The sequence below is a fragment of the Amblyraja radiata genome, chromosome 12, assembly GCF_010909765.2.
Source record: "Amblyraja radiata isolate CabotCenter1 chromosome 12, sAmbRad1.1.pri, whole genome shotgun sequence".
Lineage (NCBI taxonomy): Eukaryota > Metazoa > Chordata > Chondrichthyes > Rajiformes > Rajidae > Amblyraja > Amblyraja radiata.
In genome coordinates this window covers 52,799,784-53,048,066 of record NC_045967.1, presented here as the reverse complement: position 1 = coordinate 53,048,066, position 248,283 = coordinate 52,799,784, and the positions used below count along the sequence as shown (strand labels likewise).

General features: G+C 45.5%; 4 protein-coding genes, 2 long non-coding RNA genes and 9 other non-coding genes across 17 annotated transcripts in view; 3 read left to right on the top strand and 12 right to left on the bottom strand.

The window, feature by feature from the left end:
• Positions 1–58,171, bottom strand: part of LOC116979220 (angiomotin-like) — a 75,375-nt gene extending 17,204 nt beyond the window's left edge. Inside the window, exons 1-6 of the mRNA XM_033030793.1 lie at positions 57,481–58,171; positions 20,974–21,900; positions 12,068–12,356; positions 10,825–10,969; positions 9,002–9,094; positions 601–746 (exon numbers count right to left, since the gene is read on the bottom strand). Of these exons, the coding sequence (XP_032886684.1) occupies positions 601–746; positions 9,002–9,094; positions 10,825–10,969; positions 12,068–12,356; positions 20,974–21,854 (1,554 nt within the window). The 5' untranslated portion in view covers positions 21,855–21,900; positions 57,481–58,171. The remainder of the gene's footprint in view (positions 1–600; positions 747–9,001; positions 9,095–10,824; positions 10,970–12,067; positions 12,357–20,973; positions 21,901–57,480) is intronic.
• A 16,019-nt stretch (positions 58,172–74,190) lies between these two features.
• On the bottom strand, positions 74,191–103,250 carry pgk1 (phosphoglycerate kinase 1). Its single transcript, XM_033030792.1, has 11 exons — positions 103,056–103,250; positions 94,170–94,220; positions 92,315–92,470; positions 92,004–92,148; positions 84,806–84,909; positions 84,118–84,237; positions 82,791–82,905; positions 80,978–81,157; positions 80,229–80,406; positions 77,574–77,672; positions 74,191–74,525 (listed from the first exon to the last, which is right to left on the bottom strand). The coding sequence occupies exons 1-11, from the start codon at positions 103,118–103,120 to the stop codon at positions 74,485–74,487; spliced, it is 1,254 nt and encodes a 417-aa protein (XP_032886683.1). The 5' UTR covers positions 103,121–103,250; the 3' UTR covers positions 74,191–74,484.
• A 2,661-nt stretch (positions 103,251–105,911) lies between these two features.
• LOC116979217 lies at positions 105,912–106,328 on the top strand. The gene is made up of 2 exons (XR_004413648.1): positions 105,912–106,077; positions 106,214–106,328. It is a non-coding gene; the product is annotated as an uncharacterized LOC116979217 (long non-coding RNA).
• Positions 106,329–107,113: 785 nt separating this feature from the next.
• LOC116979218 lies at positions 107,114–123,490 on the top strand. Its single transcript, XR_004413649.1, has 3 exons — positions 107,114–107,330; positions 121,309–121,318; positions 123,471–123,490. It is a non-coding gene; the product is annotated as an uncharacterized LOC116979218 (long non-coding RNA).
• atp7a (ATPase copper transporting alpha) lies at positions 109,961–183,215 on the bottom strand. Of its 3 annotated transcripts, none has more exons than XM_033030788.1 (23): positions 183,119–183,215; positions 176,838–176,975; positions 163,879–164,368; positions 160,260–160,982; positions 158,283–158,519; positions 149,770–149,933; positions 146,837–146,998; positions 145,205–145,281; positions 143,193–143,415; positions 140,679–140,912; positions 135,538–135,629; positions 135,313–135,440; positions 133,812–133,966; positions 130,610–130,744; positions 129,420–129,614; positions 127,751–127,933; positions 123,033–123,246; positions 121,561–121,707; positions 119,892–120,034; positions 116,730–116,933; positions 115,543–115,660; positions 114,060–114,162; positions 109,961–112,756 (listed from the first exon to the last, which is right to left on the bottom strand). In XM_033030788.1, exons 2-23 carry the CDS (start codon positions 176,937–176,939, stop codon positions 112,489–112,491), a joined length of 4,497 nt encoding a protein of 1,498 aa, XP_032886679.1. In that variant the 5' UTR covers positions 176,940–176,975; positions 183,119–183,215; the 3' UTR covers positions 109,961–112,488. The 3 variants fall into 3 exon arrangements, with proteins under 3 accessions (XP_032886679.1, XP_032886681.1, XP_032886680.1); XM_033030790.1 differs by lacking the exon at positions 183,119–183,215 and adding an exon at positions 182,536–182,626; XM_033030789.1 differs by lacking the exon at positions 183,119–183,215 and adding an exon at positions 177,260–177,459.
• Positions 183,216–190,282: 7,067 nt separating this feature from the next.
• Positions 190,283–196,878, bottom strand: LOC116979214 (cytochrome c oxidase subunit 7B, mitochondrial-like). The gene is made up of 3 exons (XM_033030787.1): positions 196,766–196,878; positions 192,312–192,436; positions 190,283–190,496 (listed from the first exon to the last, which is right to left on the bottom strand). Exons 1-3 carry the CDS (start codon positions 196,800–196,802, stop codon positions 190,419–190,421), a joined length of 240 nt encoding a protein of 79 aa, XP_032886678.1. The 5' UTR covers positions 196,803–196,878; the 3' UTR covers positions 190,283–190,418.
• A 1,226-nt stretch (positions 196,879–198,104) lies between these two features.
• trnal-caa lies at positions 198,105–198,218 on the top strand. Its single transcript has 2 exons — positions 198,105–198,142; positions 198,173–198,218. It is a non-coding gene; the product is annotated as a tRNA-Leu (tRNA).
• Positions 198,219–201,046: 2,828 nt separating this feature from the next.
• trnal-caa lies at positions 201,047–201,160 on the bottom strand. Its single transcript has 2 exons — positions 201,123–201,160; positions 201,047–201,092 (listed from the first exon to the last, which is right to left on the bottom strand). It is a non-coding gene; the product is annotated as a tRNA-Leu (tRNA).
• A 1,029-nt stretch (positions 201,161–202,189) lies between these two features.
• On the bottom strand, positions 202,190–202,303 carry trnal-caa. Its single transcript has 2 exons — positions 202,266–202,303; positions 202,190–202,235 (listed from the first exon to the last, which is right to left on the bottom strand). It is a non-coding gene; the product is annotated as a tRNA-Leu (tRNA).
• Positions 202,304–205,985: 3,682 nt separating this feature from the next.
• Positions 205,986–206,099, bottom strand: trnal-caa. Its single transcript has 2 exons — positions 206,062–206,099; positions 205,986–206,031 (listed from the first exon to the last, which is right to left on the bottom strand). It is a non-coding gene; the product is annotated as a tRNA-Leu (tRNA).
• Positions 206,100–213,406: 7,307 nt separating this feature from the next.
• trnal-caa lies at positions 213,407–213,520 on the bottom strand. Its single transcript has 2 exons — positions 213,483–213,520; positions 213,407–213,452 (listed from the first exon to the last, which is right to left on the bottom strand). It is a non-coding gene; the product is annotated as a tRNA-Leu (tRNA).
• A 5,408-nt stretch (positions 213,521–218,928) lies between these two features.
• On the bottom strand, positions 218,929–219,042 carry trnal-caa. The gene is made up of 2 exons: positions 219,005–219,042; positions 218,929–218,974 (listed from the first exon to the last, which is right to left on the bottom strand). It is a non-coding gene; the product is annotated as a tRNA-Leu (tRNA).
• Positions 219,043–224,480: 5,438 nt separating this feature from the next.
• trnal-caa lies at positions 224,481–224,594 on the bottom strand. Its single transcript has 2 exons — positions 224,557–224,594; positions 224,481–224,526 (listed from the first exon to the last, which is right to left on the bottom strand). It is a non-coding gene; the product is annotated as a tRNA-Leu (tRNA).
• A 10,043-nt stretch (positions 224,595–234,637) lies between these two features.
• Positions 234,638–234,751, bottom strand: trnal-caa. The gene is made up of 2 exons: positions 234,714–234,751; positions 234,638–234,683 (listed from the first exon to the last, which is right to left on the bottom strand). It is a non-coding gene; the product is annotated as a tRNA-Leu (tRNA).
• Positions 234,752–237,977: 3,226 nt separating this feature from the next.
• trnal-caa lies at positions 237,978–238,091 on the bottom strand. The gene is made up of 2 exons: positions 238,054–238,091; positions 237,978–238,023 (listed from the first exon to the last, which is right to left on the bottom strand). It is a non-coding gene; the product is annotated as a tRNA-Leu (tRNA).
• Between the last annotated feature and the right edge of the window lie 10,192 nt (positions 238,092–248,283).

Here is a 248,283-nt window from a genome sequence, read left to right as displayed (position 1 = left end):
CAAAAGACGTGCAGGTTTCGAGGTTAATTGGCTTCGGTAAAAATGTCAATTGCCCCTAGCATGTGTAGAATCGCTGGTCGGCATGGACTCGGTGGGCCGAAGGGCCTGTTTTACCATGCTGTATCTCGAAATTCTAAAGTAGGAACATTTAAATATCCAATTTTAGGTAACCTCTATCAACCCCCCCCCCCCCCATCCCTTTCTCCCCCCCCCCCCCCCCTTCCCCTGTGCCCCACCTTGACTTGCACCTATTTCTCTCTCCCGACATTCCTTGCTTTAGTTTTTGTTTTGTTTAGGGATACAGTGTGAAAACAGGCCCTTCGGCCCACAAGGTCCATGCTGACCAGCCATCACCCCTACACTAGTTCTATCCTACATGCCAGGGCCAATTTACAGAACGCAATTAGTCTGCAAACCTGTACAACTTTGCAGTGTGGGATGAAACCTGAGCACCCGGAGGAAACCCAGGCGGTCACGGGGAGAACGTGCAAACTCCATACAGACGGGCTGGATGGACCCAGTGGGCCAAAAGGCCAGTTTCCACATTGAATCTTGCAATCATTTCTATAGATAACAACAGCAGCCAACCCCTCATCTTACCTCGTCTTCCAACTTGACCACTTTGCCTTGGGTGTTGTTCAGAGCCTGATCTCGGATCTCAATGTGCCGCCTTTGATCCTCGTTATTGGCCCTGAGGGCGGACAGTTCCATCTCCAGCTTCTCCTTGTCTCTCAAATTTTCCTTATCTGGAAAGGCAACAGGTAAATAACGGAGGAAAAAAAAAAAAATCATTCATTGCAGAAAACAGGAAATTCCTTTGATTGCAATGCATTCACATCGAGGGCCAGTGGGTAATAATAATAATACATTTTATTTATGGGCGCCTTTCAAGAGCCTCAAGGACACCTTACAAAAATTGAGCATGTATAGGAAAAACATGTAAGGGGAATGAAATAAATAGTAGAGACATGACTAGTACACAAAGTAAAGACAGAATTCAATACAAAACACAGCATGAGGCAATTAATGCACAGATGAAAAGGGACGGGGACGTGGGGCTAAGGATAGGCAGAGGTGAAGAGATGGGTCTTGAGGCGGGACTGGAAGATGGGGAGGGACACGGAATTGCGGATCAGTTGGGGGAGGGAGTTCCAGAGCCTGGGAGCTGCCCTGGAGAAGGCTCTGTCCCCAAAACTGCGGAGGTTGGACTTGTGGATGGAGAGGAGACCGGCTGATGTGGATCTGAGGGACCGTGAGGGTTGGTAGGGGGAACGAGCTGCCAGTCTGAAGAAGTGTCCCGTTACAAAGCATCATCTATCCATGTTCTTCTGAGATGCTGCCGTTTCACCCGCTGAGTTACTCCAGCACTTTGTGTCTTTTTCCGAGCTGCCTGTTTGAGGATAATAGACAATAGGTGCAGGAGTAGGCCATTCGGCCCTTCGAGCCAGCACCGCCATTCACTGTGATCACGGCTGGTTGAGGCAGCTGAGGCAGGTAGTATAACAACATTTCAAAGCCATTTAGACAGATATATAGATAGGACAGGTTGAGAGGGATATGGGCCACATTCAGGCAGGTGGGATTGGTGTAGATGGGACATGTTGGTCAGCGTGGCCAAGTTGGGCCGAAAGGCCTGTTTCCACACTGTGTGTGACTCTATGACTCTAGAAAGGGCTTAATACACATTAATTCCTTCCTACACATTAATATTATTCTCATTTCTTCCACATGCTACACTTTGGGTTGTGACTCCTCTAACTTAAACATATTTGTGCTTTCCCCTTTCTCCTTCCTCACACTTCCGTGCGCCTATTTAAAATACTCTTAGATGCCACTGTTGTATCTGCCTCCACCACCACCCCTGGCCATGTCCTCCAGGCACCCACCACCCTCTGTGTACAAAAGCTTGCCCCATACATCTCCATTACACACTAATAACGTCATTAGAGTATAATCACCCTCCATTCTTATAGCTATCTCTAAAGTAAACCAAACTAAACTATGCCTTCCAGAGTTGGACATTTCCATCCTGGGGTAAAGGTTCTGACTGTCTACCCTATCTATTTATTTATTTTTTAATATTTATTTTATTAGAAGCAATTGTACAAAGATAAAACATTCGGCATCTAAAATTATACAGTTATTGTACAGCTTCATTTTTAACCTTATAACCTAAACTATGAAAATGAAAAAAGAAAAAAGAAAAAGAAAACAAGAAAGGAAAAGTAGAAAGTGAAAATATAGATTGAAAAAGAACAAAAGAAAGACCCCTAAACTACCAAAGTAGCTGTGGCAGAAAGATATCGAAATAAGAAAAAAGAAAAAGGTGGAAATATACCTTGTCCCTCGTCCACCCCGCCCACCTCACCCAACCCAGCATCAGATTTAAATTTAAATTTGTGTTGCACCATGCTTAAGTTGTGTTATAAGAATCCGGTGAAGGGTTGTCTACCCTATCTAGGCCTCTAATAATTTTGTATACCTCCAATTTTCTGGATTTGGATGTGGATGTAGAACTCTGAAAATCTCTAGGTAGAGCATCACTCAGCACTATGATGGCAGTGACATGCTAGACGAGATGAAGATGCTTCTGGAGTTGCATCTTTGTATGTGTTGATGTTTTTGGAGATATCCGATGCTGGCTGGTAGGGTATTCCAATCCCTTGCTGTCTTGAAGAAAAACGAGTTAGAAAGTGTGAATGAAGCGCCGTGCGGAATGAAACAATTTCATTCCAGGTTGGTAGCGTCTGCTTGACGTGCCCGTGGGTGCTTGGGTTAACTGGACGAGGTCCTCCATCCTTTAATCAATAGTGGTGTTCTTGATCTTGTGGAATGTTGTCAGTCTGATGAACTTGCGACAAGTAGGTGGATGAAGTTTAAGGTCCAACTTTCCAGAAAAAACAATTCAAGTCTATCCATCCTCTCCCTGTAGCTGAAAACCTCTAATCCGGGCAGCTAGATATGACATTAGTCAAAGTTAATGCAAGTTCGAGACTGTACTCTGCTAGGCCCAACCCTAGGCCTGGGGTAATTCATCAATGTAGATTTTATTGAATGTTTCGCTTGTCTAACAGGTTTTCAGGTGCAGGTAGGGACACACCCTGGAGTTTTCCAATTAGACGGTTGTTGGAATTCATGCAGCACCTGTTTATTGATCAATTTTAGATTCATTGTGCGGCCCGGTGGCGCAGCTGCTGCCTCCCAGCGCCAGAGACCCGGGTTCGATCATGACGTCAGGTGCTGCCTGTGCGGAGTTTGCACGTTCTCCCTGTGACCTCGTGGCTTTGCTCGCTGTACTCCGGTCTGTGCGGGTTTGCAGGTTAATTGGCCTCCGTAAAAACTGCCACTCATAGAAAATAGGTGCAGGAGTAGGCCATTCAGCCCTTCGAGCCTGCACCGCCATTCAATATGATCATGGCTGATCATCCAACTCAGTATCCTGTACCTGCCTTCTCTCCATACCCCCTGATCCCTTTAGCCACAAGGGCCACATCTAACTCCCTCTTAAATATAGCCAATGAACTGGCCTCAACTACATTCTGTGACATAGAATTCCAGAGATTCACCACTCTCTGTGTAAAAAATGTTTTTCTCATTTCAGTCCTAAAAGATTTCCCCTTTATCCTTAAACTGTGACCCCTTGTTCTGGACTTCCCCAACATCGGGAACAATCTTCCTATATCTAGCCTGTCCAACCCCTTAAGAATTTTGTAAGTTTCTATAAGATCCCCCCTCAATCTTCTAAATTCTAGCGAGTACAAGCCGGGTCTATCCAGTCTTTCTTCATATGAAAGTCCTGACATCCCAGGGAATCAGTCTGGTGAACCTTCTCTGTACTCCCTCTATGGCAAGAATGTCCTTCCTCAGATTAGGAGACCAAAACTGTACGCAATACTCCAGGTGTGGTCTCACCAAGACCCTGTACAACTGCAGTAGAACCTCCCTGCTCCTATACTCAAATCCTTTTGCTATGAATGCCAACATACCATTGGCTTTCTTCACTGCCTGCTGCACCTGCATGCCTACTTTCAATGACTGGTGTACCATGACACCCAGGTCTCGTTGCATCTCCCCTTTTCCTAATCAGCCACCATGTGTAGGGAACGGATGTGACAGTGAGCTAACAAAGAGCGAGCGTTTAGGTTGATTATTGTCATGTGTAACAAGGTACAGCGAAAAGCTTTGTATCCAAACAGGTGAGACATACCATACATATAAATCAAGAGCGAAAGAGGATCAGTGGCTGGCATCAACACAGTGGGCCGAAGGGCCTGTTTCCATGCTGTATCGTCGAATCATTAAAATGTTTAAAAAGGAACCATCCAAATACTTTTAAAAGATTTTTGCCTCCAATGCTTCTGCTTTTAAAATATCTAGTGAAATAATAGTTTTGTAGATCGTGGATTCGGTTTATTATTGTCTCGTATAATAAGTCTCGAATAACAAGCTTTGCTTTGCATGCCATTAAAACATTTAAGATATACCCATTCATAAACACAATTCATGACTCCTGATGTTTGGGGGAGTCCAGAACCAGGGGCCACAGTTTAAGAATAAGGGGTAAGCCATTAAGAAAGGAGACGAGGAAAAACATTTTCACCCAGAGTTGTGAATCTGTGGATTTCTCTGCCTCAGAAGGTGGTGGAGGCCGATTCTCTGGATGCTTTCAAGAGAGAGTTGGATAGAGCTCTTAAAGATAGCGGAGTCAGGGGATATGGGGAGAAGGCAGGAACGGGGTACTGATTGTGGATAATCAGCCATGATCACAGTGAATGGCGGTGCTGGCTCGAAGGGCCGAATGGCCTACTCCTGCACCTAATTTCTTTAGCAAACTGTAAATGGCTCGATTGTAATCATGTATTGTCTTTCTGCTGGTACACAAAAATGCTGGAGAAACTCAGCGGGTGCAGCAGCATCTATGGAGCGAAGGAAATAGGCAATGTTTCGGGCCGAAACCCTTCTTCAGACTTCCTCATGGCTTCCAGCTCCAGTTTCACAACCTTGTCTTTCTGCTGACTGGTCAGCACGCAACAAAAGCTTTTCACTGCACGTGACAATAAACTAAACTGAACATTCATCAAAATCAAGTACAATATAAAGAGCAAAAGGTGATCCGTGGCCAGCATGGACACAGTGGGCCGAAGGGCCTGCTTCTATGCTGTATCTATGAATCATTAAATTCTTTAAGCAGGAATTAGCCTTATACTATAAATAAATATTTTGCCTCCAATGGTTCTGCTTTTTAAAAAATGCAGTGAAATACTAGTTTTGTGGATCCTGTGTTTGATTTCATTTTTGTTCCAGTACAGCTTCTCTATGTGGACACCCTGGGTGAAGTTTACAGGTTGTTTATTGACTGTAATGTTAATACTCAGTTGGTTATGTCCTATATAGAGTGATGCAGTGTGGAAACAAGCCCTACGGCCAATCCTGCCCACACCAGTGAACATGTCCCATCTACACTAGTCTCACCTGCCTGTGCTTGGCCCATATCCCTCCAAACCTGTCCTACCCATGTCAACTTCTCTACATCGGTGAGACCAAGCGCAGGCTCGGCGATCACTTCGCTGAACACCTCCGCTCAGTCCGCCTTTACCAACCTGATTGCTCAGCACTTCAACTCCCCCTCCCATTCCCACTCTGATCTTTCTGTCCTGGGCCTCCTCCATTGCCAGAGTGAGGCCCAGCGCAAATTGGAGGAACAGCGCCTCATGTTTCGCTTGGGTAGACAATAATGCTGGAGAAACAGCGGGTGAGGCAGCATCTAGGAGCGAATGGAAAAGACGACGTTTCGGGTCGAGACCCTTCTTCAAACGTTTATACCTCAGCGGTATGAGCATTGACTTCTCTAATTTTAGATAGCCCTTGATTCTCCCTCCATCTCCTCCCCAGGTCTCCCACAGGTCCCACTGTCTCTACCTACTTCCTTTCCTCACCCGCTGAGTTTCCGCAGCATTTTCTGTCTACCTACGATTTTTCCAGCACCTGCAGTTCTTTCTTAAACATGTACCGGTCTCATTGTTTCTTAAAACGCTGCGATAGTCCCAACTACCTCAACTACCTCCTCTGGCAGCTCGTTCCATACACCCACCACCCTTTATGTGAAAAAACAAGTTACCCCTCAGGTTCCTATTAAATCTTTTCCCCTTCACCTTAAACCCATGTCCTCCTTTAGACTGATCAGGTAAAAAGCTTGGCCATGGTAAACATGTTAACAAAAACTCTGACCATCCAAAAGAACTTAAGTGGACGGGCATGCAAATCCATGGGTTTTGTTTACTTTGATGAACAAGATTTCAACAGCTACAAAAATTATGATCCTTATATGAAAAAAACCTTCTGTAAAAACTCCACTTTGAAAATAGTTGAAGAAAGGGCCTTTGTTGGAAGTTCTGTGGGAAAGTAGCAGCTTCACTGCTTGGTATGCAGAGGGTCAGTTCTAAATTTGTACGCCAAACTCCAGCAATTGAAGGACAACTTCCTCTGCTCCATACAGATGCCATTTGTCCTGGAATGCCTTCTCTCAGGCATCTAAACAGCCAAACGGCCCAAGGTGGAACACGGACCCTTGCAAGCATAATTTAGTTATTAGTTTAGAGATCCAGCGAGCAAACAGGCCCTTCGGCCCACCGAGTCTATGCCGACCAGCGATCCCCGCACACTAACTACCCCGCACAAGTCTGTGGAATTCTCTGCCTCAGGGGACGGTGGAGGCAGGTTCTCTGGATGCTTTCAAGAGAGAGCTAGATAGGGCTCTTAAAAATAGCAGAGTCAGGGGATATGGGGAGAAGGCAAGAACGGGGTACTGATTGGGGATGATCAGCCATGATCACATTGAATGTCGGTGCTGGCTCGAAGGGCCAAATGGGCTACTCCTGCACCTATTGTCTAACAGTACCTACACACACTAGGGACAGTTTTACATGTATTCCAAGCCAATTAACCTACCAACCCATCCATCTTTGGAGTGTGGGAGGAAACCGAAAATCTCGGAGAAAACTCACGCAGGTCACGGGGAGAACGTACAAACTCCGTACAGACAGCGCCCGTAGTCAGGATCTAACCCAGGTCCCTGGCGCTGTAAGGCAGCAACTCTACTGCTGCGCCACCGTGTGCCATGTGTTAGTCTGTCAGCCTTCGTTTGTTGAAATAATCAAAAGGAAATTTTAATTCCATGTACAAGATAAGTTCATAAGTGATCGGAGCAGAATTAGGCCATTCGTCCCATTGAGTCTACTCCGCCATTTAATCGTGGCTGATCTATCTTTCCCTCTCAACCCCATTCTCCTGCCTTCCCCCCATAACCTCTTTCACCCGTACTAATCAAAAATCGATCTCCGCCTTACGAATATCCATTGACAATATCCACAGCCATCTGTGGCAATGAGTTCCACAGATTCACCACCCTCAAACTAAAGAAATACATCCCAGATTATCTCTGCAACTGAGACACACATATTTAACTTTATCTTTAATCAATTTTATAAACACTCATCTCTTGAAACCCTAAAAAAAAATCACATTTCCTTCTTAATAAAGGAAAGAAACACAGAAAAAACAAAACATATTCCAATATTCTATGGCCTTCAAAAGTGCTGGAGTAACTCAGTGGGTCAGGCAGCATCTTTGGAGAACATGGATAGGTGACGTTTCACAGAGTGCTGGAGTAACTCAGCGGGTCAGGCAGCATCTTTGGAGAACATGGATAGGTGACGTTTCACAGAGTGCTGGAGTAACTCTGCGGGTCAGGCAGCATCTTTGGAGAACATGGATAGGTGACGTTTCACAGAGTGCTGGAGTAACTCTGCGGGTCAGGCAGCATCTTTGGAGAACATGGATAGGTGACATTTCGGGTCAGGACACTTCTTCAGATAGGACCTTCTCCTCTGAAGAAGGATTCTGACCCGAAACATCACCTATCCATGTTCTCCAGAGATGCTGCCTGACCAGCAGAGTTGCTCCAGTACTTTGTGTTCAGCATTATTTGGCTGCTGCATTAAAAATCCTGTCTTGCACATGTTGGCAGCCAGCGTGTCAGAAGCTAAAGAAAATTGTGGTTGTATTTTGTTTCAAGACTGTAAGGGGCGGTGCTGTGGTAAAGTTGCTGCCTTACAGCTCCAGAAGCCCCAGTTCGGTCCTGACTATGGGTGCTGCCTGCACAGAGATTGTACCATCTCCCTGCGACCACGTGGGTTTTCTCCAGGTGCCCTGGTTTCCTCCCACATTCGAAAGACGTGCAGGTTTGCAGGTTCATTGGTTTGAATAAAATTGCAGATTTTATCCCTGTGTGTAGGATAGTGCTAGTGTGCGGGGATCGCTGTTCGGCGCGGACTCGGTGAGTCAAAGGGCCTCTTTCAGCTCTGTATCTCTAAACTAAACTATAAGCAGGGGTCATTGTTGCAATCATTGTGACGACAACAAAAGACTTCACCTTACGTAGAAGATAAGACACAAAAAGCTGGAGTAACTCAGCGGGACAGGCAGCATCTCTGGAGAGAAGGAATGGGTGACGTTTCGGGTCGAGACCCTTCTTCAGACTGAGAGTTAGGGGAGAGGGAAGCAGAGATATGGAAGGGTAAGGTGTGAAAACGAGAGGGACAAAGATCAAGGAAAATGTGGAGTGGTTCATAGTTAGCTGAGGGGAAGGTGACAACGAGGCTTACAATGTGAAATTATAATAATTTTAATTAATTGATAATGTTTTATTATTAATGTTTAATGTTTTAACTGTCACTGTATGTCATGTTGTCACTTGCGGGCGGAGCACCAAGGCAAATTCCTTGTATGTGAATACTTGGCCTCTAAACTTATTCATCCATTCATAAGCAGCTTTACATTAATGGCGTTCGACCCTCAATGCCAAATGTCAGTGTCAAGGGTCAATTCTGCGGCCCTTTCAATGGCTAAGAGCCCATCAGTGGATTGGTTCCCGGACTCCATCACCAACCTTGGTTACAGAAGTCATTGTCTCTAGGAGTTGGAACAAGAAAGGCGTACTTACTCTGCCCCATGAGCTGAGCGATGGTCTTGCGATTGTCTTCAGAACCCTCACATTCTTTAACCGCAAGTTGCTTGTTCGCAGATTCCAAGCGATCTACAATTCACAGAACAGGAGGCAATGAATGCCCGGAGATGCTGGAACTCAGCGGGTCTTTCGACATTGGAGATACGGCGTGGAAACAGGCCCTTCGGCCCACCGAGTCCGCGCCGACCTGCGATCGCCCGGTACAAGGGCGGCATGGTGGAGCAGTGGTAGGGTTGCTGCCTTACAGCACCAGAGACCCATCAAGTCTATTCCGCTATTCTATCATGGCTCACCTATCTATCCCTCACAACCCCATTCTCCTGCCTTCTCCCCACAAACCCCGACACCCGTACTGATCAAGAATCGGTCTACCTTAAAAAAAAATCAATTGGCTTGGCCTCCACAGCCATCTGTGGCAATGAATTCCACAGATTCACCACCCTCTGACTAAAGAATTCCCCCCTTTCTAAAGGTACGTCCTTTTATTCTGAGGCTGTGGCCTCTGGTCCTAGACTCTCCCACCTGTGAAAACACAAAGCTATCCTATTTTGCAATATTACCAGTGCTGGTTAATCAAGATCATTTAGACGAAGACTAAATACACGTATTCACTTGTCGACATTGTCAAATACCAATCTCATGAGCTCACTTGAAATCCTGTTCACATTCCCCCGACAACGTTGCCCTTTCACCCGCTTTGCCAGCAGGCAAACCGTCGAGTTGCGTCACAGCTGGGTTTGGGATCAGCTCTGCCCAAGACCACAAGAATTTCATAGAGTTCTAGATGTTGCCCAGTCCGTCACACCGACCAGACACCCCCACCATCGACTCCATCTACACCTCACGCTGCATAGGGAAAGCAGTCGAAGTAGACAAAGACTTGTCCCACCCCGGTCATTCCTTCTTCTCCCCGCTCCCGTCCGGCAGAAGGTACACAAGTTCGAAAGTGCGATTCCAGAACCGGAAACAGCTTTTTTTCTGCTCTGCTATCAGGCTTCCGAATAGTCCTTCCTTCTCGAAATCTTTTAAAACCGTTTGGTTCAATCTTGTTTTAGAGATCCAGTGTGGGAAACAGGCCATTCAGCCCATCGAATCCACGCTGACCATCGATCCCTCCCTCACACTAGCACTATCCTACACACTAGGGACAATTTACAATTTACCTACATCCCTGGTAGACAAAAGTGCTGGAGAAACTCAGCGGGTGAGGCAGCATCTATGGAGCGAAGGAAATAGGCAACGTTTTGGGCCGAAACCCTTCTTCACACAACATTTTACCCACATCCTTGTACGTCTTTGGAGTGTGGGAGGAAACTGGAGCACCTGGAGAAAACCCACGCGGTCACTGGGAGAACGTACAAACTCCGTACAGAGAACACCCATGGTCAGGATCGAACCTGGGTCTCTGGCGCTGTGAAGCAGCAACTCTACCGCTGCGCCACCGTGCCGCCCCTATTGAAAGTTGTAAAAGCCCGCTCTTCATTTATGAATAGCTCTACAAAACTGAGAAATGCAACATGGAATGTGTAGGAAGGAACTACAGATGCTGGTCTAAATCGAAGATAGACACAAAATGCTGGAGTAACTCAGCGGGACAGGCAGCATCTCAGGAGAGAAGGGATGGGTGACATTTCGGGTCGAGACCCTTCTTCAGACTCTCCAAGCAGGTATTCTTTCCCAACCGGCAAACCAGGGCCCTATGATTTTATTATAGCACGTTTTAAAATCTCTGATGCTGTGAGGCATCAACTCTACCGCTACGCCACCGCGCCGCGCTGAATCCCCGAGACGTGCCTAACCTCTGAGATCTCGATTGAAATCGTGGAGCCTCCGGATCTCCCCTTCCAGCTTGTTGCGCATGGCTCTCTCCAAAGTCTCCTTCTTGGAAGAGGACTTTGCCAGGTTCTCGTAGGCTTCCGAAACTCGCTCAATCTCCATCTCCAGCTGCAACAAGAGGAAGGGTCTCTGAGTAACTGCTCTCTATGGCCGGCCCGTCCAGTCCCGTCACAAAACCATTCTGAAGCGTGCAGGCAGAAACAAAATGTTACTGCAGCTGCAACCACACAGCAACAAGTTACTTCCATTACAATACTTCACCATTCAGTCATTTAGTATAGTTTAGTTGAGCTTAGAGATAACAGCGTGGAAACAGGCCCTTTGGCCCAACGCCGACCAGCGAACCCCGCATACTAACACTATCCTACACACACCAGGGACAATTTATACATTTACCAAGCCAATTAACCTACAAACCTGTACGTCTTTGTAGTCAATAGACAACAGACAATAGACAATAGGTGCAGGAGTAGGCCATTCGGCCCTTCGAGCCAGCACCGCCATTCAATGTGATTAGATTAGATTAGATTATTTAATGACCACACAGTCAAGCTGGTGGAATTCAGGTTCAGTACAGGATGTTACAAGGTAGGCTGATTCCCGTCAAACATAACATAAAACACAACATCATACAACATCATACATGCATGGGGAGGATATGTGCTGTTATCATAGTGTGTTCAGAATTCGGATTGCGTGTGGATAAAAACTGTTTTTAAATCGAGATGTCTTGGCGGACAGTGAGCTGTAGCGCCTTCCTGATGGCAGCAGGTGGAAGATGTGGTGAGCTGGGTGGGAGGGATCAGAGATGATTTTCTTCACCCTTGACACAGACCGTTTGTGATGGAGTGATTCTATTGATGGAAGGGGAGTGCTGATGATTTTGGATGCTTTGTTAACTATGCGTTGTAATTTATCATGGCTGATCATCCCCAACCAGTACCCCGTTCCTGCCTTCTCCCCATATCCCCTGACTCCGCTATCTGTAAGAGCCCTATCTAACTCTCTCTTGAAAGTATCCAGAGAGCCGGCCTCCACCGCCCTCTGAGGCAGAGAATTCCACAGACTCACCACTCTCTGGGTGAAAAACCTTGCTGCGTGAATCAATATTCACACCCGCCAAATACGAGGTGCTGTTCCTCCAATTTGTGTTGGGCCTCACTCAGGACAGTGGAGAGGATGCGAGGGTTGTTTTGTTTGTTTTACCTTCTGTAGCTTAGCCACCTTGTCGTAATAGCCCTCCAGCTCCTGGCGAAGGGCTCGGTTTTCTTCGGAGAGGATCTCCACCATCTGCTGGGCCCGCAGCACGATGGCCAGGGGGTCTCCAGGGAAGGTCTGGTACATGTGGTTGGCAGGGGGCGGCGCTGGCTGGGGCATGATGCCCATGGGTAAAGCCTGCGACTGCATCCCAGACAACGACCCCAGGGATGCCTGCGAAGATGAAGGGCTGTGCTGATAACTGTGCTGCTGGAATAGCTGCCCATCTTGACTCTGCCTGTTAACACAAGAATACAGACGCGTCACGATCAACATGCATGTCTCATCTCCCTTTGTGCAGGAAGGAACTGCAGATGCTGGTTTAAACCGAAGGTAGACACAAAATGCTGGAGCAACTCAGCGGGACAGGCAGCATCCCTGGAGAGAAGGAATGGGTGACGTTTTGTGTCGAGCCACTTCATCAGACCCTTCTTACCTTTCATATTCCATCAGTTCAGTTTATTGTCACGTGTACCGAGGTACAGTGAAAAGATTTTAGTTTAGTTTAGAGATACAGTGCGGAAACAGGCCCTTCGGCCCACCGAGTCCGCACCGACCCAGCACATTAACACTATCCCACACACACTCGGGACAATTTACATTGATACAAAGCCAATTAACCTACAAGCCCGCACGTCTTTGGAGTGTGGGAGGAAACCGAAGATCTCGGAGAAAACCCACGCAGGTCACGGGGAGAACGTACAAACTTCGTACCGACAGCGCCCGTAGTCGGGATCGAACCCGGGTCTCTGGCGCAGTAAGGCAGCAGCTCTACCGCTGCGCCACCGTGCCGCCTGTCAGCGGAAAGACAATACAAGATTACAATCGAGCCATTCACAGTGTACGGGTACACGGGAAGGGAATAACGTTGAGTGCAAAGTTAAGCCAGCAAAGTCCGATCAAAGATAGTCCGAGGGTGACCATTGAGGTAGATAGTAGTTACTTGGGTAGCTTACACCCCAGCCATGGTGAATCCGTGGAATTCATTGCCACAGACGGCGGTGGAGGCCATTTCAATGGATATTTTTAATTATCCAGAGGTCATCTGTAGAGGGTCCTGTTTATGAAGGAACTGCAGATGCTGGAAAATCGAAGGTAGACACAAATGCTGGAGAAACACAGCGGGTGAGGCAGCATCTATGGAGCGAAGGAATAGGTGACGTTTCGGGTCGAGATTACATCGGGGAGACTAGCGGAGGTTGGGCGATCGTTTCGCCGAACACCTCCGCTCAGTCCGCAATAACCTACCTGAACTCCCGGTGGCTCAGCACTTCAACTCCCCCTCCCATTCCCAATCCGACCTCTCTGTCCTGGGTCTCCTCCATTGCCAGAGTGAGCAACACCGTAAATTGGAGGAACAGCACCTCATATTCCGCCTGGGTAGCCTGCGTCCGGTGGCATGAACGTTGAATTCTCCCAATTTTGCTAGCCCTTGCTGTCTCCTCCCCTTCCTCAACCCTCGAGCTGTCTCCTCCCATCCCCCTGCCCTCGGGCTCCTCCTCCTCCCTTTTTCCTTCCTTCTCCCCCCCACCCCCCATCAGTCTAAAGAAGGGTTTCGGCCCGAAACTTCGCCTATTTCCTTCGCTCCATAGATGCTGCTGCACCCGCTGAGTTTCTCCAGCATTTTTGTGTGTCATTTCGGGTCGAGACCCTTCTTCAGGGTCTTGATCTTTTCTAGCTTCCAGTTCCTCGACCCCCCCCCACCAACAATCAATCTGAAGAAGTGTCACCCATCCCGACTCGAAACGTCGCCAATCCATTTTCTCCAGAGATGCTGCCTGACCTGCCGAGTAACTCCGGCACTTTGTGTCTATCTTTGGGATAAACCAGCATCTGCAGTTCAATTTTTTTTACACTAACATGCAGAGTCTGACGAAGGGTCCCGACCCGAAACGTCACCCGTTCCTTCTCTCCAGAGACGCTGCCTGACCCGCTGAGTTACTCCGGCATTGTGTGTCTCTCTTTGGTAAACCAGCGTCTGCAGTTCCCTTCACATTTCAGAATGACTTGCTTTACTGGAAAATAGTGGCCACAATAATGGAAATCCCCCAATACTCGCAGACAAGTAAAACAAGTTAATGAATGTGACTGCCGTTGTTCTCTCTTCACACATACCAGTGACGGGAGTCACGCCACCACTTCCCCGTGCCCTCTCCCCAGCGCGGTTCCCACACATTTCAGAGTTTGTACGTTCTCCCCTTGACCTGCGTCGGTTTTCTCCGGGTGCTCCGGTTCCCCCCCCCTCCCCACACTCCAAAGACGTGCAGGTTTGTAGGTTAATTTGGTTTCTGTAAACTATAAATTGTCCCTCGTGTGTAGAATAGTGCTAGTGTACGGGGTGATCACGGGTTGGCGCGGACTAGGTGGGCCGAAGGGCCTGTTTCCACTCTACATCTCCAAAGTCTAAAGCCCACCCATTTCACCCACTTCACACTGTGTTTTTGATTTTCTGTTTTTGGATTGAATTCTGTTTTTAATTTGTGTCTCTGTGACGTCTTTATTACTTGTTATATTCCGATTATATGTTTTTATTCCGATTACTATGTAAGGTGTCCTTGAGATGTCTGAAAGGCGCCCATTAAATAAAATTTATTATTATTATTACTAATCTGCACCCCGGCCCCCCCCCCCCCCCACACCCCTCCCTCTTTACACTTCTCTCTGTAACTAACACAATTTTTCCCCCATTAATCACCCTTTTCATCTCAAGGCTTTGTCCACCTATCTCCCAATCACCCCCCACCCCCCCCCCCCCCCATCACCTGTATCCACCTATCACTTGCCAGGCTTAGTTTTGCCCCCCCCCCCCCCCCCCACCCCTTTTGCAGATTTCTCCCCCCGACTACAATCAGTCTGAAGAAGGGTCCCCACCCAAAACGGCACCCATCCACGTTCTCCACAGATGCTGACTGACCCGGGTATTATCTACAGGGAGAGGTCGGACAGACTTGGATTGGTTTCTCTAGAACGCTGGAGGATGAGGGGAGGGTCTATTAAATTGTGAGAGATATTTGATAGGATAGACAGTCAAAACCTTTTCCCCCCAGGATGGAAAAATCGAATACTAGAGGGCTTAGCTTCAAGGTGAGTGGGGCAAAGTTTAAAGGAGATGTGCGGGGTAGGTGTTTTTTTTAATCCTTCGTTCATCTTTCTATCCAACTACCTATTCATTTATTTTTGTAAACTACACAGGTGGGTGCCTGGAACGTGCTGCCAGGGGTGGTGGTGGAGGCAGTACGATAGTGGCATTTAAGGGGCTTCTGGATAGACACATGGATATGCAGGGAGTGGACGGGCGATGGATTCTGTGCAGGCAGATAAGAGTTGACCATGGCTTCGTGTTTGGCTCATACATTGTGGTGCTGTCCTGTTCATGTGCGACCAGTGATGTCCTCTTCTCTGGTCTATGAGTCAAGAAAATGCATCTGCTCTGACCATAAACCTATTTTGTTTCAGGTTAGTTCAGAGATACTGCACAGAAACGGGTCCTTCGGCCCGGTGAGTCCGCGCCGACCAGCGATCCCCGCACACGAACAACATCCTACACGCATTAGGGAGAGTTTTACATTTATACCAAGCCAATTAACGTACAAACCTGTGGAGTGTGGGAGGAAACCAAAGATCTCGGAGAAAACCCACGCAGGTCACGGGGAGAACGGACAAACTCCGTACAGACAGCACCCGTGGTCAGGTGCGAACCCGGGTCTTTGGCGCTGTACGGCAGCAACTCTATCGCTGCATCACCGTGTTTCCCATGTTGTCTGGTTCATGACTCCCCTACCCTGGTAAAGGACTCTGTGTATTCACCCTGTCTATTCCCTTCATGATTTTATGCTCCTCTATAAGATCATCCATCCTCCTGCATTGCACATACTCCAGATGCGGCCTCACCAACGTCTTGTGCAACTCTAACCTTGCAACCCAACTTCCATAGCCAAAACCATGACTGACCAAGGCCAATGTACGGAAAGCCTTCTCTACCTTCGAAGTATAACCAGGCAAAAACTGATTTCTGGATATAGAGGGTGACGATAAGATTTGAGGAGATGGCGAGGCAGAGATTTAGAGGGGGAATTAATTCCAACTGCAATTTACAAGTGAAGCTTGTAAAGATAACACCAGATCCAAGGCCCATGATTAGCACGGTGGCGCAGCGGTAGAGTTGCTGCCTCACAGCGCACAGACCCAGGTTCGATCCTGACTCTGGGTGCTGTCCGTACGAAGACTGTACATTCTCCCCATGACCTGCGTGGGTTTTCTCCGGGTGCTCTGGTTTCCTCCCACATTCCAAAGACCTATAGGCGAATTGGCTTGGATAAAATCGTAACTTGTTCCCAGTGTGTGCTGGATAGAACTAGGATGTCTGCCTTCAGTCGAGAACACATTGAATAACATTATGTGTAGGAAAGAACTGCAAATGCTGGTTTATTCAAAGATAGACATAGAATGCTGGAGTAACTCAGCGGGACAGGCGGCATCTCTGGAGAGAAGGAATGGGGGATATTTCGGGGCAAGACCCTTGTTCAGATAGAAGGTCTCGACCCAAAAAGTCAACCATTCCTTCCCTCCAGGGAATCCGCCTGTCCCGCTGAGTTGCTCCAGCATTCTGTGAGTCTGTCTTTGAATAACATTCCAATTCGGAATAAAAGATGATATTCACGAAATGCTGCTGAAAGCCAGTAACACACCAGGAGCTGATGACTTGCATGCCAAGCGTTTAGAAGTGGTGACTCAGGAGACTGTGTTAGCACTTGCCTTACAGAGCTCCATTGTGAGCAGATGCATTCCCACAGGCTTGAAGGTGGCAAATGCAATCCGCGGTTTAAAATAATGGAGAGAGACCCAGGAGAAATTCAGAGCGTCAGCCTGACATTGGAAATAGGGAGAATGCCAGAATCTAGGATCAAGGTAAAAAAGCGCTTGGAAAATAAAGGGGCTGTCCCACTCGGGCGATCGAATTGGAGAGTTTAGAAGAGTTTAGGAGAGTTTGAAAAAATGACGTTGAAGACCTCCTTCGACTATGTTGAAGACTAGCTTCGACTAACTTCGGGAAAATTGGACACCGAATAGTGGAGAGTGAAGACGACCTCCTTCGACCTCCCTTCGACTATGATGAAGACTATCTTCAATTACCTTCGACTAACATGCCGACCTACTACGACCTACTTAGACGAAACCTACGAGTAAAAAAAAGTATCGATTTTTTCCATGACGACCTTTTTTTACTCAATTTTTCAACATTGAAAAATACGCCGCAACCTAACTGAGGCCTCGTGTACACGGAGACTACTCTCGAGCATGAAGGAGCGTTACAAAGACCTCCTACGACCTCGTGTCGACCATGCTGCGAGTATGAGTCGAGGGCAAACTCGCCAGAACTCGCGGATTAGGTCACCCACGTGGGACAGCCCCTTTATGATCGCTGGTCAGTACAGATTTGGTGGGCCGAAGGGCCCGTTTCCACGCTGTATCTCTAAAGTCTAAGATATCTAAAGAAGAACTGCAGTGGCTCACCACTGTCATTGAGATTAGAAATATAGCATGGAAGCAGGCCCTTCGGCCCACTGAGACAATGACAGCCATTTTCAACCCTTTCACGCTAGTTCCACGTTATCCCACTCCTGCTCCCAGTTCTGGCGAGTTTGCCCTCGACTCATACTCGCCGGATGGTCGACACGAGGTCGTAGGAGGTCTTTGTAACTCTCCCTCACGCTCGAGAGTGGTCTCCGCGTACACGAGGCCTCAGCTAGGTCGCGGCGTTTTTTTCAACATGCTGAAAAATGCCCACGAGTAAAAAAAGGTCGCCATGGAAAAAAATCGATACTTTTTTTACTCGTAGGTTTAGTCGTAGTAGGTCGGCACGTTAGTCGCAGCTAATTGAGGGTAGTTTCCATGGTGACACAAGGAACAGCAAATGCTGGCATCTGGAGCAAAGCACAAAGTGCTGGAGGAACACAGCAGGTCAGGCAGCTTCTGTGGAGGGAATGGACAGGTGACATTTCAGGTCGGGACCCTTCTTCAGACTGATTGTGGAGGCGAGGGGGGGGGGGGGGAGAAAGCTGGAAGAGAGGCGCTGGTGAGACAATGCCTGGTGAGTGATAGGTGGGTGCAGGTGAGTTGGTAAATGGGTGGACAAAGGCTCGAGATGAAATGGAGACAAAAGGATGAGAATGAGGAGAGGAATATAAAGGCCAGGAGAGATGCAGGTGGAAACGTTTTCCGGCATACTTCCTCAACTGGTCGAAAATTAAGGAAGAGAAGTGCAGCTGGGGCTTTCACAAATAATTGTGCGTGAAAAACGTGAAAAGATTTAGCTGGAGTTCCCTCTAAATGTAGAGCAGAGCTCAATCATACCACCTAGAACAGTACCGTACAGCACAGGAACAGGCCCTTCGGCCCACAATGTCGGTGCTGAGCATGCTGCCAAGACCAACTCATATCTGCCTGCTCATAATCCACATCCATTCCCGACATAACTGGTGAATACACCGGGCATATTCAAGAGAGAGTTAGATAGAGCTCTTGGGGCTAACAGAATCAAGGGATATGAGGGAGCAAAGCAGGAGCGGGGTACTGATTTTGGATGATCAACCATGATCATATTGAATGGCGGTGCTGGCTCGAAGGGCCGAATGGCCTACTCCTGCACTTACTTTCTACGTTTCGAGGCATGTGCCTATCCATACTTGCCCCTTGCACTGTGTTCCAGGCACTCAGTCACCCCTCTGTGAGAAGAAAATTGTCCTGTACATCTCCCTCAAGCTTTGCTCCTCTAATCTTAAAGTTGTGCCCTTTAGTATTAGATAGTTCCATCCTGAGAAAAAGTCTGCCCGATCTATGCCTCTCATGATTGTATATCAGGTCTCCCCTCAACCTCTGGAGTTCCAGAGAAAACAATCCAAGTTTGTCCAACCTCTCCCTGTGGCTAATGCCCCATAAACCAGGCATCATTCTGGTCTTTTTCTCACAGAGAGTTGTGAGTCTGTGGAATTCTCTGCCTCAGAGGGCAGTGGATGCCAGTTCCCTGGATACTTTCAAGAGAGAGCTAGATAGGGCTCTTAAAGATAGCGGAGTCAAGGGATATGGGGAGAAGGCAGGAACGGGGTACTGATTGGGGATGATCAGCCATGATCACATTGAATGGCGGTGCTGGCTCGAAGGGCCGAATGGCCTACTCCTGCACCTATTGTCTGTTGTCGAATAGACACAAAATGCTGGAGTAACTCAGCGAGCCAGTCAGCATCTCCGAAGCGCGGTGTCAGTCTGAAGAAAGGTTTAAACCCGAAACGTCACCTATTCCTTCTCTCCATAGATGTTGCCTGACCCGCTGAGTGACTCCAGCATTTTGTGTCTACCTTCGGTGTAAGGCAGCATTCTCAGTTTTGAGAATTCTGGCTTACATCGAAGGTAGACACAAAATGCTGGAGTCACTCAGTTCCTGATGCTGGTGTTTGCAGTTCATTCCCGCACATCATCTGGTCAACCTCCTCTGCTGCCCACACTCCCAATCAAATAATGGTTCGAACAACGGTCGGAAAAAGGATCTTGACATGAAACGCCACACTCCAGGGATGTTGTCTGACCCGCTGAGTTACTCCAGCATTTTGTGCCTTTATTTGGTAAACCAGCATGTCACCCATTCCTTCTCCCCAGAGATGCTGCCCGAGTTACTCCAGCTTTTTGTGACCATCTGCATTTCCTTGTTGTTATAAGCAATGGTCAACTGGGTTGGTTTAGAGATACAGCACGGAAACAGGCCATTCGGCCCCCCCAAGTCCGTGCCGACCAGTGATCCCCACATATTAACACTATCCTACACAGACTAAGGACAATTTTTTACATTTACCAAACCAATTTACCTAGGAAGGAGGAAACTGAAGATCCGAAAACCGAAACGAATGGGAGGAAACCGATGATCTCGGAGAAAACCCACGCGGTCACAGGGTGAACGTACAAACTCCGTACAGACAGCACCCGTAGTCAGGATCGAACCCGGGTCTCTGGTGCTGCAAGCACTGTAAGGCAGCAACTCTACTGCTGCGCCACCGTGCGCTGTTGAGAAATGCTCTCTCTTGAAAGTATCCAGAGAACCGACCTCCACCGCCCTCTGAGGCAGAGAATTCCACAGACTCACCACTCTCTGTGAGAAAAGGTGTTCCCTCGTCTCCGTTCTAAATGGCTTACCCCTTATTCGTAAACTGTGGCCCCTGGTTCTGGACTCCCCCAACATCGGGAACATGTTTCCTGCCTCTAGCGTGTCCAAACCTGTAATAATCTTATATGTTTCAATAATATCCCCTCTCATCCTTCTAAGCTCCAGAGTGTACAAGCCCAGCTGCCCCATTCTCTCAGCATGTGACAGTCCCGCCATCCCGGGAATTAACCTTGTAAACCTACGCTGCACTCCCCCAATAGCAAGAATGTCCTTCCTCAAATTAGGGGACCAAAACTGCACACAATACTCCAGGTGTGGTCTCACTAGGGCTCTGTACAACGGCAGAAGGACCTCTTTGCTCCTATACTCAACTCCTCTTGACCACTGGACTCGGGTACAGGTGACAACGCAGAATAATTTTTTAATCATTGAGACTTCGGTGTTGGCAAACTCCGAAACCACACAGCGAAACGCCTAGGAAGGAACTGCAGATGCTGGTTTACAACAAAGATGGACACAAAATGCCGGAGTAACTCAGCGGGACAGGCAGCATCTCTGGAGAGAAGGAATGGGTGACGTTCTGGGTCGAGACGTCATCCATTCCTGCTCTCCCAGTGATGCTGCCCGTCCCGCTGAGTTACTCCAGCATTTTGCGTCTATCTGCTGAATGATAGATGTGGGACGGGTGTCGTTGGTTTACCTGATGGCACCGTAATCCGGAGGGGGCAGGTATCTCACACCGGGAGCATCCAGCCGGACATGCTGCAAATTGTGGCCCGGCTTCAGAATCTCCGACATCATTCCCAGTCGGAAGTCGCCGTAGTAATTGCCACAGTCCTGAGCCTTGGGCGCGAGGGTGAGGGTGCTTTTGTAGGGGTAGTCGGGCGGGGGTCCGCGAGGGTCCAGCCCCTTCACCGATATCTGAGGGAGGACGTGAGCGGCGCTAGTGTAGAAATCGCCGGCGTGCTGCGGCGAGATGATGCCGCCGCCGCCGGCCATGGACGCCGCCTGCGCCTTGACGCCGTTGGTGGCCAGCGAGAGTTGCATCAGGCGCTCGCTCAGCGAGCGGACGTGGCCCTGCTTCAGGTCCTTCAGCCCGTCGTCCTGGTGGACCTTGGCCGCCCCCACCCGCTGCACCGTGGACCTCCCCTCCGTCCTCATCTTCTGGTTGTTGATGCCGGTGACGAAGAAGGCGGTGCCTGCCGCCGTGTGCTGCTGCCCCCTGAAGAACTGCGACTGCACCTTGGCCTCCTCGTACGTGGGCAGCTCCTCGGCGTTCTGCGCCGGCCCCCCGCCGATGCGGACCTGCAGCTGCTTCTCCATGGCGCCGTTGTCGACCTGTAGCTCCTGACCCTGGGGCTCCTGTCGTGCGGAATGCGGGACAATCTGCCGCTCATCTTGGGTCATGCCATCGACTGAGCTGATGACCGAGCCCTTGCTGTTGAAGGCGATGACGTTCACCGTGGCTTGCTGGTGGAGAGCGAGCAGGTTGCGACTATCACTGGGGTTCCCATAACGAAGTTGCTCCTGTAACAATCGCTGCAAAACTGTCCCGCTGGCACCTTCTTCCGAATTTCTCATCTCAAGCTTGTTCGGCGCTGGGGACGTCCGTCAAGGCCCGTCTCGTCTGCAGGAGGGGAAGAAGAACGAATCGCACAGTTAGAGATCAGGGTCGCTTCACATCCTGGTCACATTTTAAACTTGTTTGAAACTAAACTATTCAGTTCAATTTAGCTTATTGTCTCAGTTTCCGTTTCAGTTTAGTTTAGAGATACAGCACAGAAACAGGCCCTTCGGCCCTCCGAGTCTGCGCCGACCAGCACACTAGCACTATCCTACACAGCAACCAGGGGTGATTTACAAGCCCACCAAAGCCAATTAACCTACAAAACCGGAAAGTACGTCTTTGGAATGTGGGAGGAGACCTGAGAACCTGGAGAAAACCCACGCACATCATGGGAAGAGCAGGCAAACTCCGTCCAGGTAGCACCCAGAGTCAGGATCGAACCCGGGTCTCTGGCGCTGTAAGGCAGGGATGCCCGGCCCCCTGCCGCCCCAATCTGAAGGTAGCAAGAGGCAGGCGGACCACTGCGTGGGTGTCACCAGGACTGGAGGGTCCAAGCTAGAGGGAGAGGTTGAGCAGGCTGGGACTCCATTCCTTGGAGCGCAGGAGGATGAGGAGTGAACTTATAGATGTGTATAAGATCATGAGAGGAATAGATTGGGTGGACGCAGAGGACATAGGTTTAAGGTGGGGGGGGGGGGGAAGGGAGAGATTTAATTGGAATCTGAGGGGTAACTTTTTCACACAAAGAGTGGTGGATGTATGAAACGAGCTGTTGAAGGAGGTAGGTAGACAAAAATGCTGGTGAAACTCAGCGGGTGAGGCGGCATCTATGGAGCAAAGGAAATAGGCAACATACTGAAGGAGGTAGTTGAGGCAGGGACTATTGCGAGGTTTAAGAAACATTGAGACAGGTACATGGATAGGACAGGTTTAGAGGGATAGGAGACAAATGCGGGCAGGTGGGACTAGTGTAGATGGGACATGTTGGTCGGTGTGGGCAAGCTGGGCCGAATGGCCTGTTTCCACGCCGTATCACACTATGAAAGGATTTGTTTCCAATGATCTTACTGGCCCTGGACAAAAGAATAGAATTATTGATTTGCAATGCGCTTTGGAAAACCGGGAACAATATTGCACCTGGGAATGTCTGATCTGAACCATCGTGGCAAACCAGGCCTTCATGATCAATCCTTGAATCAGCGAGATCACACTTAAGACACTAAAGGGCGTGTCCCACTTGGCCGTCATTTACTCGACAGGCCAGTAGTGACCGACGGGCGACGGTCGCGCGTGTCATCATGTGTCCGCACAGCCGCCTGGAGCGCGTGACGTCATTTGAATACCCAGTTTATGATTATTTACTCAGTTTATGATATTTACGGTGATTTTCTAAAATGTTCCAGATCCTTGAGTGGTGCTAGCAATTGGAAAAAGTGCAGATTTACTGCCCCTATTCAAAAAAAGAGGTGAATGAAAAGTAGCAAGATGCAGAGCAAAATTAATCTGTGGGAAGGAACTGCAAATACTGGTTCTTCCTGAGGAGACTAAAGAAGGTCCATCTGTCTCCTCAGATTCTGGTGAACTTCTACCGCTGCACCATCGAGAGCATCCTTACCAACTGTATCACAGTATGGTACGGCAACTGCTCTGTCTCCGACCGGAAAGCACTGCAGAGGGTGGTGAAAACTGCCCAACGCATCACCGGTTCCTCACTCCCCTCCATTGAGTCTGTCCAAAGCAAGCGATGTCTGCGAAGGGCGCTCAGCATCGTCAAGGACTGCTCTCACCCCAACCATAGACTGTTTACCCTCCTCCCATCCGGGAGGCGCTACAGGTCTCTCCGTTGCCGGACCAGCAGGTCCAGGAACAGCTTCTTCCCTGCGGCTGTTACACTACTTAACTCTGCACCTCGGTGATTGCCAGTCACACACCCCCCCCCCCCATTAAGATTGAATCTGAATCTGAAATTGAAGATAGACACAAAATGCAGGAGTAACTCAGCGGGACCGGCAGCATCTCTGGAGAGAAGGAATGGAAGATGTTTCAGTCTGAAGAAGGGTCTCGACACGAAACGTCACCCTGTCCCACCTGGCCGTCATTTACGCGACAGGCCGGTGGCGCTCGAATATTTCGTACAGGTCGAAATCCTGGCGATGCTGTGCGATACCGCACGCAACTCCACACTCCTGCACGCCACTCCATGCGCCCGTCCCACGCTACCAGGTCGCGTAAATGGCGTGTAAATGACGGCCAAGTGGGACAGGCCCTAAACATTCACAAAACCATGCCTCAGCAAAAGCTTCAGCGTAGACCATAGAACAGCACAGAAACAGGCCCTTCAGCTCACAATGTCAATGCCAAGAAATACCAATCTCCTCTGCCTGCATGTGATCCATAGCCTTCCATCCCCTGTAAATTAATGTGCCTGTCTAATACTCTTAAACACCACTATCGTATCTGCCTCCACCAACGAATTCCTGGCACCTCATTGAAACATACTGAATTGAGAAATGGTTTGGATCGAGTGGATGTGGAGAGGATGTTTCCCCTAGTGGGAGAGTCTAGGACTAGAGGTCACAGCCTCATAATTAAAGGACATTCTTTTAGGAAGGAGATGAGGAGACATTTCTTTAGTCAGAGGGAGGTGAATCTGTGGAATTCTTTGCCACAGACGGCTGTGGAGGCCAAGTCAGAGGATATTTTTAAGGCAGAGATTGATAGATTCTTGATTAGTGCGGGTGTCAGGGGTTACGGGGAGAAGGCAGGAGAATGGGGTTAGGAGGGAGAGATAGATCAGCCATGATTGAATGGCAGGGCGGCACGGTGGCGCAGTAGCGCAGCGGTAGAGTTGCTGCCTCACAGCGCCAGAGACCCGGGTTCAATCCCGACTACGGGCGCTGTCTGTATGGAGTTTGTACGTTCTCCCCGTGACAGCGTGGGTTTTCTCCGAGATCTTCTGTTTCCTCCCACACTCCAAAGACGTACTGGTTTGTAGGTTAATTGGCTTGGAGAATGTTGTATATAATTGTCCCTAGTGAGCGTAGGATAGTGTTAATGTGCGGGGATCGCTGGTCGACGCGCTCGGTGGGCCGAAGAACCTGTTTCCACTCTGTATCTCTAAACTAAATCAAACTAAAAAGTAGACTTGATGGGCCGAATGGCCTAATTCTACTCCTTTCACTTATGACTGTGTAAAAATCTTTCCCCACACTTCTCCTTCTGATGTTGTCCTACTCACCCAACCAAGACGCCTATTAGTATTGGTTTATTCTTGTCCCACACACCGACTGAGAAGCAGTGAAAAGCTTTTGTTTTGAAGGCTATCCAATCAAATCAGATAATGCTGTACATGAATATAACCAAGCCAAACTCAAGTACATCAGTTAGAGCAAAGAGAAAAATCCTAGAAGGTAGAATATAGTTTCTCAGAACTGTGTCTGTGTTTAGTTTAGTTTAGTTTATTGTCACATGTATGGAGGTGCGGTGAAAAACTATTTGTTGAGTGCTATCCATTCAGCAGAAAGACTATACATGATTCCATTCAAGCCGCCCACAGTGTACAGATAACGGATAAAATAGAATGACGTTTAGTGCAAGATAGGGCAGGCAGTGACTAGTGGGGTACCGCAAGGCTCAGTTCTGGGACCCCAGCTATTTACGATATATATTAATGACTTGGACGAGGGAATTGAATGCAACATCTCCAAGTTTGCGGATGACACGAAGCTGGGGGGCAGTGTTAGCTGTGAGGAGGATGCTAGGAGGCTGCAAGGTGACTTGGATAGGCTGGGTGAGTGGGCAAATGCATGGCAGATGCAGTATAATGTGGATAAATGTGAGGTTATCCACTTTGGTGGCAAAAACAGGAAAGTAGATTATTATCTGAATGGTGGCCGATTAGGAAAGGGGGAGATGCAACGAGACCTGGGTGTCATGGTACACCAGTCATTAAAAGCAGAAAACATTAAAAGCAGGCATGCAGGTGCAGCAGGCAGTGAAGAAGGCGAATGGTATGTTAGCATTCATAGCAAAAGGATTTGAGTATAAGAGCAGGGAGGTTCTACTGCAGTTGTACAGGGTCTTGGTGAGACCACACCTGGAGTATTGCGTACAGTTTTGGTCTCCTAATCTGAGGAAAGACATTCTTGCCATAGAGGGAGTACAGAGAAGGTTCACCAGACTGATTACTGGGATGTCAGGACTTTCATATGAAGAAAGACTGGATAGACTCGGTTTGTACTCGCTAGAATTTAGAAGATTGAGGGGGGATCTTATAGAAACGTACAAAATTCTTAAGGGGTTGGACAGGCTAGATGCAGGAAGATTGTTCCCGATGTTGGGGAAGTCCAGAACAAGGAGTCACAGTTTAAGGATAAAGGGGAAATCTTTTAGGACTGAGATGAGGAAAACATTTTTCACACAGAGAGTGGTGAATCTCTGGAATTCTCTGCCACAGAAGGTAGTTGAGGCCAGTTCATTGGCTATATTTAAGAGGGAGTTAGATGTGGCCCTTGTGGCTAAAGGGATCAGGGGGTATGGAGAGAAGGCAGGTACAGGATACTGAGTTGGATGATCAGCCATGATCATATTGAATGGCGGTGCAGGCTCGAAGGGCCGAATGGCCTACTCCTGCACCTATTTTCTATGTTTCTATGTTTCTATAAAGTCCAGTAAAGTCTGATTAAAGATAGTCCAGTGGTCACACATGAGGTAGACTGTAGCACAGGGCTGGTGTTCCCAGTACGCTGGTGTTCCCAGTAGTCTTTGACATTTCCATCCTGGGGAAAAGGTTAAGTGCAAGATAAAGCCAGTAATTTCAGATCAAAGATAGTCCAAGGGTCACACATGCTGTAGATAGTAGTTGCTTGGATAACTTACAACACAGCGGTATGAAGAGGGTGGTGAATTTGTGGAATTCATTGCCATACGATTTTGATCATGATTTTATACATCCTCCTGCGCTCCATAGAATAGAGACCCAGCCTACTCAACCTCTCCCTATATCTCACACCCTCTAGTCCTGGCAACATGCTCGTAAATCTTTTCTGAACCCTTTCAAGCTTGACAACATTTTTCCTATAACACGGTGCCCAGAACTGAACCCAATATTCTAAATGCGGTCTCACCGACGTCTTACACAACTGCAACATGACCTGCCAACTTCTATACTCAATACTCTGACTGATGAAAGCCAAAGTGCCAAAAGCCTTTTTGGCCAACTTATCCACCTGCGACTCCACCTTGATGGAACCATGCACCTGTACTCCTAGATCCCTCTGCTCCTCAACACCCCCCAGACATGAGCAAGACTATAATCACTTCCATGACAACAAGCCGACACATGAACGGCCCGTGTGTCATTTCACAATTCAAATATGAAGCAGTGTGTAAAAGTGGTTTGGCTACCGCGAAAAGATAAATCAACAATATTGTCCTACATACTCAGGTGATTATACTGTGTGGTATGTGGTTCCACCTATTAGGGTGGAATTTATATAAGCCCTGTTAATCTTATATCTTTACAATTGCTTGCAATTATATCAAGGAGTTTCACATGATCTTTCAAACCCATTTTTTGTTTGTCACATATAATTCCTCAAAGAGAACTCGCATTGAGGCTGATGTCAAAGGAAAATGCCAGGAATAAAGTTGGCAGTCCTTTCATCTCAATTAAGTTTGAAATATTCCAATCAAAGACCACACATGGAATGTGTGGGAAGGAACTGCAGATGCTGGTTTAAACCGAAGACAGACACAAAATGCTGGAGTAACTCAGCGGGACGGGCAGCATCTCTGGAGAGAAGGAATAGGTGACGTTTCAAGTCGAGACCCTTCTTGCTATATTTAAGAGGGAGTTAGATGTGGCCCTTGTGGCTAAAGGGATCAGGGGGCATGGAGAGAAGGCAGGAACAGGATACTTAGTTGGATGATCAGCCATGATCATATTGAATGGCTCGAAGGCTCGAAGGGCCAAATGGCCTACTCCTGCACCTATTTTCTATGTTTCTTCAGACTGAGAGGGAATCTAGAAATATGGATGGGCAAGGTGTGAAAACGGCAGATTGAAGCAGGTAATGATCTGATGATCCTGGGCCTCCTCCATGGCCAGAGTGAGTCCCACCGTAAATTGGAGGAGCAGCACCTCATATTTCGCTTGGGTAGTTAACACCCCTGCGGTATGAACATTGACTTCTCCAATTTCAGATAGTCGCTGCTGTCTCCCTCCTTCCCCTCCCCTTCCCAGCTCTCCCACAGCCCACTCCCTCTGCCTCTTCCTTTCTTCTTCCCGCCCCACCCCCACATCCGTCTGAAGTCGGGTCTCGACCCGAAACGTCACCTATTCCTTTGCCCCATAGATGCTGCCTCACCCGCTGAGTTTCTCCAGCATTTTTGTCTACCCTTTATATTTCCTTGATGGTTGTCTGTTTTGATCTGCCCTTTTCACACCTTACCCTAATTTCCCTCTACACTGACTCACAATCAGAAGGGTCTCGATCAAAACGTCACCCATCCCTTCTCTCCAGAGATGTTGCCTGTCCCGCTGAGTTACCCCAGCATTTTGTGTCTATCACCTCATGGAATGTTACCTTGGCTTACTCTTTTGAAGTATTTGTGTGCATGTTCCAACATCAGGGGTTTGAACCAAATTTTGCTTTATTGTTGCACAAAGTACTTCTTCAGTGGATTAGATGAGTGCTATTCAATTATTAAATTAGTTCAATTTGCTTTTATTATACATGAACTTAGCACTAATACTCTGCAACAATGGTGAAATACTTAAGAGGGTTAACTGTGAAAGCCACATTATTATCTCAAAGATTAAGAGATGTCACCTTCAGATATGCAGGGCTATTCTACAGAGTGCTATTGGATTTGGGGGCAGATGCTGGAATCTTGAGCAAAAACATAAAGTGCTGGAGTAACTCAGCGGGTCTGGCAGCGGCACTTCTGGAGAACATGGACAGGTGACATCTCAGGTCAGGACCCTTCTTCAGACCCGGACTGAGTCTGAGGAAGAGTCCCAACCCAAAACATCGTCTATCCGTGTCATTCACAGAGAGTGATACAGCGTGGAAACAGTCCCTTCAGCCCAACATGCCCCATCGGCACTAGTGCCACCTGCCCACGTTTGGCCCATATCCCTCTAAACCTGTCCTATCCATGTACCTGTCCAAAGTTTCTGAAGGAGACGTTGCCTTGTCTCCTTAAGATTGTTAAGGGCTTGGACACACTAGAGGCAGGAAACATGTTCCCGGTGTTGGGGGAGTCCAGAACCAGCGGCCACAGTTTAAGAATAAGGAGTAAGCCATTTAGAACGGAGACGAGGAAACCCTTTTTCTCACAGAGAGTGGCGAGTCTGTGGAATTCTCTGCCTCAGAGGGCGGTGGAGGCCGGTTCTCTGGATGCTTTCAAGAGAGAGCTAGATAGGGCTCTTAAAAATAGCAGATTCAGGGGATATGGGGAGAAGGCAGGAACGGGGTACTGATTGGGGATGATCAGCCATGATCACATTGAATGGCAGTGCTGGCTTGAAGGGCCGAACGGCCTACTCCTGCACCTATTGTCTATTGTCCTTTGAACTTTGTCCCTCTCACCTTAAAGCTCTGCCCCCCATTCTTTGACATTTCCACTCTGGCAAAAAGCTTCTGACTGTCTACCCTATCTATGACTCTTTGCAGATGCTTAAGCGTAGAACGCAACAGTGACCAGGGCCGACACGGTGGCGCAGCGGTAGAGCTACTGTCTCACAGTGCCAGAGACCCGGGTTCAATCCTGACTACGGGTGCTGTCCATAGGGAGTTTGTACGTTCTCCCCGTGACCTGCGTGGGTTTTCTCCGGGTGCTCCGGTTACCTCCCACACTCAAAGACGTACGGGTTTGCAGGTTAATCGGCTTCATTAAAATTGTAAAGTGACCCATGTGTGAGTTGGATGGTGATCGCTGGTCAGCATGTACCCGGTGGGCCGAAGGGCCTGTTTCCGCGCAGTATCTCTAAAGTCTAAAGACAGTAAATATCAGCTGCCTGCTACCCTCAGACATAAAAGCAGCCCCAAAGGTGCCTTTCACTCATCACTTTACCCCAATTGTGAATCTCTGATCAAAAACACAAATTCACTGACAAACATCCATTCGAATCTTGTGCAGCAGCAGATTTCTTTCGAGGCATTTCATTGCCAAGATCCAGAAAAATTAATTAGCATGCTCCCATTCCCCAAGTTCCCAGGTAATAATATTCCCTTCTCAAAGGCATTATTTTTAAAATAAAGTCATTCAATAGCGTGGTTGGTGGTATTCTTTGTGTGAGGAAGTTTAAGGTTTCAAGTTTCACTCCAGGGAATTCATCCTTCAATGAGTACGCTGATGTCTTTCTGCTCGTTAGTTTAGTTTAGAGGTACAATGCGAAAACAGGCCCTTCGGCCCACCATGTCCGCATCGACCAGCGATCCCCACACTAACACACACACACACTAGGGACAATTTTATATTTATACCAAGCCAATTAACACACAAACCTGTACGTCTTTGGAGTGTGGGAGGAAACCAAAGATCTCGGAGAAAATCCACGTGGTCACAGGGAGAATGTGCAAACTCCGCACAAACTCCGCACCTGAGGTCGGGATCGAACCCAGGTCTCTGGTGCTGTGAGGCAGCAACTCTACCTCTGTGCCACCATGCCGCCCTCATAGCAAACCTTTACTTCTGGTGAGGCTGATTTGTCTGTTTAATGTTTTTATTTTAACCCCCCCCCCCCCCCCCGCTCCCTTTAGACACCCTCCCCCTGGAAGGGGGAAGAGAATCTCAACATTTTTTAAACACTAATAACTCTTTTATTTTTGATCGATGGGAAAAATCCTCTTGTCCTGCGCAGCGGAGGGGGACTCTGAGTAAATTGGCCAAAAATCACAACCGTAAGTGGCAGTGTTTTTTCTAAACTCAATATACAGAACAACAGGAAGCGGTCTAGATCAGACTTTTAGTAATATAGATTTAGACAGGTACAAGAATAGGTTTAAAAGGATATGGGCCAAACACTGGTAGGTGGGACTAGTGTAGATGGGGCATGTGGGGCGACATGGGCAAGTTGGGCCGAAGGGCCTGTTTCCGTGCTGTATGACTCTCGGTGACAAGGAACTGCAAATGCCGGGTTACAAAAAAAATACAAAAAGTACTGGGGTAATTAAGCTGGACAGGCAGCATCTCTGGAGAGAAGGAATGGGTGACATTTCGGGTCGAGACCCTTCTTCAGGTACATGCTGCCTGTCCCGCTGAGTTGCTCCTGCATTTTATGTCTCTGGAAAGCCTGGATGGGTGAGATTTTGGATAGGGACCTTTCTACAAACTAATTGTATTGAGGGGGGAGGGGGGAGCTGGAAGGGAGATGGGAGCAGGACAAAGCCAGGCAAGTGATGGGTGGATTCAGGTGAGGGGGTGAAGGGGTTGATGGGCGATTATAGACACAAAATGTTGGAGTAACTCAGCGGGTCAGGCTGCATCTTTGGACATAATGGTGAGGTGACGTTTCAGGTCGGGACCCTTCTTTCCACCGGTCCTTCAGATGTTAGATCCTCGGTGAGGTTCAACCCCGGCAGTATGGAGATTCCTTTCTCTATCCCTTGCATTCCCTCTCTCTCTGTCCCTCCCCCATCATCGTCATCCTGCTAGTTCTACTGTTCGTATCCCTCCACTATCACCTCTTCCACAGCCAACAGTGGACCATTGTGGGCTCCATCTTTCCTTGGTGCCGGCTCGGATTTATTTTGAACCTTTCCATACCTCTCATTTCCCTCTCCCCCTGACTCTTAAAGGCCTGTCCCACTTGCATGCGATTGTGTGCGTTTGGCGCGACCAAATGTGGTCGCTTGAGGCACCACATTTGGCCGCGCGGGGCCGGTCCCACTTAGAAGCGCGGAGTTGTGCGAGGCTGGTCCCTACATCGCGCGGGGCTCCGAAAATCTGACAGTGTCTGAAATCTTCGCGCGCCAACGGCCTGTCGGCACGAAGGCGCATTGCGGTCGTACGCAGCGTCTTGACAACGTACGTCTTGACAGCGTACGCCTAGCGAGTGGCTTTGCGCGATGACATCACCGCCCAGCGTGGCGTTGCGTGATGAAGTCACCGCCCGGCGTGGCGTTGCGTGATGACGTCACTGCCCGACGCCATGCGACGCCCAAATTCAGTCGGCCCGCCTCCTGCCCAGATGATTGGTAAGTATGACACAAATGACGTCACGCGCGAACTTCGTGTGAACTCCGCTTCCATTTGGTAGTGCCAAACGCATGCAATCGTATACTAGTGTGACAGGCCCTTTAGCCTGAAGAAGAGTCTTGACCCAAAATGTCACCCATTGCTTCTTCCCCAGAGCTGCTGCGGCCTGTCCCGCTGAGTCACTCCAGCATTTTGTGTCCATCTTCGATGATGGATAATGGTTGATTTAAAGGCAAGCGATGAAAAGACAAAAGGTTTGCCAGATATTCTTGCCTTTATGGCTACCATAAATGTTTAAAGAAATTCCACAAGCTAACAGGTTGAACCTCCTCCAATGGCCTGTTGCATACTCCAGCCTTATGTAAATAACACCAGCAAAGGATCAAAGACATAGCAAAGGAATGAGATCACACAAATAGCTGAGATAATCTTTAAACAATAGCACCTGTAATTCCCCTTCAAAGCATTTACACTTGTTCAGCTAGGAACATCACATAATGTGCACTTTTAACCCAAGATTAGATTAGCCCGGGCAAAGACTCCGCATTAATGCCTGCATTAACACATCCAAACTCGAGCTCACTAGAAAATTACACAACATGCTGGAGTAACTCAGTCTGAAGGCGGCTCTCGACCCCGAAACGTCACCCATTCCTTCTCTCCAGCATTCTGTGTCTCTCTGCTGGATTAACTCAGCGGGTCAGGTAGCATCCCTGGAGAACATCGATGGATAGGTGACGTTTCTGGTCGCGACCATTATGAGGAAGGGTCCCTATGTGAAACGACACCTCTACATGGTCTCCAGGGGTGCTGCCTGGCCCTTCGGCCCACTGGGTCCGTGCCGACCAGCGATCCCCGGGCACTAAAACTATCCGAAACCCACTAGCGACAATTTACAACTTTACCAAGCCAATTAAACTACAAACCTGGATGTCTTTGGAGTGTAGGAGGAAACCAAACCTGGGTCTCTGGCGCTGTGAGGCAGTAACTCTATCTCTGCTCCCTTGTTGCCACCCTGCGGTGTCTAGAGTGGTAATACATCATCCCTAATCTTGAGCCGTCCAATTCTGAATGTGAATTGATTAATATTCATAAGACACAAGTAGAATTAGGCCATTCGGCCCATCGAGTCATAAGGAATGAGAGTAGAATTAGGCCATTCAGCCCATCACGTCTACCCTTCCATTCAATCATGGTTGATCTATCTTTCCCTCTCAACCCCATTCTCCTGCCTTCTCCCCATAACCTTCGACACTCTTACTAATCAACCTCCGCTTACTGTAAATGGATTGATTGTAACCAAAGTCTTTCCGCTGACTGGTTAGCACGCAACAAAAGCTTTTCACTGTACCTTGATACACGTGACATTCAACTGAAATGAACTAATAATGATTTAGAAACATAGAAATTAGGTGCAGGAGTAGGCCATTCGGCCCTTCGAGCCTGCACCGCCATTCAATATGATCATGGTCTCCACAGCCGTCTATGGCAAAGAATTCCACAGATTCACCACCTTCTGACAAGGGAGAACATGCACACTCCACACAGACAGCATCCGAGCTCAGAATCGAACCCGGGCCTCTGGCGCTGTGCCACCGTGCTGTGTTGGATGCAGATGTGGGATAAGGTAGAACTAGTGTGAGCGGGTGGACCACTGGTCAGTGCGTACTCAGTGGGCAGAAGGGCCTGTTACCACACTGTACCTCCCATGTCAAACTGAACTGAAACTGAAACAGAAGGAAGCAACAATAAATGGCATCCATTTTGAAGGCCGGCCTTTTTGAGGGTTAGTTCACATTTTTTAAATTTCCAGACAACTTACTCACAAGCCAGACTGTCCAGTCCCAAATTAAGCAGATGATAGTCCCAGAGGATAGGTATTCAATTGCCGTTTCAATGTATTACTTAAAATTAATATTAAGAGCATAAACCATTTTTGCTCACGATGGGAACTCGGGGTAACTAGTAAAAACAACCTTAAAAAAAATCTTCAAGAATATTTAAAACAGGAAAGAAATGGCAAGCTAAGGCTCTTGCAGGCAAGAAATTAAGGGCAGATGCCAATACTGAAGTGAAAGTAGGAAATAGTGTTGGAGAAATGCGACTAGTGTGGAGGATGCAATGGCTTCAATGCATGAGCAGCCAATGGTAGAGAAGATATGACAAAACGCTGGAGTAACTCAGCGGGACAGGCAGCATCTCTGGAGAGAAGGAATGGGTGGCGATTCGCGTCGAGACCCTTCTTCAGACCTGAAACCAAAGATCCTATAGCGGAGCAAGATAGACCACTCCTTCTAAATGCAATGGGCTGACGTGTAATACACAACGGAGCGGAACGTGGGCCTTATTTTCATCCATTACAGTAACCCGACCCGACCCGACTCGCAGTGTAATCAACGTTACGGGGGAACAGTTTGTGTTAATAAATTATAATTCTGAAAACAAGGAGAAGAATTTTCCCAAAGAACGCTTTATTTTTACGAGGATGTTTCCGTAACCGGCTCCCGTCTCCGCACTAGTATCTTTGCTCTGCTGCGGGATCTTTGGTGCGGAGACGGAAGCCGGTTACAGAAATGGGGCCGTAAATTACCCATGAATCTGCCCATGACCGTACTACGTCTTTTTCGTCAAGTGATCTATCTTGCTCGCTGTAGGATCTTTGCCCGAAACGTCTCCCGTTCCTTCTCTCCAGAGATGCTGCCTGTCCCTCTGAGTTACTTTGTGTATTTGTGTTCCCTCTTTGTGTCTATCTTCGGTTTCAACCAGCACCTGCAGTTCCTGCCTCCACATATAGAACAGTGCAGCACAAGAACAGGCCCTTCGGTGGGAACCTGCCCGAAGGCCCGTCGGTCGGCGTAACCGAGAGGCAGCCGCTGGAGACGGTGGACGTGAGGAGTGAGGAGGGCGAGCCGGGGTAACGCCTCCAGCGTCTTCTAAGTCGGCTGTAGGAGGTGCCCCCCCACCCGGGACAAAAGGATGGTCGGGCGAGGAGAGGGACGACGTTGGTTCGCAGGAACCGCTCCCGTACATCGTGCGCGCGGGCCAACCACACTTTGGATAATGGCGCCAATAATGTTGTCGCCCGCGTCTGTAATATATGCAAAATTAAATTCACTTTGCAGTTGCATACGAGAAATAAGGCACTATTGAATACAACACTATACTGAAGAACGGTCTCGACCCAAAACGTCACCCATTCCTTCTCTCCAGCGACGCTGCCTGCCATACTGAGTTACTCCAGCACACACCAAATGCTGGAGTGACTCAGCGGGTCAGGCAGCAGATCCGGAGAAAAGGAATAGGCGACATTTTGGACCGAGACCCTTCTTCAAACTGATTCTGTTTTTCTTAAAGAACAGTAAAGCACAGGAACAGACAACAATATCTGTACCAAAAGTGATGGTCATGGCAAGTATTGTCCATTACTCTTTCTCTAGCTCTCTCTCTCTCTCTCAGCCACACCTTGCCACGTCCCAGTCTGTTTTCATTCTCCTCATCAGAGCCAGACACACAGGTGAGTAATAAACCCTCTCTGCTCTATCAGCGCCACGCTAGCTGTATCATTCCTATTCCCCTGCTCTGCACCTGACCACAGACATTCCTTCCATAGACACACAAGGCTGGAGTAATAGCCCTGTCCCACGGTAAAAGTTAATTCAAGAGCTCTCCCGAGTTTAAAAAAAAATCAAACTCGTGATAAGCACGTAGAATGAACATAGCGGGTAGGTCGGAGCTCGGGGACGTCTCTTAGCGGCTCGTAACGCTAACGGCAGGTACTCGGGAAGACTCGCTAATGGCAGGTAAGCTCGGGAAGACTCGTGAAGATTTTTCGACACGTTGAAAAATGTCCACGAGAGCCCCGAGTACCGACGAGTGGCCATTATCGAATCAGGGCAAACTCGGGAGAACTCTTTGAAAGAACTCGTACAGTGGGACTGGGCTATAACTCAGCGGGTCTGGCAGCATCTCTGGAGAGAAGGATTGGGTGGCGTTTTGGGGTGTAGATGTCACTCATTCCTTCTCTCCAGAGATGCCGCCTGGCCCGCCGAGTTACTCTATCCAGCATTCTGTCTATCTTCGATTTAGACAATAGACAATCGGTGCAGGAGTAGGCCATTCGAGCCAGCACCGCCATTCAATGTGATCATGGCTGATCATCCACAATCAGTACCCCGTTCTTGCCTTCTCTCCATATCCCTGACTCCGCTATCCCTAAGAGCTCTATCTAACTCTCTCTTGAAAGCATCCAGAGACCCAGCCTCCACCACCCTCTGAGGCAGAGAATTCCACAGACTCACAACTCTCTGTGTGAAAAAGTTTTTCCTCATCTCCATTCTAAATGGCCTACCCCTTCATCTTAAACTATGGCCCTTGGTTCCGGACTCCCCAGCCACTCCAATCTATCAAGATATGACAGTCCCGCCATCCCGGGAATTAGCCTGGTGAACCTACGCTGCACTCCCTCAATAGCAAGAATATCCTTCCTCACGTTTGGAGACCAAAACTGCACATAATACTACAAATGTGGTCTCACGAGGGCCATGTACAACTGTAGGGGGACCTCTTTGCTCCTATACTCAACTCTTTAAACCAGCATCTGCATTTTCTTCCTACACATAGACATTCCTTTGGCCTCTGTAAAGATTGTCCCTAGTGTGTAGGATAGCACGAGTGTACTTGGTGATTGTGGTCGGCACAGTCCCGTTGGGCCAAAGGGCCTGCTTCCGCGCCTATGCTAACCACTAGACTATCAGCAGGTAGGTGGGTAATTTGAGAGGGTGCCACATACACTTCCTGCCCCTTACAAAGGGCTTCTTTGTGCTACAAAAACCTGCACTCAAAATGCTTCACACCATTCTTATGTGGCACGGTGGCTCAGCAGTAGAGTTACTGCCTCACAGCGCCAGAGACCTGGGTTCGATCCTGACCACGGGTGCTGTCTGTATGGAGTTTGCACGTTCTCCCCGTGACCTTTCTCCGGGTGCTCCGGTTTCCTCCCATGCTCCAAAGACGTACAGGTTTGCAAGCTAATTGGCAATTGGTATCATTGCAAATTGTCCCCAGTGTGTGTGTGTGTGTGTGTAGGATGATGTTAGTGTGCGGGGATGGCTGGTCGGCACGGACACAGAGAGGCCGAAGGGCCTGTTGCCGCACTGGGTCTCTCAACAAAACTAAACTAAACCATCCCAAGGGCTACTTCTTCCACACGGACAGTAAAGGAACAGAGGATCCAGGAATGAGTGGGAATATTGTTCCATTTTCCAAAGGAGGCTCTGTGTATATCCTTTAATCTTTTCCTGCCCGCCCGGTAATCTCTTCCTGTGACAGAACTGGGAATAGAAGGTCTTTCTTGGGAGCGGGATGTGGGGAATGTGAACGGGAGGGGCTGGTAGGGGAGGATGGGGGTAGGAGAGGACGGGGAATTTAAACCACATTGTGTGCAAATTAAGTACGTTTCCAACAACTGGACTCTTTCAAAAGTTAGGAAATGGGTGGAGACGAACGCAGTCTCCTCTCTGGTAAAGATCACTGACTGTGCAGAAAGAGCACGCAACTGACCGAATCTCCGTGCAGCCAACGCCAAGGCTCTGAGGGGAAGGACTTGGGTCCTTCCGCTGCTAGATAGGGCTCTTAAAGATAGCGGAGTCAGGGGAGAAGGCTGGAACCGGGTACTGATTGGGGATGATCAGCCATGATCACATTGAATGGCGGTGCTTGCTAGAAGGGCCGATGGCCTACTCCTGCACCTATTGTCTATTGTCTATTGACATTGTGGGGGCCCAGTCCCTTCAAACAAGGGAAGGGATGTCACTCCAGGGTGTGGCTAAGGTGTTTGGTATAAAGACTGAGTGTGACGCCAGCAATATTGAACGAATGCTTTCCACTTTAAAACACTTTAAGAGATGCTACGTGGAAACAGGCCCTTCGGCCCACCCTGTCCGGGCCGACCAGCGATCACCCCGTACATTAGTTCTAATCCCACACACTTGGGACAATCTACAGATGCCAATTAACCTACAAACGCACCTACGCACGTCTTTGGAGTGCGGGAGGAAACCAGAGCACCCGGGGAAAACCCACGCAGTTCACGGGGAAAACGTACAAGCTCCGTACAGACGTTAGCACCCGTGGTCAGGATCGAACCCGGGTCTCAGGCGCTGTGAGTAAGCAACTCTACCGCTGTGCTGCCCAAAGCATGAGGCGTTTTAGCACGGTTTTTGTTTTGTGTACACTTTTTTGTACGAATAAAAGTTTATTTATGATTTTTTTTTTAAAATGTAACCCTAAACAACGCATCAGACCAATGCAAGGTTTTTAACACACGAACAATTCATTTCATTCATAACTTTTTACTGAAGATTTTTTTTTTTTTTTTTTAAAGTAGCTTTCCACAAAGTCACGGGAAGATACGTTTCCTGAGTTTTTCTCCGTCATTCTTAACACTTCCTGTAGTCGGTTCCACCCTGGACAAGTTATTTTTTTGGCCAGGAAACAACATTCTTGTTTCTCCTTCCGGGAAACCATGACTAGTAAGTCATGTCGCCTTTCAAAGTCAAAGGAGAAAGCCTTTGAAATGTGGAGACAAAGAACTACAGATGCTGGCTTAGACCAGAGATAGGCACAAAAATGCTGGAGTAACTCAGCGGGTCAGGCAGCGTCTCTGGAGAAAACGGATAGGTGATGGGTGATGTTTTGGGTCTGAAGAAGGGTCCCAACACAAAACATCGCCTATTCCTTTTCTCCAGTGATGCTGCCTGACCCGCTGAGTTACTCCAACATTAAGTTTCGTTTAGTTTAGAGATACAGCGCAGAAACAGGGCCTTTCGTACACACACTGGGGACAATTTACAATTTTTACCAAGCCAATTAGTCTACAGACCTGTTTAAGAAGGAACTGCAGATGCTGGAAAAATCGAAGGTAGACATAAATGCTGGAGAAACTCAGCGGGTGAGGCAGCATCTATGGAGCGAAGGAATAGGTGACGTTTCGGGTCGAGACTGAAGAAGGGTCTCGACCTTAAACGTCACTTATTCCTTTGCTCCACAGATGCTGCCTCACCCGCTGAGAGTCTACAAACCTGTAGGTCTTTAGAGGGAGACATAAAATGCTGGTGCAACTCAGCGGGTGAGGCAGCATCTCTGGAGAGAAGTGGCTGTCCAAATGCTATAAAGGATCGATGAGATTGTTGATTCACTGCATGCATTGACTGCCTGAGATTAAGTTAAATTACCGTTCACAGCGCCGGAGGCCCGAGTTCGATCCCGACCTTGGGTGCCGTCTGTGTGGAGTTTGCACGTTCTCCCTGTGACCGGGTGGGTTTTCTCCAGGTGCTTCGGTTTCCGCCCACATCCCAAAGAGGTGCAGGTTTGTAGGTTAATTGGCCCTCCGTAAATTGGTGTGTCGGGAGTGGTTGGGAAAGCGGGATTAACATAGAACCAGTGTGAACGGTATAAAAAAAAGCTCTTAGTTTAGAGATACTGCGTGGAAACAGGCTCTTCAGCCCACTGAGTCCGCGCCGACCAGCGATCCCCGTACACTAACATAATCCGACACACGCTCGGGACAATTTACAATTTTACCGAAGCCAATTAACCAACAAACCTGCACGTCTTTGGAGTGTGGGAGGAAACCAGAGCTCCCTGAGAAAACCCACGCGGTCACGGGGAAAACGTACAAACTCTGTACATACAGCACCCGGAGTCGGGATCGAACCCGGGTCTCTGGCACTGTGAGGCAGCAACTCCACCACTGTGCCACACAAAGTTTGTTTTTTTTAAGTTCAGTTGTAAACCAACAATTCACAATTCCCATTTTGAATACACAGTGCACAAGGTAAAGTTTGAGGAGGAAAGGAACGTCACTTATTTACATTATGAGGCTATCACAGCAGAAACATTGAGAGCATTTGATATTGGACGCCAGTGAGGTTCAATGTTTCGGGCTGGAATGGACATTCCAGAACTGTGTTCCCAGCACTGGGCATCTGTACAATGGTGAAGTCCAGCTATGATTATAAACCAATAAACTATATTTTTTGTTGGGGTATGTGTGTGGGGGTGGTGTGGGGGGTAGGGGGTAACTTTTAAATCTCTCCCTGCACGGGAGACCCGACCTTTTCTTTGTCGGGTCTCCGTTGTCGTTGGGGCTGCAACGAGGAGCGGCCTCCAACAGGAAGACCGGGGGCTGTGGTGCCGACTACTCACCTCACCGTCGCGGAGCTGGCTGAGTCCAGAGCGGGTGGAGCTGTGGTGAACGCTGCTGCGACCCGACCCCCGGAGATTCGGTGGCTGCAACTGCGGGTTTGGCGGACAGTGACACCGGGAGCCCGCGGGTCCCTGGAGGGAGACCGCTTTTCCGGGCTCCCGCAACGGCGACTTCTCCCGCCCGAGTTGCGGGGCTGAAGAGCTCCTGGAGCGGGGCCTTACATCATCGCCCCGCGCGGCTTGGAATGGCCGCGGGCTGCGAGCGCGCGCCGGGGGCTCTAACACCAAGACCCGGTGTGCGACCCTGCATCACCCGGCGTGGCTTTAATGGCCACGGGACAATTCGCCATCGCCCGCCGGGGGCTTTGACTTTGACTCTGACATCGAGGGGGGGGGGGGGGGGGAGTGCAGTGGAGAGAAAAGTTTTTTTGGCCTTCCATCACAGCAATGTATGGATGTTTATGTAAATTATGTTGTGTCTTGGGTCTATTTGTTTGTAATGTATGGCTGCAGAAACGTCATTTCGTTTGGACCTCAAGGGGTCCAAATGACAATAAATTGAATTGTATTGAATTGTATTGTATTGTATTGTTCTCAAGCTGCATCTTCTGAAATAACTAATGGCAAGCAAGACAGAGACACAAGGAACGGCGGATACTGGAATCTTGAGCAAGACACAAAACGCTGGGTCAGGCAGCATCTGTTGAGGGAATGGACAGGCGACGTTTTGGGTCTGGTCTGAAGAAGGGTCCCGACCCAAAACGTCACCCATCCATGGAAGGGTCCCGACCTGAAACATCACCTGTCCACGAGTCCGAAGAAGGGCCCCAACCAACCCAATACTCTGTCTTTCCAGACGCGGCACGTTGGCGCAGCGGTAGAGCTACTGCCTCACAGCGCCAGAGACCCGGGTTCAATCCTGACTAGGGTTGCTTGTCGGTACAGAGTTTGCACGTTCTCCCCGTGACTTGCGTGGGTTTTCTCCGAGATCTCCGGTTTCCTCCCACACTCCAAAGACGTGCAGGTTTGTAGGTTAATTGGCTTAGTATAAATATAAAATTGTCCCTAGTGTGTAGGATAGTGTTGATGTGCGGGGATCACTGGTCGGCACGGACTTGGTGGGCCGAAGGGCCTGTATCCGCACTGTATCTCTAAACTAAACTTAAACTAAGATGTTGTACCACTCCAGTACTTCTGTATTTAACTCAGCACGATCTTGCGTTCTCTGATGCATGGTTGAACATGATACAGCTGCCTCCATAAATTCTCTCTAACTTCAAACAAAAACAATACGAGCAATAAACGCGGGAATTCCAAGGTTTTAAGAGCAGATGAGGAACTCTTCTGCATACATTTGACCCCGAACTGCAATGGTATATGTACTTAAGTGGTTTAATTCTGAATGAATCCTAAACGCAGTCATACCTGTAAGCACCTGCAGCTCCACTTAACACTTTGATGGTGATTTGAGACTCAATTTAATGAGACAGGGGACAGGCGCAAAAAGCTGGTGTAACTCAACGGGACAGGCAGCATCTCTGGAGAACATGGATAGGTGACGTTTCACAGAGTGCTGGAGTAACTCAGTGGGACAGGCAACATCTCTGGAGAACATGGATAGGTGATGTTTCACAGAGTGCTGGAGTAACTCAGTGGGACAGGCAGCATCTCTGGAGAACATGGATAGGTGATGTTTCACAGAGTGCTGGAGTAACTCAGAGGGACAGGCAACATCTCTGGAGAACATGGATAGGTGATGTTTCACAAAATGCTGGAGTAACTCAGCGGGACAGGCAACATCTCTGGAGAACATGGATAGGTGACATTTCACAAAATGCTGGAGTAACTCAGCGGGACAGGCAACATCTCTGGAGAGAAGGAATGGGCGACGGACAGGAAATGGGAGGATGGAATTTGTCCTTTTTTGTGGAAAAGCACAAACCGGCAATTTATCCGATCGTCAGATAGATGTTCCTGTTGTGATTGCACTCCCATCACCCAGCTATAGGAAGGTCTGAAGAAGAATCTCTGGAACTCTCTGCCACAGAAGGTAGTTGAGGCCAGTTCATTGGCTATATTTAAGAGGGAGTTAGATGTGGCCCTTGTGGCTAAAAGGATCAGGGGTATGGAGAGAAGGCAGGTACAGGATACTGAGTTGGATGATCAGCCATGATCATACTGAATGGCGGTACAGGCTCGAAGGGCCGAATGGCCTACTCCTGCACCTATTTTCTATGTTTCTAAGGGTCTTGACCTGAAACGTCACTGATTCCTTCTCTCCAGAGATGCTGCCCGAGTCGGGAAACCACCTTCATGTCCGTTATTAGACTTCTGAACGGTCCTTCCACAAGCTGATACTCCAACCTATCTCACTGCAGGCTGTGGACATTTTTATTCTGTAACTATAACGCTACAACGCCGAGAAACTATATTCCACACTCTGGTATTTTGTCTTTGCTCTACCTATTGAACTTGTGTTTGGAACCAAAGATAGACCTAAAGGGCTGAAGTAACTCAGCAGGTCTGGATAGAGTGGCTGTGGAGAGGATGTTCCCACTTGTGGGAGAGTCTCAGCCAAGAGCCCACAGCCTCAGATTTAAAGGGCGTTCCATTAGGAAGATGAGGAGGAATTTCTTTAGTCAGAGGGTGGTGAATCTGTGGAATTCACTGCCACAGAAGGTTGTGGAGACCAAGTCAATGGATATTTTTAAGGCGGAGATTGGCTGGTTCTTGATTACATAGAAACATAGAAAATAGGTGCAGGAGTTGGCCATTCGGCCCTTCGAGCCTGCACCGCCATTCAATATGATCATGGCTGATCATCCAACTCAGTATCCTGTACCTGCCTTCTCTCCATACCCCCTGATACCTTTAGCCACAAAGGCCACATCTAACTCCCTCTTAAATATAGCCAATGAACTGGCCTCAACTACCTTCTGTGGCAGAGAATTCCAGAGATGTATTAGTACGGGTGTCAAGGGTTATTGGGAGAAGGCAGGAGAATGGGGTTAGGAGGGAAAGATAGATCAGCCACGATTGAATGGCGGAGTAGACTTGATGGGCTGAATGGCCTAATTCTGCTCCTATCACTTATGAACAGGTCAGGCAGCGCCTCTGAAGAACATGGACAGGTGATGTTTCAGGTTAGGGACTTTTTTACCCCACTATTTCTGTTATCGATCTTTGCCGATCACATTTCTGATTAAAATGCCAACTATCAGATGGGAAAAGGGTGGTGGTTATTTCCTCTGACATCCTCTCCCTCCCTCCCTGTATTTAACACACTTACACAGAGTTCTTTGCCACAGTTTGACTGCAACACCTCATTAACTGAGGACTTTTTTTACAAGACTGCCAGAGTCCATTAACAGCCTTGCCCAGACTGAGAGAATGGAATGTCAAACACAGCAACGGGGAAACAGAGGAGAAATATTTCCCGAGGGAAGGGGCCAGAAACTCCTTAAAAGAGCAGAGCCGATGATGATAATAATGCAATCCGGAGAGATAACATAACTCAGAGCGGCAGAGCCAGTGCGAGGAGGAGAAGCATTGTGCGGCTAGTCTCAACAACAGACAAAGGGGCCAGTGTGGGAAAGATCGGCTTCAGAACCCACTAAACCGAGACGTTGAAAAGAAGGAACTCAATCTTCGGGAAGGACTGGCCAAAACGCTTGGAGAAAAACCCAAGCCAAGAGTGCCAGAAGCCTTGAAATAGTCACGGGAATGAGAATTTATGTACAAATCTCAAGCAGGACAAAGTTGACGACTCCTGCTTATAATCCAAGCACAGATCAACCATTCTGTTGCGAGTGCGTGATGCTTTAATTTGTAACGGTTCAACAGCTTTTTATTTTTTTTAATCATTCACAGCATTAACTTGCATGTGGAGAATGTGATTTTTTAGTATAGTTTTAGTTTAGGGAGAGCATGGAAGCAGGCCCTTCTGCCCATCATCGATCACCTGTTCACACTAGTTAGAAACATAGAAAATAGGCACAGGGGTAGCCAGCACCGCCATTCAATATGATCACAGCGGATCATCCAAAATCAGTGCTCCGTCCCTGCTTTCTCCCCGTATCTCCTGATCGCTGGTCAGCGCGGACACTGTGTGACGAAGGGCCTGTATCCGTGCTGTACCTCCGAAGTCATGTCTAAAGTAAGGCTTTAAAATTATTTTCGAACAGCCATTTTGAAACAGGGGCATGCATGGCACCAACTTCTCCCCGGGGAATCCTCAAGTTCCATCCAACTTGAAACATCGCCTGACCCGCTGAGTTACTCCAGCACTTTGTGTATTTTCCAGCATCTGCAGTTCCTTGTTCCTACAATAACTTAACAGCTCAAGTCTGAAGAAGGGTCGCAAGCAGAAACATCGCTTGTCTGTGCTCTCCACAGATGCTGCCTGACCCACTGAGTTGGCCCACAAGTTCATAAGTGATAGGAGCAGAATTAGGCCATTCGGCCCATCAAAGCTACTCCGCCATTCAGTCATCTATCTCTCCCTCTCAACCCCATTCTCCTGCCTTCTCCCTATAACCCCTGACACCCGTACTAATCAACCACCAATTAGTGTTTTAATCCAATTTCTACAGTGCAACACTAGAATACTGTGAAGGTGTCTCAGCTTTAGGCCAAAGATGTCTTTGTTTTAGGTATTGTGCACTGGATGAACCATTTGAAGATTAGAATTCGAGGCACTAGTGAAAGAGGAAGCAGTATTTTTTCCAAGCCCGAAGCCAACATGTCTCCTTAACCAAACTCCACCAGGACGCAGACAAATTAAACATTGATTCACTAATTCTGTACGTGGCGATGTGTAGATTGGCCGCCTCGCTCACCCACGCAACGCTGGTGCAGTTTGTCGACACCAAACCCCACTGGGATATCCCGAGGAAGAAGCTGCCGATCCGGACTTTGGTTTACTTTAGAGTTACAGCGCGGAAAACAGGCCCTTCGGCCCACCGAGTCCACGCCGACCAGCGATCCCCGCACATTAACACCACCCTACACACACTCGAGGGGCGGTTTACAGTCTTTCATCAAAGCTAATTAACCCACAAACCCGCAGTGTGGGTGGAAACCGGAACGCCCGGAGAAAAACCCACGCAGGTCACGGAGAGAACGTACAAACTCCGTACAGACAGCGCCCCCTGGCAGGATCTAACCCGAGTCTCTGGCGCTGTGAGGCAGCAAGTCTACCGCTGTGCCACCGTGCTGCCCATTTGGGGCGCATCTCATTATGATTCTGATTATGTGTGAAATACATAAGAGGCAAGAAACAAGAGTCAGGAATGTTTGATTGTTTCTATGCACAGGGAACGGGCGAAAGAGATTCTTACTTGCTGCGACTTCACTGACCCGTGAAAGCCAAAACAAAACAGATAAATAAATCCGCAATCATCATTCATTCAATAAATTAATAATCAGTAATGATAGGTCATTGGATGCATCCCAACAACGCTGCCTGAAGAAGTTCCTGAAGACTAGCTACAGAGACCACATCACAAACGACGAGATCTACCGGGGAACTACAACTAAGCCTCTAAGCCAGGACATAGAAACATAGAAAATAGGTGCAGGAGTAGGTCATTCGGCCATTCGCGCCATTCAATATGATCATGGCTGATCATCCAACTCAGTATCAAATATAGCTTGCCTTCTCTCCACACCCCCCGATCCCTTTAGCCACAAGGGCCACATCTAACTCCCTCTTAAATATAGCCAATGAACTGGCCTCAACTACCTTCTGTGGCAGAGAATTCCACAGATTCACCACTCTCTGTGTGAAAAATGTTTTTCTCATCTCGGTCCTAAAAGATTTCCCCCTTATCCTTAAACTGTGACCCCTTGTTCTGGACTTCCCCAACATCGGGAACAATCTTCCTGCATCTAGTCTGTCCAACCTCTTAAGAATTTTGTAAGTTCCTATAAGATCCTCCCTCAATCTTCTAAATTCTAACGAGTACAAGCCGAGTCCATCCAGTCTTTCTTCAAGACATAGAGGTACTCAGGATGAAATCTGCAGGACATGTACTCAGAATGTCACCAGAACGTGCACCTAAGATAGCAGTGCCACGGCAATCTGACGGAAGAAGGAAAAGAGGCCGACCACGGAGGAGAACATTCCGGAAGATTTGGAAGCCCGGGACGCAAGCCTGTCGAGGGTGGAAGATGTCGCACATGACCGAACAGAATGGCGAAAGCTTGCTGCTCAATGCACTCAACAGTGTGGGAGGAACTAAGTCTAAGTTAGGAAGTAATGATAGGTAACCAGACTACAATAATGCAAAACCCAAGTACTTGATGCAACCACGACAGAGTCCACCGTGGATCGTTGTTGAGGTAGAGAGCAACAAATAACTCTACTAATAACCAGAGTCCCAATGGTCGGTCGGTCGAGGACGGGCCCACATGTGGTCAGTCACGGACACGTCGCCGGGTGTGTGTGGGACCCACCGTGTGTGTGTGGGGGGGGGGGCAGAGGGGACAAAGAGCGATCATCAGGACTAGGATCGACACTTTTGTAACTATGTCGGCATTGAAATAGACAATAGGTGCAGGTGGAGGCCAGTTGGCCCTTCGAGCCGGCACTGCTATTCATTGTGATCACGGCTGATCATCCACAATCAGTAACCCGTTCCTGCCTTCTCCCCATATCCCCTGATTCCGCTAGGCCCTAGACCTTTAAAGGGCCTGTCCCACTTTCACGACCTAATTCACGACCGCTGCCGAGTTTGCCCTTCACTCGTACTCGCAGCATGGTCGTCACGAGGTCGTAGGTAGGTCGTGATGCTAGTCGTAGGCACTCGTGGCATCAAGTAGGTCGGGGTGTTTTTCTAGCCTGATGTAAAATGTCCACGAGTAAAAAGGTCGTGAATTAGGTCGTGAAAATGGGACAGGCCCTTAACTCTCTTTTAAATTCATCCAGTGAATTGGCCTCCAACTGCCTTGGAGGTGGAGGCAGGTTCTCTGGATGTTTTCAAGAGAGAGCTAGATAGGGCTCTTAAAAATAGTGGAGTCAGGGGATATGGTGAGAAGGCAGGAACGGGGTACTGATTGTGGATGATCAGCCATGATCACATTGAATGGCGGTGCTGACTCGATGGGCCGAATGGCCTACTCCTGTACCTATTGTCTATTGCCTTCTGTGGCAGAGAATTCCACAAATTCACAACTCTCTGGGTGAAAAGTATACGTGGCGACTCTTTGCACATTTTATCTATTTTATGCAAAACAAGGAATTTCACTACACCCAAGGCACACGTGACAATAAAGTATCATCACCACAAACAACAACCATATAACAAACCATATAACAATTACAGCACGGAAACAGGCCATCTCGGACCTACAAGTCCGTGCCGAACAACTTTTTTCCCTTAGTCCCACCTGCCTGCACTCATACCATAACCCTCCATTCCCTTCTCATCCATATGTCTATCCAATTTATTTTTAAATGATACCAACGAACCTGCCGCCACCACTTCCACTGAAAGCTCATTCCACACCGCTACCACTCTCTGAGTAAAGAAGTTCCCCCTCATGTTACCCCTAAACTTCTGTCCCTTAATTCACCAACGCACTGCGGTTATGCATCGTTCAGGCAAAGTACACCGCTCCATGCAGTCTCCCTCTTTATGCCTCTCTACTGTGCACCTGTAGACGTCCAGTACTCCTCAATCTCCTCAGTAGAGGCCTTGGTGAACTCTCACCACCCTCTGACTAAAGAAATTCCTCCTCATCTCCTTCCTAAAAAAACGTCCTTTAATTCTGAGGCTGCGACCTCTAGTCCTAGACTCTCCCACTAGTGAAAACATCTTCCCCACATCCACTCTATAACAAGCCAAATATGTTTCAATGAGGTCCCCCCCCTCGCCCTTCTCAACTCTTTGCTGAGGACACCACCATGGCTGGATGCGCCACTATACATGATGAACTGATAGAATAGAATTCAAGGACGTTCTTTGGTCAGAGGGTGGTGAATCTGTGGAATTCTTTGCCACAGACGGCTGTGGAGGCCAAGTCAGTGGATATATGTAAAGGAGAGACAAATAGATTCTTGATCAGTACGGGTGTCAGAGGTTATGGGGAGAAGGCAGGAGAATGGGGTTAAGAGGAAGAGATAGATCAGCCACGATTGAATGGCGGAGTAGACTTGATGGGCCGAATGGCCTCATTCTGTTCCTATCACTGATGATCTGATAAATGGTGCGAGAACAGGAAACTTGCTCTCAACGTTAGCGAGACCAGGGAGCTGACTTTTATTACGTCTGAAAAGTCACCCATTCCTTCTCTCCAGAGATGGTGGTGCCTGCCCCGCTGAGTTACTCCAGCATTTTGTGTCTATCTTCGGTTTAAACCAACATCTGCAGTTCCTTCCTCCAAAGCTGGCTCTCATCTCATTGAAACATATAAGATTGTTAAGGGCTTGGACACACTAGAGGCAGGAAACATGTTCCCGATGTTGGGGGAGTCCAGAACCAGGGGCCACAGTTTAAGAATAAGGAGTAACGGAGACGAGGAAACACTTTTTCTCACAGATTGTGGTGAATCTGTGGAATTCTCTGCCTCAGAGGGCAGTGGAGGCAGGTTCTCTGGATGCTTTCAAGAGAGAGCTAGATAGGGCTCTTAAAAATAGCGGAGTCAGGGGATATGGGGAGAAGGCAGGAACGGGGTACTGATTGGGGATTGAATGGCGGTGCTGGCTCGAAGGGCCAAATGGCCTACTCCTGCACCTATTGTCTATTGTCTGACTTTTGACTTCAGGAGGGGAAAGCTAAGGATTCATGAACGGCATGGGATGGTGATGGAGAGAGGCAAAAGCCTCACCTTCCTGGGCCTGCTTATCTCTGAAGATCCGTGCTAGATGCAGCTCATTGATGCAAATACACAAAGGAAGCTCACCAACGCCTCTCCATCTGCAGAAGATTGAGATTTGGTGAAGATAGACACAAAAAGCTGGAGTAACTCAGGCAGCATCTCTGGAGAGATGGAATGGGTGACGTTTCGGGTCGAGACGCCTCTTCAGACAGGATTTGGTACGTTGCCGAATACTCTACTGAATGTCTACGCTTGTACGGTAGAGAGTATACTGACTGGTGGCATCATGGCCTGGTTCGGTAACTCAAACACCCGCAGGGGCACAGCGGTAGAGTTGCTGCCTCACAGCGCCAGAGACCCGGGTTCGATCCCGACTGTGGGCACTCTCTGTACAGAGTTTTACGTTCTCCCCGTGACCTGCGTGGGTTTTCCCCGGGATCTCTGGTTTCCTTCCACACTCCAAAGACGTACAGGTTTGAAGATTAATTGGCTTGGTGCAAATGTAAAATTGGCCCTAGTGTGTGTGTGTGTGTGTGTGCGCGTGTGTGTGTGTATGTGTGTGTGTGTGTGTGTGTGTGTGTGTGTGTGTGTGTGTGTGTGTGTGTGTGTGTGTGTGTGTGTGTGTGTGTGTGTGTGTGTGTGTAGGATAGCGATAGTATACGGGTGATCGATGGTCGGCGCAGACTCAGTGGGCCGAAGGGCCTGTTTTCGCACTATATCTCTAAACTAAACGACATAACCGCAAACACTGCTGCCAGTTGTTGCGCGCAGCTGTTAAGTACGCGGCCAGGTGCACCATCAGGCTGGGACGGTTTCCAGCAGATTTGACGGAGTTCCAGGGACTTCCCCAATTTGCCTTCCAATTCATCTTCATTATTCCGTCCATCAATAAAACTTACAACAAACATTCCCGATTCTATTGGACATGTCCAATTGTGCTGCAGCTACCGAGTCATACAACCTTACAGCATGGAAACAGGCCCTTCAGCCCAACTTGCCCACACCGACCAACACGTCCCAGCGACATTACATCTCCCACTAGTCCCACCTGCCCGCGTTTGGCCCATATCCCTCCAAACCTGTCTTATCCCTGTACCCGTCGAAATGTTTCTTACACTTTGCGATAGTCCCAGCCTCAACGACCTCCTCCGGCAGCTTGTTCCATACACCCGCCACCTTTTGTGTGAAAAAGGTGCCCTCAGGTTCCTATTAAATCTTCCCCCCCCCCCCCCCCCCCCCACCTCCCTCCCCCACCTCCCTCCCTCACCTTAAACCTATGACCGCTGGTTTTCGATTCACCTACTCTGGGCAATGGGATCGTATAAAGATGGAATTCCTGAGATGGCAGGACTTTCATATGAAGAAAGACTGGATAGACTCGGCTTGTACACGCTAGAATTTAGAAGATTGAGGGGGGGGATCTTATAGAAACGTACAAAATTCTTAAGGGGTTGGACAGGCTAGATGCAGGAAGATTATTCCCGATGTTGTGGAAGTCCAGAACAAGGGGTCACAGTTTAAGGATAAGAGGGAAGTCTTTTAGGACCGAGATGAGAAAATCATTTTTTACACAGAGAGTGGTGAATCTGTGGAATTCTCTGCCACAGAAGGTAGTTGAGGCCAGTTCATTGGCCATATTTAAGAGGGAGTTAGATGTGGCCCTTGTGGCTAAAGGGATCAGGGGGTATGGAGAGAAGGCAGGTATGGGATACTGAGTTGGATGATCAGCCATGATCATATTGAATGGCGGTGCAGGCTCGAAGGGCCGAATGGCCTACTCCTGCACCTATTTTCTATGTTGCTATGTTTCTATGAATTCCAGCATGGTATTAAACTCTTCAGCCCAGGGTGCCAACTAGCAACCACCCATTTTACACTGATCCTATGTTAATGCCATTTTATAGTCTCCACATGTTCTCATCAACTCCCTCTCCATCGACCCCCCAGGTGTCCGCCACTCACCTACACACATGGAACAATTTGGAGTGGCAAGGTAACCAAGCAACCTGCACATATTTGGGGGAAGCCAGAGAAAGTACCCACAAGAAACCCTGGCAGTCAGAGAAAGAACGGAAAAACTCCACACAGCAGCCGAGGTGAGAATCGAACCAGGGTCTCTGGTAACGTGAGCCAGCAGCTCCCACACGATCCAACAGTCAATGCCCACTAATCTTCAGTTTGAACATGCCACACTATTTACCCACAGTGTCAGCTACCTCCCTCCAAAACCGCTCACACCCCATTTTGTTTAAAGTCGCTATTCTTCTTACGCAGAAACAGGCCCTTCGGCCCATCGAATCCGTGCAGACCAGCGATCCCTGCACACTAACACTGTCCTACACACACTTGGGACAATTCACACATACACCAAGCCAATTAGCCTACAACCCTGTACGTCTTTGGAGTGCGGGAGAAAACAGGAAAATCTCGAAGAGAAAACCCACGCGGTCACGGGGAGAACGTACAAACTCCGTAGAGACAGCGCCGGTAGTCAGGATCAAACACGGGTCTCTGGCGCTGTAAGGCAGCAAGTCTACCGCTGCGCCACCGTGCCATCCTCTTACGGCCCTTTAACACTTCAAGTTTTCTCCTCCGACACCAGTACAAATCAAGAATCTATCCATCTCTGCCTCAAAAATATCCATTGACTTAACCTCCGCAGGCTTCAGTGGCAATGAATTCCACAGATTCACCGCCCTCTGACCAAAGAAATTCCTCCTCATCTCCTTCCTCAAAGAACGCCTTTTTATTCTGAACCCTATGACCTCTGGTCCTGGACTCTCCCCCACTAGTGGAAACATCATCTCCGCATCCACTCTGCAGCTACAGGGTGGTGGTTGGGCCACATACAAATAAAGATGTATTATACAGCATCTTTCAAAGCCAATGTTGTATTTCTGTAGTGCTGTCATGTTTTGCGATGCCTACTATCTTCAACATCATAACCAACAACAGTCTCTTCTGTTGCTTACTATTCAAAACATAGAAACATAGAAAATAGGTGCAGGAGTAGGCCATTCGAGCCTGCACCACCATTCAATATGATCATGGCTGATCATCCAACTCAGTATCCTGTACCTGCCTTCTCTCCATATCTCCTGATCCCTTTAGCCACAAGGGCCACATCTAACTCCCTCTTAAATATAGCCAATGAACTGGCCTCAACTACCTTCTGTGGCAGAGAATTCCACAGATTCACCACTCTCTGTGTAAAAAATGTTTTCCTCATCTCGGTCATAAAAGACTTCCCTCTTTTCCTTAAACTGTGACCCCTTGTTCTGGACTTCCCCAACATCGGGAACAATCTTCCTGCAAAGTTAAAGACCACGACATTTCTTTTAGAATTAATTCCTTGGGATTTGACACATCGATCCAAGGTATTACCTCAGTTTATAATCAGTGTCATGAAAACCAGCACCTTTGACCCAACTTGCCCACGCCGACCAACATGCCGCATCTGTGGAATTCTCTGCCTCAGAAGGCAGTGGTGGCCAATTCTCTGGATGCTTTCAAGAGCGAGTTAGATAGCGGAGTTAGGGGATATGATGAGAAAGCAGGAACGGGGTACTGATTGTGGATGATCAGCCATGATCACAGTGAATGGCTCAATGGGCCGAATGGCCTACTCCTGCACCTATTGTCTATTGTCTACACTAGTCCCACCTGCCTGTGTTTGGCCCATATATCCCTCTAAAATATATTCCTACTTGCATAGAATGGATGTGGAGAGGATGTTTCCACTAGTGGGAGAGTCTGGGACCAGAGGTCATAACCTCAGAATTAAAAGGATGTTCTTTTAGGATGGAGATGAGGAGGAGTTTATTTTGTCAGAAAGTGGTGAATCTGTGGAATTCTTTGCCACAAAAGGCTGTGGAGGTCAAGTCAGTAGACATTTTTAAGGCAGAGATGGATAGATTCTTGATTAGTGCGGGTGTCAGGGGTTATGGGGAGAAGGCAGGAGAATGGGGTTAGGAGGGAGAAATAGATCAGCCATGATTGAATAGCAGAGTAGAAGTCTGAAGAAGGGTTTCGGCCCGAAACGTTGCCTATTTCCTTCGCTCCATAGATGCTGCTGCACCCGCTGAGTTTCTCCAGCATTTTTGTGTACCAGCAGAGTAGACTTGATGGGCCGAATGGCCTAATTCTGCTCCTATCACTTATGACATGATCTATCCATGTACCTTTCCAAATGCTTTTCAAACCTTGTCTCGTAACAAAGTAGACACCACCATCAGTAAACCATTCACTGAGAACGGTGTTAGAGTGTCAGCCAAGAACAATAAACATAGAACAATAATAATAATAATGGATGGGATTTATATAGCGCCTTTCTAATACTCAAGGCGCTTTACATCGCATTATTCATTCACTCCTCAGTCACACTCGGTGGTGGTGAGCTACTTCTGTAGCCACAGCTGCCCTGGGGCAGACTGACGGAAGCGTGGCTGCCAATCTGCGCCTACGGCCCCTCCGACCACCACCAATCACTCACACACATTCACACACAGGCAAAGGTGGGTGAAGTGTCTTGCCCAAGGACACAACGACAGTATGCACTCCAAGCAGGGATTCGAACCGGCTACCTTCCGGTTGCCAGCCGAACACTTAGCCCATTGTGCCATCTGTCGTCCCGTGTACACCGCTCAGCCCCCACCCAAGTCGCACCAGCTTCTCGTTCTCACCTAGCAAACAGCTCACAATGGCCCGTTTCCTTTATCATCGTTACCTTGTTCTCTAACACCGTCTAGATCTCTCGTTTCACAGGGCCTGTGCCGACAAACGCTCATCATAGGTTCACCGACTCATTCCTGGGATCGTTCTTGTAAACCTCCTCTGGACCCTCTCCAGAGCCAGCACATCCTTCCTCAGATATGGGGCCCAAATTTGCTCACAGTGCTCCAAATGCGGCCTGACCAGAACCTCAGCATTAAATCCCTGTTTGTCTATACAAGCCCTCTTGAAATAAATGCTAGCATCGAGCTTGCAACAAGGCCATCAACCCTATCTCTTCCCCTTACATTCGACCTCCTAAAGTACAACACCATTAACATTCCCCAGAATTCTCCCCCCCCCACCCCCAAAAAAAAATATTAGCCACCAGAAGCAAGTTCAAGGGATGAAACCTACCTCAGGTTCTGCAGTACAGTATACTTAAACTTCACTTCCTTTACGTAGAACACAATCTGAAGCTCTTTGTTATTGTAACTTAATTTCTCATGGGCATCTAGCCAGTGACAAAGCCAATACTGTGCAGGATGTAAGACAATTTCGGAAACTCAGAAGCAGGTGGGACCCACTAAATGTTCTCATACAAAGATCCTATCTTTCCCTGGACTTTTCTGCTTCCCTGACGAGCCAGCCCTTCCCCCATCCAAACGAAACGCCACACACACACACACACACACACAAAAACCCCGCAAGTCCTTGTAAACGAAAATAATTTGAATACCAGTGATGAGAGCACATCTTGTTCAGTGGATCGAGAACACCAACTCAAAACACTCCTCTCCTCCTCAAAGTTATTTGAACATTAGGATGACACTGAACTCACAACACGACCTTCCGAGTGCGTTGGTCTATATTTTTTTCGTTTGGTTTTTGTTTAGGGTTACAGCGTGGAAACAGTCCCTTCGGCCCACCGAGTCCGTGCCGACCAGCGATCCCCGCACATTAACACTACCCGACACGCGCTGGGGACAATTTTACATTTATATGCACACAAAGCCAATTAACCTACAAACCCGCACGTCTTTGGAGTGTGGGAGGAAACCGGAGCACCCGGAGAAAACCCACACAGGTCACGGGGAGAACGTACAAACTCCGTACAGACAGCGCCTGTGGTCAGGATCGTACCCGGCTCCCTGGCGCTGTAAGGCAGCAGTTCTACCCGCTGCGTCACCGTGCCGTCCGAAGTGTATGTCAGACGTGGGATTCAAACTCACACAATAGACAATAGGTGCAGGAGTAGGCCATTCGGCCCTTCGAGCCAGCACCGCCATTCAATATGATCATGGCTGACCATCCACAATCAGTACCCCGTTCCTGCCTTCTCCCCATATCCCCTGACTCCGCTATATTTAAGAGCCCTATCTAGCTCTCTCTTGAAAGTATCCAGAGAACCTGCCTCCACATCCCTCTGAGGCAGAGAATTCCACAGACTCACCACTCTCTGTGAGAAAAACACCTCTGATTGGAGACCAGAACACTCGCTTCACTGCAGAACTTAGGGTCTGGCTCCTCAGACCACTCGGCCATCCTGACATCTACTTCCGCATGCTCTAATTATTTAACAATGCAAGTGCTATACCCACTTTATTAATGTCAAGTTCTTTTGAGACTGGGAATTCTCAGAGGAGGCAAAATTCCTTTCACAGACATTGTGCGCAAAACATGCACTTCCTCTCACACTCTGGTGTCGACAACACTTCATAAAACAGCATCTTACAAGTCACAGGTAGATGCAAAATGCTGGAGTAACTCAGCGGGACTGGCAGCATCTCTGGAGAGAAGGAATGGGTGACGTTTTGGGTGGTCATATATAGCTTCTCTCCAGAGAGGGTAACTCAGCTACCCGTCCCGCTGAGTTACTCCAGCATTTTGTGTCTACCTTCGATTTAAACCAGCATCTGCAGTTCTTTTCTGCACATCTTACAAATCACCTTGGATAATGTTCAGTACATTTTTCTTTTGTTTCTCAATTCTGGTACAAGGACAATAGAGGCATCTATGGATTGTTTGCTCTGGAACGCTGGAGGTTCAGAGACCTTATAGAAATATATAAAGTTTTGAGAGGTAAAGATCAAGTAGTCAGTCAGAACCAGACAGCAGTCCTGAACTACTGTGTAAGAAGGAACTGCAGATGCTGGTTTAAACCGAAGATAGACACAAAGTGCTGGAGTAACTCAGCGGAACAGGCAGCATCTCTGCAGTGAAGGAATGGGTGACGTTTCGGGTCGAGACCCTTTTCCTGAACGACTGTTGGACTCTTTGACCAGTCTTTACTGGCTTAACCTTGCACTAAACTAAACATTATCCCCTTATCATGCAGGTAGACACAAAATGCTGGACTATCTCAGAGGGTCAGGGCCTTGTGTAGACCCAAAACGTCGCCCATTCCTTCTCTCCAGAGATGCTGCCTCACCCGCTGCGTTCCTCCAGCATTTTGTGTCTACCTTCGATTTTACCAGCCTCTGCAGTTCTTTATCACACATCCCTTATTATGTATCTGTCCACTGTGAATGGCTCGATTGTAATCATGCATTATCTTTCCGCTGGCTGGTTAGCACGTAACAATGGCTTTTCACTGTACCTCGATACACGTGGCAATAAACTATGAACCTTTTCCCCCTGCCAGGGTGATGCTAGTTAATGCATGAAAAACAGGATCGGGGTACTGATTGGGGATGATCAGCCGTGATCATATTGAATGGCGGTGCTGGCTCGAAGGGCCGAATGGCCTACTCCTGCCAATAGGTTTGTATGTGTCTAAAAGGACGCAGAGTGCTGGAGTAACTCAGTAAAGCAGGCAGCCTTTATGTGGAAGCATTTATCCATGTTCTCCAGAGATGCTGCCTGAACTGCTGAGTTACTCCAGCATTTTGTCTCTTTTATTTTGTTGGTAAACCAGCATCTGCAGTTCCTTGTATCTCCAGCTCGCCAACAATCTGTCCTAATTGTGGTGCAGGAGTCTTTGGAATCATGGTCTGCACGGACAGACGTGGTGGGCCGAAGGGCCTGTTGTTGTGTCGTGCTGTTCCATGCTCTACATGCCAACATGCGCACAGTTGGAAAAGGGTTGTGGATGAAAAACCATGATCACATTGAAAGGCGGTGCTGTCTCGAAGGGCCGAATGGCCCACTCCTGCACCTATTGTCTATTGTCTGCCTGAACTGTGTGCATGTTCATTTTGCCTCTCTTTGTGTGTCTTCCACAAATGTTTGCAGGCAGTCCTCAAAAGTAAGTGGTTGTATGGAGTGAGCTGTCGGAGGAGGTAGTTGAGGCAGGGACTATCCCAACGTTTAAGAAACTGTTGGACAGGTGCATGGATAGGACAGGTTTGGAGGGATATGGTCCAAATGCAGGCAGGTGGGACTAGTGTAGCTGGGACATAATAATCATAATTTAATAGCCAAGGATGTCTTGCTATTACAAGGATGCCATACAGTCATAACAAAGCGACAGGACAGGTTGGTAAGTGTGGGCTGAAGGGCCTTTGTCCACACTGTCAGACTCTATGGGGTAAAACCTTCAGGCAGAAATTGCAATGATTATGTGGGCAACAGTGAAAACTCTGGAAGGAAAGCGGCTTGGGGAATACTGGAGAGGGGGAGAGAGTAGAGTGGGCAAGAGGGGGGAGGAAGAGGGGTGTGGGAGGGACAGCAGGGGGATAGTTTGGTCCCAGCACTTACCTCCCCTGGAGTTACTCAGCGCTGCCGAGCGGCGGCCGGGCACTCGCTGGTCACTTCTGCCACGTCGAGGCACATCCTGGCGAAGCTGCTACTCTGAAACTATCCCTGGCTACAATGTAAACTCCCCAACTCTCTCTCTCTCTCTCCCTTTCCCTCCCTCTCTCTTTCTTTCTCTCTCCTCCCTCTCTCTCCCTCCCTCCTTCCTCTCCTTCCCTCTTGCCCAGAGCGACTTAACCCCCAAACCAACCCTTCCACAGTTAAAACCTCAACTTCTCAACAATCTCCAGTAATGCTAAATGGTCATCTTTTCTTTCTTTCCTTCCCCTCTCTCTCTCTTTCTTTCTTTCTCTCTCTCTCCCTCTCTTTCTCTTTCTCCTCTCCTTTCTTCTCTCTCTGCTCTCCCTCCCATCTACTCCCTCCCTCCTGGAGTCAAGCCGCTGGTAATAATTAGTCTGCTATGGCTCATTCTGTGAGAATGACAGGAATGCAGGAAACAAACTTCCCTCCCCCTTTGGACACACAGAGAGAAAGAGAGAGAGAGAGATCGCACTAACTTCACAGGCACAAAGAAAAAGTTGCATTTGAACTGCAGGGGCGAGTGGGTGGGGAGAGAGGAGAAGAGAGGGGAGAGGGGAGAAGAGGGGGGTGGAAGGAAGGGAAAAAAGAGTTCTGGCCACTAACTACAGGAGTGGGTTTGCTAAAGGAAGTCCCGTCCACAGCCAAACTCCCATTTGTTACCAAAGCAAAACGTTCCCTGCCTGATTCGCCAAGTGCAAGTCAATCCTTCAGAGAGGCAACAAAGATTGCACTGTCCACAGAATGTCACATTATCCCTGGTGCAGGGCGAGGGCGCCACTTGTGGTATCCATTTACTGAAAGGTGAACCTAGCCGCTTGCTAATTCCAAGGGTGTTTTATTGTCTGCATCCCCGAAACGGAACCATGAAATCCTTTATACTTGCTTTTGCAATCACTTATTTTACTAGACTGCGAACTTGCATTAACCCATTCACTCCTAAACAGAAAACCACTCCTTTCAGTTCAAAATTCCGACTTTTCAATCTTCAATAACATCAAATTAAAAAAAAAAATTCTCATCTCCCCGCCCCCCCTTTCTTCTTCCTCTCAGGCAGAGCTACAGAGAGGTAAATGGCAAATTTACCAGAATTCACAATTAAATAGATGCAGATATAGAGTTCATTGAAGGTGGCTTTGCAGGTTGGCCAAAAAGTCTTTTGGCACAATGACCACATATACACACACACACACACATATACATATATATAAGCAGGCCCCCGCAACTGCACGTTGAGGGGACGGGACCCAACGGGTCCCACTTGGTCTAGTATATATATACATACATACATACATATATATATACGGAGTGCCCTCCGTAATGTTTGTGACAAAGACCCATCATTTATTTATTTGCCTCTGTACTCCACAATTTGAGATTTGTATTTTTTTTTAAATCATATGTGGTTAAAGTGAACATTGTCAGATTTTATTAAAGGGTATTTTTATACATTTTGGTTTCACCATGTAGAAATTACAGCAGAAGGGCAAGAGGCGGAGTGGGGGAGGGGGGTGAGGGGAGGAGGGGGGATCAGGGGCGTCACAACGGGAACCCGTCAGTCACGCCTGCGCAGTTAGGGGCTATGGGTGAGTGGTGGTATATTGCGTTGCATTGGGGGAACGGGTTGCGTTGGGGGAATGGGTGAGTGGTGGAATATTGCGTTGGGGAATGGGTGAGTGGTGGAATATTGCGTTGGGGAATGGGCTGCGTTGGGAGACCAGGCCTCCCGTGTGACCGGGACCCAACGGGTCCACTTAGCCTGGTTTATTATATTGTTTACAGAATACTATGTTTACACATTCTGTTGTGCAGCTGCAAGTAAGAATTTCATTGTTCTGTTTGGGACATATGACAATAAAACATTCTTGACTCCTGCGATCGTGTATCGTCTTTCCGCTGGCTGGTCAGCACGCAACAAAAGCTTTTCACTGTGCCTCGGTACACGTGACAATAAACGGAAATAAACTCAAATCATCTGCAGAAGGAAACTTGATGTAATGTGTAGCCTTCCAGTTTTACAGCTCCTACTCTGACTCACGTGACTTTCAATTCCTCAGAGACAGGTGATTACTTATGAAGGTTTCTCTGTATTTCCACCACCCCACTGTACATGCCTTTGAAAGGTCAAAAAGCCCAGGATTTCACAGAATTCACTCCCAGTAATAACAGCTTATCTTATACACAAACATTGACTATCCCAATGTTTAAGAAACAGTTAGGCAGCTACATGGATAGTTCGGAGGGATATAAACCAAATGCTGGCAGGCGGGACTCATGTAGATGCGACATGTTGGCCGGTGTGGGCAAGTTGGGCCGAAGGGCCCGTTTCTATGACTCTATGACAACTGGTTCAGAATGAAGTGATTCTCTGATCAGTTTAGTTTATTGTCACATGTAACGAGGTACAGTGAAAAACTTTTGTTGTGTGCTATCCAGTCAGCGGAAAGACAATACATGATTACAATCGAGCCATTTACAGTGTATAGATACATAGAAACATAGAAACATAGAAAATAGGTGCAGGAGTAGGCCATTCGGCCCTTCGAGCCTGCACCGCCATTCAATATGATCATGGCTGATCATCCAACTCAGTATCCTGTACCAGCCTTCTCTCCATACCCCCTGATTCCTTTAGCCACAAGGGCCACATCTAACTCCCTCTTAAATATAGCCAATGAACTGGCCTCAACTACCTTCTGCGGGAGAGAATTCCAGAGATTCACCACTCTCTGTGTGAAAAAAGTTTTCCTCATCTCGGTCCTAAAAGATTTCCCCTTTATCCTTAAACTGTGACCCCTTGTTCTGGACTTCCCCAACATCGGGAACAATCTTCCTGCATCTAGCCTGTCCAACCCCTTAAGAATTTTGTACGTTTCTATAAGATCCCCCCTCAATCTTCTAAATTCTAGCGAGTACAAACCGAGTCTATCCAGTCTTTCTTCATATGAAAGTCCTGACATCCCAGGAATCAGTCTGGTGAACCTTCTCTGTACTCCCTCTATGGCAAGAATGTCTTTCCTCAGATTAGGAGACCAAAACTGTACGCAATACTCCAGGTGTGGTCTCACCAAGACCCTGTACAACTGCAGTAGAACCTCCCTGCTCCTATACTCAAATCCTTTTGCTATGAATGCTAACATACCATTCGCCTTCTTCACTGCCTGCTGCACCTGCATGCCTACTTTTAATGACTGGTGTACCATGACACCCAGGTCTCGTTGCATCTCCCCCTTTCCTAATCGGCCACCATTCAGATAATAATCTACTTTCCTGTTTTTGCCACCAAAGTGGATAGCCTCACATTTATCCACATTATACTGCATCTGCCATGCATTTGCCCACTCACCCAGCCTATCCAAGTCACCTTGCAGCCTCCTAGCATCCTCCTCACAGCTAACACTGCCCCCCAGCTTCGTGTCATCCGCAAACTTGGAGATGTTGCATTCAATTCCCTCGTCCAAATCATTAATATATATCGTAAATAGCTCGGGTCCCAGAACTGAACCTTGCGGTACCCCACTAGTCACTGCCTGCCATTGTGAAAAGGACCCGTTTACTCCTACTCTTTGCTTCCTGTCTGCCAGCTAGTTCTCTATCCACATCAATACTGAACCCCCAATACCGTGTGCTTTAAGTTTGTATACTAATCTCTTATGTGGGACCTTGTCGAAAGCCTTCTGAAAGTCCAGATATAACACATCCACTGGTTCTCCCTTATCCACTCTACTAGTTACATCCTCGAAAAATTCTATAAGATTCGTCAGACATGATTTACCCTTCATAAATCCATGCTGACTTTGTCCAATGATTTCACCACTTTCCAAATGTGCTGCTATCCCATCTTTAATAACTGATTTTAGCAGTTTCCCCACTACCGATGTTAGACTAACTGGTCTGTAATTCCCCGTTTTCTCTCTCCCTCCCTTTTTAAAAAGTGGTGTTACATTAGCTACCCTCCAACCCTCAGGAACTACTCCAGAATCTAAAGGGTTTTTGAAAAATTATCACTAATGCATCCACTATTTCTGGGGCTACTTCCTTAAGTACTCTGGGATGCAGCCTATCTGGCCCTGGGGATTTATCGGCCTTTAATCCATTCAATTTACCTAACACCACTTCCCGGCTAACCTGGATTTCACTCAGTTCCTCCATCTCATTTGACCCCCGGTCCCCTGCTATTTCCGGCAGATTATTTATGTCTTCCTTAGTGAAGACAGAACCAAAGTAGTTATTCAATTGGTCTGCCATGTCCTTGTTCCCCATGATCAATTCACCCGTTTCTGACTGCAAGGGACCCACATTTGTTTTAACTAATCTTTTTCTCTTCACATATCTATAAAAGCTTTTGCAGTCAGTTTTTATGTTCCCTGCCAGTTTTCTTTCATAATCTATTTTCCCTTTCCTAATTAAGCCCTTTGTCCACCTCTGCTGGTCTCTGAATTTCTCCCAGTCCTCTGGTAGGCTGCTTTTTCTGGCTAATTTGTACGCTTCATCTTTTGTTTTGATACTATCCCTGATTTCCCTTGTTATCCACGGATGCACTACCTTCCCTGATTTATTTTTTTGCCAAACTGGGATGAACAATTGTTGATAAGGGAATAACGTTTAGTGCAAGGTAAAGCCAGCAAAGTCCGATCAAGGATAGTCTGAGGGTCACCAATGAGGTAGATAGTAGTTCAGGACTGCTCTCTGGTTGTGGTAGGATGATTCAGTTGCCTTATAACAGCTGGGAAGAAACTGTCCCTGAACTGGAGGTGTGCGTTTTCACAATTCTGCATCTTTTGCCTGATGGGAGAGGGGAGAAGAGGGAGTGGCCAGGGTGCGACTCGTCCCTGATTGTGCTGCTGGCCTTGCCGAGGTCGATTAGCTACAGTGGCAATACAGATATAATTACTTGTTCACAATCAGCTGCATTTAAACTCGTGAATTGTCTCTAAGTGTTAGGTCTCAACCTCTGCCAGGGAAGAAATTTGTCCAGGTTTAGGTTCGAGTTTATTATTGTCACATATACCGCGTTACAGTGAAAAAGGTGCTAAATGCAATCCACGGTTTAAAAATAGGATAGACACAGGATGCATACAGAAGGGTGGTACGGAGGCACAGAGATAGAATTGCTGCCTCATAGCACCAGAGGCCCGGGTTCAATCCTAACCATGTGTGTTGCCTGTACGGAGTTCGTACGTTCTCCCTGCATCAACTTGGGTTTTCTCCGGGTGCTCCGAAGGCGTGCAAGTTTGCAGGTTCATTGGCTTCTGTCAATTGTCCCTAGTGTGTAAAATAGTGTACAGGCTGATTGCCAGTCGGCGTGGACTCAGTGGGCCAAATGGCCTGCTTCCGCGCTGTATCTCTAAAGCCTAAAGAAAGTTAGCTTGATATTAGCAATAGAGAAAATGCCACAATCTTATCTTCAGGGGGATCTTATAGAAACATATAAAATTATAAAAGGACTGGACCAGCTAGATGCAGGAAAAATATTCCCATTGTTGGGCGAGTCCAGAACCAATTCCACAGTCTTAGAATAAAGGGGAAGCCATTTAAGACTGAGGTGAGAAAAAAACGTTGTCACCCAGTGAGTTGTAAATTTGTGGCATTCCCTGTCAGAGGGCAGTGGAGGCCAAATGGATTTAAGAGAGTTAGATAGAGGTCTAGGGGCTAATGGAGTCAAGAGATATGGGGAGAAGGCAGGCACGGGTTATTGATTGGGGACGATCAGCGATGATCACAATGAATGGCGGTGCTGGCTCGAAGGGCCGAATGGCCTCCCCCTGCACCTATTTTCTAATCTATTATCAAGCTGCAAAAAACACTTTGAAAAAGCAATAATTGGCTTTCACAGAAGGTTTAGGTTTATAGTTTATTGTTATGTCTTTAATATACAGTTTGGTTTCACCGAAAAAAACTATCCAAACAGACCAAGTGCACTCGACACACATACATCAAGTCAAACTCAAGAACTATAGATAGAAAAAAGGGGCAGGATATTGTTCTCAGCATTGTAGTGCATCAGTTCCATAGACCCAGTCAAATATCAGCAATGGGGTCGAGGTGAATGGGACAGAATCTCACTGCCCCCCCCCCCGAAACTGTTTGGGATATTCACCTCCAAGCAGTAAAAGTGGAAACAATTATTTTAGATTTCTCATGGGCATAAACCCAGACCACGAGCTTTTAGTAAATTAAGTAGATCAACTGAATTGTTAATACATTGGATTTGTCAAGAGTCAAGAATATTTAATTGTCATATGTACCGGCATATGGACAATGAGTGTCTTACTTGCTGCAGCTGAACAAGCCCGTAAACACATTAACACACAGACGTGTATATATAATAATCAATAAAGCAATAAATTAATAACTCTACCAGCAGATAACCATGATATTGCTGAACCAAAGTCCACACCCAAGGACAGTCTGTAGAAGATTAGATTTGCTGAGGGTAGGTAGTGTGGGTTGAACCTGGTGGTTACAGTTTTCAGGCTCCTGAACCTTCAATTCAAGATGGTGGCGGAGGTAAGGAACACTTTTACAAGGAGTTGTGGACGCTGCCCGGTCCATCACGGATTCTTAGTTTAGTTTAGAGATACAGCGCGGAAACAGGCCCTTCGGCCCACCGTGTCTGCACCAACCAGCGATCCCCGCACATTAGCACTACCCCCAGTGGCGGACTGGGTCTAAAAATATTGGTTGCCAGGAGACAAAGGGGGCCCACTTCATCAGGGGCCCACTTGATATAGGGGGCCCACCATCAGGGACCCACTTGATATAGGGGGCCCACCATCAGGGACCCACTTGATATAGGGGGCCCACCATCAGGGGCCCACTTGGTATAGGGGGCCCACCATCAGGGGCCCACTTGATATAGGGGGCCCACCATCAGGGGCCCACTTGGTATAGGGGGCCCACCATCAGGGGCCCACTTGATATAGGGGGCCCACTTCATCAGGGGCCCACTTGATATAGGGGGCCCACCATCAGGGGCCCACTTGATATAGGGGGCCCACCATCAGGGGCCCACTTGGTATAGGGGGCCCACCATCAGGGGCCCACTTGATATAGGGGGCCCACCATCAGGGGCCCACTTGCCATCGGGCAAGCCGACACCCTGGCCAGTCCGCCACTGACTACCCCACACACACGAGGGACAATTTTACATTTACACCAAGCCAGTTAACCTCCAAACCTATCCATCTTTGGAGTGTGCGCGCACAAACTCCGTACAGACAGCACCCGTGGTCAGGGTCTCCGGCGCTGTAAAGCAGCAACTCTACCGCTGCGCCACCTTTCTCTCCACCATCAAAGGGGTCTACAGGAGTCGCTGCCTCAAAAAGGCAGCCAGCATCATCGAGGACTCACACCACCCTGGCCATGCTCTCATTTTAACTCCTGCCATCAGGAAGTAACGTAACGTCCAGGTTCAGGAGCAGCTTCCCCGCTACAAGTTAGGGGCAGTACGGTGGCGCAGTGGTAGAGTTGCCAGCGACCCGGGTTCGATCCCGACTACTGAGTGCTGTCAGTGCGGAGTTTGTACGTGCTCCCTGGGACCTGCGTAGATTTTCTCCAGGTGCTCCAGTTTCCTCCTACACGCTAAAGATGGACAGGTTTGTAGGTTAATCATCTCTGGTGTGTAGGATAGTGTGAGTGTGTGCAGTGATCGCTGGTCGGCGCGGACTCGATGGGCCAAAGAGCCTATTTTCTATGACGTATCTCAAAAAACAAGCATTAACCAACCAGCCCCATATTTTGTAGTTAAGTCCTTTTGTTCTTGAATATCTCGCCAGTGAAATTGTCTCAACATCTTCTCTGTCAAGCCCCCTTATATGTTTGAATAAGGTCACCTCTCATTCTTCTAACTCTGGGGAAGATAGACCCAAGCTGTCTATCGTTTCTTAACAGGAGGTTTATGAGAATGATCCCAGGAATGAGTGTTTGACAGCACTGGGCCTCTTCACTGGAGTTTAGAAGGATGAACAGGTCCTCACTAAACTTACAAAATAGCAAAAGGCTTGCACAGAGTGGATGTGGAAAGGATGTTTCCACTAGGGGGAGAGTCTAGAACCAGAGTCATAGCCTCAGAATTCAAGGGTGTTCTTTTAGGAAGGAGATGATTAGATTTGTTTTTGTCAGAGGGTGGTGAATCTGTGGAATTCATTGCCACAAATGGTTGTGGAGGCCAAGTCAATGGATATTTTTCAAGCGGAGATAGATAGATTCTTGATTAGTACGGGTGTCAGGGGTTATGGAGAGAAGGGAGGAGAATGAGGGAGAGATAGATCAGCCATGATTGAATGGTGGAGTAGAATTGATGGGCTGAATGGCCTAATTCTGCTCCAATCACATGAACTTATAGCACATTCCATAGAACTTAAACCTCCAGCACCGATGGGGAAAGCAACAGGGTTCATTCTGAAGTAGGGTCTCGACCCAAAACGTCACCCATTCCCTTTCTTCAGAGATGCTGCCCGTCCCGCTGAGTTACTCCACCATTTTGTGTCTATCTTTATGTTTTACCTGATGACTAGTCACCAGAAGGTAGACAAAAGTGCTGGAGAAACTCAGCGGGTGCAGCAGCATCTATGGAGCGAAGGAAATAGGCAACGTTTCGTCCCGAAACGTTGCCTATTTCCTTCGCTCCATAGATGCTGCTGCACCCGCTGAGTTTCTCCAGCACTTTTGTCTACCTTCGATTTTCCAGCATCTGCAGTTCCTTCTTAAACGACTAGTCACCAGAACCAGGAACAAAATAGAAAACAGGCATGTTTTAAGTTGGGGTGAAGGGGAGGGAAGGGGATTGGAGTGAACAAAGGCATTATCTGTGACAAGGTGGAAAGCAAGTGAACATCTAAGTGGCACAGATGGTGTTGATGTAGGCTGAAGGAGGGTGGGGGAAGCTTGTTAATTATTCCTGATCTGTCTACTGGAGGAGTAAATCGGAAATGAATGAGGGGCGACAGGAAAAGACAGAAGGACAATAATACTGGATTAGTGAGGCGCAGTATATCACAGCTGCAGAAAATGTGCAACTGAATAGAATGCTGTTAATACCCGGCAAGCCAAGTCAGAGGAGAAACGGAGTTCGCATCTTATTTGTATAGTTTGCAGTTGATTTAACGTACATTTAAAAAGCACATCACATCACAGCTTTGTATACATCTTAAATGCACATTAAATGAGCAGCACGATGGCGCAGCAGTAGAGTTGCTGCCTTACAGCTCCAGAGACCCAGGTTCGATCCTGATTACGGGCGCTGTCTGTACGGAGTTTGTACGTTCTCCCCGTGACCGGGTGGGTTTTCTCCGGGATCTTCGGTTTCCTCCCACACTCCAAAGACATACAGGTTTGTAAGTTAATTGGCTTTGGTATAAGTGTAAATTGTCTAGTGTGTGTAGGATGGCGTTAGTGTGCGGGAATCGATGGTCGGCACGGACTTGATGGGCCAAAGGGTCTGTTTCTGCAATGTATCTCTATACTAAACTAAAATTCAGCTGCAACGGACACACATAACAATTCAATGTAGTTAAATTCATAATAAAATTAACACGACACAAAAAGAAATCTCTGAGGTAAATCTCCGCACTACCTCAACTTTTACAAAGGCTTTTCAAAGAATTCCAAGAATTAAAATAAGTAAAATAGTTGGTTCAGTTTAGTTAGTTTAAGTTTATTGTCACTTGTACTGAGGTAGAATGAAAAGTGTAGGAAAGGAACTGCAGATGCTGGTTTATTCCAGATAGACACAAAACGCTAGAGTGACTCAGCGGGTCAGGCAGCATCTCTGGAGAGAAGGAATGGGTGATGTTTCGGGTCAAGACCCTTCTTCAGGCTCTGAAGAGTCAGTGAAAAGCTTTTGTTGCATGCTAACCATTCAGCGGAAAGACTATACCCGATTACAAATACTGTCCAATGTTTTGTTCTTTAAGGAACCCGATCAAGACTGAGGGATGTTATGAATACTCTCTTGTACTTCTACAGGTGTAGGGTGCAGAGTAATATTGACTGGTTGCATCACGACCTAGTTTGGCCACTCGAACAATAGAGATTGGTGGACACTGCCCGTTCCATCGAGGGGACTGACCTCCCAACAGGAGTCGCTGCCTCCAACTGTAGATGCCGGTTTACACTAAAGATAAACACAAAATGCCGGAGTAACTCATCGGGCCAGGCAGCATCTCAGAGGAAAGGAATGGTTGACGTTTTGTGTTGAGACCATTCTTCATACCAGTCTGAGGACAGAACAGAACATTGTGTTTAAGAAGGAACTGCAGATGCTGGAAAATCGAAGGTAGACAAAAGTGCTGGAGAAACTCAGCGGGTGCAGCAGCATCCATGGAGCGAAGGAAATAGGCAACGTTTCGGGCCGAAACCCTTCTTCAGACTCAGAACAGAACAGTCTGATGAAGGGTCTCGACCTGAAACGTCACCCGCTCCTTCTCTCCAGAGATGCTGCCGGTCCCGCTGAGTTACTCCAGCGTTTTGTGCCTATCTTCGCCACCTCAGAAAGACAGCCAGCATCAAGGACCCACACCACCGTGACGGGGATCATGACAGAAGCCTCCACGTGGCGATCCCCGGAAACAGCGACACCATCCGTCGGGCAACATGTTGGACAACGACAGAAGCCAATGGCGAGCTAGACGTCGTCTGGCACATGAGCGGACGAACCACCCTGGCCATGCTCTCATTTCACTCCTGCCCGCAGGAAAATTGCAGAGGAGTCCAAAAACTGTGACCTTCACGTTCAGTCGTGATACGTTCATTACGGAGAGTCGGTTTGTCAAGGAGGACTCTCTCTAACTTCTGCAGGTGCACAGTAGAGAGCATGCTGACCGGTTGCATCGTGGCTTGGTTCGGCAATTTGAGCGCCCTGGAGAGGAAAAGACTACAAAAAGTAGTAAACACTGCCCAGTCCATCATCGGCTCTGACCTTCCTTCCATCGAGGGGATTTATCGCAGTCGCTGCCTCAAAAAGGCTGGCAGTATCATCAAAGACCCGCACCATCCTGGCCACACACTCATCTCCCTGCTACCTTCAGGTAGAAGGTACAGGAGCCTGAAGACTGCAACAACCAGGTTCAGGAATAGCTACTTCCCCACAGCCATCAGGCTATTAAACCTGGCTTGGACAAAACTCTGATTATTAATAACCAATTATCTGTTATTTGCACTTTATCAGTTTATTTATTCATGTGTGTATATATTTATATTACGGTATATGGACACACTGATCTGTTTTGTAGTCAATGCCTACTATGTTCTGTTGTGCTGAAGCAAAGCAAGAATTTCATTGACCTATCAGGGACACATGACAATAAACTCACTTGAACTTAAAGAACAGCTTCTTCCCAACAACCATCAAGCTCTTGAACATGACAAACGCAAACTGAATTACGAACTGGCTTGGTTGCAGTGAGAACGTTGGGCATTTTGAAATAACTTTGTTTTTCTCAATTTATTGATTTTTGTTTTAAATTACGTTATCGATGAGTTCCGTGCTTTCAGGCCTGTTATGCTGCTGCAAGTAAGGATGTTATTGTTCTGGTTTCGGTACATTTGACAATTAAACACTCTTGACTCTTACATTAACAAAAAGTTGTGCTGCCCACTTGTATAAGAAGATTTTAGGGTGGCACAGTGGCGCAGCGGTAGAGTTGCTGCCTAACAGCGCCAGAGACCCAGGTTCAATCCTGACCATGGATACTGTCTGTACGGAGTTTGTACGTTCTCCCCGTGACCTGTGTGGGTTTTCTCCCACGTTCTAAGGACGTGCAAGTTTGTCGGTTCATTGGCTTGTGCAAATTGTCCCTGGGGTGTAGGATGGAACTAGTGTACGGGGTGCTCGTTGGTTGGCGCAGGCTCGGTGGGCCTCAGGGTCCGTTTCCGTGCTGTATCTCTAAACTAAACTAAATTCAAGTTTTAAAGGGTTTTTTTGTCATATGGACTTGATGTGAACAGGGAAAATTAAATTTGACCTTGCTTTTGCTTCACGGACACATGGAATGCAAAGATCTGCATCATTCAAAACATTAGGACATCTAAAATTAGTTCAGTAAGAGGAATTCACAAGATGCAGCGGCACGGTGGCGCAGCATTGCAGTTGCTGCCTTACAGCACTTACAGTGCCAGAGACGCGGGTTCGATCCCGACTACGGGTGCTGTCTGTACGGAGTTTGTACATTCTCCCTGTGACCTGCGTGGGTTTTTTCCCCCAAGATCTTTGGTTTCCTCCCACACTCCAAAGACGTACAGGTTTGTAGGTTAATTGGTTTGGTATAAATTTAAATTGTCCCTAGTGTGTATAGGATAGTGTTAGTGCGCGGGGATCGCTGGTCGGTGCGGACCTGGTGGACTGAAGGGCCTGTTTCCGCGCTGTATCTCTAAACTAAACTAAAAAATGTAAACCCTTTCGTTATGACAGTGGAATAACAACCGTGGTAACGGACCTGAAGTACAAATAGGGGAGAAAAAGTTCGAATTTTAATTTGAATCTTTCCAGATGTCAGCCAGATCTTCAGATAAATTCTTTCATGATGTATTTACATTAACGTGGAGTTTTTACGAAAGCATTGCTGGTGACAGGTAGCATAAATCTGAGCAGTGTTTATACTAAACTTCCAGCAGTACATTTTAGTTTTTTGGTTAGTTTAGTTTTGAGATACAGCGCGGAAACAGGCCCTTCGACCCACTGAAACCACGCCGACCAGCGCTCCCCGCACACTAACACTCTCCTACACACACTAGGGACAATTTACATTTATACCAAGCCAATTGACCTACAAACCTGTACGTCTTTGGAGCATGGGAGGAAACCGAAGATCTTGGGAGAAATCCCACACAGGTCACGGGTAGAACGTACAAACTCCGTACAGACAGCACCCGTAGTCGGCATCGAACCCGGGTCTCCGGCGCTGTAAGGCAGCAACTCCACTGCCTCCACTGCAACTCCGGCCACCCTTCGAGCCAGCACCAACATTCACTGTGATCATGGCTGATCTTCCACAATCAGTACCCCGTTCCTGCCTTCTCCCCTTTTCCCCTTAACTCCGCTATCTTTAAGATCTCTACCCAACTCTCCCTTGAAAGCATCCAGAGAATCGGCCTCCACTGCCTTCCGAGGCAGAGAATTCCACAGATTCACAACTCTCTGGGAGAAAACGTTTTTCCGCTTCTCCGTTCTAAATGGCCGACCCCTTATTATTATTTGTCCCCTATCCTCACGGATTGGGGTCTGTTGGTCGGGAAGTCGAGGATGAAGTTGCAGAGACGAGTGCTGACACCAAGTCCCACTAGTTTGGAGACAAGCTTGGATGGTACAACGGTGTTAGAGGCTGAGCTGTCATCTATGAATGGGAGGCCGGCGTAGGTGTCTCTCTTATCCCAGTGTTCCTGGGATGAGCGACTGGTCCTCGGACGATGGTATCGTCCGTGGACCAGTCGTGGCTGTGGGTGAACTGCAGTGGGTCAAGGCCGCTGGGTAGACTGGATTTAATGCGTTCCAAAACCAGCTCCTCAAAACATTTCACGATGGTGGATGTTGAGTACATGTACCCCAAGATCCCTCTGCTCCACAACACTCCTCACAATTCACAATGAATTCAACATCCTCCCCCCGGTTTCTCAAAATGCATCACTACCTGCAACCCCCCTCATGAGTTTATGTCTTTTTTATCTTCTATACTTGTTTTATTAAAAATTCTGTCCAATCTTTTCAGCTGCCACCCATCCATCTTTGTGTGATTATAGTTTTTTTTTTAAGTTAACCAGAAAAGTTGTTCATGGGACTGCAGTGAAACTGAGCATGTGTTGTGAACTGTTTAACAGAGGTATAGTCACTGGACTCTAAAACACAGGCGAGGGTTTGTAATAATGTTGGTCACGGCTCAATTGTTATGGGGTGCGAGGTTTCCACAGCCTGACAGCTGAAGTGTGAGAGGGAGGTTGTGTTTGCAAATGCTGCACAGACGGGCAAAGTAATGTCAGTGATGCACGCTGAAGACAAAGAGAAAGCTTCATTCTTACTGTATATCCTCGTGCTCTGTGGAAGAGACAGGACACAAATAGTCACCCTGCACAAAATCTGTTAAAAATGCTTTTCAGTCGTGCGAACACTAATATCCTTGAGGGGGAGAAGTTTGCCGCCCTTACCAGTCTGTCAGAGTCAAACAGCATGGAGACAGGGCAGCACAGCGGTAGAGTTGCTGTCCTACAACGCCAGAGACCCGGGTTCGATCCTGACCATGGGCGCTGTCTGTACAGAGTTTATATGTTCTCCCCGTGACCGAGTGGGTCGTCTCCGGGTGCTCCGGTTTCCTCCCACACTCCAAAGACGTGCAGATTTGTTGGGTTAATTGGCTTTCGTTAAAAAAAAAGAAAAAAGAATTGCCTCTAGAGTGTAGGATAATGCTAGTGCACGGGGTGATCACTGGTCGACATGGACTCGGTGGGCTGAAGGGCCAGTTTGTATCTACAAGAGTCGAAAGTCATCCCAGTTTTGCACCCTCCACAGTAGGGGCAATTTACAGAAGCCACCTCACATCCCAAAGATGTACAGCTTTGCAGGTTAATTGCCCCTCGTGTGTTGGGAGTGTAAGAGAAAGTGGGAGAACATAGAACAGTGTCAATGGGTGATCGAGAGCTGGTATGGACTTGTTAGGCCAGGGCCTCTTCCCACTCTGTTATTTCAACACAAAATCAAATATTCCAAGATAAACACAAAATGCTGGAGTAACTCAGCTGGTCAGGCAGCATCGCTGGAGAATATAGACTGGTGACTCAAGTCAAGATCAAGGGTTCTGACCTGAAACATAGAAAATAGGTGCAGGAGTAGGCCATTCGGCCCCTCGAGCCTGCACCGCCATTCAATATGATCATGGCTGATCATCCAACTCAGTATCCCGAACCTGCCTTCTCTCCGTACCCCCTGATCCCCCTAGCCACAAGGGCCACATCTAACTCCCTCTTAAATATAGGGAGAGAAACATCACCCATCCATGTTCTCCAGGGATACTGCCTGCCCCGCTGAGTTACTCCAACATTTTGCGTCTACCTTTGGTATAAACCAGCATCTGCAGTAGATTGTTATTACAAATGTTACAAGATTTGGCCCCAGAATCGAAGGAACGGTGATAGATGTCCACATGAACAATGATGTTCTAATGCATCCATCATCCATGGGCCCTTTCAGAGGCTGCTACTGAAGAGGCTTGGCAGGTTGGTGCAGTGCAGTCTGCAGCTTCTCACACAATACTGCAAGTTACTTGTGTTTAAACTCCCAAAGACGAGCAGCTCGAGTGACTTCCTCTGTCCGCGATGATACCAAGCCCCTCAGTGTGTGGTTGCAGCCATCCTCATCCAAGCAATTAGAAAATATTTGCAAATAGAAAACTCACACCTCCAGATTCAGAGACAGTTTCTTCCCAGCTGTTATCAGGCAACTGAATCATCCTACCACAACCAGAGAGCAGTCCTGAACTACTATCTACCTCATTGGTGACCCTCAGACTACCTTTATCGGGCTTTATCTTGCACTAAACATGATGCACATTATTCACTGTATCATGTATCTGTACACTGTGGATGGCTCGATTGTAATCATGCCTTGTTATAAGGAATAGGAGTAGAATTAGGCCGTTCAGCCCATCATGTCTAATCTGCCATTCAATCATGGCTGATCTATCTCTCCCTCTCAACCCCATTCTCCTGCCTTCTCCCCATAACCTTTGACACTCTTACTAATCAACCTCCGCTTACTATAAATGGCTCGATTGTAATCATGCCTTGTCCTTCTGCTGACTGGCTAGCACGCAATGAAAGCTTTTCACTGTACCTCGTTACACGTGACAATAAACTAAACTATTCCATTATGTTCCCAACTTGTGACCTGTGGGTGACATTATGGAATCAGCGTGCAAGTCATTTTGTCACAGAACAAGCTGCTGCTGATTTGGGTTTAGTATAGAGATAAACTATGAAAACAGGCCCTTCGGCCCAGTGGGTCCATACCAACCATCGGTCACCCCTTCACATTAGTTCTACTGATTACCCCACTTTCTCATTCGCCTCCGACACACGAGGGGCAATTTACCGAGGTCAATTAACCTACAAACCTGTACGTCTTTGGATTGTGGGTGGAAACTGGAGAAAACCCACGCAGGCCACGGGGAGAACGTACAAACTCCGTACAGACAAGCACCCGTACGTAGTCAGGATCGAACTAGGGTCTCTGGCATTGTAAGGCACCAACTCTACCGCTGCGCCACTGGTATAACTTCAGAAGGTATACAAAAATGCTGGAGTAACTCAGCGGGTGCAGCAGCATCTATGGAGCGAAGGAGATAGGCAGCGTTTCAGGCCGAAACCCTTCTTCAGACCCAGATACGTTGCCTATCTCCTTCGCTCCATGGATGCTGCTGCACCCGCTGAGTTTCTCCAGCATTTTTGTGTACCTTCGATTTTCCAGCATCTGCAGTTCCTTCTTAAATGGTATAAATTCAGAGCTTGATGTTATCTTGTGAACAAACATCTCCATATCACGTCATGAGGATAACTTGTATAAGTTCAGGCAGAGAAATAAACTGAATTGCCCATCGGGGTTTTGCTGTTGACCTTATCCAGCCTGCGTTTCTGAATAAGAGAGCCCAGTGCTTGTGCAGGTTTATTTATTCAGCAGTCGTTTCAGTCTATCTCCAGTAAAGCTGAAAACCGTAAACTTTCTCTGTGATACTCGTGTGCTACAGCTGCTGCCAATAACTTAATGCAGCCAATAACCGATTACATAGAAGATGGACATCAAAACTATGGTAGAACTACGCACAAACCTACAATGGGACAGAGGTCTTCAGTAGTGACACAAACAATTACACTTTGAATGTTGTAAAGCATGAGGCGCGACACTCTAAATGCTTGTGTGCAAAGGGCTCAACATGTCCTGTGTTCTCAGATGTTGCTGAGGGCTTCAACTCCAGGAAGAACTTTGCCTACAAGTGAAAAACAAAGGAAGATGATCAGTGGGGTTGCCAGGAATACATTTTTAAAAACTTGTTATAATAAAATTAGTGTTGTGGTAAAACGGCTTTACTTCGTAAGATCACTCGGGAAAAGTCAACTTGCCACAACAGCTGCTAGTGTCCTTCAACCGCTGCTCCATTGAGAGTGTCCTGACACAGGGCATCCTGGTGTGGTATGGCAACAGTTCTGCAGCTGACAAGAAGACTCTGCAGAGAGTCATCGACACAGCCCAGAAGGTCACCAACACACACCTCCCTGCCTTGGAAGAGATCTATAGCTCTCGTTGCTAGCGGAAGGCATCATGTGCTCTATAGGACTCATCTCATCCTGTACATCCTGTTTGCCCTTCTGCCCTCAGGAAAGCGTTACAGGTCCATCAAATCACACACAAGATTTATGAACAGTTTCAACCCTAAGGCCATCACCATTCTGAACTCTGCACTGAACATACAGCCCCCATAGCCAATATTTTGTACTGCCACAATACTAGACTGTTTATTATTTATCGGATACGTTGGAGATCCGCTCAGGCAGTGCGCCTGAAGTATCATTGTATGTATTTATAATGACTAGAAAATGTATTATTATTATGGTCATAATAAAGTATCATTCATTCATTCAGTTGGGAAATAATAACTGCGTATTACACTTCCCAGTCTTGTCGAGCTATTCAAACATATTTATAAATGAACAGTGAAGGAGTTTTACAACTTCCAATAGGGGAGGCACAGTGGTAGAGCTCTTGCCTTACAGCGCCGGAGACCCAGGTTCGACTGAGGGTGCTGTCTGTACAGTGTTTGTACGCTCTCCCTGTGACCACGTGGGTTTTCTCCGGGTGCTCCGGATTCCTCCCACATTCCAGAGATGTGCAGCTTTACAGGTTAATTGGCTGCTGTGAAATTGTCCCTAGTGTGTCGGATGCAAAACTGGGATCACTTGGAAATGGTAGACAGATTAGTGTACTGGTCGGCACAGACTTGGTGGGATGTGGGCCTGTTTCCACACTATATCTCTAAACTAAACTAAATTAAAGGAAAATTAGACATGATGAAGGAGGGAAGCAACACAAACTATTTTAAGTTCTCTTTGATGTCCCTACCAGTGGTTAGAGTAGGCTTTCAGGACCCAAGGTAGTTTTCTGAAATCTGTGGGAGCTCTCAAAACTATGATCATTCAACCATAATAGCCACAATAATTCTGTTCACTTTTTGCCTCACAAAAATCTAATGAATTGTGCTCAGCAATAACCTGACACTTTCAAAGAATATTAGAAATTCCATCAAGCACGACATCCGGAGGCTGCAGCGAATCATCCGATCAGCAGAGAAGGTTATTGGCTGCAACCTTCCCTCCATTGATGAATTGTACACAGCAAGGGCCAGGAAGTGAGCGGGTAAGATCATCTCTGACCCTGGCCACAAACTCTTTGAATCACTTCCCTCTGGAAGGCGACTCTGGACTGTCAAAGCAAAAACAGCTTTTTCCCCCACGAGTAGTAGCTCTACTCAATAACCAAAAATCTGTAGCCTCCTTTTGCTCTGGTATTTCATTTAATTCACATGTTTAATCAATAATATTTTATTATTAATGTTTAATGTTTTATTTGTCATTCCTAACTGTCAATGTATGTCGTTGTCACTTGCGGGCGGAGCATGAATGCAAATTCCTTGTATGTGAATACTTGGCCAATAAACTTATTCATTGATTCAAACTTCATTGGGCTGTTTTTGTAAAAACTCATTTTAGTCCTTAACCGATTGAAGTTAATGAATTCCATAGTCACGGAGACACACTGCATGGAAACAGGCCCTTCGGCCCCACCTGGTCCATGATAGCCCATCTACACTAGACCCACTGACCTGCGTTTGGCCCATATCCCTCTAAACCTTGGATAGACACACAAATACTAGAGTAACATCAGAACAGTCAGCATCTCTGGTAAGAAGGGAATGGGTGATGTTTCCAGTCGAGACCCTTCATCAGACAGAGCCCACTGTCTCCACTGAGGGATGCCCCTTATACCCATATAACCATACCCTTCCTATTTATTTTTTAAGACATTCAGCACCTTCTTGACTGTAAAACAGATTGTCCTCAAGACACTTCCTTTAACTATCCCAAGTCCCCCCCGCCTTCATATCTTTCTTCACTTGAGGAGAATTTCCGCCGAACCTATCCTGCCATAGAATGTGGTGTGGAGACTTGAGAATGAACATCACTTTCTATGAAGAAGGGTCTCGACCAGAAACGTCACCTATTCCTTCTCTCCATAGATGCTGCCTCACCCGCTGAGTTCCTCCACCACTATTTTTGTCTACCATCACTTTCAATGGCGTTATTATTTGCGTATGCATGGTTTTAAATGATAGAAACAAGGCCTTTGTCCCACCATGACGCCCATCTAAACAAATCTCCTCCGCTTGCACATGAGGTGCATACTTCTATTCCCTGCCTGTACACATCTGCCCACATGCCTGTATGTATATGTATAACATATCTATTTCCATCACCTCACTTGGCAAGTGCAACCCAAAAACAAAAGTGTGGATAATCACGCAGAAGCTGAAGGGCAGCATTCATAATGTTGAGATGTTAGTTAGTTGTTGCCTTTGTCAAACTAAGTTCAAAGCAGAAAATCAGATACAAAAAGCTAGAGTAACTCAGTGGGACAGACAGCATCTCGAGAGAAAAGGAATAGGCGATGTATTGAGTCGAGACCCTTCTTCAGACTGAGAGTCAGGGGAAGGGGAATCAAGAGACACAGATGGTGATAAAGAACAAATGAATGAAAGATATGCAAAAAAGTAACAATGATAAAGGAAACAGGCCATTGTTAGCTGTGGTCTTGGTGAAAATAAGTTACAGACAATGAGACTCAACAAGACGACGGGGGGGGGGGGGGGGGAGAGCGAGAGCGAGAGAGAGAATGCAAGGGATACTTGGAAGTTAGAGAAATAAGTATTCATCCCACTGGGTTGTAAGCTGAAAGCAGAAGTCAGTGAAAGACTCGGATTTACCTTCCAGGAGTTCTAAACTGGCTCCACCTCCGGTACTGACGTGGCTGACTTTGTCTTCAGTATTCCACTTGGCACAGCAAGTGGCTGTGTCTCCACCACCTGCAATGTACAAGAAGGGTTTCAACCAACATGCCAGTGTCAACTCTTAAAGCCATTGAACATCATTAAAGATTGCAAGAGCCAGCGTTTGGCTTGTTCAGTGTTAAGAACCAGATTGGAAGAATATATATTCACTCGTTCCATAATTGCCTTTTAATACATCCTTCCTATCATTCATTATAGATGCAGAGTATAAAACCATAGTCCAAAGTAAATCCACGTAGAATTGCACTGTTTTATGTCTTATTGAAAAATAAAGTATGAAGAATTTTGTCTAAAATTAACCACTTGATTTCTGTTCAGGTAGACTACAGATCAAAAAGCTAGCTTCATTTCCAAATACATTAGAACATAGAATGTGTAGGCAGGAACTGCAGATGCTGGTTTAAACCAAAGACAGACACAAAAGGATGGAGTAACTCAGCGGGACAGGCAGCATCTGTGGAGAAGAGGTATAGGTGACGTTTCGGGCCGAGACCTTTCTTCAGACCGTAGATTAGTGCAGCACAGAAAGAGGCCCTTTGTCCCACCATGATGCCAATGTAAACTAATCCAGTCTGCTTGCACAGGGTCTGTATCCCGTTATTCCCTATTCCCGTCTGCCCTAACGCCTATAGAAGGGTATTCTATCATCTTCCCTCGGCAGTGTTTTAGTTCAATAAAACAGTAGCTGTCCAATATGGTCTGCCAGGAGTTCAAATGAGGAAGAAACCAAATAACTTAATATAAATTAGTGTGCATATTTCTTTTTTTCTTTTTGTGAAAGCTATGCTGGGGAATTCTTCATTCAACAAGTTCGGGTAGCTGCACAGAGTCTTTTGCCCAGAGTAGGGGAAATCAAGAACCAGGGGACATTGGTTTAAGGTGAGGGGGGGGGAGAAAGATTTAATGGGAACCCGAGGCATAACACCTTTTTTTCCCCCACACACAAAGGATGATGGATGTATGGAACGAGCTGCTGGAGGAGATAGTTGAGGCAGGGACAATTGCAACGTTTAAGAAATATTTAGACAGGTACATGGATAGGGTAGGTTTAGAGGGGTATGGGCCAAAAGCATGCAGGTGGGACTAGTGTAGATGGGGCATGTTGGTCGGTGTGGGCAAGTTGGGCAGAAGGGGCCTGTTTCCACGCTGTATCACTCCGACTCCACCCCTGCCCTTCTCCAATAACTGTCTTTGAGGAACAGATTTTTTTTTTTAAATCCATAGATTCCAGAACCTCCTTTTGATATATATCTAGCATTCACAGACCTCGCCTCTTTGCAAGACCTGCCTGCCCCAAATTAACAACTTAATTTTTAAGACTGAACATTTGCAACAACGCAGCTGATCACAGAGACGTTATTGGCCTTAGAAGAGTAGAAAATATCCTCATTTCTATCCTGTCTGCCCAATTATCCTCTTGGAAATAAATATATCTACTTGGGTGTGAAGTGCAGGCTAAAGAAGTCCAGCTATATTCTTGATTTACCAACTTTAGTACACGGGCTACAAACAATTCGCCATCTCTTGTACGATTACTTCTTCTGTCGTCATGAAACACAGGGACACAATTCTACTCGAAAGCCACTGTGCAACTGTGCCTTTTTAAAAAACTTTTTTTACACCATAAAGTGCTGGAGTAACTCAGCGGGTCAGGCACCATCTCTGGAAAAAATGGATGGGTCACGTTTCTTGTTGCAGCCCAAACAAGGGTCCAAACTCAAAACGTCACCTACCCATGTTCTCCAGAGATGCTGCCTGACCCGCTGAGTTACTCCAGCACTCTGGGTCTTTTTTTTTGTAAACCAGCATCTATCTGCAGTTTCGTCGGTCCACCCCAATTAAGAGTGATATTTATCGTAAACATTTTAAAGAGAATTATTTCCTATTAATCAATGTATCATTTTTTGGGAAGAATTTCTGCACGGTCGACACCAAATTCTGTTTTGAGCCCCTGTCGGCAACACACTCAGCAACCAACATGACTATTACATTAAGTTTTACACATTTTACACTGCATTTCATTAAGTCCTATATACAAAATGGTCAAATATATATCAATAGTTTGGAGAAACACAGCATCATCTTTCTCCACAAAGACGGCAGAATGATTTTATTGTCTTATGTACCAGATAGAACAATAAAATTCTTACGTAGACAAAAGTGCTGGAGAAACTCAGCGGGTGCAGCAGCATCATTTGGAACAAAGGAAATAGGCAACGTTTCGGCCCGAAACGTTGCCTATTTCCTTTGCTCCATAGATGCTGCTGCACCCGCTGAGTTTCTCCAGCACTTTTGTCTACCTTTGATTTTCCAGCATCTGCAGTTCCTTCTTAAATAAAATTCTTACTTGCAGCAGTACAACAGAATATGTAAACATAGTGCTCTGTAAACAATATAATGAACAAGAAAAAGTTCAGTGTATACACAGTACAAACACACACACATATATATATATACACACACACACATTATAACAGACAATAATAGTGCAAAAAGACAAAATCAATGCCGCCAAGTCTATGTAGCTTATTTGGAGTTGTAAGGGACTATTAGATTTCAGTCAGTACTCACCAATAATGGTAACACAACCTTGCTTGGTGACGTCCACAACCCTATCCATGACAGCTTTGGTGCCTTTGGCAAAATTGTCCCATTCAAAGACACCGACGGGGCCATTCCACACAATGAGCTTTGCCCGAGACACGACCGTAGAGAACTTCTTAATACTCTCCGGACCGCAGTCAAGACCCTGCGTAGGGAAAGTCAAATCAAAATCTCAATTAGCCAAAATAGATAACAAGCATATCATTCATTCACAAGAATGGAAGGCACATGACACAATGGATGGTTCTAAAGTGGCACTGCTGTACAGCACCAGAGACCCGGGTTCCATGCTGACCACGGGTGCTGTACGGAGTTTTTACGTTCTCCCCGTGACCGTGTGGGTTTCCTCCTATATCCCAAAGACGTGCGGGTTTGCAGGTCGATTGGTTTCGGTAAAGATTGTAAATTGTCTTTAGTGTGTAGGATAGCGCTAGTGTGTACGGGGTGATCGCTGGTCAGCGCGGACTCGATGGTTCCGCACTGTATCTTTAAACTATACTACTGTGTGTGGGCTGAAGGGGATGTTTCCATGCTGTATCTGTAAACTAAACATCACCCATACAGAAGGGTCTTTACTTGAAATGCTAACTCTTGTTTCTCTTTTCACAGATGCTGCCCGACCTTGTTGAGTTTAATTTACCGTGCATTTTGTTTTGCTGTAACCAGAGACTTCAAAAGGTGTTCATAATAATATCGCAGCGCTTTTGACAACTTACCATCCAGTTTACCGGGATGCCTGAAGCTACTGTGGCTGCTCCAACTTTTGCATTTTCATCAAATTTATCAGCCGTGACAAAATCTTCAGGCAGCGTGATAGTCACTCCATTCTTTTTTGCTTTGGCCATCAGATCATTGATTATTTTGGCCCCTTCTTCGTCAAAAAGGGAATTGCCGATCTACGAGGAAAAACAAAGTTATAAAACTTTCGCACAACATATAGTTGGTGGCGCAGCAGTAGGGTTGCTGCCTTACGACGCCAGAGACCCGGGTTCCATCCTGGCTACGGGTGCTGTCTGTATGGAGTTTGTACATTCTCCCCGTGACCTGCGTGGGTTTTCTCTGGGTTCCTCCCACACTCCAAAGGGGTACAGGTTGTAGGTTAAATGACTTGGTACAAATGTAAATTGTCCGTAGTGCGTGTAGGATAGTGTTAGTGTGCGGGGATCACTGGCCGGCGCAGACTCAGTGGGCCGAAGGGCCTGTTTCCGCGCTGTATCTCTAAACTAAACATCCAGACACCATTCCCTTACTGTTGCAGGCATAGATTTTAATTATTCTTGTTACTTGTTGCATGCATTAAAATAAGTCATGTACATGAAACTATTTGATGTGCTATTGAATGTAAGATCCTTCTTTCAATGTACAAATATGCAAACTAATAAGTATATTATTGAGCACTTTTTACCATAACTAATGTAAAGAATGTCATCATAGTCTAATTCCACCAGAAAAAAAAACTTTATGGTAAACATGTAAACAAGATGATGAAACAAAAAATATCGCCAAAAAAGTGAGCATTTATAAGGAAGGCCACGAAGAGCAGGGCAGTGGGCAAATGTTCTGTCTGTTGATGCACATTTCCTGGTTTGAGGTGCCTGTTCGGCAACAAATGAGGACAACAGCAGAACTATCGAAGTCAGACCAGGGAGAACGGGGATAAAATGGCATCTTAGAATCAGACACTAAGAGGCAAGAGATGAGGAACCAAAACTGGAGAAAGCGAACGAGGTAATGAACAAGAAGAGACCGGTCCAAACACACCAAAGACACTTTGACATACGACAACATACATAACCAACGGGCCGTGGTTAGGGACTGGGAGCGCGGCCATCGGCCTTTATCGAGGCGCCACGGTCTCCATGCCTCGCGGATCGTTGCGTAGAAACCTGGGTCGGGGCCCCGCGGGTCGGTTGGAGGAGCCGGGCCTTGCGGGTCGGAATCCGGGTCGGCTGAGAGACTGATGGAGCCGGTGGCTAGCGCCCAGTTCTGCATCACAGAGGCGTGAAGTGAGGCCTCGACGGTGGTGAAGCCTCGCGGCAGCAGCGATGCCTCGCGGGTCGATGAGAACGTGGAGGATCCGGCGTGGGGGACAGTTGTGTGGGGGGGGGGGGGGGAGGAGAACAAAAGGGGGAGTTGGCGTGCTTTGTCAACGCTGTAGGTGGCCGCTATTTGTATTCATTGCGTACGCAAGCAAAGAATTTCACTGTGCCTAGTCGCACGTGACAATAAAGTAATCCGTGCCACTTTGTGTTCCATGAATGAAAGATCAATTGCTTGAAGATTTATCCATTATAGACGACTCTGACAAGAAAGCAATATGCAAAACACCCAAACATTGGTGGTTGGGGTGAAAATCAAGTAATTTTACAACTAGGTAGTAAATCCAACAAGGCATCTGAAAGCCAGAGATGGCAAAACAATTACTTCTTGAAAATATCCATCTTTGAACTAAAAATAAGTATTGCAATGACGGCATAAAATCTCTCATTGAATGGAAAAACCATGGTACATTTCAGCCGGCAAGCATACCTCCATGTTATTGATGACCTTCAGGAATGTGAATGCCATGCCTCCACCAATAATCATTTCGTTCACCTTATCCAGCAAGTTATTGATCAGCTGAATCTTGTCTTGGACTTTAGCCCTGTCGAACAGTAACAGAGGCAGCTATTCAAGTTGCATCATTCCATGTTATTACATTAATCTGCTGTTGAAACAAAGAAGCAGCGCTGAAAATGGTATTGTCCTGCAAGACCAGGAAAAATTCCACCAAGTTACTTTGAATTTACCAAATAGCACAAGGCCTGGAGCGAGTGAATGTTGAGAGAATGTTTCCAATTCTGTTTGCTGCAATGGTCATGCTTGCAAGTTGTATATAGGACAAATAAAATGCATTAAAAGCATAAAATGCATCAAAAGTTTTTATTCCCCAGACTGATCATTATAAGAGACGGCATGCTGAAGGCATGTCCTAGCTGTAAATTCCAGTGGCACTTCAGTCAAAATATAAGATGCAATTCCATGCATTAAGGGTTGTCAGTATTTATTTTCTGCACAACACTGCCCCCAAGTGACGGTGATATTATATTGCAGGTCGTTTCTCTCTCATATTCTTCCTACGGAAACATTCCACCACCTGGCCATAAGATAACATGTTTGTGGATGGCTGCATTACTTGTGCATGGCAAGTTTGAGATATTGTATTTTGGTGTGAATTATCTACGTAAACTACAGATTAGGAATTAAAAATCTTGTGGTAATTTTAATTTTACTGCCCAGTCCATCACATGTACAGACCTCTCCACCATCGATGGGATCTACAGGAGTCGCTGCCTCAAAAAAGGCAGCCAGCATCATCAGAGACCCACACCATCCTGGCCATGCTCTCATTTCACCACTGCCATCGGGAAGAAGGTACAGGACTCCGAAAACTGTGACATCCAGGTTCAGGAGCAGCTTCTTCCCTGCAGCCATCAGGCTATTAAACACCACAACGTCCAGATAGGCTCCAAACTACATCGATTTGGGGACATTATTTTTGACTTTGCACTACTACTGTCTATTTATTTGTTCTTTTTATGAGTGTTATAGAGTTCTATGTTTACATATCAGTTGCGCTGCTGCAAGAAAGAATTTCATTGCTCTATTTCGTGACATATACGACAGTAAAACACTCTTGATCATTAGGCCAATTTAGCTCAACAACAACAACACAGGCCCCAGGCTTGTTCCTTTGTCCTTCCTGAATAAAAGAGCAAGGTTTATGCCAATAATGCACACAAGGCAGATGTGATGGCTGTTTCTAAAAGTTCTCAGATACCAGATGCAGGCTAGCTTGAACAGCGTTGGTACTTACCCACCCAGGATGGCGAGGAAGGGTCTCTCCGGCTTTTCAACAGCTTTGGCAAAATACTCAAGCTCTTTCTTCATCAAGAAGCCAGCAGCTTTCTTTGGTAAATTTACCCCAACCATGGAACTAATGCAAAGCAAAAAAATTAAAACAAAAGTATTAATCAACAGGTGTCAGGGGTTATAAGTAGGGTGGGGGGGGGCAGAAGAACAGGGTTGAGAGATATAGATAGATCAGCCACGATTGAATGGAGGAGTAGACAATGGGCCGAATGACCTAATTCTGCTCCTAGAACTTAACTAAAGTCAAACAACCATAAGTAACAAACTATTTTACTTAATAATCGGAAGAAGGGTCTCGACCTGAAACGTCACCCATTCCTCTCCAGAGATGCTGCCTGTTCCGTTGAGTTACTCCGGTATTTTGTGTCTACCTTCGATTCAAACCAGCATCTGCAGTTCTTTCCCACAAAAACTATTTTACTTATATAGGTTTAGGATGATTCTGGGTTCAACAATAGGTTAAGTATTCATACTACCGCTGTGCCACCGTGCCACCCACCAAACCATCGTCTTTTTGAGATTCTGAACCCGTCCAGTCTTGTGTGTATATTTCAACTCCAGCTCTGTTTGGGCGTCTCCCCCCACCCCCCCCCCTCCTCTGACCAGAAAGGGAGGAACGTCAAATAGCTCACCTGTGAGCTCTGTGTGCGGTTCCGAAAGCATCGTTGACATAGACGTCGCCGAGCTTGGACAGCGAGTCTCGGAAACACTTAACGTTTTCTTCAGTTGCTTTTGTCTGGGAAATAATAGATTTCATTTCAGTACCCCATTATGAGGGAAAAGTAGCATTGCTCTCTTCAGTATTTTAGACCTTCCCCTCATTTAAGCATCAAGAGTTGTCAAGCAGTCCGAGCGTGGAAATACTTCAAAGTTATTAAGAAAGATGCCCTGCACCAAATTCTAACAGTAATCCAATTTTTTTTCATGTTTACTCGAGACATTTTTCTCTTCGAGTGCAAAGCACTGGCTTGATCTTGCACCTACCTTTGAGGTATCTTTCTGAACTGTGCATCTTCTGGGAACGATGTGGCTTACTAGAATGCAAGCTATTGCTCAGTCACTAGAATACTAAGATTACTAGAATTAGCTTCACAAGAGGCAAGAAAGAAAATCTTTGTCACAAGGGGTTTGGCCCGAAACGTTGCCTATTTCCTTCGCTCCATAGATGCTGCTGCACCCGCTGAGTTTCTTCAGCACTTTTGTCTACCTCTTATTCATATCAAGGAGAGTTTATCGTCATGTTCAAAAGTCTGGCGAGGGACAGGTGCAATGGAAAGTCCTGCCTGGATGTCACCAGGGTTTGAGTTGTATGGAGAGGACGAGGCTAGGACTTGTGTGGACCGGTGTGTGGGAGGCTGAGGAATGGCCTTGTGGAGGTACACAAAAATCATGAGAAGCATGTTCAGTCTTTCCCCCAGGATAGAGGAATCAGAATTGGAGGTGTAAGTTTACAATAGGTGGGAATAGATTTACAAGAGACCGGAGATACAATTACTTCATGCAGAGGGTGGCGTGTGTACAGAACGATCTGCCGGCACAAAGGCAGCATTTAAAATACATTGAGACAGGTACATAGACAGGAAGGATTTAAAGGGATATAGATAGGCCTAATGCAGGCAAATGGGAACAGGTCAGTTATAAAATCTGATCACTAATAATGTTTGGTTTAGTTTAGAGATACGTCGCAGAAACAGGCCCTTCGACCCACTGGGTCCGCGCCGACAAACGACCGCCGCATATTAACACTGTCTTAACGCTAGGGATAATGTTTACATTTACCAAGCCAATTAACCTACATACCTGTACGTCTTTGGAATGTGGGAGGAAACCAAAGATTTTGGAGAGAGGCCACACGGTCACAGGGAGAACGTGCAAACTCTGTACAGACAGCACCCGTAGTCGGGATCGAACCCGGGTCTCCGGCGCTGCATTCGCTGTAAGGCAGCAACTCTACCGCTGCCCCACCGTGTCGCCCATGTTGGGCTGAGGAAATATTTTCATTCTGTACGACTACGGTAATAGATTGATCTTGACTACGGGTGCTGTCTGTATGGAGTCTGTACGTTGTCCCTGCAGTTTTTGTATCCAATGGACACAAGGAACTGCATCTGCAGTTTCTGGACAACAGTGATCAACCATCTATATTATGGTGCTATGCCTAGCCAACCCTGGGAGAAAACCAGCAGTATTATTAATGAAACAACGGTCCCAAAAGTGATCATCTGCAATGAGAACAGTGCAGGTATATGCTGGAACAAGCTGAATAGAAAAAAAAAAGAAATTTTAAGAGCTAGGTCTGCAAAAAGATCACGATATTGCAGAATTTTGTTATGACTATTTATAACTGTTTGCATGTTAAATTAAGTTGCAGCGAAAACCTGGCAGCAAAAGGAACCTATTCAGCCCAAGGAAGAAAATAAATGCTGAAGTAACTCAGCGGGACAGGCAGCATCTCTGGAGAGATGGAATGGACGAGGTTTCGGGTCGAGACCCTTCTTCAGACTATTCAGCCCAAGTTCCGGGAGTCTCGTGTGTCAGCTGATAAAGGTCAGCATGTCTGTGAGCAACTGCTATCACTGTATGTGGCACAAACCTGGCAGAGAAACCAATGAGGCGCATCTATTCCAAGAGTTAGCCTGCTCTTTGACCTTACAGAAGGAGTCACTGCCAAGAGTATCAATGTATTTGTGACTTCTGGCATTTCGGCACATGCCTCGAACTTGCACCCGAGAAAATTTAAGAAAGCAGGCCTTCAAAAAGCCTTTTTAATAAGTCATACGGCAACAAAATCTTAAACGCAAAGGCAGCACGGTAGCATAGAGCCACTGCCTTACAGCGCCAGAGACCCGGGTTCGATCCTGACAACAGGTGGTCTGTGACCTGCGTGGGTTTTCTCTAAGATCTTCGGTTTCCTCCCACATTCCAATCATGGATGATCATCCACAATCGTTCCTGCCTTCTCCCCATATCCCCTGGCTCCGCTATCTTCAAGAGCCGTATCTAGCTCTCTCTTGAAAGTATCCAGAGAACCGGTCACCACAATCCTCTGAGGCAGAGAATTCAACAGGCTCACCACTCTGTGTGCGAAAAAGTGTTTCCTCATCTCCGTTCTAAGTTCGGGACGACAGATGGCACAATGGGCTAAGTGTTCGGCTGGCAACCGGAAGGTAGCCGGTTCGAATCCCGCTTGGAGTGCATACTGTCGTTGTGTCCTTGGGCAAGACACTTCACCCACCTTTGCCTGTGTGTGAATGTGTGTGAGTGATTGGTGGTGGTTGGAGGGGCCATAGGCGCAGATTGGCAGCCACGCTTCCGTCAGTCTGCCCCAGGGCAGCTGTGGTTACAGAAGTAGCTTACCACCACCGAGTGTGACTGAGGAGTGAATGAATAATGCGATGTAAAGCGCCTTGAGTATTAGAAAGGCGCTATATAAATCCCATCCATTATTATTATTATTAAGTTACGACACTCCGAAAGACTCAACTACCCAGCAGATAAGATCTTATTTTATTCTTGTCAAGCAATTGAAAAGTATTTCTTCTAGCGTGTGGGTGTGAAAATATTAACAAAAAATATATAATGTCTTGAGATACTTGTGCATTATACAATTTATCACCTCAAACTACTGCATGTACAGGAACACATTTAAAGATACCGGCACAAAATTATAAAATATCATAGACACTTAGCAGGGCAGCATTCAATGGGGGCTAGACAAAAGTGCTGGAGAAACTCAGCGGGTGCAGCAGCATCTATGGAGCGAAGGAAATAGGCAAAGTTTCAGGCCGAAACCCTTCTACTTTGATGAAGTTTCAGCATCTGCAGTTCATTCTTAAACATTTAGTGGGAGCTCATTGATATGACCCATAAGCTTAATTTATCTTTCTCCAGAAGCTGTATGACCTGCAATTATCTACTGTATTTTGCTTATGCACAGTTAAACACTAATTAACTGAACTTTTTTCCCCCCTTTATTAAGTTATGAATGAGTACCGCGCTCACACACCTGTTATGCTGCTGCATTTCAGTAAATGTGTGAATAAAACAAAACTACACAAACTACTCAACGGGTCGGCCAACATCTCTGGAGTACATGGATAGGTGATGCCTTGGGTCGGGACCCTTCTTCACACTGGCATTATTGACATTATTGACTTTACTCTGAAGATAGACACCAAATGCTGGAGCAACTCAGCAGGACAGGCAGCATCTAAGGAGAGAAGGAATGGGTGACGTTTTGGGTCGCGACCCTTCTTCAGACTCATGTCAGGGGAGTGAGTGGGACAGAGATATAATGTAGTCGGAGACAGTAAGACTGGTGGGAGAACTGGGAAGGAGGAGGGGATGGGGGGAGATGGAAAACAAGGACTATCTGAAGTTAGAGAAGTCAATGTTCATACCACTGGGGTGCCCAAGCAAAATATGAGATGCTGTTCCTCCAATTTGCACTGGGCCTCACTCTGACAATGGAGGTGGCCCAGAACAGAAAGGTCAGATTGGGAATAGAAACATAGAAAATAGGTGCAGGAGTAGGCCATTCGGCCCTTCGAGCCTGCACCGCCATTCAATATGATCATGGCTGATCATCCAACTCAGTATCCTGTACCTGCCTTCTCACCATACCCCCTGATCCCTTTAGCCACAAGGGCCACATCTAACTCTTAAATATAGCCAATGAACTGCCTTCTGTGGCAGAGAATTCCAGAGATTCACCACTCTGTGTGAAAAATGTTTTTCTCTCGGTCCTAAAAGATTTCCCCCTTATCCTTAAACTGTGACCCCTTGTTCTGGACTTCCCCAACATCGGGAACAATCTTCCTGCATCTAGCCTGTCCAACCCCTTAAGAATTTTTTAAGTTTCTATGATCCCCCTCAATCTTCTAAATTCTAGGGAATACAAGCCGAGTCTATCCAGTCTTTCTTCACATGAAAGTCCTGACATCCCAGGATTCAGTCTGGTGAACCTTCTCTGTACTCCCTCTATGGCAAGAATGTCTTTCCTCAGATTAGGAGACCAAAACTGTACGCAATACTCAAGGTGTGGTCTCACCAAGACCCTGTACAACTGCAGTAGAACCTCCCTGCTCCTATACTCAAATCCTTTTGCTTTGAATGCTAACATACCATTCGCTTTCTTCACTGCCTGCTGCACCTGCATGCCTACTTTCAATGACTGGTGTACCATGACACCCAGGTCTCGTTGCATCTCCCCTTTTCCTAATGGGATGGGAGGGGGAGTTGAAGTGCTCAGCAACTGTTGGAACTGGAGCTGGAATCCACGAGGTAAAAGATGGAGGCACAGGCAAATCGCGCGAAAACCCAGGTGGCTGCGCAGGCAAGTCCTAAGAAAACACACTTCTTTACTCTACCTACTGTTCTTGAGTTTGGTTTGATTGTATAGTATTATCTGATTTGTTTGCTTAACATGCAAATCAAAGCTTTTCACTGTACCTCGGCACATGTGCCAATAATAAACTTAAATCACAAATAAAATGCTTCCTCTGGACACAAGGAAACACCAAAATTCTTTATGTGTATAATAAAAAACAAGAGTTCAAGTGGAGACAGTGTGAAAAAATAATGTTCTTATATTCAACTAAAATAGTCATAGAGTGATATGCTGTGGAAACAGGCCCTTCGGCCCAACTTGCCCAAACCAGCCAACATCTCCCAGCTACACTAGTCCCACCTACCAGGGTATGGTCCATATCCCTCGAAACCTGTCCCATCCATGTACCTGTCTGTTTCTTAAACGTTGGGGATATTCCCAGCCTCAACTACCTCCTCTGGCAGCTCGTTCCATACATCCACCACCCCTTGTGTGAATAAGTTACCCCTCAGATTCAGATTCAATCTTTTCCCCTTCACCTTAAACCTATGTCCTCTGTCCTCGATTCACCTACTCTGGGCAAGAGACTCTGAAAATCTGAAAATAAAGGTCAAAAACGTCTTGTACAAAGACTTTGAATGCTAGCTTAACAGCATCAATCTTCAGGGTCACCAGAGGGATGAAACACTTCTCTATCGCAATAGACAATAGACAATAGGTGCAGGAGTAGGCCATTCGGCCCTTCGAGCCAGCACCGCCATTCACTGTGATCATGGCTGATCATCCACAATCAGTACCCCGTTCCTGCCTTCTCCCCATATCCCCTGACTCTGCTATCTTTATGAGCTCTATCTAACTCTCTCTTGAAAGCATCCAGAGAATTGGCCTCCACTGCCTTCTGAGGCAGAGAATTCTACAGATTCACAACTCCCTGGGTGAAAACGTTTTTCCTCGTCTCCGTTCTAAATGGCCTACCCCTTATTCTTAAACTGTGACCCCTGGTTCTGGACTCTCCCAACATTGGGAACACGTTTCCTGCCTCTAGTGTGTCCAATCCCTTAATAATCTTACATGTTTCAATAAGATCCCCTCTCATCTTTCTAAATTCCAGTGCATACAAGCCCAGTCACTCCATTGTTTCAACATATGACAGTACCGCCATCCCAGGAATTAACCTTGTGAACCTATGCTGCACTCCCTCAATAGCAAGAATGTCCTTGTCAATGTTTCTTGATTAGTAAGGGTGTCAGGGGCTATGGGGAGAAGGCAGGAATATGGGCTTAGGAGGACGAGATAGATCAGCCATGTTTGAAATGCAGAGTAGACTTGAAGGCCGAATGGCCCAATTCTGCTCCTATCACTTACAAACGTATGATTGAGCAAGACAACTCAAAACTTTGGAATGGAAACTTTGGATTACTACCAAAGCAAAGTTAATAAAAATGGGTCTTAGGATAGCATCAGCCTTGTCTCCATTGACAGCAGTAAATGAATAATTTTGTTCACATTTTTGGGAAATAATATGGAGAAATTGAGAAGTTGCAAGAATCGGCAAAGCTAATATGTCTTTTACCATGCTGAACGCACCAAGGCAAAGGAATGAAGACTAACCAAAAGATCTCAAAAAATAATTTCTTAACAGTGATGTTAAAAGGTGGAGCAAGCCCAAGAAATAAAATGCTGACTGACCCGCTGAGTTACTTCAGCACTTTGCATCTAGCTTTGGTATAAACCAGCATCTGCAGTTGCTTTCCAAGAAGCGTATAGCAGTTGACAACCAGACATGTGGCAATTGCCACCAGATGAAGATTTAGGTGAAGGGTTAGGTCATAAGCGATAGGAGTAGAATTAGGCCATTTGGCCCATCAAGTCTATACCGCCATTCAACCATGGCTGATCTATCTCTCCTAACTCCCGCATTCTCCTGCCTTCTCCCCACAATCTCTGACACTTGTACAAATTAGCCTCAGAAAAACAGCTGAGGGGCGGCCCGACGGGGCAGTGGTAAAGTTGCTGCCTAATGCCCCTGTCCCACTTAGGAAACCTGAACGGAAACCTCTGGAGACTTTGTGCCCCACCCAAGGTTTCCATGCGGTTGCCGGAGGTTGCCGGTAGTGGAAGCAGGTAGGGAGACTGACAAAAAACCCCGGGAACCTCCGTGAACCGCACGGAAACCTTGGATGGGGCGCAAAGTCTCCAGAGGTTTCCGTTCAGGTTTCCTAAGTGGGACAGGGGCATTACAGTGCCAGAGACATGGGCTTGATTAATCTTATTTCTTAGACTTGCTCACCTTTTAACAACACTCGTAAGAAATCTGGAGACCCCAGGAACTCCGGATGCTTGAATGTTGAGCAGAAAACTCAGCGGGTCAGGAAGCATCTCTGGACGACATGAATAGGTGACGTTTTGGGTCGGGACCCTTCCAAGACAGAAATTCTTTGGCTTCTTCACACCTGTACTAGTCAACAACCTTTACTCGTGTTAACGGTATTGAAGCTCACCTTATTCCCAGACGCGTCCTTTCCTTTGCCCTCTTCTTCAACGTGGAATCGGAGGTTTTCCAGGAGAATCACACTTCCCTCTGCTGGGTTTGCACACGCCTTCTCAACCTCAGGTCCAATACAATCTTTGAGGAAAATAATATCCCTATATGCAAAAATATAATAAAACAACTGAAAGTGGTCTGAAATTAAAAAAAGATTGAGAATGCTTCAAATACTAAGCAGATCAGGCAGCACCAGTGAAGAGGGAAACAGAGGCAATACACTCGTGCTAGAACGCGTCAATGACCAAATACTAGATTTCACTTTACCTTCCCATGAGTTTCTTCAGTTCCTCTGCGACTGGGGCCAGCGAGTATTTATCAGGCATGGGCGTGCCATCAGGTCTCCCCAAGTGACTCATGACGACCACCGACTTGGCACAGTTGTCCAAACAGTGCTGAATACTTGGAATTGCAGCTTTAATTCTGTGAGGGGGGGAAAAAAAGTAAATTGTTTTATAACACTGCATTTTCAGTATAAAATAATACTATATAAATTGATGGGAGGATTAGGTCAGGTAGATGCAGAGTCTCTTGCCCAGAGTGGTGGTCAAAAAGACTTTTGCCACATTGGCCTTCATCGGCACTGTGGCGCAGCGGTAGAGTTGCTGCCTTACAGCTCTTTCAGCGCCAGAGACTCGGGGTCAAACTTGACAACGGGTGCTGTCTGGACGGAGTTTGTACGTTCTCCCCGTGACCGCGTGGGATTTCTCTGAGATCTTCAGTTTCCTCCCACACTCCAAAGAACTACAGGTTTGTAGGTTAATTAGCTTTGTACAAATGTAAATTGTTCCCAGTGTGTGGGGTGGTAGATTGCAACCTTCACGTGGTCCACCCTGTTTCGACTAATGCAATCAACTCGACGTGCACAAACAGATGATCAAATAGAACAAGTTGTCCTACAACTTTAGGCAGTGTGTTCCCAGTGTGTGTAGGAAAGTGTTAATATACAGGTCATTATTTGTAAGACCAGCATTTATTGGCCATTCAACTGCTTTTGGGCCTTCTTAAGAGGCTAGTCAAGAGTCAATCATAATATTCAAGCACAGCAAACTTCCAAAGAAATCTCCTAAAATTGTGGCCCACGTCATAAAAAAAATTTCATTCTTCAGTGAACTCCTTGGTGGGATACAATGTCAAAATACAATCTGCATTATTGGGACATCACAGTTGTTGTATGTCGAGTTCTCTACACGGAACTGTTAGTCTTTCACCATGATTAGTACGGGTGTCAGAGGTTATGGGAAGAAGGCAGGAGAATGGTGTTAGCAGGGAGAGATAGATCAGCCATGATTGAATGGAGTAGACTTGATGAGCCGATTGGCCTAATTCTGCTCCTTTCATGCATGAACTGGCGCGGGCAGCACATTAGGAAGGAGATGAGGAGGAATTTATTTCGTCAGAGGGTGGTGAATCTGATAAAGTCATTGCCACAGAAGGCTGTGGAGGCCAATTCAGCGGATATTTTTAAGGCAGAGATAGATAGATTCTTGATTAGCACAGGTGTCATAGGTTATGGGGGAAAAGGTAGGAGAATGGGGTTAGGAGTGAGAGATAGATTAACCATGATTGAATGGTGGAGTAGACTTGATGGGCCAAATGGCCTAATTCTGCTCCTATCACTTATGACCGCAAGTGGAACCGCAAGTAGTGCGACTGGCTTGCAGTTTAACAACCTGTTCTCCAGTGCTATCAGTGAAGGTTACACATCTCCGTGCAGGGTTTCCCTGGGTGCCCTGGTTTATCTCCCACATCAGCGCCAAAGACCTGGGTTCGATCCCGACTACGGGCGCTGTCCGTAAGGAGTTTGTACGTTCTCCCTGTGACCAGGTGGTTTCCTCCGAGTGCTCCAGTTACCTACCGCACTCCAAAGACGTACAGGTTTGTAGATTAATTGGCTTTGGTGAAATTGTAAACCATTTTGTCTGTATTGTGTAGGATAGTGCTAGTGTACGGGGTGATGACTGGTCGGCGCGGAATCGGTGGAGGGCGGAAGGGCCGGTTTCCGCACTGTATTGATAATCACTAATCTAATCTCCACTGAATCAGACGCAGCCAAACAAATTGCCTGTTTTAAATTAGTATCAACAAAATTAATTGTGTAGCTGATCAAAGAGAATCTTACCTTTGGTTGTTGGTGATCTGATTATTCTTCATCGGTACATTGAAGTCCACCCTGAAAGGAAGGTGACACCATAACTCAATGATTTTGATTTAATCTCACTGCCTCAATCCAGCTTCACAAAATTATTGTCCACGTATGGAAAGTGACTTTGAGGCACAAAACATAAAGACCAAAATGGCAAACTTTCTGCGGTGGTCCATAATCACATCCAACAAGTCAAAGGGTCTCGACCCAATACGTTGCCCATTCCTTTTCTCCAGAGATGCTGCCTGACCCGCGGAGTTACTCCTACAATTTTGCATCTATCTTCCAAGAAGTAATCGCCTGGCCACCAGACATCGTCTCAGCAACTTACCAGGTCTTGCAGCTACAACGTCCTTCGCAGGACCACGATAATGACAACAAGAATATCGCAGTTAGACAAAAGTGCTGGAGAAACTCAGCGGGTAAGGCAGCATCTATGGAGCGAAGGAAATAGGCGACGTTTCGGGTCGAGACCTTTCTTCTTGTCCAAAAGATCTACACAAATAACCACGATCAAGCCGAGAAGATTTGACCGATAAAATCATGGAAGCCAAGCATGGAGCCGCCACGTACTGCAAAGACTGAGACACTTAGTACACACATCGTGTTAAGTGACATGTCTCATGAAATGAAGGCAATGATGGGGTATATTTCATAGGAGTTGGACTGGAGATGCTTGTCCCTGCAAATGCTGTAAGTTTACATGTTATGGACAATAGGTGCAGGAGTAGGCCATTCGGCCCTTCGAGCCAGCACCGCCATTCACTGAGATCATGGCTGATCATCCATATGCAGTATCTCCTTCCTACCTTCTCCCCATTTCTCCCAACTCCGCTATCTTTAAGAGCCCTATCTAACTCTCCAGAAAGCATCTGGAGAATTGACCTCCACTGCCTTCTGAGGCAGAGAATTTCACAGATTCATAACTCTCTGGGTGAAAAAGTTTTTCCTCATCTTCGTTCTAAATGGCCTATCCTTATTCTTAAACTGTGGCCCCTGGTTCTGGACTCCCCCAACATCGGGAACAAGCTTCCTGCCTCTAGTGTGTTCAATCCCTTAATAATCTTATGAGGGATCAATGAGATCACCTCTCATCCTTCATTCTATCCGATGTGGTTAACATGTTATCCAAACCTCTGCCCGTGTCTTGCTGCAAGCGTTCATCTTATCCCTGCCCCTCATCATCTTCTACACCTCAATAAGGTCACCCCTCAGCCACCAAAGAGTTCCAGCAAGCCCAGGTAACGTCCTCATGTATCTCTTCTGCAATCTTCAGTTCAGTTTAGTTTATTGTCACGTGTACCGCGGCACAGTGAAAAGGTTTTGCTGCGTGCTATCCAGTCAGCGGAAGGACAATACACGATTACAATCAAGCCATTTGCAGTGTGAATAGATACATAATAAGGAAATAATGTTCAATGCAAGGTAAAGCCAGCAAAGTCCGAACAAGAATAGTCCGAGGGTCATCAATGAGGTAGATAGTAGTTCAGCACTGCTCTCTGGTTGTGGTAGGATGATTCATCTGCCTGATAACAGCTGGGAAGAAACTGTCCCTGAATCTGGAAGTGATCTATACCTTTTTGTCTGATGGAGAGGGGAGAAGAGAGAGTGGCCAGTGTCCGACTCGTCCTGGATTATGTTGGTGGTCTCCAACGTAATGACATCCTCCCTGTACCTGGACAAACAAACTGCACAGTTCTCCAACTGGTGATCCCGCAGTGTCTTGCTCAGCAGCATCATCGTGACCCAGCTTTTGTGCTCAACACCCTTCCCAATGAAGGGAAACTCACATGACACTTTCTTCACCACACTCTCCACCTGACTCACTGCTGTCAGGAAAACATGCTCCTGAACTCCCAATTCTCTGTTCTGAAACACTCTGCAGTGATCTTCAACTTACTGTGCAAGCCCTGGCTTAGTTTGACAAATCACAGTGCAACATCTCACACTTGCCAGTTAAATTCCATTTCCCGTTCCTTGGCCCATCTCACCGAGATGATCTAGATCTTATGGTAAACTTAGATCTCCTTCCTCACTATACCACCTATTTTGGTATAATCTGCAAACCTACGAACAATGTTAACTACATTGTCATCCAAACCGTTAATGTAGATACAAACTTCAGAGCCACAAGGAACTGCAAATGCTACTTTACACAAAAGACACAGTGCTGGAGCAACTCAGTGGGGCAGACAGCAGCTCCGGAGAACATGGATCGGTGACATTTCAGGTCGGGACCTTCTTCAGATGACTGAGTTCCAAGTGCGACAAAGGTTCACCTGTATCTCCTCCAACCTCATCTACTGCATCCGCTGCTCTAGATGTCAGCTGATTTACATCGGGGAGACCAAGCGTAGGTTGGGCGATCGTTTCGCCGAACACCTCCGCTCAGTCCGCAATAACCTACCTGAACTCCCGGTGGCTCAGCACTTCAACTCCCCCTCCCATTCCCAATCCGACCTCTCTGTCCTGGGTCTCCTCCATTGCCAGAGTGAGCAACAGCGGAAATTGGAGGAACAGCACCTCATATTCCGTCTGGGGACCTTGCGTCCGTATGGCATTAACATTGAATTCTCCCAATTTTGCTAGCCCTTGCTGTCTCCTCCCCTTCCTTAACCCTCTAGCTGTCTCCTCCCACCCTCCCATCCGCCCGCCCTCGGGCTCCTCCCCCTCCTCCCCTTTTCCTTCTTTCTCCCCACCCCCCATCAGTCTGAAGAAGGGTTTCGGCCCGAAACGTCGCCTATTTCCTTCGCTCCATAGATGCTGCTGCACCCGCTGAGTTTCCCCAGCAATTTTATGTACCTTCGATATTCCAGCATCTGCAGTTCCCTTTTGAAGACTGAGTTACTCCGGCAGGTTGTGTCCTTTTTTTGTAAACTAGCAAACTTTAGTGGTCGTACACCAACCACACTGTGCCACTCCACTGCTTACAACCAGAAAATTGTAATTGTTCTGATCAGAAAAACAACCCTTGTAAAAGGTTTAAGAATTGAATCTCTCATGGGCATCCATTTTAAAGATTGGTGCTGTTAAAACTGACTCTCACAATGTAAAATGTCAGCCTTTCACCTCGCATTCCACCACATCAAACCACTCAACCAAATCAATAACATAATTTTCTGCTTTCTGCTTCTGAACGCACACCACAATGGAACTGATGAACAGCAGAAATCAGTCTGACAGTGGAATTAACGACCCCCTTCTCATGATAAAAGGTGAACAAATGTGTGCCAGAAGTCCTTGGTACTATAATTAAGGTTGACACAATTTATTGGGCAGAGCACACTCACAGACAGCACGCCATTGATAACATTTCCAAGGTTGAACAAACAGCTGCAATTCCTCTATGCATCATCTACAGGATGTACAAAGCACATTTACAGGAAGATAGCACATTTCTTCTCCACAAAAAGCTAGAATAGCTTTTGAGATTCAACCACACACATGCTCAGATCACAGTCGTTGATATCCACGTGCAGGAAGTCACTTCTCAAAACCTCAAGTTTCATAGTCTTCTATATTGTGGATTGAACAGTCAATGATAATATTAACGATTAACATGAAAAGAAATCTTCAAATTAAGAGTGATTGGACGGTTAAATCTTGCCCCAGACAAATTTGGAAACTGCTCATACGTAAATGCAGCAATTTGAGATTTTACAATTTTAAAATACGCAAAGACTGAGAGCAAAAATGGATTACCAAAAAAACTGAAGGGAATAAAATTACTGAACAAGACAACATTTTTTTCTTAAACTAACACAAAACACCATGATCCAGAAGGTCTTTGTATGATTCTGATCTCCAGTTTTAAACTGATGTATCTTTGCCTACCTTAACTATTCAAGAGTACAAGGGAACAACTTCACGTATAAATTTAAAATTACTTGATATATCACAACTTTTACTGCTAGGACCCAGCTAAATGTTCTCATTCGTTCCATAGGTTAAGAGGTGAACTATAAATAAATACAAGAAAGAATTTGAATACCAGTGTCCTAGAACTCTCACCGAATATGCAAAATGGAGGAGTGTTTCTTGGACATTGAAAGCTAATGGATAATGAAAGGCCAAGAGAGTGGACGTGGAAAGGATGTTTCCAGTAATGAGAGTGTCTAGAGCCAGAAGGACAGCTTCAGAATAACAGACATATCTTCAGAATGGAGATGAGGAGGAATTTCTTTAGCTAGAGTGGTGAATCTGTGGGATTCATAGCCACAGAGGGCTATGGAGGCCAAGGGTATTTTTAAAGCAGAGATTGCCAAGATTCTTGATTAGTAAGGGTGTCAAATGTTACGTGGAGAAGGCGGGAGAATGGAGTTAAGAGGGAACAATAGATCAGTCATGATTGAATGAGTAAGAAATAACTGAGTGGAGGTGTTCAGTGAAACGATCGCCGAGCCTGCGCTTGGTCTTTACAATGGAAGAGGCCCAGGACAGAAAGGTCAGATTGGGAATGGGAGGGGTCTGTTTCGCTGACCTCCGCTCAGTCCGTCTAAACCTACCTGATCTTCCCGTGGCCCAGCACTTCAACTCCCCCTCCCATTCCCAATCTGACCTTTCTGTCCTGGGCCTCCTCCATTATCAGTGTGAGGCCCAGAGCAAATTGGAGGAACAGCATCTCATATTTCAATAGACAATACGCTGGGGTAGTTGATTCTCTATCTTCAGATAGCCCTTGCTTTCTCTCTCCATCCCCTTCCCCTCCCTCCCACGAGTCTTACTGTCTCCGACTACATTCTATGACCCACCCCCTCCCCTGACATCAGTCGGAAGAAGAGTCTCAACCCCAAAACATCGCCCATTCCTTCTCTCCAGAGATGCTGCCTCACCCTCTGAGTTACTCCAGCATTTTGTGTCTACCTTAGTCATGATTGGGCTAAATGGCCTAATTCTACTATTGTGACTTACAGTCTTTATGACACCATTGCAGCAAATCAAAGTGATTTGCTGAGCTATTCTTCTAGTCAGAACTTCCCCTTTGACCTATACTCCAAATGTACAGGTTTGTAGGTTAATTGGCCTGGTATAAATATAAAATTGTCCCTGGTGTGTAAGATAGCTTTAATGTGTGGGGATCACTGGTCGGTGTGGGCCTGATGGGACGTAGGGCCTGTTTCCCCGCTGTATCTCTAAACTAAACTATAACCAATCCTCCCGCTTCATATTTGACTCCTTACCGTACAGCCTTATGGCTTCTTTTCATCTCTATCTTTTGTCCACCATATGCCAATCAAGCCCCCCCCCCTCCCCGGCAAGGGCACCTATCACTTGCCAGGCCTTGCCCCACCCCACCTCTCTTCCAGCTTTCTCCCCCACAATGAGTGTGAAGAAGGTTCTCCACTTGAAACGTCACCTGTCCATGATCTCCAGAGATGCTGCCTGACCCGCGGAGTTACTCCGGCACTTCTGTCTTTTTTTCCCCTCTACACCAGCATCAGCAGTCCCTTGTTTCTGAAAACGGACTGTTCTTGATTAGTACGGGTGTCAGAGGTTATGGGGAGAATGCAGGAGAATGGGGTTAGGAGGGAGAGATAGATCAGCCATAATTGAATGGCAGGGTGGCCGAACGGCCTAGTTCTACTCCTGTTCCTTATTGACTTGCATTGACTGTGTCTGAAGCAGTTCTATTCATCTAACCACTAGTTGGGCATACTTTCGTATGTCTGCTCCGGTATTTGAGACTAAAAGGTCACCCAGATAAACTATTCCCTTACTCATCAATTGGGCAAGGAACAGCGGTATGGGTTTGCACCATTAAGCCTTCAATTCTCAATCACTAAAAATTACACAGGGAATAACTTGTTAATATAACCAGCAAAAGGAACAGAAACAAAATGTAATAACAAAATTATGTGATCAAATTAAAACAATTTTAAAAGCTGATTTGATTCCCTGAAAATCTAACTATCATTTGCATCAATCTATAAGTTTGTAAGTGATGGGAGCAGAATAAGGCCATTCGGCCCATCAAATCTACTCCGCCATTCAATCATGGCTGATCTATCTCTCCTTCTTAACCCCAATCCTCCTGCCTTCTCCCCATAAACCGACACCCGTACTAATCAAGATTCTATCTATCTCCGTCATAAAAATATCCATTGACTTGGCCTCCTCAGCCTTCTGTGGCAATGAATTCCACAGATTCACCACCCTCTGACCTCGACTCTGATTTCAAAACCAGGTTGAAAAATGCATCAGGTAAAGAATTTATTTTTAACAAAACAAATTTTTTGAAAAGAGTTATAAATAATACAATTTATGGCTAAAATATTTTTCTTTAAAGAAAAATCTATGATCCTGGCATGGCCGCTATTTATTGGGTGAGTTTTTGCAATGCATCTTGTAGATTGAGTTGTAGAGTCATACATCGCAAAAATAGGTCACATTAATCAAGTTTCCAATTACATTAGTCCCACATGTATCGTGTGCATCCTCTCCATTTTCCGATCAGCCTTACAGTGCAGCTACAGTGCACTGACTGTACACGGCGAAGGTGCTGGGGAAAGTGTGCTCGAGTGTTAATGTTGCAGCCGTCCCGTACTCATCCCAGCCTGGGGAAATATTTCTTATAAATGCTAAAATAGTTTTGTGGAGTCAGAATGCGAGCCTCTTCAGAGGAATCAGGCAGCATCAGAGAAAGGCAAAGATAGAGTGGATGTGGAAAGGATGTTTCCACTGGTGGGAGAGTCTAGGACCAGAGGTCATAGTCTCAGAATTAAAGGGCGCTCTTTTAGAAAGGAGGTGAAGAGGGACTTCTTTAGTCAGAGGATAGTTCATCTGTGGAACTCATTGCCACCGAGGGCTGTGGAGGCCAAGTCAGTGGATATTTTTAAGGCAGAGACCAATTATTGATTAGAACAGGTGTCAAGGGTTATGGGGAGAAGGCAGAATATGGAATGAGGATGCAGAGATCAGCCATGACTGAATCGACTCGATGGGCCGACTGGCCTGATTCTACTATAACTTGTGAATCCAAGCCTATGACTCGTATCTATGTGTAAAGCCCCAAGTGCTGGAGTGACTTTGTGTCCGTGCTGAATGACTTCACTTTGACAAGTACATGGATAGGAAGGGTAGGAGGATTGGAGCCATATGCGGGCAGGTGGGACTAGCGTAGCTGAGGCATCTAGCTCGATGGGGCAAGTTGAGCCGAAGGGCCTGTTTCTGTAATTCTGACTCTCAGCAAGTCAGACAGGCACCCGGTACGGTGCAGATGCTGGTTTATACCGAAGATAGGCACAAAATGCTGGAGTAACTCAGCGGGTCAGGCAGCATCAGAATGCTGTCTGAAGAAGGGTTCCGACCCAAAACATAACCAATTCCTTTTCTCCAGAGGTGCTGCCCGACCCACTGAGTTACTCCAGCATTTTGTGTCTCTCTTAGGCATCTGCGAGGGAACAAGTCGGGATCCTTCTATATTTATGTGGTTGGTTTAATTAAGCTTCTGGCCACTGCAGTGGGAACTTCAGTGTTGATAAGACAATTAAATATCAAGCGATTGCAGTAATGGTATCTCTTAGTGGGGAAAGTCATTGCCTGGCTCTTGTGCATTTACTTGTCAATTAGTGACCTGAACGTGAATGCAACAAGGGATAGTTTACTGATCTGGGAAAGTAAACGCCATCATCCCCGCCACACCTGACCTTGTGAAGGACTGAAGGTCATGAATGCAGCAGTTGAAACCGGTCAGTCCAAGAACACAGCAGGAAGAACTCTTACAGTAATGACCCGCACCTCAGTCAACCGGGGCTCTGCACGACTGTAACATGCTTTAATCACAAATGAATGAATAGCTATATGGATTATACTGAAGTTTGAAGAAAGATCCCGATCCGAAATGTCACCTGTCCATGCACTCCCCAGGTGGTGCCTTATCTGCTAAATTATCCCCGCACTTTGTGTTTTACTTAAGATTCCAGCATCTGGGTCTGGATTATACTTTGTTTTTAATTATTATTATCAGCTAGTTAACTAGCACACCCTTGAAGCATTGTGCAATTCTTCCCTTCAGGACATTGCACAGTTTGGTTTACTGATTTCCGCCAGTATTTTACTATTGTCTGTTAAAATAGAAGGCAAGCTTTACTAATTGGAGACACCTGGAGCTACAAATGCTGGAATATTGAGTAAAGGACAAAAAACTCCAGCATTTTAAATTTCATGTATCAGCTTGCATGCAATAATACTTTTCTGCACATTAATGACAGGGAGGCAAGGAACTGCAGCTGCTGGAATATTTAGTAAAACACCCCCCCCCCCAGCACTTTACGTTTCATGAGTGGATTATTGCATGCAATAATATTTTTCTGAATATTAATGATAACTGACACACAAGGAATTGCAGGCACTGAAAGTCAGCCTTTTAGGACATTACTTAATTTGCAGATTGAAGTACAGATTGTGAGTAAAATGCACAGTAATTAATGCACCCAAGAATTAAACCGTGGGTGCAGCAAGCAGCACGGTGCAGGGAGCGTGTATGGGGTGGAGCAGCGGTATAGTTGCTGCCTCACAGCGCCAGTGACCCGGGTTCGATCCTGACTACGAGTGCTGTCTGTACGGAGTTTGCACGTTCCCCGTATCTCTAAACTAAAACTATACGTGTTAAATATATCACAATGTATATTTATATATATATACACACACACACACACTGAACTTTTTTTTTCCTCCCTCGTTTATTATTTTGTTTACAGTGCACTATGTTTACATATTGTATTGTGCTGCTGCAAGTGGGAATTTAATTGTTCTATCTGGGACATTTATACTAAAACTCTCCTGACTCTTAAAGGTGATGGGGAGCTGGGCCAAGGCCCGCACCATTGAGGAGGCTTCCTGCTTCCTCGTTTACTCACTCACCTCATGATCACCCTCTTCCCCTTCACATCCACCTTATCCAGGGTGAGCTTGTTAGACAGCGACATGTCTGTAGTTGCAGTTGGGGCTGGGAGAGAGAGAGAGAGAACGAGCGTGCACTTCCTTGTCACCTCCCCGTTGCGCCTCACCGGCGTTGATGAGCGGCGGAGAAGCGGACGCTGCCTTCACACCCGCGCAGCCTGCTCCCGCCCCCTGGCCCCGCGCCCATTGGTCAGCGCCATCCGCGTCATCGACATCGCCGCTCTCCGATTGGCCCGCCAGCACGTCCGTTAGCGGCCCTCAGCCCCACGTGGGCCGGCGCGCTGACGTCACGCCGCTAACCCAGAGGCGCACGTTCGACACGTAGCTGTGCGGCGGCGAGCTGTCATCTTTGCTGTCAATCAACGTCAGGGCGGGGTGGGGAGAGGAGAAGGATTGCATGGGAGAGGGCGACGAGCATCGTTCATGCAGCATTGCATTGAACAGGGTATTAGCATCGTTCATGCAGCATTGCATTGAGCAGGGTATTAGCATTGTTCATGCAGCATTGCATGGGAGCAGGCTATTAGCATCGCTCATGCAGCATTGCATGGGAGCAGGCTATTAGCATCGTTCATGCAGCATTGCACGGGAGCCGGCTATTAGCATCGTTCATGCAGCGTTGCATGGGAGCAGGCTATTAGCGTCGTTCATGCAGCATTGCATAAAAGCAGGCTATTAGCATCGTTCATGCAGCATTGCATGGGAGCAGGCTATTAGCATCGTTCATGCAGCATTGCATGGGAGCAGGCTATTAGCACCAAAGATCCTATAGCGGAGCAAGATACACCACTTCTGCTAAATGCAATGGGCTGATGTGTAGTACGCAACGGAGCGGAACATGGGCCCTTTTTTCATCCATTTCAGTAACCCGACCCGACCCAACTCGCAGTGTAATCAACGTTGCGGGGGAACAGTTTGTGTTAATAAATTATAGTTCTGAAAATGAGAAGATTTTTACCAAATAACTTTTATTTTTACGAGGATGTTTCCGTAACCAGCTTCCGTCTCCGCACTAGTATCTTTGCTCCGCTATGGGATCTTTGGAGCAGAGACGGAAGCCGGTTACGGAAATGGGGCCGAAGATTACCCACGAATCTGGCCATGCGAGTGGACCATCTTGCTTGCTATAGGATCTTTGATTAGCACTGTTCATGCAGCATCGCATGGGAGCAGGCGATGAGTATCGTTCATGCAACATTGCATGTAGGCAGGCTAGCAGCGTCCTTCATGCAGCATTGCACGGGAGCAGGCGACAAGCATTGTTAATGCAACATTGCATTGAGCAGGCTATTAGCATTGTTCATGCAGCATTGCATGAAAGCCGGCTATTAGCATCAGTCTGAAGAAGGGTTTCGACCCAAAATGTTGCCTATTTCCTTTGCTCCATAGATGTTGCCTCACCCGCTGAGTTTCTCCAGCATTTTTGTCTACCTTCGATTTTCCAGCATCTGCAGTTCCTTTTTAAACATATTAGCATAGCTCATGCAGCATTGCATGAAAGCAAGCTATTAGCATCCTTCATGCAATATTGCATGGAAACTGGGTATCAGCATAGTTCATGCAGCATTACATGGGAGCAGACGAGCATCCTTGTTCATGCAGTAATGCATGGGAGCAGGCCATTAGGGTCATTCATGCAGCATTGCATAGGAGCAGCTGAAAGGCTTCTTATTTCATAAGATAGGAGTAGCATTAGGCCAATCAACCCATCATGTCTACTCCGCCATTCAATCATGGCTGATCTATCTCTCCCTCCTAATCCCATTCTCCTGTCTTCTCCCCCTATGACCTCTGACACCTGTACTAATCAAGAATCTACCTCTGCCTTAAAAATATCCACTGACTTGGTCTCCACAGCCTTCCGTGGCATCTGAAACAGGATCCCAAGCTAGGGTCCTCAGATGCCTTTCTATCCACTTTCTCCAGCGATGCTGCCTGACCTGCTTTAGTAACTCCAGTACTTGATGCCTTTTTTTGTAAACCTGCATCTGCAATTCCTTGTTTCACAGACTTTCCAGTCTTCTGGACCTCTCGCTTCACTTTCCCCATCCGAGATTACCCGCTGAGAGATGGACGTATCCTATATGGTTGCATTTTGAGTGTGTGCGCAAAACGTCTGTATACTGTTCTACAAAAGTTGTTTTAAAATCGGCACTAGACTGCAAAACTATTTTAAGCACTTGGAGACAGAAGGAACTGCAGTTGATCAAAACTTGAGTAAGACACAAAGTGCAGGAAGGAGGAACTCAGTGGGTCAGACAGCATCGTTGGAGGACATGGATATGAAGAAGGGTCCCGACCTGAAACGTCACCTATCCATGTCCTCCAGAGATGCTGCCTGACCCGCTGAGTTACTCCAATGCTTAGTGTTTTCTTTCAAGCATCTGCTGGTAAATTTAACACAGTCATCAACAAAGAGAATCAGACTTTCCAACAAGCATGTTTAAACCATACACAATCTCGAGTCTGCTAGAGTCTGTGACCGCCCCAGCAACTGCTAGTTTTCAATCTTTCACTAAAATAACCACATTGAGAATCAAAGAACAGCGAACACTGTCACAAAGTCAACACTTGCGCGTTTATTGTGATTTATATATATGCAATTCACAAAAGTGCACATTAAATCTGGTCAATAGCATATCAACGTTTTAAAAAATAAAAACAAATCTCGAAACTTTAATATTAATCTTTTGGAAAAAAAGGTGTATATTTTTCATTACTCTACACTTTAATACAAGGCAATAAGATGATAAAGTTTTCTTCTGCAGATATGTGGAAAGAATATAATGCGGCTGAGGAAGCTAAAATAGCTTTCGTCCTGGTTACAATGGAGGACAGATTAACCACATCTTATGAAGACATCATTAAATCTGGGGTGTAGGGGGAGCAGGTAGACACTAACTCAACGGGTCAGGCAGCATCTCTGGATAAAAGGAATAGGTGACGTTTTGGGTGGAGGCCCTTCTTCAGGGGGAGAAGTTGTGTATAAAATCGAATGGAGGTACACAAAATTGCTGGGGAAACTCAGCGGGTGCAGCAGCATCTATGGAGCGAAGGAAATGGGCGACGTTTCGGGCCGAAACCCTTCTTCAGACTGATGGGCGGGGGAGAGAAAAAAGGTATAAAATAGAACAATGGGAACAAATAATAAAATTATTAAAATCTGCACCGTTGGTGTTTAAATAGCAAATTGGTTTTGATATGGGTAAGTGCAAGATTGTGCATTTTAAGAAAGAAAATGACACTGCGCACATCTTGGAGAGCAAGTGTCCAAAGATCAAAGGGCGCTTGGGATAGTGCTCAGCTTGGACTTTCAAATCAAATCCCACACGTTTGTTTGCTAAACATTATACAAATTGATTAGTAAGGGTGTCCGGGGTTATGGGGAGAATGCAGGAGAATGGGATTGGGAAAGAGAGATAGATCAGCCATGATGGAATGACGGTGTGGACTCGATGGGCCGAATGGCCTAATTCTGCTCTGAGAACTTATGAACATGAAGCATTGGATTGATTACCCATATTTATGCATTGTACAATCCACTTTCAGAAACGGATTTATGGCTTTCCAATGTTAAACAAAATCATGATAGAAATGGCAGGTTAAAATCCGCATTTCAAAATAGCAATTATTTGCAAATTAAGTAAAAACACTTTTTCTTCACCAATGTACCTTTTCTCCACCTTGACAATGGTCAATATAGTTTGTCAATAAATAAGCTCAATAGTAACTATAGTCATTAAGCAACACAGAAAATAGACATTTCCTTAAAGTCATTTTAAGAATAGAAATGGTTAACTCAAGTTCAAGCCATTGCTGCAAGTAAGAATTTTTATTGTTCTGCCTGGGGCATATGACAATTAACCACTCTTGTCTTCATTTTACTGTATTTAGTGATCCATTTCAGCCACATCTTGATTTAACATGGTAACTCCTAAATAACTCAATGGGAATGCATTTTGGGGGTATTTTTTCGTGACAAAAGTGAAAACAGCAAATTAAACCAAAACTAAACATTAGTAAGAAAATAAAACATTTAATTTGAATCAGTACTGCCATGCTTGAGTGTGCAAACTTCACTTCAATCTTTGAGCAGGAGTGTGATGGGTTTGTTAGTGTTTATAATCTTAGTGAGAAAATCATTTGAAGTGACAGGTTGCAAAAGTCAGCCAAGAAATCGTCAGATATCATCAAAGCCCTCGTCTCAGCATCTTCTCCTCAAAGTGAGCAAGGTAAGTTTTGTTTGAGCCACCTATACATACCAATTGAAGGAATTATTTTTGTGGCTTTGCAAGGGAATGGATCAGAAGCAATGCTACAGTTGAATCAGTCAGGATGAGGCATGGAAGAGAGAAAAAAACACAACTATGTTGAAAGACATCTTAAAAGCAAGAGGAAAAAAAAGGATAGGATCGACTGACAGCAGGGAAATTTAGTATGATTTAGTAGTGTTTCCCCGCATTAAACTGACAGAGCGGCCCATCACAAGTATTGACCTCCCCACCATTGAAATGATCTATCGGAGGCACTGCTTCCAAAAGGCAGCCAATATCAAAGACCCACACTACCCAGGTCGCACTCTCATGTCACTCATGCCGCCAGGGAACAAGGTGCAGAAGCCCGAAAAACGTGACCACCAGGTTCAAGAATAACTTCCTTTCTGAGACTATCAGGCTCTCTTATACAACACAACACTAACCACAGCAATATGGATTGAGTCTTTGGTTGCACTATGTTTCTGTTTTGCACTGGTATTACAGTTATTCATTTATTGAAAATTTTGAGCTGCCGCAGGTAAGAATTGTCCTGAGGTTTGTACACACGACAATTAAACACTCTTGAGTGTGTGGTATGTTCTTTAACCAACAATATCTCTGGAATTTCCTGAGACACTGGATGCTGAAGTAACGATTGTGGTTTTGACCTAGATGAGTGAGCTTAGTTGTGCAAAGTGTCTTCCTCATCTATTCTAACCATTTTGCATCAACCACAGATATAACCTGTAGCAATGATGAAATGTTAGCCTGAATGTAAGTGTGCTGCACCAAGCAGTTTATTTGGCAATCAACAATAAATAACATGTATCATGTATTTGATAGCAGAATGGAGAGGCAGCATTTTGCTGAGGTAACATAAACAGGCATAGTTATGAATCAATTCTACAAACCCACTATTGGTACATTTACCCACTGGTAGGAGATTCTGTCAAAGCTAGATAGGGCTCTTAAAGATAGCGCAGGGGGTATGGGGAGAAGGCAGGAACGGGGTACTGATTAGGGATGATCAGCCATGATCACATTGAATGGCGGTGCTGGCTCGAAGGGCCGAATGGCATCCTCCTGCACCTATTGTCTACTGAAATGAACGATTTGATAGCAAAGTAAGGTTTCAACTCGAGTTACACAAAAACACTGTAGCAAATATATATATGTGAACATGGATTCCAGATGAGGGAAATAATCAGCATTTCTACACCAGTTTTTCAGTAGCACTCCAATCAAACATGCGTTGTTCATAATCCCTGCATTGCCACAGAAACCGAAAGCAATCAAAACCCCTAACTTTGGCCCACTGATATCGTAATGAGTCATTGTCAAGAAGGGAGGCTTTGATGGTGCCTGGAATATTATTTTTGTTTTGCAATATTCTAACAATATCCATTAGGTTATAGTCAGCAAAATGGCTGACTATACATTCAACAAACTATTAAACAAAAGACAAACACAAAGTGCTGGAGTAACTCAGCAGGTGAGGCAGCAGCTCTGGAGGAAAACGATAGGTGACGTTTCGGGTCGGGACCCTTAAACATAATTTTCTAAAGAGATTTAAACCATTTTTAAGAGATTTTATTTTCCTGATATCCCTCTCAATTTTATACAATTATTTCCTGTTTTTAATTTAACTCTAAAAATAGAAGCAAGTTCCCCAAATACACAGGGAACACTTAGAGCAAAGAAGCTACCACCATGTTAAATTATTATTTTTGACATAATAATATGTTGTATATTTTTCTGATCAATAAAAAATAACTAGATGGTATATATTCCAAAGACAGACACAAAAAGCTGGAGTAACTCAGTGGGACAGGCAGCATCTCTGGAGAGAAGGAATGGGTGACACTTCAGGTCGGGACCCTTCTTCAGACTGTTGTACATATTCCAACTGCTTTCTATTCCTCAAAGAATAAATACACCACCAAGACATAATTGTTAGTCTGAGGTGCCACTGGTGCATGGAATTGCTGGAATTTATTAATTTGATGGAATTTAGGAATTTTGAGCTTCCTTTATAAATGCTCACAGGTACACACCTCAAACCTCAACATGGCTGATTGCTGCACTCAAGTCTACTGCACTCTGATAATAGAGTAATCTGGTTACAGCAACATGACCACTTTGCACAGAAGGTGTGCCAGTGTGCATTTAGTTTAGTTTAGAGATACAGCGTGGAAACAGGCCCATCGGCCCACCTAGTCCCCGCCGACCAGCGATCCCCGCACACTAGCACTACCCTACACACCAGGGACAATTTTCAATTTTACCAAATCCAATTAACCTACAAACCTATACGTCTTTGGGGTGCGGGTGGAACCCGGAGCACCCAGAGAAAACCCACACAGGTCACGGGGAGAACGTACAGGATAGAACCTGGGTCTCTGGCGCTGTAAGGACGCAACTTTACCGCTGCGCCACTGTGCCATCCTTGCGACAGTCAGGGGCGAGAGTCAGGGGCTCATTAAAAACTTTTGATTTTAAAAAGTGTTAGATAAAAAACAGCATATATTAGAACAGAGACGAGGAAACACTTTTTAGGGAGAAGGCAGGAACAGGGTACTGATTGGGGATGATCAGCCATGATCACATTGAATGGCGGTGCTGGCTCGAAGGGCCGAATGGCCTACTCCTGCACCTATTGTCTATTAACTGATGACAATATTTGTGAACCTCCCTTCAAAGAACATTTCCCGCATCATAAAATAAGCAAGCTGTACTCAAAGGTAGACAAAAAATGCAGGAGAAACTCAGCGGGTGAGGCAGCATCTATGGAGAGAAGGGTCTCAACCCGAAACGTCTCCTATTCCTTCTCTCCATAGATGCTGCCTCACCCGCTGAGTTTCTCCAGCATTTTTTGTCTACCTTCAATTTTTCCAGCATCTGCAGTTCTTTCTTAAACAAGCTGTTCTCAAGAGCTGCCCGTCCTGTAACCATGTATAGAAGTGCCACCTCTGGTTTCCCAGTACAAAGGTTGAGGGGAGAAGCAAGTGGGAAACAAAGGAAAGAAAAATTAAAGGAATTGGGACAACTTAAGACCAATTAGACCGGATGAGTGACTGCACATCAGCATTTAAAATAAGAACAAAACATGACCAACAGAATGATATATGGACACAGGCAGAGAAACCAGGGAGTGACTCTCAAAGTGAACCATCTACTTATCTTTAGAATCATGAAGTGAGCAGACTGAGGGGAAATATTAGATAGATATGATAATATGTCTGACTTGATATTCACACTATGACAAAACTAGGTAATTCAAAGTAGAAGCTGTGGGGGAAATGGCTGAGTCGCTAATAACCATTGTCATAAAATCTAGTCTGCAAGTTGCAGTGGTTGAAGACTTACAAATCTAAGATTGAGAACAAGGCATCGGAGGGAGATGAAGGGTCTTGTTTAGCTGCACGATCCAGCTTGCATACAAACTATAGAGATTAAACTGTGACTTTCTACAAGTTCCATTATTATCAATCCATGCTCATTTCACCTTAAATATCACTATTTTGATACTGGAGAGACATGATGTCGGAACATGGAACATGGAAGAAGTGTTTAACAGCAGCATTTATGACATGTAAGCGAAAGACGTCTTTGGGAAGAAAGAATTTTCTCATTGCTCTGCATAAAATAAAGTCCCTCATTGTGTCACAGCAAAAAATGCTCCTGTATTACATGATATGTAACTATATATACATATATTTACAAAACTTAAAGTGAAAAAATTAAAAAACCATCTCGCTTCTCGCCTTCCAAATTTGATTTTTTCCCCCCAGAATTTAGCTGTCATTTGCTAAAAAATGCAGCGAGCTGTCTGGAATAGGCAGCTATTGAGGGCTACTGTTCATTGATAGACGCTGCGGAGAGCATTGCTGAATCAGGTCAACGCTTGCACTATTGGTTTATCTTGCAAAAACCAACAATAATTCCAGATATCACGGAGAAAGAATTTTTAACATAGAGGGAGGAGAGCAAAGGAAAAGTATTTCAACAGATTGGATGTTTGAGAAGGAACTGCAGATGCTGGAAAATCGAAGGTAGACAAAAATGCTGGAGAAACTCAGCGGGTGAGGCAGCGTCTATGGAGCGAAGGAAATAGGCAACGTTTCGGGTCGAGACCCTTCTTCAGACTGCTGTGAGGGTGGGGGGGGGGGGCAGGAAGAAGAAAGGAAGAGGCGGAGACTGTGGGCTGAGGGGGAGCTGGGAAGTGGATCAACAGATTGGATACTGCATGTAGTGTCAATTGTACATTTTCTTTTCTAAACAATTGATTGGTGTGTAGAACAACATTAGATAATTCAGAATTTAAAAAAAGTGCAAATTGATATTATTAAAACGGTTGAGTAAAGGCTCTTTTGAATAACAGTTTGGAAAATGGATCCAGCATTAAATGCCTGCCATGAGGTACCTCGATATTAACATGCCTTTTATGATTACAGCAAGAATATGAACCTGCTGAATGAAGTGAAATAATTTCACCGATTGCAAAACCAGTGTAGTGAGTTAGGCGGGGATAACAACACTACAAACCCGTTTATCAAATTTAGGGATTAATATACAATCGTGGATTTCTGAGGTCACTTTGGTTTGTCCTACACATTGTATGAGGTTTTATTTAGAACAAAAACACAAGGAGGTGGGTGTGTGAGAATCAGGAGCCGGCTCGAATGAGGATTTGGTCCTTGCTGGGTGCCACGGGCACCATTTCAAATCACTGGAGAGGCTAAATAAGTCACACGCACAACTATAGGCAGCTCAGACCATGTAAAGCCTGCTGCCTTCAATGGGATAAGTTACAGGTTTTCGCGTCGTGAAAAAATAAGATGGTTCAATTAACATTCAACAAGCCCGTCATGATCTCTGCTGGCAAATCACAACAGGTAGATGCTTGTGGTACACGCCACCTTTTCCCCTCCCCAGGGTACGGGGGGGGGGGGGGGGCGGGGGGAGATGGTTGAGAACCTGGAAAACAATAAAGTATTGAAAGCGAAAGTCTCCAAAAAAAAACAAAAAATGTAAATCAAAAATCTGTGCATCAAATTTACCAACTCAGAGTAAAGTGTTGATCAGCCTGGAGCAGAGGCTATGGCGACACAGTTGCAATTCTCTTGTGTTCATCCAGGTTAAACTGCATCATCTTCGTCTCTTCCCAGCAGGAGGGAGTGTTTGTCTGGGTCATGCAGTGGGATATTGGTGATCGACCGCCTTTCTGACCTGAGAGAGTTAATGGACGCTCGGCTGTAGTACACTATTCGGTCAAATAGGCTTAACTTTGGCGATTCCTGCCTCACCTCGCCCATGCCGATGTGCACACTGACTTCCGAGAGTGACCTCTGCTTCATGTGGCCCTGGGCTCTGGCTTCCAATTTGACAGGATCGGGCTTCTTGTAACTGTAAAGTAAAAAAAGCGAAAGACAAGCTAACACTTGCTGTTGAAAGTGCGTCCCCTCTCTCTCCGTCCCTGCCCCCACCATAGTCGTCGCACTAGTTTCACTGTTGTCTTGTTGACTTCCTCTGTCTGGAGACTCGTTGTCACCAGTGTCACCACGGCCAACAGTGGCCTATTGTTTGCCCCTGCTTTTTCCATATCTTCTATTCATTTCTCCCAAGTACGGTTAATATCTCTCATTTCCCTCTCCCCTGACTCTCAGTCTGATGAAGGTTCTTGACCTGAAACGTCACCTATTCCTTTTCTCCAGAGAGGCTGCCTGACCCGCCGAGTTACTCCAGCTTTTTGTGTCTGTCTTCCCTTTAAACCAGCATCTGCAGTTCCTCCCTACGCAAAATAGATTAGTTTAATTTATTCTCACGTGTATAAAGCTTTTTTGTTACATGCTATCCAGTCAGTGGAAAGACTATAATGCAAGATAATGTCCAGTAAAGTCTGATTAAAGATAATCTGAGGGTTTCCAATGAGGTATATTAATGTTATTATAGTAATGTATTTTATTATTTATGTTTTATGTTTATTGTGTCATTCTTAATTGTTTACTGTAAGCCGTGTTGTTACTTGCGAGCGGAGCACCAAGGCAAATTCCTTGTATATGTACATACTTGGCCAATAAACATATCCATTCATATATGGTAGCTCAGGACCGCTCTCTAGTTGGTGATGGGATGGTTCAGTTGCCTGATAACAGTTGATAGGTCAGCCAACTGAATAAGTCCTTGCATAAGCTGGGGTACTGAGCAATTCACCTCTACTCCATTGCGGACATTGGACTTTGTCTATGCAAATAATGTGCAACACTACTGGCGGCACGGTGGCGCAGAGGTAGAGTTGCTGTCTTACAGCGTCAGTGACCTGGGTTTGATCCTAACTATGGGTGCTGACTGTACGGAGTTTGTACGTTCTCCCTGTGATTGCGTGGGTTTTCCCCGGGTTCTCCAGTTTCGTCCAACAGTTCAGTTTAGTTTATTGTCACGTGTAAAGACATACAGGTTTGTAGGTTAATTGGCCGAGGTAAAACTGTACATTTTCTGTAGTGTGCAGGATACTGCTAGTGTACGGGGTGATTGCTGGTCGGCACAGACTCGGTGGGCCAAAGAGTCTGTTTCCGCACTGTATCTCTAAACTGAACTGATGTGTAGGATTATCTGATCTAATTGGACTGCGTGCAAAACGAAGCTTGAACCACAATACACGTGACATTAATAAACCTAAACCCTAAAGATACAGGAAACAAGTACTTACAGCTTTAATAAAAGAGATGAAAGCACCACAGAAACAGATGATGCAGCCATTGCAGCAGATCCCATCCATGGTTGTAAAACCAAACCCACTGGAAGGAAGACCCCTGAACAACAAAACACAATGTTGGCTCACAATTTAATGATCTTCATATTTCACCAAACAAATTCATTGACAACTGCTTACAGGTTGGTACATCACATACGGATGAAATGAATCAACTCATTCAAAGTTACAGTAGCTTTGGTCATGTTTTAGAATACAGAACAGTCCAGCACAGGAACAGGCACTTCGGCCCACAAAGTCTGTGCCAAAATTATGCCTAGCTAAATTAGACAATAGACAATTGGTGCAGGAGTAGGCCATTTGTCCCTTTGAGCCAGCACCGTCATTCAATGTGATCATGGCTGATCATCCCCAATCAGTACCCCGTTCCTGCCTTCTCCCCATTACTTTCTAAATTATTACTATCTGAAATGCCAAAACTAATTTATCAGAGGGATATGGATCGCCTACAGGCAGATGAGATTAGTTTAACATGAGTATGAAGAAGGGTCTTGACCCAAAACGTTACCTATTCCTTTTCTCTCGAGATGCTGCCTGACCCGCTGAGTTACTCCAGCATTTTGTATCTAATTTGGCATCATGTTTGGAATAAACATAGTGGGCCGAAGGGCCTGTTCCTGTGCTGCATTGTTCTCTGTTCGATGTTATTTGAGGGTGGCTATTAAAATTAAAGAGCAATCGCGTCTATTGAAACTTGTGCAATGATACTTTATTAAACCATGTATCTTCATTGCCTTTAGTATTTCTAGCTTGCAGTTTCAAAAATAAACATATTGCTATGGAAAATGCTATTTTGAAAATCCTACAGGGAAAATAACTTTGGTTATTGAAGTCAGAAACTCTCTGGCCCCGAACTCCCTTTCCCCCATTCTCACAATTGTCTTTATAACTTGAGGTTTCTGAGTAACAATCACATTATCGCCGAACATATAGTCTGTAACAGATTCCCAGAAGAAATTACCAGATACCGATATCTGTTTCAGAGTTCAAATTGTGATTTGTTTAGACTTCAAAGGAAAGGAAAGTGTGGTCAAACTGGGGAGGGGAAGATGCAAAATTGGATAGATCTTGACAGGTCTTGAACCAGGAGCAATGATGGATGAAGTTTAATTTAGGTCAAAATTCATGCTTAAAGTGATAGGAGCAGATTAGGCCATTCAGCCCATCGAGTACTCAGCCATTCAATCATGGCTGATCTATCCCTCCCTCTTAACACCATTCTCCTGCCTTCTTCCCATGGCCTCCACGGCCTTCTGTGGCAATGAATTCCACAGATTCACCACCTTCTGACTATAGCATGTAACTTCAAGCCAATATTAGTGAAAATAACTTGCATACCTATGCATGTCCATGCACACACACACACGGACAAGCACACACCAGAAAAATGAAATTGTTCTAGAGATGATCTCAGACTTACCAGCAGCAATGGGAATTCCAACAATATTATAAATTAAAGCAAACACAAAGTTTATCCGTATTCGCTGCACTGTCTTTTTGGACAAATGAATGCTTGCCACTACATCGAGAAGGTCATTCTGTAAAGCAAAGGAAAGTAACATTACTATTGTGTGGTACAGCCTCTCCAAACCAATTTAACGCCATTCCTCGGTAGATCCATTTAGATCAGTTTAGTTTATTGCCACGTGTGCCGAGGTGCAGTGAAAACTTTGTTGCGTGCTAACCAGTCAGCAGAAAGACAATGCATGATTACAATCGATCCATTTACAGTGTAAATGTACAGTTCCTCAACAGCACGTCATGGTCGCCACCCAGAGGAGGTGACTGAAGTTAGTGTCATTTACAAAATTCATTCTTGAGCAGCTGGGATGCCAGTGGCAAGGTCACGAATAGACCACCCCATTGTCAGGTGTACCGAGGTACCGTGAACAGCTTTCGTTGTGTGTTCACCAATCAGCGGAAAGACAATACGTGATTACATTCGAGCCGTCCTCAGTGTACAGATGCACGATAAAGGGAATAACGTTTAGTGCAAGATAAGGTCTAGTAAAGTCCGATTAAAGATGGTTCGAAGGTCTCCAATGAGGTAGATGGGAGGTGGTAGATGGACTGATCTCCAGTTGGTGATAGGGTGGTTCGGCTTGACAACAGCTGTGAAGAAACTGCCCCTGAATATGGAAGGTGGACAAAAATGCTGGAGAAACTCAACGGGTGCAGCAGCATCTATGGAGTGAGGGAAATAGGCAACGTTTCGTGCCAAAACCCTTCTTCAGACTGATGGAGGGTGGGGGGGGGGGTGCGGGGAGAAGAAAGGAAAAATGAAGAGGAGGAGCCCGAGGGCTGAGGGAAAGCTGAGAAGGGGAGGAGACAGCAAGGGCTACCGGAAATGGGAGAATTCAATGTTTATGCCACTAGGGTGCAGACTGCCCAAGCGGAATATGAGATGCTGTTCCTCCAATTTCTGGTGGTGCTCACTCTGGCCGTGGAGGAGGCCCAGGACAGAGAGGTCGGATTCGGAATGGGAGGGGGAGTTGAAGTGCTGAGCCACCGGAAGGTCAGGTTGGTTAATGCTGACCGAACGGAGGTGTTCGGCGAAATGATCGCCAAGTCTACGCTTGGTCTCACTAAATACTTTGTTCTACTCACCCGAATCAAGACCACATCTGCAGCTTCAATAGCTACATCTGTGCCCGTGCCGATGGCAATTCCTACGTCAGCCATTGCCAGCGCTGGAGAGTCGTTCACACCGTCACCCACCATCGCCACAGTGTTCCCTTCCTTCTGTAGCTGGGACACTTTAGCGACCTTGTGCGAGGGAAGAACTTCCGCAAATACCTTGGTGATCCCAACCTGACCACAAGGAGAATAAATCCAAGTCACAGGCTGAATCTTTCACACCAGCAGAAAAATTGCAATGACGCCACCATTTCACACAATAAGGGAACCTAGATGGTGTAGTGCTAGTAACATGTTTGTGGCTGCAGGAGTCAGTACACTAGAAGCTATCCTAAGAAACCATATGTATAAATTCACCTGCAGGATAAATGACTCTAAAAATGTAACTATTGTGGCCTTGTCAAACATAAGGGTTAGCACTGCACGCTACGAATCCCAGTTGTGGAGACACTGGTATCGTTGTCTCGTTGTAGGACATTGATCATTCTTTTTATTCTGGATTTTAATTCATGTCTTGTGTTTTTTAAAATATATAATTTATGATGCTTTTATAAGTGATATGCAAGGATTTTATATGTACTTTATGATGTTTTTTTAATATGCAATGCATTTTTATGTAATGTTGTCCCTTGTCTGGACCTTGAGACTGTAATAAAGTTTATTATTATTATTATTTATTATTATTAATATTGTCATGGAGCACTAAGGAACCTCCCACCAACAACACACAAAGCGCCACTCCAAGAAGCACCTTTGCCAATGCTGTGTCGGAAGATGCTGGTTTACACCGAATACGGACACAAAATGCTGGAGTAACTCAGCAGGTCTACACAGAAGGTACACAAAATTGCTGGGCGGGTGCAGCAGCATCTATGGAGCGAAGGAAATGGGCGACGTTTCGGGCCGAAACCCTTCTTCAGTGATGGGGGGTGGGAAAAAGAAGGAAAAGGGGAGGAGGGGGAGGAGCCCGAGGGCGGGCGGATGGGAGGGTGGGAGGAGACAGCTAGAGGGTTAAGGAAGGGGAGGAGACAGCAAGGGCTAGCAAAATTGCATATTTTATCTACACAGAACATGTGTAGACAAATGGAATAAGGTCTGAGGAACGGTCTTGGGTCCGAGGAAGGGTTTTCACCCGAAACGTCTCCCATTTCATTTCTCTAGAGTTGCTGCCTGACCCACTGAGTTACTCCAGCATTTTGTGTCTATCTTTGCCAAAGTTATTTGATAACTATCATCTCAAAAGGAAAAACTTGCTATTCATAGATACACAGTCAATAGGTGCAGGAGTAGGCCATTCGGCCCTTCGAGCCAGCATCACCATTCAATGTGATCATGGCTGATCATCCACAAACAGTGCCCCGTTCCTGCCTTCTCCCAATATCCCTTGATTCTGCTAGCCCTGAGAGCTCTATCTAACTCACTTTTGAATGAATCCAACGAACCGGCCTCCACTGCCTTCTGAGGCAGAGAATTCCACAGATTCACAACTATCTGTGTGAAAAAGTTTTTCTTATCTCAGTTCTAAACGGACTACCCTTTATTCTTGCACTCTGGCCCCTGATTCCGGACTTCCCCAACATTGGGAACATGATTCCTGCATCTAACGTCTCCAATCCCTTAATAATTTTATATGTTTCCATAAGATCCCCTCATTCTTCTAAATTCCAATGAATACAAGCCCAGTCGCTCCATTCTTTCATCATATGACAGTCCCGCCATCCCGGGGATTGCCCTCGTGAACCTACGCTACACTGCCTCAATAGCAAGGATGTCCTTCCTCAAATTAGGAGACCAAAACTGCACACAATACTCCAGTTGTGGTCTCACTCGGGCCCTGAACAACTGCAGAAGGACCTGCTTCTTCCTATACTCAGCTCCTCTTGTTATGAAGGCTAACATGCCATTAGCTTTCTTCACAGCCTGATGTACCTGGATGCTTACTTTCAGTGACTGGTGTACAGGTCTTGTTGCACTTCCCTTTTTCCTAATCTTGAGGGCCTGTGGATAACTCCCATTAGGGTCTTTTAACCCTTACAATTTCTCAGTTCTATTCACAATGACTCTACATCTTGATTCTATGTCACCCCTCGCAAGGGACTGCATTTTATTTCTTACCAACAGAGCCGCCTCTGCCCACCTGTCTGTCTTTTCGATCGGATGTATAACCCTGAATATTCATCCTATGGGGATGCCCAGCTCATGCAAGTAAACAAACACTTCCATCCTTCAAAATCACTGAGCACTTGATCTCTATTTAAATAACAGACCCAAAGCCAGATATTAGGCTGCAGTAAAATGTAGACACATTGAACAGCAGAAACCAGAGCCCCGGGAGAAAGCCATGTGGTCACAGGGAGAACATACAAACACCATACAGAAAGCACCCATGGTCAGGATTGAATCTGGGTCTCTGGCGTTGTGAGGCGCCACTTTTTGAGATCAATGTCATCACTCAATTCATAGTTGGCAGGTGAGCAAGTGTTTGCCAAAAACTACCACATCCCCGAGATAAATTAGTCTGCTTGTGTTCAGACAGGAATGATCCCATGAATGAGTAGTTTAACCTACAATCAGCGTTTGATGGCACTGGGCCTGCACTCGCTGGAATTTACAAGAATGAGGGGGACCTCATTGATACATACAGAATAGTGAAAGGCTTGGATAGAGTGGGCGTGGAGAGGATGTTTCCCCTAGTGGGAGAGTCTAGGACCAGAAGTCATAGCCTCAGAATTAAAGGATGTTCTTTTAGGAAGGAGATAAGGAGAAATCTCTTTAGTCAGAGGCTGGTGAATCTGTGGAATTCTTTGCCACAGAAGGCTGTGGAGGCCAAGTCAGTGGATATTTTTTAAGGCAGAGATAGATAGATTCTTGATTAGTACGGGTGTCAGTGGTTATGGGGAGAAGGCAGGAGAATGGAGTTAGGAGGGAGAGATAGATCAGCCATGATTGAATGGCGGAGTAGACTTGATGGGCCGAATGGCCTAATTCTACTCCCATCACTTCTGACCTTATGACGAAGCTCACAGTGGCTTGGCCAAGTCATAGTTGGGGGATGGTTTCTGATGCCGGTCACCACTGCTGGAGGAAAAGTGCACAAATATAAAACAAGCCAAAAACTGAACTTGAACTGACCTGTGCAGCAATGGCCCTGGCTGTTTTACTGTTGTCTCCTGTCATAAGCACCACTTCCAACCCCATCATTCTCAGAGTGTGGACAGCCAAGTCTGCTTCTGGCTTCACAGTGTCAGCAATTGCTATCATTGCACACAGTACACCTGTTTTGGTTAGAAAAAACATGTGGACAACTCAATTAAATTGTGCGTGCGCATCTGTGCGCGTACGTGACTGTCTGTGTGTACTCTCCGTGTGTGCGCCTCTGTGTGTGTGGGTGCGTGTGCATGCATGGTGTGTGTGTGTGTGTGTGCGGGTGCGTGTGCATGCATGGTGTGTGTGTGTGTGTGTGTGTGTGTGCGGGTGTTGTGTGCGTTTGCGTGTGTGCGCATGCGTGCGTGCGCGCGCGCATGTCTGTACAAACACATGCATAGAAGAAACATAAATTATTTTACTTTTAAAGTTCTCAAAGCTTTTTAATGCATCACAAACGGCTGTGGTTTACTTTTGATTTGGTCTATTTTGCTTGTTTGGGTGATCTGGACATTTGCAGACAGATGCTGCAATCCAGAACAATAAGCAGGTCTGGTGCCGGGTCTCAACCTGAAACGCCGACCACTCCCTTCGTCCCCACAGATGCTACATATTTTTGCATGTCACTTTTAAAATTTGATTTCAAACGAATGGCTGATCTGCTGTGCCATGTTAGTTTAGTTTAGTTCAGAGATACAGCACAGAAACAGGCCCTTCGGCCCACCGAGTCCGCGTCGACCAGTGTTTCCCGTACACTAGCACTATCCTACACGCTGGGGACAGTTTACAATTTTTACCAAAGCCAATTAACCTACAAAACCTGTACGTCTTTGAAATGTGGGAGGAAACCGGAGCATCCGGAAAGAAGCCCATGCAGGTCACGGGGAAAACCTACAAACTCCTTACAGCCAGCACCCATAGTCAGGATCGAACCTGTGTCTCTGGCGCTGTAAGGCAGAAGCTTTAACGCTGCTCCAACATGCTGCACCATCTTATTCCAGGATGGTGTTGAAAATGTTCCCAGTGACATGCTGGAGACACAGTTCAATTGCAACCATATTACTGCCATTATCTTGCCAAGAACATGATCGTTCCAGCAAAAATATAACAGCGTGCCGTTTGATTACTGGGACAATAAAATACAATACTGATTGGAGTTTAACGCTCAAGTATGTTAGTTCTTTTCCCATGGTAGAGAGTGTTTGACTGCTATGGGAGACTGATCATACCATACGATAGAACTTTATTATCCAGAGGGAAACTGATCTGCCAACAGTAGCAAAAAACACAAAATATATGAAATATTAAATTAATGTGACGAGTGGAAAGGCTTGGGGGATGTGCAAGGATTGGGGGGGGTGGGGGGGGGAGTCAGTCTCAGTCTACCCCACGACAGAAGGGGGAGGAGTTGTACAGTTTGACAGCCACAGGGAAGAAGGATCTCCTGTGGCGTTCTGTGCTGCATCTTGGTGGAACCAGTCTGTTGCTGAAGGTGCTCCTCAGGTTGACCAGTGTGTCACGGAGGGGGTGAGCTGTATTGTCCAGGATGCTCCGCAGTTTGAGGAGCATCCTCCCCTCCAACACCACCTCCCGTGAACCCAACCTCCGCCCCCAGGACGGAGCCAGCCTTCCCGATGAGTTTGTCGACCAGCCTTACCGTCCACAGCGACCAGTATGGCCGTGTGGCCCTGGCTTTCGTGTTCGATCATGCAACTGTCCACGTCTTTACTGACGTTGAGCCCATTCCTCTTCATCCACTCCCGGTTTCCAATAAGTACTGAAAAGCTCGGAGATTTCCCTGAGCCTGCGGCAGCAAAAGAAATAGAAATAAATAAATACATAAATGTTGCCCGTTATCACAGTACAGCCATGCATTCAACACGTTTGCTTTGCTGCTGCATGTGTGTGTATGGAGGGGTGAGAAACGGCCAGGAGGAGGAGCGGAAAGGAACAAGGTGATGGGGCTGGTGGGAGAAAGGTGCGTGCACCAATATTTAGTTTACTTTATATCTGAAGAAAGGTTATTATTTAGTCTGAAGACCCGAAACGGTGCCTATTTCCTTCGCTCCATAGATGCGGCCTCACCCACTGAGTTTCTCCAGCATTTGAAGAAAGGTGTTTATTTAGTCTGAAGAAGGGTTGTGACCCGAAACGTTACCTATTTCCTTCGCTCCATCGATACTGCCTCACCCGCTGAGTTTCTCCAGCATTTTGTCTACCTTTAGTTTACTTTAGTTTAGAGATAGGAATACTTTATTGTCACATGTGACGAGGCATAGTAAAGTTATTTGTTTGCATAAGTAATGTGCACAAATAGCAGCCACCTACAGCGCTGACAAAGTTACAAAGCATGCCGGCTCCCCTTTTTGTGTGTGTGCGTGTCCCCCCCCCGCCCCCATTGTCCTTCGTTCCCCCCCCCCCCCCCCCCCCTCCACCTCCCACTATGACTTGAATTGTAATTATTCAGGTTCGATCCTTCTCCTGGCAGCCACTGAAGGGAAAGCAAGAAGCTACAAAGATTCCCACTGGATAGAAACATAGAAAATAGGTGCAGGAGTAGGCCATTTGGCCCTTCGAGCCTGCACCGCCATTCAATATGATCATGGCTGATCATCCAACTCAGTATCCTGTACCTGCCTTCTCTCCATACCCCCTGATCCCTTTAGCCACAAGGGCCACATCTAACTCCCTCTTAAATATAGCCAATGAACTGGCCTCAACTACCCTCTGTGGCAGATAATTCCAGAGATTCACCACTCTCTGTGTGAAAAATGGATCATTCCCATGCAGTCATCCAACACAGTAAGAGGCCCTGCCCGAAAGGAAACATCGATTTCCACTTAGAACTTCCATAATAGTCCACAAATAATGAGAACGTTGGGGTGAAGGAAAGAGGGTTCACGTCGCGGCCCTGTTTCCACCAATCTTTCCACCACCACGCACAAGAAGCACAAGAAGCGACAAGACAGACACCATTGCGTGCAGATGCCGAGAAATGTGTTCAGCTCTGGCTGAACAACTTCTAATCTTGTGTGTGGACTCGATAAGAAGAGGAATGAGAACGTTTGGGGAAGAGACGATCTCGCGGGTATCACGCAGCAGGGGGATTGTACGGTGACAGCTACTTACTCTCTGATGTGGGCTCTTGGATTATAGGGTGCAAAGCATCACCAGAGCTTTTCTCGTCGATCTGTATGAGCATCATGTTCCGCGCATTGTTCTGCTCCACTTCGGCGTTCTTGCCCTTCAACGCCGTTTCGATGTTGGAGACCTTGCACGTGATGCCGCATCCAGGGACAGCTTGGAAATCTGAACATGAGCCAAGCACATCTGAACCCAACTCCTGCAGTGATCAAATACAAACAAGAGAGAGAGATCAAGTCAAGAGAGTTTATTGTTATGTGTCCCAGATAGGACAATGAAATTCTTGCTTGCTGCAGCACAACAGAATATTGTAGGCATAAATACATAAATACAAATGGCAATAAATACAAAGACACAAAGTGCTGGAGTGACTCACTTGGTCCGGCAGCATCTCTGGAGAACGTGGATAGGTGACATGTGGAGGAAGGAACTGCAGATGCTGGTTTAAACCGAAAATAGACACTAAAAGCTGGAGTAACTCAGCGGGACAGGCAGCATCTCTGGAGAGAAGGAATGCGTGACGTTTCGGGTCGAGACCCTTCTTCAGACTGAGAAGAGACTTCTTCCCAACCCGAAACGTCACCCATTCCTTCCCTCCAGAAATGCTGCCTGTTCCGCTGGGTTACCCCAGAATTTTGTGTCTATCTGTGGCAGGCACGTGCTGTGAGTAATTACTCAGGGTAGGCAGTCAGTTGGCTTTTAAAAATCTTAAACCGCGCATGCGCAGAATGTTCTCCTCTCCGTAAGCTGTCAGACGACTTTTATAAAGTCTTCAAAAACCATATCTCTTAATAAAGTACCACATTTCCCGGCAATTAAGACATTCGGTGGAGCTTACTCCTGTGTCAGCGCGAGTAACCTCAATTGGTCCCTTGATCGCGCTGACACAGGAGTAAGCTCCGCCGCCCACTGTCCTGTTATCCATCGCCCGCTGACCCGCTCTTGAGCTGGTCCCCTCACTGGCATGATCCCCGACCCCATCCTTCTCAACGCTCCTGCCCTCCCCGCAACTTTACCCCTGGCCAGAGTCCCCACACGCTGAGAAAGGAACTCTTCCCCCCCCCCCCCCCCAGCGGTGCTGTCCTTTTTCAGCTGCTTCCAACTACAGCCGCTTCCCATTAGCTTCCAGCAATGAGGGATGGTCTTGGCTATCCCTCAATACAACAACGTTGTTCTTGATGTTGCTGTACTGAGGGATAGCCAAGTCTATCTTTCTTGGCTAACAACCTAGCCTTCGGCCTCCAAGACGCAGGTAAATTTTCTTGCCTTATTTTTGGGTAACAACTAGCATCTTCAAAGCCGGGAAAGACGGTATTTAAAAAGATACAGCTCAAAGAAATCTACTTACCACATTATTTGTACACTAACTCCATTGTTCTCTCTTTGTTTCTTAAGATAATGGCAAGCCATGTTTGAAAAACCTGCCAAGAGACCTGCGCTGTGCATGGGCAGTAGGCTGCAGCGCATGCGCAGTACGCAGTCCACGGTGCAAAGGCAGAATTTCAGCTGCCTTCAGCTCCCCTTGCTGCTCGTCGACGGCACGTGAGCTGCACACACATTCGCGTATTACATGTACTGCGAATGAAAGGCACGGAGAATTATGCTTACCTAAGAGATCGATCTCTTATGTAGGCATAATTCTCCTGTGCCTTTACTATATATATTTAATAATTACCATTTTATAATTATAGTCAGGGTAGGCCCTGACGGCACGTGCCTGATCTGTGGAGAAGTGACATTTTGGGTTGGGAATCTTTCTTCTTCCCTTTTCCGACCCACGTCATTTGTGCCAACATACACAACAATTTCTGACTGCCCATCCTTCCCCCTTGAGAATGTTATGCAGCCGCTCAGAGACACCCTGGACTCTAGCACCAGGGAGGCAACACCTCATCCTGAAGTCTGGATTGCTGCCACCGGTGACAAAAGATCATCGACCTGAAAGGTTAACCCAGTTTCCCTTTCACTGTGTGCCTGACTGACTGAATATTTCTAACGTTTTATATTTTCACTTCCTACAGGACAGAATACCAGGTTTACCTACTGCTTTGTCCAGCTTTAAAGAGATTTACAATCGACTGTTAATTAACAACAAATGTACAATTTAGTGGAGATCATAACCAGAGTGTTTACTAAATCTAAGTAGAACATACAACAGTTTTGGTCTCCATATCTGAGGAAGGACATTCTTGCTATTGAGGGAGTGCAGCGTAGGTTCACGAGGTTAATTCCTGGGATGGCGGGACTGTCATATGTTGAAAGAATGGAACGACTGGGCTTGTATACACTGGAATTTAGAAAGATGAGAGGGGATCTTATTGAAACATATAAGATTATTAAGGGATTGGACACGCTAGAGGCAGGAAACATGTTCCCGATGTTGGGGGAGTCCAGAACCAGGGGCCACAGTTTAAGAATAAGGGGTAGGCCATTTGGAATGGAGACGAGGAAAAGCTTTTTCGCCCAGAGAGTTGTGAAACGGTGGAATTCTCTGCCACCGAAGGCTGTGGAGGCCAATTCACTGGTAGTTTTCAAGAGAGTCGGATATAGCTCTTAGGGCTAACAGAATCAAGGGATATGGGGAAAAATCAGGAACGGGGTACTGATTTTGGATGATCAGCCATGATCATATTGAATGGCAGTGCTGGCTCGAAGGGTTGAATGACCTACTCCTGCACATATTTTCTATGTTTTCTATCGTATCTCGTCTACTTGAGTGTTAAATAAGCTCCGCTTCATCAATGACGAGTAATACAATACAAATATAAAACAACAAACTCTTCAAACTTTTTCTGGCAACACCATGAAAGGCTTGCAGTTCTTCAATGTAAACGGCCACAAGAGGGAGCTCCTACATCTAGTCACTACTTTCAGAGCTAAGCTGCCCTGGACAGGAGACAACCTTTCACTTCAAGAGAGTCAAGTCAAGTCATAGGTACCGAAATGGAACAATTAAATTCTTACTTGCGGCAGCACAACAGTTTGTAAACACAGTACTCAACAGGTAACACAATAACAAACAAAACTAAAACTAGACCAGTCTGAAGAAGGGTCTCGACCCGAAACGTCACCCATTCCTTCTCTCCAAAGATGCTGCCTGTCACACTGAGTTACTCCAGCATTTTGTGTCTATCTTCGATTTAAACCAGTGTCTGTAGTTCTTTCTTAAGCAAAACTAAAGTTCAATTAAAAAAAACCAACTAATATAGTGCAAAGGACAACAAAGCTCAAAGTCTCTAGTGTAACCAAGATAGTTTGTATCACAAATCAAAGGAGAATCCATCAGTACCAGGAAAGGCCGAGTGATGCCTGTTTATATGTTGGCTCTGTGGAACAGCCCTTGTTTTGGATCTTCTTTGGTATTACCTCCCCCAACTCTTTCTCCACTACATCCACAGCTGATATTGACTTTGGAGATACAGTGCAGAAACAGGCCCTTTGGTTCACCGAGACCGAGCCAACCAGCGATCACCCCATACACTAAGGCAACGTCTCCCGCCGGAATCGGCAACTCCGCAACGGCAACTTCTCCCGCCGGAATCACGGGGTTAAATTACTTGGAGCGGGGCCTAACATCGCCCCGGGCGGCTTAACGGCCACAGGACTTACCATCGCCCGCCGGGGGCTTTAACATCGGGAGCCCCAGTTCGCCTTGACGCTGCAGTTGGACTGCTGGACAAAGGGAAGAGATAAGACCTTTGCCTTCCATCACAGTGAGGAGGTGTTGGAGATTCACTGTGATGGATGTTACTGTAAACTGTGTTAAGTGTGGGTCTTGATTTTTAAAATATAATTTTAAGACTGTAGAAAATGCAATATCGTTCAAACCAAGCTGTTTGAATGACAATAAAAGGCATTCTATTCTATTCTAAGGACAATTTTACAATCTACAAACCCGTTATGCCTTTGAAGTGTGGGAGAAAACCGGAGCACCTGAAGAAAACCCACGTGATCACAGGGAGAACGTACAAACTCCGAACAGACAGCAACCATAGTCAGGATTGAACCCGGGACTCTGGCGCTGTGAGGCAGCAACTCTACCGCTGCGCCACCCTTAAATCTTCCTGTGCCCATCCAGAACTCATTAGTTTTATCCCTTTTAGTTTAAGTGCTAGTGTAACTCAGCGGATCAGGCAGTAACTCTGCAGAACATGGATAGGTGATGTTTCAGGTCGGGACTCTTCCCTTGTTTCTCCATAAATGTTATTGATTATTAGGGGTGATGTGGATAATAGTAAATTAACCAACAGAAAATATTGGACAAGAATCTACAAAATGGCTTTTTACATATCCATGTTCTGCAGCTTGAACTGCTGAGTTACCCCAGCTCTTTGTGTCCTTCGATATCTTCCTGCGTTCCTGTTTTACTGGGGATATTGAAACTGAACACATAATCCAGCCATTAATTGGTAGTTTTTACTCCGATCGATGTCCCCGAGTCAGGGTGGCACAGTAGCGAAGCGGTAGAGATGCTGCCTTATAACGCCAGAGACCCAGGTTCCATCCTGACTGCAGGTGCTTGTCTGTACGGTCGAGACCCTTCTTCAGAAGTTTAGTTGGTCTGAAGAAGGGTCTCGATCCGAAACGTCGCCTATTCCTTCTCTCCATAGATGCTGCCTCACCTGCTGAGTTCCTCCAGCATTTTGGTCCACCTGCCATTTTACCAATCATCACTTGAATATAATTGAGTGGAGAGATCATACCTGTTTACAGTACTTGGTTACTGCTACACCCAGAGGATGCTCACTGTTTGTTTCTGCTGTGCCAATGATGGCCAATAGCTTCATTTCGGATATGTGGCCACTCTCCACGTACATCTTCAAGTTCATGACCCTGGGAGTTCCATGAGTGATTGTTCCGGTTTTATCAAAAACCACCGTGTTAATCTGGAGAAATTAAAAACTCGATTATAATCCATTGAAACACCAATGCCAGCTCAAACCAATCCACTTAACCGAATGACACTTCAGAATGGACAATCCGAGAAACTAGTTTGAATTTTGCAAGCAAAGGAGCAAATAAGTGCTGGAAGAACTCAGCGGGTCAGGCAGCATCTATGGAGAACAGGGATAGGTGATGTTTCGTGGGGGAATTCTTCAATCTACAAGTCTAAAAAAAAACTAAGTTCAGATAGTAGATCACTATTAAAATATAAAAATAAGTTACTGTGGTGAGAAATTAGTTTGGTCAGGCAGATCATAATTTAGAATTATGATCAGAGAAATATATATGTGAAGAACATATTTTTTCAATTGCCTTATGTTTCACAACAATTGGAAAGGAATTTGAAAGAAGTGCTGAACATTACATTAATTTGAATTAATTCTTATTTTTTGCTGTAAAGAATATATAATACTTAATGCTATCATTTAAATGGTAAAAAGAATGGAAAAAGTTCAGAATTATGATCTGATTTGGGTGGAGCCAAGAAACAGCAATAAAGCCGAAACTAAATTGATGTGGGTGGATGTTAACTGTTGGCTACTTGTAATATTGGGGCATTATGCAAGTTATTCCCTTTATCATGTACCTGTACACTGTGGACGGCTCGATTGTAATCATGTATTGTCTTTCCGCTGACTGGTTAGCACGTAACAATAACTTTTCACTGTAGCTTGTTATACATGACAATAAACTAAACTCAAACTCAGGTACGAATTGGGAATTTAGAAGTGCGTGTATTAGGAGTAATGCAACATCGTGAGAGATTTTAATTTGCATACAGCCTCGGCAAGTCATTTTAGTAGTAAAATGAAGGTGGAAAAATCCATGGACTGTAACAAGATGGATTTCTAGATCAATATTTTCAACAACTAGCCAGGAAGAAGGTGGGACTAGTGTAGATGGGGTATCTGGTAAGCGTGGGCAAGTAAGGCCAAAGGGCCTGTTTCCACACCGTATGAATCCATGACTTTTACACCACTTATATAGAAACGTAGAAAATAGGTGCAGGAGTAGGCATCCAGTGAATTGGCCTCCACTGCCTTCTGTGGCCGAGAATTCCACTTCTAACAAAAAGATGGCATGCTTGCAAATAGCAGTGGGTAATGGATCCAACAGGAAAGCCACATAGTTCAACGGCAGTGACCAGTATCAGTTTCAGTTTAGTATATTGTCACGTGTACCGAGGTACAGTGAAAAGCTATGGTTGCGTGCTATCCAGCCAGAGGAAAGACAATACATGATTACAATCGAGCCACTTGCTGTGTACAGATACATGTTAAGGGAATAACGTTTAGTGCAAGGTAAAGCCAGTAAAGTCCGATCAGGGATAGTCCAAGGGTCACCAATGAGGTAGACTGTAGTTCAGGACTGCCGTCTGGTAGCGGGGTGTGTGCAGACAAGGACATCACAGCCTGTTGTTGCACTGACCTTGTGTGCCATCTCCAGTGGCTCCCCTCCCTTGATCAGGATCCCATTCTGTGCCCCGACTCCGGTCCCCACCATCACGGCCGTGGGAGTTGCCAGTCCCAACGCACAGGGGCAGGCGATGCACAGCACAGTGATGGAGGCTTGGAATGCAAAGCGAACGATCACTTCCGGTCGGGACAAGCTCTTGTTGTAACCCTGAGCATAACAGAGGCAGAAAAAATAAAAATAAAATATAAGCAGACCGCGTCACGGTGGAGCAGCGGTAGAGTTGCTGCCTTACTGCGAATGCAGCGCCGGAGACCCGGGTTCGGGTGCTGTCTGTACGGAGTTTGTACATGTTTGTAGGTTAATTGGCTTGGTAAATGTAGAAATTGTCTCTAGTGGGTGTAGGATGGTGTTAATGTGCGGAGATCGCTGGACGGCGAGGACCCGGTGGGCCGAAGGGCCTGTTTCCGTGCTGTACCTCTAAACTAAACTAAAAACGAAACTCAGCCAGTTTAGTATGCATAACCTAAATAAAAGTTGGACAGAAGAGCCTGTTTCTACGCTGTATGTCTCTATGGTTTTTATTCCACTTCTAACAAATTAGGAATGGGTGTGGCCCATTTAACTCAGAGAATCTGCATCGCCATTCAATGGGATAATGGCTAATGTCAAAACAAGGAACTTCAGATGCTGGTTCCCAAAGAAAAGAACAAAGTGCTGGAGTAACAAAGGTCAGGCAGCATCTTCCCCCACCCCCCACCAGAATCATTTTGAAGAAGGGTCAGGCAGCATCTGAGGAGTGGTAAATAATTAATGGTTCAAGCCCAGAGCTTGCAGCGCCGGTGACCCGGGTTCCATCCCGACTAGGGTGCTGTCTGTACGGAGTTTGTACGATCTCCCCGTGACCTGCGTGGGTTTTCTCTGAGATCTTTGGTTTCCTCCCACACTCCAAAGACGTACAGGTTTGTAGGTTATTTGGCTTGGTATAAATGTAAGATTGTCCCAAGCGGGTGTAGAGTTGTGTTAATGTGCGGGGATCGCTGGTCGGCGTGGACTCGGTGGGCCGAAGGGCCTGTTTCCGCGTTGTATCTCCAAACTAAACTGTTAATAAATTTCCACACTGCCTACTTTAACCCCAGTGTGCAACGTAAGCAGAACATTTCCAGTGATTTTAGGCATTTTATCCTGCCAATGGCGATACTCACAGGGAAGTATTTTTCCACAAGCTCGAAGTTGAGAAATCCAATGATGATCCAGGCAATCAAAGCAGTAACAGAAACACCAACGATGAATGGAACAAAGTATCCGCTCAACTTATCCGCAAACTGTTGAATGGGAGCCTGAAAAGTAAACGTGGCAAATTGTGGATTCTCATGTAACTTTACTGTGGAGAACTAGAGCACTAAACCTGTAGATACAATAAATGTTGTGGTTAGCAAAAGGTTGCTCAATCTTCAACAAGGGTTATGCAAGGTCAGCAAGTCACGTTATCAAGTTGTAACACAATGATAAACCACAGATTAGTCTTCATGTAACACAGGGTGCAGCGTTGCACCAGGAACAACTGGGCCTTTAAATAGACACCAAACCTGGTGACTCCATGTACTGAAGATGCACACAAAAAGCTGGAGTAACTCAGCGGGACAGGCAGCATCTCTGGAGAGAAGGAATGGGTGATGTTTTGGGTCGGGACCCTTCTTCAGGCTGAAAGTCAGGGGAAAGGAAAATGAGCGATATAGGCGATGGTGTGGAGAGATATAGAGTAAATGAATGAAAGATATGCAAAAAAAGTAACAATGATGATGGAGACGGGCCATTGTTAGCTGTTTGCTGGGTGAGAACAGAAAGCTGGAGTGAAACTAGTGCACTGAACTAGTCTCGTTCACTAAACTAATCGACAAAAACTAGTGTGTGCGGCACAGTGGCACAGCTGGTAGAGCTGCTACCGGACAGCGTCAGCGGGTTAACTCCTGACCTCGGGTGCACCTTCTCCCTGTGACCGCGTGGATTTCCTCTGGGTCCTCCGGTTTCCTCCCACATCCCAAAGACGTGCGGGTTTGTAAGTTAATCTGCCTCTGTAAATTGCCCCTGGTGCGTGGGGAGTGGATGCAAAAGTGGGATAACGAGCTAGTCTCAACAGGTGATCAATGGTCGGCGTAGACTCGGTGGGCCAAAGGGCCTGTTTCCATGCTGTAACTCCAAACTAAACATGGAACTAGTTTGAGTAGGTTGGCGTGGACTAGGTGAGCAGAAGGGCCTGGTTCCATGCTGCAACTCTGATGCTAAACATGGAACTAGTGTGAATGGGTAAGAGATGCTCAGCTTGGCTTCGATGGGCTTCCATGTTGTATCTCTAGACTAAGCTAAACTAGTTCAGTCTAGGTGGGTACAAACACAGGACACAATAAAATCCAAGGTGTGAGCCGTGAATGTGGTCCGTTGAAAATACTGTTCATATGTGACATTGATTGTACTTGTCCGCCTAAACACAGAGGAACGTTGGCAATGTGTGTGCAGGGATTACAGCTTGACTTGTCTATTACCCAGTGCTTTCTTTCCATGAATGGAATGAAGTCAGTCAGTCAGTCAGTCAATTTTATTTGTATAGCACATTTAAAAACAACTCGCGTTGACCAAAGTGCTGTACATCAGTGCAGGTACTAATGTGCTACATACAGTGGTACACAGACCTAACAATACATACATAAACTGTTTACAGCGCCCCTTCAGAGGGACTCATAAAAGGCTAGGGAGTAGAAATAGGTTTTAAGCCTCGATTTAAAGGAGTCGATGGAGGGGGCAGTTCTGATGAGGAGAGGGATGCTGTTCCACAGTCTAGGTGCTGCAATCGCAAAAGAGCAGTCACCCCTGAGCTTAAACCTAGACCGCAGGATAGTCAGTAGCCCCAAGTCAGCCGACCTGAGTACCTGGAGGTAGAATGGTGGGTTAGAAGATTTTTTATATAGGGGGGGGGGGGGGGGGGGGGCAAACCCGTTAAGGGCTTTGTATACGAATAAGAATCCTGGCAAGGTCCCAAAAGCCAACAATGCTATTTTTCTAGAATTAAGAGGGGAAATTAAATGTTTAAAATGGCAACACTGGCTATCTTAGAAACATAGAAAATAGGTGCAGGAGTAGGCCATTCGGCCCTTCGCGCCTGCACCGCCATTCAATATGATCATGGCTGATCATCCAACTCAGTATCCTGTACCTGCCTTCTCTCCATACCCCCTGATCCCTTTAGCCACAAGGGCCACATCTAACTCCCTCTTAAATATAGCCAATTAACTCGCCTCAACTACCTTCTGTGGCAGAGAGTTCCAGAGATTCACCACTCTCTGTGTGAAAAATATTTTCCTCATCTCGGTCCTAAAAGATTTCCCCCTTATCCTTAAACTGTGACCCCTTGTTCTGGACTTCCCCAACATCGGGAACAATCTTCCTGCATCTAGCCTGTCCAACCCCTTAAGAATTTTGTAAGTTTCTATAAGATCCCCCCTCAATCTTCTAAATTCTAGTGTGTACAAACCGAGTCTATCCAGTCTTTCTTCATATGAAAGTCCTGACATCCCAGGAATCAGTCTGGTGAACCTTCTCTGTATTCCCTCTATGGCAAGAATGTCCTTCCTCAGATTAGGAGACCAAAACTGTATGCAATATTCCAGGTTTGGTCTCACCAAGACCCTGTACAACTGCAGTAGAACCTCCCTGCTCCTATACTCATCTTGATCCATTATAGACCAACGGATGAATTATTTGAAGCAGGAAATCAAGAACTTTCCATGTTTCAATTGGGTTTACACCGTATTTTACTGGAACAAATATCCACAGGGGAATCTCCCTTTCCATTCCCATCCAAAATAGAAAACCGAGCTGGTCTGAACAGGGCTAGAATTCACCCAGGTTACAAAGACGAACCTAATCCCGGATTGAGGCACAAAATGCTGGAGAAGCTCAGTGGGTCAGGCAGCATCTCTGGAGAAAAGGAATGGGTGACGTTTCGGGTTGAGACCCTTCTTCAGACGGTGAGTCAAAGGGGAAAGGGAAACAAGAGATTTGAAAAGGTTCAGAATAAACCACAGCCGGCACCGACGAAACGCTTCAGAACAAATTTGAACCTTCACACACCTCTAGTTTCCCCTCTCCCATGACTCACAGTCTGAAGATGGGTCTCAACCCAAAACATCACCTATTCCTTTTCTCCGGAGATGCTGCCTGACCCGCTGAGTTACTCCAGCATTTTGTGTCTATCTGCATTGTAAACCAGCATCCGCAGTTCCTTCCTACACTCGAATCCCAGGGAGATCGTTTCAAGACATGGGCGTGGATGCTCGATGGATGTGCGTCTTACTCTAAAGGGTCTCCAGTGAGGCGCTCACCAGCAAAATGCATTGACAATGGTCATACCTTGGAGGTCTGTGCTTCTTCAACCAGCTTCACGATTTGGGAGAGGGTGGTTTCTGAGCCAACATGAGTAGCTTCAATCAGCAAAGACCCATGCTGATTGATAGAGCCTGCAATAACACTGCTGCCCAGCTTTTTAGTGACAGGCATCGCTTCACCTAAAACAATGCAAGGCAGAAGTGACACTGTAATGAAACATCAGTACTAAAAGCATTTTGTTAAATACAACAGATTTCTTTGAAAACTTTCCCATAACAGCGACTCGCTCGACATCTTTCCAGTGAAAGTTCGGCCCAGTGACACACCATCTACGAGGGGTGCCTCGGGTTACGGGGAGAAGGCAGGAGAATAGGGTTGAGACGGAAAGATAGATCAGGCACGATTGAATGGCGGAGTAGACTTGATGGGCCGAATGGCCTAATTCTGCTCCAAGAACTTATGAATACATTATACCTTTGGGTTAGGAAGTTGCAGATCAGTAACGCAGATAAACAGGTTTCATTTATCAGAATTCAACAAAAAGGCGAGCAAGGGGTAAACCACAAGGCGCTGGAACGACTCAGTGGGTCAGGCAGCATCTGTGGAGGGAATGTTCAGATGACATTTCGGGTCAGGACCCTTCTTCACACCAATGAGTGGGTCAGAGTGAAAGGTCCCGACCCAAAACAATGATTGATGAGGGTAGGGTGGTAGATGTTGTCTACACAGATTTTACATGGATACCAAATGTACAGGCTTGTAGGTTGGCAAGTAAAAATTGTAAATTATTCCTCGTGTTTAGGATGGTGCTAGTGCGAGGGTGATCGCTGGTTGACGTGGATTTGGTGGGCCGAAGGGCCTGTTTCCACGCTGTGTCCCTAAGATCTTCGTTTTTTTTTGGAATTTATTTTATTAGAAGCAATTGTACAGGGATAAGGCAATCGACATAACAGTTATACAATTATTGTACAGCTTCATTTTTAATGATAAAACCTAAAAAAAAGAGAAAAGAGAGAAAAAAGAAGAGAATGAAGAAAGAGAGTAAGAGGAAGCACGAAAAAGACCCCTAAGCCACCAAAGAAGTGCAAGAGAAAATAAAATAAATAAGAAAAGAGAAGATGGAGATATACCTTCCCCCCCCCCCCTCACCCATCCCTGGCATTGGGTTTAAATTTGTGTTTAACCATTCTGTTGTTGTAGAAATTCAGTAAAAGGGAACCATGTCATCTCTAAGATCTTCTAATGCATCTTCAACATTGCTCAGCCGCACTTTCCCACCCCACCCTGGAAGCTAATGTTGGGCAACACTCTCTCATTGCTCTGGCTGAAAACTTCAAGACAACTAGATTATTTTGGAAAACAAAATGCTCCTGGAATCACCAGCTCACAAACCTATGTGTGGCATTTTTAGAGAACCTATATTGAGTTTTTGATGAATCGTCCCCCCCCCCCCCCACTCGTCGAAGACTTGGAAACATCCATATTGTGCCGCATTCACAGACTCAAGAGTAGACGTTCTCCTTACCGGTGATCAGAGCTTCATCAGCCATCGAATGCCCCTCAATCACTTTGCCATCGACGGGGAATTTACCTCCAGGGACCACCTTGACAATGTCTCCACGCTGTACCAACTCCACATCAACATGCTCTTCACTGAGGACCCAGCAGGGAAAAAGAAAATAGTCATCACATGGGTCACAGGCAATTTTATGTGTGTTTTTGGATACTATTTTTTGGATAATATACACACCTTAAAATGGAATGGTTACTGTCTATCTTCACTATAGTTGCCTCAGTTGCCTGCAATGACATCAGCTTTGCAAGTGCTTCTGACGTCTTGCTCTGCAATAAGAAAAATGGCGTGGCATTTAAAAATCTAACAATTAAAAATTTACAAATTCATAAGATCTGAAGTCATAGCTGTCCAGCCCGCCAGATCTACTCCGCCCTTCAATCGTGGATGATCTATCTCTCCCTCTCAGCCCCATTCTCCTGCCTTCTCCCCATAACCCCTGCCACTCTTACTAATCAACAATCTGTCCATTTCCGCCCAAATGACTTGATCCCCAGAGCTGTCTGTGGCAATTCATTCCACAGATTCAAAGGTTCAAAGGTTTCTTTATTAGTCACCTACACCAATTGGTGTAGTGAAATGCTTGTTGCCAATGCAGCACATAAAAAAGAATACAAACATGACAATAATAGATAAATGTAAACATAAAAAACATCCCCCCACAATGGTTTCCATTATGAGGGAAGGCACAAAGTCCAGTCCCATCCCCATGTCCACCCATAGTCGGGCCTATTGAGGCCTCCGCAGTCGCCGCTACGGAGGCCCGATGTTCCAGGCCGTTCTCGCCGGGTGATGGTGCTCCGGCGTCGGGAGAATCCTCTCAGCGGCTTGGGACACCTGGAACGGCCGCCTCCTTACTCGAGACCGCGGCTTCCGAAGCCGACAGGCCGCGCTGGATGGAGCTCCACCACTGGCGATCTCGGCGAGAGATCCCAGGCTCCCGATGTTAAAATCAGTGCTGCCACCGCCCGCAGTTGGCCGCTCCTCCCTCTGACCAAAGAAATTCACCACCCTCTGACCAAAGAAATTCCTCCTCGTCTTCTTTCTAAAGGTGCGTCCTTTTATGCTGAGGCTATGCCCTCTGGTCCTAGACATTAGTGGAAACATCCTCCTGGCATCCATTCTGTCTTTCAAATTGGGAATGTTGCAATGAATTTGTGCATAAAATCCTGAGGGGAATTGGGGGGGGGGGGGTAAATCGATGGGGTCTTTTGCCCGTTGTAAGAGAATCAAGAACCAGAGGAACTTGGCTCACGGTGAGGGGGTAAAGATGTAATAGAATCTGAGAGGCAACTTTTTCCCCCCCACACAGGTGGGTATATGGAACAAGCAACCAGAGGAGGTAGTTGAGCCAGGCAATACAACAGCATTTAAAAGACATTTGGTCAGGTACATGGATGAGAAAGGTTTAGAGGGATGTGGGCCAACTGTTCAAATATAATGTTGTTTAAAAATGCAAAGTAGCATGATTATGCAAATTGTTCACAATGACAATGAAAACAATGTTTTGAGCCAGCTGAAGTCTGCATTTAATATTATGGATATATTGAGACATATGGAATTTATCAAAAGAGAAACAAGCTTTTGCTCTCAGGGTGGTCTGTTCTTGGAGGGCAATGAAAGTATTCAGCACATATCATTTGGAAAAACACCCAGAATGTCATCAGGTTACTCCAAATAACCTGCAGGAACTTCAGGAGCAGTCGGCCGAAACATGCTCCTTCTTCAGCATCCTACTCTTGGAGAGGAAATAGTTTACAAAAAAGGACACAAAGTGGTGGAGTAACTCAGCAAGTCAGGCAGTTTCTCCGAGTTTGAGTGTAGTTAATTGTCACGTGTACTGAGATGCAGTGAAAAGCTTTTGTTGCGTGCTATCCAGTCAGTGGAAAGACAATACATGATTACAATCGAGCTGTCCACCGTGTACAGTGTACACTCTGGAGAACATGTATAGGTGACGTTTCGGGCTGGGAGACTTCTTCAGACTGTTTTTTATTCAAGGCAAGACAAGACTCAGACTGTTTTTTACTCAAGGCTCAGCCCCCTGCTGTACTCACTCTATACTCATGACTGCGTAGCCGGACATAGTGCGAACTCCATCATCAAGTTTGTCGACGACACCACTGTCGTGGGATGTATCACTGATGGGGCCGAGTCAGAGTATAGAAGCAAGATCGACCGATTGACCAAATGGTACCAGCATAATAACCTGGCTCTCAACACCAGCAAAACCAAGGAACTGATTGTGGACTTCGGAAGAGGAGGATGGGGACCCACAGTCCCGTTTATATCAACGGGTCGATGGTGGAAAGGGTCAAGAATTTCAAATTCCTTGGCGTTCATATTTCCGAAGATCTCTTCTGGTCCCAGAACACTGATGCAATCATAAAGAAAGGACATCAGCGCCTCTACTTCCTGAGAAGATTACGGAGAGTCGGTTTGTCAAGGAGGACTCTCTCTAACTTCTACAGGTGCACAGTAGAGAGCATGCTGACCGGTTGCATCATGGCTTGGTTCGGCAACCTGAGCGTCCAGGAGCGGAAAAGGCTGCAAAAAGTCATAAACACTGCCCAGTCCATCATCGGCTCTGACCTCCCTACCATCGAGGGGATCTATCGCAGTCGCTGCCTCAAAAAGGCTGCCAACATCATCAAGGACCCACAGCATCCTGGCCACACACTCATCTCTCTGCTGCCATCGGGTAGAAGGTACAAGAGCCTGAAATCTGCAACATCCAGGTTCAGGAACAGCTTCTTCCCCACAGCCATCAGACTATTAAACACAACTTCAAACAAACTATGAACTATAACAAACTATTGCATTTCATCCGTTTACTGATGTGTGTATATATGTATTTTTGGTATATGGACACACTGATCTGTTCTGTATTTATGACTACAATATCCTGTTGTGCTGCACAAAGCAAGAATTTCATTGTCCTATCTGGGACACATTACAATAAACTCTCTTGACTTGACTGAATGTTTCATTGTCATATGTACCTACTACAGAACAATGACAAAGTCAGAACTGATGCAAACATTCTAAAGTGTTTAGTAACCGGGCATGTGGCATGTAACTGTACATCAGGACAATACCAACATTTACATATTTTTTAAATTGTATTGTTAGCCGAGCCGGCATTTTGCTCAGTCTCAAAAGTTATAAGGGAACATGCACTGTAAACAAACAAACCTTGGGGCTAAATATTTAAGAAAGAACTGCCGATTCTGGTAGATGGAAGGTAGACACAAAATTCTGGAGTAAATCAGTGAGTGAGGCAGCATTTCTGGAGAGAAGGAATGGGCGAGGTTTCAGCTCGAGACCCTTCTTCAGACTGAAGAAGGGTCTCGACCCGAAACGTCACCCATTCCTTCTCTCCAGAGATGTTGCCTGACCCGCTGAGTTACTCCAGCATTTTGTGTCTACCAAACCTTAGGGCTAGCTTGCATTGCAACAATGTCAGGAGCCAAGAGTGGTTTATTGTCGTATGTCCCACACAGAACAATGGAATTTTTATTTGCAGCAGCACCACAGAATACCGGGTGTGTTGTGCAGCCATGAACATATTTATGAGCAGCTGCTATCCTGCGGTGTGAGAAGGCGTGGCACATTCTTCGTAGGTTTTAGAATCTTATTGTACTTTTTGAAGGTGGGGGCCTAATTAAAACTGTGTACTCTGTCTGCAGGCCTGTTACACAGCTGCAAGTCAGAATTCCACTGTTCCCTTGTGGGTACACATGACAATTAAACGTTCCTGTCGTGCCGTGAGAAACAACCACAGATTTCCAGTCTGAAGAAGGGCCCTGACCCGAAACATTGCCAATCCACGTTCTCCAGAGATACTGCCTGAGCTGCTGAGTTACTCCGGCACTTTGTGTCTTTTTTAAAATAAACCAGCATCTGGAGTTACTCATTTTTTACTAAACATAAGTAAAGACGGCCAAAAGATTATCGCACTTTGTATCAGATTTTATAAACCAGCATCTGCAGGTCATAAGGAATAGGAGTAGAATTAGGCCATTCGGCCCAACATGCCTACTCTGCCATTCAATCATGGCTGATGTATCTCTCCCCCAAACCCCATTCTCCTGCCTTCTCCCCATAACCTCAGATACCCATACTCACCATATTGAGTACAGGTGTCAGAGGTTATGGGGAGAATTTTGTGTCCTCAAAATGTTCTCAATTTATTCTGAGTTGCAATAAAAATGCAAAGAAATGTATTTCAATTTATTTCACAGATCAAGTACAATTGGCAACTTTGGTCTAATGCACTCATTTAATCTTTCAAGTGAAACTGCACATTAAGGCGTCGGATATGCAAAAACAGATAAAAGATATCTAGAATATTAATACTCCAGTGTTAGAAACGTGCGTGTAGACCTTCACGGTTGAGTGAAAGTCATTTCTGGCTCCGCACATTTCCAGAAGGTCCAGAACACAAATTCATAACCAGCGGCTGCCCAGGGATTTGCTGCACTAGAGGGTATTACAATTTTACGACTATACCAGACTGCCTGGTCGCAACTGTGATGGCGATAAGAGCATTTACCAGCAATCTTAGAAGCCTCGACTAACCGGGTATAACATCTCTTCAGGCCCTTCAGCCCAACCTGCGATCACCCATACAATAGTTCTATTCTTCTTCTTCCTTAGGCTCCCTTTGGTCATGGCTGACCATGGGTGTCTCCTATTCCCTATATGGAGGACGCCTGTGCGTGACTTTGTTTAACGTGGGGAGACTGGTGCACAGACAGCCACCCCACGGTCCTTGACAGATCTGGGTCAGGATCCAGTGGCATGGAGTCCAAGACGACCGGAGACCCTTTTCTGCTGCAGCCTTCATCCGCCTTCCCAGCCGTTGTGACGCTCCACTGAAGTCAGCCATCGTCCTCCGCCTGTTCCACCGTTGAGGTCTTGGTTGGATTGCTCTTTGTCAGAGACCTCCCCCTCGACCTTACCGCCATGGGTGGCCCTACCAGGAGCATAGCTCCAGACGGCATCGCTCTCAGGATCTCAGGTCCACACAAGCTTCTCTACCACGACAAGGTGACATCCATGGAGATTCTTCACACAGGGGATAATATAATAAGGCCAATTAACCTACATGCCTTTGGAGTGTGGGGGGAAACCGGTTATAGGGAGAACGTACAGACTCCGTTCAGACAGCATCCGTGGTCGGGTTGGAACCCAGGTCTCTGACGCAGCAAGGCAGCAACCCTACCGCTGCGCCACTGTGCCGCCTTAAAGAATCAGTGCATTCAAGTCAGGATGTAAAATGCGTAAAGAATAAAATTACCGTCAGTTTTCCTCACCTTAGCTATGTGCTCAAGCCATCGCCCCAAACCAATGAAGACGAACAGCATTGGAGGTGTATCGAAGAAGGTTATTGGATTCACTTTGGCTTTTTCCATCATGGCGATGGCCAGAACAACACAAGAGTACAAGAAAGCAACAGTTGTAGCGAGAACTATCAGGACATCCATGTTGGCAGTTCTGTGTTTCAATGCCTTGTACGCTTGGATATAGAAGTACCAACCGCCGACAAACTGCAAGAACCAAAAACAACATTAAAATGCTGCAACAACAGAGGCATATTCAACACTGAAGATAGACACAAAATGCTGGAGTAACTCAGCGGGACAGGCAGCATCTCTGGAGAGAAGGAATGGGTGACGTTTCGGGTCGAGACCCTTTTTCAGACAGAGGGTGTCTAGAGATATGGAGGGGTAAGGTGTGAAAACACAGCTCACTGCAGACGATGTCAAGGAAATGTAGAGAATGGTTCATTGTTAGCTGAGAGGAAGGTGACAAGGAGGCGTACAACCAGTAAAATTAATGAGTAGAACAGTAGAACTAGTGGCAACTAGTCAACATTGTCAGCAATTACCTGATAGGCCCCACATACAGCAGCAGTGTGACAATGATACGTTATTAGGTGCTGCCTGACCCACTGAAACCAAGCGTTTATCAAAGAATCAAAAAACATTAGACATGGCAGGCACAAAATGAACAGCAAAAAGTATTATGTACACAGCATTGAACTGGGCAACTGCTAATAATGCAAATCATAATTACAAAAGGTTTTTAAAAAGTGAGGCTCAGGGTCCTTGTCCATGGTTGCATAGTGGGAAAGAGTAAAAAATAGATTCAGCGCATCCATGTCATGGGTTCACAAGTTATATGAGCAGAATTTGGCCATTTGGCCCATCACGTATACTATGCCATTCAATCTTTCCATCTCAACCCCATTCCCCCGCCTTCTCCCCATAACCCGACACCCACCCTGACCGAGCGTGAAAAAAGACACAAAGTGCTGGAGTAACTCAGGGAATCAGGTAGTATCGCTGGAATTGACAACATTGGGTGGCGCCACGCGTGGCAGCCTCGTCCATCAGTTTGTCTGTCATTTCACCCTTTTTGTTATTTTTAGTTGTGTTAAAAGTATGTTTTTGGAGGTTTCTTAGTCTTTTTTATGTGGGGGTGTGGGGGTGGGGGAAAGGGGGGAACCGTTTTCTCATTCGCTACCTGGTCGAGGATGCTTCTTTTCTCCGAGTCGCATCTTCGCCCCCTCCTCGCGGCCTACCACCTGGATTGGCACGGCCTTTCCTGCCGGAGACCGGCCAGAGCTTCAGCAGCGGCACAACACTGGGTTCCATCGCCTAGCAGGCGATGCCTTACCGGGGATCGCCGTGTTGAGCTCCGGAGTGTTGGGCCTGCTGCTTTAACACTGTGGAGCTGTGGTTTGTAGAGCTTCCAGTCACGGGCGGCGCTGACTTCAACATCGTGGAGTCCTGGGATCCTTTGCCGGGGGTCACCAGTGTTGGAGCTCCATCCAGCTCGGCCTGTGGACTTCGGGAGCCGTGGTCTCCGGTAGGAAGTGGCCCGATTCGGAAACTCCAAGCCGCTGAGAGTGTTCTCCGTTCCGACGTTGGAGCTCCGATCATCCCAGGCGAGAGGGCCTGAAACATTGGGCCGCCCGTAGCGGCGACTGCGGAGGGCTCAAAGACCCCCGACCACGGTTGAACAAAGAGGAAGATGGCTGAACTTTATTGCCTTCCCTCACAGTGGGAAACGTTGATTCTGCTGTGGGGAATGTTCATGTCAAATTCTATCGTGTGTTGTGTTCTTTTTACTCATATGGCTGTATGGTAATTCAAATCCCACTGTACCAATTGGTGCATGTGATAATATATGTCTCTTGAACTCTCTTGAAAACCATCTCTGGTTAACATGAACAGACGGCATTTTGTGTTGGGAACCTTCTTCAAAACTCCGTATCAGAAATTCATCAGACTCGAAAAACCACCTGTCTATATCCTCCGGAGATGCTGCCTGACCCGCCGAGTTACTCCAGCACTTTGTGTCTTTTATGTAAACCAGCATTTGCATTTCAGTTTACGGATACAGCACGGAAACAGGCCCTTCGGCCCACAATGACTAGTGATCCCCGTACACTAGCACTATCCCACACACTGGGGACAGCTTACCAAATTTTTACCAAAGCCAATTAACCTACAAACCTGTACGTCTTTAGAGTGTGGGAGGAAACCAGAGCACCCAGAGAAAACCCAGGCGGTCACAGAGAGAACGTGCAAACTCCGTACAGACAGCGCCCGCAGTCAGGGTCGAATCCGGCTCTCTGGCGCGGTATGGCAGCAACTTTCAGTTTTAGGTTGGTTTATTGTCACATGTACCGAGGTACGGTGAAAAGCTTTTGTTGCGTGCCCTCCAGTCAGCAGAAAGACAAGACATGATTGCAATCGAGCCGTTTGCAGTTCTACTAGTGCCGTGTGGCCAACTAAGATGCTGGTGCCAACATAGCATACCTGGACTGGAACACAGAGAATGAAGGACAGCAAATTCATGATGGAGAGCCCTGGAAGAAGCTGCCGCTCCAGAAACATCGAGGAGTGATGTTCCTCCAGCTCGTCAGTGGTCGAGCCGTTCTGGTGGGTCTTGTAGAAGGCATGGTCTGCGATTATCATGTATACCATCATGATCATCACAGGAGCACAAAAAAATAGACTGATCAGGAAGGATCTCCTCCACCTGTGGGCAAAGGTCACAGTGAAAATCTGTTATTTACCAGCACGTGTCGCGGTCTGCTGAGCGTTTGACGGCACTGGGCCTGGACATCAGTAGGGGCAAGTCCAGAGCCAACAAGATCATGGGAGACCCCTTCCACCCCAGCAACGGACTGTTCCAGCTGCTAACGCCTCCGTTGCCATGCTGTGAGAACGGAGAGGATGAGAAGGAGTTTCTTCCCAGAGGCCATTAGGACTGTAAACTCCTATCTCTCCAGGGACTAACTTTACTGTAACTACTCTACTGTTGTGTGGTGTCTTTTTTAAATTGCTGTTTTTTTCCCTTTTCTTCCCTCCCACAAATATGTAATACGCGAATATGCGATTCTGTTCCATTCTGTTTGTAGTCTGTTTGTTTTTTTGCATAATTCGCGAGCATTGCCACTTTTCATTTCACTGCACATCTCGTATGTGTATGTGACGAATAAACTTGACTTGACTCGCTGGAGTTTGGATGATCGAAGGGAGACTTCACTGAAACGTACAGAAGAGTGAAAGGCTTGGATAGAGTGGATGTTTCCCACACAAGTGGGAGAGTCTAGGTCACGGCCTCAGAGTTAAAGGACGTTCCTTTAGGAAGGAGATGAGGAGGAATTCTTTTAGTCAGAGGGTGGTGAATCTGCGGAATTCTTTGTCAGGGATTGACTTCGGGAGCTCCAACCGCGGGCAGCCCGTGGTTTAGTCACCACCCTCTGACTAAAAGAATTCCTCCTCATCTCCTTCCTAAAGGAGCTCCCGAAGTCAACCCCTGACAAAGGGACCGCGAGCTCCGCGATGTTAAAGTCCGCAGGCTCCCCTCCGCGGCTGGAGCTCCCAAAAGTCGATCCCCAGCAAGAGGCCGGCAGCTCCGGATTGTTAGGCCGTAGTGCGGACGGAGATACGGTACGGAAAAAGTCGCATCTCCGTCGAGGTAAGAGATTTTAAAAACTCGACCCCCCCACCCCCACCCCCAACATAATACAAAACTAAAGACACACTAAAACATACATTTAACAACAGACTTAAAACAACAAAAGAAGAAAAGGACGAGACAGACCGTTGGCGAGGCTGCCGTGGTACAGCGCCACTCCGGTTATTATCAGGACCCGAAGGCTTGAGTTAGAAGGTGAGGCTGAATGTGCATTTGGAGAGGTTGTGGTGTAGTGGGATGTGGGCCATGGGCAAATAGGACTAGCTCAGAGAGACAACGTGTGTGTGTGTGCGCTCGTATATATGTGTCTGTGTATCTGTGTCTGTTTGTGTGTGTGCGTGTGTGTGTGTGCGTGTGCGCGTGGGTGTATATGTGTGTGTGTGTGTGTAACTGTGTCTGTGTATCTCTGTGTGTGTGTGTGTGTGTGTGTGTGTAACTGTGTCTGTGTATCTCTGTGTGTGTGTGTGTGTGTGTGTGTGTGTGTGTAACTGTCTGTGTATCTCTGTGTGTGTGTGTGTGTGCGCGTGTGCGTATCTGTGTCTGTGTGTCTGTCTGTGTCCATACACACACACACACTGAATTTTTTCTCTCTCGTTTATTACATTGTTTACAGTGTACTGTGTCTACATATTCTGCTGTAAGTAAGAATGTCATTGTTCTATCTGGGACATACTATCTGGAATAAAACACTTGACTCTTGAGTTGTGCTGAAGGGCCTGTTTCCATACTGTCTAACTCGACAACTCCACGTGTTATCCAATCAAGTAATATAATTGACAGGAGTCTGCACATTCAACAAATCGTTTTTGATGACCCAAATCTCAGCTTTCAACGCGGAACCTACCGTCCAATTTCTTCGCGATGATCCAAATGGCTCGCAGTGCGATCTTTTTTGACTAAGGAAGCCTCATAGCCTAGATCCTACAGAAACAAATGGAAGATTCCTGAAATCCATCTGCTGCTTTCACCAGCTTAATAAAATCTTCTCACACAATTTGTACTTGAGTTTTGATTTTAAGTTTATGTCATAAGTGATAGGAGCAGAATTAGGCCATTCAGCTCATCAAGTCTACCCCACCACTCAACATTTCACTGCACCTTATGGTGCATGTGACAAATAAATTTGAAGGTAGACAAAAATGCTGGAGAAACTCAGCGGGTGCAGCAGCATCTATCGTGCGAAGGAAATAGGCAACGTTTCTGGCTGAAACCCTACTTCAGACTGATGGGATAAATTTGAACTTGAACTTGAACCACGGCTGATTTATCTCTCCCTCCTTACCCCATTCTCCTGCCTTCTCCCCATAACTCCTGACACCCGCACTAATCTAGAATCTATCTATCTCTGCCTTAAAAATATCCACTCACTTGGCCTCCACAGCCTTCTGTGGCACTATGATACAAAACATTTATTTCCTTCATATTATTTAATGTATATTGTACTTACATGCTAAAATTCAACAGCTAAAATGTTATCTTTCCAATGAGCATATTGAATGCTTTATTTTTCACAATGAACTTTCAGTCTGAACAGATCAAAAGCTTTTCACTCAAGTGCATATAAAACACCCCACCCATGACCAAAACTAAAAGGTGTACAATGGGGAACTTTATAATCCACACCAAAGCATACTCAAGCAATAACAATTATAACACACAGCAGTAAAATAGAGGGTAGACACAAAATGCTGGAGTAACTCAGCGGGACAGGCAGCATCTATGGAGAGAAGGAATGGGTGACGTTTCGGGTCAAGACCCTTCTTCAGACTGATGTCAGGGTAGTGGGTGGGACAAAGATAAAATGTAGTCAGAGACAGTAAGACTGGTTGGAGAACTGGGAAGGGGGAGGGGATGGAGAGAGAGGGAAAGCAAGGGCTACTTGAAGTTAGAGAAGTCAATGTTCATACTGCTGGGGTGTAAGTTGCACAAGCGAAATATGAGGTGCTGTTCCTCCAAATAGCCTCACTCTGACAATGGAGGAGGCCCAGGACAGAAAGGCCAGATTGGGAATGGGAGGGGGAGTTGAAGTGCTAAGCCATCGGGAGATCAGGTAGGTTAAGAGCGGAGGTGTTCAGCGAAACAATCGCCGAGCCTGCGCTTGGTCTCCCGATGTAGAGAAGTTGGCACCTGGAACAGTATCTACGGATACAGTAGATGAGGTTGGAGGAGGTGCAAGTCAACCTCTGCCTCACCTGGAAAGACTGTCGGGGTGCTTGGATGGAGTTGAGGGGGGAGGTAAAGGCACAAGTCCTGCATCTCCTGCGGTTGCGGGGGAAAGTACCTGGGGAGGGGGTGGTTTGGGTGGGAAAGGACAAGTTGACCAGGGATCTGTGGAGGAAACGGTCTCTGCGGAAAGCAGAAAAGGGTGGAGATGGGAAGATGTGGCCAGTGGTGGGATCCCGTTGCTCTGTAAAATAGAAGTTAAGTAGGTCCAATTTGTCCTTATAAAACACGATATTAAAAAATAAAAATTCACCTTTACACATTTAATGATGTCACGAGGTCCAATGCACTCAGGATCAAACTTAACATGTGCTTTATTTGTGGCCAGGGCTACTGAGGTATATAATATACCTTTGGTTTTCATGAGTGTAGATTCAATATTATGAACACATGAGGCACACGTCATTCCTCGCACCTGCGTAGGAAAGTTGAAAAAAAAATGCTTGACAAAAATTGAAATGTTTCCTTCAGAGCAAACTCATGCATTCTAACTTGGCACCCATTCCCATGCTGGTTTAAACCGCAGACACAAAAGGCTGGAGTAACTCAGCGGGACAGGCAGCATCTCTGGAGAGAAGATTTGGGTGATGTTTCGGGGTCGAGACCCTTCTTAGAAACGTCACCCATTCCTTCTCTCCAGAGATGCTGCCTGCCCCGCTGAGTTACTCGGCTTTTTGTGTCTATCTTCCCTTTATCCTGCAGCTGTACAGCTTGGTTGTAATCATGTATTGTCTTCCCACTGACTGGATAGCACGCAACTAAAAGCTTCTCACTCTACCTTGGTGCAAGTGACAATAAACTAAATATCAATGTATCCATCAGTCAGTCAACAACCCACTGTGTTCTGCATCCACACGTTATCAGGGAGGTGGGCAGGATATGAATGAATGAATAGTTTATTTCGGTCATACATTAAAAAGAACAAAACATTACAATCTGTGCGAATCTGAACCAACACTGTATCCATTTCACACAACGTTCACATAATCAATGACCGATAAAGGAATAGGCTGAAGCCACAAAGCTTATTTTTGGCTATCCATAAAATAACCCAGAATATCAGCATAACAAAGGAATGAAAAAAAAAAAATTTACTCTAAATTGTAATCCTTACTTATTTTACATTTTAATCACTTTACATTATAATCCTTAATTATTTTACATTTTAAGGCTTTTTTGAAACTCAGCAGAGAGCGACAAAATTTCAACTCATCACTAAGCCCGTTCCATAATTTGACTCCCAAAACTGAGACACATCTATATTTTACATTGGTTCTCACTTTACATGTTTCACAAATACACAACCCTCTTAAATTATAATGTCCTTCTCTTAATTTAAAATTGTTTTGAATACTAACAGAAAGGCTTTTATTCCTAACTCGGAAAAGTATTTCTAATGTCTTTCCATGCACAATATCCAATTAAGGTACCGGACTTTATGAATAATGGATTTGTAGTTTCACGGTAAGAGCTTTATGTATTATTCTAATAGCTCTTTTCTGGAGTTTAATTATAGAGTCTATAATGGTCTATAAAGGATACATGGTGGACAGAGAAATGTAGGAAGCTTTTACTTCGAGCAAACTCTTGTGCTATCATTCAAAAGAAAAAATGAAGCAATTAGTAGAATTATGAGAGTGATACAGCACGGAGAAGGCCCTTCAGCCCCATTCATCCATGCCGACCAAGATGTGTCCTGTGCCAGTCACATTTGCCTGAGCCAGGCCCATATCCCTCTAAATCTTTCATATTCACATATCTGTTAAAATGTCGTTAAAGAGATTGGAATTGTACTAGCTTCTACCACATCCTCAGACAGTTCATTCACATACCTGTCAAAATGTTGCTTCTTAGTTTACATTCCCACTTTAAATCTACGCCCTCTATCCTCCCCTGGAAACAGGATTGTGGTCATTCACCTCATCTATGCCGTTCACGATCTACGCTCACACTCCTGCATTCCAGGGAAAAATATCCCCAACCTAACCAGCCTCTCCTGATCAACTAACCTCCTCCGTGCCAATAACCTGATCGAGAATCGCTTTTCAGCTTAACGACATCCTTCCTATCCTAGGTGACACAGTACTGTTGGGAAATCAATTGCAATTGTACCAATGTGACCTGCGATCCCCGCACACTAACACCATCCTCCACCCACTCGGGACAATTTTTACATTTACCGAGCCAATTAATCTACAAACCTGTACGTCTTTGGAGTGTGGGAGGAAACCGGAGCACCCAGAAAAACCCACCCAGGTCACGGGGAGAACGTTCAAACTCCGTACAGGCGGCACCCATAGTCGGGATGGAACCCGGGTCTCTGGTGCTGCATTCACTGTCAGGCCACAACTCTACCGCTGCGCCACCCTGGCCGCCCCTGATCTTTTTGTGTCGGAATCTGAAGGGGGGGGGGGTGGGGGAGGCTTAGGTTGAAATCTCATCTCCCTGCTTCTCACCAAGTCATTGCCGACACCCCCAACACCACATACAACTAAAATACAACTTGTTCAATGATTCAAGATACTTTATTGTCACATGTACCTAGGGAAATGCATTTTTTCTGCGTACAATACACAAAGTGAGCAAAGAGTCGCCACGCATGTGGTGCCGACAAAGTTGCAAAAGTACTTAGACAATAGACAATAGACAATAGGTGCAGGAGTAGGCCATTCGGCCCTCGGGCCAGACCGCCATTCAATGTGATCATAGTTGATCATCCACAATCAGTACCCCGTTCCTGTCTTCTCCCCATATCCCCTGACACAGCTATCTCGAAGAGATAAATCTAACTCTCTCTTGAAAACATCCAGTGAATTGGCCTCCACTGCCTTCTGTGGCAGAGAATTCCACAGATTCACATCTCTCAGGGTGAAAAGGTTTTCCTCATCTCAGCCCTGAATGGCTGACCCCTTATTCTTTTGGATCAGGATCGAACCCGAGTCTCTGGCAGTGTGAGGCAGCAGCTCTAGCAGCTTTGCCACTGTGCCGCCCAAGTGACACAGTATGCAACAGTTCCCTTCGATCCAATACTTTACCAAGGTCCATGCCCATGAAGTGAAACACTTGTCAAGATGCAACATCGCAAGGCTGACAGCATTCAAGTGTTATACCATAGAACCTTGGGCTCGCTTTCTCACTCGCTAAAAACAAAACAATTCAGCGATAATATTGGAAGTGAATACTCACAATCAGTTCCAAATGACCACTTGATCCATCGCTGTCCTCCAGCACAGTAGCACCAAACCCCAACTCCTTTATTAACTCGGCGATGTCTGGGGGTTTTAAGATAGCTGGGTTGTACCTCACTTCCGCTTTCCCAGCCATGAGAGCGACCAGCACAGAATATATACCTTGTCAAGAACAAGAGTGCAAGTTTAGTGTCAGTCAATAATGATGCATTTTTCCCATTCAGTCAAGAGCGCTCGTGTTCTCCAGAGATGTTGCCTGACCCGCTGAGTTATAGCCCTGTCCCACAGTACGAGTTCATTCCAAGAGCTCTCCCGAGTTTGCCCTGATTCGAACTCAGAGATTTACAGTAATGGCCATTCGTCGGTACTCGGGGCTCTCGTGGACATTTTTCAATATGTTGAAAAATCTTCACGAGTCTTCCCGAGCTTACCTGCCGTTAGCGAGTCTTCCCGAATACCTGTCATTAGCGCTAAGAGACGTCCCCGAGCTGCGACGAACCCGCTACGTTCATTCTCCGTGCTTAACACGCGTTTTATTTTTTTAAATCTTGGGAGAGCTCTTGGAATGAACTCGTACCGTGGGACAGGGCTTTTACTCCAGCAATTTGTGCCTTTATAATAATAAACAGCATCTGCAGTTCGTTGTTTCTGCAATGGATTTGTTCTTTTGGCCATCAAAGTGAATAAGACTACCATCAACATGGATCTAATACAAGGACATTCAAAACAGAGGCATTCAAGAAAGATGCAAGAGGTTAAGAAACAGAGTTTGTGTTTAGAGACACGGCGATCTGCAGATGCTGGAATCCAGCGAAGAACACGGACAGCACAGTGGCGCAGCAGTAGAGTTACTGCCTCACAGCGCCAGAGACCCGGGTTCAATCCTGACCATGGGTGCTGTCTGTACGGAGTTTGTACGTTCTCCCCGTGACCACATGGGTTTTCTTCGGGTGCTCTGATTTTCTCCCACACTCCAAAGATGTAAAGGTTTGTAGGTTAATTGACTTCAGTAAAATTGTAAATTGTCCCATGTGTGTAGAGCAGTTCTAGTTTGGGTGGCCAACTTTCTCACTCCCAAATAAGGGACAAAAGGTCAAAATACAAATTCCCGACGGCAATTCGTTGACCGACTCGGCCATGACTGGGTGAATGATGAGTTGGCCCGGGTGCTGGACTGCACACAAAGCCCAGCCGGTAGGCCGGATGAGGAGTTCTGGCCCGATGATCGGCCATGAGAAGGAGGGGTGGTGGTGGTGTTGGCGGTAAGCAAAGGTCCAAAGGTCGGACGGCTGGCCGGGCTGCCGACCGACGGGGCCACTGGCGAGGAGCTGCTGCTGCACTCCATGGGCTGCACTACGTCGGGTGAGACGGGGCCAGACGCAGCGCTCCGACCCGACAGTCCCCTCAACCCGAGTAGTAGCAGTCAAATACGGGACAAGGGTGGTCCCGTACGGCACAAACCAATTTAGCCCAAAAATCGGGATGTCCCGGCTAATACGGGACAGTTGGCAACCCTAGTGCAAGTATACGGACGTGATCATTGGTCAGCATGGGCTCAATAGGCCGAAGGCCTGTTTCCACACTGTCTCTCAAAAGTAAAGTCTAAAACACAAAGTGCTGGAGTAACTCTGCGGCTCAGGCAGCATCGTTGGAGGACATGGATAGGTGATGTTTCAGGTCGGGGCCCTTCTTTCGAATTTGAGTTTGGTAACTTGATGCCAGACCTACAAATCATAGAAGTTAGCAACATAGAAATATATCATTTGTCCAATGGCAATCGGAGCATTTACTTTGGGAAATTTCACGTCCCAAGTCTTGGTCTATAGGCTTGCATTTTATGGTGCATCAGGTCCTGTTTCAGTACTGTGCTGGAAGGAACTGCTGATGCTGGTTTAAACCAAAGATAGACACAAAATGCTGGAGTAACTCAGCTGGATGGGTTTGCCGCCTGTCCCGCTGAGTTACTCCAGCTTTATGTGTCTATCCACTGTTTCAGTACTTATATGTGACAAGTGTATCTGCCTCCCTTGGAGGTGAAATAATTCAATTGTTACATTTGGAGTAATAAAAATGAACGGCAGATGCTGGTTTATACCATAGACACAAAATGCTGGAGTAACTCAGCGGGTCAGGCAGCATCTCTGGGGATAAATGGATAGGTGACGTTTCGGGTCGGGCCTACTTCCGACGTTTGGAGTGATGTTTTTTCTACTTCTTCCCTCCTTTCCAGCATACCTCTGAAAATATGACAATAGACAATAGACAATAGGTGCAGGAGTAGGCCATTCGGCCCTTCGAGCCAGCACCGCCATTCTATTTGATCATGGCTGATCATCCCCAATCAGTACCCCCATTCCTGCCTTCTCCCCATATCCCCTGACTTCGCTATCTTTAAGAGCCCTATCTAGCTCTCTCTTGAAAGTATCCAGAGAACCCGCGTCCACTGCCCTCTGAGGCAGAGAATTCCACAGACTCACCATTCTCTGTGAGAAAAAGTGTTTCCTTGTCTCCGTTCTAAATGGCTTACCTCTTATTCTTAAACTGTGGCCCCTGGTTCTGGACTCCCCCAACATCGGGAACATGTTTCCTGCCTCTAGCGTGTCCAAACCCGTAACAATCTTATATGTTTCAATAAGATCTCCTCTCATCCTTCTAGACTCCAGAGTGTACAAGCCCAGCCGCTCCATTCTCTCAGCATATGACAGTCCCGCCATCCCGGGAATTAACCTTGTGAACCTACGCTGCACTCCCTCAATAGCAAGTATGTCCTTCCTCAAATTACAGGAACAAAACTGCACACAAGTGTGGTCTCACTAGGGCTCCGTAAAACTGCAGAAGGACCTCTTTGCTCCTATACTCCTCTTGTTATAAAGGCCAACATGCCATTCGCTGCCGAAGCAATGATAAACTATGGCCAGAAGCAATGATAATTTTTAAGGGTCCTCGACAATGTGCAGAAAGTGGTGACATCGCCTGCTCCATCGCAGGTACAGACCTCCCCACCAAGCTCTTTGGGCTAATGGAATCAAGGGATATGGGGAGAAGGCAGGATCGGGGTACTGATTGTGGATGATCAACCATGATCATATTGAATGGTGGTGCTGGCTCGAAGGGCCGAATGGCCTACTCCTGCACCTGTTGTCTATGTTTCTATGTAAGAGATTTACAGGAAGCGCTGTCTCAAAAAAAGGCAGCTAATACAATCACGGGCACACACCACCATGACCAAGCTCTCATCTCGCTGCTACTGTCGGGAAGAAGGTAGAGGAGTGTGAGAAGTGTCACCAGGTTTAAGAACAGCTTCTTCCCATTAGGTCCAAGCTCTTGAACCATTCTGCACAACCCATACCTCAGGTCTCCCACACACAATTTACATTAGTGATACAGTGTAGAAAGAGGCCCTTCGGCCCACTGAGTCCACGCCAACCAATGATCACCCGTACACTAGTTCTATGTTATTGCATTTTCGTATCCTGCACACTTGGGGCAATTTACATCAAGCCAATTCACCGACAAATCTGTATGTTTTGGAGTGTGAGAGGAAACCGGAACGCCCGGAGAAAACCCACGCGGCCACAGGGAGAACAGGCAAACTCTGTACCGACAGCACCCGTAGTCAGGATCAAACCTGGGTCTCTGGCACTCTAAAGCAGCAACTCCACCACTGTGCCAGCATTACCCAGTCACATTGATTAAAGAAATTAAGGTTGCCGATAAAATACTCTATTAAGCAGATGTATACATTGACGGCAATGCTTAACACGAGAAAAATTAACAAAGCTTTCGATAGGCTACAAATCACATTATAAAAGTTCTTACAATAGTTCCTTTATAAATTAAAACCGTGCGTTAATCCATCAGTTCCAAATTAAATCTACAAAATCATCTCAGATGTTTACAACACTAATAGAAATAGAAAGAATGATCAAAGATGGCTAATGAGGCTATAATTTAATCAAGTGGCTCAAAGGAAACCCAAATGCAATTTGGGTGATTATTGGATCCAATAACCCCACATAAAGTCACAAAACGTTCCTTTCTCCTTTTATTCGAGTTGTACTACAGCAGAATTAAATCAGAATTATATTGAATAAAATGGTCAAATGGATTGGTTCTGGTCAGATTGGGAAGGAAGGCACAGTGCCCAAAAGGAGACACAAAATACTTCAGATGTCAGAATCTGGTGGAATAAACAAACTGCTGAATATACTCAGCAGGTCAGGCAGCATCTGCAGAGGAAAATAGATCCGAGTTTTGTAAAATCAAAGAGGAAAGTACAATAAAAGACCAGGACATCTGGGCGGCACGGTGGTGCAGCGGTAGAGTTGCTGCCTTACAGCACTAGAGACCCGGGTTTGATCCAGACTACGGGAGCTGTCTGTACGGCGCTTGTACGTACGTACTCCCTGTGACCTGCGTGGGTTTTCTCCGGATTACTCCCACAGTCTAAAGACGTACAAGTTTGTAGGTTAATTAGCTTGGTAAAATTGTACATTGTCCCGAGCGTGTATAGGAAAGCGTTAGAGCGCGGGGATTGCTGGCCGGCGCGGACTCTGTGGGCCGAAGGGTCTGTTTCTGCGCTGTATCTCTAAACTAAACTAAATTTGGTTACAGGTTTCAGGAAACGAACAAAAGTGGCTGATGGATGTCATTTTTACCCAAAGCAAGTTACAAAATGGGAAAGAATGGCCTAGAATTACATGGGACAAAGAGATAAACTGTACTAACTGTAGTATTAATAAAAACAGAAGTGCAAGAATAAGTGCATGAGGTGCAGAGTGGGTGAGAGAAGACGTGATCTTGGCAAAGATTGCATCAGACATGCCATGCAGTTTTTCTATTAAAAAAACAATGCACATTAGTTGAAACTAGCAATTATACCTAGTACAGGTCAGCTCATATCTGAAATTAAAAAAGTTATTTCCTTCCGCACAACAATGTTAACTTTTCTGTGTCCTTATTGTTGCAAATGCCCAGATATGTTCTACACATAACTTTATAATAAGGCCTAGATTGAGTGGATGTGGAGAGGATGTTTCCACTGGTGGGAGAGTCTATGACTAGAGGGCACAGCCTCAGAATACAAGGGCCTACTTTAAAATGGAGATGAGGAGGAATTTATTTAGCCAGAGGGTGGAGAATCTGCGGAATTCATTGCCACCGGCGGCTGTGGAGGACAAGTCATTGGGTATTTTTAAAGCAGAAATTGATAGTTCCTTGATTAGCAAAGGTGTCAAAGATTATGGGGAGAAGGCAGGAGAATGGGGTTGAGGGGGGGAAATAGAATAGCCATGATCGAATGGCAGAGCAGACTCGATCGGCCAAATGGCCTAGTGCTGCTCCCATGTCTTATGATCAATTAAGGTTTACAACTTACATAAAGCAGCTGAATGTGGCAGAATATACCATGTAGCTTCACTTGATTGATATCGAATGCAATTAGACACTGAGCTGCATTGGGAATTAACGGGGACAAATGGTGGTAAACACTGGGAATAGGTCTTCAAGTAGACTATCACTCATGCACTGGGTTGGTGCACACTCCAGTGATCAGCAACGTAAACTAAAATGTTCTGTTTTAAATACAAAATGCATCACACATGGAGAACCTAATATGCAAGAAAGAAACGTTTGTGACATTGTTTGGGATAATAGACAATAGACAATAGGTGCAGGAGTAGGCCATTCAGCCCTTTGAGCCAGCACTGCCATTCAATGTGATCATGGCTGATCATCCCTAATCAGTACCCCGTTCCTGCCCTTCTCCCCATATCCCCTGACTCCGCTATCCTTAAGAGCCCTATCTAGCTCTCTTGAAAGCATCCAGAGAACCCGCCTCCACTGCCCTCTGAGGCAGAGAATTCCACAGACTCACCACTCTCTGTGAGAAAAAGTGTTTCCTCATCTCCGTTCTAAATGGCTTACTCCTTATAAACTGAGGCCCCTGGTTCTGGACTCTCCCAACATCGGGAACATGTTTCCTGCCTCTAGCGTGTCCAAACCCTTAACAATCTTATATATTTCAATAAGATCCTCTCATCCTTCTAAACTCCAGAGTGTACAAGCCCAGCTGCTCCATTCTCTCAGCATGTGGTAAACTCAGCATATGGATCATATTGTAAGTGATGCTAAAAAATGTTAGGAGCTGCAAGATAGGATTGCGACCCAGAAGGTGCATCTGGATGAGTGCTAAAGACCTGGCATAATGGGGCGACACGGTGGATGCGAGAGAGTTGCTGCCTTACAGCATCAGAGACCTGCGTTCCATCCTTACTGTAGTGGCAGATTATTACATACTGAGATAAGCCAAATGGCCACTACACTTACTACAAGTACTGTCCGTATGGAGTTTGTACATTCTCCCCATGGCCTTTCTCTGGGTGCTCTGGTTTCTTCCCACACTACAAAGCCGTACAGGTTTGTAGGTTAATTGCAAATTGTCCCTATTGTGTAGGATAGTGCTTGTGTATGGCGATCATTAGTCGGCGCAGACTCGGTGGACCAAAGGGCCTGTTTCCACGCTGCATCTCTAAACTAAACTGGTTCAAAACAATGAATGAATAAGTTTATTGGCCAAGTATTCACATACAAGGAATTTGCCTTGGTGCTCCGCCCGCAAGTGACAACATGACTTACAGTGACAGTTAGGAATGACACATAAAACATTAAACATTAACAATAAAACATTATCGATTAAACATGAGAATTAAATAAAATACCAGAGCAAAAGGAGGCTACAGATTTTTGGTTATTGAGTAGAGCTACTACTTGTGGAAAAAAGCATTTTTTATGTCTGGCTGTGGCAGCTTTGACAGCCCGGAGTCGCCTTCCAGAGGGAAGTGATTCAAAGAGTTTGTAGCCAGTGTGAGAGGGGTCAGAGATGATCTTACCCGCTCGCTTCCTGGCCCTTGCAGTGTAGTTTGTGGCTGGAGTTTGTGGCTATGCACAGCTCCAATGCCATCTATAAATTTGCCAACGACACCACTGCTGTTGGCCGAATCACAGATGATGATGTTGAGCCAGGGCCCAGAGGAGAAATAGAACTTGCACAACAACATGCTCTTGCTCGTCATCAACAAATCCACAGGACTAAACCGCTGACGTTAGAAAGGGGAAGTTGGGAGACCAAGCGCCAGTTTTCTTTGGGTCAGCTGTGGAGAGACTTAGTTTTGTTTTAGTGATGCAGCCTTTCGGCCCACTGAGTCCACACCGATCAATGATCTCTAGTACACTAGCTCTGTTATCGCAGTTTCACATCCTACACACTGCTGGCAATTTACAGAAGTCAATTTGCCTGCACACCCACATGTCTCTGGAATGTAGGAGGACACTGGAGCACCCGGAGAAAACCCACGTGATCACAGAGAGAACGGACAAACTCCATACAGACAGCACCGGTAGTCAGGATCGAACCCGGGTCTCTGGCGCTGTAAGGCAGCAACTCTACCGCTGCGCCACCGTGCTGCCCGTTTACTAGCTTGAAATTTCTGGGCATCAACGTCTCAAATGACTTGTGGCAACGTCTCAAATGACCCAGCAAATAGAAGGTGGCGCACCAGCGTCGCATCTTTCTCAGAGATTTCGAGCGATTTGGTGTGTCTGACAAACTTCAACAGATACACTGTAGAAGGTAGACAATGGAGGAGGCCCAGGAAAGAAAAGTTAGCATGGGAATGGGAAGGGGTTAGCAAAGGAAAATGGTTAGCATCCGGGAGCATCAATATGCATAGACTATGCAGTATAAAATGTCATGTCTTCCGGAAAATATCCTTAACGTAAAACATTTGGATAAACAGGAAGCTCAGACAACTTCATTATTCCCACATTGAATCATGTATGCTTGATCATTAGAAGCTGTTACGCTATTTAAGCTTTAAGGATAGAGACACTAATACTCCTCTAGTATTTTTACGCTAGATTCCAGGCCATTTACTCTGCCTCTGTGACATGGTTTTCCGTGATAATTTATTCTATATGTTACTGTGTTAATAGATCCAGCTAGACAAATCTTACGTTGCATCTCCGTTACTTCATGGTTTTGGATTCCAAGCAAGATTATATCCATATAAAGGGTAGTGATATAGATCATAGCTCAGTTCATCAAGTGGTGTAGCTGGTAGAGTTGCTGCCTCACAGCGCCAGTGACCCGGGTTCGATCATGACTATCTGTGTCTGTGCAGAGTTTGTACATTCTCCCTGTGACCACGTGGGTTTCCTCCGGGTGCTACGGTTTTCTCCTTACAGATTCGTAGGCTAATTGGCCTCTGTAAATTGCCCTTAGTGTGTAGATGAGAAAGTGGGATAACATAAAACTAGTGTGAACGTGCGATCATCGTTGGTCGGCGTGGACTCTGAGGGCCTGTTTCCTGCAACTCCAAACTCGAAACTAAATGAGATCGACAAATAAACAGAAGAACTTGCAAAGATTTCAGATAAGTAGCAAGGAAAATAAAGGCAAAACAAGCCTTGGTTTTAAAGAACAAATTTCTCTCTGTGACTCTATTTGCTTACCATCTTCCTGTTTCAAGTTCCTCTCGATGTTCGCTACACAGGATGCACAGGTCATGCCAGTAACCTGAATGAAACATTTTTCTGGAGTCGGAGTCTCTGCATTTTGGGAAGTGATGCTCGAATCCCGTGACGGCATCTCTCCTTTAACTTTGGTTTCACATGTCCCATTTCTTATTTTTTTGTCTTTTACGGACACTTTGGGCAAACCGTCCAAAATCACTGAAGGTTCCAAGCTTGCTGCAATCAAATGATTTGCATTCCATTATTAATTATGGAAAAGTACATTAAAATAAAATACATTAAGACCTATATATATATATATATTTGTAATATATATATATAATACAAATGTATATATAGGTCTTATATATATGTACACACACACACGCACACACACAATCAGTGATGCAATGCAGAAACATAGAAAATAGATGCGGAGTAGGCCATTCAGCCCTTCGAGCCAGCACCATCATTCAATATGATTATGTCTGATCATCCAAAATCAGTACCCCATTCCTGCTTTCTTCCCACATCTCTTGATTCCGTTAGCCCTATGAGCTACATCTAACTCACTCTTGAAAACATCTAGTGAATTGGCCTCTACTGCCTTCTGTGGCAGAGAATTCCACAGATTCACAACTCCCTGGGTGAAAAAGTATTTCCTCAACTCAGTCCTAAATGGCCTACCCTTTATTCTTAAATAAGGCTGAGGCTTTATTGGGCACTGGTGAGGTGGGTACACGTGACAATAAACTAAACTAAAAAACATCCACAATTATAGCAATCACCCACGCATTTGATTGGCTTTACAACTTGATTCCCCAAAACTAATTTGTCTAGAATTGTAACAGACGACTTACAAAATGGTGGCAGCCATTTGTTTACATGGTTTTTTTAAAAACTCTGGTAACAGAAGAATTGTTCACTCTTTTTGAAAACGACCTGCACTGTGGTACAGCTCCCACCATCTTGTGGTGCCACTTAATATTTGAGCCTTAGCATTGACGACCATACAACCAATTCATAGAGTTATACAGTGTGGAAACAGGCCCTTCGGCCTAACTTGCCCACACCGGCCAACATGTCCCGGCTACACTAGACCCACCTGCCCGCATTTGGTTCACATCCCTCCAAACCTGTCCTATCCATGTACCTGTCTAACTGTTCCTTAGATGTTGGGATAGTCTCTGCCTCAACTACCTCCTCTGGCAGCTTGTTCCATACACCCACCACCCTTTATGTGAAAAAGTTACCCCTCAGATTCCTGTTAAATATTTTCCCCATCTCCTTAAACCTATGTCCTCTGGTCCTCGATTCACCTACTCTGGGAAAGAGATTCTGTGCATTTACCCGATCTATTCCTCACGTGATTTTATACTTCATTTAAGTGTGATCCTTTCTTTGCATTCATGCATCCAATTCCAGCAAGAGCTGACTCTTGCGATTCAGAAACGAGAACACCTATTGATTTTCCCCTTTCCCTAATGCAAGGTTAACTTAAGTGTTGATTTGCAATCTGGCCAGGTTCCGAAACTTCAAAAGCCTGTCTGGTTTAACTTTCACAGCCTGCAGTGCTTGCATTTTACGAGCTAATTTTTGTTTTAACTCGCATCACTTAAACTTACACAATCCTACACACACTGGGGACAATTTACAATTTACCGAAGCCAATCTGCTGAAAAACCTGTACGCCTTTTGGAGTGTGGGAAACCGGAGGTCCTGGAGAAAACCCACGCAGCTCACGGGGAGAACGTACAAACTCCGTACACATAGCACCCGTAATCGGAATCGAACCCAAGTCTCTGGCACCGTAAGGTAACAACTCTACCATACCATGCCGCCCTTAAGTTCTCCATTAAGATATCCAGACATCACGAGGCTCCAAAGGGGAAGACGAGAACATGATGCACAAGCTTTTGAAAGCAATATCTACATAATTAAACAGAAACGTATTTGTTTCGTATTAAAAAGAATTACCAGGAAGAATGGCGTCAAAACCCATATCATCTATCATGTCTCTCAGCTCCTCAGCATTGGTGCACAGAGGGTCATATTCCACCATCCCATTCTGCTGTGCCAGAGAAACATGAACCGACATCACTCCACTTCTATTGGAAAGGTTCTCCTCTATAGTCTTCACGCAGGAATTGCACGTCATCCCCTTAATATTGATCATCGCCACGCTGCTGAGCGGATTATTTCTCGATTCGAGGGGTGGCTCGAGAAGTGAAGATATTAAAGGATGCTGTATAACACCAGGAGCAGGCAGACCATCATCAGGGATCAAAGCTTTGAAATTTCCCGGAGGCAAAGCCTCGACAGCTTGCCGTAAGGCATTTGGAGTTATCATGGTTGGGTTGTATTGGATGGTTGCGTTCTTATTTTCCAAAGAAACTTTGACTTTATGAACAGCGGGAAGTTCCGATAAGTTACTTTCAATGTTAGTGACACAGGAGTTGCAGTGCATGCCATCTATTCGGAGGATTAGATTTGTTCGATTGTTAGTCACTTCCTGCGGAGCAGCTTTTGATGCCTGAGTCGCATTTATTAGACGTTCAATGTCAACAGCCAGCTTCATGGGTTTGGCCTTGGCCTTGATTGTAGCAAAGAAGCCGGCACCTTCGATCTGACTCCTGAGGTCCTCTGGTGTGATGAGGTGGGGTTCGTACACAATTGTCGCCTCCTGGCTATTCAAGGAAACTACATTTAAAAAGAAACATTTTAAATATAAGTAATGAAAATGATTAAGATAGCCTAATGCAATTATTTTATTGTTTAGTTCAGAGATGCAGTGCAGAAACAGGCCCATCGGTCCACCGAATCCACGCCGACCAGCGACCGCCCCCGTACACTAGCACTATCCTGGCTGCCGTGAAGAGAGAGTGAACGCTGGCGCGCTTTGGCTGCCGCCGCTCTCTCTTCACACTGTGTTTTCGATTTTCTGTTTTTGGATTGAATTCTGTTTTTAATTTGTGTCTCTGTGATGTCTTTTTTACCTGTTCTATTCCGATTATATGTTTTTATTCCGATTACTATGTAAGGTGTCCTTGAGATGTCTGAAAGGCGCCCATTAAATAAAATTTATTATTATTATTATTATCCTACACACTAGGGACATTGTATCATTTTTACCGAAGTCAATTAACCTACAAACCTGTACGTCTTTGGAGTGGGGGAGGAAACTAGAGCACCTGCAAAAAACCTCCAATCTCCATACAGACAGCACCCGTAGTCAGGATCAAACCCAGGTCTCTGGCGCTGTAAAGGGCCTGTCCCACTTTCACGACCTAATTCAAGTCCAAGAGAGTTTATTGTCATGTGTCCCTGTATAGGACAATGAAATTCTTGCTTTGCTTCAGCACACAGAACATAGTAGGCATTTACTACAAAACAGATCAGTGTGTCCATATACCATAATATAAATATATACACACATGAATAAATAAACTGATAAAGTGCAAATAACAGATAATGGGCTATTAATAATCAGAGTTTTGTCCGAGCCATGTTTAATAGCCTGATGGCTATTCACGACCTCTGCCGAGTTTGCCCTTGACTCATACTCGCAGCATGGTCGTCACAAGGTCGTAGGTAGGTCGTGATACTAGTCGTAGGTACTCGTGGCATCAAGTAGGTCGGGGCGTTTTTTCTAGCCTGATGAAAAATGTCCACGAGGAAAAAAGGTTGTGAATTAGGTGGTGAAAGTGGGACAGGCCCTTAAGGCAGCAGCTCTAACGTTGCGCCACCATGCCATACTATTATTTAAAACATATACAAGATTCCTAGTGAACTTTGCCCAAATTATCAGTTAAAAATAAATGGAGCCCATCCATTGTTTTAACGAACTAAAAAACAAACATATATGCATCTTGCTCAAGATACAATGTAATAAAAAAACTGCAGATGCTAGTTTATACCAAAGATAGACACAAAATGCTGGTGCAACTCAGCGGATCAGGCAGCATTGCTACAGAACATGGATATTTATTAAAAATGTCCTTATCTGGCTTCTAGTTCTCCCCCCGACACCTTCCCCTTCCCCCGACATTCAGTCTGAAGGAGGGCCCAGACCCGAAATGCACCTATCCATTTTCTCCAGAGATGCTGCCTGACCCGCTGATTTACTCCAGCACCTTGTGTCTATCGTTGCTCAAGATATACTGTATCTCCTTTGTTGGATGTTCCTCTGTGGTGCCACTGTCTTGGTTCAATCACTTCACTTTCCCCATAGTAACCCTGCAGGGCGAGCTTCTGATTTTCTAGCTTTTAAAATATAATTTGTTGACCTTTCTTGTTGAAATACAAGTACTTTAATAAATTCCAAATCTTGCATATTTATATAATGCAACAAGCTCACGATTGATTTGGTCCAACTTATTTTGATGCAACCATTTAGTATTGCTCATTGTTATAATTTCCTAAAGATGTCACCTTCTGGAAAATAATCATTTGTGCTTAGGAATGCAAGTATAGCTGAGTGAATCTCACACTCACAATCAAGCAAACTGTGGGTACACATCCTGCAGCATAAAACCAAGCACAGTATAGAATGCAGGGCATAAAACGCTGAAGTAACTCAGCAGGTCAGGCAGCATCTATGAACAAGGGTCAGGACCCGCCTTCAAACTTGTCTTCAATCTGAAGAAGGGTCTCGACCCGAAATGTCACCTATCCATGTTCTCCAGAGATGCTGCCTGACCTGCTGAGTTACTCCAGTGCTAGGAGCCTGGCATCTTTCGCCGAGATCGTCAGTGTTGGAGCTCCGACCAACGCGGCCTGTGGACTTCGGGAGCCACGGTCTCTGGTAGGAAGCGGCCATTCCAGACACTCCAAGCTGCTGAGAGTGTTCACCCGACGCCGGAGTTCCATCATCTGGCTAGAGGGCCTGAAACATCGGGCCGCCGTAGCGGCAAATACGGAGGCCTCAATAGGCCCGACCATGGGTGAACAAGAGGAAGACTGGACTTTGTGCCTTCCCTCACAGTGAACCATTGTGGGAGGATGTTTTTATGTTTGGTGTTAAATTCTTTATTGTTGTGTTTTATTCTTATTGGTGTGCTGCAACTCAAATGTCACAACACCAATTGGTGTACGTGACAATAAATGTCCTTTGTCCACTTTGTGTCCTTTTGTGTATCAACACATGGTTAATACCTAGCAGTTCCTTGTTTCTACCGACTCTCTAATGCAGTATTGACGGCTGCTGGGAGGTTTTGTTAGAGGAGCGAACTTTCAGCTAATACTAATGTCAAGTTTGCTCGCAGCTGGATATAACCGATGCCCATGAGCACTATTGTCAACAACAGTATTGATTTCTCCCCTGCGTGTGACGATACTCTCATGTGCAAATATAAATATATAAACACGCAAAAGCGATTGTCTGGCTCAGTTTGAGGAATCGTTCAGTGCTAACATTGACGACCACTTTATAATTGTGAATACGCTGTATTACCTGTAAAGCACGTTGGACCATTCCGAGGGGCCACTGCTTCCAGCTGCTTTTCACTGTACCTCAGTGCACGTGACAATAAAACTAAACTGTCGCTTCAGGAACGGTATACAGTGCAAAAGAGCGCAAGAGAAGAAAAAAGATCACCTTTGATACGCTGAACCCCCTGCAGTTTGCCGACCTTGCCTTCAATGGTGCTGCTGCAGGAGTGACAGGTCATTCCTTCAACCCGCATCTTCACCACCATCTCACTGCCACCGCCGCCGCCTTGATCCAACTTGATGTCCTCAGCCGCCGGCAGCTTCCTATCAACGAGAAAACCGTCGCCAGCCACGCCCACAATATTATCACTGAGACTTGGTGCAGTGGAGGTGGAAGGCAATGCACCATTGACCGGATCTGGTGGCTTTTTCCTCTCCGCATGTTGCACGGTGGGTGCTTGGTTTCCGATCTGCGGGCAAGGCTGGGGAGCGAGAATGGAATGCGTGTGGTGGGCAGATTCTGGTGGGACAGGCACTGGGCCTGCGTCGGTCAGAGCAGCTTCGAATCCCATATCATCGATTGCTTCCTGCAGGGTCTCCGGGCTTTGGATCTCTGGGTTGTACACAATAGCAGCATTATGGTTTTCAAGTGATACCTGTACAAACAGACAATGAAAATTGAAATAGATCATTGGAGAAGGTAACATAAAAGCAAACACTGATAAAATATAAACGAGGACAGGCAGACTAGTAGGAGAACTGGGTAGAGGGAAGGGATGGAGAGATAAGGAAGGCAACGGTTACTTGAAGTTAGAGAAGTCAATGTTCATACCGCTGGGGTGTAAGCTGCCCAGTCAAAATATGAGGTGCTGTTCCTCCAATTTGCACTGGGCCTCACTATGACAATGCAAGAAGGGTCATCTTAGTTGGTCCTGAATATCCAGATCAGGTGAGTACAGATGCACAACGACATGAATCAAGTTCAGGCCATGAGCCTGGTCAAAATACACTCCAGCTGATCATTTGTGCCCATGTTTTGTTAAACCATTTAGCATTCCAACCATGAAAAATGTGATCATCTGATAGCATGCAAAATATTTATTACTGAAGTGAACGAGTGCTGTGAGCAATTTTGGGCACCATATCTGAGGAAGGATGTACTGGCCCTGGAGAAGGTCCAGAGGAGGTTTACAAGAATGATCCCAGGAATGAGTGGGTTAACCTATGATGAGTGTACGACGGTACTGGGCCTGTACTCGTTGGAGTTTAGAAGAGTGAGTGTGGACCTCATTGAAACATACTGAATTGAGAAATGGTTTGGATCGAGTGGATGTGAAGAGGATGTTTCCACTAGTGGGAGAGTCTAGGACTAGAGGTCATAGCCTCAGAATTAAAGGACGTTTCTTTAGGAAGGAGATGAGGAGGAATTTCTTTAGTCAGAGGGTGGTGAATCTGTGGAATTCTTTGCCACTGAAGGATGTGGAGGCCTTCAATGGGTATTTTTAAAGCAGAGATTGATAGATTATTGATTAGTACGGTTGTCAGGGGTTATGGGGAGAAGGCAGGAGAATGGGGTTAGGAGGGAGAGATAAATCAGCTGATTGAATGGCGGAGTTCCTCTTGCACTTTGTGTTTTGATCAATATTAAATAATTCAGTTTTGTTGCTGCACTTATCATGTTCCAGATCAACAAGACCCAAATGAACAAACATTGCAGAATTCCCGATGAACTTGACAACAAGAACAGGAGATCCAAATTCCTTTTTTTGCCAAGTTACTACAAACTTAATATAAAAGGGTTGCATCAATTTTTCTTGCTAATAAGTTACATCACCCAAATGAAATTATCATATTGTCATTGGAAGCCAAGAATATAAATGTCTTAATTTGCATTGCATAAATACATTCTAACAGGGTAATGAGGGAAATGCAAAATCAGCTTTTCAGTCCTAAAAGTTCACATGCAAAACTGATTGGGCATATTTGTGTGTAAACAAAAATGCTGGAGAAACTCAGCGGGTGAGGCAACATCTATGGAGCGAAGGAAACAGGCAACGTTTAAGGTCGAGACCCTTCTTCAGACTGATGTGAGGGTGAGGGGGGGGGGGGCGGGAAGAAGAAAGGAAGAGGTGGAGACAGTGGGCTGTGGGAGAGCTGGGAAGGTGAGGGGAAAGAAGGAGAAAGCAGGGACTACCTGAAATTAGAGAAGTCAATTACCCAAGCGAAATATGAGGTGCTGCTCCTCCACTTTACTGTGGGCCTCACTCTGGCCATGGAGGAGGCCCAGGACAGAAAGGTCGGATTTGGAAAGGGAGGGGGAGTTGAAGTGCTGAGCCACCAGGAGATCAGGTTGGTTATTGCGAACCGAGCGGAGGTGTTGGTCTCACCGATGTAGAGCAGCTGACACCTAGAGCAGCGGATGCAATAGATGAGGTTGGAGGAGGTGCAGGTGAACCTCTGCCGCACCTGGAAAGACTGCTTGGGTCCTGCATGGCCAGAGTGAGGCCCACCGTAAATTGGAGGTGCAGCACCTCATATTTCGCTTGGGTAATTGATCTCTAATTTCAGGTAGTCCCTGCTTTCTCCTTCTTTCCCCTCCCCTTCCCAGCTCTCCAACAGCCCACTGTCTCCACCTCTTCCTTTCTTCTTCCCTCACCCCCCCCCCCCCCCACTCTCACATCAGTCTGAAGAAGGGTCATGGCTCCAGCCTCGGCCCAGTCCTCGGGATCAGCCCATGGCACCACCCTCCCCACCAGGGCGGCCGTCAGCAGCCGACGCCACTCCTCATTCACCGCGAGCAATGGATTGCCCCTCCCTCGCGGAGTATCCCGTCCTGCCTTGCGAGTGATTTGTGACGTCACTCGGATTTGTTTCCGAAATGGATGAGTTTTTGGGGCTGTTTTCAAAATTGAAAGAATTAATAACCGGAAATATAGGTGGGAATGCGGTGGGAAGATGTTTAACGCCACGATGGGAAAAATGGGAATAGGATGTGTGAAAATGGCAAGGCTGTGGCCTAGTGTTTGGAAGAAGATAGGAAAACCAGATTGACACATCGTGGGCACAAACAAGACAAAGACTTTTAGTTATATAGGGATGAGGCCCCCCTCTCATTGTTCTAAGCTTTAACAAATGTAAACTCAAATGTCCCAGTCTTTCGTTCTGCTCTCTTCAGCCCTGCTACACACAGACACACACACACACAAAAGTAGAAAAACATACAAACAATAAAACAATCTGGCAAACCTTGAAGAATATGTTGTTTTCAGAAATGCAAAGAGGATATTTTGTTACACAACAGAATATTTCCAGGAAGTGTTATTGAAAAAGAATGTTAAAAGTGCAACACCACTAGCTTATGTGTAGGACGAAAATGCAGATCATAAATGAGGTCATGTGATAGGAGTAGAATGAGGCTATTCGGCCCATCAAGTCTACTCCGCCATTCAACATGGCTGATCCATCTCTCCCTTCTAACCCTATTCTCCTGCCTTCCTCTGACACCTGTACTAATCAAGGAACTATCTATCACTGCCTTAAAATATCCACTGCCTTAGCCACCACAGCCTTCTGACTAAAGACATTTTCATCTCCTTCCTAAAAGAACGTTGTTTTATTCTGAGGCTATGACCTCTAGTCCTAGACTCTCCCACTGGTAGAAACATCTTCTCCACATCCAAGTCTTTCACTATTCTGTATGTTTCATTGAGGTCCCCCCCTCATGCCGTTTCAAACTGAAGATAGACACAAAATGCTGGAGTAACTCAGTACGATTGGCAGCATCTCTGGAGAGAAGGAAAGGGTGACGTTTCAGGTTGAAACTCGACCTGAAACGTCACCCATTTCTTCTCTCCAGAGATGCTGCCTGTCCCGCTGAGTTACTCCAGCATCTTGCATCTAACACTAGGTTATGCAAGAATTTGAATTTCTTTGAACTGCAGTTTTCAAAAACAACAACCAACCTGCAAATCTTTGAGCTATAGCCAGTAAATGTTAAATCATTTCTGCCTCAGCAAACCTCAAAGGGCAAAATGGCCTCCTCCAGCACTTATTTTCAATGTTTGTTTCAAAGGCCGGTTTGACACAAATATAATACACACTGCATTAAAATACAATCAACCTAATCCAGTTGTTAATCTCTAGTTTTGGCAACTGATGCCGTTCTCACGAGATGGACGCACTAACGAGCACTTTCTACGCAAATATGCAGATATTTATCACTGAGCCCAGGGCCAAACAATCCACGGTTCCCCAAAGGATCTCCCCCGAGGCGGAACAATGGCACAGTGGTAGAGTTATGGGAGAAGTTAATGCTTTGCATAATCGTGAATTCACCCATTGCAGAGAGTCGGAATATCAGGCGAAGCAAAATAAAACTTTTGATTTTGAACACAGAATGAAAATTGCATGGACAACGATAGAATATCCTTGGGAATGCATGGACCACCATGGGAGGTGGTCCTGGAGGGGAGGATGCTCCTCAAACTGCGGAGCATCTTGGATAATACAGCTCACCCCCTTCATGACAACCTGGGGAGCACCTTCAGCATCAGACTGGTTCCCACCAAGATGCAGCACAGAACGCCACAGGAGATCCTTCTTCCTTCCCTGTGGCTATCAAACTGTACAACTCCCCCTTCTGTCATGGGGTAGACTGACTTCCACCCACCGCCCCAAATCTTTGCACATCCCCAATCCTTTCCACACATCACTTTAATTTCATGTTTCATGTATCTTGTGTTTAATGACTGTAGGCAGATCAATTTCCCTCCTGGGATAAATAAAGTTCTATCGTATCGTATGAGAACGGCCTCACACTCATCTCTGACATCACGCGCGGTCAAATAGTGCGATGAAAGCCCAGGCTTAAATATATCCGCACGGATGAGGCAGATGGAGGAAAATAACACATTAAGCCCAGCAGGAGTGATTCGCAGTTTAGTTTCGTTTAGAGATACAGCGTGAAAACAGCCCTTCAGCCCATCGATTCCATGCCGACCGTCGATCACCCGTTCTTCATAAGTAAAATGGGTTTTTAAAAAACCAGAAAGGCTATTTTATGAAGGGTAGAAGAGGGTTATATAGATATGTGGCTCGCGATACCAGAATAACATGGAAATGATTATGGTGAATCACCTGCTCTTCATAAGTAAAACAGGTTAAAAATAAATAAAAACATCCTGCCTATTTAATGAAATCTGATGAAGGGTAGAAGAGGATTACAAAGATATGTTGCAAGAGATACCAGAATTGTATTGAAAGGATGACGAGCATTGGGAAATTATGATGCAAGATGTGCATCTCGAAGGCGTTATTGAATTTCAACCCCATTTCAGACAATTTAAAACTTTGACAAAACATCGATGATGCGGAAATGCTCCCGGCATCATATTTCCTCAGGCCCATTTTATGTTTTCCTGCCCAAAACATGAACGCAAAGTCTGCCAAATTAGATTTTGCTTTCAAAATCTTCATGCTAATAAAATCAGATAATTGAAGTGGAAATTGATTATAAGACTTGCTGCAAATATAATTTCAGGGAATAATGTCATTAACCAGAGCATTATACTCACAATACAATTTCAGGAGTTTTTCCTCAAGCTTAAAAAGGCAGGCCTTTATTTAATTTGTCCAGTTACATAGGTTACAAATCTATTTAACCAGACCTAAATCAGAGCTTGGTCTGTGGTGCAACCATGATAAACCGATGACTCACGAGAATAAAATTAAATTTGGCAGAGATTAAAGATTAATCAGTGTGCGTTTAAAAGGCCAATATTGTCTCGAGGCCAACACGTATACAAGCTTGAAAACGTTAATTTATAGTCATTCAGAGGTTCTGGAAACTATTCAGAGATATAATCCTTGCTTGTGGAAAGTTATTCCAGTGCTCCATTAGAGTCCTACAATCATAAGGCAGGCCTTTCGGCCCAACCTTCCCATGCCGACCAAGGTGTCATGAGCAATTCCATCCGTCTGAAGAGGGGTCCCCAAACATCACCTATCCTTCCTCCAGAGATGCTGCCTGACCCACTGAGTTACTCTAGCATGTCTATCTTTTCTACAGTCCATTATAAATCCATTCTGTCTAAACCTCTCCTATCTATGTGCCTGTCCAAATGTATTTAAAATGTTGTGATCAAAGTTGTGCCTCGACTACCTCATCTGGCAGCACGTTCCATGTGCCCTTCACCCTTTGTGTGGAAAAGGCTGCCCTTCAGTCTCCATGAACCTACCGATTTTTGGAGAGTGCAAGAAAAATTACACTGTTCCTGGATGGTCGAAGAGAAACAATGGAAAATAATATAAACCACATTATATCAGGGGCTGGGTGTTGGGGAACTGTCGGGAGAAAAGGTTACAGAGAAAAATGTGAGGAGTAAGTTTGCTGAGATAAAATGACAGACTTGATATGCCAAAATGACCTCCTCCATTCCATTAGATGAAACAGGCGGTCACGGTGGCGCAGCGGAAGAGATGCTGCCTTATAGCGAATGCAGCGCCGGAGACCCGGGTTCGATCCTGACTACGGGTGCTGTCTGTACGGAGTTTGTACGTTCTTCCCGTGACCTGCGTGTGTTGTCTCCGAGATCTTCGGTTTCCTCCCACACTCCAAAGACGTACAGGTTTGCAGGTTAATTGGCTTGGTGTAAATGTAAAAATTGTCCCTGGTGTGTGAAGGATAGTGCGGGGATCGCTGGTCGGCGCGGACCCGGTGGGCCGAAGGGCCTGTTTCCGTGCTGCATGTCTAAACTAAACCACGGATACCGAAAGATAAAAATATATAAGCTGGAAGTAATTAGATCAAACAGCATCTGTGGGGATTAAAACAGTCTAGATTTTAGTTTTAGTTTTAGAGATAAAGCAATGGAAACAGGCCCTTCAGTCCACTGAGTCCACGTCGACCAGCAATCACCCCGTATACTAGTTCTATTCTACAAACTAGGGACAATTTACTGAAGCCAATTAACCAACAAATTGCAGGCATTTTGAATGTGGGAGGAAACCGGAGCACCCGGAGAAAACGCACATGGTCACAGCAGGAATGTACAATCTCTGTAGAGACAGCACCCGTAGTCAGGATTGAACTTGGGTCTCTGGTGCTGTGAAGCAGCAGCTTTACCACTGCGCCACCGTGCTGCACTCATTTCAGTCAACATTCAACATTTCAGTCAATATTTCAGTTCAAAGTCCCTTCCAGGTATTCGCTCAAAATAACCGGCAAGAAGTGAATAACTACGGAATTCTGACCAGTCACTTTGGAGAAGTCACCGAGCACTTGGAAAAGCTCATCTTCCAATTACCCCCATTTAAAAAAAAAGTGTTTTAAAGATACAGCGCGGAAACAGGCCCTTCGGCCCACCGAGTCGGCACTGACCAGCGATCTCCGCACATTAATCTCCGCACTATCCTACATGCACCAGGGACAGTTTACACTTTTACCGAGCCAATTAAGCTACAAACCTGTACGTCTTTGGAGAGTAGGAGGAATCCAAAGATCTCTGAGAAAACCCACGCGGTGACGTGGAGAACATACAAACTCCGTACAGACAGCACCCTTAGTCGGAATGGAACCCAGCAAGTGCTGTAAGGCAGCAACTACTGCTGCGCCACCGTGCCGCTCATCTATGAACAATGTGTCTATCCAATCTTTGTAATTAAAAACTAGATTAAACATTCAGAAAGTATTCAGACCCCCTCACTTTTTCCACATTTTGTTACGTTACAGCTTTATTTTAAAATGAATCTAAAAATTTTTTTATCATCAGTCTACACACAATATCCCAGAATGAAGAAGCAAAACCAAGTGTTTAGAATTTTTTTTTAAATAAATTAAAAATAAATAACTGAAATATCACATTTACATAAGTATTCAGACCCTTTGCTATGACACTCAGAATTGAGCATAGGTTCATCCTATTTCCGTTGATTATCCTTGAGTTGTTTCTACAACTTGATTGGAGTCCACCAGTGGTAAATTAAATTGATAGGACACGATTTGGAAAGGCACACACCTGTCTATACAAGGTCCCACAGTTGACAGTGCATGTCAGCGCAAAAACCAAGCCATGAAGATGAAGGAATTGTCCGTAGACCTCGGTGACAGGGTTGTGTCGAGACACGGATCTGGGGAAGGGTATAAAACAGTTTCTGCAGCATTGCAGGTCCCGAAGAGCATAGTGGCCTCCGTCATTCTTAAATGGAAGAACTTTGGAACTACCAGGTCTCTTCATAGAGCTGGCCGCCCGGCCAAACTGAGCAATCGGGGAGAAGGGCCTTGGTCAGGGAGGTGATCAAGAACCCGATGGTCGCTCTGACAGAGCTGCAGAGTTCCTTTGTGGAGATGCGAGAACCTTCCAGAAGGACAACTATATCTACAGCACTCCACCAATCAGGCCTTTATGGTAGAGTGACCAGACGGAAGCCACTCCTCAGTAAAAGGCACATGACAGCCCGCTTGGAACAAGATTCTCTGGTCTGATGAAACAAAGATGGAACTCTTTGGCCTTAATGCCAAGCGTCACGTCTGGAGGAAACCAGGCACCGCTCATCACCTGGCCAATACCATACCTACAGTGAAGCATGGTGGTGGCAGCATCATGCTGTGGGGATGTTTTTCAGCGGCAGGAACTGGAAGACTAGTCGGGATCGAGGGAAAGATGAACGGAGCAAAGTACAGAGAGATCCTTGATGAAAACTGCTCCAGAGCGTTCTGGACCTCAGACTGGGGCGGAGGTTCACCTTCCAACAGGTCAACGACCCTAAGCACACAGCCAAGACAACGTAGGAGTGGCTTCGTGACAAGTCTGTGAATGTCCTTGGGTGGCCCAGCCAGAGCACAGACTTGAACCCGATCGAACATCTCTGGAGGGACCTGAAAATAGCTGTGCATCGACACTCCCCATCCAACCCGACAGAGCTTGAGAGGATCTGCAGAGAGAAATTACCCAAATGCAGGTGTGCCAAGCTTGTAGCGTCATACCCAAGAAGACTTCAGGCTGTTATCGCTGCCAAAGGTGCCTCAACAAAGTACTGAGTAAAGGGTCTGAATACTTATGTAAATGTGATATTTCAGTTATTTATTTTTAATTACTTTGCAAATTTTTCTAAACACCTGTTTTCGCTTTTTTATTATGTGGTATAGTGTATAGATTGATGATTAAAAAAATGAATTTAATCCATTTTAGAATAAGGCTGTAACGTAGCAAAATGTGCAAAAAATGAAGGGGTCTGAATATTTTCTGAATGCACTGTAGATATCAGGACAGCAATGCCCATTGGCACTGCCATGGAACTGCAATATTAAAATTGCAAGTAATGACACAATTAAAAGAAACATAACTCAATAGAAAGAAAGTTTCATCTATTTTCAATAATGAATACTATGGAGAGTCAGCATGTCAAAGAGGACCCTCTCGGACTTCTACAGGTGCACAGTTTTCGGCGACAGTGGGTTTGACGCCAATGAGCGTAGCTTGACTTCTCCTGACGTGGGTGCTGTCGTCAGGATGACATAGGCTGTCGCTGGTTTTTCGGCAACCTGACAGTCACCGGCAATTGCCAAGTGGGACAGGCCCATAAAAGGAAGTGTACTGACATCCCACTTTTTAACATCCCACATAAATGATTAACCAATCCACCCAAAGACAGGCAGCTTTGTCTGCCCAGTGCTGTATAAGCAGAGGACTTTGCCCAGTTGAAGATCACTGCGACATCTACACTCCCCTATATGATTGAGCACAAAGCAGATAATAACATTAGATCAAATCCACCCAAGATATACATCCAGCCTCTTACATTAGTGTTTCTTCAATGCAAACAAAATGATCCACAACTGGAAGCGTCAACTTGACTCATTTAGATGCAAATAGAGACGACGAAGGGGAAAGTAGATAACCCAACCAAAAAAATCTATGCTAATTTGCAAATTCAAATAAACCAGGACATCTTTGTGCCGAAGCAACTCTAGGGTTGGCGAAAAGGCCTAAAGCCGTCTCTGCATTCGTGTCACAAGTCGAGAGCTGCAAGCCAAGACATTGATTCAATGGCACTTTTATTGCCGGGTGCAAATGCGCAGTAAAATTATTTTCTTACATATAGTCCAGTACAGTATTCCTTCTTGACCACTTAGGCGACAGCTGCAGGACAGGCAGCCGTTCAGGACAGCGCCTCCTCCAATGAATGTATTAAAATGATTCCAGTAAACCTGTAGAACTTCCCCACTGGTTTTAATAGCAGCACAAAGCTTGCCTGCAAAATGGAAGTCAGGGGTTGTTGGGAGGCGGCAGGAAAATGTGACTGAGAGGGAAAGGTAGATCAGCCATGATTGAATGGTGGAGTTGACTTGATGGGTCAAATGGCCTAATTCTGCTCCGAGAACATATATGCATGAAAATTTACTGTGGAATGATTACAACAGTGATCTTTTCAGTTAAATTATTTTTGTTTTGCTAGTTCTGATGGAAGGTTACACATAGAATAAGATTTCTATTTAAACGAAAAAGTAATTCATTTCTGGGCCTCTATTAAGTTTATATATTTGTCATATACAGTTTCCTTTTAAAGTGAACTATGCATGGAACTCAAATGGCACGAGAAATTAAAATTGGAGTTCTTATCTTTTGTTCGTAATACAGCAGGCTTCATTGAGTTTTCTGTTAATCTTTAACGCTTACTGCGCTGTTCAGTGCACGCTCTCAGGAAGAATGCCTCGCTCTTTCAAGAGGCAATTCTCACTGTAATATTTGATAACTTTATGACCATGGTACAAGTTAAAATTGTTCTTATCAAAAAGCCATGTATTAAATTTATACTCAAATAATCTCATGATCAGTGTTTAAAGAAAATCGAAATTTGTCCGCCATCAAATATGACATTGTTGAAAGGTTAATGCATTTGATATCTCTCTCGACTGAATCAGTTCATTATAGTTCCTTAGATGCCTTTCCTACTGAATCCACTGTTTCAATAAACTTTTTTTTTAAACACAAAGGGTGGTGGGTATATGGAACAAGCTGCTGGAGAAGGTAGTTGAGACAGGCATTATCGTAATATGTAAGAGGCATTTGGACAGGTACATGGATAGGACGGGGTTAGAGGGATATGGGCCAAGCGCGGGCAGGTGGGACTAGTGTGAATGGGGCATGTTGGCCAATAGACAATAGGTGCAGGAGTAGGCCAATCGGCCCTTCGAGCCAGCACCGCCATTCAATGTGATCATGGCTGATCATCCACAATCAGTACTCCGTTCCTGCCTTCTCCCCATACCCCCTGACTCCGCTATCTTTAAGAGCCCTATCTAGCTCTGAGCAAGTTGGGACAAATTTCCACACTCTATGACTTCAGTTGTTTTTTTTCTTTAAATTGCATCCAATGCTTATTGGAAACCCAAGGATATATATTTGACTCTTATAAGACATGGGGATGCATTAATACCTTCCAAAAGGTTCAAAATTAGAATTAAACTAAATACGAAGGTAGCATATTAACATATAATCTGACTAAATCACAAAGTTCAGAGCAAGATACTAATCAGTACATCTGAGTACTATGCCTTACAGAAATCAAAATGATTAAGACACAAAGGGATTAATTGCACGTAAACCAATGCCAAGGTCAATGTGATCTTTGCAAGAACAAAGGTAACCAATGAAAACAAATCAGCCAGTCACAGCATGGAAAAACAAACTAACAGCGAACAGCAAATCCTTCGGCCCACCAAATCCACGCCAACCTGCGATCATCCCGTACACTAGCACTATCATACACACACACTCACGATGGACAATTTACAAATTTTACCAAAGCCAATTAACCCACAAACCTGTACGTCTTTGGAGTGTGGGAGAAAACCAGAGCACCCGGAGAAAACCCACATGGTCACAGGGAGAACGTACTAACTCCGTTACAACTCCGTGACCCTACAAGTTCCTCCAGCATTTGTTTTAACTCATGAATTCCAGTCTCACTCCAGAGCCTTAAGCACATAATTCAAATTAATTATTCACTGCCGTGATGGAATAGGGCCACCTTGTTGAACAAGGTTACAACTGACCAGTCAAATTTTTTTTTTGTTTTTTTAAAAAAAAGTTTTATAGTATCGTATTAAAGGGGAAAAAAATCAATTATTTGACATTTATCCCACAGCTGTTTTGAGATCTGCTGTGGGCAATTTCCACAGCGTTATAAAAAGTATACTGTTAACTAATTTTTCACACACAGTTCAACAAAAATGCTTCTTTCATATGAAACCCAAAATGTTATTCACCACGACTTGATTTTGTTTTAAAAAGATCACTTGGTTTGCTATTTAATTATACATAAAACAATATAAGTATAAGCAAACCAATGTTTCTCATTAGCTCAACTTATCCAAAGTACCCTTCGAAATTCCATTCCTACTTCAAACAGGCTCCGACAGTGTATTGAGACATTTGGGGGGGGGGGGGGATTCTTATGCCCGACATTATACATTAAATTGACATACAGAATTCATGGGTCATAAACTGAAAGACCATCAGATTAATTCAACAACAAACAAATCAATTATTTGGTCTGAGCTGTAGGGAGAGGCTGAGCAGGCTAGGGCACGATTCCTTGGGGCATAGGAGGATGAGAGCTGATCTTGTAGAGGTGTACAAGATCATGAAAGGAATAGATCGGGTAAATGCACTCTTGCCCAGAGTAAGGGAATCGAGAACCAGAGGACATGGGTTAAGGTGAGGGATGGAATATTTAATAGGAACCCAAGGGATAATTTTTTCTCACAAAGGGTGGTGGGTGTATGGAACGAGCTGCCAGAGGAGGTAGTTGAGGCAGGAACTATCGCAACATTTATGATACATTTAGACGGGTACATGGATAGGACAAGTTTAGAGGGACATGAGCCAAATGCAGGCAGGTTGGTCTAGTGTAGATGGGACAAGTTGGTTGTTGTGGGCAAGTTAGGTGGAAGGGCTTGTTTGCATGCTGTATGACTCTACAACAGCCTGTTTCCATGTCATACATGTTGTATCCCTAAACTAAACCAAGCTGAAAAGGTTGTGAGGCATCATTGCATTCCTTCCACATCTTCAAACTCTGGAGTGAGGGAAGCAATGAGCTTGCACTCTTTACAATATTCACCTTTATCTTGCTGACTCCTTGTAACTTTCCAATCTGCTGCTCTATGGTCTGCACGCACGAGTTACAAGTCATTCCCACCACAGATATCGTGACGTGATGCATTTTGCCTTTTCCGCTCTCTCTTCTTTGGTCACATCACTGGAAAAAATAAACAAGAGATTAAAATGGGTTGGATATATAGGAAAGAACTGCAGATGCTGATTTAAATGCTGGAGTAACTCTGCATCTCTGGAGCACCACATTTAAAGCACTGCACAGCTGCAAAGGGGATTTATATTAGCCATGCAGGTTTACTTCCACATTTGTAAGCCGTAACCTCAAAAACAATACTGAGCAAATTTCTTAATGTTAGCTTGTAATGGAGATTGTAATGACGGATAAGAAAAATCAAAACATCTTGGGCAACCACAACTTTGACTTACACATTGTACGAAGATGTATAAACACTGAGTCGTTCAGCTTCGTATACACGTTCTTTATTGGCAGAACACATGGAGTGAATACACACAGCTGTTGTAGGTTCAAGCTCCTAGATGAATCTGAAGAATAGCCGAACCGGCACACTAGATGACGTGGTAGAAACCCGAACTGGATTACGGATTGGGTGTATAACAGTAAAAACCAGACATGGATCAAATCGGCTGATTGATCTACATCCTCCTTTTTAAACATAGAAACATAGAAAATTGGTGCAGGACTAGGTCATTCGGCCCTTCGAGCCTGCACCGCCATTCAATATGATCATGGCTGATCATGGTCCAACACAGTATCCTGTACCTGCCTTCTCTCCATACCCACTGATCCCTTTAGCCACAAGGGCCACATCTAACTCCCTCTTAAATATAGCCAATGAACTGGCCTCAACTACCTTCTGTGGCAGAGAATTCCACAGATTCACCACTTTGTGTGAAATATGTTTTTCTCATCTCGGTCCTAAAAGACTTCCCCCTGATCCATAAACTGTGACCCCGTGTTCTGGACTTCCCCAACATCGGGAACAATCTTCCTGCATCGAGCCTGTCCAACCCCTTAAGAATTTTGTAAGTTTCTATAAGATCCCGCCTCAATCTTCTAAATTCTAGCGAGTACAAGCCAAGTCTATCCAGTCTTTCTTCATATGACAGTCCTGACATCCCAGGAATCAGTCTGGTGAACCTTCTCTGTACTCCCGCACAAGCTCTCACTAAACATAAGTCCACAAACTAAATAAAAGTATATATAAAACTAAAGCTTACAGACATCACAATAATAAGGATGTAAACGTTAACTAAAACAACAGCTAAGTGGAGGATACGAAATGAGCAAGATGAATATAAGTAAACGAAGGAGACCTTCATCAATTAAAGTCCATGATAAGTGTCTAAACACAGTCTTTGTACTTGGGGTTGGGCTTACAAACATGTCCCGCACGCGTATACGGTACGGGCCCTCTGCCGTGCTCTTTGCAGGTGACAGCACTGCAGGTGGTGGTCCAGTCAGCACTGGTATCGCCAGAGTCTTTTCCACAGGGGACTGCACAGGTGACTTTGTAGCCCTCTCGGCTAATAGTGATTGATCTACACACATTACATTAACAGTTTGAAATGCCCCAAGTCTGTTGGATAATCAGACAAAAGAAAAAGATCTAGATTAAAACTAGTAGGACATTCTTGCTATTGAGGGAGTACAGCGTAGGTTCACAAGGTTAATTCCTAGGATGGCGGGTCAGTCATATGTTGATAGAATGGAGCGGGCTGGGCTTGTACACTCTGGAGTTCAGAAGGATGAGAGGGCATCTTATTGAAACATATAAGATTATTAAGGGTTTGGACATGCTAGAGACAGGAAACATGTTACCAATGTTGGGAGAGTCCAGAACCAGGAGCCACAGTTTAAGAATAAGGGGTAAGCCATTAGAACGGAGATGAGGAAATACCTTTTCACACAGAGAGTTCTGAGTCTGTGGAATTCTCTGCCCCAGAATTCTCTGGATGCTTTCAAGAGAGAGCTAGATAGGGCTCTTAAAGATAGTGGAGTCAAGAGATATGGGGAGAAGGCAGGAACGGGGTACAGATTGTGGATGATCAGCCATGATCACATTGAATGGTGGTGCTGGCTCGAAGGGGCAAATGGCCTATTCCAACACCTATTGTTTATTTAAAAAATGGCGTAAAGGGTAGTTTTTAAGGAGATCTTAAAGGGCATCAATCCCATAAATAGTAGATTATTCCATGACTGAAAATGGACAGTAATGATACATGGTTAAACAAGGAAAGGCAAATGCAGATTTAGAAACAAAGACACAACGTGCTGGAGTAAGTCAGTGGATCAAGCAGCACCTCTGGAGAACATGGATTGGTAACTGTAGACTTTAGAGATGCAGCATAGAAACGGGCCCTTCGACCCAAAAGGTCTGCGCCGACCAGCGATCACCCCGTACACACACTAGGGACAATTTACAATTTTACCAAAGCTAATTAAACTACAAAATAGTACGTCTTTGGAGTGTGGGAGGAAACCAGGTCACCCGGGGAAAACCCACGCAGTCACGGGGTGAACATGCAAAAATCCGTATAGACAGCACCCGTAGTCAGGATCGAACCCTGGTCTCTGGCGCTGTAAGGCAGCAACTCTACCGCTGCGCCACTGTACCACATGATGTTTTGTGTTGGGACCCTTGTTCAGAATAATACATCTTTTGTGACAATTATAAATTATTGCCTTTAATTATTTCAGTTTCTGTTCCATTACAATTTCTCTCCTTCAACCGTACCCAAAGGGAAGTTAATCTTCTGCACTAAAACGGTGAGAAACTGAAATAATGATTGAATTATTTTATAATTAGCATAAACTTAAAATCCATTTCAAAAATATTAACACTGATAATATTTTGCATCAACAACACTTCACTGATTCAATCACGATATAACGTCAACATCCCACTGTGGTAAAAATAAGGGACATTTGCGGTCTGCATAATTTAGCACTAAATTCATTCCTGGGAATGCATCCAAATCCTTTATTTTTTTTTTTAAAGGCACATGGAAACAGGCCCTTTAGAGTCCATGCTGACCACTGAACACCCATCTACATGAACATGACTCCAATTTCTCATCCACTCCCTACACACAAGGGGCAATTTACTGAGGCACATTAACCTACAAACCCGCACATCATTGGGACGTGGGAGGAAACAGTCACAGGGAGAACGTGCAAACTCCACGCAGACAGCACCGGAAGTCAGGATCGATCCTGAATCTCTGGCGCTGTGGTGCAGCTGCTTTACCTGCTGTGCCACTTGTCCATTCTGAATCAGCTCATACTCCGCTTAATTATAGGGCTCAGTAACTCATAATATCTCATTCCAATTTTAATCACATATGGTTTCCAATGCTGCTGCATATATTATTAAATGTTCTCAACATAGGATATCCACAAAATAGCACCTTCGCTAAAGCCAAGTGTACAATTCCGTTAAAGAAATACAAAGCTGTCGATGTAAACTTGGTTGCACACTTGCCTGAACCAGTGAAAAACAAACTTAAGTCAAATTCCAAAGCATCAGCATGTTATCCAGTCAGGAATAGGAAGCATTGAAGGACCACTGCATAATCAGAACTTGTGTAAATAAAATGACTCAAAAATGTTTCCCTTCCAAAATGGTACAAAAAGCATTTGCCAAGACTTCAGAGAAATTCATTGCAGTCATGACCCAGCGTCAAAACTATGAAAAAAACTTCAATAATAAGGAATAATTTATCAACTTGGATTATACTTCAATAGAGAGTTAATACCTGGCTTCTTTTCCCCAGTACCATCTCTCTTCCTCTCATGTACCATCCCCACTCTCGTCTCCAATAGATACAAGGAGCTCACCAAATTACTTTGTCATTAAGATTCAGACCATCTGAAAAAGGTTAACTTATAACTAAACAAACAGGTTCACTTCTTAATAAGCAGACAGCTCACAATACAGTTTGGTAGACCAATTCAAACTTTACTAATTATCGGCCGATGGAAATGGCAAGGAAAACCCCAGCCAAGTGAGTAACACGGACACTTGGCTATCTTCTCCCCACTTCCCTGAACACAGAATACATGGTATTTTACACTGTCTGTAGAAGGGTTTCGGCTCGAAACGTTACCTATTTCCTTCGCTCCATAGATGCTGCTGCACCCAGCATTTTTGTGTACCTGGTATTTTACACTGTGTTCAAAAGGGGACTGCAGATGCTGGAATATCGAAGGTACACAAATTTTTACACTGTTCTTTTATCACCCGAGCACATCCCAAAGACATTAGTCATGGTCAGAGGTACAGGAAATACACATTACTGCAGGATGAGTCTGAGTTTGTCTCTTGTCAATCATCAGTCGCATCAAAGGCCTCTTGTCATGTGGTACAAGACAATTCCCATTGTTAGCTGTTTGCACCAAAGATCTTATAGCGCTCCGCTATAAGATCTTTGGTTTGTACACTAAACTCAGAAATTCCTTACTAATTCAGTTCCAAAAGCTGCCAGAGATCTTCCTTGCACATACTCCATGGAGCGAGACTTTAGTTAACCCTTCCAATAACCCTGTGTTTTGGTTCGGCGTCACTGCTGTCACTCGTTCAGTAACATATTTAAGGTAATTCCTCACATCTTTGAAATATAGTCATTAATATTTTAATTACATATTATACTAGTTTTCCATCAACATCTACAATATATATTAAATTTATACATAAAGCTCAGCTTTGTTTAATTTTAGATTTATAATTCTTATATATTATATTTTTATTTATATTTTATATTGTATTTACATTGTTTGTACTGTATTATATTGCTTCATATTATATTTATATTCATGTATATCATATATATAAATAGCTATCTAAAATATATCTCATATTATATATATATATATATATATGAGGTATATTTTAGATAGATATTTATATTCATATATCTTTTATATATATATATAATATAAGATATATATGTAGACAATATGAATATATATTTATGATATAAAACAATATAATACAATACAAACATATTTAAAAAATAGATATTTATATATATATATATATATATATATATATATATATATATATATATAATAAGGTATATGAATATAAATATGATACAATACAATGAACTTTATTTTTCCATTAGGAACTTTGGTTTCTGCAGCCATACAACAGAAATAAACAATTATACAAGACACACAACCAACTCAATTCACAGACATCCATCACAGTGAGTCTCCTCACTGTGATGGAAGGCAGTCTTGTCTCTCCCCTCCACAAAACAATATAATACAATACAAACACATATATAAAGATATATTTTAGATAAATATTTATGTTCATATATCTTATATATATATTTCTATCTAATATATGATATAAAACAATATAATGTATATTCTGAAGAAGGGTCTCGACCCGAAACGTCCTATTCCTTCGCTCCATAGATGCTGCCTCACCGCTGAGTTTCTCCAGCATTTTTGTCTACCTTTGATTTTTCCTGCATTGATCTGCAGTTCTTTCTTAAATAAAACAATATAATACAACACAAACACAATATAAATATATATCATGTCTTATATATTTATAATGTATTTCTAATATATTGCAATAATTTGCTGTAAGATCAGTTACAATGAACAGTTTAAGTGAGAGTCTAAGTGAAGCCTGCAGGTTGGTTCTGCTGCCAGTAATGATCCACACTGTCATGCTCCCTTTAGACCAGTTGTTTAGAGGATCCCCGATAGACCACACGCTCCTCACTCCCAGCTTCAACACCGACAATAGAAGATGTTTAAAGATAGAAAAATAGAAAATAGGTGCAGGAGTAGGCCATTCGGCCCTTCGAGCCTGCACCGCCATTCAATATGATCATGGCTGATCATCCAACTCAGTATCCTGTACCTGCCTTCTCTCCATACCCCCTGATCCCTTTAACCACAAGGGCCACATCCAACTCCCTCTTAAATATAGCCAATGAACTGGCCTCAACTACCTTCTGTGGCAGAGAATTCCACAGATTCACCACTCTCTGTGTGAAAAATGTTTTCCTCATCTCGGTCCCCCTTATCCTTAAACTGTGACCCCTTGTTCTGGACTTCCCCAACATCGGGAACAATCTTCCTGCATCTAGCCTGTCCAACCCCTTAAGAATTTTGTAAGTTTCTATAAGATCCCCCCTCAATCTTCTAAATTCTAGCGAGTACAAACCGAGTCTATCCAGTCTTTCTTCATATGAAAGTCCTGACATCCCAGGGGCGGTGGGGTTGGCAGCGGGATATGTCACCTGAGGCCTGGGCCGAGAGGCAGCAGCAGCGGCAGCAGCGGGTGCGAGAGACCACGTCCTCCCTTCGTGGCGGCGGCTGGTGGCGGCTCCGACGCTGTCTGACCCCCGGAACCAATCGGCGCGGACGCTGCTGCCCAAAGATACTGGAGGAACTATCTGTGATGGTGCCCCGCGGGACGGGATTAGCGGGCGGACCCTCCCTGCGCGTGCGCAGAGTGGGCGGCGGGGCGGAGGTGAGGAGCCTCGTCGCTAGGGAACGTCGGCGTTTAAAGTACAGGATTAATGGTGTTAAATGTACACATTGTACACGGATCAATGGTGATTAAAATACAGGATAGATGGCGTTAAATGTACACATTGTACACGGATCAATGGTGATTAAAGTACAGGTGAAATAGTGTGAAATGTACACGGATCAATGGTGATTAAAGTACAGGATTAATGGTGTGAAATGTACACGGATCAATGGTGGTTAAAGTACAGGATTAATGGTGTAAAATGTACACAATGTACACGGATCAATGGTGATTAAAATACAGGATAGATGGCGTTAAATGTATACGAATAACTGGCGTTTAAAATACAGGATTGATGTTAAATGTACAGGATAAATGGTGTTAAATTAACACGGATCAATGGTGATTTTAAATACAGGATAGATGCCGTTTAAAATACAGGTTAACTGATGTTAAATATACAGGATAAATTGTGTTAAATTAACACGGATCAATGGTGTTTAAAAAAGAGAATAAATGGTGTTAAATGTACAGGATAACAGGTGTTTAAAATAAAGGGTAAATGGTGTTAAATGTACACGGAAAAACGGCGTTAAAAATATGAGATTATTGATGTTAAATGTACACCAATAAATGGTGTTAAACGTACACAATTTATACTGGCAACTTGTGTTAAATGTACAGGATAACTAGCGTTACATGTACAGGATAACAGGCATTAAAGGTATTAACTGGCGTCAAAAGTCCACGGACAACTGACATTAAACAAAATTTCGTTCAGACCGAAAGGTCGGAATGACAATAAAGGAATTTAATCTAATCTAAAGGAACCAACTGCCATCAAAGGTCCATGGATAGCTGTCATTAACTGTGCTTTAAACTGGCATTAAAAGTACACGGACAGCCGGAGTATTGTGTCCCTGATTAAGGGACAAATAATGGTCACGATCATTGTCAACTCAGTCATTGGTATTTCTTGAACTAGTGTGTGTACTCCCCCCTCCCCTTTCCAGCTGATGGAAGTCGGTTCCTGCAAAAATTCAACTCGTCCTCAATACTGTGATTTACCAGATTAGATTATGCGCTTGTTTGGAATAGAATCAGAGCCAATATCTGAGTCAGCACCAGAATGGAATCAGAACCAATATACGAGTCAGCACCACAATCAATCATTTTTATGATACATTTGCCAATGGTAACCAAGAAATATGGACCAATGTGCCTGTTGGAAGTGGCTAATGGTAGCAATAGACAAAGTCTGAAAACATTCTATTCTAAAATTCAGACATGTCATTGCCAATAAAATTCACATTCACTTGAACAATAGACATTCTAAGATTTTATCAATATGAAAAGGGGATAATAAAAATGGGCTACTTTAAGCAAGCTACCTGTGGAAGGAAAACTGATATCCTTCTTAATTTAATTTTGATTGGAATTGAACAAGGTAACGAAAGGGTGTATTGGAGGTGACAATTGGAAATCTTTGTTCTGACCAGGTAAACATAGAAACATAGAAATTAGGTGCAGGAGTAGGCCATTCGGCCCTTCGAGCCTGCACCGCCATTCAATATGATCATGGCTGATCATCCAACTCAGTATCCCGTACCTGCCTTCTCTCCATACCCTCTGATCCCCTTAGCCACAAGGGCCACATCTAACTCCCTCTTAAATATAGCCAATGAACTGGCCTCGACTACCCTCTGTGGCAGAGAGTTCCAGAGATTCACCACTCTCTGTGTGAAAAAAGTTCTTCTCATCTCGGTTTTAAAAAGTTTTTCTCATCTCGGTATAGAAGAGAATTTGTGGGAAACGGCAAAGTACATTAGATGTTATTACCTCCTGTCTGGGAAATATGTTGAAGGGTGGATGATAATGTAAACATTAAATAGTTTAGCCCATAACGAAGTTTGTTTAACTTTCTCTGCGAAGTCACAGTAGATCACCCACACCCCCTACCGCTACTAGCCTAGATACGTTGCAGTAAATGGGAAGCTTACGATTGGCTTGAAATAATGTTGATGCCTTTGTATTGTGTTTGAATTGCGTTAATCATTTGTTGTTGAATAAGATTAACATAGTGAACAGTATGTTATGAGTAATGAAATAATTGGTACCTATATAATAATCGGATGATTCTAAAAGCTACCGGCCCATCTCGCTCCTCTGCATCCCTTACAAACTCCTTGAGAGGCTGATCCATGGGCGTATCAACCCCATCATAGACCCTCAACTATCCCATGAGCAGGCTGGTTTCCGCCAAGGTCGAACCAGGTAACCCTCCTCACCCAAGACATCGACTGAGGCAAATTAGGTAGGAGCTGTTCTTATAGATCTGACAGCTGCCTATGACACCGTGTGGCACCGGGGACTAACTGCAAAGTTACTTCGGGTGCTGCCAGACAGGGGCATGGTACACTACATCACGGAGCTGATATCAAACCGCAGCTTTGTGCTTAAGACCAGTGATGGACAGCAGAGTAGACTGTAGAATGGCGTCCCACAGGGATCCGTCTTGGCTCCGCTGCTTTTTAATGTGTACATCCATGACCTCCCAGACACCATCGCTGGAAAATATGGGTATGCTGACCATCTAGCCATCCTGATGAGACACAAAGTGGAAGACAATCGAAAGCTCCTTGAGTCAAGACATGGGGACTTTGGCAGTATACCTAAGACAGTGGCGTCGAAAGCTGAGCGAAGGCAAAACAGTGTCAACAGCATTCCATCGAAACAACAAGGAAGCTAAGTGAGTGCTAACTGTTTTCGTTAACAACAGGCACTTGGACTTCCAACAAACACCCACTTACCTCGGCTGGACAGGCACTTACATTTTGTCAACACCTGGCTGGTCTCCGCAACAAGGTCATGGCACGTAGCGGCCTCATTTGGCGCCTGGCAGGAACAAGTTGGGGAGCCAGTCTATCAACTCTTCGCACCTCTGCCTTAGCCCTTATGTATGCCCCAGCTGAGTACTGCGCACCCGTATGGAGTAGAAGTAGACATACTAGCCTGGTAGACATGAGCCTGAACAGCACCTTATAAACCATCACTGGGTGCCTTCAACCTACTCCAGTCGAGCAGCTCCCTATACTTGCAGGCATTCCGCCTGCAGGGATCCGAAGGCAAGCAGCAACTCTGGCACTATCTCGTCATGTCAAGGACCCAGATCACCTCCTCCATCAGGCTATCAGCAGAGAACAGAGGCCACCCTGACTGAAATCCCATCACCCCTTTGCTCCACATGGAAAACAACTCCTAGCATCCACCCAGCCAATTGAGACAAAAGCACACTGCATAGCCACCAAGTGGTCACAGGAGTGGAAGGCAACCTCATCTCCACTACACAGCTACATCTCTTCACCAGATAAAAGCTGTCCAGGGTCTGAGCTCCCCAGAGGAGCGTGGGTGAAGCTCAACAGACTTGGTACTGGAGTTGGGCATTTCAATGCTAGCATGTGGAGATGGGGGCTCCGCCAGAGCCTAGCCTGTGAATGCGGAGCAGAACAACAGACAGCCAACCATGTCATCTCTGGGTGCCCGCTCTACCACCCACCAAATGGAGCTCAGGCCTGGCAGACATTGACGCCAACAGAGACAACAACATGGCTGCTTAACACCCGGCTTGAGATCTAACTATTCCTTTGGTTTATGTTTCATTTGCAAGAAGATGATTGGTGCCCATGTAGTTGATAGAATATTTTTGTAGAATAGTATTAACAAAAGTAAACAAAAGTTATTTACTGCACAGTTTATCTGTCAGCTAATTCTGCTGTGGAGTCAGAGAAACATAGAAAATAGGTGCAAATGATGAAGCCGAATAAAGTTACAAAAATAAGAAAATATTAAAATAGGTTTCTGGGCTAGCTTACAGCTTATCTTTATTGGCAAATTAGGCTTGCCTCAGGTTGCGGTGTGTGAGATAATAAATACCATAACATTGTCTCCCAAGTGACAAGCAGAGAGGAGCTAGATCTCTTTGATAACCAAATGGCCAATGTTATGGGGGAGGAGGCGAGAAAGGAAGAGAGAAACAGCTAGTCATATCTGTGAAGTAAGATGCCGTAAACCAAATGGCCAATGTTTATGAGGGACCAAATGACAGAGAGGAAGCAGCGAAAGAGCTAGGGTGATCTCTGTGAAGATAAAATGTCATAAACCAAATGGCCAATGTTATCTTGTACCATGTAAACAAAATGCCTTTGATGTGATGCATTCTGTGGAAACCTTTTCCTGTACCTCTGACCATGACTAATGTCTGTGGAATGTGCTAAGGGAACAATAAACCCTATTTAATGCAATGTAATTCTGTTGTTCAGAGAAGTGGACTGAGGACAGAACACTTGACTGGAGTTTTCCCTCCCTTCCATCGGCCGATAATAAGTAAAGTTGTGAACTGGTCTACCAAACAGTTTGTGTGGTGTCTGTTTATTAAGAAGCGAACCTGGTTTAGTTGTTAAGAAAAGTAGCTTTTTCACAGGAGTAGGCCATTCGGCCCTTCGAGCTTGCACCGCCATTCAATATGATCATGGCTAAACATCCAACTCAGTATCCTGTACCTGCCTTCTCTCCATACCCCCTGATCCCTTTAGCCACAAGGGCCACATCTAACCCCCTCTTAAATATAGCCAATGAACTGGCCTCAACTACCTTCTGTGGCAGAGAATTCCAGAGAACTGGTGGGATGTTTACTACTTACTACTACCATGATATCATGTAATAAAGTCCCTTGAATTACCATACCTCCATACTAAAAAAAAGCAACAAGATGCACAACTACCTAAAAGTTAACATAAACCTTCACCACAACCTTCCAATCTTCTTCCACTTTATTCTCCCACGGTCGGGACAGTCGAACCATCCATCGAAATTCCCACGGCTTGGTTCCCAAAGTCGGTCTCTGACCAGATACCGCGGGCTCCGAGATGTTAAAGCCCCGCAGACTCCCGCGGTTGGAGCTCCGAGGTCGATCCCTGGCAAAGCGATCGTGAGGTCCGCGATGGTAAGTCCGCAGGCGACAGCAGGTGAGCTCTGAAAATCGGAAAAGCTCCAGCAAAGGCCGCCAACTCCTCGACATTAGGCCACATTGCGGACGGAGATACGATACCGAAAATAAATAAATCGCATCTCCGTCGAGGTAAGAGATTAGAAAAAGTTCCCCCCAACAGCACAAGCTAAAGAACACTAAAAACATACATTTAACACATACAATTAAAACACAAGGAAAGGACAGACTGTTGGCGAGGCTGGCGCCACTCACTGATAATCCAAGATGCTTGATTATTACAGGTGTCAGAGGTTATGGGGAGAAGGCAGGAGAATGGGGTGAGGAGGAAGAGATAGATCAGCCATGTTTGAATGGCGGAGTAGGCTTGATGGGCCGAATGGTCTAATTCTACTCCGATCACTTATGATCCTATGCTATATATATCAACCTGATATCTTTATATGTTCGCTGAAATGAATCAAATCCATAGTCGTATCAGAAATCTTCACTTTGAGGACAGAAAGAAAAAATACAAATTAATGAATATATTTTGGCTGAAGATATTTGCAAACATCCAAGTCACTGCCTCAAAAAGGCAGCCAACATCATCAAAGACCCGCACCATCCTGGCCACACACTCATTTCACCATTGCCATCGGGAAGAAGGTACAGGAGCCTGAAAACTGTAATGTCCAGGTTCAGGAACAGCTTCTTCCCTACAGCCAACAGGCTATTAAACACGACAACAAATAATCTTTGAACTGGAACTTATTATTATTGCACTATATTTGTTATTTATTTAGTATGTGTAAATATATACACTTAACTTTTTCTTCTCCCGTTATGTACTATGTTTACATATTCTGTTGTGCTGCAGCAAGCGAGAATTTCATTGTCCTATCTGGGACATATGACAATAAACTCTTGACTCTTGATGTCAGCATAGACATTGTGGCCAAAGGGCCTGTTTCTGTGCTGTACAGTTTTTGTACTGACACCAGAACAATGACATTCTTACTTGCATCAGCATTAATCTGTAACCAAAATGTATAAAAAACCGTTTTAATAAAATCTGACAATGTGCACATTAACCACATGTGATTTTTTTTCTATTACTAATCTCAAATTGTGGAGTACAGAGGCAAATAAATAAATGATGGGTCTTTGTCCCAAGCATTATGGCGGGCACCGTACATCCACATCAGCTGTTTGTTGCCATGGGTTGGAATAGAAATCTTCCCAGAATGTGAACTCGTGTAGATTGATATATCTCACTAACCCTAATAATTATGTGACTATAGAAAGATTGCTACTTGTGCTATAGCCCCATCTCGTGCATGAATGGGAAACTGCAAGATAGGAACTTTGTAGTTACAGCTCAATGTAAGAAATAAACGCATCTATTATAACTTCCCAAATGCTTTCGTTAATTTTGTTTGAAACGTAGTCTTTGCTGCATGTGGGGAAATGTGGTCCCTAAGGCTAGAGAGATTGCTTCACCAATGCAGCAATGACCAAATACTCTGGGATACTGAATAAAGGTTTAGATTAAATATTGCTCAGGAAATAAGGGTGCAACACCAGACTCATGAACAACCTCTTCCTGTCTCTTGCCAGGCTTCTAAATGGCTCTTTCACAAACAAGGGTACAGTCCGATTCTCCTCTACTTCATTACGGACATTGGCATTGGAGGGTGGCAGGTTGAAGTGCTAGAACCACAATAGACATGAAAGGGCATTAGTGCAAAGTATTAATATGCCAGTTCATTAGATAGGCAGCAATTCAGAAACTGGCTAAGTGCTCAGATGTGAATCTGACAAATGACAGAGAAGCCAAGAAGGTTGCTGGAAAGAAACTGGAGAAAGATGAGCTGTAACATGTAACATTTAACATGAGCACCTCGTGACCCAAAAGTAGAAACTGAATTATTTTCCAATGGATACAATTTGTTTTTATAATTTATTGATTTAATATGAAACACCATATACAGAGGTAAATTAGTGCAGAATAAGTTATGAGGCTGGAGGCCATTTTAGCTCATCTGTACTCTTCATTGCGAACACTTGGTCCGTTTGGTTATTCTGGTTTCCAGTCTTCAGGGGTGATTTTGCCAATTGGCGAAAGATTCCATGTGATCCCAGTCTGCGTACAAACCTATGTGCAAACAGAGGAAAGCATGTAATACATATTATTACCATTACATTCTCCAAAGACAACAGAACTTTGAAGAGGGACCAAAGATAGTCGCAAAATGCTGGAGTAACAGCGGGCCAGGCAGCATCTCTGGAGAGAATGGATGGGCGACGTTTCAGGTCAAGACTCTACTTCAGATTTCAAACTGAAGAGACCTATAGTTTTCGCGGAAACAAGTTCATTACAATATTTGAACAAGAAAGTCAGACTTCTAAACACAATACTGATTTTTTTAAGTAACTTCTGCAAAATGACAAAACTATAGGCAAAGTACCCTTGAAATTATTTCATAATCACCAACCTTCTAACAATGGATAATGAATGCAGTACTCATAAAGAACATCATTCTACAACTGCAAGACAAATAAAAATAATACAACTGACCTAATACACGGAACTCTGAACTTTAAAGAAAAATAAATTCTTGAACGTAGACACAAAATGCTGAAGTAACTCAGCGGGACCGGCAGCATCCCTGGAAAAAAGATACTTCTTTTCAGGACCCTTCTTCAGACCTTTTGTCCTGACCCGAAACATCACCTATTCCTTTTCTCCAGAGATGCTGCCTGACCTGCTGCGTTACTCCTGCATTTTGTGTCTATCTTGGGGAAATAAGAGGTTGGAACTGCAGTGTTTTGCACTCGCGGTTATTGGTTTGGAGAACTAAAGGTAGACACATCTATGTGTCTGTTCATCATCTATATTGAAAATGGATAGCTATTTTATTTTAATTGGGACCCTTATTCAGACCTAAAATAAGGCATTTTAAAATAAAATGGGGAAATAAAGGGTTGGAATTTTTGTGTTATTGGTGTTGCATTATTATGGTTATTAATTTATTGATTATTTTTGTTATGGAGGAAGGTTGGGGAAGTAAGGGGTTGCAACAGGAGTTTTACACTGTTGTTATTAGTTATTGATTTGTTTTTCCTTCTCTCCAGAGATGCTGCCTGTCCCGCTGAGTTACTCCAGCATTTTGCATCTACCATAGGAAGAACTAGCTTTGGTTAATCCTCATTTAGAGAAGAATGAGTACTGAACAACGTCTGATAATAATGGGGAAAGCAAAGCAAAGTCACCATTATGTTATCTGCTTGCCAAAGATGATTTGCCATAGCACCCTTGGCATTCCTTCACGTATCAAAATAAGGATTTAACTACTTGATGCACTTAAAAACCACTAGAATATTTTAAATAGAAACCATTTCCTCCGTTGTGGCCTCAACAAGGGTTAAAATCCTTAAAAGGTAAAAGCCTGGTATTCTGAGATGTTAAAGCATCATGTCGAAGTACAAATCTTTAACTCTCACTTCAAACCCCACCATTGTCAATACCCAAATCCCGATATCAGGTTAATTGAACAATTCAAAGCAATTGATTATATTCGTATTATATACAATCATTGGTAAAGATCAACCAAAACCTGAGTCTAACTACTCATCAGAACAAGCTGCTGAGTATTTTCAACAAGAAACCTTGTTTCGTAGGTAGGAGGAAGATATGGTATTTTTCTATTGTAGAAAACTGTTTGATCTAAATTGAGAAACTTTTTATTGAAATGCTATTAATGTAACATTTTTTTATGTGAAAGTTCTTCATTTTAGCTTCAACTCTTGAATTCACGGCATTGCCCGCAGATTAAACCCGACGCCACCCAGTTAAAGTAAGTTAAGGCAAATCATTAGTTCACACGAATGAAAATGGCGCAAGAGTCCATTCTCAAACTAAATAGGTGTTAGAAATTCAAAATACACAACATGCATTTGAAAAACTTACATAAGTCCAAATCGAAGCACAGAATACTGTTCCTCCTGCCAGGATAGCAGTTCCATATCTGTCATGGAAGTCAGGACCAGTTTTGTGATGAGCATGTCTTGCAGCAATTTGGCGAATGCTCCGACCTGCATTGTTTTAAAAAGAGATTTACAATTAACATTTTTAATTCATTCCAATTTAAGACTGCCACACAAATTCATGCAAAAATGACAATAAAACTGGCTCCAGTCTGAATAAGGGTCTCGAGCCAAAACGTCACCCATTCTTTCTCTCCAGTGATGCTGCCTGACCCACTGAGTCACTCCAGCATGTTATCTTTATTTTTGTAAAACAGCACCTGCAGTTTCTTGTGTCTCCTGGTTGCCACCTTTGCTATTTTTTTTTATTTAACTGTACGTTTTGTTTAAAGTTGTGAACACTGCCCAGTCCATCACCGGCTCTGACCTCCCCACCATCAAAGGAATCTATCGAAGTCACTGCCTCAAAAAGGCAGCCAACATCATCAAAGAACCACACCATCCTGGCCACAAACTCATTTCACCATTGCCATCGGGAAGAAGGTACAGGAACCTGAAAACTGTAACATCAAGGTTCAGGAACAGCTTCTTCCCTACAGCCATCAGGCTATTAAACACGCCAACAAATAAACTCTGAACTACAACAGACTATAATTATTATTGCACTATATTTGTTTATTTATTGAGTGTGTGTATATATACACTGAACTTTTTTTTCTCCCGTTTTGTGCTATGTTTACATATTCTGTTGTGCTGCAGCAAGCAAGAATTTCATTGTTCTATCTGGGACATGACAATAAAACTCTCTTGACTCTTGATGTCAGCATAGACATTGTGGCCAAAGGGCCTGTTATATGTACTGACAACAGAACAATTAAATTCTTACTTGCATCAGCATTAATCTGTAAACACAAAGCAGGCATCATAAAAATAATTAATACATTAATAACCACAAATGCTAAACTATATTTCAATCCCTAAATCAAACCCCTTACTTCCCCAACCTTCTTCCATAACAAAAATAATCAATAAATTAATAACCATAATAATGCAGTGCCAATAACACAAAAATTCCAACCCCTTATTTCCCGATTTTATTTTAATATACCTTATTTTAGCTCTGAATAAGGGTCCCGATTTAAATAACACAGCTATGCATTTTCACCATAGATGCAGCATTTTGTGTCTCCCCTTAGTTTCCCAAACAGATAACCAACCAGGCAGCATCTCTGGAGAAAAGGAACAGGTGATGTTTCGGGTCAGGACAAAGGGTCTGAAGAAGGGTCCTGAAAATAAGTATCTTTTCTCAAGAGATACTGCATGACCCGCTGAGCTACTCCAGCATTTTGTGTCTATTTTGTATAAACTAGCATCTGCAGTTCCTTCCTGCATGCTTATTTCCCTAAACTTTGTGGGGGGAAATTAATAAATCAATATCTACAAGTGCAAATCACCACTGTAAAACACTATTCCTGCCCAACCTTTATAACAAAAATAATCAATAAATGAACATGGTCATAAGTTGTAGGAGCAGAATCAGGCCATCCGGCTCATCAAGTCTACTCCACCATTCAATCATTGCTGATCTATCTTTCCCTCTTTAATCGACATATAGATTGGTTCAACCAAGGGTTGGCGGTGGAGATGCAATGGCAAAAATTTACAGACTGCATGGATGAACTGCAAAAATTGTTCATCCCTGACAGACAAAAAATTAAAACCGTGGCTGACAAGGAAATTCAAGGATAGTGTTAAATCCAAGGAAGAGGCATATAAATTGGCCAGAGGAAGCAGCAAACCGGAGGACTGGGAGAAATTTAGAACTCAACAGAGGACAAAGGGGTTAATTAAGAGGGGGAAAAAGAGCATGAAAGAAAGCTTGCGGGAATATAAAAACTTCTTTAGATATGTAAAAAGGAAAAGATTAGTGAAGACAAATGTAGGTCCCTTACAGTTAGAGACAGGTGAATTTATAATGGAAAACAAGGAAATGGCAGAATAGTTAAACGAATACTTTGGTTCTGTATTCACTAAGAATTTCCCAGAAATACTGGGGGACCGAGGATCTAGTAGGAAGGAGGAACTGGAAGGAATCCACACTAGTCAGGAAATGGTGTCAGGTAAACTGTTGGGACTGAAGGCAGATAAATCCCCATGGCCTGATGGTCTGGATCCCAGAGTACTCAAAGAGGTTGCCCTAGAAATCGTGGATGCATTGGTGATCATTTTCCAATATTCGCTCAACTCTGGAGCAGTTCCTGTGGATTGGAGGGTAGCCAATGTAACTTCACTTGTTAAGAAAGGAGAAAACAGGGTATTATAGACCAGTTAGCCTCACATCGGTATTGGGGAAGATACTGGAGTTGATTATTAAAGAAGTTATAGCAGCACATTTCGAAAACGTCAAAGTCAGCATAGATTTATGAAGGGGAGTCATGCTCGACTAATCTTCTGGAATCTTTTGAGGATGTACCAAGTAGAATGAATAAGGGAGAGCCAGTGGATGTGATGTATCTGGACTTTCAAAAAGCCATTGACAAGGTCTAACACAAGAGATTTGTGTGCAAAATTAGAGCACATGTTATTGGTGGTAGGGTATAGACATGGATAGAGGTTGGCAGACAGGAAGCAAAGAGTAGGAATTAATGGGTCATTTTCAGAATGGCAGGCAGTGACTGGTGGAGTGCCACAAGGCTTGGTGCTGGGGCCCCAGTTATTTACAATATATATTAACGATTCAGACAATGGAATTAAATGTGACATCCCCAAGTTTGCGGGTGACACAAAGCTGGGTGGCAGTGTGAGCTGCAATGAGGTACAGTGACTTGGGTCGGTTGGGTGAGTGGCCAGATGCAGTGTAACGTGGATAAATGTGGCGTTATCCACTTTGGTGGCAAGAACAGGAAGGTAGATTATTATCTGAATGGTGTGAGATTAGGAGAAGGGGAGGTGCAACAAGACCTGGGTGTGTTTGTACTGAAAGTAAGCATGCAGGTACAACAGGCAGTGAAGAAAGCTAATGGTATGTTGGCCTTCATTGCAAGACGATTTGAGTTTAGGAGCAAGGATGTCCTACTGCAGTTCAACAGGGCCCTGGTGAGACCGCACCTGGAGTATTGTCTGCGATTTTGGTCTCCTAATTTGAAGAAGGACATTATTGCTATTGAGGGAGTGCAGTGTAGGTTCACCAGGTTAACTCCCGGGATGGCGGGACTGACCTATGATGTAAGAATGGGTCGACTGGGCTTGTATTCACTGGAATTTAGAAGGATAAGAGGAGATCTGATGATGAAAAAAAATAGAGCGGAGGTGCAGAACCTGGCGGACTGGTGCGCACGTAACAACTTGTCACTAAACACCTCCAAGACCAAGGAGCTGATTATTGACTTCAGGAGGTTCCATAATGGAGACTACGCCCCAATCTCCATCTACTGGGACAGTGTGGAGAGAGTGTCCAGCTTTAAGTTTCTGGGCACTCATATTTCAGAGGACCTCACATGGTCCACCAGACCGCTGCACTGGTCATGAGGGCATGCAGTTCAACCCCTCCAACATGCTGGAGTAACTCAGCGGGACGGGCAGCATCTATGGAGTGAAGGAATGGGAGATGTTTCCGTTTCGGGTCGGCACCCTTCTTCAGACCCGAAACGTCACCCATTCCTTCTAATAATAATAATTAATAATTATTGTAATTAATAATAATTATTATTAGAAGGAATGGGTGACGTTTCGGGTCTGAAGAAGGGTGCCGACCCGAAACGGAAACATCTCCCATTCCTTCACTCCATAGATGCTGCCCGTCCCGCTGAGTTACTCCAGCATGTTGTGTCTCCCTTCGATTTAAACCTCCATCTGCAGGCCTTTCCTACACACTTGGGCCTTCTGTGGCAATGAATGCCACAGATTCACCAATCTATGACTAAAGAACCCCTTATTTTAACCCCCAACTTTTCTCCTTTACTAAAAGAAAACATTAAAAGCAATATACACAAAAATGCTGGATAAACTCAGCGGGTGCAGCAGCATCTATGGAGCGAAGGAAATAGGTAACGTTTCGGGCCGAAACCCTTCCGGGTTTCGTCCCGAAACGTTGCCTATTTCCTTTAGGGTTTCGGCCCGAAACGTCGCCTATTTCCTTCGCTCCATAGATGCTGCTGCACCCGCTGAGTTTCTCCAGCATTTTTGTCTACCTTCGATTTTCCAGCATCTGCAGTTCCTTCTTGAACACATTAAAAGCAATGTAATGTTTGAGATCGTGATGAAATGCATGTGGCTCCCCTTCCCTTCCCTCTGCAGCCTCCTCCACTACAAGGTCACATCCCTGCCCTCTATTCGCGCGGATTGAGAACAACAGCATCTTTGACAATCTACAGGAAAGCTGAGCAAGCACGTTATTTTTTTCAGTTCGAGCTGAGCCGGGCTGGGCTGTGTACTGACCGGACAGAGCCAGCAGTTTGCTGGTCAGAGGCACCATCGCTCCCGTCGCCTTTCTCGCTCTCTCTGTCTGTCCTCACACACAAAATGGCGGCGCCCTCCCTCCCTCTCCCACCGCGCCTGCGCTAACCACCAAAGATCCTATAGCGGAGCAAGATAGGCCACTCCTGCGAAATGCAATGGGCTGACGTTACGTGTAGTACGCTACGGAACGTGTAGTACGCTACGGAACGTGTAGTACGCTACGGAACGTGTAGCACGCTACGTTACGTGTAGTACGCTACGGAACGTGTAGTACGCTACGGAACGTGTAGTAGGCTACGGAGGGGATCCCGGGCATTTTTCCCCGCCCATTTTAGTAACCGGAGCCTACCTGACCCGACCCGACCCGACCCGACTCGCAGTGTAATCAACGTTGCGGGGCAACAGTTTGTGTGTGTGATTATAGGGTTAGATTCATAATTCTGTCAGTTCATACTTCTTGTCAAGAATAAAATTTGACTCTGGTCATTGTCTTTTTTTTAATGTTTTTTAAATCATTTCTTTTTAAATGGCTCACAAGCAGTGTTTGAGTTGATTTTGTAGTAACCGGAACCGACCCGACCCGACTCGCAGGGTAATTAACATTGCGGGGGAACTGTTTCTGTGCGTGATATAGGGTTAGATTCATAATTCTGTTAGTTCATACTTCTGTTGATTCTTGTTAAAGAATAAAAATGTTTATAAACACACATACATGAATGTGGTATAAATGTGTATAATCTGCTATAGGATCTTTGCTAACCACCCCCGCCCTCCTCCCAGCAATAAACAAAGCTACATTTTCCCCCTTTGCCGTCGCCCTTCGCCTACATTTAGAACAACCATGAACAATCCACAATCAAGGCGGCAGGGGGAAAGGTTTCGGATGACGTCAGGACTCGTTATCCGCATGCGCAGTTGGTCCTGTGGTCGGCGGGACTACAGTTCCCAGCATGCAGAGCGGCGGGAGGCAGGCAGGCGGGGAGGGAGGGAGGCCCTTCGCCTCATCAATGTTAATAAAACCTATTCCTTCGCGCCCGCATTATCCCTCAATATATACACTTCACATTGAAAGACTGATTAATGGAGATGGAGAACTGTTTTGATTTATGAGCATTTCATCCGCTTCTGGCCTGAGGCCAGAAACCAAAAGAGGCGCCGGAGCCGTTCGATCGGAGATTTTAGCGGCGCGGCTGTTTGGAATAAAAAAGCTGCAGGTAACAAATAAAACCGAATCAAACAATCGCGCATCAAACAAAGAGTATTACACGGCAGTTGCTGCCAGGGTTATGAGGCTGATAATCAGGTGCAGCGTGTAGATGTCAGGATGGCCGAGTGGTCTAAGGCGCCAGACTCAAGGAATAAAGTCCTTCTGCATTGAAGCGGGTATTCTGGTCTCCAACTGGAGGCGTGGGTTCGAATCCCACTTCTGACATACACTTTTTCCTGCATTAAAACAGTTTTTTTTTAAATTTAAGGCATGGCATTGCATTTGTAAACCAACAGCTCAAGTTCCAAAGTTACATTAAAATAGTTTATTTAAAAAAAAAAAATCAATCAAGCCATCCTGAATTAAATGACAGGTAGAAACAAAATGCTGGAGGGTCCCAACCTGGGTAGGGGGTAAAACGTTGTTGATTCTGGATTTGTTAAAAACAGTATTTTAAATGTTCCCCTTTGTCGGTTGCTTTATTATGGTAGAAGTGTAAACTCATATTACTGAACAAAACAGGGTGGGGGTAAATTTACTTTCGAAAATTTACTTCTCTGCCACAGAAGGTAGTTGAGGCCAGTTCATTGGCTATATTTAAGAGGGAGTTAGATGTGGGCCTTGTGGCTAAAGGGATCAGGGGGTATGGAGAGAAGGCAGGTACGGGATACTGAGTTGGATGATCAGCCATGATCATATTGAATGGCGGTGCAGGCTCGAAGGGCCGAATGGCCTACTCCTGCACTATTTTCTATGTTTCTATGAAAAGTTGCCAAAAGGTTGGGAACCCCTGTGCGAGAGTAACTCAGACGGGAGGCAGGGGGAAAGATCTCTGGAGATCTCAGGCAGCATATCTGGAGATAAGGAATAGTCTGAAGAAGGGTCTCGCACGAACCATCACCCTTTCCTTATCTCCTGAGATACTGTCTGTCCCGCTGAGTTACTCCAGCATTTTGTGTCTACCTTCGATTTGAACCAGCATCTACAGTTCTTTCCTGCACATACTGAATTAAATTGCATTTTCATTGTTTGCTTCATTGTCAACTTCTCCTAGCTAACAATGATCTATTCTAAAGATAGACACAAAATGCTGGAGTAACTCAGCGGGACAGGCAGCCTCTCTGGAGAGAAGAAATGGGTGACGTTTCGGGTCTGAAGAAGGATCTCAGCCTGAAACGTCACCCATTCCTTCTCTCCAGAGTTGCTGCCTGTCCCTCTGAGTTACTCCAGCATTTTGTGTCTATCTCTGGTTTAAAGCATCATCTGCAGTTCATTCCTTCACTATGATCTATTCTACATGTTCCTTGATCTCATCTCTTTGGATCTCTCATTTTCAGATCCTTATCCTTCCTTATCTCTGTGTCTCCCTCTCCCCTAAATCTCAGTCTGAAGAAGGGTCTCAACCTGAGCCTGAGACGTCACCCATTCCGTTAATCCAGTGCTTTCTGTCCCACTCGGTGCTTTCTGTCCCACTGAGTTACTCCAGCATTTGTCTGAGTTACTCCATGTGTCTATCATCTGAATTAAATGTCATTCATTTTGTAAACCAACTCTAGAACAGAGATGAGGAGAAATGTCTTTAGTCAGGGGGTGGTGCATCTGTGGAATTGCCACACACGGCTGTGGAGGCCATGTCAATGTGTATTTTTAAGACGAGATTGACAGATTCTTGATTAGTTAGGGTGTCAGAGATTATGGGGAGAAGGCAGGAGAGTGGGGTTGAGAGGGAGAGATAGATCAGCCATTATTGAATGGCAGAGTAGACTTGATGGGCCGAATGGCCTAATTCTGCTCCAACAACTAATGAATATCTGCAGTTTCTTGTTTGATTAAAATAGTTTTTTCATATTTAAGTGTTTTCATTTAAATAATCAGTCAAGCCTAAACTAATTTGTAAACCTCCGTTTGCAGTTCTTTATTCCTGCATTAAATATTATTATTTTCAAAGCATGTTCTGGGAACATTGACAGCAGGGTGATGTGCCAGCTTCAGAACTTGTTCTGATGCCAGTGAGTTTGTGAGTTTTCTGAATTTGATGGCAGTGAGTTTTGTAAGTGTTTTTAGTTTAGGTTCATCAATGAGTTAAGAGTGTTTCATTGTCATATGTACTGAATTAGAATTCTTAAGATAGACACAAAAAGCTGGAGTAATTCAGTGGGTCAGGCAGCATCTCAAGAGAAAAGGAATAGGTGATGTTTCGGGTTGGAACCCTTCCACAACAAGGTGGGTTGGAGAATCAGGACTGTACTTAATTTTGGGAAGAATTATTTAGAAGCCTGGTTTATCTTCTTCTTCTTGCGTAGGGCGTGCACAGCCTAAAGTTGTTGGACAACTTGTTCTATTTGATCTTATTTGATTGTGCACGCCAGGTTGATTGCATTCGTCGAAACAGGGCGGACCACATGAAGGTTGCAATCTCCCACCCAGCCTGGTTTATTAGGATTATCTCGCAACATTTAAGATAATAATTGGAAAATAATTCAAACACTTGCATGTTAGGCGTCTTTACTTCCCCTATAACCAGAAACATAATTACAATTAGCTCTATTTCCATGGTTTCTAATGAGTCACTGCAGATGCTGACCTGTTGAGTTCCTCCAGCACTTAAGCTAATAATTAGTGTTTTGCCCGATGATCCTAATATCAATTATGACCAGGTAAAAAGAGAAGCAAGAATAAGGGAATAAATCAGTAACAATTGAATTGAATCCTTTATTTGTCATTCAGACCTTTCGGTCTGAACGAAATGCATATAACAAGGGGTTATATGCTTATATACTGTAAACTATTCCTAATATTTCACCTTCATCCTGACACACAAGGAACCGCAGACGCTGAAGCAAAATGCAAATGCACTTTCTGAAGTCACTGGAGATGGCTACATGCCTGTTACCCTATAACATAATCATAGTATGATAGAGAAATACAGCACCGAAGGTCAAGGAGTTCCTCGTTCGGCCGACCAAGTTCCACTAATCCTACATGAATCTCTTTTTATTGCTTAGAATTGCACCAAGGACTCTGGCGTTGTGAGTGCACCACAAAATGTAATGTGTCAGAAGTGGGATTCGAACCCACGCCTCCAGTTGGAGACCAGAACACCCGCTTCACTGCAGAAGGACTTTATTCCTTGAGTCTGGCGCCTTAGACCACTCGGCCATCCTGACATACGCTGTATGAAAAATAACTTGCTTAAAAAGTGAGAAGCCAAAGACCCAGAGAATAGTATCTTTATAATTGAGTTGTTAAATGAACAGGTGGAAAAGATAACTGAAAAAAAGGAAATGCTGGTCTTTATATCTAAAAGACTAGAGTACAGAGGAGTAGTACAGATGTTGCAACCAATCAAATCTCTGAAACTGCTTATGTACTGTGTATACTCTGTATACTTTGTAAATTTGTTAGCGCCCTTTGTGGCGACTATTTGCATACCGTGGGTATGCATGCAAAAAAATTCACTGTGACTTGTCACATGTGACAATAAAGTATTCATTCATTCATTCACACTGAAGACAAGGAACTGCAAATGCTGATTTACAAATAAAAAAAGACACAACATGTTGGAGTAACAAAGTGCGGGTCAATCCGCACCTCTGGAGAACATAGATGGGCAACGTTTCGGTTTGGGACCCTTCTTCAGACAGACCTGCTGAGTTACTCCAGCACTCTATGCCCTTATATATTCACCTTCATTCAGTCACAGAAGTTATGATGTTGGAATTTTGAGCAAAACACAAATTGCTCCCCCAGCGCTTTGTGTTTTCCTGTCATTGAAGTCAACATTATCATGGTGTGATATGACACGGAACGAGTCCCTTCAGCCCACTGAGTCTCACCAACTATCCCATTTGCAATAATCCTACATTAATCTTGGCTCGTCCCTGCTTGGCCAGCCTTCACAAATGGGGCAGCAGTCCAACCCCACGGTGTGCTTGTGGAGAGCAGCAAACAATGCAACACATCATTGAAGCATGCCCTCAACAAAGACTCAAAGGAGGACTTGTCACCCTTCATACAGCAGATCAAGAGGCAACTGCTTGGCTAAAGGACTTTGCATTCGCTAAATAAATAAATACTGAGTCTCACCAACTATCCCATTTGCAATAATCCTACATTAATCCCATTTTTATTGGTTTGAATTGTTTTGAATATGAACCCAAGACATTAACGATGTGAGTGTGGCCCAAAATGTAGTTTGTCAGAAGTGGGATTTGAACCCACGCCTCCAGTTGGAGACCAGAATACCCGCTTCACTGCAGAAGGACTTTATTCCTTGAGTCTGGCGCCTTAGACCACTCGGCCATCCTGACATACACACTGCATGAAAAATAACTAGTTTAAAAAGTAGGGAATCAAAGACTCAGAAAGATTTGATGTCTTTATGAAGGGTAGTTCAATAAACAATTATAAATTTTTTTTAAATGCTGCTTTAAAAAAAAAAAATTAGCGTAGAAAAGAGTAGAAGTAAATCTCTGATCAAACCACATTTAGATTAGATTTGGTGAAACACCACACCATAACTCCAAAAATTGCAACGATGATTACTCAAAATAGAACTGTATTTCTTGGAATTTAAGGATAAAGGATCAAGGGATTGCAGTTTTCATGATTGTGGAAACAAACCAACATTGTGGAGGGAGACTATTTTGGCTGATTTGAGAGTTAAGAACTTGGGGTTGAATAGTTTACAGCGCATAAACATCACAAGGGATTATGCTTATGTACTGCAAACTATTCCGAATAATTCACCTTCATCCTGACACTGAAGACACAAGGAACTGCAGATGCTGGAGTTTTAAGGACTGAGCATAGCAAAGGACAGACTGCACCCACTCCACACACATCTAGATCTCCTGCCATCAGGAAAGAGACGCCGTGGCATTAAAGCTCGGACAACCAGACTGCTAAACAGCTTCCTTCCACGAGCTGTGAGGCTGCTAAACAGTCACTCCACCTGATTCTGCTGCCTTTGCACTGACAATTTAATAAGTGGCACTGAGTAATAACTCTGGCACTGGCTGCGCTGGACATTTTATGACTGTTTTTACTTGTATTTTAATGTTGCTGATTTTACCTGCACTTTTTTAAACTATTCGCACTGTTTTATCAGGAACTGGATTGTTTTTTTTATTGTTTTTATTTTATGCGTGAAATGTTTAAGTTTTATGAGCGATGCTCCGGTATTCCCTGGGAAACGTCTTCTCATTTTGCACTGTACAACTGTTCCTTTGCAAGATGACAATAAAGGTTGATGATGATGAATACACAAAGTGTTCCCCCAGCACTTTGTGTTTTCCTGTCACTGAAAATGGCTACGTGTTTGTTACCCTACAATGTAATCATAGTGTAATATGACACAGAAAGAGTCCCTTCAGCCCACTGAATCTGCACCGACGATCCCATTTCCACTAACGTGTAGGGAGGAACTGCACATAGACACAAAAAGCTGGAGTAACTCAGCGGGACAGGCAGCATCCTTGGAGAGAAGGAATGGGTGACGTTTCGGGTCGCCATCTCCAATGGGATCGCACCACTAGCCACATTTTCCCTTCTCCACCCCTTTCCACCTTCCACAGAGACCGTTCTCTCCACGATGATTCCCTGGTTAACACATCCCTTCCCACCCAAACCACCCCCTCCGCAGGTACCTTCCCCCTGCAACCGCAGGAGATGCAACAGCTGTCCCTATACCTTGTCCTGTGACTCTGTCCAGGGACCCCGACAGTCCTTTCAGGTTCGGCAGAGGTTCACTTGCACCTCCTCCAACCTCATCTACTGTATCCGTTGCTCAAGATGTGGACTCTTATTCATCGACGAGACCAAACGTAGACTGGGCGATAATTTCGCAAAACACCTTTGCTCAGCCCGCCTGAACCTACCTGAGCTCTTGGTTGCTGGACACTTTAATTCTCCTTCCCATTCCCACACAGACCTTTCTGTCCTCGGTCTCCTACATTGTCAGAATGGGGCTAAATGCAAATTGGAGGAACAGCATCTCATATTTCGCTTGGGCACCTTACACCCCAGTGGTATGATTATTGATTTATGTCACTTCAGGTAGCCCCGGCATTCCCTCTCTCTCCATCCCTCCCCCACCCAAGTCGCACCAACTTCTCATTTTCACCCAACAAACAGCTAACAATGGCCTGTTTCCTTTATCATCGTTACTTTTTTGCATATCGTTCATTAATTGTTCTTTATCTCTACACATCACCATCTATGTCACTCGTTTGCCTTATCCCTAACCAGTCTGAAGAAGGGTCTCGACCCGAAAAATTACCCATTCCTTCTCTCCAGAGATGCTGCCTGTCCTGTCCTGCTGAGTTACTCCAGCATTTTGTCTCCCATTTCCACTAATCTCCTTTTTATGGTTAGAATTGAACCCAAGTCTCTGGCGTTGTGAGTGTGGCCCAAAATGTAATGTGTCAGAAGTGGGATTCGAACCCCCGCCTACAGTTGGAGACGAGAACACCCACTTGAATGCAGAAGGACTTTATTCCTTGAGTCCGGCACCTTAGACCACTCGGCCATCCTAATATACACTGTTTGAAAAGTAACTGGGTTACAAATGTGGAACCAAAGACTCAGAAAGATTTGATGTCCTAAACATTGAGTAGTTAAATGAATAAGCATAAAAGATAATTAAAAAAAGAAATGCAGATCTTTATTTAAGATAATAGAAATAATGTTGCAACTATTCAAATCTCTGTTGAATCCACATTTGTGGATTAGGTGCCACACCTCAGAAAGGATGTATATGTCTGTGAAGAGGAATTACTGTCAATCCAAAACCCCAAAGGTAAATTACAATGAAGATTACTCAAAGTAGAATTGTATTTCCTGAAATATACAGATAAAGTGTCAAGGAATCGAAGTTTTTTATGATTACAGAAAGGAACCAAAATAGTAGAGAGCAACAAGTTCTGCTGATTTGAGTGTTATGCACTTGGGAGTGAATAGTTCACAGTATATAAGCCTAAACAAGGGGTTAGAAACATAGAAATAGGTGCATGAGTAGGCCATTCGGCCATTCGGCCCATGGCTGATCATCCAACTCAGTATCCTGTACCTGCCTTCTCTCCATATCCCCTCATCCCTTTAGCCACAAGGATCACATCTAACTCCCTCTTAAATATAGCCAATGAACTGGCCTCAACTACTTTCTGCGGCAGAGAATTCCAGAGATTCACCACTCTCTGTGTGAAAAATGTTTTCCTCATCTCGGTCCTAAAAGATTTCCCCCTTATCCTTAAACTGTGACCCCTTGTTCTGGACTTCCCCAACAACGGAAACAATCTTCCTGCATCTAGCCTGTCCAACCCCTTAAGAATTTTGTAAGTTTCTATAAGATCTCCCCTCAATCTTCTAAATTCTAGCGAGTACAAGCCGAGTCTATCCAGTCTTTCTTCATATGAAAGCCCTGACATCCCAGGAACCAGTCTGATAAACCTTCTCTGTACTCCCTCTATGGCAAGAATGTCTTTCCTCAGATTAGGAGACCAAAACTGTACGCAATACTCCAGGTGTGGTCTCACCAAGACCCTGTACAACTGCAGTAGAACCTCCCTGCTCCTATACTCAAATCATGCTTATGTACTGTAAACTGTTCCTAATATTTCACCTTCATCTACTGAAGACATGAGGAACTGCAGACACTTGAATCTTGAGCAAAACGCAAGGTGTTCCAGCAGCACTTTTGTTTTCTGTCACTGAAATGTGTCTGAAGAAAGGTCCTGACTTGAAATGCCATCCATCCATCTTCTCCAGGGATGTTGCCTCCAGCACTTGTCTGTTTTCATGGCTACCTGTCTGCTATCCCACAACTCTATCCAAGTGTGATAGAGAAATACAGCACAGAAAGAGACCTTTTACCCTACGAGTCTGCACCGGCCATCCTATTTGTAACAATCCTATCATTTATACTAATCCTGCACTAATCCCATTTTTTAAAATCCCATCTCTGGCATTGTGATCGCAGCCCAAAATGTAATGTGTCAGAAGTGGGATTTGAACCCACGCCTCCAGTTGGAGACCAGAACACCCGCTTCACTGCAGAAGGACTTTATTCCTTGAGTCTGGCGCCTTAGACCACTCGGCCATCCTGACATACATTGCATGAAAAATAACTGGCTTAAAGTATGATTCAAGATTCAAGATTCAAGAGAGTTTATTGTCATGTGTCCCAGATAGGACAATGAAATTCTTGCTTTGCTTCAGCACAACAGAATATAATAGGCACACAACAGATCAGTGTGTCAATATACCATTATATAAATATATTTACACACATGAATAAATAAGCAGATAAAGTGCAAATAAACAGATAATGGTCTATTAATGTTCAGAATTTTGTTTCAGTTGAGTTTAATAGCCTGATGGCTGTGGGGAAGTAGCTATTCCTGAACCTGGGCGTTACAGTCTTCAGGCTCCTGTACCTTCTACCTGAAGGTAGCGGGGAGATGAGTGTGTGGCCAGGATGGTGTGGGTCCTTGATTATGCTGCCAGCCTTTTTGAGGCAGCGACTGCGATAGAACCCCTCGATGGTAGGGAGGTCAGAGCCGATGGTGGACTGGGCAGTGTTTACAAATTTTTGTAGTCTTTTCCACTCCAGGGCGCTCAAGTTGCCGAACCAAGCCACGATGCAACCGGTCAGCATGCTCTCTACTGTGCACCTGTAGAAGTTAGAGAGAGTCCTCCTTGACATACCGACTCTCCGTAATCTTCTCAGGAAGCAGAGGCGCTGATGTGCTTTCTTTATAATTGCATCAGTGTTCTCGGACCAGGAGAGATCTTCCGAAATATGCACACCCAGGAATTTGAATTTCTTGATCCTCTCCACCATCGACCCATTGATATAAATGGGGCTGTGGGTCCCCATCCTACCCCTTCCGAAGTCCACAATCAGTTCCTTGGTTTTGTTGGTGTTCAGGGCCAGGTTATTGTGCTGGCACCATTTGGTCAGTTGGTCGATCTCACTTCTATACTCTGACTTGTCCCCATCAGTGATACGTCCAACAACAGTGGTGTCGTCGGTGATCTTGATGATGGAGTTTGCACTATGTCTGGCTACGCAGTCATGAGTATAGAGTGAGTACAGCAGGGGGCTGAGCACGCAGCCTTGAGGTGCTCCCGTGCTGATTGTTATCGAGGCTGACACATTTCCACCAATACGAACAGACTGTGGTCTGTGAATGAGGAAGTTGAGGATCCAATTGCGGAGGGATGCGCAGAGACCCAGATCTGAGAGCTTGGTAACCAGTTTGGAGGGGATGATGGTATTAAATGCCGAGCTGTAGTCAATGAATAACAGCCTGACATATGAGTTTTTGTTGTCCAAGTGGTCCAGAGCGGAGTGGAGAGCCAGTGAGATCGCATCCACCGTTGATCTGTTGTGGAGGTAAGCGAACTGCAGTGGGTCCAGGTTTTTGTCGAAGTATGAGTTGATTTGCGCCATGATCAGCATCTCAAAGCACTTCATCACCACAGACGTTAATGCCACTGATCGATATTCATTGAAGCACGTCACCTTGCTCTTCTTGGGCACCGGTATAATTGATGCCCTTTTCAAGCATGTGGGAACCTCAGACCTCAGAAGTGAGAGGTTAAAAATGTCCGTAAAAACTCCAGTCAGTTGGTCCGCACAGGTTTTCAGAACACGACAGGGTATACCATCAGCATCTACTCCACCACCTACCAAGGCCCCTCCTTTCAACATCTCCACTGACCTCCTTACCCCTCCTCCACACTGCTTCCTCTCCCAGTTTGACCTGGTCACCCCTATTGAAATCTCCAAACTCATCAGCTCTTCCAAACCCACTACCTGCTCCCTCGACCCTCTCCCCACTCCCCTGCTGAAGTCCTGCCTCCCCGTTCTCTGCCCCTACCTCACTAATCTCTTCAACTCCTCATTGTCCCAAGGAATTGTCCCCTCCGCTTTCAAAACTGCTGCCGTTACACCAATCTTAAAGAAACCTGGTCTTGATCCCTCCTCTCTCATTAACTACCGCCCAATCTCAAACCTCCCATTTCTTTCAAAACCCTGGAGCATATCGTTGCGTCGCAACTTCATTCCCACCTCCTTGCGTATAACCTACTTGAACCCCTCCAATCTGGTTTTCGCCCCCTCCATAGCACAGAAACTGCTCTCCTCAAAGTCCTCAACGACCTCCTCACCTCTGCTGACACTGGTTCCCTCAACATCCTCGTCCTCCTCGACCTGAGCGCAGCCTTCGATACAGTGAACCATAACATCCTGCTCACCAGACTCAAAGACCTCGGCATTGAAGGCTCTGCACTCAGCTGGCTCTGTTCCTACCTTTCCAACAGATCCCACTTCATCTCTCTCCACAACCACACCTCTGCTACAGGCACAGTCACTCAAGGCGTTCCCCAAGGCTCCGTACTCGGCCCCCTCCTCTTCATCATCTACATCCTCCCCCTTGGTCAGATACTCCGCCACTTCAACCTGGACTTCCACTGTTACGCCGATGACACCCAGATCTACCTCGGCACCAAATCCCCCCACAACCCCCCCCCCTCTCCCATATCAACTCGTTTGTCAGCTATAAAAACCTGGATGCAACATAACTTCCTCAAACTCAACAGCGATAAGACAGAATTCCTCCTCATAGGCTCCAGAGCCACACTCAGCAAAATCAATAACCACACTCTCACCATCGACGGCACCACTGTCTCCCCATCTCCCAAGGCCCGCAACCTTGGCGTGATCTTTGATTTCACCCTCTCCCTTGAGCCTCACATCCGCCATGTCATTAAAACCTCCTTCTTTCATCTCCGCAACATCGTCAAACTCAGACCCTCTTTCACACCTCCCGCTGCTGAAAGACTCATCCATGCCTTCATCTCCTCCCGACTGGACTATTGCAACTCATTTCTCCTTGGCATCAGCTCCACCTACATCAACCGACTCCAACTGGTCCAGAACGCAGCCGCCCGACTCATCACCCACACCAAATCCTGGCATCACATCACTCCAGTCCTCAAACTTCACTGGCTTCCCATCTCCCACCGGATCACCTACAAAATCCTGATCCTCACCTACAAAGCCCTCCACCATCTGGCCCCCCCATATCTCACTGACCTCCTCTCCCCCTACCAACCCTCATGGTCCCTCAGATCCACATCAGCCGGTCTCCTCTCCATCCACAAATCCAACCTCCGCAGTTTTGGGGACAGAGCCTTCTCCAGGGCAGCTCCCAGGCTCTGGAACTCCCTCCCCCAACTGATCCGCAATTCCGTGTCCCTCACCATCTTCCAGTCCCGCCTCAAGACCCATCTCTTCACCTCTGCCTATCCTTAGCCCCACGTCCCCCTCCCTTTTCATCTGTGCATTAATTGCCTCATATTGTGTTTTGAATTGAATTCTGTCTTTACTTTGTGTACTAGTCATGTCTCTACTATTTATTTAATTCCCCTTACATGTTTTTCCTCTACCTGCTAAATTTTTGTAAGGTGTCCTTGAGACTCTTGAAAGGCGCCCATAAATAAAATTTATTATTATTATTATTATTATTATTATCAGGTCCAGGCGCTCTCCGGGGGTTCACCCCTCTGAAGGATCGTCTGACGACGGCCTCTGTGACTGTGACCAAAATGTCATCAAGGTGAATGGGGGCTCGGGAAGGCACATCAGTCAATGCCGTGGTAAAAGCTAGCTTCTTTCAGCTTCGGACGATAGCTAAAATTAAACAATTTTTCCACTTTGATGACCTCGAAAAGATCATCCACACATTTATCTCCTCCCGCCTAGATCTCTTTACACTGGCATCAGCCAAACTTCCCTGTCCCGCCTGCAACTGGTTCAAAACGCCGCAGCGACACTCCTGACGGGCACCCGAAAAAGGGACCACATCACCCCGATCCTGGCCTCTCCCCACTGGCCCCCTGTGCGGTTCCGTATACATTTCAAGACCCTCTACAAAGCCCTCAATGGGCTTGCCCCCTCCTACATTAAAAGTCTTCTCACCCACCACTCCACCCCCAGGTCCCTCAGATCGGCCGACTTGGGGCTGCTGAATATCCCGCGGTCTAGGCATAAGCTCTGGGGCGACCGCGCCTTTGCGGTTGCTGCTCCTAGACTGTGGAACAGCATCCCTCTTCCCATCAGAACTGCCCCCTCCATCGACTCCTTTAAGTCTAGACTAAAATCTTATCTATACTCCCAAGCCTTTCCTGACGTCCACTGAGCGAGGGCTACATGTATATATGTATGTAGTTTGTTTGTTTATACTATTCTTATAACAAATGTAAAGCACTTTGGCCAATGAGAGTTGTTTTTAAAATGTGCTATATAAATAAATAAATGTGTCTTGACATCAGTGTTCTCCCTATCAAAGCGTGCGTAAAACGCATTGAACTTGTCAGGGAGTGATGCTTCGCTGACATCTGAGCTGCCTCCTGATTTCGTTTGTAGGAGGAGGTGATTGCATTCAAGTCCTGTCACAGCTGCCGAACATCCGTCTCATCCAACTTGGAGCAGAGGTCCCTTTTGGCCTTTTTGATGGCCTTATCAAGGTCGTATCTGGACTTCTTGTAGACCTCTGTGTCTCCAGACCTGAATGCCCGGGATCTGGTCTGCAGAAGAGTGCGGATCTCATGGTTCATCCAAGGCTTCTGGTTAGGAAACACTCGGAAGGTTTTTGTTGGGATGCAGTCCTCCACACATTTCTTTATTTTCTCTCTGGAGAAAAGGAATGGACACAAAATGTTGGAGCAACTCAGGGGACAGGACTGGGGTATGAATATTCATTTCTCTAACTTCAAGTAACTACTGCATCCCCTCTCTCTCCATCCCTCCTTCCACCCTGGCCACACCAGCATTTTGTTCTCACCTAGCTACAGCTGACAATTACCTGTTTCATTTATCATTGTGACTTTTTTGCTTGTCTTTCATTCATTTGTTCTATATCTCTCAACATCAGTATCTATATTTCTTGTTTCCCTTTCCTGTGACTTTCAGTCTGAAGAAGGGTCTCAACCAGAAACATCACCCGTCCTTCCAGGGATGCTGCCTGTTCCACTGTGTTACTCCAGCATTTTATGTCGATCTTCAGTGTAAACCAGCATCTGCAGTTCCTTCCCACACATTCAATCTGCAACAATCCAACATTAACCTAATCTTTATTGATTAAATGGCCTGTTTCCTTTATCATCATTACTTTTTTGCATATCATTCATTCATTGTTTTTTATCTCTCCACATCACCATCAATATCTCTCGTTTGCCTTATCCCTAACCAGTCTGAAGAAGGGTCTCGACGCGAAACGTCACCCATTCCTTGCCTCCAGAGATGCTGCCTGTCCTGCTGAGTTACTCCAGCTTTTTGTGTCTACCTATGGTTTAAACCAGCATCTGCAGTTCATTCTTACGCAAGGAACAACCGCAGCACCGACAACAGACGACCGGAACGCGCCCCAGTAGGCCTGACTCGCTCCATAGGTCTGCCAGTGAACTACGGAGAAGCTGAATAAAGTTTATCGAATCGTATCATATCGTGAACTGCAGATGCTGGTTTAAACCGAAGATAGCCACAAAATGCAGGAGTAACTCAACGGGACAGGCAGCATCTCTGGAGAGAAGGAATGGGTGACGTTTCGGGTCAAGACCCTTCTTCAGACTCAGTCACATTTTGGGTCGAGGAATGTCACCCATTCCTTCTATTCAGAGATGCTGCCTGTCCTGTCCTGCTGAGTTACTCCAGCATTTTGTCTCCCATTTCCACTAATCTCCTTTTTATGGTTAGAATTGAACCCAAGTCTCTGGCGTTGTGAGTGTGGCCCAAAATGTAATGTATCAGAAGTGGGATTCGAAAACCCCCACCTCCAGTTGGAGACGAGAACACCCACTTGAATGCAGAAGGACTTTATTCCTTGAGTCAGGCACCTTAGACCACTCGGCCATCCTAATATACACTGTCTGAAAAGTAACTGGGTTACAAATGTGGAACCAAAGACTCAGAAAGATTTGATGACCTAAACATTGAGTAGTTAAATGAATAAGTATAAAAGATAATTTAAAAAAGAAATGCAGATCTTTATTTAAGATGATATAAATAATGTTGCAACTATTCAAATCTCTGTTGAATTCACATTTGTGGATTAGGTGCCACACCTCAGAAAGGATGTATATGTCTGTGAAGAGGAATTACAGAGTCAATCCAGAACTCCAAAGGTAAATTACAATGAAGATTACTCAAAGTAGAATTGTATTTCCTGAAATGTACAGATAAAGTGTCAAGGAATCGAAGTTATTTATGATTACAGAAAGGAACCAAAATAGTAGAGAGCAACAAGTTCTGCTGATTTGAGTGTTATGCACTTGGGAGTGAATCGTTCACAGTATATAAGCCTAAACAAGGGGTTAGAAACATAGAAACATAGAAAATAGGTGCAGGAGTAGGCCATTCGGCCCTTCGAGCCTGCACCGCCATTCAATATGATCATGGCTGATCATCCAACTCAGTATCCTGTACCTGCCTTCTCTCCATACCCCCTCATCCCTTTAGCCACAAGGATCACATCTAACTCCCTCTTAAATATAGCCAATGAACTGGCCTCAACTACTTTCTGCGGCAGAGAATTCGACAGATTCACCACTCTCTGTGTGAAAAATGTTTTCCTCATCTTGGTCCTAAAAGATTTCCCCCTTATCCTTAAACTGTGACCCCTTGTTCTGGACTTCCCCAACATCGGAAACAATCTTCCTGCATCTAGCCTGTCCAACCCCTTAAGAATTTTGTAAGTTTCTATAAGATCTCCCTTCAATCTTCTAAATTCTAGCGAGTACAAGCCGAGTCTATCCAGTCTTTCTTCATATGAAAGTCCTGACATCCCAGGAATCAGTCTGGTGAACCTTCTCTGTACTCCCTCTATGGCAAGAATGTCTTTCCTCAGATTAGGAGACCAAAACTGTACGCAATACTCCAGGTGTGGTCTCACCAAGACCCTGTACAACTGCAGTAGAACCTCCCTGCTCCTGTACTCAAATCATGCTTATGTACTGTAACTGTTCCTAATATTTCACCTTCATCTACTGAAGACATGAGGAACTGCAGACACTTGAATCTTGAGCAAAACGCAAGGTGTTCCAGCAGCACTTTTGTTTTCTGTCACTGAAATGTGTCTGAAGAAAGGTCCTGACTTGAAACGCCATCCATCCATCTTCTCCAGGGATGTTGCCTCCAGCACTTGTCTGTTTTCATGGCTACCTGTCTGCTATCCCACAACTCTATCCAAGTGTGATAGAGAAATACAGCACAGAAAGAGACCTTTTACCCTATGAGTCTGCACCGGCCATCCTATTTGTAACAATCCTATCATTTATACTAATCCTGCACTAATCCCATTTTTTAAAATCCCAACTCTGGCATTGCGATCGCAGCCCAAAATGTAATGTGTCAGAAGTGGGATTTGAACCCACGCCTCCAGTTGGAGACCAGAACACCCGCTTCACTGCAGAAGGACTTTATTCCTTGAGTCTGGCGCCTTAGACCACTCGGCCATCCTGACATACACTGCATGAAAAATAACTGGCTTAAAGTATGATTCAAGATTCAAGAGAGTTTATTGTCATGTGTCCCAGATAGGACAATGAAATTCTTGCTTTGCTTCAGCACAACAGAATATAATAGGCACACAACAGATCAGTGTGTCAATATACCATTATATAAATATATTTACACACATGAATAAATAAGCAGATAAAGTGCAAATAAACAGATAATGGTCTATTAATGTTCAGAATTTTGTTTCAGTTGAGTTTAATAGCCTGATGGCTGTGGGGAAGTAGCTATTCCTGAACCTGGGCGTTACAGTCTTCAGGCTCCTGTACCTTCTACCTGAAGGCAGCGGGGAGATGAGTGTGTGGCCAGGATGGTGTGGGTCCTTGATGATGCTGCCAGCCTTTTTGAGGCAGTGACTGCGATAGATCCCCACGATGGTAGGGAGGTCAGAGCCAATGATGGACTGGTTAGTGTTTACAAATTTTTGTAGTCTTTTCCACTCCTGGGCCCTCAAGTTGCAGAACCAAGCCACGGTGCAACCGGTCAGCATGCTCTCTACTGTGCACCTGTAGATGTTAGAGAGAGTCCTCCTTGACAAACCGACTCTCCGTAATCTTCTCAGGAAGTAGAGGCGCTGATGTGCTTTCTTTATAATTGCATCAGTGTTCTCGGACCAGGAGAGATCTTCCGAAATATGCACACCCAGGAATTTGAATTTCTTGATCCTCTCCACCATCGACCCATTGATATAAACGGGACTGTTGGTCCCCATGCTACCCGTTCCGAAGTCGACAATCAGTTCCTTGGTTTTGTTGGTGTTGAGGGCCAGGTTATTGTGCTGGCACCATTTGGTCAGTTGGTCGATCTCACTTCTATACTCTGACTTGTCCCCATCAGTGATACGTCCAACAACAGTGGTGTCGTCGGTGATCTTGATGATGGAGTTTGCACTATGTCCGGCTACGCAGTCATGAGTATAGAGTGAGTACAGCATGGGGCTGAGCACGCAGCCTTGAGGTGCTCCCGTGCTGATTGTTATCGAGGCTGACACATTTCCACCAATACGAACAGACTGTGGTCTGTGAATGAGGAAGTTGAGGATCCAATTGCGGAGGGATGCGCAGAGGCCCAGATCTGAGAGCTTGGTAACCAGTTTGGAGGGGATGATGGTATTAAATGCCGAGCTGTAGTCAATGAATAACAGCCTGACATATGAGATTTTGTTGTCCAGGTGGTCCAGAGCGGAGCGGAGAGCCAGTGAGATCGCATCCACCGTTGATCTGTTGTGGAGGTAAGCGAACTGCAGTGGGTCCAGGTTTTTGTCGAAGTATGAGTTGATTTGCGCCATGATCAGCATCTCAAAGCACTTCATCACCACAGACGTTAATGCCACTGATCGATATTCATTGAAGCACGTCACCTTGCTCTTCTTGGGCACCGGTATAATTGATGCCCTTTTCAAGCATGTGGGAACCTCAGACCTCAGAAGTGAGAAGTTAAAAATGTCCGTAAAAACTCCAGTCAGTTGGTCCGCACAGGTTTTCAGAACACGACAGGGTATACCATCAGGTCCAGGTGCTCTCCGGGGGTTCACCCCTCTGAAGGATCGTCTGACGACGGCCTCTGTGACTGTGACCAAAATGTCATCAAGGTGAATGGGGGCTCGGGAAGGCACATCAGTCATTGCCGTGGTAAAAGCTACCTTCTTTCAGCTTCGGACGATAGCTAAAATTAAACAATTTTTCCACTTTGATGACCTCGAAAAGATCATCCACACATTTATCTCCTTCCGCCTAGATCTCTTTACACTTGCATCAGCCAATCTTCCCTGTCCCCGCCTGCAACTGGTCCAAACCGCCGCAGCGAGACTCCTGACGGGCACCCGAAAAAGGGACCACATCACCCCGATCCTGGCCTCTCTCCACTGGCTCCCTGTGCGGTTCCGTATACATTTCAAGACCCTCCTCTATGTCTACAAAGCCCTCAATGGGCTTGCCCCCACCTACATTAAAAGTCTTCTCACCCACCACTCCACCTCCAGGTCCCTCAGATCGGCCGACTTGGGGCTGCTGAATATCCCGCGGTCTAGGCATAAGCTTAGGGGCGACCGCACCTTTGCGGTTGCAGCTCCTAGACTATGGAACAGCATCCCCCTTCCCATCAGAACTGCCCCCTCCGTCGACTCCTTTAAGTCTAGACTAAAATCTTATCTATACTCCCAAGCCTTTCCTGACGTCCACTGAGCGAGGGCTACATGTATACATGTATGTAGTTTGTTTGTTTATACTATTCTTATAACAAATGTAAAGCACTTTGGCCAACGAGAGTTGTTTTTAAAATGTGCTATATAAATAAATAAATGTGTCTTGACATCAGTGTTCTCCCTATCAAAGCTGCGTAAAACACATTGAGCTTGTCAGGGAGTGATGCTTCGCTGACATCTGAGCTGCCTCCTGATTTCGTTTGTAGGAGGAGGTGATTGCATTCAAGTCCTGTCACAGCTGCCGAACATCCGTCTCATCCAGCTTGGAGCAGAGGTCCCTTTTGGCCTTTTTGATGGCCTTATCAAGGTCGTATCTGGACTTCTTGTAGACCTCTGTGTCTCCAGACCTGAATGCCCGGGATCAGGTCTGCAGAAGAGTGCGGATCTCATGGTTCATCCAAGGCTTCTGGTTAGGAAACACTCGGAAGGTTTTTGTTGGGATGCAGTGCTCCACACATTTCTTTATTTTCTCTCTGGAGAAAAGGAATGGACACAAAATGTTGGAGCAACTCAGGGGACAGGACTGGGGTATGAATATTAATTTCTCTAACTTCAAGTAACCCCTGCATCCCCTCTCTCTCCATCCCTCCTTCCACCCTGGCCACACCAGCTTTTTGTTCTCACCTAGCTACAGCTGACAATTACCTGTTTCTTTTATCATTGTGACTATTTTGCTTGTCTTTCATTCATTTGTTCTATATCTCTCATCATCAGTATCTATATTTCTTGTTTCCCTTTCCTGTGACTTTCAGTCTGAAGAAGGGTCTCAACCAGAAACATCACCCGTCCTTCCAGGGATGCTGCCTGTTCCACTGTGTTACTCCAGCATTTTATGTCGATCTTCAGTGTAAACCAGCATCTGCAGTTCCTTCCCACACATTCAATCTGCAACAATCCAAAATTAACCTAATCTTTATTGGTTAAATGGCCTGTTTCCTTTATCATTGTTACTTTTTTGCATATCGTTCATTCATTGTTTTTTATCTCTCCACCTCACCATCAATATCTCTCGTTTGCCTTATCCCTAACCAGTCTGAAGAAGGGTCTCGACGCGAAAGTCACCCATTCCTTGCCTCCAGAGATGCTGCCTGTCCTGCTGAGTTACTCCAGCTTTTTGTGTCTACCTATGGTTTAAACCAGCATCTGCAGTTCATTCTTACGCAAGGAACAACCGCAGCACCGACAACCGACGACCGGAACGCGCCTGACTGGCTCCATAGGTCTGCCAGTGAACTACGGAGAAGCTGAATAAAGTTTATCGAATCGTATCATATCGTGAACTGCAGATGCTGGTTTAAACCGAAGATAGCCACGAAATGCAGGAGTAACTCAACGGGACAGGCAGCATCTCTGGAGAGAAGGAATGGGTGACGTTTCGGGTCGAGACCCTTCTTCAGACTCAGTCACATTTTGGGTCGAGGAATGTCACCCATTCCTTCTCTCCAGAGATGCTGCCTGTCCTGTCCTGCTGAGTTACTCCAGCATTTTGTCTCCCATTTCCACTAATCTCCTTTTTATGGTTAGAATTGAACCCAAGTCTCTGGCGTTGTGAGTGTGGCCCAAAATGTAATGTGTCAGAAGTGGGATTCGAAACCCCCACCTCCAGTTGGAGACGAGAACACCCACTTGAATGCAGAAGGACTTTATTCCTTGAGTCCGGCACCTTATACCACTCGGCCATCCTAATATACACTGTGGAAAAGTAACTGGGTTACAAATGTGGAACCAAAGACTCAGAAAGATTTGATGACCTAAACATTGAGTAGTTAAATGAATAAGCATAAAAGATAATTTAAAAAAGAAATGCAGATCTTTATTTAAGATGATATAAATAATGTTGCAACTATTCAAATCTCTGTTGAATTCACATTTGTGGATTAGGTGCCACACCTCAGAAAGGATGTATATGTCTGTGAAGAGGAATTACAGAGTCAATCCAGAACTCCAAAGGTAAATTACAATGAAGATTACTCAAAGTAGAATTGTATTTCCTGAAATTTACAAATAAAGTGTCAAGGAATCAAAGTTATTTATGATTACAGAAAGGAACCAAAATAGTAGAGAGCACCAAGTTCTGCTGATTTGAGTGTTATGCACTTGGGAGTGAATAGTTCACAGAATATAAGCCTAAACAAGGGGTTAGAAACATAGAAACATAGAAAATAGGTGCATGAGTAGGCCATTCGGCCATTCGGCCCATGGCTGATCATCCAACTCAGTATCCTGTACCTGCCTTCTCTCCATATCCCCTCATCCCTTTAGCCACAAGGATCACATCTAACTCCCTCTTAAATATAGCCAATGAACTGGCCTCAACTACTTTCTGCGGCAGAGAATTCCAGAGATTCACCACTCTCTGTGTGAAAAATGTTTTCCTCATCTCGGTCCTAAAAGATTTCCCCCTTATCCTTAAACTGTGACCCCTTGTTCTGGACTTCCCCAACATCGGAAACAATCTTCCTGCATCTAGCCTGTCCAACCCCTTAAGAATTTTGTAAGTTTCTATAAGATCTCTCCTCAATCTTCTAAATTCTAGCGAGTACAAGCCGAGTCTATGCAGTCTTTCTTCATATGAAAGTCCTGACATCCGAGGAATCAGTCTGGTGAACCTTCTCTGTACTCCCTCTATGGCAAGAATGTCTTTCCTCAGATTAGGAGACCAAAACTGTACGCAATACTCCAGGTGTGGTCTCACCAAGACCCTGTACAACTGCAGTAGAACCTCCCTGCTCCTATACTCAAATCATGCTTATGTACTGTAAACTGTTCCTAATATTTCACCTTCATCTACTGAAGACATGAGGAACTGCAGACACTTGAATCTTGAGCAAAACGCAAGGTGTTCCAGCAGCACTTTTGTTTTCTGTCACTGAAATGTGTCTGAAGAAAGGTCCTGACTTGAAACGCCATCCATCCATCTTCTCCAGGGATGTTGCCTCCAGCACTTGTCTGTTTTCATGGCTACCTGTCTGCTATCCCACAACTCTATCCAAGTGTGATAGAGAAATACAGCACAGAAAGAGACCCTTTACCCTATGAGTCGGCACCGGCAATCCTATTTGTAACAATCCTATCATTTATACTAATCCTGCACTAATCCCATTTTTTTAAATCCCATCTCTGGCATTGTGATCGCAGCCCAAAATGTAATGTGTCAGAAGTGGGATTTGAACCCATGCCTCCAGTTGGAGACCAGAACACCCGCTTCACTGCAGAAGGACTTTATTCCTTGAGTCTGGCGCCTTAGACCACTCGGCCATCCTGACATACATTGCATGAAAAATAACTGGCTTAAAGTATGATTCAAGATTCAAGATTCAAGAGAGTTTATTGTCATGTGTCCCAGATAGGACAATGAAATTCTTGCTTTGCTTCAGCACAACAGAATATAATAGGCACACAACAGATCAGTGTGTCAATATACCATTATATAAATATATTTACACACATGAATAAATAAGCAGATAAAGTGCAAATAAGCAGATAATGGTCTATTAATGTTCAGAATTTTGTTTCAGTTGAGTTTAATAGCCTGATGGCTGTGGGGAAGTAGCTATTCCTGAACCTGGGCGTTACAGTCTTCAGGCTCCTGTACCTTCTACCTGAAGGTAGCAGGGAGATGAGTGTGTGGCCAGGATGGTGTGGGTCCTTGATTATGCTGCCAGCCTTTTTGAGGCAGCGACTGCGATAGATCCCCTCGATGGTAGGGAGGTCAGAGCCGATGATGGACTGGGCAGTGTTTACAAATTTTTGTAGTCTTTTCCACTCCTGGGCGCTCAAGTTGCCGAACCAAGCCACGGTGCAACCGGTCAGCATGCTCTCTACTGTGCACCTGTAGATGTTAGAGAGAGTCCTCCTTGACATACCGACTCTCCGTAATCTTCTCAGGAAGCAGAGGCGCTGATGTGCTTTCTTTATAATTGCATCAGTGTTCTCGGACCAGGAGAGATCTTCCGAAATATGCACACCCAGGAATTTGAATTTCTTGATCCTCTCCACCATCGACCCATTGATATAAACGGGACTGTTGGTCCCCATGCTACCCGTTCCGAAGTCCACAATCAGTTCCTTGGTTTTGTTGGTGTTGAGGGCCAGGTTATTGTGCTGGCACCATTTGGTCAGTTGGTCGATCTCACTTCTATACTCTGACTTGTCCCCATCAGTGATACGTCCAACAACAGTGGTGTCGTCGGTGATCTTGATGATGGAGTTTGCACTATGTCCGGCTACGCAGTCATGAGTATAGAGTGAGTACAGCAGGGGGCTGAGCACGCAGCCTTGAGGTGCTCCCGTGCTGATTGTTATCGAGGCTGACACATTTCCACCAATACGAACAGACTGTGGTCTGTGAATGAGGAAGTTGAGGATCCAATTGCGGAGGGATGCGCAGAGACCCAGATCTGAGAGCTTGGTAACCAGTTTGGAGGGGATGATGGTATTAAATGCCGAGCTGTAGTCAATGAATAACAGCCTGACATATGAGTTTTTGTTGTCCAAGTGGTCCAGAGCGGAGTGGAGAGCCAGTGAGATCGCATCCACCGTTGATCTGTTGTGGAGGTAAGCGAACTGCAGTGGGTCCAGGTTTTTGTCGAAGTATGAGTTGATTTGCGCCATGATCAGCATCTCAAAGCACTTCATCACCACAGACGTTAATGCCACTGATCGATATTCATTGAAGCACGTCACCTTGCTCTTCTTGGGCACCGGTATAATTGATGCCCTTTTCAAGCATGTGGGAACCTCAGACCTCAGAAGTGAGAGGTTAAAAATGTCCGTAAAAACTCCAGTCAGTTGGTCCGCACAGGTTTTCAGAACACGACAGGGTATACCATCAGGTCCAGGCGCTCTCCGGGGGTTCACCCCTCTGAAGGATCGTCTGACGACGGCCTCTGTGACTGTGACCAAAATGCCATCAAGGCAAATGGGGGCTCGGGAAGGCACATCAGTCAATGCCGTGGTAAAAGCTAGCTTCTTTCAGCTTCGGACGATAGCTAAAATTAAACAATCTTTCTACTTTGATGACCTCGAAAAGATCATCCACACATTTATCTCCTCCTGCCTAGATTACTGCAACTCTCTTTACACTGGCATCAGCCAATCTTCCCTGTCCCTGCCTGCAACTGGTCCAAAACGCCGCAGCGAGACTCCTGACGGGCACCCGAAAAAGGGACCACATCACCCCGATCCTGGCCTCTCCCCACTGGCTCCCTGTGCGGTTCCGTATACATTTCAAGACCCTCCTCTATGTCTACAAAGCCCTCAATGGGCTTGCCCCCACCTACATTAAAAATCTTCTCACCCACCACTCCACCTCCAGGTCCCTCAGATCGGCCGACTTGGGGCTGCTGAATATCCCGCGGTCTAGGCATAAGCTTAGGGGCGACCGCACCTTTGCGGTTGCAGCTCCTAGACTGTGGAACAGCATCCCCCTTCCCATCAGAACTGCCCCCTCCGTCGACTCCTTTAAGTCAAGACTAAAATCTTATCTATACTCCCAAACCTTTCCTGACGTCCACTGAGCGAGGGTTATATGTATGTAGTTTGTTTGTTTATACTATTCTTATAACAAATGTAAAGCACTTTGGCCAACGAGAGTTGTTTTTAAAATGTGCTATATAAATAAATAAATGTGTGTCTTGACATCAGTGTTCTCCCTATCAAAGCGTGCGTAAAACACATTGAGCTTGTCAGGGAGTGATGCTTCGCTGACATCTGAGCTGCCTCCTGATTTCGTTTGTAGGAGGAGGTGATTGAATTCAAGTCCTGTCACAGCTGCCGAACATCCGTCTCATCCAGCTTGGAGCAGAGGTTCCTTTTGGCCTTTTTGATGGCCTTATCAAGGTCGTATCTGGACTTCTTGTAGACCTCTGTGTCTCCAGACCTGAATGCCCGGGATCAGGTCTGCAGAAGAGTGCGGATCTCATGGTTCATCCAAGGCTTCTGGTTAGGAAACACTCGGAAGGTTTTTGTTGGGATGCAGTGCTCCACACATTTCTTTATTTTCTCTCTGGAGAAAAGGAATGGACACAAAATGTTGGAGTAACTCAGGGGACAGGACTGGGATATGAATATTAATTTCGCTAACTTCAAGTAACCCCTGCATCCCCTCTCTCTCCATCCCTCCTTCCACCCTGGCCACACCAGCTTTTTGTTCTCGCCTAGCTACAGCTGACAATTACCTGTTTTCTTTATCATTGTGACTTTTTTGCTTGTCTTTCATTCATTTGTTCTATATCTCTCAACATCAGTATCTATATTTCTTGTTTCCCTTTCCTGTGACTTTCAGTCTGAAGAAGGGTCTCAACCAGAAACATCACCCGTCCTTCCAGGGATGCTGCCTGTTCCACTGTGTTACTCCAGCATTTTATGTCGATCTTCAGTGTAAACCAGCATCTGCAGTTCCTTCCCACACATTCAATCTGCAACAATCCAACATTAACCTGATCTTTATTGGTTAAATGGTCTGTTTCCTTTATCATTGTTACTTTTTTGCATATCGTTCATTCATTGTTCTTTATCTCTCCACCTCACCATCAATATCTCTCGTTTGCCTTATCCCTAACCAGTCTGAAGAAGGGTCTCGACGCGAAACGTCACCCATTCCTTGCCTCCAGAGATGCTGCCTGTCCTGCTGAGTTATTCCAGCTTTTTGTGTCTACCTATGGTTTAAACCAGCATCTGCAGTTCATTCTTACGCAAGGAACACCCGCAGCACCGACAACCGACGACCAGAACGCGCCTGACTCGCTCCATAGGTCTGCCAGTGAACTACGGAGAAGCTGAATAAAGTTTATCGAATCGTATCATATCGTGAACTGCAGATGCTGGTTTAAACCGAAGATAGCCACAAAATGCAGGAGTAACTCAACGGGACAGGCAGCATCTCTGGAGAGAAGGAATGGGTGACGTTTCGGGTCGAGACCCTTCTTCAGACTCAGTCACATTTCGGGTCGAGGAATGTCACCCATTCCTTCTATTCAGAGATGCTGCCTGTCCTGTCCTGTCCTGCTGAGTTACTCCAGCATTTTGTCTCCCATTTCCACTAATCTCCTTTTTATGGTTAGAATTGAACCCAAGTCTCTGGCGTTGTGAGTGTGGCCCAAAATGTAATGTGTCAGAAGTGGGATTCGAAACCCCCACCTCCAGTTGGAGACGAGAACACCCACTTGAATGCAGAAGGACTTTATTCCTTGAGTCCGGCACCTTAGACCACTCGGCCATCCTAATATACACTGTCTGAAAAGTAACTGGGTTACAAATGTGGAACCAAAGACTCAGAAAGATTTGATGACCTAAACATTGAGTAGTTAAATGAATAAGCATAAAAGATAATTTAAAAAAGAAATGCAGATCTTTATTTAAGATGATATAAATAATGTTGCAACTATTCAAATCTCTGTTGAATCCACATTTGTGGATTAGGTGCCACACCTCAGAAAGGATGTATATGTCTGTGAAGAGGAATTACAGAGTCAATCCAGAACTCCAAAGGTAAATTACAATGAAGATTACTCAAAGTAGAATTGTATTTCCTGAAATTTACAAATAAAGTGTCAAGGAATCAAAGTTATTTATGATTACAGAAAGGAACCAAAATAGTAGAGAGCAACAAGTTCTGCTGATTTGAGTGTTATGCACTTGGGAGTGAATAGTTCACAGTATATAAGCCTAAACAAGGGGTTAGAAACATAGAAACATAGAAAATAGGTGCATGAGTAGGCCATTCGGCCATTCGGCCCATGGCTGATCATCCAACTCAGTATCCTGTACCTGCCTTCTCTCCATATCCCCTCATCCCTTTAGCCACAAGGATCACATCTAACTCCCTCTTAAATATAGCCAATGAACTGGCCTCAACTACTTTCTGCGGCAGAGAATTCCAGAGATTCACCACTCTCTGTGTGAAAAATGTTTTCCTCATCTCGGTCCTAAAAGATTTCCCCCTTATCCTTAAACTGTGACCCCTTGTTCTGGACTTCCCCAACATCGGAAACAATCTTCCTGCATCTAGCCTGTCCAACCCCTTAAGAATTTTGTAAGTTTCTATAAGATCTCCCCTCAATCTTCTAAATTCTAGCGAGTACAAGCCGAGTCTATGCAGTCTTTCTTCATATGAAAGTCCTGACATCCGAGGAATCAGTCTGGTGAACCTTCTCTGTACTCCCTCTATGGCAAGAATGTCTTTCCTCAGATTAGGAGACCAAAACTGTACGCAATACTCCAGGTGTGGTCTCACCAAGACCCTGTACAACTGCAGTAGAACCTCCCTGCTCCTATACTCAAATCATGCTTATGTACTGTAAACTGTTCCTAATATTTCACCTTCATCTACTGAAGACATGAGGAACTGCAGACACTTGAATCTTGAGCAAAACGCAAGGTGTTCCAGCAGCACTTTTGTTTTCTGTCACTGAAATGTGTCTGAAGAAAGGTCCTGACTTGAAACGCCATCCATCCATCTTCTCCAGGGATGTTGCCTCCAGCACTTGTCTGTTTTCATGGCTACCTGTCTGCTATCCCACAACTCTATCCAAGTGTGATAGAGAAATACAGCACAGAAAGAAACCCTTTACCCTATGAGTCGGCACCGGCAATCCTATTTGTAACAATCCTATCATTTATACTAATCCTGCACTAATCCCATTTTTATGGATTAGAATTGAATCCCATCTCTGGCATTGTGATCGCAGCCCAAAATGTAATGTGTCAGAAGTGGGATTTGAACCCACGCCTCCAGTTGGAGACCAGAACACCCGCTTCACTGCAGAAGGACTTTATTCCTTGAGTCTGGCGCCTTAGACCACTCGGCCATCCTGACATACATTGCATGAAAAATAACTGGCTTAAAGTATGATTCAAGATTCAAGATTCAAGAGAGTTTATTGTCATGTGTCCCAGATAGGACAATGAAATTCTTGCTTTGCTTCAGCACAACAGAATATAATAGTAAGATTAAACGAGAACTTACCGGTTTGAAGTTTGATCTTTATTTTATGAGGAGGAACGTTGAGGGACTACGTGAAGAACCCCGCCTACGGCGCATGCGTGTCATTCTTCAAAGCAGCGGTGTGAGGTCACAGATAGAAAATAATGACCTAAGATAGTAAGATTATTAAAGAGATACCAGTTTAAGATATGACCATATAAGGGTGGGAGCGGAGGGCACGTAGTCCCTCAACGTTCCTCCTCATAAAATAAAGATCAAACTTCAAACTGGTAAGTTCTCGTTTAATCTTACTATTTTACTTCGGAGTCACGTGAGTGACTTCGTGAAGACTTCAAAGCTCTGTGACCTCATGCCGTGGAACGAGTCCAATTATCACAACTGCCTTGGTAGTTTGGGAGAAATTGTTACTGGTATTTAAAAAAAAAACACAATGATACCAACATTTTTAAGCAAAAATTGTAAATAATATTGATTAAATCAATTTATAAACCTTATAAGCTTCAGGTGTAAATTAAATAGAACTCAAAATTTTTCCCCGAAAACGTTTCTTCTTTCCTAACTGGTTTGTTGTAATATGTGCGAAACGTTTTCTCTGATGACCATCCTGCAGTTCTGAGGATATTGTCCATCGGTACCTCCAGGCGATTAGCTGCTGATGTAGATGCAGCCCTGGTGGAGTGAGATTTGAATACATTAGTGTCCACTCCTGCCTGAACTAAGCAATATCTCAGCCACCGTGAAATGGTCTGAGTCGAGACTTTATGGTATGGCTTCTTATGGCTAATTAAAAGAGCCTTTTCATTGCCTCTGATAGCCTTCGTTCTGTCCATATATAACATGATGTGTTTTACTACACAGAGACGTTCATCCTGTGGATAGGCTATGAACTCTATCACCTGACCCGCTGATCCTGGTCTATTGTGCTTAATAAGGCCCTGGATCATGAAAATCAGCCTTCCTGTCGCCTCCGTCAAGTTATCCAATCTTAACTTCTGTAATGACTGGACCCTTTGCGCTGTGACCAGCGCCATAAGCATAACCATTTTCATAGTTAGATAGTTTAGCGGTAATGCCGTAGCCGGTGACCAATTCCGTAACATTTTTTAGGACTACGCTTACATCCCAGATTTGGCTATATCTAGCCCTTGGTGGGTTAGTGTTAAAGATGCCTCGTAGCAGTTTTATTACTAGAGGATGTGAGCCGACACCCTGTCTTTCTGTGCCTTCCCATAAATAACTGGACAAGGCACTCTCTGTGCTGCTGTGATCATGTCCACAGTTCTATCAGATAAACCCATATGCCGAAATGGTTCCTTCAGAGTCTACAACCCAATAAATTTAGATAATTATGGCAAGGATGGCTGTCCCCAGTCACCGGATGCACCAGCAACTGAGGACTATGTTTTAAAGTAATATATGGTGTAAGCACCAAATCCTGCAGCACCGAGAACCATGGTTGGGTAGGCCAATCAGGTACTATGAGAATCCCAGATGCCGAGTCTAGCTGAATTTTCCGTAGTACCCGATTGATGAGGCAGAAAGGAGGAAATGCATAAATGAACCATTTCCCCCCAGTGCAAAGAGAATGCATCTGTAGCTTCTGCCTCAGGATCTGGTTCCCATGATATATACCTAGGTAACTGATGATTTAACCTGGATGCAAAAAGATCAATATCCGGCCTTCCGTACTTTGCTGTGATATCAGCAAATATCTTTCTGTCTAACATCCATTCCGTATTTTCATTAAATTTTCGTGACCTGGCGTCTGCCACTGAATTAAGTATCCCTGGTAGATACGTAGCCGATAACCAAATATTCCTTTGGATACACCATTCCCAAATATGGTTTGCCAATTCATCACAGGATATTGATATATTTCCACCCATATGATTTATATATGCCACCACCGTGGTATTGTCTATCTGCAATCTAACATGCTGGTTAATCATTCCCGAGCAATAAGATTTTAAACCATAAAAAGCACTCAACATTTCTAAGTAATTTATACCCTTTGTGGTAAGTAGGTTAGTTTCCTGTATATTCCATCTCCCTCCAGAGCTCGAGATGGTATCCGTTGCTCCCCAACCCAGTGCACTGGCATCTGTTTGTAATACCACAGATGGGTTTGGAATAACTATTGGGTTGGAGCTATATATAACATTTTGTTCCCACCATTGTAGTTCTTTTATAGCTCTAATTGTTAGCTCCCCGTAAATTTTGGTAATGCAATCGTCCAAATTGAATGGCAGGAAACGTGGCTATAATTTTCCCAATAATCCTGGCTACCCGTCTAATGGATGGTTTAACGGTATTAATAAGCTCTGTGCAATCCTTTTGGAACTCAGTGGCTTTCCCTATAGGTAAAGTCACTAACATATCAAGTGTGTTAATAGTGAACCCCAAGTAATCAATATTAGTTGCAGGTGTTAATCTTGACTTAATTGGATGGATAATGAATCCCAGCTGTTCCATCAATTTTCTTGTGGCAACCACTGCTCTACTAGCCAATTCATAAGTTTTCCCCACAATCAAGATATCCATTTTAAAATGAGCATATTGTACAAACTTATTAAGTGTTGATAAATCAATAATTATCCGGCAACCCCCATCTTTCTTATGTCTAATGAATATATTTGAGACAAATTCCTGTTGTTCATGTTTGGTTTTTTCAATTACTCCTTTCGTGAACAACCTTTGTATTTCAATTTTTGCTTTAGCTCTGTCTAATTTGGTAAGCATATAAGTTCTGTCCGGTGTATGTTGTACTGGAGGTTCTTGTATGTGTATAAACTCTATAAGATATCCCTTAATACTGCTAAGGATATACCTATCCACAGTTAACTTACACCATGCTTCCAAATGAAATTGCAACCTCCCTCCAAGTTCTGTGCTCCTTATTAATTTTTGAGGCACAGACCCACCTACCTCCATGGTTATCGGTGGTGTTACTTTCTTGGTCTTAACCGAGGTTGCGGAGGGCCTTGAGGTTGAAAGTGGGGTAAATGTTGAAGTGGAGGCTTCCGCATTTTCCATTGTGGGCGTCCCGGGCCAACCCCTAAAAAAGGACGCTGTTGCTGGTTTCCTCTGGCCTCTCTCCAATTTTTCGTACTATACATACTAGTACTTGCTTTTTTAGTCGTCCCATAAGGATGATACCGTTTTCCGACATATCCTTTGGTCGCTTTTATTAGGCCCAACGTTTTGGCCTCTTCCTCCAAATCTTTGACCTGTTTTGATAGGTCACCCCCAAACAACAAATTTTGAGGTTTTATGGCTTTCTGTTTGCACAGGATTGCAAATTTTGGGTCTAACGTTGGCTGAATAGCCCCTTTCCTGATGTTGTTCAGTTCAAATTGAACATTGCAAAACAGTGCTAAATCGTCTTTCATGTCATTGGACATATCCACATTTTCCAGCGTACGGGCCAAAGCTGTTATACCCGCCGAGAGTCCTTTACTAGCATTCTGTATTTTTATATCCAGACTCCGAATATCCTGCCCCACGTGTCTCCAAATGCTTCGGTTCACCTTGGGTACATTCAGAGCCGCACAATTTCGCGGAGGTAAATGTCTTGCCCATACCTCAGCTAAGGTATCAGTTTTGAGGTGATGGGTCGTCATATAATCAATGCTGGCCGCCATCCTGGCCTCTAGGTCTTTTCCAGTTTCTTCTTGCTGGAAATATGTGTGCACCATGTCCAGCAACTGTGTTCCCTCATCCTCCATATGGGAACGTGGCTCTGACTCTTGTTCAGAGTCCGAGTCAGGCAGCCCTTGAACACCCTCTTCAGATGAGGATGATATGTCCAGCAGCCTTTTCTGGCCATGCTCTGAGGGACTTACACCTGTATGTGTGCGGCTTTTATCCAATTTCTGGAGCCTGACACTATGGAGATGTTCCTCCCACAACCGCTCCAGCCGACTTTCGTGCTCTCCCGCACTAGTCGCTCGCGGGTGTTTCTTTTTAGCCCACCGCTCCTGCCGACTTTCGTGCCCTCGGGCACTAGTCGCACGCGGTTTAAATCGCAACTCGTCGCCATGCCTACCGGCTCTGGTTGCTCCCGGCCGCTGCAAACGCCGTTTTTCGCCGTCCCGGTACTCCTCCAAACAGATAGATGACGGCCCCACATGCTGCAGCCACTCGTACTGTTTTCCGAGCTCTGCAGATGCGATCGCTGCCGGCTGCTCTATGCCCTGCAGCTGGTCATCATCACTGCTATACAAGTAAGTATTTACCGGCGATTTTTCGGGCTCACTTTCCCAGCGGTTCGTTTTGCGGTTCGCCTTCCCGCCCGGTCTAGAATTAGTTTTTCCCGGCGCGGGGTTTGAATCTGGCACAGCTGGCTCAACGCAAACTGCCTGTGCCGTCGGCTGCTGCTGCGGGTCCCCGGCACCTTTACCGCCGACATCCTGCAGCTTCTTCACAGCCTTTCTGCGTCCTCTATCCATTCCTAAAAAACGGTGAAAATGCAGAATCACTTACCTGCCGTCGACCGGCTTGTTAACTCTCCCGTTCAAGGGGACGTTCTCCCCAGGTCCGACACGTTCAATGCGTGTATGCGATATGACACGCATGCGCCGTAGGCGGGGTTCTTCACGAAGTCACTCACGTGACTCCGAAGTAAAATAGGCACACAACAGATCAGTGTGTCAATATACCATTATATAAATATATTTACACACATGAATAAATAAGCAGATAAAGTGCAAATAAACAGATAATGGTCTATTAATGTTCAGAATTTTGTTTCAGTTGAGTTTAATAGCCTGATGGCTGTGGGGAAGTAGCTATTCCTGAACCTGGGCGTTACAGTCTTCAGGCTCCTGTACCTTCTACCTGAAGGTAGCGGGGAGATGAGTGTGTGGCCAGGATGGTGTGGGTCCTTGATTATGCTGCCAGCCTTTTTGAGGCAGCGACTGCGATAGATCCCCTCGATGGTAGGGAGGTCAGAGCCGATGATGGACTGGGCAGTGTTTACAACTTTTTGTAGTCTTTTCCACTCCTGGGCCCTCAAGTTGCCGAACCAAGCCACGTTGCAACCGGTCAGCATGCTCTCTACTGTGCACCTGTAGATGTTAGAGAGAGTCCTCCTTGACATACCGACTCTCCGTAATCTTCTCAGGATGTAGAGGCGCTGATGTGCTTTCTTTATAATTGCATCAGTGTTCTCGGACATGCACGCCCAGGAATTTGAATTTCTTGATCCTCTCCACCATCGACCCATTGATATAAACGGGACTGTTGGTCCCCATGCTACCCGTTCCGAAGTCCACAATCAGTTCCTTGGTTTTGTTGGTGTTGAGGGTCAGGTTATTGTGCTGGCACCATTTGGTCAGTTGGTCGATCTCACTTCTATACTCTGACTTGTCCCCATCAGTGATACGTCCAACAACAGTGGTGTCGTCGGTGATCTTGATGATGGAGTTTGCACTATGTCCGGCTACGCAGTCATGAGTATAGAGTGAGTACAGCAGGGGGCTGAGCACGCAGCCTTGAGGTGCTCCCGTGCTGATTGTTATCGAGGCTGTCACATTTCCACCAATACGAACAGACTGTGGTCTGTGAATGAGGAAGTTGAGGATCCAATTGCAGAGGGATGCGCAGAGATCCAGATCTGAGAGCTTGGTAACCAGTTTGGAGGGGATGATGGTATTAAATGCCGAGCTGTAGTCAATGAATAACAGCCTGATATATGAGTTTTTGTTGTCCAAGTGGTCCAGAGCGGAGTGGAGAGTCAGTGAGATCGCATCCACCGTTGATCTGTTGTGGAGGTAAGCGAACTGCAGTGGGTCCAGGTTTTTGTCGAAGTATGAGTTGATTTGCGCCATGATCAGCATCTCAAAGCACTTCATCACCACAGACGTTAATGCCACTGATCGATATTCATTGAAGCACGTCACCTTGCTCTTCTTGGGCACCGGTATAATTGATGCCCTTTTCAAGCATGTGGGAACCTCAGACCTCAGAAGTGAGAGGTTAAAAATGTCCGTAAAAACTCCAGTCAGTTGGTCCGCACAGGTTTTCAGAACACGACAGGGTATACCATCAGGTCCAGGTGCTCTCCGGGGGTTCACCCCTCTGAAGGATCGTCTGACGACGGCCTCTGTGACTGTGACCAAAATGTCATCAAGGTGAATGGGGGCTCGGGAAGGCACATCAGTCAATGCCGTGGTAAAAGCTAGCTTCTTTCAGCTTCGGACGATAGCTAAAATTAAACAATTTTTCCACTTTGATGACCTCGAAAAGATCATCCACACATTTATCTCCTTCCGCCTAGATCTCTTTACACTGGCATCAGCCAAACTTCCCTGTCCCGCCTGCAACTGGTCCAAAACGCCGCAGCGAGACTCCTGACGGGCACCCGAAAAAGGGACCACATCACCCCGATCCTGGCCTCTCCCCACTGGCTCCCTGTGCAGTTCCGTATACATTTCAAGACCCTCCTCTATGTCTACAAAGCCCAGAATGGGCTTGCCCCCACCTACATTAAAAGTCTTCTCACCCACCACTCCACCTCCAGGTCCCTCAGATCGGCCGACTTGGGGCTGCTGAATATCCCGCGGTCTAGGCATAAGCTCAGTGGCGACCGCGCCTTTGCGGTTGCAGCTCCTAGACTGTGGAACAGCATCCCCTTCCCATCAGAACTGCCCCCTCCGTCGACTCCTTTAAGTCAAGACTAAAATCTTATCTATACTCCCAAGCCTTTCCTGACGTCCACTGAGCGAGGGCTATATGTATATATGTATGTAGTTTGTTTGTTTATACTATTCTTATAACAAATGTAAAGCACTTTGGCCAACGAGAGTTGTTTTTAAAATGTGCTATAGAAATCAATAAATGTGTGTCTTGACATCAGTGTTCTCCCTATCAAAGCGTGCGTAAAACACATTGAGCTTGTCAGGGAGTGATGCTTCACTGACATCTGAGCTGCCTCCTGATTTCGTTTGTAGGAGGAAGTGATTGCATTCAAGTCCTGTCACAGCTGCCGAACATCCGTCTCATCCAGCTTGGAGCAGAGGTCCCTTTTGGCCTTTTTGATGGCCTTATCAAGGTCGTATCTGGACTTCTTGTAGACCTCTGTGTCTCCAGACCTGAATGCCCGGGATCAGGTCTGCAGAAGAGTGCGGATCTCATGGTTCATCCAAGGCTTCTGGTTAGGAAACACTCGGAAGGTTTTTGTTGGGATGCAGTCCTCCACACATTTCTTTATTTTCTCTCTGGAGAAAAGGAATGGACACAAAATGTTGGAGCAACTCAGGGGACAGGACTGGGGTATGAATATTAATTTCTCTAACTTCAAGTAACCCCTGCATCCCCTCTCTCTCCATCCCTCCTTCCACCCAGGCCACACCAGCTTTTTGTTCTCACCTAGCTACAGCTGACAATTACCTGTTTCTTTTATCATTGTGACTATTTTGCTTGTCTTTCATTCATTTGTTCTATATCTCTCATCATCAGTATCTATATTTCTTGTTTCCCTTTCCTGTGACTTTCAGTCTGAAGAAGGGTCTCAACCAGAAACATCACCCGTCCTTCCAGGGATGCTGCCTGTTCCACTGTGTTACTCCAGCATTTTATGTCGATCTTCAGTGTAAACCAGCATCTGCAGTTCCTTCCCACACATTCAATCTGCAACAATCCAAAATTAACCTAATCTTTATTGGTTAAATGGCCTGTTTCCTTTATCATTGTTACTTTTTTGCATATCGTTCATTCATTGTTTTTTATCTCTCCACCTCACCATCAATATCTCTCGTTTGCCTTATCCCTAACCAGTCTGAAGAAGGGTCTCGACGCGAAACGTCACCCATTCCTTGCCTCCAGAGATGCTGCCTGTCCTGCTGAGTTACTCCAGCTTTTTGTGTCTACCTATGGTTTAAACCAGCATCTGCAGTTCATTCTTACGCAAGGAACAACCGCAGCACCGACAACCGACGACCGGAACGCGCCTGACTGGCTCCATAGGTCTGCCAGTGAACTACGGAGAAGCTGAATAAAGTTTATCGAATCGTATCATATCGTGAACTGCAGATGCTGGTTTAAACCGAAGATAGCCACAAAATGCAGGAGTAATTCAACGGGACAGGCAGCATCTCTGGAGAGAAGGAATGGGTGACGTTTCGGGTCGAGACCCTTCTTCAGACTCAGTCACATTTTGGGTCGAGGAATGTCACCCATTCCTTCTATTCAGAGATGCTGCCTGTCCTGTCCTGTCCTGCTGAGTTACTCCAGCATTTTGTCTCCCATTTCCACTAATCTCCTTTTTATGGTTAGAATTGAACCCAAGTCTCTGGCGTTGTGAGTGTGGCCCAAAATGTAATGTGTCAGAAGTGGGATTCGAAAACCCCCACCTCCAGTTGGAGACGAGAACACCCACTTGAATGCAGAAGGACTTTATTCCTTGAGTCCGGCACCTTATACCACTCGGCCATCCTAATATACACTGTGGAAAAGTAACTGGGTTACAAATGTGGAACCAAAGACTCAGAAAGATTTGATGACCTAAACATTGAGTAGTTAAATGAATAAGCATAAAAGATAATTTAAAAAAGAAATGCAGATCTTTATTTAAGATGATATAAATAATGTTGCAACTATTCAAATCTCTGTTGAATTCACATTTGTGGATTAGGTGCCACACCTCAGAAAGGATGTATATGTCTGTGAAGAGGAATTACAGAGTCAATCCAGAACTCCAAAGGTAAATTACAATGAAGATTACTCAAAGTAGAATTGTATTTCCTGAAATTTACAAATAAAGTGTCAAGGAATCAAAGTTATTTATGATTACAGAAAGGAACCAAAATAGTAGAGAGCAACAAGTTCTGCTGATTTGAGTGTTATGCACTTGGGAGTGAATAGTTCACAGTATATAAGCCTAAACAAGGGGTTAGAAACATAGAAACATAGAAAATAGGTGCATGAGTAGGCCATTCGGCCATTCGGCCCATGGCTGATCATCCAACTCAGTATCCTGTACCTGCCTTCTCTCCATATCCCCTCATCCCTTTAGCCACAAGGATCACATCTAACTCCCTCTTAAATATAGCCAATGAACTGGCCTCAACTACTTTCTGCGGCAGAGAATTCCAGAGATTCACCACTCTCTGTGTGAAAAATGTTTTCCTCATCTCGGTCCTAAAAGATTTCCCCCTTATCCTTAAACTGTGACCCCTTGTTCTGGACTTCCCCAACATCGGAAACAATCTTCCTGCATCTAGCCTGTCCAACCCCTTAAGAATTTTGTAAGTTTCTATAAGATCTCCCCTCAATCTTCTAAATTCTAGCGAGTACAAGCCGAGTCTATGCAGTCTTTCTTCATATGAAAGTCCTGACATCCGAGGAATCAGTCTGGTGAACCTTCTCTGTACTCCCTCTATGGCAAGAATGTCTTTCCTCAGATTAGGAGACCAAAACTGTACGCAATACTCCAGGTGTGGTCTCACCAAGACCCTGTACAACTGCAGTAGAACCTCCCTGCTCCTATACTCAAATCATGCTTATGTACTGTAAACTGTTCCTAATATTTCACCTTCATCTACTGAAGACATGAGGAACTGCAGACACTTGAATCTTGAGCAAAACGCAAGGTGTTCCAGCAGCACTTTTGTTTTCTGTCACTGAAATGTGTCTGAAGAAAGGTCCTGACTTGAAACGCCATCCATCCATCTTCTCCAGGGATGTTGCCTCCAGCACTTGTCTGTTTTCATGGCTACCTGTCTGCTATCCCACAACTCTATCCAAGTGTGATAGAGAAATACAGCACAGAAAGAGACCCTTTACCCTATGAGTCGGCACCGGCAATCCTATTTGTAACAATCCTATCATTTATACTAATCCTGCACTAATCCCATTTTTATGGATTAGAATTGAATCCCATCTCTGGCATTGTGATCGCAGCCCAAAATGTAATGTGTCAGAAGTGGGATTTGAACCCACGCCTCCAGTTGGAGACCAGAACACCCGCTTCACTGCAGAAGGACTTTATTCCTTGAGTCTGGCGCCTTAGACCACTCGGCCATCCTGACATACATTGCATGAAAAATAACTGGCTTAAAGTATGATTCAAGATTCAAGATTCAAGAGAGTTTATTGTCATGTGTCCCAGATAGGACAATGAAATTCTTGCTTTGCTTCAGCACAACAGAATATAATAGGCACACAACAGATCAGTGTGTCAATATACCATTATATAAATATATTTACACACATGAATAAATAAGCAGATAAAGTGCAAATAAACAGATAATGGTCTATTAATGTTCAGAATTTTGTTTCAGTTGAGTTTAATAGCCTGATGGCTGTGGGGAAGTAGCTATTCCTGAACCTGGGCGTTACAGTCTTCAGGCTCCTGTACCTTCTACCTGAAGGTAGCGGGGAGATGAGTGTGTGGCCAGGATGGTGTGGGTCCTTGATTATGCTGCCAGCCTTTTTGAGGCAGCGACTGCGATAGAACCCCTCGATGGTAGGGAGGTCAGAGCCGATGATGGACTGGGCAGTGTTTACAACTTTTTGTAGTCTTTTCCACTCCTGGGCCCTCAAGTTGCCGAACCAAGCCACGTTGCAACCGGTCAGCATGCTCTCTACTGTGCACCTGTAGATGTTAGAGAGAGTCCTCCTTGACATACCGACTCTCCGTAATCTTCTCAGGATGTAGAGGCGCTGATGTGCTTTCTTTATAATTGCATCAGTGTTCTCGGACCAGGAGAGATCTTCCGAAATATGCACGCCCAGGAATTTGAATTTCTTGATCCTCTCCACCATCGACCCATTGATATAAACGGGACTGTTGGTCCCCATGCTACCCGTTCCGAAGTCCACAATCAGTTCCTTGGTTTTGTTGGTGTTGAGGGTCAGGTTATTGTGCTGGCACCATTTGGTCAGTTGGTCGATCTCACTTCTATACTCTGACTTGTCCCCATCAGTGATACGTCCAACAACAGTGGTGTCGTCGGTGATCTTGATGATGGAGTTTGCACTATGTCCGGCTACGCAGTCATGAGTATAGAGTGAGTACAGCAGGGGGCTGAGCACGCAGTCTTGAGGTGCTCCCGTGCTGATTGTTATCGAGGCTGTCACATTCCACCGATACGAACAGACTGTGGTCTGTGAATGAGGAAGTTGAGGATCCAATAGCGGAGGGATGCGCAGAGACCCAGATCTGAGAGCTTCGTAACCAGTTTGGAGGGGATGATGGTATTAAATGCCGAGCTGTAGTCAATGAATAACAGCCTGATATATGAGTTTTTGTTGTCCAAGTGGTCCAGAGCGGAGTGGAGAGCCAGTGAGATCGCATCCACCGTTGATCTGTTGTGGAGGTAAGCGAACTGCAGTGGGTCCAGGTTTTTGTCGAAGTATGAGTTGATTTGCGCCATGATCAGCATCTCAAAGCACTTCATCACCACAGACGTTAATGCCACTGATCAATATTCATTGAAGCATGTCACCTTGCTCTTCTTGGGCACCGGTATAATTGATGCCCTTTTCAAGCATGTGGGAACCTCAGACCTCAGAAGTGAGTGGTTAAAAATGTCCGTAAAAACTCCAGTCAGTTGGTCCGCACAGGTTTTCAGAACACGACAGGGTATACCATCAGGTCCAGGTGCTCTCCGGGGGTTCACCCCTCTGAAGGATCGTCTGACGACGGCCTCTGTGACTGTGACCAAAATGCCATCAAGGCGAATGGGGGCTCGGGAAGGCACATCAGTCATTGCCGTGGTAAAAGCTAGCTTCTTTCAGCTTCGGACGATAGCTAAAATTAAACAATTTTTCCACTTTGATGACCTCGAAAAGATCATCCACACATTTATCTCCTCCCGCCTAGATCTCTTTACACTGGCATCAGCCAATCTTCCCTGTCCCGCCTGCAACTGGTTCAAAACGCCGCAGCGAGACTCCTGACGGGCACCCGAAAAAGGGACCACATCACCCCGATCCTGGCCTCTCCCCACTGGCCCCCTGTGCGGTTCCGTATACATTTCAAGACCCTCCTCTATGTCTACAAAGCCCTCAATGGGCTTGCCCCCTCCTACATTAAAAGTCTTCTCACCCACCACTCCACCTCCAGGTCCCTCAGATCGGCCGACTTGGGGCTGCTGAATATCCCGCGGTCTAGGCATAAGCTCAGGGGCGACCGCGCCTTTGCAGTTGCAGCTCCTAGACTGTGGAACAGCATCCCTCTTCCCATCAGAACTGCCCCCTCCATCGACTCCTTTAAGTCAAGACTAAAATCTTATCTATACTCCCAAGCCTTTCCTGACGTCCACTGAGCGAGGGCTACATGTATATATGTATGTAGTTTGTTTGTTTATACTATTCTTATAACAAATGTAAAGCACTTTGGCCAACGAGAGTTGTTTTTAAAATGTGCTATAGAAATAAATAAATGTGTGACTTGACATCAGTGTTCTCCCTATCAAAGCGTGCGTAAAACACATTGAGCTTGTCAGGGAGTGATGCTTCGCTGACATCTGAGCTGCCTCCTGATTTCGTTTGTAGGAGGAGGTGATTGCATTCAAGTCCTGTCACAGCTGCCGAACATCCGTCTCATCCAGCTTGGAGCAGAGGTCCCTTTTGGCCTTTTTGATGGCCTTATCAAGGTCGTATCTGGACTTCTTGTAGACCTCTGTGTCTCCAGACCTGAATGCCCGGGATCTGGTCTGCAGAAGAGTGCGGATCTCATGGTTCATCCAAGGCTTCTGGTTAGGAAACAGTCGGAAGGTTTTTGTTGGGATGCAGTCCTCCACAGTCCTCTCTGGAGAAAAGGAATGGACACAAAATGTTGGAGCAACTCAGGGGACAGGACTGGGGTATGAATATTAATTTCTCTAACTTCAAGTAACCCCTGCAACCCCTCTCTCTCCATCCCTCCTTCCACCCTGGCCACACCAGCTTTTTGTTCTCACCTAGCTACAGCTGACAATTACCTGTTTCATTTATCATTGTGACTTTTTTGCTTGTCTTTCATTCATTTGTTCTATATCTCTCAACATCAGTATCTATATTTCTTGTTTCCCTTTCCTGTGACTTTCAGTCTGAAGAAGGGTCTCAACCAGAAACATCACCCGTCCTTCCAGGGATGCTGCCTGTTCCACTGTGTTACTCCAGCATTTTATGTCGATCTTCAGTGTAAACCAGCATCTGCAGTTCCTTCCCACACATTCAATCTGCATTCAATCTGCAACAATCCAACATTATTTTGGTTAAAATTGAACCCAAGGCTCTGGCGCTGTGAGTGTGGCCCAAAATGTAGTGTGTCAGAAGTGGGATTCGAACCCACGCCTCCAGTCGGAGACCAGAAAACCCGCTTGACTGCAGAAGGACTTTATTCCTTGAGTCTGGCGCCTTAGACCACTCGGCCATCCTGACATACACTGCATGAAAAATATCTGGTTTACTAATGAGGAGTGAAAGAATCAGAGGTATTTGATGTCCTTGTACTTTGGCAGTTAAGGAAACATGTTAAAAAAAAAGAGATGCTGGTCTTTATATTCAAAAGGTTAGAGGTCAAAGGAGTAGACTGATGTTGCAACTGATCTATTCTTTGATCAAAGAGAGACACAAAAAGCTGGAGTAACTCAGCGGGACAGGCAGCATCTCTGGAGAGAAGGAATGGGTGGCGTTTCGGGTTGAGTTTCTTCATCAGTCTGGTTAGGGATAAGGGAAAGGTGAGATTTAGACGATGATGTAGAGAGATTAATAACAATGAATGAAAGATATGCATCATTAGGTGGGTGAAAACGAGGAGCTAGTGCGACGGGAGGGGGAGGGATGGATAGAGAGAGAGGGAATGCTGATTCTACCTGGTTAGAGAAATCCACATTGAAGCCACCTTCAGAGTAGTTTTGTGAAGAGGATTTATAGAGGCATACCTGAACTCCAAAGGTAATTTACCATGAGAATTTACTCAGTCGTATTTCGTGGAACTTGAACTGTATTGGAGGGTATTGGCTATTGGGGGAGGTTGGGCAAACTTGGATTGTTTTCTCTGGAGCATCGGAGTTTGAGGTTAGACCTGAGAGAAGTATATTTAATTATGAGAGGCATAGATAGTGTAGACAGCCAGGACGTTTTTCCCTGTGTGGAAATTTCAAAGACTAGAGGGTATAGATTTAAGATGAGAGGGGTAAAAGTTTAACAGTGGTGTGCAGGGTATGTTTTTTTCACAGAGGGTGGTGAGGTCTTGGAATGTGCTGCATAGGGTCGTGGTGGATGGCAGATTTGATAGAGGCATTTCAGAGGCTTTTAGATAGGCACATGGATATGCAGGGAAGGGAGGCATATGGATCATGTGCAGGCGGAGGAGATTAGTTTAACCTAGATTCATGTTTTGATTGAACAGTGTGGACCAAAGGGCCTGTTTCTGTGCTGTACTGTACACTGCTCTATGTTAAATGAGTTATGTGACAGTTTTTTTATGTGATGTACTTTTCGGAACATTTTATTACATTTAAAATAATTTTACAAGGATGTTGCCGGGACTCGAGGGTCTGTGCGATAGGGAGGAGGTTGGGCAGGCTGGGACTCTATTCCTTGGAGCGCAGGAGGATGAGGTGGATAAAATCTTATAGAGGTGGATAAAATCATGAGAGGAATAGATCGGGTAGACGCACAGATTCTCTTGCCCAGAGTAGGGAAAATAAGAACCACGGGTGATGGGGGGGAATGATTTTATAGGAATCTGAGGGGTAGGTTTTTCACACAAAGGATGGCGGATGTGTGGAACGAGCTGCCAGAGGATGTAGTTGAGGCAGGGACAATTCTAACATTTAAGAAACATTTATACAGGTACATGGATAGGACAGGTTTGGAAAGGTATGGGACAAATACAGATAGGTGGACTAGTGTAGGTGGAACAGATTGGCTGGTGTGGGCAAGGTGGGCCAAAGGACCTGTGTCCATGCTGTAAGAATCATTGACTCTGTGACTATAATATTAATTTGCAAGAATACAATGATTTCTATAAAACAGAATGTTAATAATTAATTGAATTATTACATAAGTATATTATGCACTGAGAGGATAGAGTACTGTCTAGATTGTGCAAGAAAGAACTGCAGATGCTGGTTTAAATTGAAGGTAGACACAAAATGCTGAAGTAACTCAGCGGGTCAGGCAGCAACATTGCCCATCGCCCAACATCGCCCATTAACGCAGTGGAAAGGAAGGACATTAGCTTGGAGGATGTGGAATCGGTATGGGTAGAACTGCGAAACACTAAGGGGCAGAAAACGCTGGTGGGTGTTGTGTACAGGCCACCTAGCAGTACTAGTGAAGTTGGGGATGGCATCAAACAGGAAATTAGAAATGCGTGCAACAAAGGCAAAACAATTATAATGGGTGACTTCAATCTACATATAGATTGGGTGAATCAAATTGGCAGGGGTGCTGAGGAAGAGGATTTCTTGGAATGTATGCGGGATAGTTATCTAAACCAACATGTAGAGGAACCAACGATAGAGCAGGCTATTCTAGACTGGGTATTGAGTAATGAGGAAGGGTTAGTTAGCAGTCTTGTTGTGCGTGCCCCCTTGGGCAAGAGTGACCATAATATGGTTGAGTTCTTCATTAGGATGGAGAGTGACATTGTTAATTCAGAAACAACGGTTCTGAACTTAAAGAAAGGTAACTTTGAGGGTATGAGACGTGAATTGGCCAAGATTGACTGGCAATTAGTTCTAAAAGGGTTGACGGTGGATATGCAATGGAAGGTATTTAAAGACTGCATGGATGAACTACAAAAATTGTTCATCCCAGTTTGGCAAAAGAATAAATCAGGGAAGGTAGTGCATCCGTGGATAACAAGGGAAATCAGGGATGGTATCAAAGCAAAAGATGATGCGTACAAATTAGCCAGAAAAAGCAGCATACCAGAGGACTGGGAGAAATTCAGAGACCAGCAGAGGAGGACAAAGGGCTTAATTAGGAAAGGGAAAATAGATTATGAAAGAAAACTGGCAGGGAACATAAAAACTGACTGCAAAAGTTTTTATAGATATGTGAAGAGAAAGAGATTAGTTAAAACAAATGTAGGTCCCTTGCAGTCAGAAACAGGTGAGTTGATCATGGGGAACAAGGATATGGTGGACCAATTGAATAACTACTTTGGTTCCGTCTTCACTAAGGAAGACATAAATAATCTGCCGGAAATAGCAGGGGACCGCGGGTCAAAGGAGATAGAGGAACTGAGTGAAATCCAGGTTAGTCGGGAAGTGGTGTTGGGTAAATTGAATGGATTAAAGGCCGATAAATCACCAGGGCCAGATAGGCTGCATCCCAGAGTACTTAAGGAAGTAGCTCCAGAAATAGTGGATGCATTAGTGATAATTTTTCAAAATTCTTTAGATTCTGGAGTAGTTCCTGAGGATTGGAGGGTAGCAAACGTAACCCCACTTTTTAAGAAGGGAGGGAGAGAGAAAACGGGGAATTACAGACCAGTTAGTCTAACATCGGTAGTGGGGAAACTGCTAGAGTCAGTTATTAAAGATGGGATAGCAGCACATTTGGAAAGTGGTGAAATCATTGGACAAAGTCAGCATGGATTTACGAAAGGTAAATCATGTCTGACGAATCTTATAGAATTTTTCGAGGAGGTAACTAGTAGCGTGGATAGGGGAGAACCAGTGGATGTGGTGTATCTGGACTTCCAGAAGGCTTTCGACAAGGTCCCACATAAGAGATTAGTATACAAACTTAAAGCACACGGTATTGGGGGTTCAGTATTGATGTGGATAGAGAACTGGCTGGCAAACAGGAAGCAAAGAGTAGGAGTAAACGGGTCCTTTTCACAATGGCAGGCAGTGACTAGTGGGGTACCGCAAGGCTCAGTGCTGGGACCCCAGCTATTTACAATTTATACTAATGATCTGGATGAGGGAATTGAAGGCAACATCTCCAAGTTTGCGGATGACACTAAGCTGGGGGGCAGTGTTAGCTGTGAGGAGGATGCTAGGAGACTGCAAGGTGACTTGGATAGGCTGGGTGAGTGGGCAAATGTTTGGCAGATGCAGTATAATGTGGATAAATGTGAGGTTATCCACTTTGGTGGCAAAAACAGGAAAGCAGACTATTATCTAAATGGTGGCCGATTAGGAAAAGGGGAGATGCAGCGAGACCTGGGTGTCATGGTACACCAGTCATTGAAAGTAGGCATGCAGGTGCAGCAGGCAGTGAAGAAAGCAAATGGTATGTTAGCTTTCATAGCAAAAGGATTTGAGTATAGGAGCAGGGAGGTTCTACTGCAGTTGTACAGGGTCTTGGTGAGACCACACCTGGAGTATTGCATACAGTTTTGGTCTCCAAATCTGAGGAAGGACATTATAGCCATAGAGGGAGTGCAGAGAAGGTTCACCAGACTGATTCCTGGGATGTCAGGACTTTCATATGAAGAAAGACTGGATAGACTTGGCTTATACTCGCTAGAATTTAGGAGATTGAGAGGGGATCTTGTAGAAACGTACAAAATTCTTATGGGGTTGGACAGGCTAGATGCAGGAAGATTGTTCCCGATGTTGGGGAAGTCCAGGACAAGGGGTCACAGCTTAAGGATAAGGGGGAAATCCTTTAGGACCGAGATGAGAAGAAACTTTTTCACACAGAGAGTGGTGAATCTCTGGAACTCTCTGCCACAGAGGGTAGTTGAGGCCAGTTCATTGGCTATATTTAAGAGGGAGTTAGATGTGGCCCTTGTGGCTAAAGGGATCAGGGGGTATGGAGAGAAGGCAGGTACGGGATACTGAGTTGGATGATCAGCCATGATCATATTGAATGGCGGTGCAGGCTCGAAGGGCCGAATGGCCTACTCCTGCACCTATTTTCTATGTATCTATGTATCTGCAGTTCCTCCCTACAAGTAAAAATATTATGGATGAAAGGAACACAAATGCATCAACGTTATCGATGGGTGGGCTTTCACCAGAGCAGGAGAAGGGATTCTGGAGCTTCAGGCATATTCGACCATTTACTGCGAGTACGGTTGTTATTCCAGCTTGTGTCCATTTTACTACATGATCCCATCTCCTTGATCCCCTTGATATCCTTGTTCTTTCAGTGAACTCAGAGACTAAGCCACCACGTGGAAGACCATTCCATAGCCAAGACGGAAGAAGAGTAACACAGCGGGACAAAGTGTCACAAACGGACAAGTCACAAAGAGGGACCCAGCGTGGTGGGGGGGGGGGGGGCATGAGATCAGAGAGGGACCCGGTGTGGAGGAGGGGGGGCGGTCGCCAAGAACAAAGAGGGGACATTGGGGATATACACAAAACTCAGCGGGACAGGCAGCATCTCTGGAGAAAAGGAATAGGTGACGTTTCAGGTCGAGACCCTTCTTCAGACTGGGAGTCCGGAAAGGGAAACAGGAGAAATGGACGATGATGTAGAGATATAGAACAAATGAATGAAAGATATGCAAAAAAGTGACGATGATAAAGGAAGCAGCCCATTGTTAGCTGTTTGTTGGGTAAGTGGAAACGAGTACAGCCAATGAAACTCAACAAGATGTCTTTTTTTTTTTTTTGTCCAGTTAAATGTAGTGTTGGTGTTTTTTTAATACTGGTTTTAAATGTGTATATGTGGGGGGCGGGGGGGGGGGGGGGGGGGGGGGGGGGGGGGGGGGGGGGGGGAGGGGGAAACTGTTTAAAATCTCTTCCCTGTCCGGGAGACCCGACCTTTTCCCTGTCAGGTCTCCGTTGTCGTTGGGGCCTAGCACCGTGGAGCGGCCTCCAACCTGAACGACCCGGGGGCTCGGGAGACTGCGGAGCTGCGGACTACTCACCATCGTGGGGCTGGCCGGCCTCGGAGCGTGGGGAGCGGTGGTGACTCGCTGCTGCGACTCGACTCCTGGGGCTCGGAGGCTCCAGCAACGCAGCCGCAGGTCCGGTGGACTGGGACATCGGGAGCTCGCGGGTCCGGGGCGAGAGAGAGACCGCTTCCCGGAGCTCCTGCAACGCGACTTCTCCAGCCCGTGTCGCGGGGTTGGAACGACCCGGAGCGGGGTCATACATCGCCCGGCGCGGCTTCATGGCCGTGGGACATTCCAGCTCCCACCGGGGGCTCCAACTTTGTGACATTTGGACCAGGAGCGGGGCCGTAAATCGCCCGGTACGGCCTAAAATGGCCGTGGGACTTAGCATTGCCCGCCTGGGGCTTGGACATCGGGAGAGAAATGGAGAACAGGGGAGAGAAAAGACTTTGCCTTCCATCACAGTGGGTTCACTGTGATGGATGTTTGTGTGAATTAAATTGTGTGTATGTCTGTAGGAAATTGTCTTTGTTTGTATGGCTGTGGAAATGGAATTTCGTCTGAGCCTCACTGAGGCTCAAATGACAATAAATATTGTATTGTATTGTATTGTATTGTATTGTATTGTATTGTATTGAAGCTGGTATGACTTGGTTGGGGGATGGATGGAGAGAGAGAGAGCATGGTTTACTTGAAGTTAGAGAAACCAATATACTGTACATATCACTGGGTTGTAAGCTACCCAAGTGAAATATGAGATGCTGTTTCTCCAATTTACGTTTGGAGACTGCATAGAACACTTAGTAACTTTGTCGGCCGGCGATTCTTTGCATATTTGATGTGTGGTAGGCAAACCAATAAATCTCACTGTGACGTGTCATATGATAATAAGGTATCAATCAATTAATCAAGATTCAAGAGATTCAAGAGAGTTTATTGTCATGTGTCCCAGATAGGACAATGAAATTATTTTGCTTCAGCACAACAGAATATTGTAGGCATAAATAAATACAGAACAGATCAGTGTGTTCATATACCATTGAATATATATATACACACATAAATAAGCATATAAAGTGCAGTAGGCTAATTAAAGTTCAGAATTTGTATGGGTTGAGTTTAATAGTCTGATGGCTGTGGGGAAGCAGCTATTCCTGAACCTGGTTTCAGGCTCCTGTACCTTCTACCCTTGGTTTTAGATCAATCAACCCTTGATTCTAGATTCTTCAGCCGGGGAAACATGCACTCTGTCAAGATTTTTAACACCTTTGCAAGTTTCAATGAGATAGAGCAAAAATCATACAAGATAGAGACAAGGAACTGCAGATGCTGGAATTATGCGTAGAACACAAAGTGCTGGAGGAACTCAGCAAGTTAGGCAGCATCTCTGGAGGACATGGATAGGTGATGTTTTGGGTAGGAACCCTTCCTGTCCCAAAACTCTTTCTATCCATGTCCTCCAGAGATTGTCCTTTTGTCTCACACAGTCATCTCCGCTCATCTCTGGACTTTGTATGGTCATCTGACCATCAATCCCCCCCCATCCCTCACCTACATCCACCTATTTATGCTAGGCTTTGAAGTGCCCCCTCTCATCTAGCATTCCTCTCCCACCCCCAAACAGTCTGAAGAAGGATTCTGACCCGAAACGTTACCTATCCATTGACTTGGTTCCCACAGCCGTCTGTGCCAATAAAGTCCACAGATTGACTGCCGTCTGACTAAAGAATTTCTCCACAGACGACTGTGGAGGCCAAGTCAATGGGTATTTTTAAGGTGGAGATTGACAGATTCTTGATTAGTAAGCATGTCAGGGGTTATGGAGAGAAGGCAGCAGAATGTGGATTGAGAGGGAAAGACAGATCAGCCATGATTGAATGGCGGAGTAGACTTGATGGGCCGAATGGCTTAATTCTGCTCCTAGAACTTGAGAACTTATGAACTATCCACGTTCTCCAGAGATCTTGCCTGACCTGCTGGATTACTCCAACACTTTGTGTTGTTCTCTTTGTAAAACAGCATCTGCAGTTCCTTGTTGTAAATGAGTGATCAAACACACTTGTACTTCACACTAGTCTTTAATGAGAACACAAGGTTAAACACACATCAGCAGTCACTGTCTCCAGTCTGCTACTGTACTGCGCAGAAGGAGAAGAAGGCATTATTATAATTGGTAACTAAGGCGTGGTTAGTGGTATTGAGGTAGCTATATTATTGGTTGCATGCATAAACCATCTACATCCTTCCCCTTAGAAAACCAAGCATGACACGGAACCATGGCAACAGAGTTAAACAAAATTAAAATCGCCGTAACGAACAGGCGGCTTAACAACCCGACCCGAGCGCGTACGGACCATGCCTTCCCCCCCCTTCACCGGAAAGAACAGAGGAATCAGCGGGAGCTGGAGACGGCGAGGCCGCAGGGGAGACCGAAAACGGTAGGGGGGACCGACATGCAGGAGGGGTTGAAACGCGGCCGGCACAGGGCGACCCACGCGGAGGAGATCGCAGCACGCGAGGGGTCTGGGGCATGCAGGGGTCAGCAACCGGGACGGTTGTCGGTGGCTGGAACAGCAGCGGCGGAGCGTATGGACCCTCGGGCGGTGGTCTCGGCTCGTTCACAGCAAGCAGATGCTGACGGCTCCTGCGATAAACAGTTCCTTCAAAGTCAACCAGGTAGGAGCGGGGAGACTCGGCCACGCCAACCACTGTTGCGAGACGGGAATAGCCGCTGGCAGTCTGCAGCCGAACGACCTGTCCTGGCAGCAAAGGCTTAAGAGGTTTGCACGACCTGTCGTGGGACCGCCGTTGGACGACATGTCTTTCCTGTATGCGCCTCTGGACGGAGGCAGAGTCCAACACTTGAGGCAGCAGCTTGTGTTGAGCAATCGGGATCGGTGGCCTGGTTGTCCTGGACATCAGGCGCTGGGCAGGTGAACCCATGGTCGGGTCTCTGGAGATATTTCTGAGGTTCAGGAGGTCTAGGTAAAAATCAGAGTTTGTCAGGCGCGATTGCTCCATTAAAAGTTTTGCACTTTGGACCGCCCACTCCGCAAGACCGTTGCTCTGTGGGTACTCCGGGCTACTGGTGAAATGGTGGAAATTCCATTTGCTGGCGAATGCCTTGAACTCGTTGCTTGTGAACTGCCTGCCGTTGTCGGTCTGCAAACGGACCGGGGAGCCGAAAGTGGGGAAATGTCTCCGCAGCTTGCGGATAACCATCTCGGATGTGAGGGAAGTAAGAAGGTCCACCTCGAACCAGTTCGAGTAAGAGTCGGCCAGGACGAGATAATGCTTGCCACGCCATTCGAAGATGTCAGCGGCCAGCGAAGTCCAGGCCATGGCAGGCGCCGGTTGCTGTAAAAGTGGCTGACGTTGCTGGTGGGGCGCAAGGTTGTTGCAGGTAGAGCAGGACGAGATGCGGTCTCGGATGTACTTGGCCATGCCAGGCCAGTAGAATTGGCACTGAGCGTGGGCAATCGTCGCATCAGCCCCAGGGTGCCCGCTGTGGGCCACGTTGAAGTACTGGTCGTACTGGGAGGAAGGGACCACGACCTTGTGGCCCTTAACTATGATTCCGTCCTGGATCACCAGCTCGTCGCGGACCAGGAAGAAGGGTTGAGCCTCAGCCGGTGCACTGGCGCGCTTGCTTGGCCAGCCACGTTTGATCACGGAAGAAAGTCGCTGCAGAGCGGGATCAGCAGCGGTGTGCTTGGCCAGGCACTGGAGCTGCTTAGTGGGGACAAAGTTAACGCCGAGCACAAGTAGATCCTCTTGTTCGTAGGGGTGGCGGTCGCAGGAAGCCCGTGGGGCGCGAGAGAGAGTGTCGGCAACGTGCATCTCCGTGCCCTTCTTGTAGACCAGTTTAAAGTCAAAGCGCTGTAGCTGCAACATCATGCGCTGCAGCCTGGCAGGAGCGACATGGATCGGCTTGTTTAAAATGGTCACCAGCGGCTGGTGGTCAGTCTCGACCGTAAAACGGCTGCCAAAAAGCTAGTCCTTGAATTTAGAGCAGGCGAACACAACCGCGAGCAGCTCTTTCTCGATCTGAGCATACCGTTGTTCGGTGTCGTTCATGGTGCGGGAGGCGTACGAGACAGGATACAGCGATTCACCATCAGAGGACTGTAGGCAGGCCGCACCGAGCCCGAACCTGGAGGCGTCGCAGATAACAGTGATCGGGCGCCGTAGGTCGAAAAACCTTAGTGTCGGGGTGCTGATCAACTTGGACTTCAGACAGTCGAACGCCTGCTGGTGTTGCGGGAACCAGGACCAAGCGGTGTCCTTTCTGGTCAGTTGCCGCAGGGACGAGCTCAGCTCGCTGAGATTGGGTATAAACTTCCCTAGGTAGTTCACCATGCCCAGGAACCGTTGCAGACCGAGCACGTCGGTGGGGGCCGGCATCTCGGTGATTGCGGCAGCCTTCAATGGGTCGGGGTTTAGTCCTTCCGAAGTGAAGCCATGCCCGACGTACGTGACTTCCGAGACCCGGAACCTGCACTTTTTAGAGTTCAGCTTCAGGTTGATTTGCCGAGCCCGATCCAGGACGCGGTGGAGGTTCATGTCGTGCTCAGCAACGTTCTTTCCATAAACCAGGATGTCATCCACGATGATGGTGCACGGCAGGCCGGAGAACAACTGTTCCATTGCCCTCTGGAACACCTCGCTCGCGGAATTGATGCCGAATGGCATCCGCAGAAACTTAAATCTGCCAAACGGTGTCGAGAACGTCGTCAGGTCGGAGGAGCCCTTGTCCAGTGGTATTTGCCAAAAGGAACTCTTCGCGTCGAGGACTGAGAAGACAGTGGCCTGTCCGAC

Coding starts and splice junctions, on each gene's coding strand:
- atp7a (XM_033030788.1), bottom strand. CDS start 176,939: ATGCATCACGTCACGATATCTGTGGTGGGAATGACTTGTAACTCGTGC. Junction 127,934..129,419: donor CACTGGAGATGGCACACAAG/GTCAGTGCAACA, acceptor TAATTTCTCCAG/ATTAACACGGTGGTTTTTGA. Junction 114,163..115,542: donor TGGAATTCCCATTGCTGCTG/GTAAGTCTGAGA, acceptor TTTGTTGTTCAG/GGGTCTTCCTTCCAGTGGGT.
- LOC116979214 (XM_033030787.1), bottom strand. CDS start 196,802: ATGGTGCCTCTGACCAGCAAACTGCTGGCTCTGTCCG. Junction 192,437..196,765: donor CAAACTGCTGGCTCTGTCCG/GTCAGTACACAG, acceptor AAAACAATGCAG/GTCGGAGCATTCGCCAAATT. Junction 190,497..192,311: donor GTGCTTCGATTTGGACTTAT/GTAAGTTTTTCA, acceptor GTTTGCACATAG/GTTTGTACGCAGACTGGGAT.
- pgk1 (XM_033030792.1), bottom strand. CDS start 103,120: ATGTCGCTGTCTAACAAGCTCACCCTGGATAAGGTGGATGTGAAGGGG. Junction 94,221..103,055: donor GGGAAGAGGGTGATCATGAG/GTGAGTGAGTAA, acceptor CCTTCCTTTCAG/GGTGGACTTCAATGTACCGA. Junction 84,910..92,003: donor AGGACGCGTCTGGGAATAAG/GTGAGCTTCAAT, acceptor ATTATTTCCCAG/ACAAAAGCAACTGAAGAAAA.